This window comes from Pelobates fuscus, chromosome 5 (assembly GCF_036172605.1).
Source record: "Pelobates fuscus isolate aPelFus1 chromosome 5, aPelFus1.pri, whole genome shotgun sequence".
NCBI lineage: Eukaryota > Metazoa > Chordata > Amphibia > Anura > Pelobatidae > Pelobates > Pelobates fuscus.
This window is the reverse complement of record NC_086321.1, coordinates 12,849,848-13,138,205: the sequence shown is the minus strand read 5'-3', so window position 1 is coordinate 13,138,205 and position 288,358 is coordinate 12,849,848. Positions and strand designations below refer to the sequence as shown.

At 43.3% G+C, this 288,358-nt stretch overlaps 3 protein-coding genes across 4 annotated transcripts; 1 reads left to right on the top strand and 2 right to left on the bottom strand.

Annotated features, from left to right (window-relative positions):
* Nucleotides 1–48,923: 48,923 nt before the first annotated feature.
* On the bottom strand, nt 48,924–84,167 carry MTX3 (metaxin 3). 2 transcript variants are annotated; one of them, XM_063456709.1, is made up of 9 exons: nt 84,069–84,167; nt 72,687–72,756; nt 61,280–61,356; nt 57,903–57,995; nt 56,056–56,238; nt 54,219–54,295; nt 53,926–54,083; nt 52,630–52,718; nt 48,924–49,893 (listed from the first exon to the last, which is right to left on the bottom strand). In XM_063456709.1, exons 1-9 carry the CDS (start codon nt 84,135–84,137, stop codon nt 49,783–49,785), a joined length of 927 nt encoding a protein of 308 aa, XP_063312779.1. In that variant the 5' UTR covers nt 84,138–84,167; the 3' UTR covers nt 48,924–49,782. The 2 variants fall into 2 exon arrangements, with proteins under 2 accessions (XP_063312779.1, XP_063312781.1); XM_063456711.1 differs by lacking the exon at nt 52,630–52,718 and having other exon boundaries at nt 49,806–49,893.
* A 41,676-nt stretch (nt 84,168–125,843) lies between these two features.
* On the top strand, nt 125,844–189,924 carry THBS4 (thrombospondin 4). Its single transcript, XM_063453576.1, has 22 exons — nt 125,844–126,101; nt 138,331–138,534; nt 145,416–145,663; nt 145,901–146,003; nt 148,563–148,645; nt 152,064–152,115; nt 152,997–153,175; nt 156,830–156,955; nt 157,255–157,332; nt 159,042–159,194; nt 162,340–162,444; nt 164,130–164,237; nt 164,751–164,910; nt 167,292–167,410; nt 167,507–167,559; nt 171,977–172,170; nt 179,433–179,611; nt 183,232–183,280; nt 184,198–184,394; nt 187,568–187,740; nt 188,048–188,187; nt 189,704–189,924. The coding sequence occupies exons 1-22, from the start codon at nt 126,017–126,019 to the stop codon at nt 189,754–189,756; spliced, it is 2,841 nt and encodes a 946-aa protein (XP_063309646.1). The 5' UTR covers nt 125,844–126,016; the 3' UTR covers nt 189,757–189,924.
* A 3,143-nt stretch (nt 189,925–193,067) lies between these two features.
* Nucleotides 193,068–262,203, bottom strand: SERINC5 (serine incorporator 5). Its single transcript, XM_063453577.1, has 12 exons — nt 262,094–262,203; nt 233,021–233,188; nt 218,296–218,474; nt 217,822–217,904; nt 216,548–216,641; nt 214,012–214,223; nt 209,928–210,023; nt 208,601–208,727; nt 198,490–198,556; nt 196,336–196,375; nt 195,672–195,819; nt 193,068–193,992 (listed from the first exon to the last, which is right to left on the bottom strand). Exons 1-12 carry the CDS (start codon nt 262,118–262,120, stop codon nt 193,842–193,844), a joined length of 1,392 nt encoding a protein of 463 aa, XP_063309647.1. The 5' UTR covers nt 262,121–262,203; the 3' UTR covers nt 193,068–193,841.
* Between the last annotated feature and the right edge of the window lie 26,155 nt (nt 262,204–288,358).

Below are 288,358 nucleotides of genomic sequence, written 5' to 3'. Positions count from 1 at the left end.
TGTGTATGTGTGTGTCTGTGTCTGTCTGTATGTGTGTGTGTGTGTGTCTGTATGTGTGTATGTGTCTGTGAGTGTGTCTCTCTGTATTTGTGAATGTGTCTATGTGTGTCTGTCTGTCTGTATGTGTCTGTGTGTCTTTCTGTATATATGTGTCTGTGTGTCTGTCTGTGTGTATGTATGTGTCTCTGTATGTATATGTGTCTATGTGTATATGTCTGTGTGTGTGTGTCTGTCTGTATGTCTGCGTCTGTCTGTATGTATGTGTCTGTGTGTATGTATATGTCTCTGTGTGTATGCATGTGTGTCTGTATGTGTGTGTCTGTCGGGGTGGAGAGGGGCAGTGGCCCATGGATCAGTTTCGCACAGGGGCCCTATGGATTGTGTGTACACCACTGGTCTGAGACCTAGGATAGTATGAGATGGTAGATTTACGCAGGGTAATAACAAGTTTTGGCCTGATTTTGCTGACTCCAGATGCTATTGCTTTCGCTATATATACCACAAATAAAATATATATATTGCAATCACAGAAAGGCATTGCAACCAACAGAGTCCATACTTAACTCATTACAGAGCTTGATGGACACCTCAGCAGGTGACCCCCTCCTCAGGGTTCACACGGTCACTAATCCTGGTTTATCTCATTTCCAGATGGCTTTTGCTTTCCTTAAACCGGTTACAATGTTCCATCTGTACATTCTGCAGCCAAGCTATAAACCTGTTTATTTAGGATCGGATTCCTTTACCTATAAAACATGGACCAGCAGTGAGTCCAGTCACTGCCATAAACTGTGTATTAATTGTGTGATATGATAACTCCGCTATCATCCTGTACTATATCACATTTAGCCCAGTCCCACAGAGATAGGAGTTATCCCGGGTACCTGGTGATCATAGAGATCAAGGAGGACACTAACTGCGCATAGATATAAAAATACAATAAACTGTAATCATAGAATAATCTCTAATAAAACAATAATCAGTAACAATACAATAAACGGTAATGATATAATAAACTGTAACAATATAATAACGGATAATAATACAATAATCTCTGTATTGATATAATAAACTGTTATGATATAATAAACTGTAACGATGTAATAACTGATAAAAATACAGTAATCTCTGTATTGATACAATAAACGGTAATGATATAATAAACTGTAACGATATAATAACTGATACTGATACAATAATCTCTGTATTGATACAATAAACTGTAATGATATCATAGACTGTAACAATGTAATAACTGATAATAATACAGTAATTTCTGTAATGATATAATAAACTGTAACGATGTAATAACTGATAATAATACAATAATCTCTGTATTGATACAATAAACTGTAATGATATAATAAACTGTAACGATGTAATAACTGATAATAATACAATAATCTCTGTAATGATATAATAAACTGTAACGATGTAATAACTGATAATAATACAATAATCTCTGTATTGATACAATAAACTGTAATGATATAATAAACTGTAACGATGTAATAACTGATAATAATACAATAATCTCTGTAATGATATAATAAACTATAACGATGTAATAACTGATAATAATACAATAATCTCTGTAATGATATAATAAACTGTAACGATGTAATAACTGATAATAATACAATAATATCTGTATTGATATAATAAACTGTAATGATATAATAAACTGTAACGATGTAATAACTGATAATAATACAATAATCTCTGTATTGATACAATAAACTGTAATGATATAATAAACTGTAACGATGTAATAACTGATAATAATACAATAATCTCTGTAATGATATAATAAACTATAACGATGTAATAACTGATAATAATACAATAATCTCTGTATTGATACATTAAACTGTAACAATGTAATAACTGATAATAATACAATAAACTGTAATGATATAATAAACTGTAACGATGTAATAACTGATAATGATACAATAATCTCTGTATTGATACAATAAACTGTAATGATATAATAAACTGTAACGATGTAATAACTGATAATAATACAATAATCTCTGTAATGATATAATAAACTGTAACGATGTAATAACTGATAATAATACAATAATATCTGTATTGATATAATAAACTGTAATGATATAATAAACTGTAACGATGTAATAACTGATAATAATACAATAATATCTGTATTGATGTAATAAACTGTAATGATATAATAAACTGTAACGATGTAATAACGGATAATGATACAATAATCTCTGGATTGATACAATAAACTGTAATGATATAATAAACTGTAACGATGTAATAACTTATAATAATACAATAATCTCTGTATTGATACAATAAACTGTAATGATATAATAAACTGTAACAATGTAATAACTGATAATAATACAATAATCTCTGGATTGATATAATAAACTGTAATTGGATGCAATAACTGATAATAATACAATATGATGTAGAGATATTGGAGCGTGGCATGTACAGACAGAGTCTCACTGTTCGTGGCAGATGTTTTAGTAATTGTTTGTGTCAGTGTTACTTTAGATCTTGTTACTGTTAGCTGGGGCCCTGTGATCCCAGCCTTCCTCCTGCGTTACTTTAGGTTGTAATAGATCCTTTGTATCTCTTTGCTTTCAGTTCATAACCTCTCAGTATGTCAATAGTGCCTCTTCTTCAAAATACCCCATCTCTGAATTGTCCTGAATATATCCGGATAAAGCCAGATAACGTGAATTGTCCTGAATATATCTGGATAAAGCCAGATAATGTGAATTTTCCTGAATATACCGGATAAAGCCAGATAACGTGAATTATCCTGAATATATCTGGATAAAGCCAGATAATGTGAATTTTCCTGAATATATCCGGATAAAGCCAGATAATGTGATTTGTCCTGAATATACCAGATAAAGCCAGATAATGTAATTTATCCTGAATATATCCGGATAGAGCCAGATAACGTAAATTATCCTGAATAAATCCGGATAGAGCCAGATAACGTCAATTATCCTGAATATATCTGGATAAAGCCAGATAACGTAAATTATCCTGAATAAATCCGGATAGAGCCAGATAACGTCAATTATCCTGAATAAATCCGGATAGAGACAGATAATGTCAATTATCCTAAATATATCTGGATAAAGCCAGATAATGTCAATTATCCTGAATATATCCGGATAAACGCAGATAACGTGAATTGTCCTGAATATATCCGGATAAAGCCAGATAACGTCAATTATCCTGAATAAATCCGGATAGAGCCAGATAACGTCAATTATCCTGAATAAATCCGGATAGAGACAGATAATGTCAATTATCCTAAATATATCTGGATAAAGCCAGATAATGTGAATTTTCCTGAATATACCAGATAAAGCCAGATGATGTAATTTATCCTGAATATATCCGGATAAAGCCAGATAACGTAAATTATCCTGAATATATCCGGATAAGGCCAGATATCGTCAATTATCCTGAATAAATCCGGATAGAGCCAGATAATGTTAATTATCCTGAATATATCCGGATAAAGCCAGATAACGTCAATTATCCTGAATAAATCCGGATAAAGCCAGATAACGTCAATTATCCTGAATATATCCGGATAAAGCCAGATAATGTAATTTATCCTGAATATATCCGGATAAAGCCAGATAACGTAAATTATCCTGAATATATCCGGATAAAGCCAGATAACGTAAATTATCCTGAATATATCCGGATAAAGCCAGATAACGTCAATTATCCTGAATAAATCCGGATAGATCCAGATAATGTCAATTATCCTGAATATATCCAGATAAAGCCAGATAACGTGAATTATCCTAAATATATCTGGATAAAGCCAGATAATGTGAATTTTCCTGAATATATCCGGATAAACCCAGATAACGTGAATTATGCTAAATATATCCGGATAAAGCCAGATAATGTGAATTTTCCTGAATATACCGGATAAACCCAGATAACGTGAATTATCCTAAATATATCTGGATAAAGCCAGATAATGTGAATTTTCCTGAATATATCCGGATAAAGCCAGATAACGTGAATTGTCCTGAATATATCCGGATAAAGCCAGATAATGTGAATTGTCCTGAATATATCCAGATAAAGCCAGATAATGTGAATTTTCCTGAATATATCTGGAGGAAGCCAGATAATGAGAATTTTCCTGAATATATCCGGATACAGCCAGATAATGCGAATTATCCTGAACATAACCGGATAGCAGTTGTGAATCAATATCAGCTGACAGCTGCTGGAGGTCAATAGAATTAAGGTTCCTCCTGAGTTCCTCCAGAGGGGGGTTAGGCTGAGGTTGTTGGGTGTGGGGGTACTTGACAGGGCCGTCTATAATATGATTAGTACCCTGGGCAATGCATTTTCTTGGGCCCCCTGGGCCCTGCCCCTCCTATCCCTCCCCCCAATTACGCCCAATGCGCAATCACACTGACAGACGTACTGGCACATACAGACACAGACAGACATTAAAACATTCACAGATACACACTGACACACAAATATATACTGGCAGACATACTGACACACACAGACATACATACACACACAGACAGACACATACACTGGCAGACATACTGACAGATATACTGACACACACAGGCACATACACTGACAGACGTATTGACACACACACAGGCATACTGACATACACATAGACAGACGTACTGGCACATACACACAGACAGACATTAAAACATTCCAAGATACATACTGACACACACATACACTGACACACAAATATATACTGGCAGACATACTGACACACACACAGACATACATACATACACACAGGCACATACACTGACAGATATACTGACACACACAGACACATACACCAACAGACGTATTGACACACACACACAGACATACATACACACACAGACACATACACTGACAGATATACTGACACACAGACACATACACTGACAGAAGTATTGACACACACAGGTCTACTGACATACACATAGACAGACATACTGACACACACAGGCCTACTGACATACACACACACATACATACATACACAGACAGACATACTGACACACACAGGCCTACTGACATACACACACACATACATACATACACAGACAGACATACTGACACACAAGCATACATTTAGCCACCCTCCAGGTTCTTACCTTTTTCTGGAGGGTGGTTTCCCTGGGGTACAGTGGCAGGCTGAGGCAGATAGGAGTTCTCCTCTGGAACTCCCCTCCCTGCCATTCTCCTCCCGCGCGGCTGTGCTCTCCGTCGGGAGGAAGTGACGTCACTTCCTCCCAGCCGGTACAGGAAGGGGCCTGGTCGCGCTGTTTAAGCGTCACAGCGCCAGACCGGGCCCCTGCTCACACATGCTCCCCGGGTGGCCCTTAGTGCATGAGCCACCCGGGGAGCCTCCTCAGTGTGCGGGCCGGTGCGGCTCTGTGCAGCCGCACCGCCGGGTCCAAGGGGGGCTGCGCAAATCGCGGGGCCCACGGGGCAGCTGCTCTGGGCCCCCCAGGAGCAACTGGGCCCGGGGCAGCTGCCCCGTTTGCCCCGCGTTAAAGACGGCCCTGGTACTTGAGAGCAAACGATAAGAGGTGGTGATCAGAGAGAGGAAATGGAGTGTTGCGGATATTAGATACTGTACATGCATTAGAGAAAATTAGGTTGAGGGTATTGCCAGCTACATGAGTGGGAGAATTAGCCCACTGCAATAGCCCGAGGGAGGAAGTAATTGAAAGTAGTTTAGAGGCTGCAGAGGTCAAAGGTGGGTTAATGGGAATATTGAAGTCCCCGAGACTTAGGGATGGAATGTTGGAAGAGAGGAAGTAGGGTAGCCAGGCAGCAAAGTGGTAAAGGAAGAGGAGAGGGGAACCAGGGGGACGATAAATAACAGCAATGTTAGCAGAGAAGGGTTTCAAAAGGCGAATCAAATGAATTTTAAATGATGGGAAAGAGAGGGAATGGGGCGTGGGTAGAGGTTTGAAGGAGCAGTGAGGGGAGAGGTGAAACCCTACACCACCTTTACATTCAGAGTGTTTTGGGTTGTGGGTAAGTTGAAGACCACCAAAGGACAAAGATGCAGGGGTAGCAGTGTCAGAGGGGGAGAGCCATGTTTCCGTTAAGGTTAGTAAATCTACTGAACGAGAGATGAAGAGGTCGGGGGGTTCTGTAATATTGCAAACAGAGCATGCATTCCAGAGGGCAGTATTGAAGGAGGATTTAGAGGAAGAGTAACATGAGATGGGTATGAGATGGGTGTGGTTCCTTGAGTTAGTACGTGGTGGGTTTGCCGAGATGGGTCCGGGGTTTGGGGTTTAGGAGCAGAAGGATAGAAAGGTGGAAGTAGGATTTGAAAGTTTTGTAGTAGGGTATGTATATAGAGGGTTTGGGAGGAGTTGGAGGAGATAGGCCTTGGCCTTAACAATGGTATCTGACATTACACATTGTTGATCAGCGTTTTGTCTATACCTATTCCCCAATCCTTCTGCCAGGTTTGTATTCCTATTGCTTTAGTGTCCCGTTAAAGTGTTCTGGATTACAGTGACATATAAAATGTTATAATAAATTAATAAATCCCATTTGGTGTTACTTGCCGTGGCAGTCTATAAACTGGTTATTAATGGTGGGAGTTAGAGGCCGATCATTTTTTGAGAGTGCCATTTTGTGGCTTTTTGAGTACTTTCTCATCCTACGTTTTCTTTTATTAATTAAAGGTTGTTGTTTTTTATTCTGCACGTGACTTTGTTACCATGAAACAGTCTTGATAACCCATAGTAGCAGATCAAAGGGAAAAACCAAACATCAGATTACACGAGCCAAGCTAATTACACCAATTAAATATTGACATAGTTACATAGTAATATAGTGCAGAAGCCTTGATACAATATACACCTACCGCATCTACATGCCAATTAGCCACCCTCAATTGGTTCTTCCCTAACCCCCTAACCCGGCCGGCTAACAGTTGGCTCCACTAAAACAAGTACATAGTTTCCTGGCATGGGGTACATCCCTCTGTGACACCCTCACTACATCCACTGGCTCACTGGCTGTTTACCGCCTATATCTCACATAAAGTAACTAAGTTACAAAATTATGCCCAACTGTTCTATATGATATTGTACCGTCCCACGGGGACATACATACCATGTCATCATGCTGGATGTATTATGCCCAACTGTTCTATATGATATTGTACCGTCCCATGGGGACATACATACCATGTCATCATGCTGGATGTATTATGCCCAACTGTTCTATATGATATTGTACTGTCCCATGTGGACATACATACCATGTCATCATGCTGGATGTATTATGCCCAACTGTTCTATATGATATTGTACCGTCCCATGGGGACATACATACCATGTCATTATGCTGGATGTATTATGCCCAACTGTTCTATATGATATTGTACCGTCCCGTGGGGACATACATACCATGTCATCATGCTGGATGTATTATGCCCAACTGTTCTATATGATATTGTACCGTCCCATGGGGACATACATACCATGTCATCATGCTGGATGTATTATGCCCAACTGTTCTATATGATATTGTACCGTCCCATGGGGACATACATACCATGTCATTATGCTGGATGTATTATGCCCAACTGTTCTATATGATATTGTACCGTCCTGCGGGGACATACATACCATGTCATCATGCTGGATGTATTATGCCCAACTGTTCTATATGATATTGTACCGTCCCATGGGGACATACATACCATGTCATTATGCTGGATGTATTATGCCCAACTGTTCTATATGATATTGTACCGTCCCGCGGGGACATACATACCATGTCATCATGCTGGATGTATTATGCCCAACTGTTCTATATAATATTGTACTGTCCCGCGGGGACATACATACCATGTCATTATGCTGGATGTATTATGCCCAACTGTTCTATATGATATTGTACCGTCCCGCGGGGACATACATACCATGTCATCATGCTGGATGTATTATGCCCAACTGTTCTATATGATATTGTACTGTCCCGCGGGGACATACATATCATGTCATCATGCTGGATGTATTATGCCCAACTGTTCTATATGATATTGTACCGTCCCATGGGGACATACATACCATGTCATTATGCTGGATGTATTATGCCCAACTGTTCTATATGATATTGTACCGTCCCGCGGGGACATACATACCATGTCATCATGCTGGATGTATTATGCCCAACTGTTCTATATGATATTGTACCGTCCCATGGGGACATACATACCATGTCATTATGCTGGATGTATTATGCCCAACTGTTCTATATGATATTGTACCGTCCCGCGGGGACATACATACCATGTCATCATGCTGGATGTATTATGCCCAACTGTTCTATATAATATTGTACTGTCCCGCGGGGACATACATACCATGTCATTATGCTGGATGTATTATGCCCAACTGTTCTATATGATATTGTACCGTCCCGCGGGGACATACATACCATGTCATCATGCTGGATGTATTATGCCCAACTGTTCTATATGATATTGTACTGTCCCGCGGGGACATACATATCATGTCATCATGCTGGATGTATTATGCCCAACTGTTCTATATGATATTGTACCGTCCCATGGGGACATACATACCATGTCATTATGCTGGATGTATTATGCCCAACTGTTCTATATGATATTGTACCGTCCCATGGGGACATACATACCATGTCATCATGCTGGATGTATTATGCCCAACTGTTCTATATGATATTGTACCGTCCCGCGGGGACATACATACCATGTCATCATCCTGGATGTATTATGCCCAACTGTTCTATATGATATTGTACTGTCCCGCGGGGACATACATATCATGTCATCATGCTGGATGTATTATGCCCAACTGTTCTATATGATATTGTACCGTCCCGCGGGGACATACATACCATGTCATCATCCTGGATGTATTATGCCCAACTGTTCTATATGATATTGTACTGTCCCGCGGGGACATACATATCATGTCATTATGCTGGATGTATTATGCCCAACTGTTCTATATGATATTGTACCGTCCCATGGGGACATACATACCATGTCATCATGCTGGATGTATTATGCCCAACTGTTCTATATGATATTGTACCGTCCCGCGGGGACATACATATCATGTCATCATGCTGGATGTATTATGCCCAACTGTTCTATATGATATTGTACCGTCCCATGGGGACATACATACCATGTCATCATGCTGGATGTATTATGCCCAACTGTTCTATATGATATTGTACCGTCCCGCGGGGACATACATACCATGTCATCATCCTGGATGTATTATGCCCAACTGTTCTATATGATATTGTACCGTCCCGCGGGGACATACATACCATGTCATCATCCTGGATGTATTATGCCCAACTGTTCTATATGATATTGTACTGTCCCATGGGGACATACATACCATGTCATCATCCTGGATGTATTATGCCCAACTGTTCTATATGATATTGTACCGTCCCATGGGGACATACATACCATGTCATCATGCTGGATGTATTATGCCCAACTGTTCTATATGATATTGTACCGTCCCGCGGGGACATACATACCATGTCATCATCCTGGATGTATTATGCCCAACTGTTCTATATGATATTGTACCGTCCCGCGGGGACATACATACCATGTCATCATGCTGGATGTATTATGCCCAACTGTTCTATATGATATTGTACCGTCCCATGGGGACATACATACCATGTCATCATGCTGGATGTATTATGCCCAACTGTTCTATATGATATTGTACCGTCCCATGGGGACATACATACCATGTCATCATGCTGGATGTATTATGCCCAACTGTTCTATATGATATTGTACCGTCCCATGGGGACATACATACCATGTCATCATGCTGGATGTATTATGCCCAACTGTTCTATATGATATTGTACCGTCCCGCGGGGACATACATACCATGTCATCATCCTGGATGTATTATGCCCAACTGTTCTATATGATATTGTACCGTCCCATGGGGACATACATACCATGTCATCATGCTGGATGTATTATGCCCAACTGTTCTATATGATATTGTACCGTCCCGCGGGGACATACATACCATGTCATCATCCTGGATGTATTATGCCCAACTGTTCTATATGATATTGTACTGTCCCATGGGGACATACATACCATGTCATCATCCTGGATGTATTATGCCCAACTGTTCTATATGATATTGTACCGTCCCATGGGGACATACATACCATGTCATCATGCTGGATGTATTATGCCCAACTGTTCTATATGATATTGTACCGTCCCGCGGGGACATACATACCATGTCATCATGCTGGATGTATTATGCCCAACTGTTCCCACGGGGACATACCATTGTACCGTGTTTTTTTATGTCAACCTGTACTGAATATCACACATGCAGTGTGACAAAAATTAAAGAATTTCAAAATATACATTAAAAAATCTCCATTTATTTTGATAAAACCACCTCTTCAGGCTGATAACTCCACAGCTTTACTGTAAAGTACCCTTTTCTGGACAATCCTTGACAGCTTTACCAGAGAGTTAGCTGCCCCCATTTGGCGGTCTGTTACAGGAATGATATATTTAAATGCTCCCCCTTGTTCAGCATATCCGATTCCTCAGTCATTTTATCGTCATTTATCTGTATGGGCCCGTTCTCTGTGAGAATATTTCCATTTTTCTTTTAGTTTACTTTGCCAAGTGTTTTATGGGGCATCCCTGAGTGAGTTCAGACTCTCTCTCGGTAGCCCCAGCCAGTGCGAAGCCCCATTAAGGAACATTCGGTCATCGCAAATTTAGTCACATTTAGCACATTCAGTCTTTCTAGCGTCTCGATTGGTCATTTCTAAATTGCTCCTCCTTCCATCCTACCTCTGATCGACTGTTTAGTTCTCTCTTGTTCCACTACTTCATACCGCTTGGTTTTTAATGAATCTGCTGCAGGTACGTTTAATTCCTTGTTTTATTGCAGTTAGGGCCTTTTCTCTTATTTATATATGTACATTTTGTCACATTCATCTAGCCAATCATGGTAAACTTTTTTTTGCTGTATTTCTATTTTGGATGCTAACAGAGTGCTCTTACTGTATGTTGGTGACATTACGTTTAATGTCATTGTCCGTGGACAAGATCCCATGAGAAAGTTGGGAAAAAGAAACAAAAAACTAAAAATTGGGGCGCGGGGCCTGATCGCCGAGCAGCCTACTGTGTATAACCTCTTTTAATGTCAACTACACAGTTAATATTTCTTATATAACAAAAATGTGCCAGTCTCAATAATGCCACACATTGTAATGCAAATGTAAATGTTGAACACTAGACATATGGCTTGCTCTGTTACTATGTGATGCTTACTCCTCGGTTGTATCTGCCGATTGTTAGCTACCAAAAATTTAAAATGTGCCTGATTAATATAGTCGCAACATGTACTGCAAATTGTAATTTCTCATACCTTGACACCGCTGTTGTGGCGAACCAAGGCTGTTTGTTAATTCTTGTGCACAATAAAAATAAAGAATTAAAAAAATAAAAAATAATAATAATTGCTCAGCCTGTGATAATATGGCCCTAGAAGGCAAGAAGGTTCTCGCTTCGTGCCTCTCAGTAGCTGCTGGACTTTCCCATACCCCTCCTACAGACATCCTTAAAGGGACACTACAGTCACCCAGACCACCTCAGCTCAGCTCATTGAAGCGGTCTGGGTGCAGTGCCCCTGCCCTCCTTAGTCCTGCAATGTAAATCATTGCAGTTTTAGATAAACTACAGTAATTATATTGCAGGACTAAGACTGCCTCTAGTGGCTGTCGATACCAGAGGTGGAGCGCCGACGCAGCGCCGAGGGACATCCGAGCAGTAAAGTTTTTTTTTTTAACCCTTTACACGTCAGGGATGCAAGGAAGAGAGGGACCAAAGGGTAGTGTAGTGTCAGGAATTCGGATATGTATTCCTAACACTGTAGTATCCCTTTTATTATGTCAAGCAGTGGATCAAGGTATTAAAGGGACTCTGCAGGACTCTCAATATCGTTCAAACTTATTTAAAATTAAATGCATTTATTGCATATTTAGCGTATGGGCCCCAGCTGACTGATCGGATTATTTGTGCTAAGAACAATAATTATTTAAAGGAGAACATAGCAAAATGTATTGGGAGCAATGGCTGCAGATAGAGGTCCATCTCACAGTGCCAATAAAACCAATCTAAATTGTCATCAGAAACAGTGTATGTCCTTTATATAGCATGTTACAAACTGTTCATACCGGCCGTGAGCTGAGCTGACTGACAGCTCAGCTCGCGGTCTCTGCCTGCCCCCCTCCTCTGCTGACAGGCTGGAGAGAGAAGGCGCGCACACAGTGCTTTCTCTCTCCTGCAAACATCAGATGTATTTTAATACGTCTGACGTGTACAGGGCCTTTTTAGGGCCCTACATGATAGGAAGTCCCTCTGGTGGCCGTCTGAGTGACGGCCACTGGAGGTATTCCTATCAATCAATCTCTGAAAATACAGTGTTTACATTAGATTGCCTGCAGGGAGCTATAGATCTCACCTGAAAAAATACATTAAGCTGTAGTTGTTCAGGTGACTATAGTGTCCCTTTAATACAGTTTGCAAGAGACCTAGAGTATGAGGAACTTCAGATATTATGGATGAATCCTTATTGGACACATCTGACCAGGTCACAAGGTATGTGGTAAAAGGAATGTTTCTTTCTTCTGAAAAAGAACATGAACCCACTGGGAATAAAATGGACTACCAGATGGTAGAGAAATAATTAAAAGCAGTGAAACCCTACACCAGGATGACAAAAGTTCTGAAAAACAGAGTTCATCATATTCATTTATTTCTAGTGCTCAAAATAAATAAATAACCCTTTTCCTTAAAGAACAGCAGAGTGGAAAAAGGCAGAAAACATTCAAAGTGAGCTGCATAAGTGATCTCCCTGGGACAACCCACCTAAGGTGGATGCAGCTAAAGTGAGACTAGATAGGAAGTCCGCTCTTCCCCAAATGATGCCGGATCCATAGATAGATAGAGCAGTCACTTTTTACAGCAGCTACGAAGGCACTTATAGAGCGGGTTTGTCTCCTGGAGGAAGATATTGGCAGACGTGTACGTAGATCCTCCCATTTGGATGCCCCTACTGAGGTTAAGTGGGCTAGAACTTGTTTCTGGGGCTTCTTTGGACCTGGTAAGAATTTTGGCCAGGAACATGGCCCTTTCAGTAGCTACCCACACAGCCATTTGGCTTAAGGCCTGGGGAGCAGATTTATTCTCTACAAACAATTTTGTGGTTTGCCTTTTCAAGATGATCTTCTTTTTTGAAAAGGCTCTGGACAAAAGCCTTTCTTGCACAAGATAGAAGGGTACATAAAGGTTCTCAATCATAGAATGAACAACTTTCCTTTCGGGACAGAGGTTCTTTTCAGTATTCTAGAGCAGTGGTCCCCAACCCAGTCCTCATAGCCCACCAACAGTCCAGGATTTATGTATTCCCTTTTTATTCAAATGGAGATGCTGACAAATCCTGTACTGTCGGTGGTTCATGAGGACTGGGTTGGGGACCACTGTTCTAGAGGATATAGACCAGGAAGAAAATACAATAGGTCTAGCAATTGGAAGTGACCTTCAGGAGCCTTCGAGGTTTCAACTAATACATTCTGAAGGTTCCAAAACCCAGGACCTGAAAGTAGGTGGTCATCTCCATAACTTCTGGAGGACTTGGGCAAAGATCAAAACAAACGGCTGGGTTATTACCATTTTAAAGGAGGGATTTCTAAGTCTTCCAGGAGAAAGTCACTTTGTAAAACCAAGAGACATCAACAAGCTTCTTACAGCAGACGTCATCATGCGAGTACCTACTTATTAAAGATCTGAGGGGAGTTATTCCCCTTCTTTTGTGATTGTGTGTTTGATTTAGAATCCTTTATGATTGTGCATTTCATCTGGGATCCTTTATGATTGTGTGTTTGATCTAGGATCCTTTATGATTGTGTGTTTGATTTAGGATCCTTTATGATTGTGTGTTTGATTTAGGATCCTTTATGATTGTGTGTTCGATCTAGGATCCTTTATTATTGTGTGTTCGATTTAGGATCCTTTGTGATTGTGTGTTCGATTTAGGATCCTTTATGATTGTGTGTTCGATTTAGGATCCTTTATGATTGTGTGTTCAATTTAGGCTCCTTTAAGATTGTGTGTTCGATCTAGGATCCTTTATTATTGTGTGTTCGATTTAGGATCCTTTGTGATTGTGTGTTCGATTTAGGATCCTTTATGATTGTGTGTTCGATTTAGGATCCTTTATGATTGTGTGTTTGATTTAGGATCCTTTATGATTGTGTGTTTGATTTAGGATCCTTTGTGATTGTGTGTTTGATCTAGGATCCTTTATGATTGTGTGTTTGATTTAGGATCCTTTATGATTGTGTGTTCGATTTAGGATCTTTTATGATTGTGTGTTTGATTTAGGATCCTTTATGATGGTGTGTTTGATCTAGGATCCTTTATGATTGTGTGTTTGATTTAGGATCCTTAAAGATTGTGTGTTTGATTTAGGATCCTTTATGATTGTGTGTTCGATTTAGGATCCTTTAAGATTGTGTGTTCGATCTAGGATCCTTTATTATTGTGTGTTCGATTTAGGATCCTTTGTGATTGTGTGTTCGATTTAGGATCCTTTATGATTGTGTGTTCGATCTAGGATCCTTTATGATTGTGTGTTTGATTTAGGATCCTTTATGATTGTGTGTTTGATCTAGGATCCTTTATGGTTGAGTGTTTGATTTAGGATCCTTTATGATTGTGTGTTTGATTTAGGATCCTTTATGATTGCGTGTTTGATTTAGGATCCTTTATGATTGTGTGTTTGATTTAGGATCCTTTATGATTGTGTGTTTGATTTAGGATCCTTTGTGATTGTGTGTTTGATTTAGGATCCTTTATGATTGTGTGTTCGATCTAGGATCCTTTATGATTGTGTGTTTGATTTAGGATCCTTTATGATTGTGTGTTTGATTTAGGATCCTTTATGATTGTGTGTTTGATTTAGGATCCTTTGTGATTGTGTGTTTGATCTAGGATCCTTTATGATTGTGTGTTTGATTTAGGATCCTTTGTGATTGTGTGTTTGATCTAGGATCCTTTATGATTGTGTGTTTGATTTAGGATCCTTTGTGATTGTGTGTTTGATCTAGGATCCTTTATGATTGTGTGTTTGATTTAGGATCCTTTATGATTGTGTGTTTGATTTAGGATCCTTTGTGATTGTGTGTTTGATCTAGGATCCTTTATGATTGTGTGTTTGATTTAGGATCCTTTATGATTGTGTGTTTGATTTAGGATCCTTTATGATTGTGTGTTTTATCTAGGATCCTTTGTACCTCTGATCTGGGATCTGTAATTTTTGTAAACAACGTGTCTGTGTCTGCTAGGAGAGCGGTGATTATAATATCCAGATGAATATGCTGCCCAGATGTGAATCTTCTACATATTTCAATAAATGTAAATGCAAAACAGTAAGCACATGTCTAAGCATCCCCTCCATGAGGCAAAATACAATTATTCTATGGAAAACATTTGTTTTCTGTCTGCAAAAACTCTTTCAAAGAAAGGGGGTGGGGGGAGTGAATTTTGCCTCTTTAGAATTTAGTGAGGCATCATTAATATTTCGACCCATTTTATTTATTTATTTGAAAAATGAGGAAGTGGAACGTATGGGGATTTTCTATTGGACTCTTCTTGTCATCATTACCAGCTTGTTTTAATCCACACAGTGTTTCATGGCTGGGGTTGTGCTATGGTTGGCGTAGAGCATTCACAATGTATTGGACAGGAGGCTTTGATAGTTCATGCAGCGCATGTAAAAGCCAGCTGGAAACCCGGGTTCGTCTTTGAGGTGCTTGGATCCTATTCTAATTTTCTTTGGTGAATTATTAGGCAATAAAGCTAACTCAGTGAAGTCATATACTATGCCCCTGAATGTCTGGGTCGTGGACATGGCACTAATGGAAATGACCTACCATATAAGAATAGAAAGGTATTCCTTTATGTACATAGGAATCCAGATGACGTGACCAAGCTACTCATGAAAAATTATACACTTTTGATTCATAACCTAAATAAAGAACTGGGAAACTGAGTAGACAAACCGATCTGATGGATTGGTCTATTAAGATGAATTTCCTACCCAGGATCCTCTTTCTATTCTAATCCCTCAGTATTTAGCAATAGACAAATGTGTAGCAGCACAAACATTATACCGTCCAAAATTGGTACGAGGCCTTGGATTGCCTCACCTGCATATTCACGATTTAGTCCAGCTGGCTAGGGTAATCACTCAGGTGATTCCCTGATTGGAGAAGATGGAGATACACAGAATCTCTTTTTGTGAGAGATCCCTAAAGGTTCTTTTACGAACAGCCTGACCTGCGCTAAGCGTTGAGATGTTACTTATGTTCTCACTGACATCCACTCCTTCATCGATGACCCCTATCCTAAGAAACAGAGCCCTTTTACCTGGAATGAGAGCTACGTATTTTGGGGACTGAGTTGCAGTGATACCTGCATTTATATTAAAATATTGATCTGCTTTCTGGAACTTCCGCAGGTGACTTGTTTATCTCCTGGTAATTAGTTTACTACTTACAAATTAGGGACTTTGTATGGCAAAAATTAGTGATACGGACAGCCACTACCCCCCTTAGCTTTTTTAGAATCTCTGTTTAAAGGAAACCACACAGACATGATAACTATACCAACACCTGTGCTCCATCTTTCATGAATGGGGGAAACTGGGAGCAGAGAGGAAATCTGAGAGGCTTGCTCCAAGTCCTCCATTATTGTGACGCTCCAGGAGCAATTGTATAAAATATTGTTCCATTAATACACAACTACAGTCGAATTGTATAATATGGGTAGGTCCACCACAGATGTCTGTTGTTGGTTAACTAGAGAAAGAGGCACATGTGGTGGAGTTGCCCTAGAGTCGGTTTTGGAGTGAGAAACGCTCTCTGGGTGCCAACATCTTTAATAGGCTACTAAATCTGGACCCCTTGGTTTCTGCCTAGTCCCATGGAGAGAATTAACTCCCAAGAACCGAAGCTATTAAGCAAGATCACCCTATCGGCATTCTAAAGGGCACTTCTTGTTGACTTTTTCCTGAGAAACAGGGCTTTCTGTGAGGATGCATGGAGAGCCCTAGTCTAGTCCTGGCAACAATTATCCTTACATTTAAATGACAACTGTCACCTCAAAACTGTTTTAATAAAATACTCTTTTCATCAAGGTTTGAAAGGAAATAGATTTTTTTTTGAAATTCTTTATTTTTGTTGTGCGTGATATAACACTGGGCTTGGTCAGCCACAATAGCAATTCCAAGCAGTAATGTAATAAACAGTTATAACAGAACGTGGCATAGGAGTATACAGCACATTTTTCAGCTGGTGATCCAAGTGTGTCTCATGGGACAGTTTGTGAGTCGGGCCATATGTTCATTAGACCACCCAGTCCCAGGAACAACAACAAAAAAGGTATGTGGGGGGCCTTTAGTCCGCCTGTAGTGTCAGCGAGAGCCCGCCGATAGTGCCGACTGGTTGGCGTTTCTCGGCACAAATGTCTCGGAGGTGGCCGGGTTCCCCATACGGGTGCTGAGGTGCTTGCCAGGTTGCAGAATGGCGTCTTGAGGGCGGCCCCATGCCGCCAAGTGCTTTCTTGCCTCTGGGAGGTCGGATACTAGATAGGTGTCGGTCCCGTGGAGTACTTGGAGTTGACGGGGTGGGCGCCATTGGTATGTTGTGTGCGCGGAGTAGGGTGGTAAGTGGCCTAAGGGCTGCGCGCCATTGCATCATACCTCTAGAGAGATCTGTGTAGAATAGGAGGGACATGTCCTCAAAGACATATGGCGTATTTCCCTTGGTGGCTGCCATTACTGCAATTTTATCCTGGGGTTTATTGAATTTGACAATAATGTCCCTGGGTGCTGTCTGTGGGGCTGTCGTGGGTTTGGGTATGCGGAATGCGCCGTCAATGTTCATGCCCTTGGCCTGTCTGATGGGGAGAATCGTGCTTACCAGCCGTCAGATTAGATGCCTTCCATAGCCGCCATTTTGTGTTCTGCTTGGATGTGTTGCTGTTGTAGAGCGGCGACATCTCTCTGCAGAGCGGCAAGTTGCTGTGTATGGCTCGTTGTGGTGCGTTCAGCGACATCCACGCGGTCTGATAGGCCTTGGATGTCCCTCTTCATTTCCGCCATGTCGGCCTGGATGCCCCGGCGTAGCTCGGCCAGCAACTCCCTCATCTCCACCTTCGTAACCGGAGTTGCGTCCGTCTGTGCTTTGGGTGTTGTCGGCAGTTTCAAAGCGGGTAAGACAGTCTCTTCTTGGTCCGAGAATGGGTCGTCGGAGTTAGCAAAGTCGTCCACATAGCCTGTGTAGTCCGCCATGTTGGGCTCTAGGGCCCCTTGTGCTCTTCGCCACAGGTCCCCAATACTTGCTCCCGGGCGTGTTCCGTCCGATTTCAGTTTTTTGCATTTCTTTCCCATGCTACCTAGGTTGTAGTAGCTGTCAGCTTGGTCGTAAGATTTTGGGGGGATAATATTGTGTAGTTTGTGGTTAATAAGCTGGTATTATCACGGAGCTCGCTGGAGATGCGACCGCTCTGTTCGGCTGTTGGCTCCGCCCCCCGGAAATAGATTTTTTTTTAATGAAGCATATATATATAGATGTAGAAAACATATACAATTTGTATCTTGTAATACCTTTTTTGTGGGATTAACAGAATTTTTTAATGACAAGCTTTCGGGATATCCTCCCTTCCTCAAGTCTAAAGCATTTCTGAGCAAGACGACACATAGACTTCAAAGTTGAGTTGTGATACAGGGGTTAAAGCGACATGAGTGCAGATAAGACACAGGTTTGATAGAAAATAGACACCATTCTCACTGTGGGTCGTAAATATCTTGTGTGAAGATCACATAGTGAGGAGGGAGAGGGAGAAAAAAAAACAAGTAAACAGTGCAGAAGATTGTGCTAGAAGGGGAGAAATCTTCACATAAGATATTTACGACTCTGCAAAAATGGTGTCTATTTTCTATCAAACCTGTGTCTTATCTGCACTCATGTCGCTTTAACCCCTGTATCACAACTCAACTTTTAATTCTATGTCTTGTCTTCCTCAGAAATGCTTTAGACTTGAGAAAGGGAGGATCTCCCGAAAGCTTGCCATTAAAAAATTCTGTTAGTCCAATAAAAAAGGTATTACAAGATATGAATTGTATCTATTTTTTACATCGCTAGACTAATATGGCTACAATCTCTTCTTGAACACTATATATATTAGAGAACCGAAACGTTGATCTTCTGTGGCAGATGCCTGAATAAAAAGCTAAGTTTTTTCACAATATTTTCGAAGTCCTTGGAGTGCTATCATTACTTTATTTATATATATATTTTATATACCAACAGTATGGATGAAAACCCCTTCCACCTGAAGTAAGTGGATAGTCCTGAGCTGTGTTTCAAAGCTGTTGTATACAGCAAACACATACTACAAGGAATCCATGTATAAAGTGGAATGGAGGCAAAAATTTGGTTCTTTGTTGAGCTCATTTGCATACGCCTACCCAGAATCCCTTGCAGTAGTGAGAGCACAGTTAACGTGAGATTTCTGTGGGAAAAGCAAGTCTTATGTGTATTTGTGTTTAGGAATGTATTAACTATATATACTCCTTTAGTAAATGGCAGGATCCTTCAGCCACATACATACAGCTTTGGTCAGACAGTGTTTGAATTGAGATAGTTAGTCTCTATGGTCTTCCCTGAGTCACTTCCTGCACATAAGCAGAAAATACCATAGAGACTAACCGTTGACAGTGCAAGCATGAAACACGCTACTAACTTTCCAAAAGGTTTGGCTACCTTGAAGGTTTATCAGGCCCAACAGGGCCATTGGCTTTTGGAGGGATGTCCTTCACTGACCCCTTCCCTGCGGCAACTCTCTTTTTTTGTTTTCCTTATTTTCCTTTTCCTTTCTCTCATTGGTTCTATTCGCTCTCTTTATTGAAGGTTGTTTATCCTTCTTCTTTACATTAACAAAGCAGACTTGGAGTGCAATATACTGTGCCGTACTTTCTAACCATCTACAGTCAGGGCCGCCATCAGGGCATGACAACCATAACAGTTGTCATGGGCCCGGCGGTCCTGGGGGGCCCGAGCCCCACATACTGCTGCAGTAAGTAATGGCTGAGCTGGGGAGTTAAACAATCTCCCCAGCCAGCCTGCACTCAGCAAGGGGCCCGCACAGCCGTCCGCGGGCCCCTGCTGCTACTAATCATCTCGTCCGTGCAGGGCACACTGAGGGACAGCTATAGGGGCCTCCCAAAGACCCCACTAGGCTGCCCCTCAGTGTGCCTGTCTCCAAACACAGCCTCACTGAGCTGCCTGTAACTGCTCAGGGCAGCTCCCTGCGGCTGGTTCTGCAGGAAGTGACATCACCAGTCACAGTGCAGAGTGAGCTGTGCGGAGCTGCCCTGAGCAGACTTACAGGCAGCATGTCAGCATTGTGAGGTTCCTTCAGAAGAGGACCACCAGAGAGGTAAGGTTTGGGAGGGTTTTGGGAGCCCCTACCCCCCCCCTGCTCTCACTGCATCCCCTACCCCCCTGCTCTCAATGCATCCCCTACCCCCCCTGCTCCCACTGCATCCCCTACCCCCCTGCTCCCACTGCATCTCCTACCCCCCCTGCTCCCACTGCATCCCCTACCCCCATGCTCCCACTGCATCCCCTACCCCCATGCTCCCACTGCATCCCCTACCCCCATGATCCCACTGCATCCCCTACCCCCATGCTCCCACTGCATCCCCTACTCCCATGCTCCCACTGCATCCTCTTCCCCCTGCTCCCACTGCATCCCCTACCCCCTGCTCCCACTGCATCCCCTACCCCCTGCTCCCACTGCACCCCCTACCCCCTGCTCCCACTGCAGCTCCTGCCCCCTGCACTGTTCACTAACACACTCTGCACTACATTCACTAAACACACTCTGCACTACACATACACTACATTCACTAAACACACTCTGCACTCACTACAAACACTACATTTACTAAACACACTCTGCACTACACACACACACTACATTCACTAAACACACTTTGCGCTACAGACACACACTACATTCACTAAACACACTTTGCACTACAGACACACACTACATTCACTATACACATTTTGCACTACACACACACTACATTCACTGAACACACTCTGCACTACATTCACTATACACTCTCTGCACTCACTACAAACACTACATTCACTAAACACACTCTGCACTACACACGCACTACATTCACTAAACATACTTTGTACTACACACACACTACATTCACTAAACACACTTTGCACTACACACACACTACATTCACTATACACACGTTTCACTCACTACAAACACACTGCATTCACTACAAACACACTACATTCACTATACACACTACATCCACTACAAACACACTACATTCACTACAAACACACTACATTCACTACAAACACACTACATCCACTACAAAAACACACACTCTGCATTCACTATACACACACCTGCATTCACTACACACACACTCTGCATCTAATGCATGCATACAAACATTACATACATTACACAAAACTTACACACTGCATCCACTATACACACTGCATCAATGACACACATACTGCATCCACTATACACACTGCATCCATGACACACATACCGCATCCACTATACACACACACACTTGTGGGCGGACTCGGGGCTGGCCCCGGGGGCCCAGATCTTAAGCTGTGTCAGGGGCCCTAAAATTTCTGATGGCAGCCCTGTCTACAGTATTGATGTCTCTGATTAAATAAATAGTTTAAAATAAAAATTGGCAACAATGGGTTGTATTTATCAAGTTCTTCTGAAAGTGAGCTTATAGAAAACGGTACATGCAGTGATAACACCACAAATAAATCAGTAAATGAATAAAAAAGAAGAGTAGCAGCTACACACCCACTCTAGCGACTTGATGAGTTATATACTCAGAAATGGAAAATAGGGTGTGTGCGCTTAAGATTATAAAACTAGATAAATAGTATAAAAATTATCAAAAATAATTTATTAATTAAGTAAAAAATAAATCAGCAAAGGACTAATTCCGATCACCACTGTTATACCTTAACCGGACAATTAAATACAAAAATCTCATAAAACAGAATAACAAAAAAAAATAAATAAATAAATAAATAAATTAAATGACACCAAATGTATCCACAAACTAACTGCACTGAATGGCCAAAAAGATGGAATAACCTCAATATAAAGAATATATATATAGAGGTCCGATCACTAAGTGAAGGTAGGGTGGATACAAAAAAAAAAAAAAAAAAAAAAAAAAAAAAAAAAAAGCAAAAAAATTATATACCAATAAACACAATAGTAATAATAAATGGGAAAGTGAAAGTGAGGGCTAATTTTGTCATTAATTTTGCTCCCAGGCCCAGTAAGCAATATACATATTGAACAAGAGATTGAACAAGAGAGAGAGAAAAGTGGGCAGACTTCATTAAAGATAGCCCTGCTTCTTGGGAAAAATCCAACAAGAAGAGGACTTAGAATTGTCCCCAATCACCTCTCTCCATTCTAGGAGCAGAAGAGAATGCTCCGGGTCCCTGCTAGACATGTCCCACGTTTTACTTCCTCTGACCAGATTCAACGATTGGATTTTATTTCATACTCTTACTTCTTCAAGTTTACCTAGCTACAGTCTCTACAGGGTTTTTTTAATGTCTTTTTTTTTTTTTTTTTACAGAGTTGGCTTGACGTGTGAAACCCATATGGAAAACATTACGTTTAATGGAAGGATAACTTTTTAATGAGAACATTTGTATTCAAACACTTCTGCTCCTGGTTAAAACACAGTAGATCAGAGAAGGTTTGTTACAAAGTAATTTGTTCTGTTTGTGCGGCTGAATGAAGACGTAAGACTCATGGCAAGCTGTTCAGGCAGATAAGGCAGAAAAAATATAACGGAGAATCCAGTACTCGAAGGAAAAGTGATGTTTCTTGTGAAAGCTATGTGAGTACTCGTGGCTGTAACTATGGAGATTAGAGAGGATACTGGGTACCAAGCTCGACATTCTATGGAAGCTCGGAACATACTGCTACCCCATCTTTACTCAGTGATCTCACAAGGAGCTTAGTCTCTGGTGGTACAACAGAAGAGGGTGAAGATACTGGTCCATAATGTCAACTCCAATCATAAGGATCCATAAGTAGAGTGAGCAGGGACAGAGCTATTCTTTTCCACTGGATGGTATCTAATGATGGACCTAATACCATCCAACAATATTCTTGCTTAGGGCAATTTCCATCCTGTTAATCTAGAGGATTTTTAACTAAATTGTGAATTGTTCGCATGCGATTTCGCATTTTAAGACATAGTTTATTTAATAACTTTAACTGGTGTCTCCACCTTCCAGCAGGATGCCCCTCCGTTTGGTGAGAGAGTGTGCTTCTGACAATGCTGACAGAATGTCCTAACCCTTTAATTGTGTCTCAGGATTGACTTTGTCGTCATTATGCTCTTTCCTTCCTCTGTAGGCCCAAGCGCTGTACATTGAAATACACGCCAATACATCTCCACGCTCTGTGTATTTTTGTGACCCTGTTGAATGTGAGCAGATGTAAATTTGTTTTAGTGGCTGCATCTGATTGCTATTTCGTGTTTGTGAAAGCCTGCTTCTTTCCATATTGTACAAGGTTCTAGCCAAGCCCTGGTTCTCATTTCCTTTCAGCTTTGAAGGTCAGGATGTACACAATTACACTTTTCATTTCGGCAGATGAGATTGGAAAGAGTTTAGCAGAATGGTGTGTAGCCTAAATAATAATAATAACAAAGTATTTAACCAGGAAAGGTACATTCAGATTACTCTGGTTTCCAAGTACATCCTGGGGATGTTACCTTAGCCCAACAGCCAGGGGTTGCTACTATCACCCAATTTAATGGTACTCATTTTATCGACCTCGGAAGGATGAAGGGCTGAGTCAACCCTGCCAGGATTTGAACCTGCGACCCAAGGGTTAGGACAGATTGTGTTGATGTATTAGTCTATTGTTTGATTAACAGCCTGGGAGGTTAACATGAAATGTGCCGATGAATATCGATTTATATATAAAATTCGTCCGGATGTCACTTGGACTCATCCAAATGTAGTTTTGGGAGCCAAATCTGAAGAAAATGGCCAATCAGTGTGTTGCAAAATATATAGATAATATCATGTTATTTACATAATTTAAATCAAAATTTATAAGCTTCTCAAATGATCTGTGAATAAAATCATCATTTATTGCCCATCTCCTAGCTATCAATCATATTTTGTTCCCACAAATCAGCTCTGTTACATAAGATAATAGATAAGTTAGAGGGAAATATAATACATGTTGTTCTAAAGGAGGTATTTTTAAACAGTACATAAAATATAAGATAATAGTAGGGGAAGGTATAAAAGCACAGCTTGAAGTTTGGGTAAACGGGACATTACTCAAAAAAAGTACCGAGATCCAGACATGAAATGGACAATAAAGAGCATTATTATAGACTTTATTATGTGGTTACGGAACTTGTGTGATGAGGAAAGAATGTGATTTATGAAACGAGGTGTTCCTTTCTGGAGGGAAGAGTGTGTAGCAGGGCTGGCCATTGGCCATAGCTAAGCGTGACCGGAATAATTAGCAAGTTCTTGCATTTTTATGACAAATTATTTATATACGCTGAGGGCCATGAAGTGACTCAAAAGGAAGGTGAATGGTGTTTATAGACATTTTCTTGGTAAATTAGGCCAGCTGAACCTGATGAACGCAACTTGCAAAAAAAAAAGTCTGAGAACCATGGCTTATATGGACATTAAAATGTACATATAAATAGACAACGGCACCATTAACATTGCGTTCCTCCCTGTTTGAGGACGTTTCACAGGTGCCACCAGTCCAGTAAAAACAGCTGTATAATTCCTTTCAATGTTGAGCTGTGGTCTCAAAGTATGGGTGGACATTGCAAGTCTGAGGACTTCTCCATTGACTATGGTTTCAGGGCAGAATTTCAGAGGCACAGGGGTTTGCAGTATCAGAAGAGGCAGTGGAGTTACACCACACATTAGTTGAGTAAGTGCACTCTGCCTGGACTGAGGTAGATTATTCTGTGTTTTGGGACATTGTCCTCCTCCATGATGCGACAGTGACATCACGCCTGCCCCCTGTTATACGGTGTTTTTACTCACCTTATTTCCAGCACAATGCTGGTCTCGCCCTACTTTGCGTCCTTGCATAGAAACATAGAATGTGACGGCAGATAAAAAACATTCAGCCCATCTAGTCTTGCCTAATGGTTGTCCGGGTTTATTATTTCCAAAATCTGGTCACCCTGCCCGTAAGGCTTTCAAAGATTAGTGGGAGTTACAGTTCTACAGCTGGATTTCTGCCATAGTCCAAGGCTAGATGCAGGAAGTCTCTGACTGGGAGCCGCTGATAGGCCTATTAGTAGATCCCCATTCACAAAATGGCTTCACACCACAACAAGTTAATGACAAAAGTGTTAGTGTGCCCGGAGTGTCTCTTTAATTTCTGATTTTATTTTGAGACGGGAGAAGTCACTATAAGTTGCATTTTCAGTTGAATTTGGAGAAACCACTTGAAGCATTTGTTGTGTTAGGCTATTACAATCAAGGCCGGTACATTTTGCCGCCCCATTTGCTCCACCCACTCATGCAGACCGACATACACTGACCCAAGCAGACTGACACACACACATGCAGACTGACGCACACACACGTACTGACCCTCACACTAACACTGACCCCGGCAGACTGATGCACATGCACTGACCCGTGCAGACTGACCCTCACACACACTGACGAATGCAGACTGACGCACACTCACTGACCCAGGCAGACTGATGCACACTCACTGACCCATGCTAACACACACATACACACTGACTCATGCAGACACACACTAACACTCTGACCCATACAGACACACACATACAGACACACTCTGACCCATGCAGACACACAGATGCAGACACAGACATACAGACACACACTGGCCCATGAAGAAACACTGACCCATACAGACACACACTGACCCATGCAGACACACTCTGACCCATGCAGACACACACATACAGACACACATGGACCAATACAAACACACACACACACACACTAACCCATGCAGATGCACTGACCCATACAGACACACACTGACCCATGCAGACACACACATACAGACACACATGGACCAATACAGACACATACATAGATACACACTGACCCATGCAGACACACATACAGACACAAACACTGATCCAAGCAGACTGACATAGAAAAAATAAATTCTTTAAAACACACATTGTGATGTCCCATTGGCCCTCTTACCTTTATTGCATTTCATATTGTATGACTGCTTTTCATGTGTTCGCTGCGCCTGGCTGCCTTCACTCTGTCTCAGAAATTGACGCGGCCTTGCGCTGTTGCGGCAATGGGGGTCTTTGTAGGGGGCCTGGCTGAGCGGGCTGAGGTGGATGCCGCCGGACCGGTGTTATACCGGGCGCTAGTCAGCAGTCATGTAAGTGCTCCCTAGTGCCCAGTAACATAGCCGGCGGCATGGTTTGTATTATTTTTCCAACATAAAAAGGTGGCCAAACAAGCAGAGCAGTGAAGCCATTACCTCCCCTCCCCCTTAAGCAGCACCCTAGGCGATCACATAATTGGCCTATAGGAAGAGCCGGCCCTGATTTCAATTGCATTTGTATTGTTTTGTTCATTGCAAACAGCTGTAAATTCTGTAAAGTCTGTAAATTTTGCCAAGAAGCCTAATTTTTTTATGGGGGTTAAACATTAATTACTCTTTTACTAAAAGTAAGTATTAAAAACCACTAAGTACTTCGAAAATGAATTCTGTCGGTTCGTTCAGACATCCTTTTCATTTCCTGCTCTCTGTTATTTGATTGCTACAGCTAACTGAATCGGTCCCTTTCAAGACAGGACAGCAAATCCGAGACGTTAAATTTCAGTGATGTGCAAGTGTAGAGAAAGAATGTATTTTACAGCGAACATTCCGTCGAACGAAGGATCCCAGTGAAATGGCACTGATATATGTGCTTTCCATATGTTACCATTAAATAGTATACGGTAATTATGTAACAAGGTGCCTCTCCTAATGCTTCCCATCTGCTTCTCTCCATTTATTTACATCACTAGTTACACAGCGATGGGACGAGGCCCTTTCAGTAGAGTAGAGGTTAAGATATTAATATATTATGCTGCAGGGGACGTATTCTTTGTATCTGCTAAATATACACACACGAGCCGAGCACATGGGATAATAAACTGAATTTTTTTTTTTTTTTTTTTATAATTCTTTATTTTTGTAGTGCGTTGTTATTCGCTCTCATGTTAGCAAGAACATATCAATGTATAACATTATAACATCAAAAAGTGTAAGTAATCATTTCTTCAAACATGTCAGAAGTTCTGCACAATTTTTTAAAAAGTCAAGAGTGCGGGTTACTTATAAAACTGTCTAATGTATAACAAGGCATACGATGAAGCGTATATGGTAAAACAACGATTAAAGTCATTCCATGCTAGAGGACCATTTGTCCTAAGCTGAGGTGTGCTTGCTCTTATTTTACTTCCCAGTCTCCCTTCTCTTTAAGGCATACACGGTGTTTGCCCATGGTTAGGTGCTCGATTGATAACGTTATAGGCGTGCTGGGTGATGGAGATGAAAATTTGCCAGTTGTTGCCCTTGTGTTCGCTGCATGTTTAGAGTGTGCCTATATTAGTATTGTTGGGCATGTGTTGGGAAGCGCTTCGGTATGGCGATGTGGAGTCTCGTGTTGAGGCGTCTAGCTTATGGTTTCTTTTATGGAGGTCCTGTTACGTGTGCTGGTCCTGGGACCCGTGTCAGTCGAGGGGGTGTGCGTTTGGAGTGTGTACTCTGGCACGTTATATCGGATTAGCCTCCCTTGCAGCTATGTGTTGGTGTGAGGACTACTCTTCATAAATGGGTGTAACCAGTCCTCAATTTAATATTTCTTAAGTGATGGTTTTTATATTATTGGATAAACTTTTAAAATTATAGTTTTTTGAAAATATTAAAAAATGTATTAATAAAAAATTAAAATTCAGATAGATATTCAAATATTTGAAACCTTTAACCAAAAATATGAAATGAAGGCTGTAATTCTCAGTGTTCACATTGATAAAACGTATATACGAAAATCCTCTTTGTCACAGTTACTTCATTGTACATCGCTGGAGAACATGCTGGTGATTTATCAATAATTCTAATATAATGATAATGTCAGCAGTACTATACAAATAAACATAGTATTAACAACAAGAAAATGGAATTAAAAAAAAGTTTATCCTGTGTTTTGTAATGTGTCTGTCTATTCTTATCTCTTTTAATCTCTTTCCATCGTTATATATTTGTCAATCTATAGTTATCCAGATGTATCCACCTGATCTGTCTGTCTGTCCTCGGAGTGCAGTCCATGAATGATCCATAGGAGAGGTCCAACCAATGACAAACAAAAAAACAACACCCCAGAGACGTTCTCAAAATTAATTTTAATTTATTTTGCAATTTTAACTTCGATCAAAATATTTTACACTTTCATGACACCTAGACTAACAGAGTTATTCACTAAAAAGTGTGAACTGGAAATCTGATGTGAATTCAAAATGAATTTTAAAATTTAGGTCTAAATAGTGCATTAAATGGCCAGTGTTTACTATTAGAAAAGTTTATTATTGTTAAAAACAAAAGCTCCAACATATTCCATAGCGCTGTACACAGGGTAAATGGAACATACAGGTCAATTCCTAGACAAGGGTTAACATTTACTGGACACATTTTTTTTCTCATTATTTATTTGTTCAAGGTTTCCAGCCTCTTTCCCACAGAAATGGAAAAATCCACCTTGGATATTAAATTACCAACATTTCCTTAGATCATACCCCCTTACTGATACACAAAATGCATCTGTGTGTAAATAGGAAAATAATCCGTTCAGAAGCCGAGGAGGTTTGATGAGTTAACCAGACCAGGGATGGAGAAAGAGTTCAAGAGAAGTATTCATTTCCAAATAAAGACTCTTTGCGATGGCCCTTAATTCTTCTGTGGACTGGTTTACCCATTTGTGACAGTTTCACAGCTTGTTCTAAATCTCACGTTTACCCAGCCTTGTGATCGCTAGCAGAGAATGCAAAACACAAAGTAAATGCGGCCTGTGATTTAGAGGCTGGGCGTGAGTCTGGCTGCGGGAAGCCATGCCTTTTCCCCATCTGCAGTAGAAGGATTGGCATGCGGACCCCATCACAATGGTAAACCAATTAGCTGCGCTAAGATCTCCAGCAGACACGGAAAACGCGCGGCCCTGGCTCACAGCAGTGCGTTTGGAAGTCATGTGATTTGAAAGCTACACAGCAGATGTCGACAAGCAGCAGAGGACTTGCAGATATTATATATATATATTTAAAACAGATATACTTTTATTATTAGGTATTAATCCCTCAACAGACAATTATTTAAGTAAAAAGCGGGACCAAAAATGACCAACTTTAATATGAGTAACATTTGCTAATTACTTGCTGCTGAAATAGCTCTCAGTTTTGACAGAGTGTATGTAAAGTATTGAAATAGAGATGTTCGTATTGGTTAATTCAATAATCATCACATGTTCACAAAGTTACCAAACTTTACTTAGAATATAATCTAATTATTATTAAACTTTATTTATAAAGAACGAATATATCCTGTTGGAGTCTGTGTTGAGAAACCCTGTGCTGGACTGTCCATGAGCTCAAATAAAAAGACAAAGGTTCAATACATCTAATAGACAATGAAAAATGTGATAAACAAAAAGAGGAGGCATGGAGGGTCCTATTCCCATTTTACAATCTAGATAATGTAAAACCATGCTGTACATTGTAACTAAGCTCTATTGGCTGTGATCAATCAGACCGTCTGATCCCATGCAGCCAGCACACCTCGCTTTGAAAAAAAGGCTGTAATAAAACGTTAGTAGTACCTGAAATTATTACAGATACAAAAATCAAACAATGTTTTAATAAACCAGGAAAAGGAAAGAGGAAGTTTTTATCCTTGAAAAAAGAAAACAAAGACTCTTTTTCTTTACCTGATCTACCCGTTATTTAAAGGATCACTATAGTGTCAGGAAAACAAAGCGGTTTTCCTGACACTATAGTGCTCTGAGGGTGCCCCCACCCTCAGGGTCCCCCTCCCGTGGCTCTGAAGGGGTTAAAACCCCTTCAGTTACTTACTTTAATCCAGCGCCGGGCTCCCTCGGCGCTGGTGACCTCTCCTCCCCGTCCAACGTCAGCTCTCCCATCCGACATCACTGGAGCCAAATGCGCAGGCAGTGTCCCTTTAAAAGTCAGATCACGTTTTAATGTTTTTATAACACAGAAGGATTGTGACGCCACGCATTATTCCTTGTTATGTATGATATGATGGCTGCAGTGCAGGAGAAGGTAACGATTTACTAATAATCACTATTCAGTTTCCTTTGGAATAATTTTATCAGGAATTCATAATTCTTAATATACTTTATATTCCTTTGTTATATGGCTTCTCCCTCTGCCTCAAGATCTTTATCTAGAAGACATAGGTGAGCCTCATTATATTATATCCAGGGTGCAAAAGAGTGCAAACATGGGCACATAATATAATTATTATATTGGCCTTTTTTTTCAGCCCAAGTAAATCAAGAGAGGATTCTCCTGGAAAACATAAAGACAAGTCAAATCAATGGAACTGCAATCAAGTGGCACCTAATGGTAAAAATCTATGTAGAGTGCCTTACGGAAGCCGCAGAAGAATTGGGAAACAGACAATCACCTCAAGCAGATCTGAAAAAATGGATTACAGAAGCAATAGCAGAAGGGTTTAAATCCACAACAAATAAAATGATATCCAAACGCCCGAGAAGAGAAAATATACCTACAGATTTGAGTGAAAAATAAGATATAATGGAATAAATATCAGATGAGGAAGAGGAAGGAGTAAGTTATGCCTCAAGATCTCTGGATTCAAAGGCCGTGGATAAACTGATGAATCTCATAAAAGAAAAGTTGGATATGAAAGAATCAGACAGATATTTTGATGATCGGAAAGCTAACAGACCAACGTTTTCTGTTCACACTACCATCAAAGAAGTAATTGCTCAAGAATGGCTTAAACCTGAGAGAAAGGTTACTCTAAAGAATAAAGCGTTTCGAATATATCCATATGCTAAGTATGGTTGCAAATCATGGAACTCCGTCCCGAAATAGGTGCATGGCAAATGTTATTCACATGGCAAAAAAGACAACTCTACCCATAGACTCCATGGCCTACTTAATGGGAACCTATGGAAAAACACATTGCCAATCTGATCAAGTCATATCTGGCATTGGGATCAGTTTTACACCCAGCAGTAGCTCTAACTGCTCTACCTAGAGTGTGCAAAGTTTGGCTAGAAAATCTAGAGGAGGATGTAGCAAGAGAAGCCTGTAGAGAACATCTCCTAGAAGGTTTAAGAGATGTGAAGTTGGCAACAGAATTCTGTTCTGAAGCCTCATTGGATGTCACAAGAATGGTAGCAAAAAGTATAGCCCTGTCAGTTGCAGCTAGGAGAGCGCTTTGCTTACACTCTTGGGGGAGCAGATTATGCCTCTTAAGTCTCCCTGTGTGCTCTCCCGTTTCAAGGAGATTTTTTTTTTTTAATTTATATTTTATTGTTTTATAGAAAGAATTTCAGGGTACAAAAGAGAAGGGAGGTTAGGTTAGTTAGGGTACACATTTCATGGGTATATCAACAATAGCTAAGTTGCCACACTGCAGCGAGTAAATATAAATGTCTTCATTCACCTTGGTACAACAAGTTTCAGTATAGTCTTGACTTATTGTTTACATTCATCTCTGTTGTAGTACTTTTGTGGATATTGTAACAATGCCGGTGATAGGTTCAAGGAGATCTTTTATTTGGTAAAATCCTGGACTAAGCAATTCACAAGGCAGCTGATGGGAAAAAAGCTTTCCTTCCACAAGCAAGAAGAAAATTTGGGTCCTCCTCCTGGAAAGATAAAAGGTACAGGGACCGGTCCTTTTGAGAGAGCAGGACATACAAACCTGGAAGGGAATACTCTAGAGGCTCTAACTGGAGGAACCATCAGGCAACTTTTTCCAAAGTCACGAGATGAAGAGGATCAAGAAATCCAAGTAAGAATTTCTGAACGTTTGCTGGCCCAGCCAGGAGTAACAGGAGGAAGACTTTATCTCTTCTATCCTGTCTGGGTCAAAAGCGTTACAGATGCATGGGTTCTATCGATCTTACACGTATACACATGTTATGTTCAACAGTCTCAAAATAATTTTATTATATAAGGTGCACAGTTTTACGTGCCATTGATAATGCTGTACTGATTAACGTTTAGGCTGTTGTGGCGTCATTGATATGCCATGTAAACACCTGCACATGTAGGAGTCTGGTTACATGTGAACCGGTCCATATGTTAGTATCCCATTGCACCTCGTTCACTGCATACTCTGCGCTACCCTTAATAGGGCAGAAGCCCCACTTACTAATAGCTACAAGGATGACCGTAGCCTTAGGCACTATGTCTACAAAGTATTAAGATCTCAATGTCAAATACTACGAAAATGCCTAGAGCTCGAACATATGATGCTAGATACACCCGACCTAACCACTAGTAAACAGCTCAGTTCAATCCGTATACACGTTATGTTCAACAGTCTCAAAATCCTTTTACTATAAAAGGTGCACTGTTTTCCGTGCCATTGTTTATACTGTACTGATTACAGTTTACGCTGTTGTGGCGTCATTGATATTCCATGTAAACACCTGCACAATAAAAAAAAAAAAAAAAAGGGATACAGGATAGAATTCTAATCATTTCCAACAAAGGATTACTTTATTCGGTCTCGAGTAACAAAAGGAGAAAAAGAAAAGGCTATGAAGGAAAGCGTATCAAAATTAATGGAGACCCAAGTAATAGAAGAAGTCCCAAAAAGAGAACATTTCAAGGGACACTATTCTATGGTTTTTCTTGCACAAAAAACACAGAAAAATGCAGACTTATTTTGGATCTAAAAAAATCTGAACTCAAAAATAAAATCAAGATCCTTCAAGATGGAATCCGTTTCGACAATCGTGCCCAACATAAAAATTGGAGATTCAAAATTATTCTCCCTGTGGGATCTACTTGTGGTTCTAGATGTTCTGTCAGGCAACCCCTTTGGATGAGTTGGGTATTACTCTTCTGACAGATAAGACCTTGTTCTTAGTGGCTATCAGAATGTTGGAGATTTAGGCCTTTTCCAGTGATGATGATCATATTCAGATCTTTCATGATAGAATAATATTAAGACCTAGAAATGAATTCCTTCCTAAGGAAGTTTCACAGTTCCACGTACTACAAGAAGTGGTCATTTCTTCCTTTTATTCAAACCCTTTTTCTGCAGAAGAAGAAAAACGTCATCAGCTGGATTTGAAAAATGGTCTGATAAAATATCTGGAGGTCACGGAGCAATTTCGCAAGTCGCAACATTTATTTGTTCTTCTGGCTGGTTGCAAAAAAGGTGATACCGCTTCTACCGCTACTTTGAGACGTTGGATCTCTAACACTATAAAGAAGGCTTATTATTTGAAAGACCTTACTCCTCCAGAAAGGATAAAGACTCGTTCGACTAGGGCATTGGCTACCTCATGGGCTAATTGGGCAGAGGTTTCATCTGACAACATCTGTAGGGCAGCTACCTGGTCTACTCCGATGACTTTCATCAATCATGGATCTGGCTTCCTCATCTACGACCTTTGGGAGGAGTATTATCCTCAGTTAACTCCCACAAATAAAACAATTTTTCCAGCAAATTCAGTGTCTCTGTGTCTTTCTCTCCCACTAATATTAGCTTGGGTATTATTACCCATAAGTGATGCTGCCATAAATAGCCAGGAAAACAAAGTTTTTACCATACTTACCGTAATCTTCTTTTCCTGGCCTTTATTAATGGCAGCATCAGGAACCCTCCCTTGTTGTTCTGAGCCTTTAAAACTAGACTGTGGGGAAGAGGGAGGAGGGACCTTTTATTCCTATAGTCTGGTTCTAATTAATTAATTATTCCTGTTGGGGACGGAGTTAACCCATTAGTGATGCTGCCATGAACAAAAGCCAGGAAATGAAAATTACGGTAAGTTGGGTAAGAGTTTTCTGTTACAATGAACAAGAAAAAAAAACCCCAAACAAACAACAAGTCTCCATTCAATACTGGGCGGCAAATAGGGGAGATGAGATCAGGAGCTGCTGTCATTCATGGGACTTTCTAAGCACCAAAACCACTTCACCTCAATGCTGCTGCTCTTTTTGTACGTAAGATAAAAACAGACAAAGTGGCAAAACCACGCCGCCAGTGACTGTCAGACTGAGCCACTAGAGCAACTTCCTCCTAAACAGTTTCAGTTCCTCATCAGAACACAAAGTGCGAAGACGTAACACGTCCAGTGCTAGTCATTAGGAAGCAGAGAATTGGCGGAGAGCAGAGACTGCCACACATGTCCCTTGATATGCATCTTCTTAATGGAAATTAATGTATTTATTCACTTTATCTAATAAAAAAAAACAAAGAAAAATGTGTATCTGTATTGCGTTGTTAATGATAGCGAGTTCCTTTCCAGCTCTCATAGCATATTGTATCTTATTGCATCATTACAGCTTATTGCATCATTACAGCTCATATTCTAATTACAGCTTATTGCATCATTACAGCTCATATTCTAATTACAGCTTATTGCATCATTACAGCTCATATTCTAATTACAGCTTATTGTATTTTTACAGCTCATATTCTAATTACAGCTTATTGTATTTTTACAGCTCATATTCTAATTACAGCTTATTGTATCAGTGAATTTATTTTTACATAGAATTCTACAGCTCATTTTATCATTGCAGCTTATAGTAGTTGTGGTGCAACTTAACAGTCTTTGCGTACAATCCCATCCGCCACGCTTATTAAAAAAGGCTCCTGTGACAGGTAGAGCTAACCAGTCTGCTGCTGATAACAGGAGGAATTTCTCTTCCCAGGTACGGCCTACATTTGAGTGCTGGGGCAGCTTAGTTTAGCATTTTTAGTGACACACAATCTGAACCTTCAGCACCCATCATTGTCCCAGTACCTGGTGGTAATACTCTCTCTAAAATTCCGGGGCACCCTGAAACACCTTACATTTCATGTCAGTCTTAGTAGATGACACAATACTCAGTGTCAATAAATCGATGTCCTCCACAAGGCCCCGGTGACTGGGTTCTTATTAGATCCAGGAGAGGATTAGGAGTTGGCTGCTGTGTTAGGGAGTGCGTCCATGATGTGAGAATCTCAGAAAGAACCATAAAACATTTCTCTCCCACAACTGCAACGATATCCAGCTACTACATGCCGGTACAACCAGTAACAGTAACTGGGGTCTGTGTGCTGGTTTTTATATCATGTCTTTGGACACATTGTTACAGCCAGAACAGTATTAGCAACGTGTTAAAGAAAGGACTGCAGCCATGTTGGAATGTTCGAGATCTGTTTGTTCAACTGTGATTTATTTTTCATTTGGTGAATAAAGACAGGAAAACACAAAAACATTTTTGTTTTCAGTTTTGACACAACTAGTGCAGTTAGTTAAAAACCAAAATACCTCAAAACACAAATGTATTTTCCTGGACACTAGAGACCACATCAAATAATGTTTATTTTATAAAAAAAAACAAAAAACTACCACAACAAGTCTTAAATTAGAGGGGCAAAGGTTTAAAAATAATATCAGGAAGTATTACTTTACTGAGAGAGTAGTGGATGCATGGAATAGCCTTCCAGCTGAAGTGGTAGAGGTTAACACAGTAAAGGAGTTTAAGCATGCGTGGGATAGGCATAAGGCTATCCTAACTATAAGATAAGGCCAGAGACTAATGAAAGTATTTAGAAAATTGGGCAGACTAGATGGGCAGAATGATTCTTACCTGCCGTCACATTCTGGTCACATTTGTTAAGTTAAAGGATACAATTAGAACCATTTTAGTTAAAGTTTAAGATAGTACTTTGATAAGACCACTAATCTACATGGAACACAGGGAGGGACACATTTTCCAAAACCAGACAGCCGGGTATTTCCACTGGGCCAATAATTTGGACAACAAAAGTCGCAGGGTCAAAGTGGGCACTTCCATCCCAGTGATAACTCGATAGATTTTTAGCTTATGCTCACCAGGCCATTATTGTGTCTGCCCAGCCAGGGTTCATCCTCTAATCCCTGAAAGCCCAGCAAACAGCACATCTCTATGATTTGCCAGCCTGGGTACCTCTTTCATCGACCGGGGGTCTGACCAAAATCAGTGGTCCATTGGATACATGAGGCCCAGCCAGGGCTAGTATAATAGAAAAAGAGTAAGCGCTAATTAACAATTGGGCAGCAACCCTAAAAATGGAAATCCCTCGGAACCCTTTTAAAATGGAGAGAAAATGACAAAGAAAAATAAGGGCTGCGACAAATCCAATAACAAGAGATAAAACAGTATACAACAAAATTACAAATTAAGAAAGTCCAAACATACTGTAAATCACAGTACAAAAAGTCCAAATGGAAGGATCTCACTTAGATCCATTGATTGGTAAAGTGCTTTGTCGAGAGTAGTATCCTCAATGTCTTTATCCAGGTAAATCCACTTATATGAAAGACAGAAAAAGGAGGGAAAACAATAGTGCAATATGTACAATCCAATATATTTACTAACATGGGAAAGATGGGAAGAAACTCACATTTATGAGAGCAATAACTAGCTCTAGTGTGAAGGGCGTACAGCGGTATAATCCGTCAGGGGAATGTCCAACGCTCAGGAGAGGGGTAAAAAGACACAACTGATAGTGCTCACTGTATTAAAATATCAGTAGTAAATAAATAAAAATAGTACTCACAAGTATAGAGCAGGCAACGCTGATGTAAGCGTTGGTGGTATGATCCCCACCTATGATATCTTGGAGTGCAGAATAATAAAATGCCAGGTAAAAATAAAATAAATCAGAGTGTATTTAAAAAGATGACTGGCACAAACAAGTGACCAAAAAAAACCTATATTTAGCTTAAAATACACAATCTTTAAAATTTCTACAACGCGTTTTGCCTACAAGGCTTCTTCAAAATTGAATAAAAGAGGATACCTGGCAGTATGGTTTTAAATAGGAGTAAGAGTGATTAAAATTGGCGCCAAAATGGAGGACAGCCAATCACAATCAACATAATTATTAAATTCATAAAACAGATTAAAACCTATGTATATAGTAGATATTACAGTTACAGTGGTTCATTTTATAGTGTGGTGAAAAAAACGAGGCTTATGTATTAAGAAATAGATGTATAAGTGAAGTCAGGTGACTTGCGTGATTTCATGCGTCATTAGCGCTTGGCTGCATGGGTAAATTTTTTCGGTAACAATGTCGGTACGCATATAGCGTCGGCCGACGTTGTGATAGCCGGAACGGAGGTCTGGAGTAGTGACGTTGGTGCACCTATAAACAGCACTTCCATAAGGTGACTACCTGGATATGCGTCTTCTATGTATTCCACCATATCCGGGATGATGACGAATGGCATATAGGGTACAGATGGAAGCCTATAGTTTAAACAGTTTAAGCTGTCAGTTGTTCAAATCCCCATTTTGCCGCTGAAACACAGGTCTGCAGCTTTTCGGGTAAGTGCATTAATAATTTAGATTAATGACTAGTATAGGTACCTGGGTCTCTGTTCTTTCAGTCCCTCTCAGCTGCTTACGTTGGGCTTCCTTCACATTTAGGTTGATGGAGAACATTTAGGTAAGTGTAAACATGCAGTGATTCATTTTACAAAATAGTTTTTTTTAATAATAGAGTCTAATTCTTTACCAGACTCCGCCTATTCTTACAGACAGATATTATTTGTGTTACCTGTAACTAAAGGTAAGGAGCTCACAAGGCAAGATGAAGCAATGAGTATTCAGTCTTTAATAAATACACACATCTAGAGAACAATGGAACAAGCTTAGAACAAAAAAATATTTCTTAAAAATGGTAAGATTGTAAGCAAGGGGTTAATTTGTATTTAAAAGGAAATGTAACATTTTGTGGGTCATTTTTTTTTTTTTTTTTTTACAATTTACAGGTGATTTTCAACATTTCATTCAATTGTGTAATTTCCAGAGAAGTGACAGTTCCCCATTGTTTTCACTCAAGCATGGAAGGATTGAAAAGAGGGACAATTGCCCCTGATCCCCACTAGCATACAAGGGTTGAGGGCTGTACATTAGGTGCATTGAGATGTCTGTCTTTCTGTCTTTTTCCCCTAACAATATTTCCCACAACCTCACTCCCTTTACTGTTCTATGTTCATTTGCACCCGCAACAGCCAAAGAGGTCCTCCTACCCCATCACCTGCAACCTTGATTCTATTTACTCGCATTTCATCCGTAATCTGTCCTCTTCTCTTTCTCTTACTAAAATTTGCAATCTCTCCCTCTCCTCTGGCATATTTCCATTACCCTTCAAACATGCAACTGTAACCCCGATTCTAAAAAAAGCCCAACTTTGACCCTAGCGGCCCGTCCGCTCTCGCTACGGTCTTTTCCATCCAAGATCCTTGAAAGTTGTGTATGCGAGATTTACAGACTTCCTTGAGTCAAACTCTTTGCTCGACCCGCTTCAGTCTGGTTTCTGAGCCAAGCACTCTGTATAAACGGCTCTGACTAAAGTATTCAATGATTTAATCACTGCAAAGTCTCGTGGTCACTATTCTATCCCAATTCTCCTTGACCTTTCTGCTGCTTTTGACATGGTTGATCATCAACAGCTTCTTCTCATCCTCCGTAAACTCTGTCCACGAGATATTGCTCTCTAATGGTCCTCCTACCTCTTCCCCCACTTTTCTTTCTCTGGCTTTACCTCTTCTCCACAACCCCTCTCTGTTGGTGTCCCACAAGGTTCATTTCTTGGTCCCCTACTGTTCTCGATTTATACGGACTCCCTTGGTAAACTCATCAGCTTCTTTGGCTTTCAATATAATAATTTCTATGTAGATGACACGCATATCTGTCCTCTCTTGAGTTCTCCCCACCCCTCTTGACTAGTGTCTCTGACTGCCTTTCTGCTATTTCTAACTGGATGGCTGTCCACCCCCTTAAGCTCAACCTGTCCAAAACAGAACTTCTGGTCTTTCCCTCCGTCAAGTGTTGCTACTCCCATTTCTGTCTTCCTCCAAGTCAACGGTGCTACCTCACTGCCTAGGTGCTGTCTTTGACTCCGACCTCTCCTTCACCACTCATGTCCAGTGGATCGCCAAATCCTGCCGCTTTCATCTCAAAAACATTGTGCGCATCCAGATGTGGCTAAGGTGCTGGTCCATGCCACTGTCCTATCTTGCCTTGACTACTGCAATCCGCTTCTCAGTGATATTATGTGCTCCCAATTTGCTCCATTACAGTGTATAAGAAAATGCGGCGGCTCAACTTCCTGTCTGTCCGCAACTCCCACCCCTCTGTCAGTTCCTACATTGGCTTCCTGTAAGATATAGGGCTCGATTTAAAATCACTTGCCTAATACACAAGTCGTGTAGGCCCTTACGCTCTGCCGGGATGTGTAGGCCCATACGTTCTGCCGAAGACCTATGTCCTACCTCTGATGCTCGCCTTAAAGACTTCTCTAGGGCTGCACCATTCCTGTGACACTTTCTCCCCTTCTCCGTTAAGACTCCCTCTAGCATGTAAGCTCATTAAGCATGGCCCCCATCACCCTCTGTTCCTGTGCGTCCAACCAGTCTGCTTACAATGTGTTTGTTAGTCCACCCATTGTACAGCACTGCAGAATTTGTTGACGCTATAAAAATTAATAATAATAATGTTGCAGGTGTGAAGCAACAGGCAGAGTTTATGAAGAGCCTTTGTTAGCCGACACTTTGTGGCCTTGTGCATTGGCTGGTGTCTTGTGGCCTCAGTGACTGACTGCCTCTTTCTAGGTTTCCTGATGGAATGTAAAATCACCACATTTTATATAGACATGTGTCATACAAAACCCGGTACAGTTTATACAGTGTATTTTAAATATTTTATTCCATAACAAGTATAATTGAAATCTTACAATTCAGAGCATTATAGTAAATCATTCATTTTGACCTGGGTCATCAAAAATAAATCTTGGGAGGTTTCAAAATATTTATTTTCCACCTTCCCATCACTAAAAGGCATACGGATATAACCTTAAATCCTACGCATGAACATGCACAGTTTGTACTATATAAATCAGAATATTAGAATATAGTAGTTTCGTGTTGTGATTCATAAAATCCCATCATTAACACACTTTAGTGCAATCTCCCCAAGTAAAAACTGCCTGTATAACATCTAAATTCTATCTCTGTTAGTTCCCGTTTAAAATGATTGCTAGAAAAAAAAGAAAAAAAAAATCAAATATGAAATGATTTACTAAACAAAAACCAAACCAAACCAAAGCTTAACAGCTGCAAAGTGTAAATGGAGCAATCCCCCCCATTTGTCAATTACCTATCTGTATATTACTAGTTACCTGTAATATACTTTATGATAGTGATTGATATTATTCACAGAAGAGAAATGCATGGAATGCTTTGTTTTTTAAAGGGACACTATAGGCACCCAGCCCAAGCCATTTCATTAAAGTGAAGTGGGTGCATTGTCCCTATTGCACTTAGTGCTACAATGTAAAACATTGCCATTTCAGAGAAAGTACAATGTTTACATTGCAGTAGCAAGACTGCCTCTAGCGGCGCTTCCAAAGTCAGTTAAATCCCCAGTGATTCAATGCTTTCCTATAGAGGGGGCCTAAGGCGGTCGCCAGGCATGAGTGACCCCCCCCACTTCCCCATGACATCCGAGGGCCAAGAGACATCGGCCATGGAGTCATGTAAGTGTGGATTTCGTGCGGTTTATCAGGTTTTACATCTGTGATTTCTTGTCCACTTTGCCATTTTTTGTAACGTTCTTTACTTAGTAGCAGGAGAGGCTAATCATCACACCATGACCAAGTCTTCTGCAGTGAAATGTGGATTTGTAGCCTCATTCTGTGGCGGCTTTTGTTAGAAAAAGACTCTTTACCAATTGGGGTGTGAGTGCTGCCATTATGTGTAGTGAGTTTTGTAGTTTCACTTCCACATTAAAACGATATTCAAAGCACCCGAATTATTACACATTAATGCAGGCTTTCCCCAACTCCGGCCCTCCAGATGTTGCTGAACTACAACTCCCATGATTCTCAGTCTATCTTTTCATAGAGTCATGGGAGTTCTAGTTCAGCAACATCTGGATGGCCGGAGTTAGGGAAAGCCTGCCGTAATGAGTGATTTTATGGTATGGATTCTGCCCCGGTGGCCAAAGCCTGTTGTAGATTAAGTAACTAAATAGATTTGTCTCTGGTGTCAGTAGGCATAGTATGCGGAAAGCATATTGTTAGTGTGTCCATCGCTCCTCTTTGATAAGCACTGGATTGGCAGATGGGGACGATTTCCTCGCAATCCTCAATAGCTCTACAAAGCATCAAGTTGGGCTAAAGACACTACAATTGATGAACAAGGAGAGGGATATCTCTCTCTCTAAAATGAATAATTATTTTACAATCATAAATGGTTTTTTAAGCTTTATAGCATACATCCATGGTAAATAAATACATTAAATAGACAATTCAAACACATTGCTGAGGTTTCAGAAGTAAATAAAAAGGTGGAATATTCTTTGTAAAGAACACGGGTTCCATTTTATGGAAGTTTTACCACTATTAAGCCGCTGTATACAGTTTAAGCCTCTCATTGGCAAATTTTACAGAACAAACAAGTGATCAGAGATTAGGGAAGTCCATCTGCGTGTAATGACCAGTAAGTGACACAAGTTCTATTGGAATTGTCCTGAAGATCGTTTTATATATATATATGGAATAATAACCTGGCCAAGAGAAGTGATGCCAAGACCTGAAAACTACTCACAATGAATGGAGGATTCCACCCGAAATCCAGCACCCAAAGCACGTACACCTGCCGGATGAAACACAGAGCATCCACAAGTACATCACGAAGATGGTTCCAAAAGATGAACTGCTAAGGGAATGCCTGAGACTTCAACAGATAGAGGATGCAGAAAAAGAGGAGGTTCCTTGGCAAGACAAACCTCTCCATGGGGTGCACCGGCAGATAGTGGATGTGGCTCACATGACAAAATCCTACCAGTGGTTGGAAAAGGCAGGACTGAAAAACAGCACGGAGGCACTAATCCTAGCAGCACAGGAACAGGCACTCAGCACCAGATCAATAGAAGCTGGGGTCTACCACATCAGGCAAGGCCCAAGACACAGATTGTGCAAAAAGGCCTCTGAGACAGTCCAACACCTAGTAGCCGGATGTAAGATGTTAGCAGGAACAGCATACACAGAGAGACACAAGCAAGTTGCTGGGATTGTGTACCGAAACATCTGCACAGAATATGGATTGGACCTGCCTAAGTCAAGATGGGAGATACCACAAAGGGTAGTTTTGAATGATATGAGAAGGTGGAGAAATACCAAGGACTGAAAGAGGAGCTAGGAAGAATGTGGAAAGTAAAGGCAGTATTAGTCCCAGTTGTGATCGGAGCACTCGGGGCTGGCACTCCTAAGTTGCGGGAGTGAGCCAAGAATGAGGAATAAGCAAACCACCCAGGAGGGGTGAGAAAATCTATTTTAAACATTTTCATTTTGTTAAAGAAAGAGGATTCTTTGGTATTTCCGCAGCCAATACAAAATAGAAATCTATATCTGTCCTGGTCAGATAGGAAGGCATTAATCAGTACAATAAAACGGTCATTCTCAGGGTAGTGTTATTACTGGAGTTTACAGCATTGAATAATATAATGAAAATAAGTTATAATTAAAGTAAAACCCAGTAAGACTGTCTGTTAGATCAGCCAGAAATCGGATCTACAACATCACTGCTCAATTTAGGTAATGGATACAATATAACACGCGTCACGTCATAGAGATTAATAGCTGAGAACATGCAGATTGCATGACTTCCTGCTTTCTGGATACATTTATCCAGAATCTTCTTCTATACGCCATGTTTCTAAAATGTCAGAGTTAAACCTATGGGCTTAGTAAAGACTGGATGGGTTTAAAATAATAGGAACACGATGGTCACCGGTTATAGAAATTACATTCTATAAAGGAAGGTTTTGTTTTCTCTCGTATAGAGGTTATTTTACATTCAAGCAAATGCATAGGATTCAAAGAAAAGTGTCGGCTGGGTATAAACAATGTATCCTTTCACTTCACCATCAGATCCACAAGAACTTCGAGCACCAGATTTCCACACAGCAATTTCTATTTAAGCACTATATACCGTATGTACTAGAGTATAAGCCGACCCGAATATAAGCCGAGGCCCCTAATTTTACCCCAAAAAACTGGGAAAACTTATTGACTTGAGTATAAGACTAGGGTGGGAAATGCAGCAGCTACTGGTAAATTTCTAAATAAAATTAGATCCTAAAAAAATTATATTAATTGAATATTTATTTACAGTGTGTATATAATGAATGCAGTGTGTGTGTGTATGGGTGCAGTGTGTGTGTATGTATGAAGGAATGCAGTGTGAGTGTGTGTGATGCAGAGCCTTGGTGGGGGGTGGGCATTATTATTATTTATTTATAATAATAATAATAATAAAAAAAAATTAAATAATAATTAATTATTTTTTATTTTATAAATATTATTTAATTTTTTCTCCTCCCCCCTCCCTGCTTGATACATGACAGGGAGGGGGGCTCTCACTCCCTAGGGTCCAGTGGCATTGGCAGTTCAATGGAGGGGGGCTGGCAGAGAGCCCTTACCTCTCCTGCAGCTCCAGTCAGCTCCCTTCTCCTCCGCGCCGGTCCGGTCAGCTCCCTCTGCAAGTCCCAGTGTAAGTCTCGCGGCCGTGCTATGACCCCGCGGCTCTCGCGAGACTTACACTGGGAGCTGACAGGGGAGCTGACCGGACCGGCGCGGAGGAGGAGGGAGCTGAGAGTAGCTGCAGGAGAGGTAAGTAAATGCTCTCTGCCAGCCCCTGGTCTGTATTATGGCAATGTAAGTTGCCATAATACAGACATTGACTCGAGTATAAGTCGAGTTGGGGTTTTTCAGCACAAAAAACGTGCTGAAAAACTTATACTCAAGTATATACGGTACATGGTTTGCTTCGGGTGCTCTCACAAAAGACCGTTGTAGATAAAAAGAGAAACAATACATAAAATTAGACCCCTGAACACCAATAAATGTCCAACGTAGAGTGTTCAGAAAAGAACGTCAGCATTTATTTCCTTTCTTGGCCAAAAACCTTACCAAATGACTATTTATTGGATTGTTTATATTGGGAAAATTAAATTTTGCTTTATTACTTCAAAACTATACTCCGAAGAGATGTACAGGGTCACCACTTCAAAAATGGGCTAGCATTCTGAACGTAAAGCTGGCCAACAGGACAAAAATGGGCTAGCATTCTGAACGTAAAGCTGGCCAACAGGACATAAATGGCAGGATGAGAGGAAAAGGAACCTACAGATCATCAAAAAAAAAACCAAAAACATCATGTCAGGGAGTCAGAACTACAAAACAACAAGTGAGACTTCATCTGAGTTAACCTCATACACAACACCATAAGGAAACCTGGAGGCTTCTTAACCCCTTAAGGACACATGACATGTCATGATTCCCTTTTATTCCAGAAGTTTGGTCCTTAAGGGGTTAAAGTGTTCACACAAGCACCGCACTATAAGTATCCCCTATACAAAGTACCACAGAGACATGCACGGCAGCAATGGCCACTTGAGATAATGCAGATTATATTTACAAGGAGTAGAACTCGGCACAATATCCAGGCAGCCAGCAAGCCCGGGAAGCAGACAAGACCCGTTCCATTCTGCCATTTCCACACGTTAAGCTTATCTTGCTGAAATGTAGAAGAGGCAAACATGGGAAAACTTAATTGTATAATCAGTGGCTGACGCAATGGGAGGAACCAAAATAAGGTTATTACTATTATTTGTAGTGTGGTATACATCCATGCCATCGAAACACCCCACAACCCTGCCATCAGAATACCGCAATAACCCTGCCATCAGGATACCGCAATAACCCTGCCATCAGGATACCGCAATAACCCTGCCATCAGGATACCGCAATAACCCTGCCATCAGGATACCGCAATAACCCTGCCATCAGAATACCGCAATAACCCTGCCATCAGGATACCGCAATAACCCTGCCATCAGGATACCGCAATAACCCTGCCATCAGGATACCGCAATAACCCTGCCATCAGAATACTGCAATAACCCTGCCATCAGAATACCGCAATAACCCTGCCATCAGGATACCGCAATAACCCTGCCATCAGAATACCGCAATAACCCTGCCATCAGAATACCGCAATAACCCTGCCATCAGAATACCGCAATAACCCTGCCATCAGAATACCGCAATAACCCTGCCATCAGAATACCGCAATAACCCTGCCATCAGAATACCGCAATAACCCTGCCATCAGAATACCGCAATAACCCTGCCATCAGAATACCGCAATAACCCTGCCATCAGAATACCGCAATAACCCTGCCATCAGAATACCGCAATAACCCTGCCATCAGGATACCGCAATAACCCTGCCATCAGGATACCGCAATAACCCTGCCATCAGGATACCGCAATAACCCTGCCATCAGGATACCGCAATACCCCTGCCATCAGGATACCGCAATAACCCTGCCATCAGGATACCGCAATAACCCTGCCATCAGGATACCGCAATAACCCTGCCATCAGGATACCGCAATAACCCTGCCATCAGGATACTGCAATAACCCTGCCATCAGGATACTGCAATAACCCTGCCATCAGGATACTGCAATAACCCTGCCATCAGGATACTGCAATAACCCTGCCATCAGAATACTGCAATAACCCTGCCATCAGAATACTGCAATAACCCTGCCATCGACACACCCCACAAGCCTGCCATGTAAACAAGTACCCAAAACCCTGCCAACCAAATACCCCATAAACTGGCCATCCAAATAACCGAAAACTTTGCCAATGAAATACTCCACATCCCTGCCATCAAAATATCCTACAATCCTGCCAAGTACCAAAGAACTGTACGACTCAGCCATCTAAACGGGCCCCCCCCGACTCAGCCATCTAAACGGGCCCCCCCCGACTCAGCCATCTAAACGGGCCCCCCCCGACTCAGCCATCTAAACGGGCCCCCCCCGACTCAGCCATCTAAACGGGCCCCCCCCGACTCAGCCATCTAAACGGGCCCCCCCCGACTCAGCCATCTAAACGGGCCCCCCCCGACTCAGCCATCTAAACGGGCCCCCCCCGACTCAGCCATCTAAACGGGCCCCCCCCGACTCAGCCATCTAAACGGGCCCCCCCCGACTCAGCCATCTAAACGGGCCCCCCCCGACTCAGCCATCTAAACGGGCCCCCCCCGACTCAGCCATCTAAACGGGCCCCCCCCGACTCAGCCATCTAAACGGGCCCCCCCCGACTCAGCCATCTAAACGGGCCCCCCCCGACTCAGCCATCTAAACGGGCCCCCCCCGACTCAGCCATCTAAACGGGCCCCCCCCGACTCAGCCATCTAAACGGGCCCCCCCCGACTCAGCCATCTAAACGGGCCCCCCCGACTCAGCCATCTAAACGGGCCCCCCCGACTCAGCCATCTAAACGGGCCCCCCCGACTCAGCCATCTAAACGGGCCATAACATTGCCATCTAAACAAATCTCATATCTGCTCCCCATAGCCCTGTCAAGTACCATTTAACCCATAACCATAACATCTACACAAATACCACAAAACACTGCTATTTAAATACTCTACAAACCTGCCGTCAAACCAACCTTTACAGAAAGCACACATTGTCAAGTACCACCTATCTCGCAGCCAGGCACACTATAACTTGGAAAATGTCTTATCACATCCTGCCAGGATATCAAATTATGTCATAATTAGAATTAAATAATAAAATGGCGTGTATACATCTACTCTGTGTGATGGGCAGCAATCCTATCAGGATAGTAATAACTCGTCATGGCTGGATGGAGAGCTGCTGGTTCCAAATGTTCATTTAATACATTAGTAAGACCCAGGTCATTGGGTAAAACCCTCCCCGATACGCACAAAGTATTACCATCTGTAACTGAAGTAGGGAAACACACTGCTGATTACTGAGAACCAACAGGAGATTAAAAGAATCTTGTTAGACCTGAAAAGAACAGACGGGAACAAATAATTTAGAGCGTAATCATTATATTCAAGTGATTTTTCATCTTCTGATCAGATTTATCAACTAGATCTTTGGCTGGAACCAAATGTACTCATGCAAATACATAGTGCACAGAGCAAACCAGGAGCAACTGATCAATCTCATCAGCCCATTGTCAAATCGCACCTACTTTGTTATCCGACCCAACAGTGCTGCATTCATTGACCTCCAAAAAGTGGGACATAAAGTAGGAACTTATAAAATACTTCTGTAAGCAGGAAAGAGCGGTAGAAAAAGGGATTAGAGTAAGAACCGCCAATTAATAAGCCAAATGACAGCTTAAAAAATGAATTATTATTACAATAAAAGGTAATGGAAATAGTGCGGCCATAGCAAATAGGAAATGCTTCCAACCAAAGAGGGCTGAAGATGACCACCTCCATATAGCAAAGGTACGCGAGGACATGCCTTAAAAAGTGTAACATTGTATTACAATATAATATATATTACATGTAACCATTTCATTACTAATAATACACTGTGTTATGGTGCAGGAGCGGTTTCTGAAAACAAACCTTTTAACACCCTTACCATGTCTCCACTCTTCCTGTGAGAATGCATACCCTCCCCACTAAGCCGTTCAAGTAATCACTTGCAGGAGCTGAGAGAACATACACAGCACAGCTCAACGCACAGCACGGTTACATACATCCCCAATGAAAACTTGCATGCATTTAATTAATTATTTAATCATTTGGGGCGGGGGGGGATAAGATCTCTTAAAACAGCTTGCATAAACTACAGATCTCTTGCCTGCAGCCTTTGCAAGCCCTCCCCTTCTAACCCTGCCCAGACTTTCTGTGGCTGCCCAATCACAGACTTCCCAATGTGGCTCAACGGCCAGGAAATAACAGGACGGGTTGTCTGATTGGTTGATTGGTTTTGATTGGTTGAGCTGGAGAAGTGGGGGTTGGTGAATCAAGGTTTCTACGGAAATCTGCACTTTTTGTAAATGAAAAAAAAAAAAAAACAATGACATTCTAAAGTGCTTTAGTAGGGTCCCCCTTTAAGAATGCACACAAATTAAATGGTTGTTTTTTTTTTTTATGGACAGCTTTCTGGCACCATAACTACTACAACAAGCAGGAATGGTGAATGATAGGCTGTGCCGCATGGTTATCAGTGCCTTAAAGGACCACTCTAGGCACCCAGACCACTTCAGCTTAATGAAGTGGTCTGGGTGCCAGGTCCAGTTAGGGTTAACCCATTTTTTTTTTATAAACATAGCAGTTTCAGAGAAACTGCTATGTTTATAAATGGGTTAATCCAGCCCTCAAAGCCTCTAGTGGCTGTCTCATTGCCAGCAGCTAGAGGCGCTTGCGTGATTCTCACTGTGAAAATCACAGTGAGAGCACGCAAGCGTCCATAGGAAAGCATTGATAATGCTTTCCTATGAGACCGGCTGAATGCGCGCGCATGGGAGGAGAGGAGGAGGATCGGAGGAGGAGAGCTCCCCGTCCGGCGCTGGAGAAAGGTACGTTTTAACCCCTTTCCTCTCCCTAGAGCCCAGCGGGAGGGGGTCCCTGAGGGTGGGGGCACCCTCAGGGCACTATAGTGGTCCTTTAACCACATGGTTTAAATAAGGAACAGGCAGCTCAAGAAAGAAAATGCCACTAGTCTAATAAGAATCATGTCAACACAGTCACTAAAACCAAGTAAAAAAAGCAAAGATAATAAAATAGCGAAACCGGTCTATTTAGTAATGATAAAATAATGAATAACATTCAGTAGTGATTATTAAGCGAATGGTTTTGTGGTTTGCAGGTATAAACCAACAACTCTCCAAGCTCCGTAAAATAGCCCAGTCACCAATACCGAATGAAATATGGATTAAAATACTTATAGATATATAGATAGATTTTATACATCGTATATATGGATATTTAACTTTCCCATGATCACAAAAATAGTTCAAAGTACCCATGAAATTAGAATTTGGTATTGAAAAATAAATAGGATACAATATACATTATACAGATTATTTTCTCTCTATACAATTTTATATATTTCCAGCCCCACTCTTTCAGTGCAAGTATAGTAACGTCATGCCCGGCAGCAATCCTGGGCTCACTGCTCTAGAGCCGACCTGCACACACAGTACCGTCACAGCTTTGCATGTTGCATCAGGAAGCCACAGAACAAGGCTGAAAACAGACGGCACATCATTGCAACAACGTGAACAGGTTCTCCCATTACTATTCATTCAATGTGTCAAGATGCACCATTAGTTGCGAGTATGAAACATTAAGCAGCGGTAGCACGGAATGCCAGGTGTCACGGTGTTATAGCCTGCGCAGAGATCTTGTTATCGCAGTCCTTCGCTGGCTGTAATGGGGTCAGTTTCTGGGGTCGGTTTTGGGGGCTCTTGCGCAGGTTGCTATCCATCTGTGAACGACATCATAATTTCAGAGACACAAGTATAAAACAGCCATCACCGGGGCAAACCCAGCCCATTAAAAAAAATAAAAAAAAAATATATATACATACACACACACACACACACAATTGACATATTTTAATATTAACTTGCCAATATCATTGCATTATGCAGCAAAATTTTGAATTTCAGACCCAATTATACAGATGTTGTGCACCTTTAGGTACGTACCCAGCCAAAATTAGAGGATGATTCTCACTAAAAATAGAGTTTTGGTCCTTTTTTTTTTTTTTAAATAAAAAGAATCCCAGATTTTAAAAAGGACACGATAAGCACCACAACCACTACAGCTTTGGTTGCCATCCCCTTTTCACATCCAATGCCCAGTCCCTCACCCACCAAGGTGGTGACACAGAAGTCACATTTTGCAATGTCTATCCTTGCACTTCATGGGCAGGCTGTAATAACTGAGCTAACAGTCTCAGGAAAACCGTGTTTCCAAATAAATGTTAAATAATCAAATACACATGGACTTTAAAAATAGACCGATATGTGGCATGGTATGTGGCCCTTTAACATTTTAGATAACATAGTGCTGTAACACGGTCAGAATTAGCAACCTTGAGTCACCGCGGCATGCAGATGTCAAGGAGCTACATTTTCTTCCTCTGAAATCAGGATAATTGGGAAAATGAGAGTTTTGTTTTGCAACGTTGGAAAATATGACTTTGCTCAAATATCAACGACGTAATGTGCCAGCTCTGTACAAAGAGAGCTTTGTTCAAACACTGGGGATGAATAAATCAAATCACAAGAACATAGGCTATACAATATTTACTTTCCGAGACTCTCCTAAATGAGGAAATATTCCGGATAATAATGTGATCTTCCAGAGACAATAGACCTCGGTAAATGAGCTACGGTTATGTAAGTTCCAGGAATATGGACTTTTTTCCGATAAGTGCTTACAGGGAATTCGGCGTTATTTACAATGGCCTTAACAGATGTGGTACGTATTGTTCTCCACTTTATTTGATCTGGCTGCTGCATTAGGCTGGTATCTTGTTTTCATATATCAATCGCATATACCGGGATTTGCTCTGAATGAGATTTGGCATAAACAATGTCATAAAACAAAAGGTTTGTGAGAAGACAGACAATGGTTCTTTGAATTGTCACTGCCATACATTAAATCAAACATTTCTCCACACTCCAGATATGTTCGTATAACCAAACAGCTAACTAATTATTTGGCCATTTTCTTAAAATTCTTTATCCAGGGGCGGACTGAGCACTCGGGCAAATCGGTCATGGACTGAGGGCCTGAGGCTCTAGGGGGGCCTGCCTGCAGTATTGTAATTGCTCAGCTGGGCAGCCCAATAATCTCCTCAGCCAGCCAGCACGGCCTTCTGCGGGCCCCTGTTACTAAAGATGTCTTCCCTTTGGTCAGCTGTACTATAGTCAGAGGCAGCCTGTTTGTAGCACTCTTCCCAATGACCCACTAGGCTGCAATACAGATTTTGGCCGGAGAAGAAGTATGCAGGCTGTAAACCCCTGTTACTCCCTGAACCCACTACAACCCCTATTACCTCACCCCCTTGCAACCACTACAACCCTTATTATCCCTGCTCCCACCCTTGCACTCACTACATCCCCCAGCACCCAACAATATTACCCCTTCACCCACTACAGCCCCTATCCCTCCCCTGAACCCACTATAGCTTCTATTACCCCTGCGCCCACTATTACCCCCATTACCCCTTTCCAGCACCATAGCCTCTATTACCCCCACCCCACTACAGCCCCTATGTTCACACACACACTGACCTTCTAGACATGCATACCTGGGTTCACAAACACACAAACTACATGCAGCTATGGTCTTGTATTTACACACACAGACCCTCAATACACATGTCTCTGCATACACACACTGATGTCATGGACATACTAGAAAGCCCCAACATTTGGAGGCCTGCATACCTCATACAAGCACATTGCCGTGATTCACAAATACTCCATTATACATACACATAAATACTACCCTATTTAAAAAAAAAAAAAAAAAAAAAGTATTTAAATATACTCTGAATCTACACATTATGACACTATATATATATATATATATATATATATATATATATATATATATATATATATATATATATATATATTCATTTACACCAGGGCTCACATTGAATATACACACAGAAACATACATTCACTTTACATGCACATATAATCAAACACACGGTACATCTATCATCATATATACCTGCATATATATTGGTCTTTAAGGGAACCAGGTTCTAATTCTTCCCGGGGTCCCAGACCACTGTCAGTCCATCTCTGTCTTTATTAATTTATTTTGTTTTAATTAACAGGCTTTGCCGGGCAACATCAGGTAAAGCATTTAAAGGTGTTATTCTTCGCAGTGGCGTACGCACAGAAAATCTGCGCACACAGAACTGATGAAGAAAGCTCTAAGCGCACTGAATTTCTCCACTAAGGTTTCAAGTGTACATGAAGGTGTGCAAAGTATCACGGGACAGCGAAGTGGCTCGCCCAAAGCACATTAGTACAGCAGCGATACGTACGTTTTTAATCTTAACTCTGCTGCTTAAATCACCCTAGTAAACATTTAAACGCAGTTTTCCAGGGCGAGTGAACAAAGATTTTCCATCGCGTGCACACACCACATACTAAACAGGTTCACCAGCACAGAGAATGCAAGTCACAATAACCTTTTCTATCAGGGTAGACTCCTTATTTACAAGCTGGGTGAGTTTCTGCAGATTGGCATCGATGGCTTCCTCGCCAGCAGGAGACGTGCCTATACAGCCAAGAGAGACAGGTGAAAGGACAGAAAGAAGCAAGGCCAATATATGGTTAATTAGCACGGAGAAGAATATTAGTGCATCCCCACGGCTATCCGTACACACAAAATATTTATTTATGCCTGATTTCTTACACAGAGCCTTATCCAAACTAATCATAGCCACCAAGGAGTTAATTAATAATGAAATCAGAAAGTACATTAATCAGCAGAACATTACACAACAAATTACAGCAAATACACTGTATACAGAGACACTCACTACCAAGGGCGACGATCCTGGGGACTACACACCGGACAGGTCTTCGCCCATTTTGGGGTAGTTCATGACATGTGCATTAAAAGGTTACCCAGATGTAGATTCCTTACTAAGTGTGCCTATCGGGGTCCGATCAGTACATCTCTCTGAAAGCAGCGAGGTGAATGGTTCGTGTAGCACTCACCTGAGAGGTTTGCCTTGGCGTGGCAGGAGAGCTTACACTTTAATGGCTATTGGAATTATAATAAATACCTCCAGTTATTTAAATGTACAGAGAGATTGGGGATAGCGTACAAGTAACTGTCTGCTATCTTGTGCTAAACTAATTCACCCACAATCCGTCAGGCAAAAGAATCCCACAGAAGGCAGACATTATGGACAGAGGAGAACAAAATGGAGGCGCCCAGGTAATAAAATGCAGAACAAGAAAAAAAAATATACACACACACACACACACACTAAAGTTTTAAAAAAAAGCCTTTGGGAAGCAGGGGAGTAAAATCATTTAGATACAAAGGGCACAAGGAAAGGAAAACTAAAAGAAAGGACAGCATGCCAGAGCTTCATTAACTGTGACTGCAAATTAGAGAGGTTAACATTTTATTTTATCTACTTTTGTTAAGTATTTAAACTGTAATTATGAAACATGCGCAAGCACGCAGATATCCATGAGATAGCGGTGATCTCAGGTCCTTCCTTAGGGCGATAATGAGAATGTAAATAAAGCCGATTCATTATTAGAAGTCGCCCATTCTATCCGGAGAAGCCAACACTGTGTGATTCTGTTACACCATAAACCGGTCGTCTCACACAGAAACCGGTCTACTTTTTCATGTGTTCATTAAAACCAACATCTGCTGCTCTAAAAGTTTGCCAGACGTAATCAGCCAAACGGCACCCTGAGCCCTTCCAAACAGCTGCACCGCTGGTAATAAATATACACACCTGCAAGAGTCCGTGTGAAATAGCTGCCAAGAATGTGGTCACAGAATTGACACAAGTTGGTGAGCTGCTTCAAGTGTTGCTGCAAATGCACCTTGGGAAGCTGAGCTTTATAAAGAGGGGCAACGAATCCGAATACATAGGCATCCAAGGATGTAGGCCTAAAAATATACATATATAAAAGGCATTATACTCCACTTACACAGGAAAGAAACACACTACATCGCATTCAGTAATACGATTTGTTTTAAAGGGATTCTATTTCTGTTCCCTCTCGTACAGTTTAAAGTACTCACACGGTGCCAAAAAAGTACGGTGATGTTCCCAATCGATTGGACAGGAGATTCAGACATTCTTTGGCATCTTTATAGATCTATAAATCAAACAGAGAAAGTAATGTAGTCGTGGTCGGTATAGGTTTTAATCATACTTTAGAGGTGACAGAGCTAGTCACAGAGCGTGCCGCAATGTAATGTTTACAGAGGGAGCAATTTGTGCAATATGAGAGCATTCACCAATTCACTGCTTCACAAGCCAGAGATTCCTTTACATTCCCACAATTACCGGGAGATTGTGTACTCTGAGAAGGAGAATTGATTATTTACACATATTGATATAGTCAGCCAGTAAAAGGGAAAATGTGTTTTGCACCTTTTAACGTCTCATTATATAGATGCAATGCATTAATAAAAATAAAACGTAATACTCCATGATGCAATGTCTCTTACACCGTAAACATATGTGGATGACAATCCAAATACCTTCGAGGACCAAAGAGACTCCATTTTGTGTGGAATCAATAGCGCTTGCCCTAGATCGACACCTGCATGGATTCTATATAAACACACATTGAGTCAGCCAAGAGATGTCTTGTTAACTGCTCATGTGGCAACACTGTTGGAAAAAGTTTTGTTATTTAAAAGAATGCTACAGATCCCCCCTCCCCCCCCATATGTAAATGGTTGAAACACGTTGTGCTTTTTTTATACGCAATACATTTTTGTGAATATATCTTCAACTCCTGGCTGCTGACTCCAACTTTCCACTAGATGGTGACTGTTCTAATTGGATCCATTTGAAAGGAGGAAGAACTCTCTGTCCTTAAAAGTGGCATAAAGGCACTATAAGTTCTGAGCCAACTTCTAAACGGCTCAAAAAAAGCGAGTGATTCCAGCTCAAAAATCTCCATATTATTGTGAATGATATACAGATTACAATATGTTCTGTTGTATGTTTATATTTTCTGCATAGGTAAACTGTACCATGTGTTATTGAATATATCCTTCGTACAAAGGGAAGGAAAATTCTCCTATCAGTTACCAGTTATAATATCCAATTACAGGTAACTAACCTTTACCCTTTGGTGTGCGCTTTTGTCAATCTTTCTTCTTCTTTTTTTTTTATTGAGGCAAGCGTTAAAAGGGGTACAGAATACAGAAAAGGGGATGTACGGTATTCTTACAGGTTGGGAGCATGGTAACACTAAGTAGCATCTCCTAAGAGTAGCAGCCTCATTTATGTTAACTAAGCATGCCAACATATTGTCAACAAGTTTAGTATAGTGGTGTGCGCTTTTACCTTTTGAGTTTTTTTTTTTATTATCAACTCTCCAGGTCAGATCGATTTGGAATCAATTTGTTCCAGTGTTGATTGAGAGGAACTTCATTTAGAAAAATAGTTTTCAAACACATTTTTGCACATGTCTCGTGAACACTCCCAAATCCGCAGAATTTTACCCTTTCATCAATTAAGATTCACTAATTTGTAATAATCAAGCCTTCCTTAATGAAACTCCACAAAATGCCCATCGGTAGCTCATGGATTATTCTTAGAGTATATTTATCAAACACTCGGAAAACAGCTTCTAGTTAAATCAGAAATATATATTATAAACATGTCTCTGACAGGAAAGTAGAGCGGTTACCAAGGATATTAACAGAACATTCCTTTGGTTCTCACTGTATTTTATCATCATTTATACAATGTTCCCATATTTTCTGAAATCCTTAGCAATGCTTGTAGACCTCTACCCATTTGTGAAAGATTGGACCTTGGGTCACATGGTCTATATAATTGGCCAATTATAACGTTAGATACAAGAAGTCCACCTTGTAAGAGGAACATTTCCATTACCTGAGCTTCTATTTCATTGAGACTGTATAACGGAGGCTGGCCCTTGGTTAGCAGTATTCTGTTCAACGCGTCTCGAGACATTTTTCCAGGCAGGAAATAGCTCATTGGGAACGGCGTCCGTGAGGCATACCAAGGACGTGTGACACTGGCGTAGTTTTCTGGATCAACCCAAAAGGTGTGCAGCTGGATTGACAAAGCACATGTTCCATGTAAAGACAACACACATTAACCAGATATCCAGCTAAACACAACGCTATAATTAATACCTTTTGATGCAAGTCTTCACTCCATACAAAGACTTTCCCTTTTCAGTTTGCTCCATTCCACGTTCTGTGAAACCAGCCTTCAGTGTTCTATAAAATCCCCTCTTCTCCTTCCCCGTCACTTCCGGTGCAGCCGGGTCACCGGAAGGGAGGCAGCTTCAGATGTAGGTTGGCTTACTCTTGTGGGGTGCATGCATGTGACATCACTGATGCACATGCGCAGGACGTATGCGCAGTATAGGGTAGAGTATTCTGATGCTGCTACTGCAACCTACAGCTAATGCGGCCAGGGCCATATTAAGAGCCCATTTGGCCTGGTGCTGACAATTATGATGGGCCTAATTACTATTACTAATATTACAAAATACAGAAAACACTAAAACAGTCTTACCACCCAAGCGTCATGTATGGTGGAGATGGTGCTGGAGGGAAACTCACAGGATTAAGCCATCAGGAAACACATACTCTATGCTAATCTCTCAATTTCATCTTTCAAGTAAATCCATACCCCCTAACAGCAGTGTCCGTCAAAGCAGGAAGTCAATGGGCGGTGTAAAAGGGTGGGCCACTGACACAAATCATGTAACCAGAACCTCCCAAAGGTGCAATCATGCCCCAAAAAATGTGCCCGAGGAATTAGATGGTCAGCCTGGTGTGAATGCATACCAGGCTGCCTGCCAGTCAAGCAGGCTGCCCAACTAAGGGCATACTATTCAGACAGCTCCTTGAGCTTGGCATAAATGCATCTAATGATGCGCTCGTCCACACTTTCTAAGGACTGTCCCCCCTAGCACTCGCTGGTCCACTCCTCTCCTAACCTAAAAAACTAGCAGGCAGAAACTCCTGTTATACAATCTGGGACAGAGAAAATGTGGATGTAGGGAGTGTAGAAGAAATGGAATATCGACAGCGTTAGAGAGACTGAATCAGCAAGAGAAATCGCATAGAGTGCAAAGTCAGCTTTACCTTAACTAATTTCATGGTCAGCCAGTCCGCACAAGTTTTGTTTCCCTACATCTACATGTGAAGAGTAGTAGTGTAGAGTAGCAGATAGTAGTTTAGCAATGGACCTATTTCATGGGCATGGACCTGGAGCTGCAGCTCCATCAGCCCCTATATTAATCCAGTCCTAGATGCGGCCACATCACCAGAAGTGAGGGGGTAGGACATTTTTACGGTTAGGGAATTTTAATAGAACACCGGCATACAGCGGATTCTCCGCACTTGCAGTGCGGCCGCGTCACGGGGGTAAGGGATTTCGATAGAGGCTCTCTCTACCCACTTGCAGTTCTCACCATGGGTTAAAATGTGAGCCACAAGCTACCTAGCTTTTACTGTGTTTGGGGCAATTTGTCATACGCTTGTTTAAAAGATACAATGCAAGCATCTTTTAAACAATTGATCAGGTGTAAGTAAAGGATCACATGAAAATGAATGTGAAATGGATAGCCAATATAAGAAATAAATTAAATGCAGAATGATTAGAAAATCATTGAGTGATGTCAACCTGCGATGTGTTTATGTAGTGAATGAAATGCCAGTTAAAGATTACTGTAACTAAGATAAATATCACACAGTACGTACCATGGCAGGAAGGATATTCTCTTCAATCAGTGCAATGTATGCCAGGGTATCGGACCCCTCCTTGGCTGACAAGCCGTAATCTGAATTATATTGCTGTAAAAATCAAAAGTACCAAGTTACATACTGCGTCACACTGATAAATCCAGATTAGTTTTAGATCAGGAGACCGTAAAGGTTAAAGATCTAGTTATTTGTGGTAAAAAGTAATAGATATTGTACAGTACGAGTATGTTTTCCAAATCACACAGATTTATGAAACAGATCTACCTGGGGAAGCCGTATGGCACCACTTACTAGTGTTGGGCCAACAGAAACCAAGAAATTGTACTACACTGGGTCATTACATTTTTGCCATAAAAATGCCCATCAGGACACAAGAAAGTAGAAAATCATCTAGAAGTCACCAAAGCGATAAAATTCAGACAGCTTTTGCTGAACCCTCTCAACTACTATTAAACAGGAGCAGGGATTATGCTACGAAGAAAGAGCTATATTAATAAGGGAAGGAGTATTGTTGGCATTACCATAAAGCAGTCTAGACAGATGGGCACCGGGGTGAGAGAGCCGCATCATCGTTTTCATTGTTTGTAAAAGGGTCTGTATGTAGTTATGAACTTTTTTATTAGCGTGTGCAAGAGTGTCTCCGTGTGTTAATGCTTTTGTCTGTGTTTGTGTTTGTAAGAACATAAGCATATGTTTGTTATGGAGTGTAAGAGCGTGTGAGTGTGTTTGTATTTCTAAGTTTCTTTCCCTGAGTGTCTTGGTGTGACAATATGTGAGCATGTCTTTGTGAAGACATTTGCCTGCCCATAGTGATCTTTTAAAATTGAAAAGGAAATGCAATATATATATATATATTTTTTTTTTTATATATATATATTTTTTAATTTTTTAGCCAGAAAAGTCACTGTCAGTCACACTTACAATTAGTGTGTTTGTAAAGTGTGACTCCCTTCCATAAGCAGCATATAAAATAAAATGCTAATATTATAAAATTAAGTTTTCTTTTTGAAATAAAATGGTAACTTGTAATGATGGGCAGTGGGCCGACTCGGCTTCCTCATTATCGGACGCTCGGACTCAGAATGTGGCTGGGACAGAACATACCCCCCCGTCACACTCTGATGCATTATACCAAGACAGGGAGTGTACCTGACACCGCACAAACAGATTACGGACACCCTGTGAATAAGGCTTGAAAGGGGGATTTACCGGTAGGAAACAGGACCGCATCAAACGTAGGCAGGAGAATTTAAAAACATTAATATGGTGGTGGGGGGGAGGGAGGGGGCAGCGAGTAAATGTGGAGGGGTCACTGACTGCTTCTGTTAGCATTTGTATTCACTGCACATGTCCCAAGTTTATTTTAACTTTTTTAAATGATGGGGCTGCAAGGCTTTCTTCACCAAGGACATGAAAACTCTGCACCAGCCTTGATTTTACAGAAAATATTTAAATGAACATAAAAGGCGTACTCACTGATTAGGGAGCAAAACGGAAACTGCTGGGAAATGGCAACATGTTTTAGATTACAAAAACCATCAGCATAACTTGTCATTTTGTTAAATAATCAAGCATTAATGCTGATATTTACTAAGCTTAATGGAAAATATTCTATAACTCAGCTAAGTTTCCATGTCCGCTCTTTAATTTAAAATGTTCAATTCCCACAAACAATACATCAGCCCTAATCTCTCCCCTTTCTTTTCATCACTGGAATGGTTTCTATAGTTATTTCAAAGCTGAGCACATGTGGTTATAGTGCCAGCAGATCTTTAGGATTTGTACGCTTGACCTCATTAAATGACCCCAAAATATACTGTGTCGTTAAGTGTGTAAAACAGATGTGCACGTTTTCAAAATGTAACTGGGAATCTTCACGGGTTGATCTTAACGGCAGATTTAGCAAGTAAGAAGACATGATAATCAAACTTACTATATTCTATATTTATTTCCCACACCGTTTATTTTGCTGTATTGAGGTTAGTAGACTCTTACATTAGTCAATCGTGTCTAGAAACGGAAATGCGACCCTAAAAGTGGAACTCAGTGATCGTGAGCATCATATTAAAACTTAAAGGGACACAATAGTCACCAGAACCACTTCAGCCTAAAGGACCCCTATAGGCACCCAGACCACTTCAGTTCAATAAAGTGGTCTGGGTGCCAGGTCCCTCTAGTTTTAACCCTGCAGCTGAAAACATGTTTCAGAGAAACTGCTATGTTTACACTGAGGGCTAATCTAGCCTCTAGAGCAGGGGTTCTCAATCTTGTCCTCAAGGACCCCCTACCAGCCCAGGGTTTAGGGATTACCTGGGTGTTTAGAAAAAGAAAAAAAAAACACCTTAGAGTCGAAGGTGTTTTTTTACCCTTTTTCTAAACACCTTAGACACACCCAGTTAATCCCCAAATCCTGGACTGGTAGGGGGTCCTGAGGACTGGGTTGAGAACCCCTGCTCTAGAGGCTGTCGCCCTAACAGCCACTCGAGGTGCTTCCGCTATTTACATTGAGTAAATCGCACTTATTTGATGCTGGACGAATTTTGGAGACCGTTCCCTGGCGTCCCGCCTTTGGGGACAGGACCCTAAAATCATCAATGTCCAAAATCGGGATGGATGGGAGGCCGATACTATAATGCCAATTCCATCATATCAGTAAAGGTACATGGAGTGGTCACTTGAGTTTTCACTAGTCTCTAATACAAACACTGCATTTTCTCTGAAAAACAAAAAACGTGTTTACATGAAAATGCCTGCAGGGAATGATTATACTTACCAGAACAAATACAATAAGCTGTAGGTTTTCTGGTGACTATAGTGTTTCTTTTAAGATTAATCTGCTGTGACAGGTTCACTTTAAATACAGCACATGGAAATATAAACAGGCAAAAACATGAGAAACAAACCCACAAACAGTTAAATTATCAGTTATCACGTTAAAAGCAAAATCATAACAGATCCTCTTAAACCCCTTCAATTTGCCAAAAGTACTGACTGTATAGGTGTGACGTAAAAAGAGTATGTAGTAAGTACTACTTATAAAAGGCGCACCTCTATACTTGGACTTCCTTTCGTTGTTGTTTTTTAACTTTTCTATCAACATCATCAGGTCTTGTTGTGATTTTCCCCATACAGTATTGATATTATCTCGCTTTAGAATATATAATGTATTTTGTGCATCCTGGGCTGTTTTGTAGTTTCTGCTTGTTCCGAGGGTTTTTTGGAGGGAGTCCCCTACCTTTCAGGTGTGCTGTCTTTTTATATCCTTTTTGTGTAGTGGCTTAGTGCGGCTTCACCCTCTTTCATCTCTCGTGACTACAAAGTAGGTTATGAATCTTTTAATGATACCGTGTTGGGTATATTTAATGACGTCCTACCTGTTTCCTGAAGAAGTTGAGGATGTTGGCTGTCTGGGTGATTTCTTTGCCATCAGATAGCAATACTGGAAGAGAACCTGCAAGATATAACGAGACAAGGCTTACAGCTACAAACATCAAATCATAGGAACAGGTTAAATGAAATACATCCAATGAAGTATGAGGGGGAGAAATAAAACTAAATGCATGTCTTTAAACAATCCTTAATTATTCCAGGAATTGATGACATCTCAATGGCCACTATCGTTGCACAATTTACCAACATCTAAAAGGTCACTATTACTGTAAAACCTGCTGATATCTAAATGGTTCCTTTACAAATCCAGGATATGCGGATATTTTAAATGTCCCCATCATTTCAGAACTTCTGCAAAATAAGTTAAGCAATCGTTAAACTTCGGTTTGCTCCGGGGCATTAGCTCCTTTTTTCCCGATTCATCTGTTGAGCCATGCATTGCAGTTTAAATGAACACTCCAGACACCATAACCACTACAATGCACTGTAAGGAGTGCCCTGGCGATCTCCCATTGTACAGAATCAAACCTTTATCTGCTGGGAACCACTCCCCACCTCACCATCACCGACCCAGAGCTGGACGTTTCTAAGTACTGAACTGCTGCCAGCTCTCCTGAGATAAGCCATGCATTGCTGAGAGCTACAGTGGTTATGGTGCATGGAGTGTTCCTTTAAACAAGCATTTTTAGAGGGAAATGAGACAACAGTAAAACAAAGATCTGCTTAAACCAGAGAGCACAAGATAAGATGCTGAGAAGAGAATAAAGGTAGAGTGCAAGTTACAGTATCCTTCTCTTGCTTTGTGTTTCACTAAAATTCTCAATCTCTCCAACTCCTCTGGCATATTTCCATTACCCTTCAAACATGCAACTGTAACCCAGATTCTAAAAAAGCCCAACCACCGCCCTCTCTCGCTACTGCCTTTTGCATCCAAAATCCTTGAAAGACTTGGGTATGTGAGATTGACAGACTTCCTCAAGTCCATTTCTCTGCATTGATCCACTTCAGTCTGGTTTCCGCGCTAAGCACTCTGTGGAAACGGCTCTGACCAAAGTATCAAAAGATCTACTCGCTGCAAAATCTCATTGTCACTACTCCATCCTAATTCTCCTTTACCTTTACGCTGCTTTTGATACGGTTGATCATCAACAGCTTCTTCTCATCCTCTGTAATCTCGGTATAAGAGATATTGCTCTCTACTGGTGCTCCCCCTACCTCACCCAGCACTTTTTTAGGCTGGCTCTGCCTCTTCCTACCAACCTCTCTCTGTTGGTATCCCTCTAGGTTCAGTCCTTGGTCCCTTACTTGTCTCGATATATACTGCCTCCCTAGGTAAACTCATCATCTCCTTTGGCTTCCAATATCACTTCTATGCGGATGACACGCAAATCTGTCTTTCCTCCCATAATCTCTCCCTGCTCTTCTTGACTAGTGTCTCTGACTGCCTCTCTGCTAATTCCAACTGGATGGCTGCCCACTTCCTTAAGCTCAACTTGTCCAAAACAGAACTTCTCGTCTTTCCTCCCTCAAGTGTTGCTACTCCCATTTTGGTCTCCCTCCACGTTAATGGTGCTACCATCAGTTCCACCATGCAGACTCTCTGCCTTGGTGTTCTCTGACTCCAACCACTCCTTCACCCCTCATGTCCAGTCTCTCGCCAAATTCTGCCGCTACCTTCTCAAAAACATTGCGCGCATACGCCCCTACTTAATGCTAGATGCGGCTAAGGTTCTGGTCCATGCAACAATCCTCTCACTCTTTGAATACTGCAATCCACTTCTCAGTGGTCTTACATGCTCCCACCTCGCCCCATTGCAGTCGAGACCGAATGCAGCGGCGATGCTCATCTTCCTGTCTGCCAGCACTTCCCATGCCTCATGCCTCTGTCAGTCCTTGCATTGGCTTCCCGTAAGATATACGGCTCAATATAAAATTCTGGTTCTTGCTTTCAAATCTCTACATAATACTACTCCCACCTATACATGGTCCCTAATACACAAGTATGTCCCATCTAGGCCCTTACGCTCTGCCAAAGACCTACGTCTATCCTCTCTTTGTACTCCCACCTCTGATGCTCACCTTCAAGGCTTCTCTAGGGCTGCACCGTTCCTGTGGAACTCCCTTCCCTTCTCCGTTAGACGCTCACCCAGTCTCCACTCCTTCAAATAATCATTAAAAACTCACTTTTTCACAAAAGCATATCAATTAAACGATTAATGGATACAAAAGAAACCCTCACTAAGTCTTAATGGAATATTATTCTACCAATCTACTTCCCCGATACTTCCCTTACCTTTTGTGTCACTTTACCCCATTCCCTCTAGCATGTAAACTCACTGAGCAGGGCCTCAATCCCTCTGTTACTGTGTCACTATACCCCACTCCCTCTAGCATGTAAACTCACTGAGCAGGGCCCTCAATCCCTCTGTTACCGTGTCACTATACCCCACTCCCTCTAACATGTAAACTCACTGAGCAGGGCCCTCAATCCCTCTGTTACCGTGTCACTATACCCCACTCCCTCTAACATGTAACCTCACTGAGCAGGCCCTCAATCCCTCTGTTACTGTGTCACTATACCCGACTCCCTCTAGCATGTAAACTCACTGAGCAGGCCCTCAATCCCTCTGTTACTGTGTCACTATACCCCACTTCCTCTAACATGCAAACTCACTGAGCAGGCCCTCAATCCCTCTGTTACTGTGTCACTATAACCCACTCCCTCTAACATGTAACCTCACTGAGCAGGGCCCTCAATCCCTCTGTTACTGTGTCACTATACCCCACTCCCTCTAGCATGTAAACTCACTGAGCAGGGCCCTCAATCCCTCTGTTACGGTCACTATACCCCACTCCCTCTAGCATGTAAGCACATTGAGCAGGGCACTCAACTCCTCTGTTTCTGTGTGTCAAACTTGTCTAGTTGCAATTACATGTTTGTAAGTCCACCCATTGTAAAGCGCTACAAAATTTGTTGGCGCTATACAAGTAGAATATTAAATGGAAAAGCCAAATGACATTCAGAATGGAGTGTCAACAGTTTCCTACGTGCATGAAGAATCTTGCATCTCAGTGGGTTTTTAGAACCTCTCTCTTTCTCTCAGAGTTCCAGCCCACAAGTTTGCATGTTTAAAGATGTCGTGACATGCGTTCCGTTCACAATTGTATTTAGGTATTTATTTTTTTCACCCTCCCCTTTAGTTGATGCTCAGTGCAGAAACTTTTTTAGCTACAGTTCTTATCAATGCTGCTTATTATTGGGGGCACTCCTTGCTCGTAATATTGTAATATGGTAATAAATCTGCACTACGAGAATACTCTTGCTCCAGATATTTTTCCCAATTAAGTTCTTTTGAGTGCGGTACCGCTATTTTGTGAGAATTTTCAGATTTGGAGGAATATTGCTGCCAGCACCGAGAACTTAGAGTATATCTACTGCCATGGTGGCGTGGAGTGAGTAACTTGTTTCTTGCTGTTTTTGTGATGTATTGCATATTCATTTTTATTAGTTCTTATCAATAAATCTTCATTTCCCTTTTTTGGGGTAGCGGCACATGCTTTTGCGTGTCTAAAAGGATTTTTGACAATGCAAGAAGGACCACCAACCCGTGCCCCCATCCACTGCAAACAATGGGTAAGAAGAGAACCTGGAGGGTTTGGAAGGTTCTTGGTGCACATGAACTTGTAACCGGGAGTAGTTTACAAGATTAAAAAGAACCAGATAATAAATTGGAAGGAGCAGGACATGATTGCATTAACTGGAAATGTCAAAAAGATAAATGCAGAGTATCAAAATAATATCCAAAAAAACCAAGGAGAAAACAGTGACGTCAGACACATTTTAAGGTCAAATATAACAAGAATTAAAAAAGGACTTTTCCCGGCTGCATTTTAAAAACCATTAACGAAGCACATGTAAGGAAATCAGTGATTGGGACTGACATCATACGACTGCGCTAATTACCAAGGGCTTTACATAAATGTCTGTAGAACTTCAAACAGTAATAGAGAAAAGGATCTGTATAAAATCGAAATGTTTGTGAAATAACATCATGTACAATTTTACATTTAGCCTGTTTTCACCCATTACACAGTATCCTCGGTGCCTTAAAATGTTATTACGAGTCGCAACGCAAACTACGGGAAATATTGCTTTTAACAAACAAACAATGAAACCATATTTAAAGTGTTCCTCAGTTACAGCGCCACCATGAGGAAAGACTGGAATATAGTGAGCGAGTGACGAGATTAAACTACGATGGTGTCAGACAGGAAACGTGGGTTAAAAGCAAATAAGGAAACCGATAAGGAAACCGAGGACCGCCAGAATCCCTGTTTAGGTTAATTTAGTGCAAACTCAAGATAATAGACATGACAACTGTACATCGATAAAACCCAGATTCCAAAAGTCAACCTAGATGTTCTTTGTTTTAAAAATCAGACTTCTGGAAACGGTTACAAGAATTCCATCACGCCAGCGTTCTTTCAGAGCGAAGTAATGTCTCCGTGATTGTGTTTAGGATTACCGGCATTTTTCAAACTACACGCCGTCTATAACATTAAGCAGAACTTTGTCTTCTAAAAAAAAAAAATATCAAGAGAGTTTATTTAACTTCTTAAGACAAATAATTCACAAGGGCGCTTGGTAGAATACAATAAAAATATGTAAATAATGTTTTCATGCAGCACTCAGTATAAGTTCTTTAAAATCCAAATGGCAAACCGTAAAACACAGCAAAAATATGGTGTTCAAAGTGCAATATATAGATATATAATGTGTAGCAACACGTATAGTGATAAGACAATATTTCACTTTAAATTATTAGACGCCTATATACAGCATTATTCAAGATGAAATTCTCCATGTCTACAGTATACAGGTGATACTCGAAAAATTAGAATATCGTGCAAAAGTTCATTTATTTCAGTAATACAACGTAAAAGGGGAAACTAATATATGAGATAGACGCATTACATGCAAAGCAAGATGGTTCAAGCCGTGATTTGTCATAAGTGCGATGATTATGGCTTACAGCTCATGAAAACCCCAAATCCACAATCTCAGCAAATTAGAATATTGTGAAAAGGCTCACAGTGTCCCACTCTAATCAGCCAAGTAAGCCACAACACCTACAAAGGGTTTCTGAGCCTTTAAATGGCCTCTCAGTCTGGTTCAGTAGGAATCACAATCATGGGGAAGAACCATCACTGACACCCTCCATAAGGAGGGAAAGCCTCAAAAGGTAATTGCGAAGGAAGTTGGATGTTCCCAAAGTACATTTATAGAAAGAAAAAAAAAGTTATGTGGAAGGGAAAAGTGTGGAAGAAAAAGGTGCACAAGCAGCGGGGATGAGCGCAGCCTGGAAAGGATTGTCAGGAAAAGGAAATACTGAGTCCATATGCATGCTTATACCTTTCAGAGGTCCGATATTGTTCTAGGTACACTCCTTGTTTTATTGATTGCATGTAATATTCTAATTTACTGAGATTGTGGATTTGGGGTTTTCCTGAGCTGTAAGCCATAATCATCGCACTTATGACAAATCACAGCTTGAACTATCTTGCTTTGCATGTAATGCGTCTATCTCATATTAGTTTCCCCTTTTACGTTGCATTACTGAAATAAATTAACTTTTGCACGATATTCTAATTTTTAGAGTATCCCCTGTATTTATTGCATATTGTATTTTTAGAGTGTTTTACTGTATGGTACTTAATGCTGTTATCACAATCTGATTGTTAAAAACCCCATTCCAACATGGGATGCTCTGCTCACTCAGAGGAACCAGCACAACTGAGCCCTCCTAATGCTTAACATGTACGATATTCCATTACAGATTAACATTTGCCATTCAGGGGTTAATTTATATTAATATGTCTTTAACCCACAGATCTGCTGTGATTATTGTTACATTCATAGAATCCAAGATTAACTCTCTGCAATGACTTGGGTGTGTTTTCCTACAGAATTTAGAAAATAAACCTGTGATCTGATAGAATTAGATACACACAGTGGATACCAGGTTCTCCGTAACGGTCTGTTACAATACAGCACACCCTGTGTTCTAGGCTGCAATTACAGTAAATGTTTTCTTTCCACGACCATTTTAAAGAGAATTCCTCAAAACAATCTAAATAAAGCACGCAGTCTGCAGCACAGAACGTGTTCCAGAATGGGAATCCAGCCTCTCACATGTTTTCTTATAATATGATTATATTACTATGTAACGGCCAATTTAACTCACTGCAGAGCATGTAAAAGTCTCCCGGTAAACCAGCAGACCACACCTGATACAGGATACGTTAGGAATCACTTCCAAGCCTGCGGCTGACAGATTTATTGGGGAGAGATTATTATTTTTGGCATCTATATAGCGCCAACATATTCTGCAGCACTTTACAATAATATAAAAAGGGGAAATTTAACCCCTTAAGGACAGAGCTTCAGAAGCTTGACTTACGCTTAATGACACAAGCAATTTTTGCATTTTCTTGCTGTTTGCGTTCAACTGCAATTTGCATCTCTCTCATTTATTGCACCGACACATATTATATACTGTTTTTTAAAGGACAGAAAGGGCTTTAATTTGATATAACATATAAATATATAAATGCTTACTTATTATAAAAAAAATACAGAAAAATGCAAAAAAAATGAAAAATATTGTTTTTTTTTTACAGTTTTTGCAATCATAATGTGTGCATAATTAGTGCAGGTTAAGGAAAGTAATTAAAAATAAATTCATTTATTTGTTCTGATTTACAGAATATATAATGTGTCTGGGATTTTAAGTTTTTTTTGGTAGTTACAGGTCACAAAGCACAAGGAGTAAAATAAAATTTTAATATGGAGCGATTTTAGAATTTGGTATGTTTGTCTTGTAAGCCTAATAGCCATAAAATAAAACAAAATTGCCACACAAAAGTATATATTTATATAAAGTAGACATCACAGGCTATTTACCTAAGGTTGTTTTGACACTTTCTACGTAGCCATTTTACCGCCAACCTCTGCTAAATATTGGAGTAAAATTGTGTTTTTGGGGGGTTTTCGCACACAAACGTATAACAAAGAACTTCTCATGTGTATTTTGTAAAGTTGTTGTGTGCTATTCCTGTACAAAGTTTTATTATGTGTTCAGTTACTTCTGCTGAGTACAACGGTACCCCCATTGTATGTCTTTGGCACTATTTTGTGAAGCTACAGTGCCATATAGGAGACCTGTCCTTTTCAGTATTCACAGTAGAATTTTGAGAGACGGATATAATGAGCCTATGCTTCCATTTGGGGTATTATAACAGTTTGACTGTTCAAAAACCCCCACAAAGGCCTACCATTTGTAAAAGTAGACACTCCAGGGTATCTCATAAGGTGCATATTGTGCCTTAACATGCCCCCATTTTTTTACCATTACATGCCAAAGTATGTGGTAAAAAATAATTGTGTGCATTTTTTACATACGGATTGCATTTTTGCTGGGCATTTTGTATATTTCATATGTGCCACTAAGTTCAAACCCCCCAAATTATGCTCAGCTAAGTCTTCTGAGTAAAAGGACACCCCCATTGTATGTCTATGGCACTATTTCGTGAAGCTACAGTGCCATACAGGAGACCTGTCCTTTTCAGTATTCACAGTAGAATTTTGAGAGACGGATTTAATGAGCCTATGCTTCCATTTGGGGTATTATAACAGTTTGACTGTTCAAAAACCCCCACAAAGGCCTACCATTTGTAAAAGTAGACACTCCAGGGTATCTCATAAGGTGCATATTGTGCCTTAACATGCCCCCATTTTTTTACCATTACATGCCAAAGTATGTGGTAAAAAATAATTGTGTGCATTTTTTACATACGGATTGCATTTTTGCTGGGCATTTTGTATATTTCATATGTGCCACTAAGTTCAAACCCCCCAAATTATGCTCAGCTAAGTCTTCTGAGTAAAAGGACACCCCCATTGTATGTCTATGGCACTATTTCGTGAAGCTACAGTGCCATACAGGAGACCTGTCCTTTTCAGTATTCACAGTAGAATTTTGAGAGACGGATTTAATGAGCCTATGCTTCCATTTGGGGTATTATAACAGTTTGACTGTTCAAAAACCCCCACAAAGGCCTACCATTTGTAAAAGTAGACACTCCAGGGTATCTCATAAGGTGCATATTGTGCCTTAACATGCCCCCATTTTTTTACCATTACATGCCAAAGTATGTGGTAAAAAATAATTGTGTGCATTTTTTACATACGGATTGCATTTTTGCTGGGCATTTTGTATATTTCATATGTGCCACTAAGTTCAAACCCCCCAAATTATGCTCAGCTAAGTCTTCTGAGTAAAAGGACACCCCCATTGTATGTCTATGGCACTATTTCGTGAAGCTACAGTGCCATACAGGAGACCTGTCCTTTTCAGTATTCACAGTAGAATTTTGAGAGACGGATTTAATGAGCCTATGCTTCCATTTGGGGTATTATAACAGTTTGACTGTTCAAAAAAAAAAACACAAAGGCCTACCATTTGTAAAAGTAGACACTCCAGGGTATATCATAAGGTGCATATTGTGCCTTAGCATGCCCCCATTTATTCACCAATATATGCCAAAGTATGTGGTAAAAAATAATTGTGCATTTTTTGACATACGGATTGCATTTTTGCTGGGCATTTTGTATATTTCATATGTGCCACTAAGTTCAAAACCTTCAAATTATGCTCAGCTAAGTCTTCTGAGTAAAAAGACATCCCCAATGAATGTCTTTGGCACTATTTTGTGAAGCTACAGTGGCATATTGGAGACCAAGCCATATCAGTTTTTACAGAACTTTGAATTTTGACGCTGGACCTATGTGCAATTTCCAAGCATCTTCGTAAGTTTTAAATTCAAACTACCCCACAAAGGCCTACCATTTCTTAAAGTAGACACCCCAGGGTATTTCAAAAGGCATATTTTGAACCTGAGCGTGGGATAATTTTTCCGCTAGCTTGTACCAGGTGTAGTGGTAATAAGCGTTTTTTCTGCCTTTTTGACACACAAAGTGAGTTTGCACAGTATATTTTGCAAACCTTATGTGTACCACCTCTCTATAATACTTTATATGTTGCTCAGCTATGTCGGCTGAGTACAAAAATACCCCCGTATGTACCTTTGCCAGGTATATGTGGACATCGGAGGGGCACATTTGGGACACAGCCATTCCATTTTTTTTCAAACTTTACATTTTTACGCTGTGCCCATGTCCCATTTTAGAGTATTTTACCAGGCTATATAATCCAAATACTCCATAAAGCCATACCATTTCTTAAAGAAGACATCCCAGGGTATTTCAAAAGGCATATTTTGAAAATTAGTGTGGGATAATTTTTCCGCTAGCTTGTACCAGGTGTAGTGGTAATGAGCGTTATTAAATGTATTTTTTTACTTTTTAAAACTTTTTTTACTTTTTAAAACTATTTTTTAAACTTTTGTTTTGCTTATTCATTTTTTTAAAGTTTCCTAAACTTTCGTAAAACTTTTAACATTTTTCTAAGCTTTTTCTTTTACCGTTAACCCCTAACTAGCAGTAAGCAGCACTAACAGTAAATTCCCCATTTTCCCATAACTCCCACCCACCCCAGCTAGCAAAATATTTAATTATACAATATTTAAATTAGTTAATTAAATTAATTTAACCCCTGAGGGTTAAAAAATAAATAAGTTAATCGTCAGGGGTTAAAAAAAAATTAGATCACAGTATAATACTGTGATCTGTATTTTGATCACTGTAGGCAGTGATAGACTGGCAGGCAAGGGGTTAATTTTTATTTGGACTGGGTAAAGGGTTTATTTTTTTTATTTTTTACTTAAACGTTATTAAAACTTTTTTTTTACTTAATTTTTTAACTTTTTAAAGCTTATTTTAAAACTTTTTTTAACGTTAACCCCTAGTTAGCCTAACACTAAATCCCCCAATTCCCCACTAACTTCCACCCTCCCCAGCTAGCTAAATTTATAATTTTAAAATATTTAAATTAATTAATAAAATAAATTTAACCCCTGAGGGTTAAAAAAAAAAAGAATTAACCCTCAGGGGTTAAAAAAAAAATCAGATCATATTAAAATGTAATCCCTGCCAATTGATCACTGTAGTCAGTGATCAATTGGCAGGGAAGGGGTTAATTTTTTATTAATATGGGTAAAGGGGGGGTGGGATTTTAATTTAACTTTTTTTTTTAACACCAGGGGGCAGGATCACTGAAGATCCGTCTCCCTGCACTTCACACTGAACCCGGAAGTGCAGGGAGGCGGAGGTGAGTATAGAGAGCACATGTGCCCGCTCTGGCATGCTGTCAGAGCGGGCACATGTACTCTGACAGCCCGATCCGGTGCTCCCGGTCTGCCTCTAATGCAGAGGCAGACCGGAGCACCATTAACCCCACGATCGCCGCGATTGCGGCGATCTGGGGTTAATTTTACCGCGTGACGGACGAGGTCCGTCACCCGTCGTTAAGGGCATCCCCAGGATGACGGACCTCGTCCGTCACCCGTCGTGAAGGGGTTAACAATAAATGAGAATTGAGAATGAGAACATGATCAACAGTGTTAAAGGTATCAGAGAGGTCAAGAAGAACCAACATGGAGTAGTGGCCTTTGGATTTAGCTGCGATTAGGTCATTCATAACTTTAATAAGCGCAGTCTGAAGAAGAATGAAGGGGGCAGATGCCAGATTGAAGAGGGTCAATGAGAGAGTTGGAATTGAGGAAGAAAGTCTTCCTTCAGCGTTGAGGAAAAAGGGAGCAGGGATATGGGACGATAGTTACAAGGGGAGGACAGGTCAAGCGATAGCTGTGGCGAACAGAACCTCGCCACCGGTTCTTGGAGAGGCTTGCTCGCCAACCTCTTGCCCCAGGACTATGGCCCCTGCAATAGACCTGGCTAAAATACTTTAAACAGACTCTGTTCGTGCAATTGGGATTATATGGTCCGACTCAGAGACCACCCTGGAGCTTGTTAACACCTATTAACAACTTGGAACGTTTCTCACCGCAGTGTTCTTATTGTTTGTCTGTGTGGCCGCAAATCCTATGGACAACCAAAAGGTGGCGGCCATCTTGTTCGCATGAACACAGGCAGTGGTGTTTGAGCATGAATCTCCTGGAACTAAAATCGGCTACAGAAACTCCCAAACACCGCTGGACCTCCATCATCGCCTGCGTTCAGTTCAATCATTTGTCTGGATGAGGGGAACAAGGTCCAGGGATAGTGAGCTCTAGTGGTTTTAGTGCTATGAGGGATTCTTTAATGTAATGGGTTTGTGTTAAATATTAAAACTAGAAACAGCAATAACTGCCATTTGATCCTATAGAAGTATTGTACATGTGAAATTATTTGATAAAATGAGATATCAATACCTTTTGGGCTCATCCACGTATAGTCAACAGGATTCACTTTGAGTGGAGCACCAGCAAACTTCGCGTATGCCTAGAATTTAAACAGATACATAGCAGGAATTAGTTGCAGATCATGATTTGAGCAGTGTTTTGTGAATGTCCTGTTTGTACTGGAGGCCACTCATTCATGCAGAAAATACATCAATTAAACACCACAAAATCCTTTACACATGTTGGACTAGGGTCCTTCTAAAACCTTTGCTTTGTGCTCTTAAAAATCTAGGAGGAGCAATAAATGTCAAATTTAAAATAAAATAAATGATTTTAATTCTTTATTTTAAATTGCCGTCATACAGAGATCAAACACACGGTACAAAATATTGCTGAAATGGTCACAGCAGATGTCGTGTCACTACAGTGAACAAAGTACTCAAAGTACTCAATCCAGTGAAGCACCAGAAATTCAGAATGAACAGCTCATAAATCGGACGACATAAAAATAACTTAACAGTAGTAGGAAACAAATACCAATATATAGAGATAAACCGATCCGACAATACCCTCTGATTGACGGAGAGTGTGAATAGATGAAAAACATCTGCTTAATTATGGTCTTCTGTGCCTTGCCTTAGATAGCCATGGTTGGAATGACCAGTATTGGCCATAAAGATGAACAAAAAGAGAGTAGAACAGAGAGGTTAGAGAACACAGAGAAAGCAAGGCGAGTATGGATGGGGGTTGTAACGGTCTCGAAGTAACTGCGGTCAGTTCAGGGTCACTATTAGTGGGGCCTGGGATTACTAATCGCTGCGCATGGGTGCTCTCGTACTCTCGGAAATCAACTCACATAGGGTGGGGAAGGAGAGTAATTTTCAATGTGATTAGCACCAGTAAGAACAAGAGGGTTTTTCAGCTGGTCCGAGAAAATTAAAATAAAATAAAAAATAAAATATTTACGCATTCATAGAACCACCTCAAACTCCACTTAGCATAGAATATAAGCAGAATTCACCAAACAAGACAATATATGCTGAAATACAAATTTATTTACAAAGAAGGGAGGGAACCAATACTGCAGCTAATCCTACAGAAGAATTCAATTTATGGAGAGTAAAATTCGGTATTTCCATACAGATAGCGTCTGAAAGATGTTCCACAATATAATGGACGGTTGGGGGAAATCGCTACACCACATCCTGAAGAATGTGCCCAAATTAATCTTCGAGAGGCTGGCAGGTCTCATCCTTAGTGCCATTTGGAAGATGACTTTGCTGCCCAAAAAGTGGGTATTTATTGATCATGAAACTTAAGGGAAGGTGGTTTTCCTGTCATGGAATAAGCAAGAATGATCATTTTTCTAAACAATTTGGAGTGTTCCAGGTAAACATGGAGAGACATTCCATACCAGAAGATGGTAGGACATGGTAAATATCTGTTAAGATGAATCATAAGTCAACAACCTTGTACATCGTAAGGACATCACGTGACTTAGTTCTGCACACAACCCTATCTGAACACCGACTTTATTAGAAACCTTGTCTTTTACATGCCCCCTTAGATATGCTTAGGAACAATGAATTGCTACATGCCCAGATCATGCTCTCTTGCACAAGCCTTTGTATACTGTTAAAGGGACACTACAGTCACCTGAACAACTTCAGCTTAATGAAGCAGTTTTGGTGTACAGAACATGCCCCTGCAGCCTCACTTCTCAATCCTCTGCCATTTAGGAGTTAAATCCCTTTGTTTATGAACCCTAGTCACACCTCCCTGCATGTGACTTGCACAGCCTTCCATAAACACTTCCTGTAAAGAGAGCCCTATTTAGGCTTTCTTTATTGCAAGTTCTGTTTAATTAAGATTTTCTTATCCCCTGCTATGTTAATAGCTTGATAGATCCTGCAAGAGCCTCCTGTATGTGATTAAAGTTCGATTTAGAGATTGAGATACAATTATTTAAGGTAAATTACATCTGTTTGAAAGTGAAACCAGTTTTTTTCCATGCAGGCTCTGTCAATCATAGCCAGGGGAGGTGTGGCTAGGGCTGCATAAACAGAAACAAAGTGATTTAACTCCTAAATGACAGTGAATTGAGCAGTAAAATTGCAGGGGAATGATCTATACACTAAAACTGCTTTATTTAGCTAAAGTAATTTAGGTGACTATAGTGTTCCTTTAATAGTGGTCAATAATTGATTGGCAATTAAACTCCATTGTTCTCTTTAATAAAGATCAGACATTTTCTGAACAGTCTCTCTTTGAGCGTCTCCGAGATTTCGGGGCATGGTACGGTCTGGATAGAACTAGAAGCACTTCCAACATGGTATTTCTGCTAAAGAGGAATTGTTGTTGGATCCTTACAAAAGGTAGGAAAAGTAATCTCTTCATTTATAATGACTGAACTACAAACCTTAGGATGAAAATCAAGAAGGAGAACCACTTTGTCCAGATAAACATAAGAAGAATGTGCACCTAAGCTTGATGTTTGACACCAAGGGACTAAAGCGGGACAGCGGGGGAGGACCCTAAAAGTGGAAATGTTGGGAGGCTTGTGTAAGAGCAATAAAAAAAAATAAAAAAATAAAAAGTTTATTTTCAAAACAGAAGAAGATGAAAGGGAGGTTCTTTTAAAATGGATTAGACCAAGTTCAAATCCCAACATGGAACCATGGATCCTGGGTCACAGACATGAGACAGCTATGGCAAAGCTTATGACAAGAGGATTGGATCCAAAAATGTTGGTGAAGTCCAAGTTATTTTGCAAAAACGAATTTCAAGAATCTGAGAACCGGTACAGAAGTTGGAAGAGGATCTTTCCTGGAGGATCTCTACACCAATTAACAGATTTAAAACCTGAATGTTACATAAATAGTAAAAAAAAAAAATGAGAATTTCTAAACCAATTAAAGACCAAGAGGCATTTCTTCACCATATAAAACAATATAATATTTATTGGATATGCCATAACAGAGTAAAATGCAAGACAGCAAATTAGAGGAGAATAAAAAACACAAAAACAAACACCAAGTATGAGCACACAATGAATGCTTGCTAAATGAAACGTGTAGACTTTATCGCCGGTCCATTTTATTATGCTGTTATACATTTTAATAGAAATAGGGATAGATGTTAACGCTTTGATTGAAAGTTAGTTTTTTTTTTGGTAGATTACGCTGTAACCAGGAACAGAAGGCTCACATATCCAATTTAATGGCAGCTTCTAAAGGCCTCCTTGGAACAAAGATTAGACATGTTCTCTTGGTGCGGGTCCAGTAAGGCTGTATTACACAGAGTGCAGCATAAATGCTTGTTTTTTGGAATTGCGTTAACTTTCTCGGTTTTATTTGGGAATTGCAGATGGATTAGAGAACCTAGAGGTAAAGCTGAAATAATAAAACCAGCTAAAAGGACATAAAGGGAACATTTTTACAATTTATTTTTTTGTAAGAATACGACAGACAGGGCTGTTTTAAAAATGCCTCATGAAAACAAAGCCCTAATAATGGAGGGCTAAATGCCCCTGAGATAAGAGGGCAATATGAAGCAGGCCTAATGTCCCATGTAGTCCACATGCATAACGAAGACGGTAAAACAGAATGTTCACATACTATTGATAACTATGAGAAAGATCAAAACAAAGAATTGGTGACCGACCTTTGGAGGTACAAAGGAACACAGATAAGTAACCTTGAGTCAGATCACTTGAATTTAGAGTTTAGAAATTTACCGGACTTTTGGAAAAAAGTTAAAAAGGAAAAATAAAATACCTTGAAAGTTATAAAGCATATATAGAGCGACTCATTGTTTAAATCAACAAAAATTACAATTCCAGAAAACGCCGTTTGTATTTAGCAGTGAGCGTGCTGTGTATTCAGCAGTGTGCGTGCTGTGTATTCAGCAGTGTGCGCGTGTGTGTGTTGTGTATTCAGCAGTCCCCGTGTGTGCATTCAGCAGTGTGTGTGTTGTGTATTCAGCAGTCCCCGTGTGTGCATTCAGCAGTGTGTGTGTTGTGTATTCAGCAGTCCCCGTGTGTGCATTCAGCAGTGTGTGTGTTGTGTATTCAGCAGTCCCCGTGTGCGCGTATTCAGCAGTCCCCGTGTGCGCGTATTCAGCAGTCCCCGTGTGCGCGTATTCAGCAGTCCCCGTGTGCGCGTATTCAGCAGTCCCCGTGTGCGCGTATTCAGCAGTCCCCGTGTGTGTTGTGTATTCAGCAGTGTGTGTTGTGTATTCAGCAGTGTGTGTTGTGTATTCAGCAGTGTGTGTTGTGTATTCAGCAGTCCCCGTGTGTGCATTCAGCAGTGTGTGTTGTGTATTCAGCAGTCCCCGTGTGCGCATTCAGCAGTCCCCGTGTGCGCATTCAGCAGTCCCCGTGTGCGCATTCAGCAGTCTGCCTGTCTGCGTGTGATGCATTTCTTGGAGGTCCCAATAAATATAAGCTTTCCCTGGGGCCTATAATGCTGTTAAGGTGGTCCTGGTCTAGGGTATGTATGTGCTCTGATCATGCTCTTACAAAATGTAAATGAAAAGACGCTCATTTGAGCATCAGGAAGGGGGTGAGCTGTAACAGCGTAACAGCCACTTCTGGCCAGGAATTGGTTAAAGACTTCTAATGAGTATGTATTTCTCCGTTTTTTGTATTGATAATGGATGTCCCGTTTTTTATTTTCACAATCTGGTCACCCTGCTCTAAATAATCAATTGTACTTGTGCATTCTTAATTTTGTGTAGTTTTTGAAAATAAATATTTGGCAGCATTTGGTATCTTACCATTCTGTCATCTGCCAAATCTCCTCCATTCTAAGATATTTTACCATGTCTTGTGTGTCTGGTAGGAGTATCGAGAGCAAGAGAACCCTCCACCACCCCAAGGAGATTGTCTCGGTTGACAGCCTCCCTTCCTATCCAACGGGATTGGCGCAAGTGCGGAAACCAAATGCTTCTATCACTCAACTGCCTTCAGCTGGAAGGCTATTCCATGCATCCACTACCCTCTCAGTAAAGTAATACTTCCTGGTATTATTTTTAAACCTTTGTCCCTCTTATTTAAGACTCTCTAAGGTATCAATATCCTTCTGAAGATACGGTCTCCAGTACTGTGTACAGTGCTCCAAGTGAGATCTCACCAGTGTTCTGTACAATGGCATGAGCACTTCCCTCTTTCTACTGCTAATACCTCTCCCTATACAACCAAGCATTCTGCTAGCATTTCCTGCTGCTCTATTACATTGTCTGCCTACCTTTAAGTCCTCAGAACTAATCACCCCTAAATCCCTTTCCTCAGATGTTGAGGTTAGGACTATCAAATATTCTGTACTCTGCCCTTGGGTTTTTACGTCCAAGATGCATTATCTTGCACTTATCCACATTAAATGTCAGTTGCCACAACTCTGACCATTTTTCTAGTTGACCTAAATCATTTGCCATTTGGCTTATTACCTACTGGAATGTTAACCCTGATGCAAATCTTTGTATTGTGATATGACCGGATTCCTAGCGTTGTTTTCATGAAGAGGTTAGCGGTCTGAATTCTATTCCAAACATCACACCTAAAAAAAGTCTCCCCCCCACCCCCCAAAACAAAAACAAGAAAAAAGATTTCTGCTTAGCGCCTACCAAAAAATGTGCTGCTATGAGCAATCCGCAAGGAATTGGCACTTCCTGACGGTCTACTCTGCAATTCTGCTTTTTGTTATAACTGGCAGACAACACAATTTCTAAAGACGCTGGGCACAGCCGCTGCACATGTGTCAAGCCGTCCTACAAAGCAAGATTCTTCTGAATCACTGATGGACACCCGAGGGAGACGGGATCGGCAGCACAGATATTTAGTACAACATCGTCACTCACAATGTCACTCACTAAAGTGTGAATTATTGTGAATTCGAACATAATTTCAAAGTGAAGAACATTGACTATACCTAACCTGGAGAATTTCTCTAACTTGCTCTAAATGTTCCTCAAATAGCCCAGCTCATTCACTTAAACAGGAATTGTCAGGAATTCAAAGTGAATTTAAAGGGGAACGGTCACATCCTAGCATTTTTAATACTATGCTGATTTTTTTATATGTAACTGTGACGAAGTGCCCTTCAACACTTGGTCCTGGAGAGGCTTGCTTGACAGCCTCCTGCCCTGTGACTATGGCCCCTGGGAGATTTCGCCCTTTAAAACCAGCATTTGGGCTTATGGACTTTTATTGGACTGTGTATGGCCCTTTAAGAACTGTATTTGGTCTTATGAGACTTATTGGAACAATACCCCTTTAAGACGGTGTCCCCAGACCTTCAAAATAACTTGTACATGGCTTTTTCCCATATGGTTCGGTAATTGGGGTTTACCGAACCATTTATTACACAGGCAGACCACACAGAAATGGAAGCGTGCAGCTAATTCACCTCCCAGGCTGGGAGGCTGCTGTAGGTAAATTGCCGACCACTGTGTGGCCGCCGTTCGTACAAACGAACACATGGCGGCGGCCATCTTTATTCAGGCGAACGCGGTCAGCGGTGTGTGCAGCCAAGTCTATGGAACTGTTTTGGGACTTCCGACTAACTATCTACTGGAGGGATTTGTATGATTTTTGAGAGTGTTCGTTTTGAAGTATGCCGAGTAATAATATGTGATTTTTATGGAGATTGGATGTATAGTTTTAAAGTTACAGTACATGTGTAAAAAATATATTTTCTTGCCTGTGATAATTACATTAACCCATTGTGTTGAGTAATTATATCACAGGTAGAGGGGAGGATTTTGTGGGAATGAATGGGAGTGTTTTACTGTATATTACGTGGTTTATTGGTTGTTTCACAAAACCCTGTGGGCGGTACTGTATGTGTAAAACCTGCATAAAAGAATCTTCTTAACCCTCAACACGTAGTCTTGTCTCGTGATTGGAGGGGACAGCTATACTCACACTGGGGATTGCTATACTTGTATACTCCCTTGAGCTTTAATCACTTAGCTCTTTAAGAGCTTGTTCCTGATACGCTGTGGGGGGGGGGCGGTGAGAGCCGGTTCCCCCCGGTGTGTGTGTTTGGGGGGCGGGGAGAGCGGGTTCCCCCCGGTGTGTGTGTGGGCGGGGGGGCGGTGAGAGCCGGTTCCCCCCGGTGTGTGTGGGGGGCGGGGGGCGGTGAGACCCGGATCCCCCCCGGTGTGTGTGTGTGGGGGAGGGGGCGGTGAGAGCCGGTTCCCCCCGGTATGTGTGGGGGAAGGGGGGCGCGCAGTGAGAGCCAGTTCCCCCCGGTATGTGTGTGGGGGGGGGGCGGTGAGAGCCGGTTCCCCCCGGTGTGTGTGTGTGAGGGGGGAAGTGGGCGGTGAGAGCCGGTTCCCCCTGTGTGTGTGGGGGGGGTTGGTGAGAGCCAGTTCCCCCCGGTATGTGTGCGGGGGGGCAGTGAGAGCCGGATCCCCCCGGTGTGTGTGTGTGGGGGAGGGGGCGGTGAGAGCCGGTTCCCCCCGGTATGTGTGGGGGAAGGGGGGCGCGCAGTGAGAGCCAGTTCCCCCCGGTGTGTGTGGGGGAGGGGGCGGTGAGAGCCGGCTCCCCCCGGTGTGTGTGTGTGTGGGGGAGGGGGCGGTGAGAGCCGGTTCCCCCCGGTGTGTGTGTGTGGGGGAGGGGGCGGTGAGAGCTGGTTCCCCCCGGTGTGTGTGTGTGGGGGAGGGGGCGGTGAGAGCCGGTTCCCCCCGGTGTGTGTGTGTGGGGGAGGGGGCGGTGAGAGCCGGTTCCCCCCGGTGTGTGTGTGTGGGGGAGGGGGCGGTGAGAGCCGGTTCCCCCCGGTATGTGTGTGGGGGAGGGGGGGCGCGCAGTGAGAGCCAGTCCCCCCCGGTATGTGTGGGGGGGGGGGGGGTGAGAGCCGGTTCCCCCCGGTGTGTGTGTGTGAGGGGGGAGCGGGCGGTGATAGCCGGTTCCCCTTGTGTGTGTGTGTGTGGGGGTTGGTGAGAGCCGGTTCCCCCCGGTATGTGTGGGGGGGGGGCAGTGAGAGCCAGTTCCCCCGGTATGTGTGGGGGGGGGGGGCAGTGAGAGCCAGTTCCCCCGGTATGTTGTGGGGGGGCGGTGAGAGCAGGTTCCCCCCGGTGTGTGGGGGGGGCGGTGAGAGCCGGTTCCCCCCGGTGTGGGGGGGGGGGGTGAGAGCCGGTTCCCCCCGGTGTGTGTGTGTGTGTGGGGGGGCGGTGAGAGCGGGTTCCCCCCGGTGTGTGTGTGGGGGAGGGGGCGGTGAGAGCCGGTTCCCCCCGGTATGTGTGGGGGAGGGGGGGCGCGCAGTGAGAGCCAGTTCCCCCCGGTATGTGTGTGTGTGTGTGGGAGGGGCGGTGAGAGCCGGTTCCCCCCGGTGTGTGTGTGAGGGGGGGTGAGAGCCGGTTCCCCCCGGTGTGTGTGTGAGGGGGGAGCGGGCGGTGAGAGCCGGTTCCCCTTGTGTGTGTGTGGGGGGGGGGGGTTGGTGAGAGCCGGTTCCCCCCCGGTATGTGTGGGGGGGGGGGGGGGCAGTGAGAGCCAGTTCCCCCGGTATGTTGTGGGGGGGCGGTGAGAGCAGGTTCCCCCCCGGTGTGTGTGGGGGGGGGGGGGCGGGCGGTGAGAGCCAGTTCCCCCCGGTGTGTGTGGGGGGGGTGAGAGCCGGTTCCCCCCGGTGTGTGTGTGTGTGTGTGTGGGGGGGGGGTGAGAGCCGGTTCCCCCGGTGTGTGGGGGGGGGGGGTGAGAGCCGGTTCCCCCGGTGTGTGGGGGGGGGGGGTGAGAGCCGGTTCCCCCGGTGTGTGGGGGGGGGGGGGGGTGAGAGCCGGTTCCCCCGGTGTGTGGGGGGGGGGGGTGAGAGCCGGTTCCCCCCGGTGTGTGGGGGGGGGTGAGAGCCGGTTCCCCCCGGTGTGTGGGGGGGGGGTGAGAGCCGGTTCCCCCCGGTGTGTGGGGGGGGGGTGAGAGCCGGTTCCCCCCGGTGTGTGGGGGGGGGGGGTGAGAGCCGGTTCCCCCCGGTGTGGGGGGGGGGGGTGAGAGCCGGTTCCCCCCGGTGTGTGGGGGGGGGGGTGAGAGCCGGTTCCCCCCGGTGTGTGGGGGGGGGGTGAGAGCCGGTTCCCCCCGGTGTGTGGGGGGGGGGGGTGAGAGCCGGTTCCCCCGGTGTGTGGGGGGGGGGGGTGAGAGCCGGTTCCCCCCGGTGTGTGGGGGGGGGGGGTGAGAGCCGGTTCCCCCCGGTGTGTGGGGGGGGGGTGAGAGCCGGTTCCCCCCGGTGTGTGGGGGGGGGGTGAGAGCCGGTTCCCCCCGGTGTGTGGGGGGGGGGTGAGAGCCGGTTCCCCCCGGTGTGTGTGTGTGGGGGGTGGGGGTGAGAGCCAGTTCCCCCGGTGTGTGTGGGGAGCCGGTTCCCCCCTGTGTTTGTGTGTGTGGGGGGGGGGGGGGTGAGAGCCGGTTCCCCCCGGTGTGTGTGTGTGTGTGTGTGGGGGGGGGGGTGAGAGCCGGTTCCCCCCGGTGTGTGTGTGTGTGGGGGGGGGGGTGAGAGCCGGTTCCCCCCGGTGTGTGTGTGTGTGGGGGGGGGGGTGAGAGCCGGTTCCCCCCGGTGTGTGTGTGTGTGTGTGTGGGGGGTGAGAGCCGGTTTCCCCCGGTGTGTGTGTGTGTGTGTGTGTGTGTGGGGGGTGAGAGCCGGTTCCCCCGGTGTGTGTGTGTGTGGGGGGGGTGAGAGCCGGTTCCCCCGGTGTGTGTGTGTGTGGGGGGGGTGAGAGCCGGTTCCCCCGGGTGTGTGTGTGTGTGTGTGGGGGGGGGGTGAGAGCCGGTTCCCCCCGGTGTGTGTGTGTGTGTGTGGGGGGGGGTGAGAGCCGGTTCCCCCCGGTGTGTGTGTGTGTGTGTGTGGGGGGGGTGAGAGCCGGTTCCCCGGGGTGTGTGTGTGTGTGTGTGTGTGTGTGTGTGTGTGAGCCGGTTCCCCCCGGTGTGTGTGTGTGTGTGTGTGTGTGTGTGTGTGTGGGGTGGGGGGGGTGAGAGCCGGTTCCCCCCCGGTGTGTGTGGGTGTGTGGGGGGGGGGTGAGAGCCGGTTCCCCCCGGTGTGTGTGGGGGGGGGGTGAGAGCCGGTTCCCCCGGTGTGTGTGTGTGTGTGGGGGGGGTGAGAGCCGGTTCCCCCCGGTGTGTGTGTGTGTGGGGGGGGGGGGTGAGAGCCGGTTCCCCCCGGTGTGTGTGTGTGTGTGTGTGTGGGGGGGGGGGGGGGTGAGAGCCGGTTCCCCCCGGTGTGTGTGTGGGGAGGGGGCGGTGAGAGCCGGTTCCCCCCTGGTGGTGTGTGGGGAGGGGGCGGTGAGAGCCGGTTCCCCCCCGGTGTGTGTGGGGGAGGGGGCGGTGAGAAGCCTGGTTCCCCCCGGTATGTGTGTGTGGGGGGGGGGGTGAGAGCCGGTTCCCCCCGGTGTGTGTGTGTGTGTGGGGGGGGGTGAGAGCCCGGTTCCCCCCCGGTGTGTGTGTGTGTGTGTGGGGGGGGTGAGAGCCGGTTCCCCCAGTGTGTTGTGTGTGTGGGGGTGAGAGCCGGTTCCCCCCGGTGTGTGTGTGTGTGGGGGTGAGAGCCGGTTCCCCCGGTGTGTGGGGGGGGGTGAGAGCCGGTTCCCCCGGGTGTGTGTGTGTGTGTGTGTGGGGGTGAGAGCCGGTTCCCCCGGTGTGTGTGGTGTGTGTGGGGGTGAGAGCCGGTTCCCCCGGTGTGTGGGGGGGGGGTGAGAGCCCGGTTCCCCGGTGTGTGGGGGGGGGGGGTGAGAGCCCGGTTCCCCCCGGTGTGTGGGGGGGGTGAGAGCCGGTTCCCCCGGTGTGTGGGGGGGGGTGAGAGCCGGGTTCCCCCCGGTGTGTGGGGGGGGGGTGAGAGCCGGTTCCCCCCGGTGTGTGGGGGGGGGTGAGAGCCGGTTCCCCCCGGTGTGTGGGGGGGGGTGAGAGCCGGTTCCCCCCGGTGTGTGTGGGGGGGGTGAGAGCCGGTTTCCCCCCGGTGTGTGGGGGGGGGTGAGAGCCGGTTCCCCCGGGGTGTGGGGGGGGGGTGAGAGACCGGTTCCCCCGGGTGTGTGGGGGGGGGGGTGAGAGCCGGTTCCCCCGGTGTGTGGGGGGGTGAGAGCCGTTCCCCCGGTGTGTGGGGGGGGGTTGAGAGCCGGTTCCCCCGGTGTGTGGGGGGGGGTGAGAGCCGGTTCCCCCGGTGTGTGGGGGAGGGTGAGAGCCGGTTCCCCCGGTGTGTGGGGGGGGTGAGAGCCGGTTCCCCCGGTGTGTGGGGGGGGGGTGAGAGCCGGTTCCCCCGGTGTGTGGGGGGGGGGTGAGAGCCGGTTCCCCCGGTGTGTGGGGGGGGGTGAGAGCCGGTTCCCCCGGTGTGTGGGGGGGGGGTGAGAGCCGGTTCCCCCGGTGTGTGGGGGGGGGGGGTGAGAGCCGGTTCCCCCCGGTGTGTGTGGGGGGTTGTAGTCCCAGTCCCCCCCCCGGGTTCCCCTTACCAGCACGGCCAGGCTCTCGGGGTGGACGGACGGCAGCCCCCAGTCACGCCCCCAGCACCGCAGCTCCATCCCGGGATCTGTCCGGAGACCAAGGAACACCCGAAATTCCTGCCGAAACCCCGCCCCCGACAGCACACACTCCTATTTCTGAAAGCACAACCCCCGCCCCCTGCATTTCTAACCCCGCCCCCGGTATTCCTATCCTTAGCGCCACAGACAGCTTGTCCCCGCCTCTGACACCCGAACTCCGCCTAACAACATCCTGATCCCGCCCCCATATCCTAAATGAGTAGCTTGACCCGGCTCCTCCCACTGAGAGTAGTGCCCCGCCTAGTGACCGATACACCCCGCCCACAATACGTTCTACACCTCCGCTGGCATTTAGATCCCGCCCACAGACCACCTCCCCTACACTGCAGCCCCTCCCCCGACACCCTCATCAGCCAGGACTCAGTGAAACTCGGCCTGTCACTCACCGCATCAAAGCCACGCCCCCTGTATCACAAACCACGCCCATCTCATCCCCATATACCCCTCCCCATATTATATACCCCTCCTTTATTATATACCCCTCCCCCATATTATATACCCCTCCTTATATTATATACCCCTCCCCATATTATATACCCCTCCTTATATTATATACCCCTCCCCATATTATATACCCCTCCCCCATATTATATACCCCTCCCCCATATTATATACCCCTCCCCCATATTATATACCCCTCCCCCATATTATATACCCCTCCCCATATTATATACCCCTCCCCATATTATATACCCTCCCCATATTATATACCCCTCCTTATATTATATACCCCTCCCCATATTATATACCCTCCCCATATTATATACCCCTCCCCATATTATATACCCTCCCCATATTATATACCCCTCCTTATATTATATACCCTCCCCCATATTATATACCCCTCCCCCATATTATATACCCCTCCCCATATTATATACCCCTCCCCATATTATATACCCTCCCCATATTATATACCCCTCCTTATATTATATACCCCTCCCCATATTATATACCCTCCCCATATTATATACCCCTCCTTATATTATATACCCCTCCCCATATTATATACCCTCCCCATATTATATACCCCTCCTTATATTATATACCCCTCCCCATATTATATACCCCTCCCCATATTGTATACCCCTCCCCCATATTATATACCCCTCCTTATATTATATACCCCTCCCCATATTATATACCCTCCCCCATATTATATACCCTCCCCCATATTATATACCCCTCCTTATATTATATACCCCTCCCCATATTATATACCCCTCCATATATTATATACCCCTCCATATATTACCTCCTGCCCTCATATTATATACCCCTCACCATATTCCCGCCTGCCCTCATATTATATACCCCTCACCATATTACCTCCTGCCCCCATATTATATACTCCTCCCCATATTACCTCCTGCCCCTATATTATGTACCCCTCCCCATATTACCTCCTGTCCCCATATTATATACCTCTCCCCATGTTACCTCCTGCCCCCATATTATATACCCCTCCCCATATTACCTCTTGCCCCATATTATATACCCCTCACCATATTACCTCCTTCCCCCATATTATATACCCCTCACCATTTTACCTCCTGCCCCCATATTATATACCCCTCACCAAATTACCTCCTGCCCCCATATTATATACTCCTCACCATATTACCTCCTGCCCCCATATTATATACCCCTCCCCATATTACCTCCTGCCCCCATATCATATACCCCTCACCATATTACCTCCTGCCACCATATTATATACCCCTCCCCATATTACCTCCTGCCCCATATTATATACCCCTCCCCCATATTATATACCCTCCCTCATATTATATAGCCCTCCCCCATATTATATACCCTCCCCCATATTATATACCCCTCCCCATATTACCTCCTGTCCTCCATGTTATATAACCCTCTCCTATATTACCTCTTGTCCCCCATATTACCTCCTGCCCCCATTAAATACCCCCTCCTCCATATTACCTCCTACCCCATATTAAATGCTCCCTCCCCATATTATCTCCTGGCCCATTTTAAATAACCCCTCCCCCACATTACCTCCACCCACATTACCTCCACCCCCATATTAAATGGCCCTTTCCCATATTACCACCTACCCCTCATATTATCCCCTGCAGATTCACATGCTCAATTTTATCATACCCTAGGGTGGTTCTAGCTGCCATGTCTGTTGTGTTTCTGATGATGTTCTGACAATATTGACCTTGCGTATATTTTTTTCATGTTCCCATCTCCAGATTTCCGGCCTGGCTGGTTTTACGAATTTCCTTTTCTCGATTGTCCAGCAATCCTGGCTCTCAGTCTCCCTCCTCTCTGGTCCTGGTGCTCGGTCTCTCTCCTCTCCAGTCCTGGCTCTCGTTCTCTCTCCTCTCCGGTCCTGGCTCTCGGTCTGTGTGTGTGTGTGAGGGGGCTGTGTGTAGGTGCTGTGTGTGTGGGGGTGCTGTGTGTGTCAGGGTGCTTTGTTTGTGAGGGTGCTGTGTGTGTGTGTGTAAGGGTGCTGTGTGAGGGTGCTGTTAGTGTGTGTGTTTGTGAGGGTGGTGTGTGTGTAAGGGCGCTGTGTGTGAGGGTGCTGTGTTTGAGGGTGCTGTGTGTGTGTGTGAGAGGGTGCTGTTAGTGTGTGTGTACTGTGTGTGTAAGGGTTATGTGTGTGTAAAGGTACTGTTAGTGTGTGTGTGTGTGTGTGTGTGAGGGTGCTGTGTGTGTGAGGGTGCTGTGTGTGAGGGTGCTGTGTGTGAGGGTGCCACAATAGCAGGGGGTGCTGTGTATGTAAGGGTGATGTGTATGTAAGGGTGATGTGTCTGTAAGGGTGCTGTTTGTGTGTGTGTGTGTGTGTATGTGTAACGGTGCTGTGTGTGTAAGGGTGCTGTGTGGGGGTGGGGGGGTGGCGTTTAGTTAATATCCCCCCTCCCTTTTTACCTTTTGTAGGGAGGGGGGACCATGCTTCTGCCATCCAACTCTCCAACACTCCAACCTCACGAGAGGAACCCAGCGGAGCTGCTGGCAAGAGCTCCCCGGGTCCTCTCCTGCCTCCCTCCATGTCTGTGGGCCGGTGAGGGCCGGCCCACGGAGGGAGGCACATAGTGCGGGCCGTGGGGATTAGGGTGTGCCCAGGCACACCCGTGCGCACGCCTATGGTTTGGAGGCGCTGTTGATTGCGTGTACCTGCATTCTCAAAATACAGAGCACTGTCATGCTACTTTAACATGTATGAATAACTAACTTCTAATGGAGAGGCATGGGGGATTTTATTACGGTTTAACGGCATGTTAATCTTTGTAAAACTGGGACTATTTCTCAGCACATGGACAAAAGCAGATTTAGCTATTTTACTGTATTTGTCCAACTCTGAAAATCTTTTTTCTCCTGTAGTTCATTAGTAGTGATGTCGCGAACATAAAATTTTCGGTTCACAAACGGCGACCGCGAACTTCCGCAAATGTTCGCGAACCGGGCGAACCGCCATAGACTTCAATGGGCAGGCGAATTTTAAAACCCACAGGGACTCTTTCTGGCCACAATAGCAGGGGCGGGCTGGGCCGGGGGGCAGGGAGGCAATTGCCCCCCAGGCCGCCCAAAATTCTTTTAGGACCGGCCCGGCGGGCCGGCCCTTTAAATGCTGCAGCCGCCTGAGCGCTCTGTAAAGAGCGCTCAGACGGCTGCAGGAGCTTTTCCCTCCCTCCCCTCCCCTGTAGCGTGGCCGAGCTGGTCTCCGGTCCGCGGTGCCCGGCCGGAGTGATAGGAAGGTGCACACTGAGTGTGCATTTCCTGTCAATCCGGCCGGTTACAGGAAACAGAAACTCCTGTTCCGCGCGGAGTTTCTGTTTCCTGTAACCGGCCGGACTGACAGGAAGTGCACACTGAGCGTGCACCTTCCTATCACTCCGGCCGGGCACCGCGGATCGGAAAGCAGCTGGCCACGCTACAGGGGAGGGGGTAAGAAGAAGGGGGGGGAGGGGGGTGTAAGATGAAGGGAGGGCAGGGGGGGTAAGAAGAAAGTAGGGAGGGGTGGGTAAGAAGAAGGGGGGGGTGGGTAAGAAGAAGGGAGGGGGGTAAGAAGAAGGGAGGGGGGGTGGGTAAGAAGAATGGAGGGGGGGAGTAAGAAGAGGGGAGGGGGGTAAGAAGAAGGGAGGGAGGGTGGGTAAAAAGAAGGGAGGGGGGAGTAAGAAGAGGGGAGGGGGGGAATAAGAAGAGGGGATGGGGGAATAAGAAGAGGGGAGGGGGGAGTAAGAAGAGGGGAGGGGGGTAAGAAGAGGGGATGGGGGAGTAAGAAGAGGGGAGGGGGAGTAAGAAGAGGGGGGAGTAAGAAGAGGGGAGGGGGGAGTAAAAGGGGAGGAGGGGGAGTAAGAGGGGAGGTGGGGGAATAAGAAGAGGGGGGAATAAGAAGAGGGGGGAATAAGAAGAGGGGGGAGTAAGAAGAGGGGAGGGGGGAAAGTAAGAAGAGAGGGAGAGTAAGAAGAGGGGAAGAGTGAGGGGGGAGTAAGAGGGGAGGGGGAGTAAGAAGAGGGGAGGGAGGAGAGTAAGAAGAGGGGGAGAGGGAGGGGGGAGTAAGGAGAGGGGAGGGGGGAGTAAGAAGAGGGGAGGGGGGAGTAAGAAGAGGGGGTGGGGAGTAAGAAGAGGGGGTGGGGAGTAAGAAGAGGGGAGGGGGAGTTAGAGGGGAGAGGGAGGGGGGAGGGGGAGTAAGAGGGGAGGTGGGGGAGTAAGAAGAGGGGAGGGGGGAGAGTAAGAAGAGGGGAGGGGGGAGTAAGAAGAGGGGGGGGAGTAAGAAGAGGGAAGGGGGGAGTGTAACAGATCCGTACAAGTCCCTGGTGGCTGTGAAGCAAGCAAGGGAATTACAGTTTAATCCTCTATTCGTTTCATTTTCCTCTGTTCGCATGGTTTAAGTGAATCCACTGTGTAAAGTATAGGGGGATTCGGTAGTAAAACCGTTCGTATGATTCAGTACGAATTCCGTGTGTAAAATATAGGTGGCCTCCATTTCGGAACTTTACACGTGTTCGCGGCCATCTTGCGCACGAACAGCGGTGTTTGCCTGTAACCGCATGGAACTAAAATCGGATACGCAAACAGGCGAACACCGCTGAGACCTCCATGTACCCAGAACTTCGTGCGGAAACTACCGAACAACCGGCCGTTCGGTAGTTATACTTAACTTGGTATGGGGATTCTAGCGATCACGGAGATTCGAATGGATGGCAAGAATTTCGTATCTTTTGTTCGTACGAACGGAGACCGACCGCAAGGCCAAAACTTATGGAACTATTTTCGGCTAGTTGGTCTGTGCGGTCGGTCAAATCTTTGAAACTCTATATCTCCCGAACCATTCATCCGAATGAGCTGATTTTTGGACATGTTACCCTCCTGAATAAGAGCTATCCAGCGGTGCCAGATTTAAAGGTGTACCCCTTGGTTTTGGGGTACATCCAGAACTTGAGTAAAAATGTGGACATTATAATTATGTTATGTGTTTATCTGAGGGGATAAGACGTGGGGGTGTTACCATACGTATGATTGGTTATTTTCATCCTCCCCCTGGGAGTGTCCTGTGTGTACCTTATCCTAATAAAAAGCAGGCTGGGTGTTCCAGTCCTCAGTTCATCTTGACCCTTCAAAACGTAGCCTCGTCTCGTTCTTGGAAGGGGATTATTTGGGAATGTTATTCTGCTCCTGTTACAGCTGAACCTGACTCTCGCTCTGGATATCGTGGATGGGATTACACCAGCTTTACTTCTCCACAGCAGCTTGCTGGGAAAAGGACGTCTTCAACGGCAGATACCCTCTCTCTACCTGGGTAGCCGTTACATTGGTTGGCAGCGGTGGGATGGTCCTTTTATCCAAGGAGCAAGTGCTGAATGGAGGCACAGTATGCCAAGCTGAAAAGACCCACATTGAAAGATTTATTGGAGAGTCGTGGTAGGAGTGCAAGTAACAGACCACGGAGAGAGCTGATAGCGGACCTACTGGAGCTGGACGAGATGGATAGGTCCATGGAAGTCACTAAGCCCATGGCACCCGTCAGCGAGGACGATGAAATTCCTGCAATTGTACGGCGGAGATTATCTTTATACCCAGCCACGTCCGTGGAGCTAATAAACCAACTGATCCGGGAAACAAGGGAAGAGATACAAACCAAGAAGGAGCAAGAAACGGCACTGGTAAGGGCTAACCAGCCTATTACACATACAGTTCCTACCCCTCCACCCAATGCTGCGGTAAAGAAAATTCCATTTACTGCTTTTAAAACCTTTGTGGAAAGTGAAGAAGAAATCGATGGATATTTGGCAGACTTTGAAAGGCAGTGCTCCCTACACCAAGTACCGCCAGAGCAATGGGTCACTATTCTGGCTGGGAAGCTATCAGGAAAAGCAAATGAGGCTTTTCGAGCACTTACTACGGAAGAGATTGCGCAGTATCAAAAGGTAAAAGAGGCACTGCTCCACCGGTACGCTGTAACCCCAGAGACATATCGTCGCCGCTTCCGGGAGTCCAAAAAGAAAGCTGTGGACTCCCACATGGAATGGGCTAATAGGTTACAGCGAGTGGCATCACACTGGATGCAAGGATGCAACGCTAGCACGCAGGGCCGGACTGGGTATGAAAACCAGCCCTGGAAAAAATTACATACCAGCCCCATAGCATTGCGGAGTCATCAGAATTCAGCTTAACAGCCCATTAAAATGCGGACGGCATATAACGCCGTAACAGCTTTAAAGGGACACTATAGTCACCCAGACCAATGAAGTGGCCTGGGTGCAATGTCCCTCAGTTTTAACCCTTCACATGTAAACATAGCAGTTTCAGAGAAACTGCTATGTTTACATTTGCGGTTAATCCAGCCTCTAGTGGCTGTCTTCCGGACAGACACTAGAGGCGCATCTGCGACGTTGGAGGCACATTTCGCCTCCATCGCGCAGAGTGTCCATAGGAAAGCATTGAGAAATGCTTTCCTATGGACAGTTTGAATGCGCGCGCGGCCATGCGCATTCAGCTCCAGTGACGTCGGACGAGGGAGCTGACGTCAGACAGGGAGGAGAGGTCACCAGCGCCGAGGGAGCCTGGCGCTGGATTAAGGTAAGTAACTGAAGGGATTTTAACCCCTTCAGCGCCACGGGAGGGAGACCCTGAGGGTGTGAGCAAGCATTAGGCTGCTAGAGCAGGACCTGCCAAGAATGGGGTACTTTGATGCAGTTGGCAGGCTTATGCAATGTATGATCATATAATGTAACCAAACCTCCATTATTTTCTACCTAGGTGAGGTGTTTTTAAATAGTACTATTTAGGATTTGAAATCTCTGTTTAGTTAATAAGCGAGTGCACTGGTTTGTATATTTTTTTGTATTTTGGTCCCAGTAGCACCCTGTAATATATGCATGTTTAGGCGAGTGCAGCCCTCCTGACTTTGTGTGTGTATATATATATGTATGTATGTATATATATATATATATATATATATATATATATATATATATATATATATATATAAAATATTCATTGGGCCACAAATATAAATGTAAAAAAATATAATCATTGCCTCATCTCAAATTCCCAAGTCAGATCTTTCCCCCCCCCTATCTAATACACTGCTGACCCCCCTAATATACTGCTGTCACCCCCCTCCTCTAATATACTGCTGACCCCTCCCTCCCCTAATACATAGTTGACCCCCTCCCCAATACATTACTGCCCCCCTTTTTCCCCTCCCCAATACATTGCTGCCCCCCCGTCTTCCTCTCCCCAATACATTGCTGCCCCCCCTTCTTCCCCTCCCCAATACATTACTGCCCCCCTTTCTTCCCCTCCCCAATAGATTACTGCCCCCCTTCTTCCCCTCCCCAATAGATTACTGCCCCCCTTCTTCCCCTCCCCAATACATTACTGCCCCCTTCTTCCCTTCCCCAATACATTACTGCCCTCCCCTTCCCCAATATATTACTGCCCTCCCCTTCCCCAATACATTACTGCCCTCCCCTTCCCCAATACATTACTGCCCTCCCCTTCCCCAATACATTACTGCCCTCCCCTTCCCCATCCCCAATACATTACTGCCCTCCCCTTCCCCAATACATTACTGCCCTCCCCTTCCCCAATACATTACTGCCCTCCCCTTCCCCAACATATTACTGCCCTCCCCTTCCCCAATACATTACTGCCCCCCTCCCCAATACATTACTGCCCTCCCCTTCCCCAATACATTACTGCCCTCCCCTTCCCCAATACATTACTGCCCTCCCCTTCCCCAATACATTACTGCCCCCTCCCTCCCCAATACATTACTGCCCCCTCCCTCCCCAATACATTACTGCCCCCTCTTCCCCCCCAATACATTACTACCCCCCCTCCCCAATACATTACTACCCCCCTCCCCAATACATTACTTCCCTCCCTCCCCAATACATTACTTCCCTCCCTCCCCAATACATTACTTCCCTCCCTCCCCAATACATTACTTCCCTCCCTCCCCAATACATTACTTCCCTCCCTCCCCAATACATTACTTCCCTCCCTCCCCAATACATTACTTCCCTCCCTCCCCAATACTATACTCCCATCCCTCCCCAATACATTACTCCCCTCCCCAATACATTACTGACCCCCTCCCCAACACATTACTGAGAAGAGGGGAGGGGGAGTAAGAAGAGGGGAGGGGGAGTTAGAGGGGAGTAAGAAGAGGGGAGGGGGAGTAAGAAGAGGGGAGTAAGAAGAGGGGAGTAAGAAGAGGGGAGTAAGAAGAGGGGAGTAAGAAGAGGGGAGTAAGAAGAGGGGAGTAAGAAGAGGGGAGTAAGAAGAGGGGAGGGGGAGTAAGAGGAGGTGGGGAGTAAGAAGAGGGGAGGGGGAGTAAGAAGAGGGGAGGGGGAGTAAGAAGAGGGGATGGGGAGTAAGAAGAGGGGATGGGGAGTAAGAAGAGGGGATGGGGAGTAAGAAGAGGGGGGAGTAAGAAGAGGGGAGGGGGGAGTAAGAAGAGGGGAGGGGGAGTAAGAAGAGGGAGAGGGGGAATAAGAAGAGGGGGAGGGGTGAGTAAGAAGAGGGGCAGTAAGAAGGAGGGGAGATAAGAAAAAGGGGGGAAGAAGAGGGGGAGGTGGAGTAAGAAGAGGGAGAGGGGGAATAAGAAGAGGGGGAGTGGGGAGTAAGAAGGAGGGGAGATAAGAAAAAGAAGGGGGTGAGTAAGAAGAGGGGGGAGTAAGAAGGAGGGGAGATAAGAAGAAAAAGAGGGGGGTAAGAAGAAGAAAGGGAAGTAAGAAGAAGAGGGGGAGGGGGAAGGGGAGTAAGAAGAGGGGGGAGTAAGAAGGAGGGGAGATAAGAAAAAGAGGGGGGAAGGGGAGGGGGAGTAAGAAGAGGGAGAGGGGGAATAAGAAGGATGGGAGATAAGAAAAAGAAGGGGGGAGTAAGAAAAATAGGGGGGAGTAAGAAGAAGAAGGGGGGAGTAAGAAAGAGGGGAGATAAGAAAAAGAGGGGGGTAAGAAGAAGGGGGAGTAAGAAAAAGAGGGGGGTAAGAAGAAGGGGGAGTAAGAAAAAGAGGGGGGTAAGAAGAAGGGGGAGTAAGAAAAAGAGGGGGGTAAGAAGAAGGGGGAGTAAGAAAAAGAGGGGGGTAAGAAGAAGGGGGAGTAAGAAAAAGAGGGGGGTAAGAAGAAGGGGGAGTAAGAAGAAGTAGGAGGGTTAAGAAGCTCTATGGGACAGGGGGCAAGACAGGGAGCTCTTTCACACTATGCGCGCGCACACACACACACAATGCATCCCTATACATACACAGAAACACACAATGCATCCCTATACATACACAGAAACACAACCTGCTTCCCTTACACACAGAGAAACACACAAGGCATCCATTACACACACACAATGCAACCCTTACACACAAAGACAATGCATGCTTTGCACACATACACAGAAACAGACAATGCAAACACACACACACTGCTTTTCTTACATACACACAGAAACACAATGCATCTCTTACACTCAATGCACACACATACATACACACACCTTGCATCCCTTATGCATACAAACACAGATTCACACAATGCATCCCTTACACACAACCAGAAACACATAATACATCCCTTATACACAAATACACACTGCTTCCACTACACACAAACACACTGCATCACCTGCACAAACTGGTATCCCTATACACTACATACCATAAGTACACATATTAGATCCTCTACAATAACTCATAACACATCCCCCACACACTCCACTCCCTGTGAGCGAACACATGGGTGGGTGGAACATATAAGTGGACTTATGAGTGGGCCTTATGGGCATACCCACCGTCAGGCCCTGGGGCCCAGACCTTGAGCTGTGTAAGAGGCCCCCAAAAAATGGAGCTGTTTCTAATTCTCCCAGAACATTGAATTTTGTGACCACAGTTGCAAACAGCCTCCAGAGATCCTGTTCTACACCAGACCAGTGGAGCCAAACTGCAGCCCATCATCTAATTGTAAGTAGGCAATCTAGTATATTATTAGTGACACTAATCTACAATTTACCTCACATTAAAGGGACACTATAGCTTAATGAAGTGGTTGTGGTGTCTATAGCTGGTCCCTGCAGGCTTTTTAATGTAAACACACACGGTGTGCAGCACTGGCGTTAGTTCATATGACAGATCATATGGGTGGGGCATTGTGATGTCACATGGGGGGGCGGCAAATTTATATTTTGTCTAGGGCGGCAAAAATCCTTGCACCAGCTCTGATCCTGGGCAGGTGCACCAGTCTACTGGTGACCCACTGGAGGGGAGTTCACAGATTGCACTGCACTCTCCTCCTGCCCAGACCCGTCTTGACCGCAGTGCAAGTGCCCTCTGCCCTCTGCCCCTAATTTACAGTGGCTCACACTCACAACAAGCAGTGCCAGGAGCCCTTTGCAGAGACGCAAACAAAGAGGTTCTGCGGCAGCTGGCCGTCCTGCAAGCATTACATTAAACAGCTGATCCCCATGCAGCCACAGGTGGCGTTGTGCTGGGAGACTGTGATTACTTTTCACTTCCTCCCAGCCTACAGAGCAGCACATGGGGAAGAGAGAGGAGGAGGCATGATTTAATCTTACAATAAATCCTCTAAGCAAACCTTTATAAATTTGGGGGGATCACCTCTGTTTCCACAGTTTATTGGTGTTTACTCTCATCTCTGTATTAATATTGAGGGATGTCTAAGTAGTAACATCAGTGTGTGTCAGCAGGGCCAGCCGTTGAGGTGGGCAAGCTGTGCGGTCACGCAGGGTGCCATGACAACAGAGGCACCCGGCGGCCAACACAGCTCACAAGTTGGGTACACCAGCATATTTAATTTAAACGATTCGCTGGTGGTCCACTGGTGCGCACCAGCAGTAGGTGCAGTCAGATCATATCCTCTCCCTCGTGGTTCTGGCGCTCAGTTAGTGAGTCAGAGCACAGGCTCAGAGATTCTCAGTCTGTGCTCTGACAACATTGAAAGTCAGAGCCGTGAAGGAGCGGGTATGGCAAAGAGCTAGGGATTAGCATAACATCAATATCCGTTATAAAACCAGGAAAAGGTGGGCATGGATGGTGAACTGATTTGGTGGCGCAATGGGCCACTTGACTGGTTTTGCCCCCCAGGCCTAAGGCTGACAGCCCTCCCCTGCACAATAGTGATGGAAAAGTTGTTTCAAGGGGACTAACACCTGGACTGTGGCATGCCGGAGGGGGATCCATGGCAAAACTCCCATGGAAAATTACACAGTTGATGCAGAGTCTGGTTTTAATCCATAAAGGGCATAAATCACCTAACATTCCTAAATCACAATGGATATGGATTGACACCTGACATATGACATATTGACACAATGACATATGGATTGACACCTGTCCTCAGAGACCCTGATACACACTGACACAGAGCAGAATAGGGACTGTTCCCCCTACATAGGGTCACTTGGCAGATATGGATTGACACCTGTCCTCAGGGACCCTGATACACACTGACACAGAGCAGAAAGGGACTGTTCCCCCTACATAGGGTTGATACCGGAGAAACTGACGGAAGCCAAGCACAGAGAGATGGACACAGGTTTCTTCAGGAAGGAAGAGATTCTTTATTCTATTCACCGACCGGGGCTCAGAGGGACTTATGTCACCAAAATACAACAAGATCTGAGCCCAGAACTGACTGTGTAAATGCATGATATAGACATATAGCTCCTCCTATAGTTAACTCTACCCCCATATACTCTTTACACAATCAGCTGAACAAAGCCTAACTTCCCTTACTTATTAGACCACATGGCTCACCCAGAACAATGGAGGAGGGGGGAAGTGTTTTCAGTTTCTGCATTCCTGCATTTGCTCAATACGGTGTTGATTGTATCTTAGCTACGTGAAACTAACTAACTGATACACCATTTACACATATGCCACATGGCAATCTTGTCCTAGTAAATTTATTTTTACTGAGATTCCACCACATTCCCCCCTTTGATGCTTCTGATATTTCACAATTCCAGATGCATCACTTAACCATAGTTTGCTTACACCTCAGGTTGCCATGAATCAGAACAGACCTCGTAAGCATCTTAGCATCCTTACAAATTCCTTCAGCACTCCTCATTCTGAATATATTCTCTCTGGGCTAAGGGTTCATACTTGCAAACAGCCATTACATGCGCAGCTGGTTTCCTTTCTGTCGTGCTCTCTATGACACTCTGTATGGACCTAATTACCAATGGAACCAAACATGGTAGAAAGAGACACACTATAATCAACATGACTCCTCCTACCAATGTCTTGATCCCTCCAAGCTGCTCGTACCTACTTCCAAACCAACTACTAGAATTGTACCCGTTCCAGGCTTAAGTCGGTACATGCGTCAGTTTAGCCATGTGGCTTGTGAGATCAGCCACTGCCTGCCCTTCATCATCTATGTGCAGACAACAGTTGCTGAGATTGAACTTTCCACATACACCTCCTTCTATTTGCACTGGAAGTGAATGGAGGACTTTATCAACAGCCCAACTGGTTTACCTGGTAATAAGGCTATGTGCTTTACAGAGGAATCCATAATTGCCTAATGGTAGAATGAGGCTTGAATCCCTGTATTAGAATACAATAACACTTCATGGGCATACAGTTTGGCTGTTAACCAGTTCCCTCACATATTACATCCCTCCTATTGGCAATGAAGCGCGCTAAGGTAGCCAGTGCCACTCATTATCTTCCCAGCTACCTACATTCAAGGATGCTAGCTTCTTTTTATGATTCACATCATAAACTTTAACTCTCAAGGTCTCTGCTGTTTCAATTGGCAACAAGAAGAAGGATGGTTTGAGCATACCTAATACACATGCCCCTTCCCAGTCCTGTGGTAACTCCGAATATACTTTCTTACCACAGATCCAGTACAAATTTGCTGGGGCTCTCCAGGTAGATGTGATGGATAGGTCAAACCACACATCCTTTAAATTGGCGTATCTAGCAAACGGGTTAGATGGTTCTGAGACATTTGAAGCCGACCACCAAGTTGTATTCTTCGTATCATCATCATAAGCTTTTTGCCCTAGACAAGTTAATTCTCCTACAGAAGTATTATACATCATTCCTTTCCTCGCTATGCAAACATAACCTATGATGGAGGTCTTTAATCTCCACTCAGATTTACCTCTAACACTCATATGATAATCGGCTTGTGTAGATATTAATTGGTCAACTGCCTCAGAACCGGACATTACCTCCTTTGCTTCCCAAGGCCATTGGTCTCCCATGTTAGTACCTCCACACACATAGCAGTTGGTAACATTAAGACTACCGGCAATACTCTCGGCTAAATCTATGAACAGGTTTTTAGCATTATGGGGGATCTTATTATCTATACTCATCTCTTCATAAAAGGAATGGTATACTTGATGAGTTTGGGAGGTTACCGTATCGGTCTCTATCCCTATAAATAATATTGTCCCAGGATCTAAACCCGTCCCATATATTTGGAACCCAAATAAGTTACCGAACCTATCTATGAATCGTTCAGGATTATTTATGAGTATATGGACTGGGTTACATTCCCTAGACTTACAATATGGCTTTGTAGGCAACTTAGTAACAATCATATCCTTATCTACTGTCGGTCCCCAAGTTGCCCACCCCACACAAGACCAATATGGGCAAAAGTTATATTCCCTATCTGGGCATCTTGGATTTACATACTTGTTTTTACTACTGGGACAAATATATTTATCATTAGACCCATATGTTCTCTCCCATCTAAGATCCCCACATACATTCCACGGCTTTCTACCACTTGATATTGCTTTACATGCATCAAATAGCAGAACACCCGAAGAATGTACGGTTTCTAACTCAGTTTTATTTATTAGGGTCCCCTGAGGATCTCCATTCCCGAGGGTCAACCAAATTGTACGGGGTTGATACTCTGGACTGAAGCACTTAGGTTCTCCTACTCCTAAATGGCACACACTATATTCTATATTTAAGTATCTACATCTTGATACATCTCCGTTACATTCATATTGTGAATGCCAAATTAGGGTCTGGGAAATATGGTTACCTGTTCTTGTAGTCTTAATGCATACCTCACAGCTAGGAGTGTCGGTACCTCTACCTTCCTGAATATAAAAAGACACAAAAATACATATTATCAAAAACACTTCTTTCGACGTCTTCATCCTCAGTCTTCGTCCGTGCGATGGCACCTCAGCTTCCAGGATGTAAGGGCTGCAGGGAATGGAGTTCTGCTCGTCTTCACAGGGGTCCCTTCGAGACTTTCCTGGCTTTTAATAACACGTTGGTGAGCGGACAGGCATTATTATGGCCGTCAAAAACACTCACTTGTAGATCTTTGTTGATGTTCCCTTTTAACAATATTATCTTCGCAAAAAAAAACACTTTTAATCCAACTCGGTCACACGCTTCAACTGGATCTTGCAAGGATTCTCTGGATCTATGGTAGCTTGTCAGGAATCTGCCGCTGTTTTTTTTTTTTTTTACCCTAGAGTGATGAATCCATAGAGTCACTTCTACAACCTTTACAACTGTTGGGGTAGATAAAAGAACAACATAGGGACCTCTCCACTTGGAACCTAATGGAACAGTGTTCCATTTTTTTATCCACACTTGATCCCCTAGATGGCAAGAATGAACAGGTGGATAAATATTCACAGGTAATCTATCTTGTACCCATTTCTGTACCTCCTCCATAGTTTTACCCAACTCTACAACCTGCTGCCGGGTAATTCCTTCTCCCAACTGACTCAAATCCCCCGTTAAGTTACCAAGTATGGAAGGTGGATGCCCATACATAATTTTTCAGCAGTACCCCAGAAACAAAAGAAAGCATCTTTGAGGTCTAGGAAGGTATAGTAGGTTGCCCCACCTGGTATTAAAGCAAGCAGATTATAGGGGATGGGTACCACTGGGTGTATATTGACTACTGCATTATTAACTGCGTTTAGATCTTGTACAGGATGATACTCATCTGATCCCGGCTTCTGAACAGGTAATAATGGAGTGTTCCAAGGGGAGGTACAGAATTTTAGGATGTCATACTTTGCACACTTATCCACATAGGTTTGTATATTTTCCTTAGCCCTCTATAATATATGGTACTAACTAAGGCTAACAGGATACGCTCCAAGCTTTGATTCAATGTGTATTGGTGGAATATTGCGAGCAAGTCCTGGAGGATTATTCTCTGTCCATATTCTTGAAATGTCAAATAAGGATTCATCACTCTTAGGGTCTGTATTTGTTATTATAGAGTAGAAGTGCCATTCTTCTTCCTTTTGCACCGATACTGATATTATGCCTGGTGATCTATTAAACTTCAGAGACATTGATCCGTTGGGTTTAAAAGTTATCTGGGCTTGAAGCTTTAATAATAGATCTCGTCCTAGAAGCTGAACTGGACACTCCAGCATATATAGGAACTGGTGCTTAACCAAATGGCCTCCTAGAATACAAGTATGACTCCTGAGAATTGGTCTAGCAGCGCTTTTCCCAGTAGCTCCTATCATAATTATAGTCTTCCTGAAGGAGGAGCAACTAGGTTAGTTACCACAGAGTACTCAGCACCAGTGTCAATCATGAAAGAGCTCCTCTTTCCCTCTATTGATACATCGACCATAGGCTGCACTCGGCTAAAGGGGGATGGAGCCCAGTCGGTATCAATAGTCTTCCATGACAGTGTCAGCCAGACCGACAAAATCTCTATCTTCTCTATCCCTTAATCTCTGGGTAGGGGAATAGTATCTACTTCCCTGAACACCTCCTCTGTTACTACTGTCATTCCCTCCAAGACTTTCTCTATAGCCACCTCTGTAACCATCTCGTAACCTTCTCTCTTGTCTTATCTATAACTTGCTTTATATTCCCTCTGTGGGCAGTCACTTTTCCAATATCCTTCCTCTCTACAATACGCACAGTGATTCCTACTTCCTCCCTTACTCAGGCTATTCTCAACTCCTCTATTCACCTCCCTTCCCTGTCTCTCTACACTTATGATAGCTACAGCTAGCATATCTGCCTTCATCCTCATTTTACGTTCTTCCTCCTGCTTTGTTTCAATCTCCCTGTTCATATACACCTGAACTGTGATATGGACATTCCTACAAATCCCTTTAACTTTAGCAATTTTCTTTTGATATCACCTTGGGTCTGGCTGACAAATGCTGAGTTGTTCATTCGAGAGTTCTCAGGGGCCTCTGGATTAAAAGGAGTATATAATCTATATGACTCCAGCAATCTCTCATAGAAAGCATTAGGTTACTCGTCTGCTTTCGTAAAGGAATTATGGGTCTTCCAATTAAACAGACCAGTCATGGTGAACGGGACATAAACAAATACAGGGTCTGCCAACTGTAATTGACCATTAATATCAATGTGTGGTGGACCAGGGGTAAGCTGCAGTGGCATTTGTAAATGTCAAAGTTGGAGGGCACCGGTCATTTGTCAGGTTAGGGTGGGACTTAGATAGGGTTGTTTAGTCATAGGTTCCGGTCGGGGAGTGGTGAGGTAGGTGGAAATGGATAAATTAATTTTACTGGTCAGTAACTTGGTTAACAAAATGTTTCGGACAGGGCTAGGAGGAGCCTGACCAGTAACCAAAAATGGTAAAAGTGTATTCCAGCGTCCTATACCATTGACCATTTCATCCAGTTGTATTTCAAAACTAATTTACTGTTACTAAAGGCACACAAGGCTCAGTAATTATAGTGTTATGTCAGTGGTTATGGTGTTTTCAGTGATTATGGTATTATCAGTGGTTATGGTGTTTTCAGTGGTTATGGTATTATCAGTGGTTATGGTATTATCAGTGGTTATGGTGTTTTCAGTGGTTATGGTATTATCAGTGGTTATGGTGTTTTCAGTGGTTATGGTATTATCAGTGGTTATGGTATTATCAGTGGTTATGGTGTTTTCAGTGGTTATGGTATTATCTGTGGTTATGGTATTATCAGTGGTTATGGTGTTTTCAGTAGTTATGGTGTTTTCAGTGGTTATGGTATTATCAGTGGTTATGGTATTATCAGTGGTTATGGTATTATCAGTGGTTATGGTGTTTTCAGTGATTATGGTATTATCAGTGGTTATGGTATTATCAGTGGTTATGGTATTTTCAGTGGTTATGGTATTATCAGTGGTTATGGTGTTTTCAGTGATTATGGTATTATCAGTGGTTATGGTATTATCAGTGGTTATGGTATTTTCAGTGGTTATGGTATTTTCAGTGGTTATGGTGTTTTCAGTGTTTTCAGTGGATTCAGTTACTGTTATTAAGAATTCTCCTCACAATTTTGACTGCTAATAATAAAACTGAATACAAAGAACCAGTTGGGGGGGTAGGTAGGCACAGAAAAAGGAGGGGACAGGCATCTGAGAGCCAGAGACAATTAGAGCACAGGGGGACATACCAGCTGCACCAGTTTTTGCTAAAAAATTTAGTTGAGGGATGGTCAGATGGGTCAGATTCCATTGGGGATGGACAGACCAGTTTTGATAACCATCTAGTAACACAAACTGTGTTAACAGTCAAAAACTGGTCATTCTCTACTACATAAGGTAGTCCCCAAAATCACACACATTATATCCCTTTTTAAAGTTATTTAGCATACATTCTAAGGGATCAACAATCTTTAAATCGGCGCTGCCATACTTAGCAATGGAGCGTCTAATTCAAAGAAACACAACAAACACACCTACAACAGTCACATTTGTTTCCCTGGCAACAGCACCATGTGGCACAGTTACTAGGTCAAACTCATACAACAAAACATACAGGGAATTCCCGTACACACACAGCTGTTACACCAGTCACTAAGTAACTAATACTGTGCCCTTTGGCGAAACTATACAGTCACCCACGCTATAATTCTCTATATATGAATTACCTGTCTATAACACACCCCAGTAACATCGTCTTTTACAAATAGCGGTTACAGTACGGTTAGCATAAGTCAAAGCACAATTTAAGGTCACAATACAATTATTAGTGGTTATGGTGTGAAACATGCATTAGACGACAATGATTAGTACTTATATACAGTGTCAGTAAATATACAGGGTTATGGTACCGTGCACTATGATACAGCAACACACTATTAACACTCTCGCTAGACGGCTGAGCTCGCGCTATCTAACAAGATATACACTTTACTAAACAATCTTTAGCACATTTACAATCCCAACTAAACTATTGGCCAGTACCTTGAATGGACTACCTAAAACTATATACATCCGTTTTGGTTAGCCACACTGCCCAAGCACCACATATAGCGAGCTAGAGGACCGAATTTACACAGACGCCTCTTAGTCGATTACTATCAAAAATCTAGTGGGTTCCAAATTTACACGCCTTCCCACTTAGCCAAGATAGGTTGAGAGCTAGCGAACCGAATTTACACAGACGCCGCTTAGTCTCCCGGTCCCTCCGACCTAGCGAACGTAATATACACCCTAGAACGCTAGTCTAGACAAGACACCGGTGTCCGGCTAGGGCTATTTACACCAGAACCCCGCCTGACTAACCAAATCAAACAGTCTTACTAAAGAGCGTTCGATTGAGCGGTGCGCCTTCGCTCCTTCCCTCCGACAGAGGGGGCAGATTCCATACACAGATTTAAACCCCTTTTGGGCCTACCGCACAATCGGTATACCCCTAGTGGGTCTGCCGTCTAAAACAGCAGTTGTCTTACCTCCTCGTTCCTGAACCTGGGTTCACACTCATCGACGGGGACACCCCAGCACTTACTACGTAGAGGCCGATGATCTCCTGGACAAAAGACCAGTGGCGCCGAGACGAAGGGAGGTCCACGCAGAAGTTCAGGGGTGCAGCCGTAGAGAACGTGGGCAAAGATAGACCGTCTCACGCCTCTGCTTCTCAGCTACCGTTGAACGATGAGCTTCCCGGCCCAATGCACCAAATGATACCGGAGAAACTGACGGAAGCCAAGCACAGAGAGATGGACACAGGTTTCTTCAGGAAGGAAGAGATTCTTTATTCTATTCACCGACCAGGGCTCAGAGGGACTTATGTCACCAAAATACAACAAGATCTGAGCCCAGAACTGACTGTGTAAATGCATGATATAGACATATAGCTCCTCCTATAGTTAACTCTACCCCCATATACTCTTTACACAATCAGCTGAACAAAGCCTAACTTCCCTTACTTATTAGACCACATGGCTCACCCAGAACAATGGAGGAGGGGGGAAGTGTTTTCAGTTTCTGCATTCCTGCATTTGCTCAATACGGTGTTGATTGTATCTTAGCTACGTGAAACTAACTAACTGATACACCATTTACACATATGCCACATGGCAATCTTGTCCTAGTAAATTTATTTTTACTGAGATTCCACCACAGGGTCACTTGGCAGATATGGATTGACACCTGTCCTTAGGGACCCTGATACACAGTGACACAGAGCAGAAAGGGACTGTTCCCCCTACATATGGTCACTTGGCATATATGGATTGAAACCTGTCCTCAGGGACCCTGATACACACCCACAGAGCAGAATAGGGACTGTTCCTCCTACATAGGGTCACTTGGCAGATATGGATTGACACCTGTCCTCAGAGACCCTGATACACACTGACACAGAGCAGAATAGGGAATATTCACTAAATGCCAAACATTGTTATACAGGGGAATATTCAGTAAATAAGGATAAGGGGGGGGGACCTACTGTCCTCCCCCAGGCCCCCACCCCTGCACGGTGGGTGGGGGCCATGAATCACAATGGGGGGGACCTACTGTCCTCCCGCCCGCCGCCTCCCGTGAGCGATGGGTAGGGGCCATAAAAATAATGAGTGGGTGCCTACTGTATGATGTTTTATCGATCAGGTAGTGTAAGGGTTGCGCCCGCTTCACAGTGACAGACCAAACTCCCCGTTTAACGCACCGCAAACAACCGCAAACAGTCCATTTGCACAACCGCAAACTCCCCATTTGCACAAGGTTGGATACCAAGCTAGCCATGTCCCGTTCCTTGTCCTCACTGATGTCATTGAAGGTCTCTTCCTCCACCCAGCCATGTACAACACCAAGGGTCCCCGAAAGGTGACAACAAGCCCCCTGGGACGCCTGCTGTGTTTGGTCTTCCACCTCCTCAAAACCACCTTCCTCCTCTGACTCCTCTTCTTCAGACTCCTCTCTCTGCGTTATTATAAGGTGTGTTAAGTAGTACTATTCTTATCAGTTTAATCCCTGTTACGAGTAGAGGACTAGTTCCTTGTTTCGCCAAACCCCTTCAAAGATGGAAAAATCGGTATGAGTGGAAGAAACGAGGAAATGTGGTCAGGTGGTGGTGCCAGCCCCACCGAGGGCTTGTACCCAGGTATGCTAATAAACTGAAAAAAGAAAAAATCTCCCAAGAAGGAGATCTAAAACTGGCATAGGAAAAGGTTAGACTACTATAATAAAGTGATACCTACAAATACCAGTGAGCATAGGTGTATAATAGAGGGAGAAAGGGAAAGCAGAGTAATGCTTCCTAATACCGTGGTTAGTACCCTTTGCTAAAGTAAATTGAGTAATGGACAAAAGTCTTTATTGTATCATTTATAAATAACAAAGGGATACTATACTCATTCCCCTATAGTGGCTAATTGTGTAATAATTGTAATACTATTACCTATTATATAATATTGCCAGGGGCAAGGAAATTCCCTCTAAATAGATGGGTATAGGCAGAGAGTATGGAGACCGGAGTGATGCTGTCATAAAAAGTGTCAATAAGGGGGGCGTGGCCGACTACAGAGCTGAATGGCAGCACATTGAGTGAGCTCCGGAGCTGCACGGAAGAAATAACGCATTAATCGGAGGTAATATACCACTATGGGGAACCAAAAAAAATCCCACCCTGCCTCCCAACATGCAGGGAAGACCCCCTCAGGAAAAACGGGCACTGTTACCCGACTTTTCAAAGAAAATTTTCACGGTTCCAACATGGCGCCGGCGGCGGTTCACTCTGACTCAGACCCGCCGAGCCCCACGGCTTCGGAAGCCTCACACAACCCGATGGATGCAGATATTAAGGATTTACTATGAAACCTACCATCCAGAGCTGACCTGGCACAGATGCTGGGAAAATTGGAAAATACCTTTCAGCACAAAATGGAGGGCCTCAGCTCAGAATTAAAACAGGTAGGCCGCAGGGTTCAAAACCAAACCCTTATGCACTCCCTCTCAGCTAAAGTCCAAGCCCAAGAAAGGCACTTATCCATGATGCAGCGCTCCCTGGACGACATTGATAATAGGGGCAGGAGAAATAATCTACGTGTAAGGGGACTGCCCGAAACGGAAGGGGAAAACCTATACAACATATTGGCCACGTTATTTAACCTAATACTCAATCGCAAACCGGACTCTCCGGTGGTCCTGGATAGAGCATACCGCTCCCTACGACCCAAAACGGCAACTGGGGATACACCAAGAGATATCATCTGCCGGGTCCACTATTACGCTCTAAAAGAAGATATCCTGAAACACCTCAGGGAGACCTCCAGTCCCATGCTGTTTCAGGGACACAAAATACAGATATACCAAATGCAAGCGAGGAGAGCCCTGAGGCCGATAACAGACCAGCTCCGCATACGCAACCTGAGATACAGATGGGGCTTCCCCTTTGCCCTCATTGTCAATACACGCGGAACCACGTACACAATCTCCACGCACCAAGACATCGTACCTTTCACTAAAGCATTGAATCTAGCAGAAACTTCCATTATGGACTGGTATGCTCCGGATCCAGCATTAACCGCCCAACCATTACAGCAGAGACCACGATGGAGATCCCCGGCAAAGAGGCAACGGATGAACCAAACTGGACACACACCACAAGCAGAGGGAGGACAGAACAATGCCATAGAACACTAGGCGGTACCGACAAGTCTTCAGTTGTACCCCAACAATACCCTTCTCTGCAGGACTATCTCACTGTCTAGACATTGTCATTACTAACCGGATGGGACTTTCTACTTCAACTTGGGCGTATACCAACGCCTTGCCCCCAACTTGGACTCAACCCTAAAGCTTATGCGTATCGACAATCCAGTCAACTACAACCTCAGGTCGTATTACTACTTGTGCATATACCCTATTGTAAATGTGACAGTGATTTAATATGGTACTTCAAGGGGTGACTTACGACATTGACTTGACAGGACCGTAGGTAAATCCAATATGTCTCAGTCTAAGGGACAATGTACCGACTTACGTGAAGCTGGGAAGACAAGGGGTATTGACGGACCCAGGCCAAATTGATCCAAGAAAGTAGCTTCTCCCGAAGCAATTGAGAAACTACACTTCATAGCATTCAGAGAAGGGGATACTATAACACCACATGGGGGTGAGGGGTATCGAGAGGGAGAGATATTTAAAAAAAAAAAATACCTAAAATAAATACTCAAATTCAGAGATGAGAACACAACGATTGCTCACCTCTTCCCCACGTATGGGAATAGGCCAGACATCCCTCACCTCCATGTGGTATCACTCATTTCACCCCCACTGATTCTCTTAATTCACACCTCCACGAAGCAATAAAAAGCTCCTCTGCGGTTCTATTCCGTGTTGCCGAGAGTCCATTAGAGTGCAAGCCATTAAAACCAGTAAACGTCAATTACTCTCAAAATTTTTTAAAACAAACAAAAAAAAATTACATAAATAAATAAATAATAATAATTATAAAAAGGAAACATAAAAAAAAAAAAGGAAAACCCACACACTCCATATAGCGAGGTCATTTAAATCTCGCCCACTGTAGACTACGGGATTTCTCAGGGGCGGACCTCAGCTGTCTCCACAGTTGCCAAGGAGCAACGCCGGTTACAGCTCGACTTTACAACTTCTGGTGTTACTGACCGACACTTCTTATTGTATATAGTTTTGTTAAAGTTTGTATTGTATGCTGATACCGTTTGTAACAGTAGCAACCACCAGGCTACGATTCTAGCGCAACCCCTGTACTTTTATTGGGATCACTCTCACATATAGTGTACTTTGTATACAGTATTCACAGGTATAGGCAAAGATACTCCCATCGTACAACCCCTGCGACCCCCCACCACCCTCCTCCCTCCTAATCCCTCAACTATGGCAACAATTTCAGTACTCTCTCACAACGCCAGGGGATTAAATACCCCTGAAAAACGCCACATGGCCCTCACGTACTATCACAAAAGCAAAGCAGAAGTGGTATTCATACAAGAGACACATTTCCGTAAAGACTCCACGCTTTCCCTGAGATCTAGACACTTCACAAAGGGATAGTTTAGCAACTACACAGACTCAAAATCTAGGGGGGTAGCGATCCTCATTTCCCCACACCTACCATTCACATACAAAGAACATATGTCGGATGACAACGGGAGATATCTATTCGTGAAAGGCATACTGGGCACAACTCCAATTACATTGGCTAATGTATACCTCCCTAATAGAAAGCAATTTCAGGCCTTACGCACGATAATCAAGAAGTTAGTACAATTCACAGAGGGCATGCTGATCTTGGGAGGCGACCTCAACACCTCCCTGGACGGAGCACTAGACACCACTTCTCAGGCCCAGACATACCAGACCTCAACACGGGCACTTATTCAAAAACTTCTAGATTCACACCAGCTCTATGATTGTTGGTGTGTATTGCACCCAACTGAACGGGATTATTCCTACTACTCATGCTCGTCGCGATCATACTCAAGAATCGATATGTTTCTTTTGCCACATAGATTCCTAAACCTGGTTGTCTCATGCACATATGATTCAATCACATGGTCCGATCACGCACCGATCTCTCTCTCTCAATTATGATTCCCACCCTCCACCCCACTAGGGCACAATGGAAACTAAATGACACCTTACTTAACCACCCCGACATAGAATATCAAACAGAGGTTTCCATAGGACAATACTTCGAGCTCAACACACACCCGACCTCCAGCTACCCCATTATTTGGGAAGCACACAAGAGCACAATAAGGGGTACATTCATTCAAGTAGCCTCTAGACTCAAAAAGCAGAGGGAATCCCGCACACTCAGTCTAACCAGGGAGATCAGGAGCTTAGAGGAAGCACATAAAAATGACCTAAACCTAGCCACATACAAGAAACTAGTAGAGAAAAGGACCGAGCTAAACACGATTCTTGATGTCAAAACCAAACACACCTTAGCCACAACAAGAGGCATATACTACGCACAAGGGGGCAAATGTGGACGCCTCTTGGCTCACGCATTAAAAAAACAGAGGGAACACACATTCATAGCAGCCATTCGAAACAAACAGGGACAACTCTCACACTCAATGACCGACATCCTCACAGAATTTAAGGATTTTTACTCTTCACTATACAATTTGAGACAGATCACCCCGGAAGCGGCAGACATCCATAAACTCCTTTCCCGTAGGATACATAACACCCTGCCACATAATATCCGAGACTCTCTAGAAACCCCCATCTCAAGAGACGAATGCTTCCAAGCGATCAAACGTCTACCATTAGGGAAAAGTCCAGGCCCTGATGGGCTGACAGCCAAATACTATAAGACATACGCCTCCTTACTAGTACCCCACTTCCAAAACACGTTCAACTCTCTACTCAAAACAGACACCCTCCCTCCACAAGCTCTGAACGCGACAATCACGCTACTTCCCAAACCAGGTAAGGACCCTACTCAATGCGGCAGTTATAGGCCGATCTCCCTGCTAAATATAGACATAAAGCTATTCACAAATATTCTAGCCAACAGACTCAGACCACTGCTGCCAGGACTGATACACGCAGACCAATCAGGCTTCATCCCAAATAGGGAAGCCAAGCACAACACCACGAAATTACTGAACCTTATACACAAAGCCACGAGAGAGAGCTGCTCCAGTCTGCTCCTGTCCATTGATGCTGAGAAAGCGTTCGACAGGGTAGACTGGAAACTGCTGTCGCACACCCTACAATACATGGGGTTTGGCCCACACTGGCTCAAATGGTTTGACGCGATTTACTCGGAACCCACGGCAAATATCCGAGTCAACGGTCAACTTTCGGAGCCGGTGACAATAAAGAATGGTACTAGACAGGGGTGTCCCCTATCACCTATCTTGTTCATGCTGGTCCTAGAGCCCTTCCTTCAGGGGATCAGGGACAACACTCAAATTAGAGGCATCACAACAGGTACGGCGGAGCATAAGATAGCTGCGTTTGCGGACGACATGCTCTTCACAATCTCAGATCCCATAACATCGCTCCCTCCTCTAATGGCCGAGATGGACTCATACAGCGAGATTTCAAATTTCAAGGCCAATCTCAGTAAATGCGACATATTACCGCTAAACGTTCCCCCACATGACAGGGCCATCTTACAACAGACTCACCCATTTGTATGGGCACCTCGCACTATAAAATACTTAGGTATTTACATAACTAAAACGGCATCCCACCTATTCGAGAGTAATTTTCCAAGCCTGATGAAGGGTATAAATGCGGATCTCAGTACCTGGAACAAACCCCAGTTTGGTTGGTTCTGTAGGCTGAACATTCTAAAAATGAATGTCCTTCCGAGATTATTATATGCCCTTCAGGTACTACCAATTTTCTTACCAAAGTCATGGTTCACGACGATTCGGAAAACTTTTACAACATATATATGGGCACATAAAAGCCTACGACTCGCATTCTCACTAGACCGAAAGACGAAGGAGGCCTAGGCCTCCCGGACATAGAAAGATATCACCAAGCGGTCCATCTAACCAGACTGTATGACTGGACACACCCTCACCCCACCGCCCAATGGATACGTATAGAAGGGACGTCCTTCAGAGCTCCTATCTATACAATACAATGAAGGGGTTGATCGCTCCTCAGAGTGTCGATATCTGCAGTTAAGGCGAGGTAGTCTGCTACCTGTCGGTCGAGTCGTTCTCTGAGGGTGGATCCCGAAGGGCTGTGGCGATGCGTAGGACTTAAAAAGCTCTGCATGTCCTCCATCAACAACACGTCTGTAAAGCGTCCTGTCCTTGCCGGCGTGGTCGTGGGAGGATTACTTTCACCTCTTCCCCTGTTAGATTCCCGTTGTGCTGTGACATCACCCTTATACGCTGTGTAAAGCATACTTTTTAATTTATTTAGCAAATGCTGCATCGTTTCCGACTTGTTGTAATTTGGTAACATTTCAGCAACTTTCTGCTTATACCGGGGATCTAGTAGCGTGGACACCCAGTACAGGTCGTTCTCCTTCAGCCTTTTTATACAAGGGTCCCTCAACAGGCACGACAGCATGAAAGACCCCATTTGCACAAGGTTGGATGCCGAGCTACTCATTCCCCGTTCCTCCTCCTCAGTGATCTCAATGAAGGTATGTTCTTCCCCCCAGCCACGTACAACACCACGGGTACCAGATAGGTGACAACGAGCACCCTGGGATGCCTGTTGTGGTTTGTCTTCCTCCTACTCCTCAAAGCCACATTCCTCCTCTGACTCCTCTTCCTCACAATCCTCTTGCAGCGTTGCCGCAGGTCCAGCAAGCGATGCTGATAAGGCTGTTTCTGGTGGTGATGGTGACCACAACTCTTCCTCTTCACGCTCATCTATGGCCTGATCCAGCACTCTTCACAGGGCACGCTCCAGGAAGAAAACAAATGGTATGATGTCGCTGATGGTGCCTTCGGTGCGACTGACTAGGTTTGTCACCTCCTCAAAAGGACGCATGAGCCTAAAGGCATTGCGCATGAGCATCCAGTAACGTGGCAAAAAAAATCCCAGCTCCCCAGAGGCTGTCCTAGCACCCTGGTCATACAAATATTCATTAATGGCTTTTTCTTGTTGGAGCAGGCGGTCGAACATTAGGAGTGTTGAATTCCAACGTGTCAGGCTTTCGCAAATCAAGTGCCTCACTGGCATGTTGTTTCACCGCTGGATATCTGTAAAGTGCGCCATGGCCGTGTAGGAACACCTGAAATGGCCACACACCTTCCTGGCCTGCTTCAGGACATCCTGTAAGCCTGTGTACTTATGCACAAAGCGTTGTACGATCAGATTACACACATGTAACTTGCCCAACTTCAATGCCGCCAACAAATTTGTTCCGTTGTCACAAACCACTTTGCTGATCTCCAGTTGCTGCGGAGTCAGCCATTTTTCCACCTGTGCATTCAGGGCGGACAGGAGTGCTTTCAAGCAAGTCAAACCCAAGACGGCGTGACACTGCCGTATCCAGGATGTGGAATAGTACCTGGGGGGGTGCCGTTGATGTGGAGCAAGACGCAGCAGCAGAAGAGGACTCAGCCAAGGAGGTTATGGAAGAGGATGGAGTAGGAGGAGTAGAGGAGGTGGCAGCAGGCCTGCCTGCAAGTCGTGGCGGTGTCACCAACTCCTCTGCAGAGCCACGCATTCCATGCTTGGCAGCCGTCAGCCGGTTTCCCCAATGCGCAGTGTAGGTGATATACAGGTACAGGTTGGGGATTGCCTTTTGTGAAAAGAAATTTCGTCCGGGTACCTTCCACTGCGGTGTCCCAATAGCTAAAAAATTTTTGAACACCTCAGACTCCACCAGCTTGTATGGTAAAAGCTGGCGGGCTAATAGTTCAGACAAGCCAGCTGTCAGACGCCGGGCAAGGGGGTGACTTTCTGACATTGGCTTCTTACGCTCAAACATGTCCTTGACAGACACCTGACTGTGGGCAGATGAGCGGGAACTGCTCAAGGCGAGAGACGGAGTGGCGGATGGTTGAGAGGGGGCAAGGAGGACAGCAGTGGTTGATGTGGCTGAAGATGATGGACCAGGAAGAGGATGGCGGCTTTGAGTTTGTGTGCTGCTTGGGATAGTGCTTTGCTCTCTCCTCCAGCTCTGCTTCACTCCTACTTGATATTTCCTATCCTAATGTTTCTAATACCCCACCTCCTATAGACTGTAAGCTCATTTGAGCAGGGTCCTCTTCAACCTATTATTCCTGTAAGTTTTCTTGTAATTGTCTTATTTATTGTTACATCCCCCTCTCAAAATATTGTAAAGCGCTACGGAATCTGTTGGCGCTATATAAATGGCAATAATAATAATAATAATAATAATAATAATGTGTTGATCCCATAGGCGTTTGTGATGTGCGATCATGTGCCTACGCAACGCAGTTGTACCTAGGTGGGTGTTGGACTTCCCACGACTTAGTTTCTTTTGGCACAGGTTGCAAATGGCATTGCTGTTGTCAGAGGCAGACACACAAAAAAATTCCACACTGCTGAGCTCTGCAATGACGGCATTCTGGTGGTGGACAAAGCATGCGTTGATTGGAGTGCTGTCGGGTTGACCCCGCGTGCCGATGCATGCTGTCTGACTGTGCCACTAGCTCCTTGCAACGACCTGCCCCTGCTTCCAACTCGTCTCCTCCTCCTCTCTGTCTCCCCATCTGAACTTTTGCCCTGTTCTTCTTCTTGCCGAGCGGGCACCCACGTGACATCCATGGACGCATCGTCATCATCAACCGCTTCACTTGTATCTGACAACTCAGCAAAGGAAGCAGCAGCGGGTACAACATCATCATCATCACACCGTACGTCCATGTGTGTAACGCTGCCTGACTGAGACATATCCCTGTTATCTACATCCTCTGGCAATAATGGTTGCGCATCACTCATTTCTTCAAACGGATGTGTAAATAACTCCTCTGACAGATAAAGTGAAGCGGCTGTGGTGCTAGTGTTGGTGGTGGCGGTAGGCGGGTGAGTGGTATCTTGAGAGGTACCCGAAGCTAAGCTGGAGGAGGATGGTGCGTCAAGGTTCCGAGCGGAAGCTGTAGAAGATTGGGTGTCCTGTGTTAGCCAGTCAACTGTGTCCTCAGAACTTTTCAAGTTCAGGGTACGTGGCCTCTGAAAACTGGGCATTATTCTAGGGCAAAAGGGAATCACAGCACCACGACCACGACGGCCCCTGCGGGGTGGCCTGCCTCTGCCTGTCATTTTTGGGGGGATTAGTGGTACTATGCGTGCAAGCTACTGTGAGACCAGATATGAGTGGCACTGTGCAGTGGCAGAGGTTGGCAGAGTACACACTGTAGGCCTGACACACACTTATGAAGGACACTGACTGCTATTATATTACAGTCAAAAACCTTTTTTTTGTTTTTAAATGCAAGCTATTGTGACACCAGATATGAGTGGCACTGTGCAGTGGCAGAGGTTGGCAGAGTACACACTGTAGGCCTGACACACATTTATGAAGGACACTGACTGCTATTAGATTATAGTCAAAAACTTTTTTTTAAAATGCAAGCTATTGTGACACCAGATATGAGTGGCACTGTGCACTGGCAGAGGTTGGCAGAGTAGACGCTGTAGGCCTGACACACCCGCTTGAAGACAACTAACTGCTATTCAATCTATAACAGTGAAAACATTTTTTTTGTTTTTAAATGCACGCTATTGTGACACCAGATATGACTGGCACTGTGCGCTGGCAGAGGTTGGCAGAGTAGACGCTGTAGGCCTGACACACCCGCTTGAAGACAACTAACTGCTATTCAATCTATAACAGTGAAAACATTTTTTTTGTTTTTAAATGCACGCTATTGTGACACCAGATATGAGTGGAACTGTGCACTGGCAGAGGTTGGCAGAGTACACGCTGTAGGCCTGACACACAGACGCTTGCTGACAACTAACTGCTATTCAATCTTTTACAGTGAAAAAAATGTTTTTGTTTTTAAATGCAAGCTATTGTGACACCAGATATGAGTGGTGGCACTGGGCAAGTGGGCACAGTATCCACTGTGAGCCTGACACAGAAGCTGGCAGGCAGGCAACTGCAATTAGATTACACAGGAAAAAAAAGCAGACTTATGTTCTAGCCCTAAAAAGGGCTTTTTGGGGTGCTGTCTTTACAGCAGAGATCAGATGAGTCCTTCAGGACTGTAGTGGACACTGAATACACTAGCCTAGCTATCCATTTCCCTATCAAACAGCAGCAGCTACACTTTCCCTCCTCTCACTAAGAATGCAGCTTCAGGAGGTGTGAGGGTCTGGAAGGGAGGGTCTGCTGCTGATTGGCTGGAATGTGTCTGCTGACTGTGAGGCACAGGGTCAACGTTTAGTCAATGATGACGAATAGGGGGCAGATCGAACCGCGCATATGTTCGCCCGCCGTGGCGAACGCGGACACGCTATTTTCGCCAGGAACTATTCGCCAGCGAACCGTTCGGTACATCACTATTCATTAGCTAATAATATATATATTTTAAGAATAGCAAGTATGTTCACTCAAGAACCATTGGTAATTGAAAGGTAATTCAAAGTGAATTTCAAATTTGATACTAAAATAACCCAAATGGAAGTATATTAGGCTTAAAAAGATGATTCACGTCTGACAAGACGTGTCTCGCATGAGCTCCTGCTGTACAGACGATCTACCCGACGATTTCTCTGGCCAAAGTGCTGGCACACTCTCAATATTGAGCCATAAAGATTGGGAAAGCCTGCACGCACCGCTGGTTACCAGACCAGATGCTCAGAGACACCGGGAGCTGCAACAGCAGGTTGAGGCCTACTGGAGACCGTGGAGTGGAATGACGGGCGCTTTCCTCGCGCTGCACCACGCCTCACGCGAGCACAACTCACTTCCCTTACTCCGCAGTGGACCGGTGGGGGTTATCCTGGTCCGCGCCGAACCGAGCTGCCCCAGCCTCATACATCTATGAGGGTCCAGTAGCCCTCACAAGTCTCCAAGATGGCGGACGCATCAGACCCAGTTACACGAGGCACGCATCCTGCAGCATTTAATACAATTGCATATCGCCTCACATTAGCAGTACCCAGGGAGCACCGAATACTCCTATATATTGCCTCTCCACTAGAGGTCACTGCTCGCGTTATTAACTTGGATGTAATATGTGTACTCTGTTACTTTTTATCTAAAGAGTGAATTGATGGGAGTTCAAAGTGAATTTCTAATTTTTTTGCCAAAGTAGCTGAATGGAAAACATAGCCGATGTGAAGAATTTTTGCTATTGGGCCGTTTTGGCCGGTCTCACCCAATTCTACGTTTAATAAATAACCTACGCGTTTACAATGTTATTCCTAAGTGACCGGCTGTATTTTTAGTTCTTATTTTGTAACAATTATCTCGATCTACTTGGATTCCTAATTCGTGTTTGTTTGTTGGACTGTATTAGCTGAAATCTTTTGAAGCTAAACTCCATTTCCAAATGAAGTGTGACCGCAATCAGTCCGGCAAATCGTGCTTTATAACACGCTGCACCACTGACGTTCCATCCAACCATCAATTCAGCGCAATTACAGCCAATGTTTGGGTCTGTGCAATCACTCTTCACATAGTTTTCTTTCAACTGGTTTTCCCTAAAGCCTGTCAGTAATTTCAATATTGCCGTTTATTTCTATTTAATTCATACAGCTGGTCATAACATCCGCTCCAAGGGTTTCTGTAATTATGTGCTTTCATTAACCTGTGCAGTGCCAGAAGAGTTTGCAGTGCACTATGAAGGGTTAACACAGGGGAGATAACAGTATTAGGCTGTAATAAACTTCTTTTTAATACTGCCTATATGTTCCATTCTTTATTCTCTGTCACCATATGATATCCAATTACCTTTATGAAAAATTGTAAATTCAAACCTCCCAAGTGTCCCCGTTTAGGAGGAACAGTCCCTATTCTGTACCTCTTTTCTATCCTAATGTCTTTCTTTTCTAGGAGCTCTGTATTGTTGGTGTTTCTGAGTGTATAACAGAGCTCCACAGCAGTAATACTCCCAGTAATGTGTCTGAGTGTATAACAAAGCCCCACAGTAATAATACTCCCAGTAATGTGTCTGAGTGTATAACAGAGCCCCACAGCAATAATACTCCCAGTAATGTGTCTGAGTGTATAACAGAGCTCCACAGCAATAATACTCCCAGTAATGTGTCTGAGTGTAAAACAGAGCTCCACAGCAATTATACTTGCAGAGCGTGGCGAACAGGGCTGCCATCAGGGGGTGAAAACCATGACAGTTGTCACGGTCTCGGCAATCCTGGGGGACCCAGTCGCCCAGGCCCCATATTCACCTATTAATTTGGACTATCATTGAATTCGGCACAGCGAGGGAGCACAAGATCTCCCTGCCAGCTCTTAGAAATGGGCTCCCTGGTGGTCCAGTCTGCTGCTAGTGAAGCCGCACTCCCACGCAGTTCGGGGAAATTTGACAGAACACCGAGCACTGTGATTGCAGGAACTCAGACACTGGATTCCCACCTGAAGCTATTTTCTGTTGAATTCCCTATACGTTTAAAGCTCATTTTACAGTTTTGTTTTTTTTAGAGAGAGTAAAATGGCACGGGTAAAATAAGTACCTTAAAACAAACGGTTTAGATTAATCCTATCGATGTAGCCACCTAGCATTGTGTTTCAGTACTTGTCTCTCAGTGTGTATAGAATTTGCACTGACTCATGGGGACCATCGACCTACTGACCAGTGACCTCGATCTGAGAAGGACCTCAACCATTATTTGTCCGACTTTCTGTTTGTTGCCGGTCTGTCTCTATATAAATTGTAAATTAAGGACAATTTCAATAAAAGCCAGGTTTCGTGCATTATGAGAATGCTAATCGTAATACGATGTTAACCCCTTAAGGACACAGTTTCAGAAATAAAAGGGAATCATGACGGAATATTTCCATCATGTGTCCTTAAGGGGTTAAAGTCAGAATTACATGATAGCGTTTTATATTATATTTATATTAGTTATCGTGGGACAGTAAATAATGATAATTGATTTGGCAGCTGGTATATTTCAATCTAAGCCAGATTTCTTAATTTTCCCCAATGATCAGTGCCGGCAGTGTCCCCGTGCTTGGCAGCTCTGGTGCAGTAATCTATAGAATGACTGGGAAGTGGCAGTAATGTGTTCTGCAGAGACGCTAGGGTGGAAGTCCCCGTAGGCACATCTGTTAAAGCTTTCTTTCCTACCCAAATGTAAGATCAAAAGCCAGCATGACCATCTGCACAATATTACCGCAAGGCTCTGCCATACTCCCGCAGCCACATAGTGCCGGGATATCTGTGTCTATCTTCCAGCTCAGAGTGAAGCCATTGTCTAGATAGATAGACAGACAGACAGACAGACAGAGATGAATAGATAGACAGACAGACAGACATAGAGATAAATAGACAGACAGACAGACAGAGATAGATAGATAGATAAACAGACAGAGAGAGACAGACAGACAGAGATAAATAGATAGACAGACAGAGATGAATAGACAGACAGACAGAGATAAATTGATAGATAGATAAACAGACAGAGAGAGAGATAGAATTCTGGCAGTAGAACGTTGTGTTTTTGCCCTATGCACAGTCCTGTTGAAGTGAAATCCTGACACAAGTTGTGAATTGAAAGGTCAGTGCCACCTTATCGTGGGGCAGGATTGTTAGTAAAATAGCAGGACTGGTTTTCACTGGGTTTTACACTAAAGTATATTTGTTTAGGAATCTAAAGTGAATTTTAAATTACAGCCTAAAAGTAAAAATGTAGCTGATTTGCAGAATTCTTCCAACTGCGCTATTTAGCTTACAATGTTACATTCACATTGAGTTCCCTTCGATTCAAACTGTTTCGGATTACTGATTGTTACTAGCGCGGTCCTGGTACCCCCGTATCGTGCTGAGATGTAACAGGGGAAAGGCATATGGAGGTCTCTTTGTTAAACTGCAAAATTGGAAATCTAAAACGAAAACAGCTAAACTGTGAAAATAGGAGATTTGTGGTCTTTTTTTTTAAATGAAGTGATTTTGTCCTGACTCCTGAATTACGATTTCTTTGTCAGTTTTAGTGAATTAGTGAATAAACCCTAAACCTTGGGGGAGACCACAAGAAACCTTTGTAGATGCCTCTATTTATGCCATACCTCCTAACAGTCCCGGGGGGTGGTGGCACCGTCCTGTATTCTGGCTTCTGTTGTGCCATCCTTGGATTGCTTACTTGTGTCCCAAACCTGGGACCAGCAGAGAGCAATACGTACAGTGTGAGAATGTCATTAGATGTGGTCACACTATGCAAAGTGAATCCAGGTCATTCAGCCTACATGCTGAGCGCTTTAACAGCGCAGTCCTGAGTGGGGCCAGCCAGGGCGATTGGCAGTTAGCAGGGGCGAGTTTTAGGTTCTATGTATTCCGTTTTTGTCTCCAGTGGGTGGACAAGTTCAGTGTTGTCTCAATGTTCCTATATTTTGTGAACTATTATACCATTTGTCTGACGCCCCCTTTAGTTACTCTGGTGGGTAGGCCTTGTTTACCCACATCTCATAGTCCACTTGAATTCCACCGTGGCTGCTTGTACACAGCATGTAAACTGTCTACGTATTCATGTTACATGCAGTTAATGAAATGGATTTGGGTATCACAGCTCTTAGACTTTCCACACATGCTATAAGCAGAATAAGTTGCAAATTCTGATTGTGTATTCATTTCATACCATGCAGCTGGCACACGTACCCTGGCACACATAGTCTGGTGGTACACATACCCTGACACATATAGTCCGGTACACATACCCTGACACATATAGTCCGGCACACATACCCTGGCACACATACCCTGGCACACATACCCTGGCACACATAGTCTGGCACACATAGTCTGGCACACATAGTCTGGCACACATACCCTGGCACACATACCCTGACACACATAGTCTGGCACATATAGTCTGGTACATATACCCTGGCACACATAGTCTGGCACACATAGTCTGGTACACATACCCTGGCACACATAGTCTGGCACACATAGTCTGGCACGGTGGCACCCTGGTTATGTTCCTTGAATGCAGTAACCTTAGCAGACCAGAGCAAATACTTCCATATCAGCTGACTCATTAAAGGAAAAGGATCAATTTTACATACTCTGGGTGAGCTGTATGTATTTTTTAACTGCCAATGAAATATAAAAAAGGAAGCAGGAGGCAGTTCAAGATAACTCCCTGCATTCCCTTAACGTTAATGAGTTTCACAGCAGGAAGGCCGAACTCGCATATTAGCAGGAGAAGTCGGCACACAATGAATTGTAATATTCACCCAGTATTCTGGGAGATTGGTTAAGGCCACCGCAGGATGGAGGTCAGAGCCCAGGGCTAAATAGGATTTTATGAGATCCCCATCCAAACGCTTTTCCATCGGTTCTCTAAGGTAAGCCATGGAGTCAATGGGGAGCGTAGTTTTCTTAGCTATATGAATCATATGGATAAATCCTTGAAACCTTATTCTTTATGGTGAGTTTCCTTTCAGGTTTGTTCCATCTTAAAGGATTGTGTCCTTAATAGAAGAATGCACCGGAAATGTTGGTCTATTTGGATTCAGATCCTCAAAGAACCGGTCAGCCACTCTCAACTCTGACTTCTCTTCCGTAAGAATAAGAGTGTCCCTGATAAGGGAAATCAGCCTATCAATAGACTTAGAGTCTAAAGACCCGGAGATATATTCAACTTCCTCCTCACCATCTGAGACCTCCCGCATATCAGGGTCTTCTTCTGAGCATGAAGACTGAGGTTCTACTCTGCGTCTTTTATACGGACCACGTTTATCCGTGGTAGACTTAAAGCTTGGGAAATCCAGAGTTTAAGGTCGTGCTGTTGGGAACTTCTATTGGAATCATCCGCTATTTGCAATAAGCATTCTCTGCAGAGGTTCTTTCCCTGGGGTGCAGAAGACGAACAATTCACGCATCTATTGGTTTTATCCCTTGCTTTTCATGAAGGGGAATCCAATGTTTTGCTGGGGCTGAAATAAAAGCCAAATATGAACATTTATTACAGGCTTATTCTGGCACTCTGTTTAACACCCCCAATAAGAACAAGTAATTGGCTGACCTATGTTTTCTAGAGAGGGATCTTGCAGAGGCAGAGGGAGAATCCATACCATAATGTAAGATCAATAGAGTATGTAAAATACTAAAAAACAATCAAATACATAAGAAAACACTGAAAGCAGTGAAAGAACTGTCAGAATAATAACAGCATACCTTCAGGCAAGGAAAACAAATCCAAGCAGCCAGAAGAGCAGGAGATCACCAGCTTCAAATAAGCTGATTGAATGATTGAGGACACCATCAGATGCTCTAGCAGGCACACAGCGAACCCCAGTCCACACTGAATTTAAAAAGAGCCGGGGAAACGCCAGTTATGTGCTTCCGCTGACCGCTGGAACGCACGCCATGCATTCCAAGCCGTTCACGTCATACCTGCGCGACTCCCCGTGTCATTTCTGATCACGCAGGGATAGCCATAAACGTCACTTCTGCCCATTGCAAAGCATTCTACGTTGCAGCGCTCGAAATGAGGAACCTGTGGCTGAAAAGAACAAAAGACCCCAGTGGTCTAAACCTTAACCAACCCCCTCTCAGGGGAAGACAATGTAAAGCTACTGCTCAGGTAACCTAACAGAGGAAACAGAGTCCCCAGAGGGCTCCCTCCCAGGGAGAACCCCCTATTTAAGTATGGATCCCAAAGAGCTGCCTTTTAGCCCCAATTTATAGGGGTAATGCACAATGGGAATTTTTAAGGAGGTCCAACCCCACAATTTACCTTACAGACGTGTCTCCCTCAGAACACCATACATTTCCCACGTAGCAGTTCAGTACTTACACTGAACCTGACCCAGTTAGTCCTGCTCGTGCAGGCTGTTTACTGGGTTCATCAAATGAAGAGAGGCTGAACTTAATTTGGAAAGAATCCATGGCAAACGCAGGAAGGTGGGCAAAGAAAGAAAGTATTTTAAGGCCTGTAGAACTAGCTAAGGACAGGAAAAAAAGACTGTGGTGTAAAGGGAGGAGGGACTCTTTATACCTATCATTTTAATTAATTAATCTAATTAATTAATGTCCTGTGACTGCTAAGGGAGCAGCGACCCATAAGTAATGCTGCCATGATTCGCCAGAAAATAGGTTTACTAATACTCTAGTCGTTTATACTAATAAACTCAGCTATTTTTCCAGCTGGATTTTTTTGGCTTAGAACTAACATCCATGATGTAAATCGAGCTCTCACACAAACTGGGGTTTAGGTAAGGTGTTACCGAGCCATCGCTTGCAATTCTATAGCCATTCTCCCAGAGAACAATAAATAAATAGCCAGCCAGGGTCTGCTATCGGTATTCAGGGTTTGATTTAGGCTGATGGGTTCCCTCACCCTGTGGTTTTCATATTGCAAAGATTCCAGGCCCCATAACCAGCACTTTCTGCAATGTAGTGGTTATGGTGTCAGGCTGCAACCAGCATACGTCCTGCTTCTAGGTCAAAGTGTTTTCAAGCTCAGCTAAAGAATGGCTTTAAAATATTCTCAGACTTGCTATTGTTAGTGCATAGAGTAACTCCCACATTATTAAATCAGCATTTAGCTAGACTATTTCCTTATCTGTGACACATTCATTGGGAGTTACAGAGACTCCTGCTAACTACTCGTGGACACCTATCTAAGTCATCAGTATCCCACATATCAAACATAATCCCCATATTGTACTTAATCCCCATATCGTATTTAACCCCCCATTTTAAACTTTACCCACTCAAAGTTAACCCCCATATCATGCTTAACCTCCATATCAAAGTTAAAATGTATCCCCCCATATCATACTTAACACACCAACAATAGAGCTCCTAGGAAAGAGGGACATTAGGACAGAAAAGAGGGACAGAGCGATTTGGTCTCAAAATAGAGACTGTTCCTTCTAAATAGGGACACTTGGGAGGTATGGTCATAGACTGAGAGAAGAAAGGACAATGACAGCTACTGATTGTCATCTACCAGTTCCTGTAATACTTTCTCTGGACAGAGAGGTCATCTTTTCGTGTGCTAGTCCGGCATCCCTCGGGAGGGGTCTCCATGTATCCCACCTGTTCAGGATACATTTCGAGTCTGCCTTTACTAAGAATACACAGTCTGGAGAAGCCATTCACGCCAAGCACTCACCAATTTAGTAATCTGCAATAGCTATTATAACAGGGGTGGAATAATATCCAGTATCCCTACGGCCCTATCTCCATCACAAACAGTCACCGTGTAATGATGGAGCCTTGTATAATCTATCGTGTAACGGTCATTATAAAAGTATGCGTACAGTCTAAAATAACACTTTCTTTCCACATTGAACAATGTCTTCCATGACATAAGGCCTTGTGGTTAAATGCTATTTGTTTACAGTTCATGTTATTGCCGTTTTAGGTTTCCAATTTTATGGGATAATGAGAATCCTTAGAGGGTACAGAATTCAATGCCATGAGTGGGCGTGCAGAGCTTGGCAATCCTACTCCCATTTAGTACAATAGTAAAATAAAGAATAGGATCGCAGTCAGGGGGAGAGAAAGCACAACATCGACATATTTTGGTAAATTCACAACAAAACAAAATAGTTTTAATAATGGATTTTATAACAAAAAGAATCGTGTGGCCCAACAGTTATTCATATTGATTCAGGAAGACTGGACTCACTGGAGCATAATGTAAAATCATTTAATCTGATTATTATTTGAAAACATTAAAAGCGTAACTCACTGGTGGCTGTTTTGTCTTGTATTTGGGTGAAAGACATAAGACAATAAGAGAATGACCAAGAATATTGGAGAGGCAGCCAACATTCGGTGTTTTGTTTACATTATTGATTTTTTTTGCTGTCTAAAACGGCCTTTTCGGTTTTGAATGATCTTTCTTTGCATATTAATTGAGCTTGTTTGATTTTAATAGTAAAATATTTTTATTTGGTTCGACTGTGACACTAGAAAGATCCCTGGTTTACCCTGTGCCTTACTTCGAGTAATACGTCCCTGTCTGTCCATCTCTTTATCCGTCTGTCTCTATCCTGTAGCCGTCATCCAACACATTTGTTTTCTGTCTGACCGTTTATTTCACGTCGTTTGTCTTCAGATGATTTGCTATTTAATTTGTAATACATATATGTTTTTAGGATTAGCAGACATGACATAACCGACCAAATATTGTATGTATGGAAAACGGAGCAATCAGAGTGTCTGCTTTTATATACACCGTGCCCATCGAGCGGCCAAGTGTACTGAAACCTTTTAATAGTTTTACAGAAATGGAATTAAATTGCCCTTTATACATATACTTTATACATATACTATATACATTATACATATACTTTAATACGTATACTTTATACAAATACTTTATACAAATACTTTATACATATACTATATACTATACTTTATACGTATACTTTATTCAAATACCTTATACATATACTATACTTTATACATATACTTTAATACGTAAACTTTATACATATACTTTATACATATACTATATACTATACTTTAGACATATACTTTAATAATACGTATACTTTATACACATACTCCCAGCCCTGAGCCCATTCTGGGGATTAACCCATAAAATGCTACTGAGTTGGTACAATACCTCAATACAGACTGCAGTTAGTCAATAAATACATATCTTCAGAAATAGTGGCCAGGCCACAGTCTGGTGACATAGGACGCACCTGTGATTTATTTTTGGGGACGAATTGCTGATTCTGGATCTGGCCAGAGACACACTTACCCCAGTCTCCCCTTTCCATCCTTTAAGTGGCACCCTAAATCCCAATATACTATATTTCTCCTAAACTGTCACGTCCCCTTTACCTGGTTCGGTGTATGGGATCATGCCTTAGGAAACTTTCTAGGTATTTCCGGGTGTTTGTAGGATATCACGTCCCTCCGCCATGCTTTTCTCCCAAATAGAGTCTATTTTTATCCTTCTCCTAACCTGGATGGTTTCATATAATTTGTTTGTGATCTAAAGTTTGACTGATGTTTTTGGCAAGGGTAGTGAAAGATTAGCAAACTTCTTATTATATCTGTTTTATGTTTACTCAGCAGCTACGAAACGGTCGCACTTTGGGGCCGGGAGAGGCATTTATTGCCAAAATACTCCCAAATGACTGCACAGTAAACTGGGAAAATGGTACCCAATGCATCATTATAGCATCAAAACCACCAGAAATACCTGCAGTGGTTATGGTAATTTGAATATATATATATTTTTAAAGGGACACAATAAGAACCAGAAATCTCCACTTATTGCACTGGCACCATGCCATGTGCAAAACCTGTTAAACCTAAAGCTGGGCATTGGCTCTTCAGGATGGTAGACAGACATGGCAAAGGACAGGCAACATATTGTTGTAGTGAGTGTTGAGCAGTCAGTGGTGCTGGTGTTCCGTAACCATCATAGAAACCAGACCCTTTGTAGAAAAGTAAATATGACAAAGTATTTTTTTTTTTTTTCACAATTCAACAGCACACGTAACAGTCCTTCATTGGTTTCCATAGTGATAGTTTCACTTTTAGAGAATTGAACCATTTTTCTGTTAGTGACCCATTTATAACTCTCCCCCCCCCCCCCGATCCCTTTTATTAAAGCTGACGGCCCCAAAAATATATCAATATATCAATAAATAAAAAAAATCACAATTTTTCAAGATTTTTTTTTTTTATAATGTTATAAGCCTATCCAAAAACATTAAATCGAGGCTTTGATTCGCACATGATACTGAATGCTATGGCCACTTAGTGTCATGCCTTGGTGGCAGTGTACTTACCTGCTGGTATACATCGTCCAGCTGTATAATGGCCAGTTGGCATGAGGCTAACAGCAGATTTCGCTTATTTAAGTGGTTTGGCCAATGAATCCAACTCGCTGTCTCTGAGATGAAATGGGACTTTGTAACAGCTGCTGTGACACCATTGAAATGGTACGGGTAACCTAAATTGTATCGGAAAAGGAAAGTATTTGTGGGATTCCACTGTCAATTTTAGAAAACTGTCCTTCTAAACACTTCATTTAAAAAAATAAATAAAAATAGTTTAAGATTGTGGGCAAACTGTAACTTCACTGCCTCAGGACCAGGATTTTATTAAAATGTATTGGCAGTCTGAACAGGTCTTCAAAACAGTCATACAGTTTAGCAACATTAACTTCTAAATCTACAGAGATATTGCTTGCCAGTATAATGATGGGTTGAAATAGATTTTCTATGATTTGACTTTGGTTTACGTTTGATCCCATCCTTATGTCTCTGATGACCTCTGTCAGTAGAGAGGACATTCTGTCCATGTGCCAATTAGTTTAGAATTCCTTGCAAGAAGTAGGTAAACACTTCTATAGTAAAATAACAGATGGATTTGTCTCCAAGACCCTCCTCCTGTGTTAAGGGGGACTGACAGATAAACAGTGCAGAACCAGTGAACACATCATTAAACCAATGTGGAAACCTCCTGCTGGTCACTAGTCTGAGCTCCAAGCCTCACTAAGACTCCCTCACTCAGCAGACCTGCTGGAGAGCTGGGGACTAGCTATTAATGAGCTAAACTGGGAGAGACCATATTCAGAGAAACTCATCATTTAAGGCACAATGACTAAATGGAAAAACATGCTTCTTCTGCTACTGACATTAATAGGTCTACACTGGAGGTGTGATGCCCAGCCAAATTATCAAGGTAATGCAATAAACTCAACTTACCATCACAATGCAAAGCTATGGACAATGGGATACTGATGGTGAGATTGATAGAACTGAACTGATAATATAAATTGCTGATACATTGTAATAATGGGATAATACAGAACAGAGAGATTAGGGGAATAGGGGGTGCTCTATTGTAAGGGTAATTTTTACACATGTAAATATAAAATATAACATATAGCATGCTGTATGAATGACTCCAAGATAATATATCATTGTAATCTTTTTATTTTTCTGTTATGTAAAATATGTTAAAACATTTGGATTAATATATTCCAGCTATGTTCTAAATGGAATGTAGACACTGAGCTCAGTTTGCAGCAAATGTATCCACACCATTCAATAGCGAACTTATTACATGCATTGTGAATACTAATACTCCTCTTAATACTGATATATTATTTCTTGGTTTTAGCAGAAAAACAATCTGAAACATAAACGTTAGTTCTGCATAGTTTAGAGTTCCTCATATGAGAAATATATAAAGGAAATTCAAAGGGGGGTTAATACTTGGGTCATCATTTTAGCACTTTATGGAGAAAGAATTCTGGAGAGGGGGCTGATAAAAGGACAAGAACATCACTAGCTTTGGGCACTTCATTTTGGAATATCCTTTTCTTGCATTTCCACATACAAACAGAAGGAGCACCATAAATTGGATGCAGATGTGTCTTACAATGTTTCTGTCAATCATGCAAAAATGGAATTACTTTAAAAAAAAAATGATTAATGGCCAAGTGACCAAGAGAGGAGTTTTAATTAAAAAAAATCTGTATTTATATATTTGATGAATATATATTATATAAATATAGTTTTACCTCTATTGGTTGTGTTTTGTCTCTTGATCCGTGAACCAAATGGTGCGACAAAGCACCTATCGTGTACTGCAAAATATATCAATAATTCTATCCATTCCTCCCTGAAGATGACCTTGTTTTGGGAGGTCCATAGGTTTCTAACCTGGTTAGATCCTTTCTATGCTCCATCTAGAAAGCCCATTGAAGTAGGAGGTGAGTGGTCATGGCTGTGTTATAGGAATGACCGTATTCCTTAATGGAACATTGGCCTAATGTGCTTAGATAGATGAAAGGTATCATGTTTGAGCTATAAATCTGTCTATCTCTCAGGCTGGATATAGTCTGCTCAGTAAAGTAATTACCGTAATCTATTAGTCTTGCAAGACATACTAGCTGTTAATATGAGATATTGCTGGGTAATGTCCATCTTAACATAATGCTGACCGGTGCATTGAATTATTAACTGCGCTGCTACAACTGCTAAACTTTAAAGGGACACTCCAGGCACCCAGACCACTTCTGCCCATTGGAGTGGTCTGGGTGCCAACTCCCACCACTCTTAACCCTGCAAGTGTAATTATGGCAGTTTTTATAAACTGCAATAATTACCTTGCAGGGTTAAGTCCAGCTATCAGACAGCCACTAGAGGGACTTCTATGCATGAGGACCTCCAGCGTCGCCGAAATCCCCATAGGAAGCATTGCCGCACATGCGCATTAGGTCTCCTGGGAGGAGTGTGGGCGGAGCCTGACCCAGCGCTGAGGGACATCGGCGCTAGATTCAGGTAAGTCATTGAAGTGGTTTTAACCCCTTCTGAAACTTGGGATGGGGAATGGGAGGGAGAGGGGCACTGCAGGGTCCTGCAGTGCCAGGAAAACGGTATGTTTTCCTGGCACTGGAGAGTCCCTTTGAGTACACTTTATTGATGGTTAAAAGACTTTCCACTGCAAGACATGTATTTATTGTTTTATTGATTGCTAATATAAATAGTTTGCATGTCCTAATATATGGTATAACAAAATAGGGTTATTCACTAAAAGTGAGAATTCTATATAGTCAAACTGGTAAAAGTCTCTAAGGGAGCTTTGCTCTAACTCTGCCTACTTGGATGTAAAATGTGAAATTCACTTTCAATTCTCCCTTAGAGCTGCGTTGGGGTATAGTGTCAGTTAATCTGTTTTATTCTACAATTTGTAACTCCTGGTAAATTCCCAGCAGTTCCAGATTTATTAAATCGTTTTATTAGTCAGTGGCAGGCGTTTAACAAAGCGGTGATTTTCCACCAGATTGTTTCAAACCACCTGTAACAAAACTATTCACTAAAGATAGATTTCAAAGAGAATTTCAGATTTAAGGCCAGAGCAGCCAAGCTGAGAGCTCAGAGATTTTTTTTTTCAGTTTGGCTATTTTGGCCTTAAATTTGAAATTCACTTTGAATTCTCACTATAGTGAATAACCTCGTCACTGTGTTAGAAACATGCATGATAAACAGTTTATTATTTTATGAATTCCTACGCAAATTCTTCATTTTTTTTAATTTTTCTTTTTTATAATGACGGTTGTGATTTGCTTAGTGTGTTACAAAACATTATATGTTAGTGAGTTAAAGAGTGATAGTAGGTGTGCGTTGGCCAGTGGAGACTTGTCCATAGGGGTGGACCCACTAGTTTTTGTCTGACATATTGGCATTGTTAGGACCAATTATAAATGTGTGTTAAAAACCATGTGTCTGCCATGATTATATCTGCACTTTCAATTCTCCCCTTGATGCCAATATAATGATGACTGGAGATGCTGCTGGTTATGAACAGGACATGTGGTGTAATGTATGTGGGTAGCGCATCAGAAGTCAGGGGCAATAGCTCCCAGAGTGGCGGACTGAGGGTCAGAGGCTCTTGGGGGGCACGCCTGCCTGCAGTATTGTAATTGCTCAGCTGGTGAGCCCAACAATCTCCCCAGCCAGCCTGCACACAACAAGGGGCCCTGTTACTAAAGAGGTCTTCCCTTTGGTTGGCTGTGCTATAGTTAGAGGCAGCCTGTTTGTAGCACACTTCCCAATGACCCACTAGACTGCCTCTCTGTGTGCCTGTCTAGTGCAGCAATGCAGATTTTGGCCGGAGAAGAAGTATGCAGGCAGCCAGCCTGTAACACTGCTCAGGCAGCTCCGTGCGGCTCGTTTCCTCAGGAAGGGACATGTGTCAAAGTGCAGGGCGAGCCGTGCGGAGCTGCTCAGTGTTACAGGCCGCATGGCCCAGGAAGGAGATATTCGGCTGAGCATGCTGAGCAGGTTGAGCTGTCTGCAGCCATATACCTACTGGACCACCAAAGGCAAGGCTCAGGGAGGGAGGAATATATACTTTTTTTGCTTTTTTTAATTAAAGGACCACTATAGTGCCAGGAAAACAAACTTGTTTTTCTGGGACTATATAGTCCTTAGGTCCCCCCCCACCCTCAGGGCTGAGTGGAGCCGAATGTGCATTTAAACCGCCCATAGGAAAACATTACTCAATGCTTTCCTATGGACGTTCTGCACGCTGTTTGCGATTTTCGCATTGGGCGTCGCGGAAGCGCCTCTAGCGGCTGTCAGGAAGACAGCTGCTAGAGGCTGGATTAACCCCGCAGTGTAAACATAGCAGTTTCTCTGAAACAGCTATGTTTACAGCTGCAAGGTTAATACCTGGTGGACCTGGCACCCAGACCACTTCATTGAGCTGAAGTGGTCTGGGTGACTATAGGGGTCCTATACAATTTTCTTAAGTGTATAAGCTCCCCCACTACTGCCCCATCACAACACCTCCCTCACCAAAGCCCCTACATCCCCTATAATCCCCTGCACCCACCCCTACACCTACTACAACCCCTAGTGTCCCCTGCACTAACTACAACTCCTATTACCCCCACCCCCTACATATTACCCCCCAGCACTCACCCCCTAAACCCACTACAACCCCTATCATCTACTACAACCCCCTGCACCCACCCACTACAACACCTATTACCCCCTGCACCCACCTCTACACCCACTACAACCAATATTACCCCCTACACCTACTACAACCCCTAGTATCCCCTGCACTAACTACAACTCCTATAACTCCCACCCCTACATCACATATCACCCCCAGCACTCACCCTTAAACCCACTACAACCCCTATCACCTACTACAACCCCTATCACCACATGCACCCACTCACTACAGCACCTATCACCCCCTGCATCCATCCACTACAACTCCTATCACTCCCTGCACCCACCCATTACAACCCCTATCACCCCCTGCACCCACCCACTACAACCCCTACCATTCCCTGCACCCACCCTCTACACCCACCACAACTTCCCTGCACCCACCCCACTACAACCCCAATTGCCCCCTGCACCTACTACAACCCCAATTGCCCCCTCCAGCCCCTATTACCCACTGTACCCACTACAACCCACATAAACCCCTGTTACACCCTAAACCCACTACAACCCATATATTACCCTCTTCCCCCACCTCCTAAACCTACTACAGCCCTTATTACCCCCGCTCCCACCCTTGCACCCATTACAACCCCTATCACCCCCTGCACCAACCCACAACAACACCTATCACCCCCTGCACCCACCCACTACAACCCCTACCATTCCCTGCACCCACCCTCTACACCCACCACAACTTCCCTGCACCCACCCCTGAACCCACTACAACCCCAATTGCCCCTGCAGCCCCTATTACTCATTGTACCCACTACAACCCATATTAACCCCTGTTACACCCTAAACCCACTACAACCCCTATTACCCTCTTCCCCCACCTCCTAAACCTACTACAACCCTTATTACCCCTGCTCCCACCCTTGCACCCACTACATCCCCTTTACCCCCTGCACCCAACACAACCCATATTACCTCCTTCACCCACTTCAGCCCCTATCCCTCCCCTGAACCCACTATAGCTTCTATTACCCCTGCACCAACTATTACCCCCATTACCCCTTTCCAGCACCATAGCCTCAATTACCCCCACCCCACTACAGCCTCTATAACCACTACATGCCCCTGTGTTCACGCACACTGACCTTCTACACATGCATACCTGGGTTCACACACAAACTACATGCAGCTATGGTCGTGTATTTACACACACAGACCCTCAATACAAATGTCTCTGCATACACACACTGATGTCATGGACATACTAGAAAGCCCCAACATTTGGAGGCCTGCATACCTCATACAAGCACATTGCCGTGATTCACAAGTACTCCATTATACATACTGCCATGGTACACAAACCCTATTTAAACAAATAGATGTAGAGATGAGGGAATTAATGTGTGATGTGAAAAGAGACAGCCAAGATATGGTGAAAGACAGTTTTCAAGAAACCCTTCCATAATGTGAGGAGTGCCACCCGGTGGAAAGTGCACTTTGTTAACTTTGAGTAAACGTATTTCCTTCGTAGGATGAGATGATTTGGGGAAAGATTTGACGATATTTCAGAAAAGTGTTTTTCCGGCTGTTTGATGACTGGAGGGTAATGTTTGTACGGCTTTATGCTACTTTGTAGGGGTTTGTTTTCTTACTGCTTGTCATAGCCAGACTATCAAACCAAGCAGATGGTTCTGTAATACCTGGGGTAAAGCCCCAAGTCACCAGAATATGGGAAATGTAACACATGGATCAGCAAAACATGACTATTGTGTCTGGAAACGTTATAGGAGACCTTTCTGAAGACTGAAACTTTAGATGTGACCTCCCATAAATTGTCAATGTTATTCTATCAGTGAGACTCTAGAATGGTATATATATTTAAAAAATATATATATATAATTAGGTGATGGTGACCAGATTTAAAAAATATACCCTGAGGGTAGAACTGGCCAGTCAGTCTAGATTTGTTTCCTAAGACATTCCTTCATATTCATGGTTGGAACTGAAAATACACATACCAAAACACCAACCGCCCTTACAATAGCCTTATCTTTCCTCACTCACACTCCACGTCCAGCAGAATCTGGAGATGGTGTTAGCTGCTTTACGTTGTCGTTCTCGATACCTTTCGTCCTATGCACATCTCTACCTGCCCATTTCCCCTCCTCATAATTAACATCATTATATATTGCGCCCTGGAACTGTTTGCATGTATCTTTCATCACTTTGACAGCCTCCTATTGCCCAATTTCCCCTTAACGCTTCTCTGATATTCTTGGTGACTTTATCGTTAACCTTGATAATTCCTTCACAGCATTTTCCTTCTTTCTTCTTATTTCTTGGGGTAGGATGTTGGTCCAGAAGAAAAATGGGGGGAGGGTGGAGAAAGTAGGAAATGGATACGGTAAAGATTAAGCCCTTCTGTTACATTAAACTCACATTGGGAAACCCATGGGCTCCAGGACAAGTCCTGCTTATCTGTTCTATAAATCTGGGCCCCAGTGGAGTGCAACATCAACCCATCCTATCTCCCAAAGCCTAATGGGCCAGGTTTTTTTTTTTTAAAACCTCCACCCTAACAACTTGGCCCAATGCCTTCAGAATATGGTGGATGTCTTCCCACTCCACTGGGCACGTCCCACGAGCATCACATGATCTCAGAGGAAACAGCATGGGACCATCAGAAACCCAATAAAGGGAAGTTAGATCACTACACTCAGGAAAGAATGAAAGTCAATTCTGTTTAACTTGCAGCAATGTACAGGGATGCCAAACTACATCCACCATGTCCTATAACTCACTATGAGAGAACCATAGTTTGTCAGTATTGAAGTGGACCCCGTCCTACCTCCATGGCTTAGAATTTGCCACCTATTGATCACGAAGCTTTGCATACTATATCATATCTCCTCTTACACCCTACGCGTTTCAGAATGAACTTTAATAAGGTGGGAGAACTTTATAAGATTGTTTTATTGGCCTCTTTGAAGTGTGCTCCACTATAACCCTCACGATGACTGTAGCAGATTGTCTGGCAGACAGAGCCTCGGTACACTATAAAGATTCTTTATAAATGCCAGCTGAGCTTCTAATACTTTCCACTGCCCAATGAAGGGTTTAATATGCATTCCTCGCAGGTCACCACACAAGTTCTCAGTTAAGTGGAATCAGCATCGAGACTCGGAGATATAACGCCCCGGGGCTGAGCAGCATGCCCCATCAGTGATCCAATAATTTAACTCAATCACTTCGCAGCCCTATGTGTATCGAAAGGTATGAAATGACTGACCATGCCCTAATTAAACAAATAAATCACCTAACAGCCCTGTGCTAATTAAATAAATCTTGATATTCTGCCAAAGCCAGGAATGAACTCATCAGCTGCGGCAGCACTGTGACACATTCAATACTTTAGCAGTAAATGCTTTGGATGTGTCGTGGATTATTTATATTATTATATATAGTGATCGTGGATAAACTGCCCCCTTATAATGTATATTGGGTTCATTAGCGAACACTCCACTGGGTGTAATAAACACCTACCTTCTAATAAAAACTAAATGTGGATTCTCTCTAGATGTGAGTATACATCATGATTTTGGGGCGTTTATGGAAAATTATATGCTGTTACTAAAGGGGCGCTACAAACAATCATAAACATTAAAAGATACAACAGATGTTCACTTTAAATGTCCTTTCTTTTACTGCAATTCACAACTCCATGCATCATTAGCCTTGAGATTTTCCCATTAAAGGAAGAAAATGCCAGTAGCCAGGGAGCCAGGGGGGGTGAGGGGGTGGGGGGAGTGGGGCTGCTCAGAGCATGGTATTATGGGATTTGCAGTTCATGTTTCAGATTTCTACTTGTGAAAGGGGTTTGATGACTTCCAACTCCATGAATCCTTTGCAGTGTTTCCAAATTATGTGAAACCCGTCAACTTGTGTTAGCAGTGAAGCAGTACACCAGCAAGAACCATACCTCCCAGGTGTCCCTATTTAGGTGGGAAAGTCACTATTATGTGAATAAAGACCCTGTCCCTCTTTTCTGTCCTATGAAGGATGAAGTATTTTAGAATTAATTAAGGACATGGGACAGAGGACAAACATTTTAATATACAGAATGGTGCAAAACATATTGGGGCAAAAACTATACAAAATTATACATGTAAAAAAACAGCTAATTATTTGGGGCAAAAACAATGAAGTGCATGAAGTTGTGTTGGTGTCTGAAGTGTTTCTTTAAGGTTTAAATGCTGTGAGCTGTCTGTAGTTAGCAGGTAGAAACAGATAATTTGATGTTCAGTTTGTAGCTGTTCTCCCTAATTAATCCTTGTGAGATGTTCCTCAGTGGAGATATTTAGAAAGGAGGAGTAACATTGTATTCCTATATAACTATTGGAATTTCACAGACATTGTATATGTGTCACATGGGTGAGTGAGTGAGAACATTCACAGTCCCAGCTGGACGCCTTACAGATGTCATAGAACTGGAAGGAATGTCTCTTCGTCTCTCGGAATGGACATGAAGCCAATGTAACCAGCTTGTCATGCAAAACCCTTTTATTGCTGATTCTACTGAAGGCCCAGAGGACAAGGCCCCACATACGTCAGTGGGCACCACCTGCCTTTCTTAGTAGTTAAGGATCATAGAGCCTAAACATGATAGGGCCCCACAGGATGGCATTAGGAGTATTATTTTAGACATTTATTTTCTGTAGTTACATGGTTCATATGATTGCCATACATCCCAGAAAACTGGGAAAATCCTGGATTTTAGTGACTGGTCAAATGAGATGTTACATAAAAATCCTGTATTTTCTTAGTTACCGTTCAGACAGCTGTTTCTCTATCTAAACACAGACCCTGGGACCCATTGTCAAAAAAAACAAAAACCCAGCAACACCCGGCCAGGTACACGTTCACAATATGGAAACATCAAACTCTTTCGGAATTTATTTTCCATGTTTAATTTTTGCCAAATTATCCGGGATCCCCGGCCACCCACGCCACATCAGATATTCATGTAAGATGTCAGATTGTTCTGAGATGGTTTGACAAATTACACTGAGATGGTGTCAGAGCATTCCTAGCTCCATAAAGACTTCAGGAGATGATACAAGTTACAGTGCTGCTCCTGTAGAGATTTATAGAATGCACAGGAGGCCAAGCAAGGTATGGAGGTCTGGGGGAGGAACAAACATGGGGGGAGACACAACGGGTGAGATAAAAGGGAGAGACACATTGGAGGACTTGGATAAACAAGCCTCTGATTTGCCGATTAGCAACGCCCCTGGCTAAAGTTGAGGGTGTGACGGGTTCCTCTTTATTTATCTGAAGGTTAAAATGTTATCAAATATTTCTATCTTTTTAAAAGAAAGTTCTATTCCAAAGTTCATATGTCATCAGTTGTCTAGTGCCAGGTCACTGTCTGTCCACGATTAATGGCAGAACATATTCTGAGTGTTCATTTAGTCAGTTATCATGGTCATATTATAAAGTGGCAAAATAATGCGTGCGTAGCTCAAATTCCCATCTCCCGTTGCCCGCGCCAAACACACAGAGAAGTACAAAAGACACTTAATTGACAAATAGTTTCCCGTTCCGAGAAGGATCAGCTTGTAACAAAATAGAAAAAATGATGACATTTGCCAAATGTCTAAAATGTTACATCTGTTTCGGTTATTATGTGTGTGTTTTCTGGCCGGTTCAGAGGAAGTATACCTTTAACTCAGGGCTACAATGCAGCATGCTACGTGCGTTATTAAGTGCGGTTTGTAGGCCGAGGGTCACAGAAATTGCAAGAACTGGCACGAGGTAGCAGGACGCCCCAATGTGTCTGGTCATAATAAAGTGTCAGATGCCGTGGCGGCTGGTGAAAATTTAAGATGGCGGCAAGCCAGGCTTCACGTCTGCAGTTTGACTCTATCTCTCAAAACTTGTTTAAAAATACATAAAATATATAAAACAAGGTTAAATAGTAAACTGTGCATTGCTGGTGATTTACCAGGGCCTGCAAACTGTAAGGAAAAATAGCCAAGTCTTTCAAATGTGGCTATTAAGGACTATCATTTAGTGATCCCCTTGTAAATGGAATAACTTGATTTAATGAATAACTACAAGACTTTTGTGCTAGTATAAAATGGCGCCTTCCTTATTCAGTGTTAGTTACTTTATCAGATAGACTTCTGACTCTCAGACCCACTCACTCACACAGACCCAGAAGTACAGATACAAGATCAATCCCGTTAGTGACAGACAGCAATAAGACAATCATGTCGCTGCTGGACATCTAGTCACATATACCGGGGAGCAGCCATGCAGGGTCCAGTCCAGCAGCAGACTCCATATATAGCAGCAGCTAGACTTCAAGGTTCTCCCCTTTCTGTTCTCATCCTCACTCAAGCTATGGGTGTCTGAGAGTCTGGTATAGTTTTCTTCGCCATTCAAGATGGCTTCTTGTGTCTTTCTGCTGTGGGCACTGTAACCCCACCCCCAGGGTGCTGTGAGACAATGATGTCCTGTGAATAGATAGGCCAATAGCATATCTCGAATCATTGACAGCTGGCTTTGCTGCCCTAATACTAACTCAATGGGAGGTCGCTAAAATCGCATCTTAAAGAAGACTAGACATGTGCAATACCTGCTACAAACAGGACAAAAACAATATGTCCCATTTTGCTGATATGCCGAGTTGCTCTCAAGAAACCTTCTCCAACAATGAGGAAGAGGGGAACCTCTTAGTGTAGTCTACTACTGCCAATCATTTCCCTAACAAAAAAAAACAAACAGTTGGGCGCTGCCCAAAGCACCTTTATAGTTGCACCTCCACAGGTCAAGGGGTGAGCAGTGTGTTCTTTTGCGTGTCTTTCTTTACCTCTAGCAAATATAGGTTAAGGAAAAAAACACAACTTACTAATGAATAGTGAGAAGCAAGTGGGACAAACAATTCTTGCAAAAATTGGACTCAACCTAGGAAAACAAGGGCTATCTTAGGGCCTCTTTTACATAAGCAACTAAAACAGATACGTGAAAGATTGAACTAGTGTAGTGGGGCTCCCTGTACCCCGGCTGGGTACCTCGCCCAAGTACCACTTCCTAGCTGGAACAAGGGAACTGTTGCAGGGGGTCTGCATTGTATTCAACACAAGCCCCTCCCAGGAATAATTGCGTTAAAGACCGGTAAGCTAATTATCTCCCAGGAACAGAGAGTCAAACAGAAAAATATAAAACATAAAAATACCTCAAATCATCATAAAAATATACAATAACCCCCAAAATAATACATCCCCAAATAACCCCGATCTGAACACCTAAGTTTTCCGAATTGTGCTCAGATCCTTGCAGTATATGGGAAACGTCACCGTGTTAAAGTTCTGACCGGCCACACTCGTGGTCTTATTCCCAAAATAGTTCCAGGTCATTTGGTGCTGTTGCTGGTCAACTTTTGGGAGGACCTGCGGCCGCAATATGGGGTGCTCTGCCTGGCTCTCAGGGAGCGTTCCCCTTAGTCTCAGACACCTTCCCTCCAAAAAGCGCCCTCCTGACAGATTTCAAAATGGTTCAAAACAGCAAACCTAGTTGAGCGAACAAACCTCATGCCGAAAACAGTTCCATAAAATTCATGGCTAGGTCCTGCTGAGGTGACGGTAACCCACAAAGTCCTCATGCCGAAATTAGTTCCATAGCGGTCACGGCTAAGTACCGCTGGGACTCTTCGTGGGTTTGGTTAATGCGAACGGCCACCAGAGAGAAGCGTTTGGTTCTATTTGTATGAATGAAAAGTGCCAAACCAGGGGCACCCAGGAAAAGCTGTTGATGGCGGCTGGGCAGAGTAACTCCCAAACGGTGTCCCATGATATTTATAGAGAGCCGTCAAATTCCACAGCGCTTTACAATGGGTGGACGAACAGACATGTAGTCGTAACCAGAAAAGTTGGACACACAGGAACAGAGGGATTGAGGGCCCTGCTCAGTGAGTTTACATGCTAGAGGGAGTGGGGTATAGTGACACAGTAACAGAGGGATTGAGGGCCCTGCTCAATGAGCTAACATGCTAGAGGGAGTGGGGTATAGTGACACAAAAAGGTAAGGATAGTATTAGACTAGTGACAGTTGCAGAAGAGGAATCAGTTGGCAGCTATTAACAGTTTAATTGATACGCTTTTATGAAGAAGTGGGTTTTTAACGATTTTTTGAAGGGGTGGAGACTGGGTGAGCATCTAACGGAGGAGGGAAGTGAGTTCCACAGGAACGGTGCAGCCCTTGAGAAATCTGCAATGAAAATTTTGTATGAGTACGTTTTTGTGTTATGTGACTGCTTCTTTTTGTTTCAGGATCGCTGTTCTGTTTTACTGTTTGGAAAAAATTTATTATAATTTACACTCCAAAAAATTCAAATTGAACTGTTTTTTAGATACTTGGCATTGTCTTGTTTCTTCTTTCTTTGGGTGGGAACAGTGATCATTTTCATCCATAATGTCTTTCAGTCCTCGACCTCCTCTCCACCCAAGTCCAGAGGCAAATAACAAGTTTCCTTCAACAAGCTCTGAACAGTCCCTCCATGAATGAAGTGTATGTATTGTCTACCTTCAAACTGCAGCCTAAATCCACGGCCACACTCTTCGGCCTTTATTCTTCAAAGGACAACAGTAGATACTTTGAATTTACAGTAATGGGCCGTTTAAACAAAGGTAAGACACTCCATCGCACATCACTATATCTGGTAGACAGAGCTGTGTGTCCTGTGGGGTTTGAGACTGTGAGCAATCTTTCTGACCAGCTCAGGGGGCACCCATCAGAGCCTCCTGGTGAATGCTTAATGGAATTGTTAGCCAAAAACCCAGCACAACATCAGATATTGCAATGCCGTTTAGACATACGATCATAAACATGTATTATTCTAAGCTTGGAGGTTTCAATTAAAAAATACCTTTGGAGAGCCAAGACACTAAAATACATATATATCCATATTCGTGTTAATTTGTGTTTCTGAGTGTTTCATACCGAAGGTAATACAAGCATGACAAACTATCTTTCAGATATCATTTAAGATCAATATACAGTGAGTCACAGTGTCTGGGCTCATTATGTTTGATGATATTTACTGCTAACTGTCAGTTTCAATTCCCAGGCACAGTGTGTTTTTCCATGTAACAGCGGTTTCTATATAACCCTGACACAATACAGAAGTGCAAACCCTGGTGCCAAAAACCTGCTACTCATTAAACTGCAATTAGATATAAAAAAATAAATGGTGACTTTATCTGCCAAAAATAAGGCTTTACATATTTACTGTATTTTCTCACTTAAGACTTTTCAATGAATATAAAATCCAACCTTTAAATAACAGAAAGTAGGAATCGAAGAATTAGTCTTAGTAAGTCAGTGGATACAGTAGGTGATTCCTGAATTGTATAATTGCTGTTACTATAGATGGTAAAATCAATTCTTCACAAATGGAGTGAAAACAGAGATCAGAGACGTCTGTCTTTACAAATCAGTGTTAATTGATCAATAAACGAGCTATTAATGTAATGCAGAGACTGGCTAAAGTTGAAGGGAATTAAATTATCTGAAAAAATATTTGTCAGCAAATAATTGCAACTATTTAAATAATTATGTGCTACTGAGTATACCGGCAGTCAAGCTATAATGAGAATACGGCAATCTCACACTTAACTAGTGTATTGGAAGGTTCGACGTAGAACAAAGAGGTGCCCATTACATTACCTGTAACATAGTGTTATATCTGGTGGTTCATTTAAGTTGTTTATTTTAACTAATACAGCTTTGTTCTAGTAAGCATGATTTTTTTTTTTATATTTTCTTTTTTACTTACTTGTGGTTTTCACAATTCATAGACATCAGGGCCGGATTAACATAGGGGCTGATGGTACCGCAGCTCGAGGCCCATGTCCATGGAATAGGCCCATTGATTTATAAAAAAAACAAAAAACATTTTTTATTTTTTTACATTTTTTTTATACACTACTCTTAGGGTTGCCACCTGGCCGGTATTTCTCAGGTATCTGAGGCTGCCTAGCCGGTGCTGGTATTGCAGTAATACTGACAATGCAAATGTCAGTCTCAATATAAACAGAGATCATTATGCAATACCAGTGCCGACCAGTAGGGCTCGCTGTGTGTGGAGAGAGGCAGGGATAGGAAGTTACAGCATCTCCCTCCCTGCCTCTGGAAGACATGGGAACACTGAGACACTAAGGGACATTGGAAGACCTGGAAACACTGAGACACTAGGGGACACTGAGACACTAGGGGAAACTGGGAGACATGGGGACACAGACACTAAGGGACACTGGGAGACATAGAGACAACAGACTGTGTGCATCTGACTGTGTGTATCTGTCTGTGTGTGTATCTGACTGTGTGTGTGTGTGTGTGTATCTGACTGTGTGTATATCTGTGTGTGTGTGTATCTGACTGTATGTGTGTGTATCTGACTGTATGTGTGTGTATCTGACTGTGTGTGTGACTGTGTGTGTGTATCTGGCTGTGTGTGTATCTTACTGTGTGTATGTATCTGGCTGTTTTTGTGTCAGTGTGTGTATCTGGCTGTGTTTGTGTCAGTGTATGTGTACCTTTGTGTCAGTGTTTATGTGTATCTGTGTGTATGTATATCTGTGTCTGTGTACTTGTGTATCAGTTTGTATGTGTACCTGCGTGTCTGTGTTTGTGTACCTGTGTGTGTATATGAGTGTCAGTGTGTGTAAGTGTGTATGTATGTGTGTGGCAATGCATACATCCCATCATTCCAGTACCAACATTGCACACAAATACACTACTACATTCCAACACTGACACTGCACACAAATACACCCCTGCTTGTGTACCTGTGTGTCTGTGTGTATCTTGTGTGTGTGCATATCTGTGTCAGTGTGTATCTCTGTGTGTGGATGTGCCAGTGGTTTTATCTTTGTGTGTATGTATGTGTCTGTGTGTGTTTGTGTGTATACGCCAGTCTGTTTGTGTCGGTGTGTGCATGTTTCCAGATGTGTGCATGTATGTGTTAATGTGTTTGTATATCTGTGAATGTATGTCATACATCCCAGCAATCAAACACAACATGCAAACACACCCCTGCAAACATTATAAAAAACACACCCCTGAATTCAAACTCAAAAAGTATATAGAAACACAATCCTTCACTCTAATACCAATACTACACCCTACATGCACATACATACTCTATACAACATGCTCACATTCAAATGTACAAACACTGCTCTCAAATACAGCCCTGCAAGAATGACCAGCTGGCATAGCATCGTGGGAATTGGACAACAGTTGAGGGTCTATCTTTTCTCCATTCTTGTGCTAGAGGGGAGGCCCACAAACAGAGGCGGCTCTAGACTTTATGAGGCCTTAGGCGAAACGCAAACATGAGGCCCCACTAACAAAAAAGTGTCACATATACACATTGATGCACTGTCTACCTGTGTATGTGCCTGAGAGTGTGTCTGACAGAGAGTATCCTTGTGTGTGTGAATGTATGTCTCTGTGAGCATGTTTGCGTTTTTGTCTGAGACCCTGTGTATGGGGTAGCTGCTTGAAGTGTGTTCTGTGTATGGGGGGGGGGTGATGGTGAGAGGCGGGTGATGTGAGAGGCGGGTGATGGTGAAAGGGGGTTGATGGTGTGGGGGTGATGGTGAGAGGGAGCGGGGGTGATGGTGAGAGGGAGTGGGGGGTGATGGTGAGAGGGAGCGGGGGGTGATGGTGAGAGGGAGCGGGGGGTGATGGTGAGAGGGAGCGGGGGATGATGGTGAGAGGGAGCGGGGGGTGTGAAGGTGAGAGGGAGCGGGGGGTGTGATGGTGAGAGGGAGCGGGGGGTGTGATGGTGAGAGGGAGCGGGGGGTGTGATGGTGAGAGGGAGCGGGGGGTGATGGTAATGTGACAGGGAGCGGGGGGTGATGGTAATGTGACAGGGAGCGGGGGTGATGGTAATGTGACAGGGAGCGGGGGTGATGGTAATGTGAGAGTGAGGGGGGGTAATGTAAGAGTGAGGGGGTAATGTGAGAGTGAGGGGGGTAATGTGAGAGTGAGAGGGGGTAATGTGAGAGTGAGAGGGGGTAATGTGAGAGTGAGAGGGGGTAATGTGAGAGTGAGGGGGGGTAATGTGAGAGTGAGGGGGGGTAATGTGAGAGTGAGGGGGGGTAATGTGAGAGTGAGGGGGGGTAATGTGAGAGTGAGGGGGGTAATGTGAGAGTGGGGGGGTAATGTGAGAGTGGGGGGGTAATGTGAGAGTGGGGGGGTAATGTGAGAGTGGGGGGGTAATGTGAGAGTGGGGGGGTAATGTGAGAGTGGGGGGGTAATGTGAGAGTGGGGGGGTAATGTGAGAGTGGGGGGCTAATGTGAGAGTAGGGGGGCTAATGTGAGAGTAGGGGGGCTAATGTGAGAGTAGGGGGGCTAATGTGAGAGTAGGGGGGCTAATGTGAGAGTGAGGGGGGCTAATGTGAGAGTGAGGGGATAATGTGAGAGTGAGGGGGTAATGTGAGAGTGAGGGGGTAATGTGAGAGTGAGGGGGTAATGTGAGAGTGAGGGGGTAATGTGAGAGTGAGGGGGGGGTAATGTGAGAGTGAGGGGGGGTAATGTGAGAGTGAGGGGGGGTAATGTGAGAGTGAGGGGGGGGTGATGTGAGAAGGAGGGGGTGATGGTGAGTGGGGTGAGGCTGAGGGTGGTGACGGAGGGTTATGCTGAGGGTGGTGACGGAGGGTTATGCTGAGGGTGGTGACGGAGGGTTATGCTGAGGGTGGTGGGGGGTGAGGCTGAGGGTGGTGAGGGGGGTGATGCTGAGGGTGGTGAGGGGGTTGATGCTGAGGGTGGTGGGGGGAGTGATGCTGAGGGTGGTGGGGGGTGAGGCTGAGGGTGGTGGGGGTTGAAGCTGAGGGTGGTGGGGGTGAAGCTGAGGGTGGTGGGGGTGAGGCTGAGGGTGGTGGGGGTGAAGCTGAGGGTGGTGGGGGTGAAGCTGAGGGTGGTGGGGGTGATGGTGGTGGGGGGTGATGGTGGGGGTGGGGAGGGGTGATGGTGGTAGGGGGTGAGGCTGAGGGTGGTGGGGGGTGATGGTGGTGGGGGGTGAGGCTCAGGGGGGGTAATGTGAGAGTGAGGGGGGTAATGTGAGAGTGGGGGGCTAATGTGAGAGTAAGGTGGCAAATGTGAGAGTGAGGGGGTAATGTGAGAGTGAGAGGGGGTAATGTGAGAGTGAGAGGGGGTAATGTGAGAGTGAGAGGGGGTAATGTGAGAGTGAGAGGGGGTAATGTGAGAGTGAGAGGGGGGTGATGGTGAGTGGGGTGAGGCTGAGGGTGGTGACGGAGGGTTATGCTGAGGGTGGTGGGGGGTGAGGCTGAGGGTGGTGAGGGGGTGATGCTGAGGGTGGTGGGGGGAGTGATGCTGAGGGTGGTGGGGGGAGTGATGCTGAGGGTGGTGGGGGGTGGTGGTGATGATGAGGGTGGTGGGGGTGAAGCTGAGGGTGGTGGGGGTGAGGCTGAGGGTGGTGGGGGTGAAGCTGAGGGTGGTGGGGGTGAAGCTGAGGGTGGTGGGGGTGAAGCTGACGGTGGTGGGGGGTGAGGCTGAGAGTGGTGGGGGTGATGGTGAGGGTGGGGAGGGGTGATGGTGGTGGGGGGTGAGGCTGAGGGTGGTGGGGGGTGATGGTGAGAGTGGTGGGGGGGTGATGGTGAGGAGGGGTGATGGTGGGGGGGTGAGGCTGAGGGTGGTGGGCGGTGAGGCTGAGGGTGGTGGGGGGTGATGGTGGTGGGGGTGAGGCTGAGGGTGGTGGGGGTGATGGTGAGGGTGGGGAGGGGGAGGGGTGATGGTGGTGGAGGTGAGGCTGAGGGTGGTGGGGGGTGATGGTGAGTGTGGGGAGGGGTGATGGTGGTGGGGGGTGAGGCTGAGGGTGGTGGGGGGTGATGGTGAGGGTGGGGAGGGGTGATGGTGGGGGGGTGAGGCTGAGGGTGGTGGGGGTTATGGTGGTGGGGGTGAGGCTGAGGGTGGTGGGAGGTGAAGCTGAGGGTGGTGGGGGGTGAAGCTGAGGGTGGTGGGGGGTGATGGTGGTGGGGGGTGATGGTGGGGGTGGTGATGGTGAGGGTGGGGAGGGGTGATGGTGGTAGGGGGTGAGGCTGAGGGTGGTGGGGGGTTATGGTGGTGGGGGTGAGTCTGAGGGTGGTGGGAGGTGAAGCTGAGGGTGGTGGGAGGTGAAGCTGAGGGTGGTGGGAGGTGAAGCTGAGGGTGGTGGGGGGTGAAGCTGAGGGTGGTGGGGGGTGAAGCTGAGGGTGGTGGGGGGTGATGGTGAGGGTGGGGAGGGGTGATGGTGGTAGGGGGTGAGGCTGAGGGTGGTGGGGGGTGATGGTGGTGGGGGTGAGGCTGAGGGTCGTGGGGGTGATGGTGAGGGTGGGGAGGGGTGATGGTGATGGTGAGAGTGGTGGGGGGTGATGGTGAGGGTGGGGAGGGGTGATGGTGGGGGGGTGAGGCTGAGGGTGGTGGGGGGTGATGGTGGTGGGGGTGATGGTGAGGGTGGGGAGGGGTGATGGTGGTAGGGGGTGAGGCTGAGGGTGGTGGGGGGTGATGGTGGTGGGGGTGAGGCTGAGGGTCGTGGGGGTGAGGCTGAGGGTGGTGGGGGGTGATGGTGGTTGAGGCTGAGGGTGGTGGGGGTGAGGGTGGTGGGGGGTTATGGTGGTGGGGGGTGAGGCTGAGGGTGGTGATGGTGGTGGGGGGTGAGGGTGGTGGGGATGGGGAAGGGGAGGGAGAGCCTACCTTTCCCTGGTGGTCCAGTGGGTTCCCTGGTGGTCCGGTGGCCACTGCTTCCGGTCTGCAGCTCCGCATAGCTGCAGACCATGTAATCTCGCGAGATTTCAGAGCGTTGCCGTGGTAACCCGCGGCAACGCTCTGATTGGCCAAATCTCGCGAGTCACATGGTCTGCAGCTCTGCACACTGCGGAGCTGCAGACCAGTGTCTGCGATGGTGGCCGGGCAGCCAGGAGGGGCCTCGCACCCGGCGGCATACCGGGCAAGCCGCCGGGCCCCCTCCTGGTGTCAGGTCCTCGGTCAGTGACCGAGGACCTGACACACTCTGCCCACAGGCGGTTTAGGCGGCCGCGAGGCCCCAGCCAGCGCGAGGCCTTAGGCGGCCGCCTAAACCGCCTAATTAGAGAGCCGCCTCTGCCCACAAAATGCACCAGGGCACTCTCTACATTAGTTCTGCCACTGTGTTGGGGTGGAGGGCATGAAGGCATGCCAGGGGGTGGAAGTGTGTGGGGGGGAGGGCAGGATCCAGGGCGCCCAGGGTCCAATCAATGTTAATGAGAATGACAATAAAGATTACAGTGAGAAAAAGGTTTCAAACAAATTACAAAGCAGACACAAATGCAAGAAATAACGTTTTGTGTTTTGTATAAAGGAATGAAGGGGCTAGTCACTGGCAATGTCAGTCCCTGCAGTATAAAATGCTTTGCATTCTTTAGATTTTGTTTAGCTTAAGGTTATGTTCTCTTTATTATTACCATTTAGAGTGTTTTTCTTTCAAAAAATCAGTTTGAAATGCTACATTTGTTTCTTGTCTCAGCCTACCTTCGATACCTCAAAAGTGATGGGAAGTTAAACTCCGTCATATTTAACAATATTGAGTTTGCTGATGGGAAGCAGCACACCTTGCTCTTGCACCTTAGTGGCTTACACCGGGGGTCCAGCACTGCTGAGCTATACCTGGATTGTATCCAGGTGGACGCTGTCAAAGACCTACCACGACCTCTGTCTGGGATCAACATGGACACAGCATCTGTGCAGCTGAAAACCTTACAGAAACGGCCACAGGTACTGAGAGTGTAATCATTTGTCCCATAGCTTAGCACGCCAGCTTGCCCCTCCACAACCCTTACCCTTACCTTATTTGTATTTAACGTTTAAATAGCTTCGAGAAACCCCTTCACCCGCTTTTTTAACCCAAAATAATAGTTACCTGTTTCGACCCGTATTAATGTGACCCGTATCAAACTGCTTTATACTGTGATTGGCTGGGGAGATTAGACTTGTAACTGGTTCCTGTTGCAGGATTCTATGGATGAACTGAAGCTGGTCATTGGGGGTTCTCTATCACAAATAGCCTCCATACAGGAATGTTTCATGCAGCAGAGTGAGCCCGGACAATACGCAGGTGAGATATTTATTTGTATTTATGAGATGACAGTTAATGTCAGACAATAAACCACGTTCTCCAGCTCCTTAATTATCTCTTTGTTGTACTAAAAGCCTGTGCAAGAAAAGTCATTTCTTCTTATCCTATTGTACAGCGCTGTGGAATTTGTTGGTGCTTTATAAATAATAATAATAATAATCTGACAGCTTGTATAGGATCTGGGCATATCTGGCTCCCTCTGGGGCACAATATTGCATGCCTGTATATCTGATTCCTGCTAACCACATTGTCCGGCTATTTATACTGAGGTGTACATTGTCAGGTTTAGAATGTACACACAATCACAGAGAAATGGATCATATGGGCTTCAGTCGATTCCTGTCGGTTACAATGGAAAGATAATATTTCTCTAAATTTCCTGCAACGTGTGTTGATGAGAGGTTCTGATTGGTTATGTCCATTACACAAAAATCCCTGAAAAGCTATTGAGCAGTTTTGATTTTCTCCAAGAAACATGTTCTACTGGAGGTGAAGTGTTCCGTAGTCCTATTAACCCAGTTAATGAATCTATCCAGCAATAGTTACGCTGCCTGGTGGGCACTGAAAGACTTCCGTAAAGGTGGTGTCAGCAACGGTAGCTACAGAATGGCAGGATTTCATTAAACAGCCCCGAAACATGCTTCCAAGATCCTAGTAAATGGGAAAACCATCCACATTTATTCTGATTAATTATTCTTTCTCTCTCATTGAATAATATCCTGCCTGCCATCTGGAACAATATACGTTCTTCACAAGAATAAATAGAATTGTCTACAACCTTAAAATACATTTACGAACTTCCCTGGAACACATTACTTGTGCAAAATCTGGGTAAATTATTCCAATTAACATCCCTTTAGCCTTTAAAGGGACACACTAATTAAAATAACATATATATGATCACTATCCGCCAATGTGCTAAGCAATTTATCACATGGCTTAGCTCAGGAGGGTTAGTAGTGGAGGTAGTGAGGGGTGGCCAGTGAACTCCATGTAATAAGTCAAACTGATCAAAAATGGCTTCTTTGGGGGGATGGGGGCACCAGGGCACTCGTGGCACTAGAATCACTGCAGCGGGCTTGGAGTGTTCATTTAAATGAGTTACTAAAAAGATGTGTTATATGGCATATAAGTTACATTGTCTGTTATGTTATGTGTTTTTATTTTTTTGCATTCTTAGTTTGTGCAGTACAGAGATATAAATGTAGGTTGGTTGAGACACAATAGCATGAGCATGGTTGACAATAAAAAACAAGTATAATGTATGTCAGAAATACTCATTTCATTTTTTTCATGTAAAAAACAGTACATGTGAACATGTTAAACAATATGAGAAATGTAATGTTTGAGAGTAAAATAAAACAGTGACAAAGCATGCCATAGAGAGTAAAGACCCCCGTGCCCACATAAACACATAATCAGTCAGATGAGTAAAAGTAACCACTTTAATGACTGCACGTTAGCCCATGGAGAGACACCCCCAGACCCTGGGCAGAGTTAATCCAAACCCCACTACCAGCAGGACACAGTCCCAATATTCAGATGTAGGCCTGTTAGTAGACAACCAGTTAGCCACCAGGGCCATGCCAGCAAGCCACGATTTAGAACCTGGATTGTCACTTTTGTCACTTGATGCCATGGAGTAGCTTGTCGAGGATCAGCAATGCTATGGAAGCCCAGTCGAAATAGCCAGATGTGGTGAGTAGATAGGGATTGGAGGGTGATTCGGATGGTTCACCGTAAACAGAGATGTAGCTCAGCTTTGGGGGTCTTGTATGCTCTCCGTTCTTGGCCTTGGTGTTGATTAGTTAGTGCCTCATGAGCTGTGTACGACTTAAATAGTGTTGCCCAGATTGGCCTGCAGATGGCATGAAGGGAGACCACCTTCTCCATGGAGTGCTTGGTGTGCATAACAGGCTCAGCTGCAATCTAGAAGGGTAAGTGAGTCCTCCAACCAAAATGCGGAGTCCGAGGGTAGACTGAGATGACCCCACCGAACCACGCAGGAGGGAGGGGACTGGGCCAGAACCACGTAGAACGAAGAGTCTGGCACATTGCAGACAGGCAGGACAGAAGGATGACATGATTTTATTTGTCCCCTTGAAAAGCCAAAACATGATTTTCGAGCCATACTCCAGAACCAGCACCTCTTACATTTACTTCCGCTTCTCTGTGCTAGATGAGGAACCAAACCACGTTTGTGGATCAAAAGATTTGAAGAGTGTGGGAGCTGTTTTTCCACGCGATTAGTCAGCATGGCGGTCTGGCCCTGCCCCCCCTTATTTAAATTTTATAGAGTTTATATATTATATGGTTTATATATTATATTTGCTGTATGTTTGATATGTTACATGTGTTATATGGTTTACATATTATATAGTTTATAGATTATATTTGTTGTATGTTTGATATGTTACATGTGTTATATGTTTTACATGTTATATATTTTATATGCTATGTGAATTTTATATTATATTTGTTGTATGTTTGATATGTTACATGTGTTATATGGTTTACATGTTATATATTTTCTTCTAGGTGATGTCAGCAGACAACTAGTAGGTCAAATCACACAAATGAATCAAATGCTGGGCGAGCTTCGAGATGTTATGAGACAGCAGGTAATCCTCTTTACTGTGAGGATATTTATGGGGTGATAAATATTAAAAATAATATTGTTATAAAAATGAACAAAAATGAATTTAATAAATTTTATTATATCAAAAATTTATATATAGGCACGGTTCCCCTTGATTATTAATTTAAAGCTGAGAATTACCCACTATTTTTTTTTTTAAATCTTTATTTTTGCTGTGCAGATACATAGTACAGGCTGGCAAGAGGTGCCCCGAAAGCAGTCCTCGAGCTTTTCCCACGTGGAACATGTGGGGCACATAGATAACAAGCACAATTTTTTATGCATTTATCAGGCTTAAACAATCGTAGTTAACCAGAGATTGAAAGTTTTATGCAGTTATCAGGCTTAAACAATCGTAGGTAAACAGAGACTGAGAGTGTAATTAAGTTAGATCGTTGCAGTAATGTAGTTATAAGAAAGTAGGTTAGATTTAAATTTTATAGTATGTAGTAGGAACAGGCTGGGTCATATAATGTAGTATAACATCGGCTTGAGGTGTGTTATTAGGCTGCAAACAGACTAGCTCTATTAGGTAAGCTAATTAAGCAATACGTTGTAATACAAATAATAAAATTTCTATCATTCGCCTGTCACAGGGAGGTCAAGGCATGAAAAATTAAGAATAAAGATTTGGCGGGACATAGTCCTCAATGGCTGCGCAGATGTGGTAGCATGTCAGCGGTCCAGGCCGCCGTGCGGCAGCGCGAGTTAGTGGGCATCAGCCTACACCTGTGGTCGGCTCTGGCAGGGCACATACTGAAAAGTCCCATGGGGCCTTGGCGTCGCAGATCATGGTTGTCGCTCTCCGGTGAGCAGCTGTGCCGTGAAAGGGAAGATGTGCGCCCGGTTGGTCGCCGTCTCTTGGAGCTTGTATGCAGCTTGTGTGGGAGGCCGGCTCATCAGCCTCGTTCTCTCGGGTGCTGGGGTCTGGATGTTCGCCCATGCGGTATGGCGCCGCTTTGTAGGTTGCAGATGTCCCTGGGCGAGGAGCGGTTCTGGTATGAAGGGTGCTCCCCTTCTGGTGTACGCGGGAGCTGGCGCCCGGGAGATGCATTGAGTTTTCTTGCCGTTTGGGTGCCTGGCGTAGCCACCGACGGGTGGCCGCCCTGGGTGCCGCTCGCGGATGTCTGTTTAAGTGGAGGCGGATCGTAGGGCGTATCCACGCCGCTGCTAGTTTCATTACCATCTTGAAGGTCTGGCCTTTAGTGTGGAGTGCCGACCAGAGGCTCGCGCCAAGCCGGGCTCTCCCCTTCGCGGGCTGCGTCTGAGCCGCCATCTTGGGTGGGCCCATGCATTGCCGCCTGTCTGCTGAGTTTGTCGCTTGGTTGGGGGTGACCGTCCCCAGCGAGGACCGGGATAACCCCCGCCGGTCCATGGGGGGGGGGAGGTAGCAGGGCTGTGTTTGTGTCTCGTATGGGAGCGGGTCCCTTGCCAGGTGATCGGCCGCCTCCCCCATGCTGCAGGCTCCGCTCCATTGTAGGCCGCATGGCCGGTCCCGGCTTCACCAGGTTGGGTCGGTGCCGGACTGGTATCGCCTTGATCCCTGCGTGGTGCTGCATCTTGCTCCAAGCACCTTAAGTTGCTAGCCCCTGTGGTTTGGGCAGGATTAGTGGATTCGTTTCTGCTGGTGCTGGAGGATTCAGGATGCACGTCCGGCCATCTTGGCTGTCAGGCCCCGCCCCCATTACCCACTATTTTAATTCTTATAGAGCCTGGAGTACGTTTTATTAGAGGATTTGTATTTCACACATTAATCACAAACGAATTATACAAATATAATTTATTGTGATAATAATAATAATAATGATAATAATAATATCTAACATGCGTGATAATATTCAGTGAATATTTAGGTATAGCATAAGTATACAATATGGCAGTGATTTAACACAGATTACAGACAGCTAAATAGCAACCGTTATATCGACATGTATGTAGTTTTCAACAAGATTTGCAACAGGACACGTTACTTTGAAATCAGCTTGCCAAACATTCCTTAAAAGACCACTATAGGCACCCAGACCACTTCAGCTCAATGAAGTGGTCTGGGTGCCAGGTCCATCTAGGATTAACCCTGCCTGCTGTAAACATAGCAGTTTCAGAGAAACTGCTATGTTTATAATAGGGTTAATCCAGCCTCTAGTGGCTGTCTCATTGACAGCCGCTAGAGGCTCTTCCACGCTTCTCACTGTGATTTTCACAGTGAGAAGACGCCAGCGTCCATAGGAAAGCATTGAGAATGCTTTCCTATGGACTGACTGAATGCGCGCGCGGCTCTTGCCGCGCATGCGCATTCAGCCGAGGACGTCAGAAGGAGGAGGAGAGTCCCCAGCACCGAGGGAGCCCAGCACTGGGGAAAGGTGAGTGTTTAACCCCCTTCTGCCCTCTTCAGCCCGGCGGGAGTGGGACCCTGAGGGTGGGGGCACCCTCAAGGCATTATAATGCCAGGAAAACGAGTTTGTTTTCCTGCCACTGTAGTGGTCCTTTAACACAGAACACAGTATCTCACAGCAGCACAGCGTAAAGCAACAAAAACTTTGTCTGACAGTCAAATTACACTGAATTAACTCATTTACTGCTGGCTGCAATTCTCATAGTGAAGATATCCTTTTATATTGCAATTTTACAAATAAAATATTTCTCATACTAGATCAGTTGACCATTCCTATATTCATCCAATAAGAATAATTCTCACCAGAATTTTTACCCTATGCAGAAATTTAACTTCCCTAGTTAAAGATGACTATCCTTAATCCAGATAAGTCAATATATCTGGGTAAAGTTCAGTATTCTAAATTTTGGCAAATTACCAGTGAATATATTGTTTAATTATTCCACCTGCAGGAATGGAATTTTTGCTGTTGTTTAATGCCAAATTGAACCCTCATTGTCAGACAAGGCAGTTACCAAACCTTGCATTCTGACACCTAGTAAGTTTTTCAAGAGTCAAATACTATTAAATAAAAACTGAAAATCAGAGCACCGCGAGCCAAAAATACCCCCTATGGTCTCTGCCATTGCACAGTTCCAAAGTAAATCCAACAAATATCTACAGCAAGGCATTGTGGGACAACATAGTCTATGCCATGAGTACATATCTATAGGCACATACCCACTGCATCCACAATACAGTCTGTTATAATATGGAGCTATTATATGCGAGCATGGAGCTTTATCGTAAAATGTTAGAAAGATGTGCATTTACTTCCTAGCGGCCTTGCTGACACAGTGTGTAAATGATTAATACATTGTCTCCATTTATAGTGATTACACGGAATGGTAGGAAGTGTAGTTCGGTTGATGCCCGGCTGTTTTACAATGTTTCAAGCATGTTATGTAGGCAATCTGTGCAATGAAAACGTATTTAAACTTGTTAAATGAAGATTTTACCTTTCCTAAAGGTGAAGGAGACCATGCTGCTGAGAAACACCATCTCTGAATGCCAAGCCTGCGGTTAGTACATGAATCTTCTCTTCGTAGCTGATCTTTTAATGAGATAATGACATACGGCAGAGCAGAGCGCACACTGGAGGTTCCATTTTTTTTAACTCTAGTTTTGGTTACTTGCAGTAAACAGAAACCAAAAACCCCTGACATTGTTCCATTGGATCACTGGTCTCTGTTAATGTTCCCAGTGGATCTTAATAGAAACTGGAAATGTGAGATTAACCCAGTGAGAGCCAGAGTCATGTATGGTCACATCAAATACTGCAAACCCTTTCGATTTCCCAAGAGACAATCAAAGTGTGGAATGATGACATTTGTAACTAGGTAATAATAATGACAAAAATAAAAGTTACAACCTTGTAAGGAAAATGTTTAATTAAAAAGGCTAGTACAACAAGGATACTTGGACAAATAGAGGACATTCGTTGCTGTTAGAATAAATAATGCGAAGAACACCAGAAACCAGGAGGACAATAAGTTCCTGGGTTATTCACTAAGGTGAGAATTGCCAGGAATTAGGATAATCAGGAAAATAGTTGAATTAGAAAAATTCTCCAAGTTAATTCAGTTTTCAGTTCAGCTAGTTTTGCCTTAAATTAATATTTCTAATGCTCATATCAGCAGATATAGAGTGATAATAGGAAGATGAATCTCTGCCCAGTAAATACCAATTGCATGCATTCATTTTACAATGAATTGGTCATAACAAATGCTTTCCAGGCTTCTCATTACCCCAGGTGCTCATCATTCTGGTATTCAGTAACGGATGATATTAATGACCCCAATAACTACGCAGCCAATATACATGGGAATTAATGTCAGTTTCACAGTATCTGGCTCGTAACATATTATTATATTTTATTTATGTATCTTTTACCCCATGACAGGTTTTAACTCCAATGAGGACTACCCAACACCAGCTCCGGTCCGGCCTCAAAAGCCTAAATGTACGGCATCCTCTTGTTTCCAGGGAGTGCAATGTACAGAGACATCTACTGGGTATCAGTGTGGACCTTGCCCCAACGGGTATACGGGCAATGGCATTATCTGCACTGACATAGATGAGGTATTAAGTTTATTTATATAATGAGTTTATTAGCAGTGGTTGAACATTTTTGAAAACGGCACATTAAAGGGATTCAATAGTTACTCCACCACTTCATCTCAATCTCTCGGTACAGTGTCCTCTTCTTTTAACCCTGCAATGTAAAACATTGTGATTTTTTAGAAACTCCAAGGTTAGACCACGTCTAGTGGCTGTCATACTTTGCAAAACTCGATCATGTAACGCAGAAGTCCTATAGGATGGAATTGACTCAATGCCCCTTTATGTGGAACATTGAATTGGACCGTCGCAGAGGAGGCCACTTCTCCTCGTGATGTCGTGGGTGGGGGGGAGGGGGGGAGATAAACAGCGCTGAGGGAGCTTTGGCACTGGAACTTTATTTTTTTTTACTTTTTTTATGGCAAACGGAGGCCCAATTTCTGACTAGGACAGAGATACTATATTGTTAGGAATATGGATTTGTATTTCTAATGCTATATAGTTTCTTTAATCTCTGATTATTTGTGTCATTGATTTTTTTAAATCTCCATCTCTGTATTCCAAGACACGTTTCTCTGTATTTTACAGGTTACTCCATGCATCATAACCTCTGTAGCCCGCTGGTTATGATGAGTACCCTGGCCCTGTTTCCTGGTGATGGGGCAAACCGTTTCGCAACCGTGCCGACGGTCCCATGGGCGTCCGCAGGAATTTTTCCGGGGGGGGGGGGGGGGGCATAATTGTAATGACATCCATGCTTGGCTCCTTTTTGACAGTGTCATGAAAGGGAAGGAGCATAGTCATTTAAAGGAACATTCTGGTCACCATAACAACTAAATGAAAATGCTATGATGCAAGGAGGCCTCTGGGCGCTCTCTTTCCTTTAAGGGGTGAAACCACTCTCAAATGGTTTACCCCCAAAGGCTTGCTCCAGCTCCAGATCTCCAGGTCGCTCAATGGTATTCAGCTTCTTAAACGGAGTGTCAGGAAGTGCAGATTGACGTCAGGCATGGGTGCAGCTGATTGGCTAGAGTGGCCAGCTGACGCTCTAAGCCAATCGCTAGTTCCAGATTCATAAACATTTTTACGTTTTCATGAATGGGGAGCTACTGATTGGGTTAGAGTGCTAGCTGACCCTCTAGCCAATCAGCGGCACCCCTACCCAGCTGCCCTCTGTGTTTCCTGACACTCAGTAAATTAAAGTGAACACATTAACACGGATATTTTTTTTTTACCTGGGGAGATGAGAAGGTTCATAGTTTCCCTGTCAGGCCCAGGTACCAAAGCCTTATGATGTGGTGTCCAGAATGAAGTGCTCCAATCTCATTTTCTTCTCCTTCATTTGACACAGTCTTCTTTTTCTTCGGAGGCTCCTTCTGCAGAGGCGGCTCTAGACTTTATGAGGTCTTAGGCGAAACTCAAACATGAGGCCCCACAAAAAAAAGTGAAAAATACATGCAATACATGCACACTATCACATATACACATTGATGCACAGTTTACCTGTGTATGTGCCTGAGAGTGTGTCTGACAGAGAGTATCCTTGTGTGTGTGTGTATGTGTGTGTGTGTGTGTGTGTGTGTGAGAATGTATGTCTCTGTGAGCATGTTTGCGTTTTTGTCTGGTACCCTATGTGTATGGGGTAGCTGCTTGAAGTGTGTTGTGTGATGGTGAGAGGGAAGAGGGTGATGGGAGAGGGGAGTGATGGTGAGAGCGAGAGGGGGGGCGATGGTGAGAGGGAGAGGGGGCAATGGTAAGAGGAAGAGGGGGGTGATGTTGAGAGGGAGAGGGGGGTGATGGTGAGAGGGATGATGGTGAGAGGGAGAGGCGGGTGATGGTGAGAGGGAGAGACGGGTGATGGTGAAAGGGGGTGATGGTGGGGAGGTGATGCTGAGGGGGGGAGTGATGGTGAGGGGATGTAATGCTGAGGGAGGGGGTAATGCAGCTGAGGGAGGGGGTGATGGGGGTAATGCTGAGGGTGTGAGGGGGGTGATGCTGAGGGTGTGAGAGGGGGGCGATGCTGAGGGTGGTGAGGGGGTAATGCTGAGGGTGGTGAGGGGGGGTGATAGTGAAGGGGGGTGATGCTAAGGGTGGTGAGGGGGGTAATAGTGAGGGGGTGATGCTGAGGGTGGTGAGGGGGGTAATAGTGAGGGAGTGATGCTGAGGGTGGTGAGGGGGTAATAGTGAGGGGGTGATGCTGAGGGTGGTGGGGGGTGATAGTGAAGGGGGTGGTGGGGAGGGGGTGATAGTGAGGGGGTAATAGTGAGGTGGGGTGATGCTGAGGGTGGTGATGGGGGTAATAATGAGGGGGGGTGATGCTGAGGGTGGTGAGGGGGGTAATAGTGAGGGGGGTGATGCTGAGTGTGGTGAGGGGGGTAATAGTGAGGGGGTGATGTTGAGGGTGGTGAGGGGGGTAATAGTGAGGGGGGGTGATGCTGAGGGTGGTTAGGAGGGTGATAGTGAAGGGGTGGTGGTGAGGGTGGTGAGGAGGTAATAGTGAGGGGGGGTGATGCTGAGGGTGGTGTGATAGTGAGGGGGGGTGATGCTGAGGATGGTGAGGGGGTAATAGTGAGGGGGTGATGCTGAGGGTGGTAAGGGGGTAATAGTGAGGGGGTAATGCTGAGGGTGGTGATAGTGAAGGGGTGGTGGTGAGAAGGTAATAGTGAGGGGGGTGATGCTGAGGGTGGTGTGATAGTGAGGGGGGTGATGCTGAGGTTGGTGAGGGGGTAATAGTGAGGGGGGTGATGCTGAGGATGGTGATAGTGAGGGTGGGGTGATGCTAAGGGTGGTGAGGGGGGTGATAGTGAAGGGGGTGGTGGTGAGGGGGTGATAGTGAGGGGGTAATAGTGAAGGGGGTGGTGGTGAGGGGGGTGATAGTGAAGGGTGGTGGTGGTGAGGGGGCTGATAGTGAAGGGTGGTGGTGGTGAGGGGGGATTATAGTGAAGGGGGGTAATGCTGAGGGTAGTGAGGAGGGTGGTGAGGGGGGTGATAGTGAAGGGGGGGTAATGCTGAGGGTGGTGAGGGGGGTAATAGTGCCCCCCCATCACTCACTTACCTGATCTGTAGGCTGCCTCTGTGCTGCTCCCCTGCGGTTTCAGTCATGAGAGGTAGGCAGGGATAAGCTGTGGTTTCCTGCCTTTCAACGGTATTGCAGTGTATTCTCACACAAACCAAAAATAGCAGCACAAGCTGGAAAATCCGGGGGGGGGGGGGGGGGGGGGGCAAGTGCCACCTCTTGCCCCCCCTGCGGACGCCCATGGACGGTCCCCCTGTGTCCAGTGTTGATTTCTGCAGAGCTGCAGATTCTGGATCACAAAGTTGGCATAAATTGTCTCTCATATGGAGCCAGCTGAGCTGGACCTTCCTCTTCTAAACATTGTGTGACAGTTGGAGGAGCCCAGACCCACAGACACGGGCACGGGAGATCATGCAGTGAGTGTGGATACCTCTCTCTGTATCCGACCAGATGCACCATCCCCAGCAGGCAAACATCACTTTCTGTGAGAGCGGTGTGTCACATCCTTTTGTAATGTTGCCGAATTAAAGACCAAAAAGACACAAATATAGAACGATCAATCAGACACCAACTGTAACAAAACAGTGAGGAGTGAAAATTGAATGAGTCTGGTGACGTTTAAGATTGAAGTATTGTTTTCCTATTTTTACTTCTTTCAGTGTCGATCGAATCCTTGCTTACCTGGAGTTCGATGCATAAACACTACCCCTGGTTTCAAGTGTGAAGCTTGCCCCCCCGGGACTAAACTAACTATTGTTCAAGGCGTTGGCAAGCAGAACAAGCAGGTGAGCTCATATCGTCATCTACCAGATCTTCCATACGTGTAAACTGAAGCACAAACCAGATAATGATGCCTCGCTACTATTATATTATATAATGATAATATTTGACATCATATTATATGACACGCAGTTTGTTTTTGTAAAATTGATTTTCCGCTCATTGCTCTTATTATTCCGGATCACGGGGCTGGAGGAATGATCCAGATTTTGGTGTTTTCAGTTAAGCCACACATTGAATCCCCTGTATGTGGCTGGCAATACCGTGTATTAGTTGTGATTAGTTGTGATTTTTGCTTTGACAGGCCTGCGAGGATATCGATGAATGTCAAACGAGGAATAATGGTGGCTGCGTGGCTAACTCTATCTGCGTAAACACATTGGTAAGTATTTTAATTACCATATCGTTATATATATTAATATATAATAATTATATCTGGGATTTACATATTTAAACATTCAGTGTATAAAGGATGCTGATTTAGTACAACTCTAGTCTCATTAGTGTTTTCTTCTAAACCTCCGAAGGTCTAATAGCTTTCTGTGCTGTCATTGTAGCGTGCCCAGTGCGGAGCCTGTGCCATCAGTACCATCACTCAATCACACGCTTATATAACATTGCCAACTGTACGCAGCCCTGGGCAATCAGCCCTGGCCATTAACTGGTTAAAGAGGACCTATTCTGTATATTTATTTTAGCAGTACGTTTCTAAAGGAATATGAGTGAGGAGTCTGTGTGTCTCTTTCCCTCTGCTGCAGGGTATATGGAATAAATCAGAATGATGTTAAACACAGATGGACGTTCTGGATTTTCAGTTTCCATACCGTTATATTGACTCAGTGACAGCTGTTTTTATATAGTGCTTTACATAAGGATTTGCTGCCTCGTTCCACTTTAACTTAAACTCTCAGATCAGACAATCCTGTTACATAACGATAGCATAATTACACGGAAAAGCAATTACAGGGAGAAAAAAATACATGCAGACAGACAGCATCGTTTCCTTAGGATACAAACAAAATATTTCATGTTTATATTTTAATGGAAAAAGATTGACGTTCACACGTAAGGCAGTGATGGTGTTTACGGTGACGAGAGACAATCAGGGAAACTGTACTCAGAGGGTTAATACAAAGTCTGATTGTTTAATAGTAAAATGTCGACATTCACAGATCTGGGGGTTGGAAATGCTTATTCATTAACTGTGAATTATAGAGAACCGACATGCAGCTTGCAAACTGTACCCAAATCTGAAAATGTCTATGTCCAACCTATTCTATCTTTTTAAAGAACGTTTATTAACTAACATTATTGATAAAACATCTAGCTGACCCAGGCTGGAATCGAATGGATATTCTGGAGCCATAAAGTAATGTTTCATTTTCAGTTTTCAGAGCAGATTTGGAAATCACTTAAACTTGTGGGTTGTTTGTTTTTGACACAGTTTAGGAATACAAAGATGTACAGCTGTGACAGTAATAGCAGACATACAATGAGTAGACAAGCTTTATAGTGTGATTGATGAAGCTCTGATTACACAAGTCCAGGGCTATATCTGGCAACTCAGGATGGCATGTCATGTCACTCACAGACAGAGGCCTTGTTTTATATTGAAGAAGAAAAAAGAACAAAACTACCGTCAGGCTAGCCAGAGAACACCCAATAGTAGGTAGGTAAGGCATGATGTTCTAACTGACAATACAATGATAGAAGAGAACATGCTTGCTATCAAAATATACTGCAGGAGAGGGAACCACTGGGCCCAACACTCTGTTACATTACCGCAGCCAAACAGAAAGCAAGAGAAAATGACGTATCAAATAAATAGGCTTGAAAGAGAAAATCTGGCAACATAAAAAGAAATGTAAAAATTGAATTAAACCGCTTAACATTGCTCATAGCTTGTAGGCAAACTGAGGTCTACGGATACCAGTCGGGCATTTCATTTCCAGGTGAATAGTAACAGACTTAGGAGTTTTTATGACTCCTTGTGGATCATCAGTAGTGATAGGAACGTGTGAAAGGGTTAAATATTTTTGGAATCTATAATACATTGTTACACTGCTCGGTTTCCCTTTTGTATGACCGCAGGGCTCTTACGTCTGTGGGCCTTGTAAAGCCGGCTACGTTGGTGACCAGAAGAAAGGCTGCAAGCGGGAGAGCAGTTGCCGCAGTGAGGGATCGAACCCGTGCCATGCCAGCGCTCAGTGTATTGAGGAGAAAGGAGGTGTCGTTATCTGTGTCGTGAGTATCACCGATCATTTCAATCCATCCTTTTATTCCAGTAGGACAAGCGGGAGTCAGTCAGTGTGTGTTTCCGTCGTACTTGTTGACTCTCAGACAAATACTGGGAAGATGAATGTTACGTGGTCCGTATGAATATTGTGGTCAAACAATTTCACCATCTCTCCACGCTGAGAGCCAAACAAGGTTTCTTCCCATAAACAATACAATGAACATTGTGCCAAAAGGACCGTCACATCATGTAACCTTCTATGGCTTTAGTCAAACAAATTCTCTTGTCGGTGATGGGTTACAGGAGAATTGGGGGAATTAGGTTTAAACTCTGTTGCTGTCATGAAGCAGTGATGAGTAATAAACGCATTTTCATATTCAACAGTTGTGAAAACGTTACAGAAATGCTTATTAGTCGGCATATTGTATGACATTTTCCAGATATTTAAGATAAAACAATATCCGATGAAATAAAATATAATAATGATAAATTATTCAATAAAATGTTAAACATTAGAACTCTGAATGTTCTCTTTTACCAATTTGTGCTAAGTAGAAACGCCAAAGTGAGGTCCAATCCTTCAGTATAGAATGTTAGATGCGTTTGCGAGGGTTGGTTGGAACAAACCTGGTTCCGCTAGTTTGAGAGCTACGTTATATTGCCAGATTGCTAAATTGCTATGGGGGTTAGGCCCGCTCTGACTCTGGTTAAGTAACGATCCCTCAATTTAAAGGTGGATTTCATTTTGTCTGAGGACCTGTCTGTCTAGGGTATGGATACAGGGCTGGAGAATTGTGTTAAGTAATTAAATCTTGCTCTGGCCTTTACAAACATCAGATAATCTGGGATTTGCACACAGTTTGCAGTGTCTTACATGACCACCCCATGATTGTCACTTTAGAACAAGCATTTCTAGGTGTGTAGTGACTGTGTGACGGTAACGGACACAAAAGTGCAATCTCTGAATAATTTTTACACGGGAAATCCAGCAAAACTCTCACCTAAATATACTGCAAGTTCAGCTAACGAACACTCGGTGGTTCTCTAGGTATTCTACTGCCATCTAGTGAGAAATACTGGGTGCTGCATTAACCTAGACATTCTACTGCCATCTAGTGAGCAATACTGGAGAATCACCTTTTTACCGTGATGAATACTGGCTGTTACAACTATCTGAGCATTCTTCTGCCATCTAGTGACAAATGTTGAGCATATCACATCATGGTACTTCAATCACAACAGTTCATTTTTTCCCATTTACTTTACTAGTTAACACAGTGTGTCTATCAATTTCCCTGGACATATTTCAGGTCAGAACAGAAAACGTCTGTGAATACCCCAGTGGGTGATACTCTGTTTAACCCCTTAAGGACACATGACATGTCTGACATGTCATGATTCCCTTTTATTCCAGATGTTTGGTCCTTAAACATTTTAGTGTCATCTTATAAAAAGTGCTGGTTGGTGCATTTGAAAAACAAACAAAAAACATTCTACTGCCATCTAGTGAATAATACACGGTAATGCATTTGAAAAAAACAAACATTCCACTGCGGTACAGTGAGGAATACTGGTTGGTGCATTATAATAATAATAATAATAATAATCATTTGCGATTCTTATAGCGCTTTTCCCCCTGTAAGACTCTTTACAAATATACAAACATGAAGACATAAAAGTTAGGAGTTTCTGAAGGTCAGATAAGCGGACTGAATGCCTGATGGAAGAGGTGGGTCTTTAGCTTTTTAAAAAAAAAAAAGTCTGTAAGGACGGTGCTTCTCTGATTCCGCACGTAAAGAATTCCAGGAGGTCGGGGCAGCGTGGCTGAATGCCCTGGAACCTGAGTCTGTCTTTATTCTTGACACTGACAGGAGGGATTTGCTGGCTGACCGAAGAGAATGTAGGGTGTCAGGAGCTCTTTCAGGTACTGCGGGCCTTGATTGTTTAAGGCGTTGAAGGTCAGCAGGCCATATATGTTTGCCATTTAATTTGAAGCCAATGCAGGGAGTGGAGAACAGGTGTTATGTGGCAGGAGTGAGTTTGATTGGTCAGTAGTCTGGCTGCTGCATTTTGTTCAGTCTGAAGGCGATGGAGTTCTTTTTCTGGGAGGCCCAAGTAAAGTACATTGCAGTAATCTAGCTGAGAGAATAGCATGGATTAATGTTGGCATATCATCCGGTGACATTAAGTGTTGTATTCTGGTTATGTTTTTCAGATCAAAGTAGGCAGATTTTATTACAGAGGAGATTTGCTGTTTAAATGATAGTCCAGAGTCAATCAGCACTCCAAGGTTTCATACCTTTGATGAACTCATCAAAGTTCAGAGCCTCCAAGCTCCAGGCCAGTTGGGTGATCATGGGATATTTTTGTTGCCCGTGGTCCTCTCTCCAAGAGTAACTCTGTTTTGTCTGGGTTCACTTTAAGCCAACTAGCATTCATCCATTCCATGAGGTCTGCTAAGCAACTGTTGATGCGGTATGTTGGGTCGGTGGTATCTGGAGCAAAGGAGAAGTAGAGTTGTGTGTCATCAGCGTAACAATGATACCTTAAGCCATGTCGCCTAATGATGTCCCCCACTGGTAGCAAGCAAATTGCGAATAGCATTGGAGACAAGATGGATCCTTGTGGACCTCCGCAGGCCAGTTCTGTTGGTGCAGATGAGCTTGATCCTGATGTTACTCTCTGTGACAGTGTTTTGCTATTGCTATTGGGTTTCTGACTGTGGTTTCTGTTGTTTGGCACCTCCGGCATTGTGTGCTCTTCGCCATACTAGTGTTGGCCACCCACTCTGTCATATCTCCAGGTTAGCAGTCATCAAAGTGACTGGCTTATTAAGAGGTTATGTTAGACATTCACCTGGTCTCGACTCAATAAACTGTGAACAGCTTTCCCTCCCCGCACCCTGATTCCTCTCCTAAAACTGTCATCAAAACCAAACAATAAGCCCTCAGTGAACACTATCCTAGCAACCTGGCACTATATAAATAGTAATAATAATAATAATTATAACTTGGACAAATAATGTGCAAACTACCTGCACTTTATGAATGAATGATTCATCTTTTACTGCATTAGGATTCAGTGGACCCTCACACCCTACTCGTTCACACGCAGTATGTCTCATTTGATAACACATTATGTCTTTTATTCCAGTGTAACGTTGGATGGGCTGGCGATGGGTACATGTGTGGAAAAGATACTGACATTGACGGGTATCCCGATGAAGCTCTGCTGTGTAAAGAAAGCGTCTGTCGTAAGGTTGGTGGCCTTCGGTGCCTTTTACTTTTTAAGGAGGCAATTCTTAAATCCTCGTAATATCATGTTGGACAAATCTGCCTAAAACTGCTCTGTCGTTCCTAGCACATACCGTAACAGAACGAAATAATGTCAAACTCCCACATATAGGAGAAATCAATAAATATACCTGCTGTGCTACTTTCATTTATTAACAATGGGACCTTCCTCTCGAATGCTGCTTACCTTTATGTTATCTCATACCTCTGTACACAGACTGACTGTCGTACTGTAGAAAACAGCCCCCTTTTCTTCTCATACCTTACCGGAAACATTGTACTTTAACCTAGCTCAGCAAGTACACTGTCAGGTCTGCAGCCTATAATGCACTCCATATTACAGATGCTTGGTGCGACTGTACTTACTTTGTGCAGGCATTACCTTCTCATACAAACATTATTTTTTACTTTCTGACCGCAGATGCGAATCACGAAAATGCTATCAGATCCCCTTTAACTATGGTATTTGACCAGTGTTGTTTATCTAATTTTGTCACTTCTACTAAAATATCTGAAATATGATAAGATAATAATAAATAAGATACGTGACACCAAATAATGTCTACAACTGTTTGTGCCCTGAAATAATTTGGTGAAAAATGAACAAAACAAAACAAAAAATTTAAAAGTGTACACAAAAAAAAAAAATATAATTAAAAAGTGTATTTCGTAATGTGATTTCGTAATGTGATTCTTTTAGCTATTTGAACGGCAATACATAAAGTAAATGTGCTAACCAGTGTTTCAATTTAGCTGTAGTCATAGTCTTTTGATTAAAAAGCCATTTTAGTTTTAGTTGTATTTTAGTTGTCTGATTTGTTTTAGTTTTAGTCGACTAAAATCTGACTAAAATTGTTAGTCGACAAAATTAACAGAGGTGCTAACTAATGCTTCTTAGGTCTCAAATCATTTTCTGTAACAAAAATAAATGAGTTAGGGTTAATATATTATCATTTTAATTAGAAATTGAAAACTACTTAGCAATCCCTTTTGGTGCCTTATCACCTACAATCTCACTGTCCGTCTGTTCACTATGTCACTAGCAATATTCCCGAAGTGTATTCATAATTTCTGAGTTTCATTCAGAAAGATTTACTGCTGAACACTAATGTCATTTGAAAAAACAGCATCCGATTACTGTCAGAGTTATCAGCAGTTAAATGTATCCCATGCTTCAACATAATTCATTAACCAGGTGCCCATATTACATGTGCATTGTCAGGACCCCAATAGTCCTGATATTCTCTACAAAATTGTAACAGGACCGCCTGATTTCTCAATAATGTTTGTCTTATCTAATGGCTAGATATTATTTATTATCTACGGTTCTGAACACCAAACTAGTTATTTCCATTTTCCTAACCAATTGTGGGGATTGTTATCCTTTGACTATAAAAATATATATTTTTTTTTAAAACCCCAAATTCAATACCAGTGTCGTCCAAGGAGGCCCCATCTTCTAAAATATAACTAATCCACAATTCTGTATCTCCTCTAGGTATTTTAGGTTGCTTTACGAGCTGTAGTAGGTTTTTAATGGGCTGTGCTGGTCCTTGTGTTCACATTTTGCCAGTAATAGCACCTTCCTTTGATTTATGTAACAATGGGCAGTATTTATTCCATAATCACCTTCTCCTATCTCCTCCGCAGGACAACTGTCTCTACGTTCCCAACTCAGGTCAAGAGGACACAGATAGGGACGGCATTGGAGATGCTTGCGATGATGACGCAGATGGCGATGGAATTCTTAATGAACAGGTGACTCTTCCCATAATTCCATTAATCACGATAATGTGGAATTGAGTTACTTATTAACGTTGTGGTAAACTGACAGACAGAACGAGTTAAGCTGCTGAGAACCCTGTGCTTCTACATTAATAAAGGAATCTTATCGCATAGCTTTACATGTTAATGGAATCCAGAATGTTTTTACAAATAGATGAACAGAATTTAAAGCGAAATTAAAGCAAAAATGTGAAATTTCCAAGTTTTCTCGTACAACGAAATATATTTGTACCAATTTTCACATTTAGTTAATTTCATATCTTAGTAGAGTCTGACTTTAATAGTTATTATTGCTAATGTATAATTCTCCAGTAACGTAACCTGGATTTCCAGCTGTTGGGGAGTACAATCCCCATCATCTCTAGTTAGTAATTCCTATTATCCTCAGATAAACTATCATGCTATTAAAACACATGGCCACATGCCAGCTTCTCTGCAGGATTGTCTGCCTGAGACGGGTTCTGATACATCCATGTTTGTTCTTAGGATAATTGCATGCTGGCCATCAACATCGATCAGAAAAATAGTGATCAAGACATATTCGGAGATGCGTGTGATAATTGCCGTCTAACATTGAACAATGACCAAAGGGACACAGACAATGACGGGAAAGGAGATGCTTGTGATGATGATATGGATGGAGATGGTAACAATATGCCCTTACAGATATATAAATCCTCTATACAGCTACATACCCAACTATAAGCTAACATCTATACTCCCAACCTTAAGATCTATCCACCAAACCTTGAGATAATATCTATCCACTCAACCTTTAGATAAGATCGATATACCCATTCTTGAGATAAGATCTATCCACCCAAACTTTAGATAAGATCTATATTCCCACCCTTTAGATAAGATATATCCACAAACCTTTAGATAAGATCTATATACCCATCCTTGAGATAATATCTGTATACCCAAACTTGAGATGAGATCTATCCACCAAACCTTGAGATAAGATTTATCCACCAAACCTTGAGATAAGATCGATATACCCATCCTTGAGATAAGATGTATCCACCCAACCTTGAGATAATATCTGTATACCCAAACTTGAGATAAGATCTATTCACCCAATCTTTAGATGAGATCTATCCACCCAACCTTGAGTTAAGATCTATCCACCATACCTTGAGATAAGATTTATCTACCCAACCTTGAGATAAGATTTATTTACCCAAACTTGAGATAAGATATATATTCCCAGAGGCGTGCTAGAAACCAAAGGATTGGATTAGTGCAAAAATTGCCCTGGTGCCACCCCCCAATACATCTTCCACCATACCATACATCTCCTCCCCCAATACATTCTCCCCACACACATGCAGACAGATACACATGCAGACACACATAGACACAAACACACACATATACAGAGACACACACATACATACACACATACATACAGACACATACAGACAGACACATACATACAAACACACAGACATACATACAAACACACACACATACACATAGACACATACATACAGACACACAGGCAGACATACACACACACACACACATACAAACAGACACATATACAAACACACAAACATACATAGATACATACATACAGACACACATACATACATACAGACACACATACATACAAACAAACAAATACATACACATACAAAATGTTTTAGTCACCCTCCTATTTCCTACCTTTTAGATGCAGGAGGGTAACTTTCCCTGGGGTCCAGTGGTTCCCACTCTGACTCCCTCCTTATCCCGCGCGACTCCCTGTGTAAGCTGGGAGGAGTGACCGGGGCAGTCACTTCCTCCCAGCTCAGTCTGATCTCATCACAGGGGGCCTGGTCATGCTGTTAAAGCACCGCAGCGCTGACCGGGCCCCCTGGAATTACATTTATTACAATTACATCTATCTACCCAACCTTGAGATAAGATCTAACCCCCAAACCTTGAGATAAGACCTATCCACCACACCTTGTAATAAAATCTATCTACCCAACTTGAGATAAGATCTATCCCCCAAACCTTGAGATAAGACCTATCCACCATACCTTGTAATACAATCTATCTACCCAACCTTGAGATAAGATCTATCCCCCAAACCTTGAGATAAGACCTATCCACCATACCTTGTAATACAATCTATCTGCCCAACCTTGAGATGAGATCTATCCCCCAAACCTTGAGATAAGACCTATCCACCATACCTTGTAATACAATCTATCTACCCAACCTTGAGATAAGATCTATCCCCCAAACCTTGAGATAAGGCCTATCCACCACACCTTGTAATAAAATCTATCTACCCAACTTGAGATAAGATCTATCCCCCAAACCTTGAGATAAGACCTATCCACCATACCTTGTAATACAATCTATCTACCCAACCTTGAGATAAGATCTATCCCCCAAACCTTGAGATAAGACCTATCCACCATACCTTGTAATACAATCTATCTGCCCAACCTTGAGATGAGATCTATCCCCCAAACCTTGAGATAAGACCTATCCACCATACCTTGTAATACAATCTATCTACCCAACCTTGAGATAAGATCTATCCCCCAAACCTTGAGATAAGATCTATCCACCATACCTTGTAATACAATCTATCTACCCAACCTTGAGATAAGATCTATCCCCCACACCTTGAGATAAGACCTATCCACCATACCTTGTACTACAATCTATCTACCCAAACTTGAGATAAGATCTATCCCCCAAACCTTGAGATAAGACCTATCCACCATACCTTGTAATACAATCTATCTGCCCAACCTTGAGATAAGATCTATCCCCCAAACCTTGAGATAAGACCTATCCACCATACCTTGTAATACAATCTATCTACCCAACCTTGAGATAAGATCTATCCCCCAAACCTTGAGATAAGACCTATCCACCTATCCTTGTGATAAATTCTATCTACCCAACCTTGATATAATATCTATCCCCCATCCATCATTGGCCTTTGAACTCTGCCCAACCCATCACATCTAGATTGAAGTCCAGTATCCTTAGCTTAATCTGTGACCATATCTATTTTAGGTATCAAGAACTTCTTGGACAACTGCCAGCGTGTTCCTAATATAGACCAGAAGGACAGGGATGGAGATGGTGTGGGTGATGCCTGTGACAGCTGCCCTGACATCATCAACCCGAATCAGGTTAGTAAAGAAGAGGTGTAAGGACAAAGTGAGCAGCATTCCTGAACATTGTGATCTGACGTGAGACATCAATAATACTATTTCTTCTTCCCATAGTCAGACATTGATAACGACCTGGTGGGAGATTCCTGTGACACTAATCAAGACAGGTAAGAATTCACACGTATTCCAACTTACTAGTTAAATAACCTTCGTGCATTGTTCACGCACCTTCATGCAGTGTGACCTCAATTGATTACTTTGTGATCGCTATAATTATTGGAATAAAATGGCAACTGTATCTATTCCCATCACCACTGATTTTAGTTACAAAGTAACAGGTTAAACATTGGGACAGTTTGGGTGTCCTAAACGAAATCTGACGTGTACATTTGCGGTGGATTTGTAATTTTTAGGCAGACTAGATTCTCCTCGATGCTTGGATAAAGATTATTGAAGAGATTGATTCCCAGAGTAACCTCTACCTCACATACCTGTCTCCTGCTCTCCCCTAAAGGGCAGCACTTTACTCTCTCCTCTAGCTCTGCCTCACTCCCACCTTATTTGATAGCAAATTCCTGTCCTATTGTGTTTTACACCCCACCTCCCATAGACTGTAAGCTCGTTTGAGCAGGGTCCTCTTCAACCTATCGTTCCTGTAAGTGTTTTGTAATTGTCCTATTTATAGTTAAATCCCCCCCTCTCATAATATTGTAACACGCTACGGAATCTGTTGGCGCTATATAAATTGTCTATTCTATCTTCTATGAAGCAGTCTTTCATAACTAGTAGATGGCTACATATAATGAACAAAACAGTTACTATTTAAGGCATGTGTCTAAATCTGGGATCAGGTTTTACTTTGATATTATTATTATTATTATTATTATTATTTTTATTAATATTATTATTTATAAAGCGCCAGCAAATTCTGTAGCGCTGTACAATGGGTGACTAACAGACACGTATTTGTAACCAGAGAAGTTTGATGCACAGGAACAGAGGGGTTGAGGACCCTGCTTAATGAGCTTACATGTTAGAGGAAGTGGGGTATAGTGACACAGTAACAGAGGGATTGAGGCCCTGTTCAGTGAGTTTACATGCTAGAGGGAGTGGGGTATAGTGACACAGTAATAGAGGGATTGAGGGCCCAGCTCAGTGAACTTACGTGCTAGAGGGAGTGGGGTATAGTGACACAGTAACAGAGGGATTGAGGGCCCTGCTCAGTGAGTTTACATGTTAGAGGGAGTGGGGTATAGTGACACAGTAACAGAGGGATTGAGGGCCCTGCTCACTGAGTTTACATGCTAGAGGGAGTGGGGTATAGTGACACAGTAACAGAGGGATTGAGGGCCCTGCTCAGTGAGGTTACATGTTAGAGGGAGTGGGTTATAGTGACACAGTAACAGAGGGATTGAGGGCCTGCTCAGTGAGTTTGCATGTTAGAGGAAGTGGGGTATAGTGACACAGTAACAGAGGGATTGAGGGCCTGCTCAGTGAGTTTACATGCTAGAGGGAGTCGGGTATAGTGACACAGTAACAGAGGGATTGAGGGCCTGCTCAGTGAGCTTACATGTTAGAGGGAGTGGGGTATAGTGACACAGTAACAGAGGGATTGGGGGCCTGCTCAGTGAGCTTACATGTTAGAGGAAGTGGGGTATAGTGACACAGTAACAGAGGGATTGAGGCCCTGCTCAGTGAGTTTACATGCTAGAGGGAGTGGGGTATAGTGACACAGTAACAGAGGGATTGAGGGCCCAGCTCAGTGAGCTTACGTGCTAGAGGGAGTGGGGTATAGTGACACAGTAACAGAGGGATTGAGGGCCTGCTCAGTGAGTTTACATGCTAGAGGGAGTGGGGTATAGTGACACCGTAACAGAGGGATTGAGGGCCCTGCTCAGTGAGTTTACATGTTAGAGGGAGTGGGGTATAGTGACACAGTAACAGAGGGATTGAGGGCCCTGCTCACTGAGTTTACATGCTAGAGGGAGTGGGGTATAGTGACACAGTAACAGAGGGATTGAGGGCCCTGCTCAGTGAGGTTACATGTTAGAGGGAGTGGGGTATAGTGACACAGTAACAGAGGGATTGAGGGCCTGCTCAGTGAGTTTACATGCTAGAGGGAGTGGGGTATAGTGACACAGTAACAGAGGGATTGAGGGCCTGCTCAGTGAGCTTACATGTTAGAGGGAGTGGGGTATAGTGACACAGTAACAGAGGGATTGAGGGCCCTGCTCAGTGATTTTAAATGCTAGAGGGAGTTGGGTACAGTGACTCAGTAACAGAGGGATTGAGGGCCTGCTCAGTGAGCTTACATGTTAGAGGGAGTGGGGTATAGTGACACAGTAACAGAGGGATTGAGGGCCCTGCTCAGTGATTTTAAATGCTAGAGGGAGTTGGGTACAGTGACTCAGTAACAGAGGGATTGAGGGCCTGCTCAGTGAGCTTACATGTTAGAGGGAGTGGGGTATAGTGACACAGTAACAGAGGGATTGAGGGCCCTGCTCAGTGAGGTTACATGTTAGAGGGAGTGGGGTATATTGACACAGTAACAGAGGGATTGAGGGCCTGCTCAGTGAGTTTACATGTTAGAGGGAGTGGGGTATAGTGACACAGTAACAGAGGGATTGAGGGCCTGCTCAGTGAGTTTACATGCTAGAGGGAGTGGGGTATAGTGACACAGTAACAGTGGGATTGAGGGCCTGCTCAGTGAGCTTACATGTTAGAGGGAGTGGGGTATAGTGACACAGTAACAGAGGGATTGGGGGCCTGCTCAGTGAGCTTACATGTTAGAGGAAGTGGGGTATAGTGACACAGTAACAGAGGGATTGAGGCCCTGCTCAGTGAGTTTACATGCTAGAGGGAGTGGGGTATAGTGACACAGTAACAGAGGGATTGAGGGCCCAGCTCAGTGAGCTTACGTGCTAGAGGGAGTGGGGTATAGTGACACAGTAACAGAGGGATTGAGGGCCTGCTCAGTGAGTTTACATGCTAGAGGGAGTGGGGTATAGTGACACCGTAACAGAGGGATTGAGGGCCCTGCTCAGTGAGTTTACATGTTAGAGGGAGTGGGGTATAGTGACACAGTAACAGAGGGATTGAGGGCCCTGCTCACTGAGTTTACATGCTAGAGGGAGTGGGGTATAGTGACACAGTAACAGAGGGATTGAGGGCCCTGCTCAATGAGGTTACATGTTAGAGGGAGTGGGGTATAGTGACACAGTAACAGAGGGATTGAGGGCCTGCTCAGTGAGTTTACATGTTAGAGGGAGTGGGGTATAGTGACACAGTAACAGAGGGATTGAGGGCCTGCTCAGTGAGTTTACATGCTAGAGGGAGTGGGGTATAGTGACACAGTAACAGAGGGATTGAGGGCCTGCTCAGTGAGCTTACATGTTAGAGGGAGTGGGGTATAGTGACACAGTAACAGAGGGATTGGGGGCCTGCTCAGTGAGCTTACATGTTAGAGGGAGTGGGGTATAGTGACACAGTAACAGAGGGATTGGGGGCCCTGCTTAATGAGCTTACATGTTAGAGGGAGTGGGGTATAGTGACACAGTAACAGAGGGATTGAGGGCCCTGCTCAGTGAGTTTACATGCTAGAGGGAGTGGGGTACAGTGACTCAGTAACAGAGGGATTGAGGGCCTGCTCAGTGAGCTTACATGTTAGAGGGAATGGGGTATAGTGACACAGTAACAGAGGGATTGAGGGCCTGCTCAGTGAGCTTACATGTTAGAGGGAGTGGGGTATAGTGACACAGTAACAGAGGGATTGAGGGCCCTGCTCAGTGAGCTTACATGTTAGAGGGAGTGGGGTATAGTGACACAGTAACAGAGGGATTGAGGGCCCTGCTCAGTGAGTTTACATGTTAGAGGGAGTGGGTTATAGGGACACAGTAACAGAGGGATTGAGGGCCCTGCTCAGTGAGTTTACATGCTAGAGGGAGTGGGGTATAGTGACAGTAACAGAGGGATTGAGGGCCCTGCTCAGTGAGTTTACATGCTAGAGGGAGTGGGGTATAGTGACACAGTAACAGAGGGATTGAGGGCCCTGCTCAGTGAGTTTAAATGCTAGAGGAAGTGGGGTATATTGACACAGTAACAGAGGGATTGAGGCCCTGCTCAGTGAGCTTACATGCTAGAGGGAGTGGGGTATAGTGACACAGTAACAGAGGGATTGAGGACCCTGCTCAGTGAGCTTACATGCTAGAGGGAGTCGGTATAGTGACACAAAGGTAAGGGTAGGATAGAAAAGTAGGTTGCTAGAATTGCATTCACTGAGGGCTTAGTGATTTTTTTATTTTTATTTTTACGTCCTGTATTGCTTAGTAGCTTCCATAAAATGGTTGAACCTGATGAATCACCCTCCGTATGATAGCTATGTCCTGTCAAACCTGCTACTGGGAGAATTTTATTGGATTATGTAATTCTTTAGGTTCCAGTCCCAGCAACGTGATTCCATTATGTAGAGATTTTTTAAACCATATATCAGGTGAATAACTCAGAGGCCCTAACATCTGGAATGCTCAGACCTGGTCCTAAGACTTCTTGCATAGACAGTGATGTACTTTTCTTTGCTCCAAACAGTGATGGAGACGGACATCAAGACAGCACCGATAACTGCCCCACCGTGATTAACAGCTCCCAGCTGGACACTGACAAGGACGGGATGGGAGATGAATGTGACGATGATGATGACAATGATGGAATTCCTGACCTGATTTCTCCAGGGCCGGATAATTGCAGACTGGTTCCCAACCCGGGACAGGAGGACGACAATGGTAAATGTTACAACAGAAACACCATTACTACAACCTGCATCACTAATGGAGAGAGAGGACAAGACCATGACAGATCCAGCTAGTCCAGAAATGTCCAGAAATAGATCAGATTAAATTCTTCCACGTGTTTTAAGAGTGATTTGATATTATCTTATCCCAGGACAAGGTGTAAAAGCATGTATATAAAGTTATGGTAAATCATACTCCAAGACAATCTGAGATACACCCCTTTGTTATTAGCGCCCTTGGTAAATGTCAGTCTGTTAATTGTTATTTTTGTAATCTTTCCAGATTCTTTTTTTCTGATATTGTGCAAACATTGTCTCACAGCAGATTTAGGGCTCAGCTTTTACAAACTGCCGTAAAGTTACAATCGGAAATCCAGCCCAGTTTCAGGGTATTTAATAGACATGTGTATTCATATTCGGACGAATACGATTTTGTACAGAAATTCATTTTTTTTTTAAATACATATTAATTCCTATCCACCCCGCATTAAAACCTATGGGGGTCACTATGACCCCCATATTAATAATGTCCCCCCTGGTCCCCACCCATGAGCGGCGTGTATGGACCCTAATTAATTAAAGGGGGACCGTTAATTCAAAGTTCGACGGGTATTATGGATTTTTATTTGGCCTTTCTTGAAAAGAGAAGATTTTTAGAAAAAAGACAATTTTTAGAAAAAAGAAGACATCAAATGGTAAGTATAAAATGTAATTTTAGCAATAAACTAACCCTGTAAAATTACATTTTATACTTACCATTTGATGTCTTCTTTTTGCTAAAAATCTTTTTTTTTCAGCCCCAATAAAGGCCAAATAAAAATCCATAATACCCGAACTTTGAAAATAAAATAAAATGAAAAAAAAAAAGCCTTCCCACGCCCTGCAATTAGGCTGAGAGTGCTCTGATTGGTTGGTTGAAGCCAACCAATCAGAGTGCTCTGACAGGTAAATAAAGAGCCTGACATGTAAGTCTCTACATTAGATTAGTAAGTAGAAGTATAGATCAGGGTGTTGCAGTGGATGTGATCTATTTGGACTTTGCCAAGGCATTTGATACAGTTCCACACAGAAGATTAGTGTTCAAACTCAAGGAAATCGGTCTAGATGAAAATGCTTGTTCTTGGGTAGAACATTGGCTTAAAAACAGAGTACAAAGAGTTGTCGTTAATGGTAAATTTTCAAGCTGGACAGACGTGGCAAGTGGTGTCCCTCAGGGGTCTGTTCTGGGACCCCTTCCATTTAACATGTTTATAAATGATCTTGAAGACAGCATTGAAAGTCATGTTTCAGTGTTTGCAGATGACACAAAACTTTGTAAAATAATACAATGTGAGCAAGATATTACTTTGCTGCAGAGGGATTTAGATAGACTGGAGGACTGGGCACTCAAATGGAAGATGAAATTTAATGTTGAAAAATGCAAAGTTATGCACTTCAGCGTAAAGAATACACAAGCAACGTATACCCTTAATGGAAGCGAATTAGGGATAACAACACACGAAAAGGACTTGGGAATTGTTATAGACAACAAACTATGCAACAATGTGCAATGTCAATCAGCAGTGGCCAAGGCCAGTAGGGTATTGTCATGCATGAAAAAGGGCATTCATTCTCGGGACGAGAATATCATTTTGCCTCTTTATAAATCACTGGTAAGACCACACATTGAATATGCTGTGCAATTTTGGGCACCTGTTCTAAAGAAGGATATTATGGCACTAGAAAAAGTGCAGAGGCGGGCTACAAAATTAATAAAAGGAATGGAACATATCAGCTATGAAGAAAGGTTAACAAATTTAAACCTATTTAGTTTAGAAAAACGTTGCCTGAGAGGGGATATGATAACATTATACAAATATATTCGAGGCCAATACAAACCATTGTGTGGAAATCTATTCACAAACCGGACTTTACATAGGACACGAGGTCATGCGTTTAGACTAGAAGAAAGAAGATTTCGTCTAAGGCAAAGGAAAGGTTTTTTTACTGTAAGAACAATCAGGATGTGGAATTCTCTGCCTGAAGAAGTGGTTTTATCAGAGTCCATACAGATGTTCAAACAGCTACTAGATGCATACTTGCAAAAACAGAATATTCAAGGATATAATCTTTCAATGTAGGGTAATAACTGCTTGATCCAAGGATAAATCTGACTGCCATTCTGGGGTCAAGAAGGAATTTTTTTCCTAGCTTGTTGCAAACTTGGAAGTGCTTCAAACTGGGTTTTTTTTTTGTTTTGTTTTTTATGCCTTCTTTTGGATCAACAGCAAAAAACATATGTGAGGAAGGCTGAACTTGATGGACGCAAGTCTCTTTTCAGCTATGTAACTATGTAACTATGTAACTATGTAACATTTACCTGTCACAGCACTCTGAATGGTTGGCTTGGAATCCAACCAATCAGGGTGCTCTGAGTCATTTTACACAGCGTGGAAAAGTTCTTTGGAATTTTCCCATGCTGTGTAATTTGACTCATAACTCTTTGATTGGTTGCTTTCTTTATTATTCATTTATTTATATGATGCCCTCCATTATTTATTTAATTAGGGTCCCCCCTCCGTTAATGGGTGGGAACCTGGGGGGGACATTAGGTCCCCCCATTAATTATTTATTTAGGGTTCCCACCTGCCGCTCATGAGTGGGAACCAGGGTGGACATTAGTTCCCCCCTTTATTTTTTTTTTCAATACTTCTTTATTCAAAATGTTTTTTCATATTTTATATTACAGTACAATTCGAAAAATACATACATTACAAACATACATATTGCATATTACACCAAATGATATAAATAGTTCCTACTGTATAGAGAGAATACGTTAATTAAGGTGCAACAGGCCATCCCCCACGCAAACACAAAGAGAAAACATGCCAATAAGAAAAAAAAAAAAAAAAAAAAAAAAAAATTAACTGAGGAAGTCGTTATTATATTATATACGCAGAGTCTGTGGAAATATGATAGGGAGTATATCCCTAGAAGATAACCACAAACTAAGAAAGCTATTGTCCATAGAGGTATATCTACTGAGTGGTCAGACCCCCGTCCCCTCCCCCGTCACATGAAAAATTTATAAATTGCCATATAGTAGGGAACAGGTGTTTAACCAAAGTAAATACCAGTCTCTTTTTTTTGAGGCCAGTGACCAGGTATTAAGAATATCATTTTCCATTGTTAATTGAAGTTTAACTTGTTTAATTAGAGAGGCCTTCTGAAAAGGCTCGGAAGATTTCCATTGTCTTGCAATGGTAACTTTGGCTGCAGTAAAGCAGTGAGTAGCTAAACATCTATATTTACTTGATTTGAAAGGCCAATTCAGATGAAGGAGGGCCGAGGCTGGATTTTTGTTTGAATCATTAAACGAAGCCTCATTCATTGATATTTCCGAAAAGATATTGAAGGTCCAGGCCCATAATGGCTTAAGTGCTGGGCAATACCACCAAATATGAATGTATGTGCCTGAATAGGTGCCACATCTCCAGCAAGTTGAGTCTTGAGAAGTGTACATTTTAGCCAACCTTGTTGGAGTATAATACCACCTATATAAAAGCTTAAAGTGGCACTCAGTCAGGTTCAATCCATGAACAAATTTGTTTACCCAAATTAAGGAGGAAAACCAGTCGTTTGGGGAGATCACTAGATTAAGTTCCTTTTCCCATGTTTTAACCAGTCTATGCGGGAAGGGATCTAAGCCTTTAAGTAGCGAGTTGGCAACCGAGATAATCTTGGGTACAGTTTGAAAAGAGAATAGAGTTTGCAGCTCTTTAACGCATGGGAATGTAGATTGAACAACATGTTTCTGAATATAGTGTTTGATACGAAAGTAAGTAAATATTTCTTTAGATGGAATATGCAAATTATCTACTAACTGTTGAAAGGGTAAAATATTATCACCCTGCATAATATCCGCTATGGTTAAAGTGTCCTTATTAGGCCAGTGTCTCAATGATAAGTCTTCTACATTAGCTTCTAATATATTTAATTTGCAGGTTCTAAGGATTCGATTGGTTAAACCCAAGATTTTCTTAATTTCTGTCCATATTTCCAAAGTGTGGGCCAGCGATATTGGGGAGTACGGTAGCACTCTCGAAAGCTTACCAGTATCTGACCAGATATAGGAATAAAGGCTAGAAGCGTGTATAGCTTCGGATTCCATTTTATACCAGGGTTCAGTAAAAAATTGTGGTTCTTGTAAAATGTAAATATGTCGTATAATGTTCGCATGATAAAGATTTATGATATTTGGGAAGTTTAGCCCTCCCTGGGACAGTTTCCTTGAAATATTTTTTTGACTTATTCTAGGCTTTTTATTATTCCAAATGAATTAATTTCTGTGTCAGTCCAAATAAATTGGTATTTTTGGGATAGTCTTTCAACCTGTGTCGAAGATAAATTGATGGTTAAAGCTGTGGATTTAGATACATTTAACTTGAAATTAGAAATATTAGAAAATGTATCTATTTCTTTCATGAGTGCGGCTAATGATTCCTCCGGAGATATGAGAATAACCAAGGCATCGTCAGCGTATAGTGCAATCTTTATCTCCTGAGTTTTAGTGGGGACCCCCTTAATTAAATGGTTGTTTCTAATGTTAACCGCGAAAGGTTCGAGAGAAAGAATATATAAAATCGGTGACAGGGGACATCCCTGTCTTGTTCCATTTTTAAGATCGAACCAGGACGAAGTAATATTGGGACCTACAGTTCTGGCCGAGGGGGAAGAGTACAGTACCATAATTGCAGTATATATCCAACCTTTAAAGCCGTATGCCTTAAGGAGTTCTCTAAGGTAGTCCCACCCGACCCTGTCAAACGCTTTTTCTGCGTCCAGGGACAGGGCCAGGAGGGGCTCCTTATGGTCTTTTGCTGAACCGATAATATCTATAAGCTTTCGAGTATTATTTGATGCCCATCTTCCGGGGATGAACCCTATTTGATCTGGGTGGATCAGTTTTGTAATGACCGTTTTCAATCTCTCAGCAATAATGGCGGAATATATTTTCATATCTACATTAATTAATGCGATCGGTCTGTAGTTTCTTGGGTCCCTACTATCTTTTCCAGATTTTAAAATTGGGACGATATTGGATTGTAATAATTCCTTAGGTATGGCCTCATTTTCTGCGAGTTGATTAAACATTTCCATAAGAGGTTTTAAAAGATAGGATTTCATATATTTGTAATATAAGTTTGAAAAACCATCAGGACCAGGGGTTTTATTTGTAGCTAATCTCTCAATTTGAAATTGTACTTCTTCGGTTGAAATCTTTCTATTTAAATTGGTCAAATCCTGGGAAGAAATTCTCGGCAATTGGGAATTTAATAAATATTCCTTGATGTCTTTAGTTTCTGGGGATAGCCTTAGATTGTAAAGGTCTTGGTAAAACTGGTTAAACTTTTGTCCAATCTCAGATGGAGTGGAGTATACAATATGGTCAACCACCAGCTTTTCTACCCTGTTTTTTGCTTGTTGATTGCGTAATCTCCTAGTTAAGCCTTTACTCGCTCTATTGCCCGAGACATAATGATTTAATTTTAGTTTATATATATTTTGCTTAATTTTTTCCTCTTCTTTTAAGTTAATTTGAGTTTGTAAAACTTTTAATTGGGTTCTCAACTCCGGAGAAGATTTTAATTTATTCTTTTTAGAACATGAGTAGAATTCGATATATAAGTCAGGCAGTATTGTGCCGTTCTTTTTCTTAAGAAAGTGGTCTATTTTAATTAGATAGCCCCTCATTACCGATTTATGAGTGCACCAATTTATTAACGGAGAGGTATCTCCCGGGTCGTTTTCTGCCCAAAAATATTTCAATAATTTGGTAAGGTCCTCCCTATTACTAGGGTCTTTTAAAATGTTATCATTTAGTCTCCAAGTATTACGATGTAGAGGGGGAGAATCCCCAAGATCAAATAGGACGAAACTGTGATCTGACCAAGTGTTTTCCCTTAGATTAATATGGTTAAAGAGCGGAATGGTGTTGGCATTTGTTAAGCAAAAATCTATCCGGGAGTAAGTACCATACACCCCGGATAGATGGGAAAAATCTTTTTCAGAAGGGTGTAATAGTCTCCACATATCGTATAGATTATATTGTTTACAAATATTATTCAATTTTTTTGCTTGTTTGATAGCTCCTTTGTTGTTTGATAAGGGAGATAAAAAAGTTCTATCCATAGCTGGATCACTAACACAGTTAAAGTCCCCGGCAATGATCAAATGTCCCCTGCAGATTTTATCGACTTTATCCATTATCAGGGAAAATTTGGTCATTGGATCGACATTAGGTAAATAAACATTAACCAGAGTAAAAACTCTATCTTCAATCTTACATAATAGAATAATAAACCTCGCTTCTAAATCCAATTCAATATGGAGAATATCCAAGTTAATATCCCCCCTTTAATTTATTAGGGTCCACGCCCTAATGGGTGGGGACCAGGGGGGACATTAGGTCCCCCCCATTATTTATTTATTTATGGTCCCCAGCTACCCAGTCACTAGTAGTTTAAAATTTGTTTAGGCGACATGCCCTACTCGTTGCATGCCGCGGTAGGGTCATACGGGAGGATTTATCCTCCATTTTATTAATATGGGGGTCATAGTGACCCCCGTAAGTTTTAATGCAGGGGGTAGAATGGTTATTTATTACAAGGTGGGAGCTGATGGCGCTGCCAGCTCCCTCCTTGCTTTTTTTTTTTGCACATGCGCAGTGCTGTTTTCGTCCTAATGGACGAAACAAATTATTTTGTACCGAATTTAGTTGGAAAACGAATTTAGTACGAAATCATTCGTATGAAACTAAAATTTCACTGGTGCACATGTCTAGTATTTAATATCTGTGCTCTCATGATAACATCGCCAGACTAACACCAAACTGGGCAACGAGGATTAGAAAGTCGGTGTAAACCTTAATAAATCATGGAGTTCCATATTCGGGTTCTTACTTCTCTTCTCCTGTAAATGTAATGAAATAACTACTGATAGGCCCCTTATTAAACATGAGTTAAACAAGCAGCTTTCTTCTCTGTGACACACAGCTGCTTGTGATCCAATCCCCCCAAAACAATTCTGGTTCCCCGAGACCATGCAAGACCAAGTCCTCACTCTATACTACGCTATGAGCTAGCTCAGTCTCCCGGAGCTCTGGGTGAATATTGTGCTTAGAGGCCTTGCACGCCTTCGTGTAACCATATTATATAATTATGGTTTGGTTTAACGTTTAATGCATTTTTCTGATTTTTGTTATTATTTTAGATGATGGAGTCGGAGATATCTGTGAATCTGACTTTGATCAGGACAAGGTCATTGATCGCATTGATGTTTGCCCCGAAAATGCAGAGATCACTTTGACTGATTTTAGGGCTTATCAGACTGTAGTATTGGATCCAGAAGGCGACGCACAGATCGATCCTAACTGGATAGTTTTAAACCAGGTAATGCTATCTTTGTTTATTCCCCAATTAATATAATTTATTATCGTTAATATAATGCATTGCCTTTAATATATCATTTTATAACCAGAAACCTCTTTCTATGAGACTAAGAATTCTTCCCTCTAATTCTATAATTAAATCACCTCTGGTGTGCAGGAAATCCATTGCTGATAGCCAGAAAAGTATGTTACTCAAAGAACCGTTTATAAAATAGGTCTTGGAAAAGCTTAACTAATAACTTCATTAATAAACACAAATTATTCAGGATGTGTTTGTTTTAGTGAATTTGAACCTGTCATTTTTATAAGACAGATTGGATCTATGTTATACAGAGAAACAGTTAACTATTTACGGTTGATGCATTCCTTGCTTACGACCCCATGTCATACCTCCAACATTGGCGTCCTGTGAATCGGGAAGCTGGTGGGCAGGGTAACTTGACTTGACAACATCCTTTCACTCATCCAGGCCAGGCCGTCAACCAATCATCCAGGCCAGGCTGTGAATCAATCATCCAGGCCAGGCCGTCAACCAATCATTCAGGCCAGCCTGTCAATCAATCATCCAGGCTAGGCCGTCAATCATCCAGGCCAGGCTGTCAATCAATTATCCAGACCAGGCTGTCAATCAATCATCCAGGCCAGGCCGCCAATCAATCATCCAGGCCAGGCTGTTAATCAATCATCCAGACCAGGCCGTCTGTCAGTCAACCAGGCCAGGCCGTCTGTCAGTCAACCAGGCCAGGCCGTCAATCAATCATCCAGGCCAGGCCGTCAGTCATTAAGACCAGATCATGCTGTAAAATCCTTACAGATTAATATAAGGTAGTAGGGGGTTATTTACTAAAATGAGAATTCAAAGTGGATACAAAGTCCATTTCATAGCTAAGGCCAGAGTAGCTGAACCAACGTATTGCTGACTTGGAAAATATTTCTGGTTTGACTATTTTGGCCTTAGATTTGAAATTGACTTTGAATTCTCATTTTAGTGATGTTGAAAGTGCAACATTTAAAATTATATTTTGTTCCAGAGTCTTTTAATCCAAACGTTTCTGACAGGGACCCAATGCTAATGTCCGACTATGAATATAAAGTGTCTCACCGTGGGCTCCAATTAAAGGACAAACAGACCCAACTGATGGGTTCAGAACCCCTGCTCAGATGTAAACAGACCCAAACCGATGGGTTCAGAACCGCTGCTATAGATGTAAACAGACCCAAACCGATGGGTTCAGAACCCCTGCTATAGATGTAAACAGACCCAAACCGATGGGTTCAGAACCTCTGCTCTAGATGTAAACAGACCCAACCGATGGGTTCAGAACCCCTGCTATAGATGTAAACAGACCCAAACCGATGGGTTCAGAACCTCTGCTCTAGATGTAAACAGACCCAACCGATGGGTTCAGAACTCCTGCTATAGATGTAAACAGACCCAAACCGATGGGTTCAGAACCCCTGCTCTAGATGTAAACAGACCCAAACCGATGGGTTCAGAACCCCTACTCTAGATGTAAACAGACCCAAACAGATGGGTTCAGAACCCCTGCTCTAGATGTAAACAGACCCAAACCGATGGGTTCAGAACCCCTGCTATAGATGTAAACAGACCCAACTGATGGGTTCAGAACCTCTGCTCTAGATGTAAACAGACCCAACCGATGGGTTCAGAACCTCTGCTATAGATGTAAACAGACCCAGACAGATGGGTTCAGAACCCCTGCTATAGATGTTAACAGACCCAACCGATGGGTTCAGAACCTCTGCTATAGATGTAAACAGACCCAGACCGATGGGTTCAGAACCCCTGCTATAGATGTAAACAGACCCAGACCGATGGGTTCAGAACCCCTGCTATAGATGTAAACAGACCCAAACCGATGGGTTCAGAACCCCTGCTATAGATGTAAACAGACCCAAACCGATGGGTTCAGAACCCCTGCTATAGATGTAAACAGACCCAAACCGATGGGTTCAGAACCCCTGCTATAGATGTAAACAGACCCAAACTGAAGGGTTCAGAACCCCTGCTATAGATGTAAACAGACCCAGACCGATGGGTTCAGAACCCCTGCTATAGATGTAAACAGACCGAAACCGATGGGTTCAGAACCCCTGCTATAGATGTAAACAGACCCAAACCGATGGGTTCAGAACCCCTGCTATAGATGTAAACAGACCCAGACCAATGGGTTCAGAACCTCTGCTATAGATGTAAACAGACCCAAACCGATGAGTTCAGAACCCCTGCTCTAGATGTAAACAGACCCAGACCGATGGGTTCAGAACCGCTGCTATAGATGTAAACAGACCCAAACCGATGAGTTCAGAACCCTTGCTATAGATGTAAACAGACCCAAACCGATGGGTTCAGAACCCCTGCTATAGATGTAAACAGACCCAAACCGATGGGTTCAGAACCGCTGCTATAGATGTAAACAGACCCAAACCGATGATTTCAGAACCCCTGCTCTAGAGGTAAACAGACCCAAACCGATGGGTTCAGAACCCCTGCTATAGATGTAAACAGACCCAAACCGATGGGTTCAGAACCGCTGCTATAGATGTAAACAGACCCAAACCGATGGGTTCAGAACCTCTGCTCTAGATGTAAACAGACCCAACCGATGGGTTCAGAACCCCTGCTATAGATGTAAACAGACCCAGACCGATGGGTTCAGAACCCCTTCTATAGATGTAAACAGACCCAAACCGATGGGTTCAGAACCTCTGCTCTAGATGTAAACAGACCCAAACCGATGGGTTCAGAACCTCTGCTCTAGATGTAAACAGACCCAACCGATGGGTTCAGAACCCCTGCTATAGATGTAAACAGACCCAAACCGATGGGTTCAGAACCTCTGCTCTAGATGTAAACAGACCCAACCGATGGGTTCAGAACTCCTGCTATAGATGTAAACAGACCCAAACCGATGGGTTCAGAACCCCTGCTCTAGATGTAAACAGACCCAAACCGATGGGTTCAGAACCCCTGCTCTAGATGTAAACAGACCCAAACCGATGGGTTCAGAACCCCTGCTCTAGATGTAAACAGACCCAAACCGATGGGTTCAGAACCCCTGCTATAGATGTAAACAGACCCAACTGATGGGTTCAGAACCTCTGCTCTAGATGTAAACAGACCCAACCGATGGGTTCAGAACCTCTGCTATAGATGTAAACAGACCCAGACCGATGGGTTCAGAACCCCTGCTATAGATGTAAACAGACCCAACCGATGGGTTCAGAACCTCTGCTATAGATGTAAACAGACCCAGACCGATGGGTTCAGAACCCCTGCTATAGATGTAAACAGACCCAGACCGATGGGTTCAGAACCCCTGCTATAGATGTAAACAGACCCAAACCGATGGGTTCAGAACCCCTGCTATAGATGTAAACAGACCCAGACCGATGGGTTCAGAACCGCTGCTATAGATGTAAACAGACCCAAACCGATGAGTTCAGAACCTCTGTTATAGATGTACACAGACCCAGACCGATGGGTTCAGAACCCCTGCTCTAGATGTAAACAGACCCAGACCGGTGGGTCCAGAACCGCTGCTCTAGATGTATTTCTCATACAATGTGTCTGATGGGTTCCATTTCTTTATCCTGCAGGGAATGGAGATTGTGCAGACGATGAACAGCGACCCGGGTCTTGCTGTCGGTGTGTATTGTTTCACCCTGTCTGTCGATATAATGGGGGGTGCAATTACAGGATTGGAGAATTCCCTCTGCCAGCACACAACTGTGTTCTCTTAGCTATCTCTCACTGGAAATTCTGTCTCTATCTAAACAATCTAATTTCTTCTACTTCAGACATTAACTTTCCATAGACATCTTCCTTCGTGTTAGCGATACTATATTATTATTAGCATAGCGCCAACATATACCGCAGTGCTTTACAATAATAGTAGAAAAAAGATATGAAGAGGGCCCTGCTCAAACAAGCTTATAATCTATTACATCCGCCTTATGTGCTAGCAATTAATATCTCCAAACACGTGCGTGCAGGGCAGGGAGGGCCGACGGAAGGGGTGTCAGTTACACAATCTCTGACATGGGGGGCAGGGTCCATTCAAAGAGGTGTGTGTGCCTGGTGTGCTTTGATGGCCTGCCCGTCCCCACCCCCTATGATAGACAAAAATAGATAATAATTGAATTGTAATTCACAATGGTAGTCAGACGTCTGCACATAGGAGGGAGTAACTGAAAACAATCTCCAAAAAATAAGAAATACAATTTTACATTTTGTTGCAAAGTTTCAAATCAAACACAAAATGGTTGTGGAAAAACTAGTCGCCTAACGCGTTTCGAATCCCTACTGTACTTACTCATAGACTCGTGGTCTGCCCTGCCAGTTTTGTGTTTGTTTTGACATTTTGCAATAAACACTACTATTTTATGCCTTACATCTCTGAGATTTCCAAGTCTGACTACCATTGTGAATTGCATTTGGGAGACAGAGTATTTTTAGCTAATGATCTTGAAAACACTGCAGACAAGGCAGGATTAACTTCTGCTTTATATGTAAATAATTAACTTTTTCCAATTAAATTGTCTCTTCGGCTATCATTTCTTCAGGTTACACGGCTTTCAATGGAGTTGATTTTGAAGGCACCTTCCATGTGAATACCGTGACCGATGACGACTACGCTGGCTTTATATTTGGCTATCAGGACAGTTCAAGCTTCTATGTGGTCATGTGGAAACAGACGGAACAGACGTATTGGCAGGCCACCCCGTTCCGAGCTGTCGCAGAGCCTGGTATTCAGCTGAAGGTATTTATCTACAAGAGTCATCAGTCCAGACCAGTTATTGGGGAAGATATATATCTAGAATCACAAAGCAGCTATTTGTGTCAATCTTGCTATATTGAAAGCCCAAAACAAAGTGAAAATGCACCTAAAATCAGTAAATATTACCCTCCTAATTTATATGGATGTGTACATTTTCCTATAGATCGTCTTTAATATAAGACTGAAAAAAAAATTAATTAAAGAGAGAGCTTTTCATAGCTTAATATGTTATCACCCTATTGTGGGATTACGTCTAATGGCTGAACTCACTAAGAGCCAGCAATATTACTTCTATCTCATGGCGTTCATATAAATGTGCAGATTTCACAATCTGTATAATTCTGGTTCCCAAATACTCAGATGTAATCAATAAATTAAACATATATAGCAACAAATTTATAGTAGAATGTATCCATGGAAGTTTAAAATCAGCAACACAAGCACAACGTGTTTCGACCTCGGTCTTCTTCCACATTTAATAAAACACAAGACATTTCCCCTTTTTTATACCATTTTTTAAGAGTGTTTTGCATAATTAGTTCCTTGTGGTTTCCTCCAATAATCTGTGTCCGATGTTAGAAGCAATCCAAACCACTTAGTTTCTCCTCGGAGAGGCCTGTGTTAGCTCTCTCTGTGGGATGGAAGAGAGTGCGAGGAGCTCGTCATTCCTTCGACATTAAATGTGTTTGTAGCTAGAAAAAAATCACATATTTAAAGCGGCACTGTCATGCCGAACTTACCTTTCCTCAATCTCTTCCTCTTCTCACCCTCTCTCGGGATCTGTTATTCATTTCTTCCATTCTTCTTTAGTTTTCTTTAAAACCATAAGACAAAGTAGGGACTCTTTGTCTTATGGGATTCCTCCGCTTGACCAGCTCTGACCAGCGGAGGAGCAAAGTGTGCTTCATTTCCGCTGGTCAGAGCAATTTTCCCATGATCCCTAGCTTTCCTCCCTGTTCCCACAATGCTTCCTGTCAGTATTGCCGAAAGTCCTGTCACTTAGACAGAACGCCGGCAAAACTGCCGAATTGCATCCTAACAGAATGAGAAGAGTTTCTCCATTGGTGTTAGGAAGCAAATCGGTACTTTGTTCGGATCGGAATTTCATTCAAATGAATGAAACTCCGATCCTATTCATTGCTGTGGCTGCATCTTGCAGCCACTTAGTAGATAACTCCCTAATTCCCACGGTATCAGGGAGCTATCTACTAAAAGGCTGAAAGACCTAAATTGGTCTTTCAGCCAAATTTACTAACACTAAGTAAAAATGACTTGGTATTAGTAAATAATATGCCCCTACTCGCTATACCGCGAGTAGGGGCATGTCTAGTAAGCAGTGAGCAGCCTGTGGCTGCTCACTGTAGAAAAAAAAAAAAAAAATATTGCCCCCCACCCCTAAATGACGGGTGGGGGCCGTTAAGTAAAATAAGGGAGGGAGACCTATTGTCCCCCCCCCCCCCCCCCGGCCCCCACCCCTGAGCGGTGGGTGGGGGCCATAAAGATAATGAGGGGGGGGGACCTACTGTCCTCCCCCCCCGGCCCCCACCCCTGGGCGGCGGGTGGGGGCCATAATGTTAATAAAGGGGGGGGGGGACCTACTGTCCTCCCCCCCGGCCCCCACCCCGGGCCGGCGGGTGGGGGCCATAATGGTAATAAGAGGGGGGGGGGGACCTACTGTCCTCCCCCCCCGGCCCCCACCCCTGGGCGGCGGGTGGGGGCCATAATAGTAGTAGGGGGGGGACCTACTGTCCTCCCCCCCGGCCTCCACCCCTGGCCGGCGGGTGGGGGCCATAATAGTAGTAGGGGGGGGGACCTACTGTCCTCCCCCCCCAGGCCCCCACCCCTGGGCGGCGGGTGGGGGCCATAATAGTAGTAGGGGGGGGGGGACCTACTGTCCTCCCCCCCGGCCCCCACCCCTGGGCGGCGGGTGGGGGCCATAATAGTAATAAGGGGGGGGGGATCTACTGTCCTCCCCCCCCCCCGGCCCCCACCCCTGGGCGGCGGGTGGGGGCCATAACGAGTGGGGTCCCCCGTCCCCCCCTTATTACCCTTTTTTTTTTTTTTTTTTTTACAGTGAGCAGCCACAGGCTGCTCACTGTTTAGTGGACATGCCCCTACTCGCGATATAGCGAGTAGGGGCATTGGGGAGATTTGAATCTCCCTTGTGCTATTATGGGGGTCATATTGACCCCCATAGAGTGAGGGGAGGACCTGGGGGGCTAATGAAGTGGTGGGGAGCACAGCTCCCCACCGCTTCTGTCTTTACATATTACAAGGAGGGAGCTGCACGCCGGTAGCTCCCTCCTTGTAATAAACCGAACAAACAAACGAACACTGATACACAGTGTTAGTTTGTTCGTCTGATTTTTTTCTATTCATTCATTCGTCTGTCTGATGAATGAATGAATAGGTGAAATTCCCGTTCGCATGTCCAGATGTTTCACTGGGCATGTGCGGGAATCTCACAGTCTGTGTAGTGTGGGTAGATTACGTGTCCCACAGGGACTTCACCTACCCACACAAAGATGGCGGCGCCCTGAATAAAGATCGGGGCAGAAAATAAAGAATAAAAAATAGGTAATCTGGGGGGCTTAGGGGCATTTGGGGGTGACTAGGGGGTCGATTGGATGTAGTTGAGGCGGGAGGGGGGTTAAAAAAAAAACGGAATTCGGCATGACAGTGCCGCTTTAAAGTGTATCTTGGAGCAAAGTCAATGTGAATCAACGGTGGATCACCATTTCCGCCATGTCATTCTGGGCACGTATCACTTCTTCTCGATGGTGGTAGTGGAGAAGAAGTGATATTTTTCTTGGCAAATGTGGTGGATCTGGCCTCACTAACTGCACGACATGGGTCAAAGGACAATGAATTCAGAATATGTTAGAAATAAGCTGGATAATATGAAATGATGCAAAATGTTACTTGAGTAAATAATTTTAGATGACATGTTTTATTTAGTATTATTTACAATCTAATAAACCTTCTGTCACTCCTTTAATAAATGTAGTAGTTTCTGATGATAATTGTTGATCTTTATCAGATATCATTACACAAACACCCACAGCTCAGGTGATGGCTAACCTTTTATATCTATGTTAATGCTTTAACGTTTGGTATGGTCTGAACTCTCTCTGCAATTTGTCTTCCTTGTTCAGTCTGTGAAATCTAAGACAGGACCTGGGGAACACCTGAGGAACTCCTTGTGGCACACGGGAGACACCAATGATCAAGTGCGATTGCTCTGGAAAGACCCAAGAAATGTTGGCTGGAAAGATAAGGTTTCTTATCGTTGGTTCCTCCAGCACCGACCCCAGGTTGGGTACATCAGGTGTGTTCCTAATATCTTCCATTATCTTTACTGTGATAACACTAAATTGTGTCTACACTGTGATAACACTAACATTGTGTCTATACATTGATAATACTCACATTATGTACATACATTGATAATCACACAAACATTGTGTCTATATCCTGATAACACACACACATTGTGTCTACACTATAAGAACACTAACATTGTGTCTACACTGTGATAAAACACAGATTGTGTCTACATTGTGATAACACACAGATTCTCTATATCCTGATAACGACACACACATTGTTTACATTATGTCTATGACTATTTCCAGGACTAGATTTTATGAAGGAAGTGAACTAGTCGCTGACTCCGGAGTCACGGTCGACACCACCATGCGAGGAGGAAGACTTGGTGTATTCTGCTTCTCCCAGGAAAACATAATTTGGTCTAACCTGAAATATCGCTGTAACGGTAATTCTCCTACTAATAATTCTTCATTTTCTTTAATGTCAAACAGGAAATGGTGATAAACTCACCTGACGTTAATGGTCTGTGATTTCCACTGGTCAGTAACTCCCAAATCTCAGTCTAATAGGGACATCTAAGAGGAATGTCTGGGGTGTAGCTAAGGTAAAGATCATTACTTAGAACATTTAGGAGACACCATGAACTCTTAAAAGCGACGGAACTGGGAAAATCAATTCGAATGATAGACATGATTTATATATAAAACATTGCCCGCCGTTCACTCGCTGATTAATATTGGGGGTTACAGCTGAATATAAAGGGATTTTTCACTGAACTCGTAATTGTCAGGAATTCCATATCTGAATCCATAATTCTCTGACTCACCCATTTTTCCGGCTTGGCAATTTTTTAAACTCCTGGTTTAGTAATTAAGCCTTTAAGGGTGAGCAATAAATGTATTAAAGGGACAGTCGCCAGAATAACTACAGCTTATTTAATTTGTTCTGATGAGTAAAATCATTACCTTCAGGCTTTTTGCTGTAAACACTGTCTTTTCAGAGAAAATGCAGTGTTTACATTACAGCCTAGTGATACCTCCAGTGACCACTCCTCAGATGGCTGCTAGAGGTGCTTCCTGGGCCAGTGCTGCACAGTGTGACTGACATTCAGTTTCTCCATCCTCTGCATGCAGACACTGAACTTTCCTCATAGAGATACATTGATTCAATTCATCTCTATGAGGAGATGCTGATTGGCCAGGGCTGTGTTTGAATCATGCTGGCTCTGCCCCTGATCTGCCTCCTTGTCAGTCTCAGCCAATCCTATAGGGAAGCATTGTGATTGGATCAGGCTACCACTTCTGCTGAGTTCAGCAGGCAGGTCTAAAGGAAACAGGGACAATATGCAGCTGCAGACTTGAATACAAGTAAGTTTGACTATTTTTAGGGAGGCAGGGGGGCTAGATAGTGGTTTTAACCCTATAAGGTCAGGAATACATGTCTGTTTTCCTGACCCTATAGTGCTCCTTTAAATAAAAAGCAGGTGCAATGAATGAGAACCAGGTTTAATGATAACAAGTACAGCCATATATGAGACTGCAATAAACAGACACATTGTTACATAATACACAATGTGATCCCAAATCTCAGGACCTCACAGTGAATTTCAATGTTAGGCCTCAATAGTCGAAATATAGCGTCCACGGAGATTTGTTCCGATTCGATTACTGTGGCCTAAAAATTTAATTCCTGACAATTAATGAATAACCCTGTGTATTTTGCTGCTCATTTAGATAATATAGACAGAAATGATAAAGATTAGTGGCTAATCAGTCTATAGCAGGATTTATCTACTAAACACTAAATTGGGGTAAAAGGATTTCTGTCCTGGGTGTATCCTACCTTTCTGGTGACACATTGTGGCCAATTGGCAGACATTCTGCTGGTACTGCTAAGCATCATGGGAAATACAGTTCCATAGAACAACCGTGTAATTAACACGTCATGTTTACTTCTTTCAGATACAATCCCTGAGGATTTCCAGGCTTTTCAAACCCAGAACTTTGCTACTTAAAGGCCTAAAACAGCAAAAGACTTTTTTTTTTTTTAAATCTCGTTTTTTTTTGTTTATAAAAGTCACCTCTTCGCTCCTGATGTAACTATGATTATTTGGTTTTATACTTCCTGAACATGAATGTATGTGCATAAAAATGGATCCAATAAAATAACTGTTTGAACCCCAGGTGATTATTGTATTTATAAACGCATTGACGTCACACCTGGCTTTATAACAAAACAGAAAGAGGTCTAATCGCTAAACAGCGAACACCTGACAGACACGAAAAGATTGACATATTACCTTTTAACATTTGTGGTCTAATGGCAACTCACCTCAAATGTCAGTTAAGAGAAAAGACAATCCTCTGATTTAGAATTATTTAGGAAACACATTCTTAGCAATTGTAAAAATAAAGAAATGCCTTGTGTTTTCTGCAGACACAGAGGCACATTTTTTTTTTTTTTATAACTATAGTTGGTGAATTTCAGTAAATAAAGTACAAGCTCAATGAACACTCGTTACCTGCGCACAAATTCTCTAATTATTATGCTCCCACTTCTCATACTGGCCACGGATTGGTGATTTACTCATTTCCTGCTGTCTCACTCTCATCATACTCAGAACAAACGGTTTATGTATTAATGATTATAAAAATATCATTTAATTAGACGCTTTGTGTGTAATGAAGAAAGACAAGAATTTTAATTTCAAAACAAAAGTTTATTATACAGTGTTAAAAGGGTATCAAAATGACCATAAAAAATATTTGTGTTTTTTTTAACACAACACTTGATCATTCAAAGAGATAATTTAATCATAATTCAGATTTGATCACTCAAATAAGTTATTGACCATCATTATATCCAGTTCTAACATTTGTACGCCTGGAATAATAAAAGAAAGATATTGTATTCTGACTCTTTGTTCTTTAAGTATAAAACAAATGTCAGCCTGTGCATAGTCTATTTTGCATAGCAAAACAACGGAAACAATGATTTGCCGTACATAGCTACATAATCTGTAGAGTCTCTTTATTAGTTGATAAACTACAGTCCCCATGATCCTTTGCCTGTCAACATCTCATGAAAGAGATTGCGAGTCCATAGCTTTTCGGCTGTAGTCACTGAAATCTATAATATTCGTTCCCAAACAATGACCATTGTGGGAGGTATTTATCAGCGGTCACATAACTCTTACCCAATCTGTAAGTACGTCTAATCTACACTAAGCAACCAATATAGAAAAACAACCAGATATATGTAAATGCAAGGAGATAAAACCAGCAAAAACGACTAAACAGTTTAACATCGTGGGATCAAATATCGTTATTGTAGCATGTTTACATGAATGAGTTCCATTTTAACATTCTCTATTCTTTACTATAATAGCTCTGTCTGCCAGGACGGCCTACTAACAGCAACTGGGTTTTATCACAATCACAGCACAGGGAAGGGATAAACTAGGAAATATTTTGTTACCATACAAATAATATGATAAAGTCTTTCATTTTCTTAATAATACGCTTTTCTTCACATTCCCTAACTTTTTCTGTTCCTCCCACCCAACCTGCCGTTAATTTAATTTGCTGCGCATGGTGACTGCGGTAAAATGCTGGCAACTCAACTACAGCTCCCAGAATTCCTTGCAGTGCCCATAAAGGTATAAACTCAGCAGAGCTATACAAAAATTAACAGAGCGTCATGATTGGCTCATTGCAGAAACTGCACATTACGGAATTTTAATTGTGAACACATTTTTCATTTTTACTTATTGGTTTTACATGTAATTTGCTTAATGCAATAAAAGAAAATAACGGGTAGACTCCAGCCTACAGCCTACATGTTTGTAAATCTATAACGAGACTTCACAGAGGCTCATGTCTCTTTAAATATACCCACTACGAGGACAGAGCAGGATTATAGCACAGGAAGTAGGCAACCTATGTAAACCGAGACACAAAAATGAAACTGTGACATCATCCAGTGATGTCATCTCACAAAGACATATTCCAAAATGAGAGATATGGGACTAATTCTTGTGTCAGCGAATATAGACGCACACCTTCTCGTGGCCCCATAATTTGATAAACCATTATTTTGCCTAGCGTGTGGAATATGGCAGGCTCACATTAGGCTTGCATGCACAGTAGCGCAGGAGATCCATACCTTTACGATCTCGCCATTACAGCTAAGGATAGCCTTCTATGAGAGTGCCTGAACAGCAGCTGTGTTAATGTAAGACAGAGAGGAAAAATATTTGAAGAATTCGACTCAGCCAAAAGGTAAGAGAAGCTGGGCAGCAGTTGTTTTTAGCGGGTCGTTTAGTTTCAGCCATATTTATTCACGTGATTTTACAGATATCCATCTTAAAATGTAGCATAAAGAGGCAAAGGAAAATTATTTTTTTTATATATATCTGCATAGGTCAAAATTCACTATTTGAAAACATCATTTATCACGTAACGTTTTTTTCACGCGAACCATTAAACCGCTCTGCCTCATCAACATTGTTTTCTGCAGACATCTAAGGCTGGAGTAGCTTTGAATATAAGATAAAGAATCAGTCGACGATGAAGGACTATTTTCACGTTCAGATGTCAGATCCCAAATAAAGCACAATGTTAACAGATAAAACAAGACAAATAAAGCTCAGTGTTAACAGGCAAGGTTTCGCTCCGACACTGGTAATATGGATTAGTAACTTCACCCGATATCTTTCACAACATTCTGACAATCTTTAACATCTTCTACTTTTCTTATACCTTTTTAAAATAAACACTTAGTTTCATTTATATTACTGTACCATATATAAGCTTACAATAAATTCTGCTTTATCTGAATAAACTTATTACATCGTAAATCATATAACAGAAATATAATATAAAACGTACATACAGAAGGAGTTAAATATCTCTGCTATTGTTCCGCGGGGTACTGTGCCACAAACCTTTCTTTCCCGCAAGCAATCGCTTCGATTTTCAGCAGTAATAGATCTGTTTTGTTTTTTTTGCTAGATGTTTTTAGAACTCAAACCTCTGAGATGTGTCCACTGACAATTATTTATAAAAAGTTTTGAAATACATGAGCATCCTTAATATAAAACAAGCCTAAAAAAAAAAAAAAAAAATGTACATTAAACTTCCCTTTGAGTTTGTTTTTTGCCAGCCATCCATGTAACATATTTGGAATTTAGGTAACATGTTGCTCTGTGAATTGATCAGCCTGACTCACCAGAATCTCCTAGACTGGGGTACATGGTCAGCTCTTCTTTACACTGAGCTGTGTGTCCTATTTATGAGAATGAAAATACAAGTCAACCCGTATTACTTTAGTGCTAATGGCATAGCGTCACACCCACAACGCCCCAAGGAGAAGAGTCTTTGGCTTGTGTTTTTACCATCCCAAATAAAGTAGACCTGCACTAAATACATGGGTAATAGGTTCAGCATCAAGTTATAAATAGATTTTACCAAGTTACTTAGTTAATGTAGTGTGGATGGACCGCAATAACCGTCTGATCTAAACAGAGCACATTGTGATTGAGCAGTCACTTGTATTGCAACAATCGTGTATAGAAAGGCAGTTTGTGAAGGAAAAATGAATAGCGCATTATGTTTTGTGGGTTATATTATACCTGTACACAGTGTCAAAGCGAGAATTGCAACTTCAGCTCCCTTCTTGGGATTCCCACAATGCACTGCAGTAAGAGCCAAACTTTATATTATACAGCAGCCCTTGTATGAATCCAAAATGTAAAAAAAAAAAAATGAAGTTGGCTTTGTAGCACCAGAAAATCCAGGAATGGGTTGAAAGGGGTTCAACATTTCTCTAACATTCAAAGTAAAAATTTCTAAAAATAAAAAGCCTAGCATGGAGTTCAGACAGTAGGTTTATGTTGCCAATAGTATACATTTATGGTCTTAGAAGCACACCCCGATGATCTGACAGTAGTGTGCCCAGTGCAATATGGCTTCTTAAAAATGTCCCACAATCCCACTTCCAGCGCAAGAAACAAAAATGCTACCAAACCACATGATTACTGCGTACAGTCTGCCTAATTCACATGTAACAGATAATGAGACGGATTGTTCTGTGGAATGTCTACACCACGTATCCCTTGCGAGTGCCGCGGCACACGGGAAACAGCAGAGTCCAGAGATATACAAGGATGCACGCCCAGCAGGAAGCCATCTTAATCCAGAACGGACTCCAGCTGCCTATGAACAGCTTCTCAATTTCCGCATAGTTATAGCTGTGAGAAATGAAATGGAAATACATTCAGATCAACAAAAACAAAGAAAGACAAAGTGCAGACATTGAAACAGTAACCGTTAAACGCGCAATTTAACTTCCTTGATAAAAGCAACAATTGAAAATGAAAACACTTGAGTGGTGTTTTACGTTCACTGTCACCTCACCGACTCAGCATACGCTGGCAGTGGCCGACAAGGTGGCGGTCTGTCTGTCATGATTACGCCAGATTTCAAGTAAAACATTCCTGTGGATATATATAACCATGCCTCCCTCATTAGCAGTATTACTCCAGCCCGGCCTCTTCATTCAGCTAATGACCTTTACAGTTCTGTTCTTAGATTTTCGCTCGCAGTCCTTCTCCTGTATTATGGAATGTCCTCCTGTAGGATATCTGACTCTCTGAGTCTCTGCAGTCCTTCAAAAAAACCTTAAAAACAAACTTCTGCAGAGAATCTTATCAGCTCCTCCCCTAACAATCTTCCTCTGCTGTCTCCCACCTACTGAGCTCCCTTCTCCCTAACACCCATTTCAGGTATATGCAGATCTTATGATTCCCTAACTCCCCCCTCTATGCATTTGGAAATTATCCTTATTTTGGGGGGAGGGGATGGGAGGCCCGCTTCAACTGTTCCCGTATGTCAAACATGTTCTGTTGGAATAGTTTGTCTTGTTTTACCTATTGCAAAAGCACTGTGGAATATTTTTAAGCTATGATAGTAATTGTAATTGTCCTGCAATTCCTTGTGGGCCCACCAGGAGGTGCAATATATCGCTGCCATGCAGGAAAAGAAAAATAATTAGGAAAAACTTTTAGATTTATGCACTTGCTGACCAACTGGCTAACAGTCAAAATCTCATTTCACATAAAGGAATTCCAAAGCATGTTCAAATTTATGGAGACGGATCGCCTACATGGTGCTCCTTTTAACAGAGATTAATTGTACAACATTTATTTCATTAACAGAGGAAATGTAAAAAAAAAGGGAAAACAAATTAAAATGACATTTATTATTAGGGTATTTGCCACGTTAATCTTTCTATATGTGAAATGCAGATTAAGGAACAGCACACAAAGACATTTTATATCGGATAAGTCTGCTTAAAATTACCAATGTCAGCAAACAAATATGGGGATTCAGTTCCACCATGCGGCCATATCGTGTTAAGCCCACCACTATGTTACAGTACCCCAATATCCTACACTAATTTTAACATAGGACATTCCTCTGCTGGAGAAGGGAGAGCAAATGATTAATAAACAAACTCTTCATAAACCACATGAATTCTATGTAACATGGCAGCACCTTTCATGTGTGGCACACCACCATCGAGTAGAACTGCACAGAGTCCAGGGAAACATAACAGATCTACGCTACTCGTTAATACTCTGTGCGCACAATTTCTATAGTTTGACTGCTAGACTAAGGATAGGTCCTATGAAGATGCATTTCCTCACAATACAGGGGTCGGCAGAATCCTGCTGTGCATAGTGGGAGTTGCAGTTCACAATGCCTGGATGCACTGGGACAATCAGCTGTCCCAATTCAAAAGCCACGGAACAAGTCGGATGGCCGGCTGCTAGTACTCTGTTTAATGTCAAGGATAAAATGTGAGAACAGGATTGCCACAGACGTGAGGACCACGGTAAGTAATGAAAATGGATCAGAAAGTACTTACTGGAACCAGTTCGTGACTGTCATCATCATGTAGAAGGTTCCCAGGAAAAACACGAAGTGGAAGTACCAGTACCTGTACACAGTGGTGGTCTCTTCATCGTAGGCCACGTGCTGACCTCCCTTCTTCACTACGCGATCATCCACTCCGTCTGGGAGGAAAGGAAAAGGTTTCATTACAGAGCACCAACGCGTTCCGCAGCGCGCCATGTAAACACGATGTAAAAACAGAATACAAATTGTAAAAAACAACAGTGAAAAGAACAGACAGGAGCTGGTGATCTAACACGTGGACAGCACAGGGCGGGCAGCAGTGACCAAACATGACACTGTATAACTATCACCATTTATATAGCTCCAACAAATTCTGCAGCGCTGTACAGTTATACAGTGTAAATATAGAACAGGCAACCAACAGACACCTGAAACCTGGATCATCAATACATTTCTGTGCAACATTGACCAAGTAATCTGTGCATGTGGAAAGCAGATGGCTTCTCCTTGTTTTTACAAATTGAGGCCTGCAGGTATGGGATTGTTATACAGTGGATATGACTACGTACATACTGTTTATCCCATTACAACAGCTGGAAAACCAACGTTAGGGCGTCTGGCTTAAAGTCGAGAGACGTTAAATTGCAGAAAACAGACAGAATGAAACCCTTTACCTTCTTCGCTGGATGCGCAGCAGAAACAGCAGCGGGCTACCTGTCAGGGAACATCGGAATAATGGCAGCTTAATATCCGTGGAGAAATGCAACAAGAACAACGCACTTTATTTATCAGCACAGAAACACAATGTAAAATAGCGAGTGGTAAGAGTTATTTACTAAAAAGAGTATTGTCGGGAATTCAAATTTAAGGCCAGAGTTGCCAAACTGAAAGCACAACTCAATCTGAGATTTTATCCAGTTCGGCCAAGTTGAACTTAAATTGGAATTACTCTTTGAATTCCTGATAGTCCTCGATAGTCTGTGCTCTGTATTACACCACTTACACCTGGACACAAGGGTGAGAGGAGACACTCCTATAATGGGCAAACGTTATCGTAGGGAGACACTCCTATAATGGGCAAACGTTATCGTAGGGAGACACTCCTATAACGGGCAAACGTTATCGTAGGGAGACACTCCGATAATGGGCAAATGTTATCGTAGCGAGACACTCCTATAATGGGCAAACGTTATTGTAGGGAGACACTCCTATAACGGGCAAACGTTATCGTAGGGAGACACTCCTATAACGGGCAAACGTTATCGTAGGGAGACACTCCTATAATGGGCAAATGTTATCGTAGGGAGACACTCCTATAATGGGCAAATGTTATCGTAGGGAGACACTCCTATAATGGGCAAACGTTATCGTAGGGAGACACTCCTATAATGGGCAAACGTTATCGTAGGGAGACACTCCTATAATGGGCAAACGTTATCGTAGGGAGACACTCCTATAATGGGCAAACGTTATCGTAGGGAGACACTCCTATAACTGGCAAACGTTATAGAAGGGAGACACTCCTATAATGGGCAAACGTTATCGTAGGGAGACACTCCTATAACTGGCAAACGTTATCGAAGGGAGACACTCCTATAATGGGCAAACGTTATTGTAGGGAGACACTCCTATAATGGGCAAACGTTATCGTAGGTAGACACTCCTATAACTGGCAAACGTTATCGAAGGGAGACACTCCTATAATGGGCAAACGTTATCGTAGGGAGACACTCCTATAATGGGCAAACGTTATCGTAGGGAGACACTCCTATAATGGGCAAACGTTATCGTAGGTAGACACTCCTATAACTGGCAAACGTTATCGAAGGGAGACACTCCTATAATGGGCAAACGTTATCGTAGGTAGACACTCCTATAACTGGCAAACGTTATCGTAGGGAGACACTCCTATAACGGGCAAACGTTATTGTAGGGAGACACTCCTATAACTGGCAAACGTTATCGTAGGGAGACACTCCTATAACTGGCAAACGTTATCGTAGGGAGACACTCCTATAACTGGCAAACGTTATCGTAGGGAGACACTCCTATAATGGGCAAACGTTATCGTAGGGAGACACTCCTATAACTGGCAAACGTTATCGAAGGGAGACACTCCTATAATGGGCAAACGTTATCGTAGGGAGACACTCCTATAACTGGCAAATGTTATCGTAGGTAGACACTCCTATAATGGGCAAACGTTATCGTAGGGAGATATTCCTATAACGGGCAAACGTTATCGTAGGGAGACACTCCTATAATGGGCAAACGTTATCGTAGGGAGACACTCCTATAATGGGCAAATGTTATCGTAGGGAGACACTCCTATAATGGGCAAACGTTATTGTAGGGAGACACTCCTATAATGGGCAAAAGTTATCATAGGGAGACACTCCTATAACGGGCAAACGTTATCGTAGGGAGATACTCCTATAATGGGCAAACGTTATCGTAGGGAGACACTCCTATAATGGGCAAATGTTATCGTAGGGAGATACTCCTATAACGGGCAAACGTTATCATGGGGAGACACTCTTATAATGGGCAAAAGTTATCATAGGGAGACATTCCTATAACGGGCAAACGTTCATTGCACAATGTCCCATTTTACCGTTTGTACTATCCCTTTGTGTTCCCTTCACAATGTTCCAGCAGTTCTATCGTGAGACAATGATCTTTCAATGTTTGTATTGTCAATTGCTTTATCTTTAATATACCTTAAAAATAAAATAAAAAAATATATATCCAAAGAATTACGGGATGAATGTATGGAACACCTTCTATGTCATACCCAATAACTGGAAAAGGAGGGAGCGCCAACTTACTTCTGTTTCAGGCGGCGAATATCGCCCAATCAACGCATCAGAACTAGCACGTGTGGTCGAGGTAAGGCTGCAAATACAATACAAAGACAGACACAATGTTCAGATTAAAGGGACTCTATAGTCACCATATAAAAGCAAGAAAGACAGGTCCCCCAGCCTTCCTTCTTGCTTTTATATGAACTTTCATTAATTAAAAAAAAAAAATCGGTGTTTTTATATTAAAAACTTACCTCCGTTCCAGCGCCGAGCTCCCCGCTAGGCCGCGCCCCCTTTTTCGTCAAAATGACGAAATCGCGGGGCCCAATGGGACGGCTTCGCGCTGGACCAATCGCGTTCTTCATAGAGCGGCATTGAATGCCGCCCTATGAAGAACCTGAGCGCTTTACCGCGCATGTGCGCGGAATGCGCGTTCGCGAGCTGAGCTGTCTGACTGACAGCTCAGCTCGCTTTCTAAAATTATCAATAAGGGGGGGGACCTACTGTCCCCCCCCGGCCCCCACCCCTGAGCGGCGGGTGGGGGCCCTAAAATTATCAATAAGGGGGGGGACCTACTGTCCCCCCCCGGCCCCCACCCCTGAGCGGCGGGTGGGGGCCCTAAAATTATCAATAAGGGGGGGGACCTACTGTCCCCCCCCGGCCCCCACCCCTGAGCGGCGGGTGGGGGCCCTAAAATTATCAATGGGGGGGGGGACCTACTGTCCCCCCCCGGCCCCCACCCCTGAGCGGCGGGTGGGGGCCCTAAAATTATCAATAAGGGGGGGGACCTACTGTCCCCCCCCGGCCCCCACCCCTGAGCGGCGGGTGGGGGCCCTAAAATTATCAATAAGGGGGGGGACCTACTGTCCCCCCCCGGCCCCCACCCCTGAGCGGCGGGTGGGGGCCCTAAAATTATCAATGGGGGGGGGGACCTACTGTCCCCCCCCGGCCCCCACCCCTGAGCGGCGGGTGGGGGCCCTAAAATTATCAATGGGGGGGGGACCTACTGTCCCCCCCCGGCCCCCACCCCTGTGCGGCGGGTGGGGGCCCTAAAATGATCAATGAGGGGGGGGACCTACTGCCCCCCCCGGCCCCCACCCCTGAGCGGCGGGTGGGGGCCCTAAAATTATCAAAAAGGGGGGGGACCTACTGTCCCCCCCCGGCCCCCACCCCTGTGCGGCGGGTGGGGGCCCTAAAATTATCAATGAGGGGGGGGACCTACTGTCCCCCCCCCGGCCCCCACCCCTGAGCGGCGGGTGGGGGCCCTACAATTATCAATAAGGGGGGGACGTACTGTCCCCCCCCGGCCCCCACCCCTGTGCGGCGGGTGGGGGCCCTAAAATTATCAATAAGGGGGGGACCTATTGTCCCCCCCCGGCCCCCACCCCTGAGCGGTGGGTGGGGGCCCTAAAATGATCAATAAGGGGGGGACCTACTGTCCCCCCCGGCCCCCACCCCTGAGCGGTGGGTGGGGGCCCTAAATACAAAGGGGGGGGGGGACCCTAGTTAACCCTCCCCCCCCCCCCCAAAAAAAAATATCTCCCTACCTACCCCCCTCACCCTAAAAATAATGAGGGGGGACCATTAACTAAAAACCTGTAAAAAAGAAAAAATGAGATAAAATCAACTTACCATTCGATGTTTTCTTTCTTCTAAAATCTTCTTTCTTCAGCCCCAAAAAAGGCCAAATAAAAATCCATAATAACCGACGCAATTAAAAAAAAAAAAAAAAAACCGAGCGCAAAAAAAAATAATCCATCTTCACCCATGGAGGGCTCCGCGCAGACTGAGCTCCGCAGGGTGGGGAAGGCTTATAAAGCCTTGCCCCGCCCTGCAATTAGGCTAAGAACACTCTGATTGGTGGGTTTGAGCCAATCAGAGTGCTCTTTGTCATTTTACAAGCGTGGGAAAGTTTTTTGGAATTTTCCCACGCTTGTAAAATGACACAGAGCACTGTGATTGGATGGATTTCAAGCCATCCAATCACAGTGCTCTGTGTCATTTTACAAGCGTGGGAAAGTTCTTTGGAATTTTCCCACGCTTGTAAAATGACACAGAGCACTGTGATTGGATGGATTTCAAGCCATCCAATCACAGTGCTCTTTGTCATTTTACAAGCGTGGGAAAGTTCTTTGGAATTTCCCCACGCTTGTAAAATGACACAGAGCACTGTGATTGGATGGGTTTCAAGCCATCCAATCACAGTGCTCTGTGTCATTTTACAAGCGTGGGAAAATTCCAAAGAACTTTCCCACGCTTGTAAAATGACACAGAGCACTGTGATTGGATGGCTTGAAATCCATCCAATCACAGTGCTCTGTGTCATTTTACAAGCGTGGGAAAATTCCAAAGAACTTTCCCACGCTTGTAAAATGACAAAGAGCACTCTGATTGGTTTAAACCCACCAATCAGAGTGTTCTTAGCCTAATTGCAGGGCGGGGCAAGGCTTTATAAGCCTTGCCCACCCTGCGGAGCTCAGTCTGCGCGGAGCCCTCCATGGGTGAAGATGGATTATTTTTTTTGCGCTCGGTTTTTTTTTTTTTTTTTTTTTAATTGCGTCGGTTATTATGGATTTTTATTTGGCCTTTTTTGGGCTGAAGAAAGAAGATTTTAGAAGAAAGAAAACATCGAATGGTAAGTTTTTTTTATCTCTTTTTATTTTTTTACAGGTTTTTAGTTAATGTTCCCCCCCTCATTATTTTTAGGGTGAGGGGGGTAGGTAGGGAGATAATTTTTTTTTGGGGGGGGGGGGGGAGGGTTAACTAGGGTCCCCCCCCCCTTTGTATTTAGGGCCCCCACCCACCGCTCAGGGGTGGGGGCCGGGGGGGACAGTAGGTCCCCCCCTTATTGATAATTTTAGGGCCCCCACCCGCCGCACAGGGGTGGGGGCCGGGGGGGGACAGTAGGTCCCCCCCTTATTGATAATTTTAGGGCCCCCACCCGCCGCACAGGGGTGGGGGCCGGGGGGGGACAGTAGGTCCCCCCCTTATTGATAATTTTAGGGCCCCCACCCGCCGCACAGGGGTGGGGGCCGGGGGGGACAGTAGGCCCCCCCCCTTATCGATAATTTTAGGGCCCCCACCCACCGCTCAGGGGTGGGGGCCGGGGGGGGACAATAGGTCCCCCCCTTATTGATAATTTTAATTTTAGGGCCCCCACCCGCCGCACAGGGGTGGGGGCCGGGGGGGGGGGGGGGGACAGTAGGTCCCCCTTATTGATAATTTTAGGGCCCCCACCCGCCGCACAGGGGTGGGGGCCGGGGGGGGACAGTAGGTCCCCCCCTTATTGGACCTACTGTCCGGGGGGGGACAGTAGGTCCCCCCCTTATTGATAATTTTAGGGCCCCCACCCGCCGCACAGGGGTGGGGGCCGGGGGGGGGACAGTAGGTCCCCCCCTTATTGATAATTTTAGGGCCCCCACCCGCCGCACAGCGGTGGGGGCCGGGGGGGGGGGGGAAGGAGAGTAGGTCTCCCCCCCCCCCCCCTTCAACCACTATTGTGGACAGTCAGCTCCCTGTGGGTTCGGGCTTCAGCTGTCAGCTGAAGCTGAAGCTGTCAGCTGAAGCCACGCCCGCAGCAGTGCTGACAGGCTATCAGCACACAAAGCGCGTTCACAGTGCTTTGTGTGCTGATAGCCCGTCTGATGCATTCACCCAGAATGCATCGGACGAGAGGCCTTTTTAGGGCCTCTGAACTCGGAAGTCCCTCTGGTGGCCGTCTGATTGACTGCAACAAGAGGTGTTCCAAGCTTCCAATGTAAACACTGCATTTTCTCAGAAAATACAGTGCTTACAAGAAAAAGGCTCCGGGTAGCTGTAGCACTCACCTGAACAACCTCATTAAGCTGAAGTTGTTCAGGTGACTATAGTGTCCCTTTAAATCCTGTCTGTGGGTTTTAGTCTGAATAGTTGGGGATTTTGACACAAGTATAGTGACATTTAGATTTTAAGCCAAAATAGTTACAATGTCAAATCCAAGTGATCTTCACGTTTAATTTGACTATTTTGGCTGGAAATATGAAATTCACTTTGAATTTCCACCAATTCCCCCTTTTTTGAAGAACAATGTGTATATGAATATACTATTAATTAAAAAACCTCACTATGCAGGGAACCGGTTTGTGATGTCGAGTTATAGGCTATTTTGGGTAAAGTTCAGTAAAATTGATGGAAGAGCTATCTTTTATCAGGAGATGCTGATCAACACAGATAAACAAAGGTTCTAGAATTTGCAACAGAAACAAAAATTCACAAACTGAATATAATGCTGACTGGAGGTTTAGATGTAGGCACCAAAGCATCCAGTGGTATGAAACAATGTAACCACAGGGAGAGCACTAAATATCTAAAATAACAAAGTATCAACACAGAAATAAACTAACTCCAAATAATAATAAATACCGAACAAGCCTTATAAGGCTACTCCCATGCCTAAGTAAGTGAGGAGATGAAGTGCTAAACACCCAAGTCTGTAATATACATATAGGCTTCAGTGAAATGGTTGTTCCACTAGAGATGGAAAAGTTGGACATCCATTCCACCAGAAGATATCTCTAAAGTATTAGAATAATTATAAGGTATAACCTTTATTAAGCCGCTTACGGACAAAACAAAACAAAGTGTAATAACAGTGAAACACTCGTGAAAATACAAGTGGATTAAAAACTATGGCTATGTGGCTATGTCAGTGTCCACCCATCAATATTATTAATTGGCTCAGGGATTTGAGTGACTAGTGGGGCACCCTCCCATCATGGGATGTCGTCTTTACTCGATGGGAGGGGGAATCTGGCGACTAGCCATTTTGGGTAGTTAGTGATGTCAGACTCGTGATCAGGTGCAAGGTTCTTTTATGAATAGAACATTTCATTAGTACAGTGTTCTCATGGCCTTCAGATTATACTATGTTGCAAATTACAGGAGATTCAGCAATTCCGGGGTTAGTCATGTCTTTGTAGAAAATACAGTCTCTGTTCATTGTACTGAATGTTGCTGGGAAATTCTGTCATATAATGTAGTTTAAAATGGAGGATCTGTCAGGTAATGTGGACAAAATGGAGGGTCTGTCATAGTGTGGGATTAAAATGGAGTTAGTACAATAATTCAATACAGGCTCAATAAAGATTTTTAATAATTCTACATCAGTTGCAATATGGATATCCTCCACAGGTAATGGGAGTGACAAAGGTATCCGAAATGAAGTTTAAAGTGAAAAGTACAATATGTAGTACAGTATATACTAAATCGGATATCGCACAAACCCCATTCCTCAGGACAAAGGTTCCCACAGTCTGCAGGACTTTATACATATCCCGGCTTTAGAAGTGAGTCCACAACTATTCCCATAGACTCTGATGGATTTCAGTAAGGTATACCAATTAGAATAAATACATAATATCCATGTGCAGTGAGTCTGTCATGCAGTATTTATCTAAATTGTTGCAAGTAAAGAGGAGTCTAGAGTGAACTGAAGGAGGATGTATATCTATTATGCCACCCTGTGCTTAGATAGAGTGGTAATACATAGGAAGCGGTTTAGTCCGTGAAAAACATAATAACAGCACCTATGTATATATATATATACACAATATTAGCTAGTAAATAATATTCATTTCTGATATCCAAATGTCTCCTTATAGGGTTATAGTATCTTGGAGATAAACTTGATAACAGACATAAATAGTTATTCACTTGGTGGAGACAACAGTGGAGAAAATGTCTCAATATATCAGTTAGAGCGCAAATTCATAGGTGTAGCTGAAACAATAGTTTAGCAGAATGCACCTGAGGGTCAGTTTGTAGGTGTCCCAAGGTGAATGGGTTAGGATACAGACCCCATACATAAGAAGGCACCCGCCAACAAAACAAATTCCTCCTAGGGACAGAGACCGCTTAGATAAATATACATCAAATAAAAATTTATATATTGGCATTCACCAAGTCTAACTCTTATATATATTACACACTGCTGCTTCAAGGCAGCCTAGCACTATATGTAACAGACAAACTGTCTAGCTGACTGAAAAGAATAGCTGCTTCAAGGCAGCCTAACACTATATGTAACAGACAAACTGTCTAGCTGACTGAAAGGAATAGCTAAATCTATCTTCTAGTATTGCCAAAAGCTGCTGCTGCTGCTGCTAGAGAGACAGTCTGATATTACAATGTCTGAGCAAAAAGTTCAGTAGACTCCTTAGGTGCTAAATTCCCCAGTATTAAATAGCCGTCTGCATCCCCCAGTAGTAAAACAAAAAAACGGCAAACGCTCGACGCGCGTTTCGGCGCGGTCACACGCCTTTATCAAGAGCTCCTGGCAAAGCTGAGGGGAGGTAAGTATTTACCGGGGAAGGTCCCGCCCATACATCCATGCGCTCCAATCAGCTTAGCTGAGGATTGGCTGGGGGTGGGGCTACACCCCGATCGAGTCCACCTCATTCAAAGGGCTTGTTTATCAGGGTGTCATGTGTCTCGTGTGTATGGGCTGCGTTAGCTATCACCATGGTGACGTGACCAGCCATATTATGTGCGCATGCCATATTATGTGCGCACGCCACTTTCATTGGCTACATTTATAATAGCCATAAATAAGCCATGTATCGGAAATGGGTCAGGGTAGTCAATAATTCTCCAATGGAGAGGATCCACCTTATTTAAAGGGGCATCTAAACTGTAAAAAGAAAATACACATAACACAATCTATAGAAAGTTAGATCACTGTACTGAATCCTCTCTCATTTAAAAATGTATATACATATATATTTACAAGGTCAATATGGTCGCTGTATATTGACCTTGTAAATATATATGTATATACATTTTAAAAAAATCCTTTTTGATGACCTGCACATATTGTCCGTTCACAATTATAATTTTTTGATTATTATTTATAATAATTTTGTGGTATTTACACCTTAACCTGGCACTGGTCTAGTCCATTGAGACTATGACCATAGAACACTTAGATAAATATATCTTTGTTCATTTATGGGTAAACTATATAATCTGTCACTAGTCTGCCGTTTTGGGTAATATATCTAATGAATACATCCGGTGGATTCTTAACTAATTGGGTCTCAAGCTTAATTAATTCATATGGCGTACTACTAATGTCGTGCGTGACCTAGGGATACCCTTAGCCATATCTAAATTTAACAGCATGACATAATAGTGACTATTTGTCTGAATAGTGATTAATGGATCTCAATGAGAGAGGATTCAGTACAGTGATCTAACTTTCTATAGATTGTGTTATGTGTATTTTCTTTTTACAGTTTAGATGCCCCTTTAAATAAGGTGGATCCTCTCCATTGGAGAATTATTGACTACCCTGACCCATTTCCGATACATGGCTTATTTATGGCTATTATAAATGTAGCCAATGAAAGTGATGGACCTCTAAATCAAGGTCTCTGTGCAGACGGACAACCTGCACTGCGTGAGCACATAATATGGCTGGTCGCGTCACCATGGTGATAGCTAACGCAGCCCATACACACGAGACACGTGACACCCTGATAAACAAGCCCTTTGAATGAGGTGGACTCGATGGGGGTGTAGCCCCACCCCCAGCCAATCCTCAGCTAAGCTGATTGGAGCGCATGGATGTATGGGCGGGACCTTCCCCGGTATATACTTACCTCCCCTCAGCTGTGCCAGGAGCTCTTGATAAAGGCGTGTGACCGCGCCGAAACGCGCGTTTTTTGTTTTACTACTGGGGGATGCCGACGGCTATTTAATACTGGGGAATTTAGCACCTAAGGAGTCTACTGAACTTTTTGCTCAGACATTGTAATATCAGACTGTCTCTCTAGCAGCAGCAGCAGCAGCAGCTTTTGGCAATACTAGAAGATAGATTTAGCTATTCCTTTCAGTCAGCTAGACAGTTTGTTTGTTACATATAGTGCTAGGCTGCCTTGAAGCAGCAGTGTGTAATATAAATAAGAGTTAGACTTGGTGAATGCCAATATATAAATTTTTATTTGATGTATATTTATCTAAGCGGTCTCTGTCCCTAGGAGGAATTTGTTTTGTTGGCGGGTGCCTTCTTATGTATGGGGTCTGTATCCTAACCCATTCACCTTGGGACACCTACAAACTAACCCTCAGGTGCATTCTGCTAAACTATTGTTTCAGCTACACCTATGAATTTGCGCTCTAACTGATATATTGAGACATTTTCTCCACTGTTGTCTCCACCAAGTGAATAACTATTTATGTCTGTTATCAAGTTTATCTCCAAGATACTATAACCCTATAAGGAGACATTTGGATATCAGAAATGAATATTATTTACTAGCTAATATTGTGTGTATATATATATACATAGGTGCTGTTATTATGTTTTTCACTGACTAAACAGCTTCCTATGTATTACCACTCTATCTAAGCACAGGGTGGCATAATAGATATACATCCTCCTTCAGTTCACTCTAGACTCCTCTTTACTTGCAACAATTTAGATAAATACTGCATGACAGACTCACTGCACATGGATATTATGTATTTATTCTAATTGGTATACCTTACTGAAATCCATCAGAGTCTATGGGAATAGTTGTGGACTCACTTCTATAGCCGGGATATCTATAAAGTCCTGCAGACTGTGGGAACCTTTGTCCTGAGGAATGGGGTTTGTGCGATATCCGATTTAGTATATACTGTACTACATATTGTACTTTTAACTTTAAACTTCATTTCGGATACCTTTGTCACTCCCATTACCTGTGGAGGATATCCATATTGCATCTACCCAGTTTTTAATCCACTTGTATTTTCACGAGTGTTTCACTGTTATTACACTTTGTTTTGTTTTGTCCGTAAGCGGCTTAATAAAGGTTATACCTTATAATTATTCTAATACTTTAGAGATATCTTCTGGTGGAATGGATGTCCAACTTTTCCATCTCTAGTGGAACAACCATTTCACTGTAGTCTTTTCCTTTTGCTTTAACTATTTTATGGGGTTCATGCCCTCTGATATCTCTGTAACCCTTTAGGAATTCTGATGTGGGCTCTGTCCACTTCTAATATTTCCTTTCTTGTCTCTTTATATATAGGCTTTATTAGTCCTGGCCCTTTAATGCATAGAGTGTTAGTAGATCTCCCCTTAATTCCTGAGCACCAGTAATAATGCTAAAGGGAGAAAGGTTACTGTCTAGAGGACCAGCAGCGCTAATAATCAAACGTAGACAGACGGATAAAGTAATGTAAAGCAGAGAAAGCCGCTCTCCCTGTTAAACTTACTAAATAGGCATAGAAGGAAAAAACTGAAAGGAAAAACTTAAATCATAACAAAAACATGTATCACACAGTGCAGTGAAGTGCCCATGTGTGTGCAAGTTAAAATTGACCCATAGGAAAGAACCTGACGTGCGCTTCGGTGCAGTATATATGCACCTTCGCCACCGAAACGCGCGTCAGGTTCTTTCCTATGGGTCAGTTTTAACTTGCGCACACATGGGCACCTCACTGCACTGTGTGATACACGGTTTTGTTAAGATTTACGTTTTTCCTTTCAGTTTTTTCTTCTATGCCTATCTAGTAAGTCTCACAAAGAGAGAGGCTTTCCTTACTTTACTTTATCTGTCTGTCTACGTTTGATTATTAGCGCTGCTGATCCTCTAGACAGTGACCTCTCTCCAGTTAGCACTTTTTTTTGGTACTTAGGTACTAAGGGGTATTTACTAACACCCTATGCATTAAAGGCTTGGGTGTTTAGTAACTTACTCAGGCATGGGAGTAACCTTATAAGGCTAGTTCAGTATTTATTATTATTTGGAGTCACAGTTTATTTCTGTGTTGATACTTTCTGTTACTTCAGATATTTAGTGCTCTCCCTCTGGTTACATTGTTCCATACCACTGGGTGCTTTGGTGCCTACGTCTTTATCTCCAGTAAGCATTATATTCAGTTTGGGATTTTTGCTTCTTTGTTTCTGTTGCTAGTATCTAGGGTTAAGCCCTTGGGCATTGCTGGAGTGCCCTCCTGGTGCATGGGATCAGTGTGGAGGTGGTGTTTATTTCCTTTTACACCCATTTTCACACGGATCCCCATGGGTTCTAGAATTTGCCCCGTGTCCACTAAGCTATGTTCAATGAGAAGGAACTTGTTAGAATATAATCTCATTTGTCCTTACCAAGAATACAAAATGCAAGCAAATAAAATGATAGCCCCAATTATGGAGACCAGTCTGCCATCTTGGTTAAGGTCTTTACTGAAGCTGGGCACACAGATGGTGACATTCCTTCCCATGTCATCAATCACTAGAAAAAAAGCAGACAGAAAGGGCCGCTTATAGGGATACATATTATACACAAACAAAACCATCAATGAAAGAACACAGAATACTGCAGGTAGTGAGAGGAGCAGAGCATTCATCCCAATGTATTGGTCAGTTCCATTGTCAGATGGTGACATGGGGAGGGGTTTCCTAAATTGAGAAGCAGCATTCTGCTGCGTTACATGCAAGGCAATATCTGATGTCGATGTCCTCTATACAGTGACCATTAAGGAGAGGTAGGGTGAGCAGATGTGCCAGACTGAGTGGGCAGCTGCAAAGGTGGGATGACTGGGACAATGACAAAATGGCAGATTAATAAATAGCAGCATTGCAGGACATATGTTGGACTTCATAAGCAGCAACTACGTAGAAAACATGTATAATACACACAAATATATCCACATGCAGACCGACATTGCACTGTACAAACACACATAAATATATCCACATATAGATAGACATTGCACTGTACAAACACACATAAATATATCCACATACAGACAGACATTGCACTGTACAAACAAATAAATATATCCACATATAGATAGACATTGCACTGTACAAACACACATAAATATCCACATACAGACAGACATTGCACTGTACAAACACACACACATATATCCACATATAGATAGACATTGCACTGTACAAACACACATAAATATATCCACATACAGACCAACATTGCACTGTACAAACACAAATATATCCACATACAGATAGACATTTCACTGTACAAACACAAATATATCCACATATAGATAGACATTGCACTGTACAAACACAAATATATCCACATACAGACAGACATTGCACTGTACAAACACATAAATATATCCACATACAGACATTGCACTGTACAAACACACAAATATATCCACATACAGACCAACATTGCACTGTACAAACAAATAAATATATCCACATATAGAGAGACATTGCACTGTACAAACACAAATATATCCACATACAGACAGACATTGCACTGTACAAACACACATAAATATATCCACATACAGATAGACATTGCACTGTACAAACACACACATATATCCACAGACAGACAGACATTGCACTGTACAAACACACATACATATATCCACAGACAGACAGACATTGCACTGTACAAACACACATGTATACATTAGATAATTCTCCACTCTCATAAAGAATGACCTACTAGTCTCCGGTGGCTTGCTAGAAAGGGACGAGAAGGTCAGGTACATCACATAGCAGCTGATAATTCCAGATTGGAGCACACCAGAGTACGGCTTGTCTAAAAAAAAATAAAAAAAAATTAGGAAACTTTACAAAAATGGCAGGTTAATGAATTAACTGAAAATGTAATCTGCGTGTGATGGTCAGTCTGTTATATGATCAACGTGACAGTTTGTGATGTCTGGGGGGGAGGGGGAGGGGGGGATACAGATGCTCCAGGACGTGGTACGGACCAGAACTTTCATACCTGTGAATGTTACCTGTTGGCTGGTAAGAGTTGGGTACATGGAGGTTACAGTGCTCTCTGCATATTTTTTACCAGGAGCCAAGTACTCTATGACCAGGTATGTTATAACGTTGTAGAACACACGCACAGGGTTATTTGTCAGTATGTTTATAACACTTTGCTGCTGTCCCAATGACCTGAACACAGACCAGAGAGCAAATATACTCAAAACCCCCATAGACTAGACAGACAGTGATTCACTAGGAGGCCACTTTATTTCCATCACCAAGGGATGTTCTAGAGCACAGCTATCCTGGGGATTACGTTTCCAATGATGATACTTCTTCCTCCTAGCTATTATGGGAAACCTAGACCAAAATCACTGGAGTGCTTCAAGATACCCATCAATGTTCTAATCCAGAGTCTAACATTATCTCCATGTTCACAGACAGTCCGAGTTGGACCAGAGGGATCTATATGTTAGGAATTCAGATTTGTAACACTACAGAATCCCTTTAATATTGTTGGACAAGTTTTTCAAATTATTTCTTTAACGTATTAAAATATCAAAAACTATATAATCTAACAAATATATCAATATATAAAGTATATTAAAGTATTAAAAATGCAAATATTTGTCATAGTGATGTGGGATTATTAAAAATCCTTATTGTACTTGTATTGAATTATTGCACTAACTCCATTTTAACTGCATACTGTGAATCCTCCATTTTGTCCTCCTAACCTGACTTCTTCAATCCTCCATTTTGTCCTCATAACCTAACTTGTTCATTTTAAAACTACCTTACATGACAGAATTTCCCAGCACATCTAATACAATAGACAAAGACTGTATTTTCTATAAAGACATGATTAACACAGGAATTGCTGACTTTTCCTTAAACTTGCAACATAGTATAATTTGAAGGCCATGAGAACACAGTAGTAATGAAATGTTCTATTCATAAGAGACCTTGCACCTGGCCACGAGGCCTGAGATCACCGACCGTGTAAAATGACGCTCAAGACCCCCTTGTCCCCACCCGTGTCCAGAACAATCCCACCTCTTGGTGGGTGGGCACGGGACTAACCACTTAGTTTTTGAGCCAATTAATAATATTGATAGGTGGACATTAATCCCGACACTTAACAATTAATCCAATTAATGATGTTTATTTGCTGATATTCTAATAATCAATGATGACGTAAAATGTCTCTTAAAAGGGCCTGCGCGCCCGCTTTTTAATCACTTGCCAATAAATTTTCTCGAAGTTATTTTAACCTGAACTTTGTGTGTCAGACTTAATTACTTCAGCGTATATACGCAATTTATTTTATTGATTTGGACAGGAACAGATAGACATTTAAACATTTTGGTTTACTGCTAAAAAGTACCATAACAATAGTATGAAACCATTTTAAAAGTTTATCCCAAAATATGAAATCATTTGAAAACCGTGTCCAGTGATATTAAATCAAGGCCCCTGTTGGTGCTTTGGTAGTTTCAGTTTTGTATCCAGGAGTCAAGTCCTTGGGCCCGCAGGCTGTGATGGACTGCCACTCCCAGCATGCTCAGCCAGCACCTCACTCTGCGATTCAGTCCTACAGGGCAGTCCCGGTGTGAGAGCTCAGCTTTTACCATCATATCTATATTATTATCTCAGTGTGAATCCCATTTATATAGAGAGCTGCATGGTATTACAGTGGATATAGTATGGTTTATAAGCTTTATTAGTGCAATGTTTCCAATTACCCCACAACTTCTACACTACCATAACAACCACACTATACTAACACTACTCAACTCCCTACAATACTCGAACACCTCCCACACTATTCTAACCCCCTACACTACCCCAATACTAACCTTTAACCTCCCACACTAAAACTACTCAACTTCCTACACTCAAAGGGCAGGTCCTGCAGGCCTACGAACGGTAACGGCATTCCTTCTGTGGATAAAGTGCAGGAACGTTGTTCCCATGTGTTCCTACAGGACTCGAGCCCTTTTTGTATCCTATATATATATATATATGCATGTTGAGTCTGGGTCCGCCACACCTTAGAGTCTGAATCTTGCATGTCGATTCTCTCCTGCTGATCACAGGCATTCCTATTAATTAACAAACTCTCTAAGAGCTCGGTTTGGTGTGGTCTGACCTAACAGGCAGGCCGACAATCACTAACAGAGTCTTCTTGGTTGATAATTAGTTTCACGTTTTGTAATGAATTCTATCAGCAAAATGTCAAGTCCTGCTCTACTAGTGAGGCTTAAAACGTACTTGCCACTACAGGCCTAGAGAGTACTCTCACCAAGGACTCATTTCTACTCTCTGAGGCTGAGCTTTCATTTGCCACTGGCTAGCGGACAATATGACATTTTGAGCCCTGCTAGGATATGTGATAATATAGAGTTTTTGTAAACTTGGTGTGTTTGGACTTCAGAATCTGAGACATATCCCATCCTCCACATCCAGTGTGAATTATTCAGCGTGAGGACTGCCATTCTCATTATCCATGCCTGTCAGGATAAAGGTGAATTACTCTAAATATGGTATTCTTTTGTCTTTAGTTGGTTTTGAGTTCTTAGAATAAAGGAATCAATCTAACTCAGGCTGTCTCTATGTGCAGGTAATGTCAGTTTATCCGATACTAGACTCTAGATTAGAACGTCGATGGATAATTTGAAGCACTCCATAATAGCCAGGAAGAATAAACCTCATCATGGGAAATGTAGTCCCCGGCTTTCTTTATTATAACTAGATACATGTCTGACAAAACTTTAACACGAGTTCATCAACACAAAATCTTTCTGGGCGTTTGGCCAAGAGAGGATGCGAGGGGCCTCTAACCTATCGCATACAAGGACACGACATTTGTTACAGAAGAGGAAAAAAAATAAAAATCTAAAGTCAGTGAAAAATCCCAAGGAGACTTAAAGAAACAGACACCTTCGATCCAAATACAGAACAGTATAGAGCAATGTCTCCAATTAACCATTCCTCAAAGCACAGCTCATACTTTACAGACAACACAAACAATAATCTACATAGAACGTGTTTAAAATGATCTACAAACCCAGAAAAATAAACCCAGAACAGTAGGCAGCAATTTCAAGAAGCATTTTTGGTTTGGGTGTGCAACCTCTCTAACTACAAAACACAAAGCCAGCCAGTGATCAGACTCCTATTTTACTCCAGACCAACAATAACATTGATAATGAATTTATGCCAACGGCCACCAGAGAGATACAGGAGGTTCTCATCTACAAGCGAGATCGCAGCCAATTACTCAGCGATTAGTAATGGACTATACACTGTACCATTAATTCAAAGGGGCTTATTCTCTAAACCCCAAATTGCAGTGAACGCCAATCTACATTATTCAGGCTGATTTAGCCAAGCTATGACTATTGTGGAGTTGGAGAATTTTTCTAAATCATTTTTTTTTTTTGCATTAGAATGTTCAGTTTCGTTTTCAATTTGCTGCAATTTGGTGTTTAAAGAACAGACCCCTTGACTAGTCACATACATGATGTCTGAAAAACAAATACTTTGTAATAATCCAGAGGGAGATTAAAAGCGACCACGGAGGAGTACCCCTACTCTATGTGAAGATTCATGTTTAACTTTGCAGGAACCGTCTAACTTCCTGACCCAACGTCTTCTGTCTCAGTGGAGTTTGGGAACCAGAATGCATTTCCTACATGTCAGTTACACACAAAATAAATTACTACCTGTCCCAGGAGAAAAAACTATGTATTTTACCCTGTAAAAATATAGGTCAGAAAAAGGATGTGGACAATCTAAATGGTACTTACATTTTTGTACACAGGGGGAAAATGCCACCAGCGTTACTAGCAAGCACAGACCACCATTGACACCGAGGAAGATTTTGTTGAGCAAGCATCCTTCCGGGTGCGTGTAGAAGTAAGCCAACAATGCCAGCGCCCCAACAGCCACCGAATAGAGGATGAGGGTGACAAACGCCAGCGCCGCACTCCAAAAGGTCTTATGGACTTGAGCAGACGTCCTGCAAGTCAGACAAATAACAGAAAAATCTTACATTTCTCTCAATATTGTGCAAACTTATTTAAAATTAAATGTATTTATTGCATATTTAGCGTATGGGCCCCAGCTGATTGAGCGGATTATTAATTCTAACAACAATAATTATTTAAAGGAGAACATAGCAAAACGTATTGGGAGCAATGGCTGCAGATACAGGTCCATGTCACAGTGCCAATAAAACCAATTTAAATTGTCATCAGAAACAGTGTATGTCCTTTATACAGCATTTTACAAACTGTTCATACCAAGCATCTCAAACATTAACCCCCCTCACAATGTTGCCTCCATGATTCCTGAAATCACAGGTGTATACAGTGAGTTGAATATTTTAACATCTTTATATACAGGTGATACTCGAAAAATTAGAATGTCGTACAAAAGTTTGTTTATTTCAGTAATGCAATGTAAAAGGGGAAACTAATATAGGAGATAGACGCATTACATGCAAAGCAAGATCGTTCAAGCTGTGATTTGTCATAAGTGCAATGATTATGGCTTAAAGCTCATAAAAACCTCAAATCCACAATCTCAGTAAATTAGAATATTACATGCAATCAATAAAAGAAGGAGTGTACATAGAACAATATCGGACCTCTGAAAAGTATAAGCATGCATATGGACTCAGTACTTGGTTTGGGCCCCTTTTGCAGCAATTACTGCCTCAATACGGCGTGGCATGGAAGCTATCAGCCTGTGGCACTGCTGAGGTGTTATGGAAGACCAGGATGCTTCAATAGCAGCCATCAGCTCTTCTGCATTGTTCAGTCTCATGTCTCTCATCTTTATCTTAGCAATGCCCCATAGATTCTCTATGGGGTTCAGGTCAGGCGAGTTTGCTGGCCAATCAAGCACAGTAATCCCACTGTCATTGAAACAGGCTTTGGTGCTTTTGGCAGTGTGGGCATGTGCCAAGTCCTGCTGGAAAATGAAGTCAGCATCCCCATAAAGCTCGTCTGCGGAAGGAAGCATGAAGTGCTTCAAAATCTCCTGGTAGACGGCTGCATTGACCCTGGACTTAATGAAGCACAGTGGACCAACACCAGCAGATGACATGGCTCCCCAAATCAACACAGACTGTGGAAACTTCACACTGGACATCAAGCATCTTGCAGTGTGTCTCTCAATTCTTCCTCCAGACTCTGGGTCCTTGGTTTCCAAATGAGATGCAAAAGTGGCTCTCATCAGAAAAGAGGACTTTGACCACTGAGCAATAGACCAGGTCTGTTTTTCTTTAGCCCAGGTAAGACGCTTCTGACGTTGTCTGTTGTTCAGGAGCGGCTTGACAAGAGGAATACGACATCTGAAGTCCATGTCCAGGATCCGTCTGTGTGTGGTGGCTCTTGATGCACTGACTCCAGCCTCACTCCACTCCTTGTGAAAATCCCCAACACTTTTGAATGGCTTTTTCCTGAGAATCCTCTCCAGGCTGTGGTCATCCCTGCTGCTTGAGCACCTTTTTCTTCCACACTTTTCCCTTTCACATAATTTTCTATTAATGTGCTTTGATACAGCACTTTAGGAACATCCAACTTCCTAGCAATTACCTTTTGAGGCTTTCCCTCCTTATGGAGGGTGTCAATGATGGTTTTCTGCACAACTGTCAGGTCAGCAGTCTTCCCCATGATTATGATTCCTACTGAACCAGACTGAGAGACCATTTAAAGGCTCAGAAACCCTTTGCAGGTGTTATGGCATACTTAGCTGATTAGAATGGGACACTGTAAGCCTAGAATATTGCACCTTTTCACAATATTCTAATTTACTGAGATTGTGGATTTGGGGTTTTCATGAGCTGTAAGCCATAATCATCGCACTTATGACAAATCACGGCTTAAACTATCTTGCTTTGCATGTAATGCGTCTATCTCATATATTAGTTTCCCCTTTTACGTTGCATTACTGAAATAAATGAACTTTTGCACGATATTCTAATTTTTCGAGTATCACCTGTATATAAATGATTTCCAGCTACTTCCTTGGGCACTGTGTAACAGATTGTTTGGAAATGATGATGTAACGCCAAGATGGCCGCCTCCATGATTACGTCTGCAGTTTGTCCTTTTGTGCTATTGATGTTACTGATGGATTGTGGGTAAATGTAATTGGCAACTCAAACCTCAAGCTCCGCCCACTGTAAAGTTTTGGCAACTTGTCTGCTTTGCATATGGAAAAGTAGCCCCTACCTTTCTCAAACATTTTAGGAGCTTGAGTGCTCAGGAAAATAAGGGAGCTATATAGAAGATTAGGGGAGGTTTATGTCGGAGTTATACACGTTCGAAAACATACCAATTTTTGTTCCATTTGTGAGCAAACTGAACCAAAAGTCTAAGCTGTATCAGCAGGAAAATGAAACCAAAGAAAGCGCCCACGTATCTCCACACTAAAACAAAACAGAAAAATGGGGTGTAAACAAAAAGAGACAAACAGTGCATTACCCACCCCACAACCAGACCGAAAATAAAATGTAACTTTACAATTCTATCCACAAAGCCTTAGCAAGAACATCGACTAGAGGACTAAAGGATTGCAAGATCTACCATTCTATATTAAAGGAACACAACCATGTATTGCTGACCCTATAGTGCTAAACACACCATTTAGGTGACTCCCCTCCCCCCCTTAGCCCCCTGTAAAAATGAATAAAACTCACCTTATTTCCAGCGCTGCTCCCCTTTTGACATCATCAGAATTGCCGATATTTAGCCAATCCAATGCTTTCCCATGGGGAAAGCATTGGATTGGCTAAAATTGGCAAGAGGGCGGGGCCAAATACAGTTTTGGCCAATCAGCACCTTTGATGAAAATTCAGCGTTCCCATGCAGAGCAGCACTGAGCCAGGATGCCCCTCCAGTGGCCATCTGAGGAGTGGCCACTTTGAGGTGTCCCTAGGGGCAATGTAAACACTGCCTTTTCTCTGAAAAGGCAGCGTTTGCATGAAAATGCCTGAAGGCAATGATTATACTCACCAGAACAACTACATCAAGCTGTTGTTGTTCTGGTGACTATAGTGTCCCTTTAAGGCTGATCATGGTGTGCACGTTCAGAAGTGTTGGACCATTAGATCTTGCTTGCAAATTTAAAGTATATAATGCCACAATCTGCTGCATACATGCTTTTATTAGATATGATGAGAACCTCCTTTAGGCATCAGCCGGATACAATGTCTAGCAAAAAATGTCAGAGATAGCTTTCCCGAAGTCCATCACATGATCTTCTGAGAGATCTCATGTAACAAAACTACTATGCAGCCGGAAGGGAAATAATGTTACATGAGATCTCTGAGAGGTTCGCAGGATAATATCTGATTTGCTGCATTCCACTACTGTCTGCCCCTTCCAGCATGTCGATTAATTAAACATCTTGAATTCCCAGAAAAAAATGACACCAATAACAATACGTTAGTGTCTGTGATATCCTTCCTATAGTTTCCAGTACATTTCTGTCCAATTTATTTACTGAACTGTGTCTAATGTGCTATGATTAATCCACAGCAGAGAATACGGACAGTCACTCTTTGTAAATGTGACAAAATAGAACCATAAAAGACAGACAGACGTTACCATTAGAGAAGGTTTCTTGGTCTGGAATGAAGAATGCTCCCGAACACATCGCTATTAGGATCAAGAATTTGAAGAACCAAAATCTAAAAAAAAAACAAATGAAAAAATAATTTGTAATAACCAGTATATATCCTATACAAAAATATAATCGTTTTCACTAAGTATTTATTCAGTCCCATCTAAAGCCTCTACAAATTTAAACTGAGCCTAAACGGATTTTCGGCTTATATATACACAGAGTACACGACCATACAGAGATCAGGTAAGCAGTGTCTAAATAAAGACACTCACTGTTTAAGCGGGTGTGTTTCTGTTAAATCATGAACTCCAATTTACATTGCTGTATACTTGACTTTTACCTTGTCAGGGGTTTATCTGCTATGATAGATTTCTCTTTTAAAAAGGTGAGAAAACTGAGCTTAAATGGCACAACGATCACAATTACCACAATGATCACTATTATGGCCCTCTTACCCATTGTGGATGTAGGCTCTGCAGCCACGGCTGTTTTTAATGTTAATAGTGAGAAGCATAAGAATGAAGAAGAAACCAGCCATCCCGAAGCAGACCTTGTAGACCGCAGAGTACCCCACCAGCTTCTCACACGCACTCCCAGCCTGGATGTGGTCACAGATATCTTTATAATACGGAATCTGAGGAAAAACAGAGGCAGATGTCAGTGGACGGCCACGGCCACGCTGGGATACATTGGCAAGGGTTGCTTGCTTCTTCCAGACAATTTAGATTCAGCAATGAGAGTACCACCACCTGCTAGAACAGCAGCAACAGATATGGCTCCCACGCTTAGTAAATACAACTTTAATGGACATATCAGATTTGGGAACACTGCAAATTTGACCTGGGGATTGGTGTTAAGGCAGCTTTTTACCAACTCTCCAAACAGTGGAGGTAAAGAAGAAACATCATTTTGCTCCTCCCTTTACCGACCTAGATTTTGACCAAAAAATGTAACATTGGGCAGAACCACCCGTTTCTTGTCACTACATCCTGCCAGCTGACTCTTTCATTCAATGTGTACTGCCCAGGTTGTTATGTACTGGTATGCTAAAGCAGATATATCTATATTTATAGTACAACTTTAACCTAGACCGTCCGAACACAGCTTGAACGCTTACCCAGGGATTACACCAGGGGATTCTTGGCACCTTCATCACACAGTTCTCTGTAGTGTCTTTTTAAAGTTATTTGAGAAACAGGCATTTCAATATTTGTAATCTCACTTTTTAAATGAGAGCCGTGGCTCAGAGGAACGTTTTCTTGGAAGACATGCTGGAAAATTACAAACCCCCCAGCAAACAAGATCCTGGGTGTAATGAGAACCAGCAGCGTGTTGTCCTAATCCCCAACGTCCTCTCGTTAATTCTGTTAATCAAAGACTTCCCAACTACATACATAGCTACAGGAATAAAATCACCAGACTGCTGGCATCAATATGAACATTTGTGTATTGATTTCATTATTTTACAGAGGCTTGTTAGGATATGTTTTCATATTGCAACTGTGGTACACTGTCCAATTTACTTTATTTAAATTTAAGAAGAATGCATAAAATTTAAGGCAAATAAACAAATAGAAGCGTTTAGCTATTCCCCCAAGCCAAATTTCTACTATAATAAATAAAGTCACATATGTCTGCAAAGATAGCTGTAGATAGCTGCACTACATCATTTTCTGGCACATGTAGCATGCTGGGGGTGAGAGGTATGATGTCAGATATTCCTGCAGGTGAGAGGTATGATGTCAGATATTCCTGCAGGTGAGAGGTATGATGTCAGATATTCCTGCAGGTGAGAGGTATGATGTCAGATATCCCTGCAGGTGAGAGGTATGATGTCAGATATCCCTGCAGGTGAGAGGTATGATGTCAGATATTCCTGCAGGTGAGAGGTATGATGTCAGATATTCCTGCAGGTGAGAGGTATGATTTCAGATATTCCTGCAGGTGAGAGGTATGATTTCAGATATTCCTGCAGGTGAGAGGTATGATGTCAGATATTCCTGCAGGTGAGAGGTATGATGTCAGATATTCCTGCAGGTGAGAGGTATGATGTCAGATATTCCTGCAGGTGAGAGGTATGATGTCAGATATTCCTGCAGGTGAGAGGTATGATGTCAGATATTCCTGCAGGTGAGAGGTATGATGTCAGATATTCCTGCAGGTGAGAGGTATGATGTCAGATATTCCTGCAGGTGAGAGGTATGATGTCAGATATCCCTGCAGGTGAGAGGTATGATGTCAGATATTCCTGCAGGTGAGAGGTATGATGTCAGATATTCCTGCAGGTGAGAGGTATGATGTCAGATATTCCTGCAGGTGAGAGGTATGATTTCAGATATTCCTGCAGGTGAGAGGTATGATGTCAGATATCCCTGCAGGTGAGAGGTATGATGTCAGATATTCCTGCAGGTGAGAGGTATGATGTCAGATATTCCTGCAGGTGAGAGGTATGATGTCAGATATTCCTGCAGGTGAGAGGTATGATGTCAGATATTCCCGGAGATGAAATGAACAACAGGGTTAGTAGGCGCTTACTATAGCTTAATAAGTGTATGTGTGTGGGCTGCAGTACACAGTGCAAGGATTCTCAAACCTTTGTGAATTAACAAATTGAAAAATAAATGACGTATACCGCGTCCAGAGTTAAATGTACCAGAAATATACATACATAAGTATTCATATGGTGTAATACTGTAGACCTCAGAATGACAAAAAAATAATACAGTAATAGTGCAATACAGTATAGTAAATAAAAAATTGTACTATATGAGATCCACTCACATTTAATTGAGCTTAGAGCTCTGCTGTGCTGCGCATGGACAGTATTATCCCCATCTAAGGATTTGTGGTGATGTTGGCAAAACAGGTGCTCCAAATGCAATGCAACGTGTGTGGTATATATGGAGACAAATATAGGAAGGAAAAAACTCCAATGGTGAAGTAAGTACTTCTAAGTAAAAAGGAAATAAGGTAATACACTTACATTTACCAGAGCAGGACTTGCTCTAGTTTAAACAGCATGGGTGGGGGACCAGAGAGCTGGCCGACTGGCCACCCAGGGCTCCCCAAGGCTGGCATCTCCTGATGATGTGGGCGGGAAGGGAGCACTCTCCCCTGAGCTCTTCCTGCTCAGCTCCCTTGCGCAACCCGCAGTGATACCGGAGCCGGAATATGACATCACTCCGGCTCCAGCATCACTGAGAGGCACGCGAGGGAGCTGAGCATGAGGATCAGAGCTCCTTCGCCACCCGCCTATACTGTGCGCCTGTCTCCCCGACCGCCCGCCAGCCCAGCCAGCAGCAGCCCCACTTGACCACAGGGAAAAATCCACCAAAATGTAAGTTAGTGTGTGTTTGTTAGTGAGTGTGTTAGTGTGTCTATTAGTGAGAGAGTGTGTCTATTAGTGAGTGTTAGTGTGTCAGTGTCCGTTTGTGAGCATTTGTGTGTCTGTTAGTGAGTGTTAGTGTGTTACTGAGAGTGTATATGTCAGTGTGTGTATGTGTGTCTCAGTGTGTGTATCCATGTCTGTCACTGAGAGTGTGTCGGTCAGTGAATGTGTGTGTCTGACACTGAGTGTACATATGTCTGTCAGTGAGTATGTGTGTCCCAGTGTGTGTGCGCGCATCTGTCAGTGAGTATGTATGTGTGTCTTGTCAGTGAGTGTGTGTCTGTCAGTTAGTGTATATGTGTGTCTGTCATTGAATGTGAGTGTGTGTGTATGTCTGTGAATGTGTACGTTTCAGTGAAAGTGTGTGTTGGTTAAACAGTGTGTGTGTGACAATGACTGTATCTGTAAATAAGTGTATGTCAGTGTATGCATCAGTGAGGGCGTGTGTCTGTCAGGAGGATAAATTTGAAAGAGGGGAGGGGGGATATATGCCTGAGATTTGCCTAGGGCAGCACAAAACCAGAATACACCACTTAGTATAATCTGCTAGCACAGCCTGGAGTGTCTCTTCAAAAGAAATACTCCGGGCTGCGATTGATTCAGTCGCCTCCCACAACCACCACACTCTGCAAGGAGTCTCTGCAGAATGAGGGTCATTCAGAGTCTGAAAGACCTGGTGCTCCCACTGCATGCATCCCACGAATCCTTGATGTTTATTAACTGGCGCAACAACAATCATGGCTTGTCAGCTAGTGAAACGCTGACCGAAACTGCTGAAAAACGATAATATGATTCCTCCTTCCATTCCTGTGATCTATTACATTCGTCCTTAATTAAAACCTACTTCATAATCGTATCTGGACAATACAAGATCAGAAGAATTATTCCAGAATCTGGAAGAAGATCTAAAAGAATTAAATTATCCTCTAAAATTACATCTGAACAATTTGCCACATGAAAGGATGGCACTAAAAGGACAAATTACTAACACAGACAGTTAGACCAGGCTAGAACTTCATTAACCCCTTAAGGACACATGACATGTGTGACATGTCATGATTTTATTCCAGAAGTTTGGTCCTTAAGGGGTTAAAGGATACCCTAAGCAGTCCAGCCATAGTCTCATCGCCACCCAGGACTCAATGGATAATGTGAAACACTATAGGACTCTTTAAACCATAACAGGAGAGAATACAAACTAGAGAAACATCGAGACATGCACAGATGGTACGAACAATGTCAAGTTGGGTTAATTAACTCTATGGGCCACACAGGGTGAACCATCTCTCCTGTATATCTTGCCAGAGTTTTAAATGTGTGTTTCAGTATCCTGCTAATAAGCACAGATTCATTGTGGAATAATACAGATATAAACAACATAGTGGCAGCAGTAATGGCTCATTAGAGACCCATAAGGAAAACAGAATGAACGATGAGAGGGGGATCGCAAGCAGAGAATGAACTGAGGTGACTGAGCACCATTTGTTCAATAAATAATATGAGTTCTACAAGTAACAGATACATTATATAGTATGATATAGCGCTTCGTGTAAGAGTACGCAGCAAACAAATCACAAATAAAGTCCCTTATAACTGACTCACACAGACCCAAAGTCCCAAATACCAAATGTTGATATGTTGCACCTGAAAGTTATATGTCCAATTCATGTCTAATTTAGAAGGTAAGCAGTTTGTATTCATGGTTTTCCACATAAGGGGTTAACTGCGCCAAAAGGCTTTTTCAAAGTGTCATTAATACAAACGACTGCCAGCATAGTCTGGAGGAGACCGTAAAATCACATTACATATATAATATGTTTTGTATTAACAACACTTTGAAAAAGCCTTTTGGCGAAACGCGTCAGTGTTTTTGGTGGTGTGTTTAAGCATTGAATAATAAATAAAAATAAATTGTATTTCTATTTCCTGGATTTAGATTGTTCCTTTTCCTGTGGAGAAGATATATAACCTTCTGTATTTAGATCCGTTTGCACAATAATTTGTGAGTAAATACTATTTTTAATATATACTGTTTAAGTCATGGAGGTATTATACTATTGGGTGCCTTTTTAACCCTTTCTTCCTGAGTGTGTGGTAACCCAGCAGACATTGCACAGCACAACTCCAGGGAAATATTTTTTAGCATTTTTAAGATTGCTACATCGTATCATTTGTATCTAACTTTATGGCTGTGCCTGCTGGACGGACTATCCACTACATAGTACAGAACGTATCAAAATGGGTTAATTTGGAATAATCGGTTTAACTGCAATAAACACCAACTTCAGTCTAACAGTCAATTTCCAGTGATTTCCTGCACGTGCGTCCACACTCACAGACAATGAGCAGAATCAGGAAACTTTTTACCTTTGCACTCAGGGCTGGGTAGTTGCCACCTCATTCTACATTTGATCTAGAATAATGAAAATCAAAGCAAAGAAACTTGGCAATGTACTTTTATTGAGCTAACAGCACGCCCACCTGCAGAGACAATTCTATTTAAACCTTGAAAACGGTTTGGTTGGTCTGAGGAATGCCAATAATTTTTTAGTGAAAATTACTGCATGGGGTACATAGGCAGAGGGCGTTATTAATTAAATATTGAACTGCAGTTAATAACGTCATTGAAAGATTTAGGCTAAAATAAACAGGCCGTGACTAATAGACCTGTCGAACTTCCAATCCCACGATTCACTGGCTATCTATACCATTTAAAGAATTCTGGGAGCTGAATGACCTTTAACCCTTTAAGTACCGAGGACGTACTAGGTACTTCCGACAAAAAACGGTCCTTAACAACCGCAGACCCGATCGCTGCCTCTCCCACGTCTGCGATCGGTGTTCCTTTCCGGTCTGGGGGGACTGTCTGACAGCCCAGGCAGCCCCCCCCCCCCATGGCAAATTAGTCCCCCGCAGGCCATTTGATCGCTCTGAAAGAGCAGTCACATGGCCGCAATAGGCGTCCATAGTGCTGCCTGCAGGGGGTCTTCCTGCAGCTGTAATATATATATATATTTTTTTTAAGTAGAATATATAATATGTCATACTAAGTTTATATCTATATTGATGTATACATATATTAATATAAAAATACACTTAGAATTAAATAACACACATATATATAAAACTATATATGTTGGAAGGCCATTTGGCCTGAATTTGTGGGAGGCGTTATGACCCTTTATAAACCCTACCCCCCTACTTACCTTTGCTGTTCAAGCTGTTTTGACTGTCACCATAGTTACCTGCATTTCCGGTCAGCTGTTCCCGCCAAGTCCTGCATCGAGCAATCAGTCTCCCTCCAGCAGCACCTACCGCAGACTTCCGGGCTCATCCACCGGCTGCCCCGCGGTATTCCCTACTCGTTGCCCGGCTGTCGAGCTTCCGGTCACGAGACCGGCACGCAAACGTAAGCATCAACGTGGGAAATTGCATTCGGCTATTTCCCATGTTCGGGCCTAAAAACGCAGGGATAGGCTCCAAGATATATTACTTACCCGTTCGTGTAATCCGCCGTTCGTGTACTTCTGCGTTCGGGCGTTTTTTAGCCGACCGTAGAGTACACACGCTTTTCGTTATTTATTTCGTTAATACAATTTTACTAAACGCTTATACTCACCTTACGTTCGCCTGTTTCTCACTTTCGTTAGACGAAACACATACGAACGGCTGTGTCACTAGCATTTCTTTTCATTAAATCTAACACACGCGGTCCTATTATATTTCTCTTGCACGTTCGGTAGCCGAACGCATGAGGTTCTATGCATTTTAAATTTCATATTTAAGTATGTTCCTCTATGTATTATTTTAGATCATATATTCACGTTTCTACCTACGTTTTCCCTTACTCTAAAGGGCATTATTTCATCACTCATTGTCACATATAATTATGTATATATTCCCAGGGGTATTCTCTTAAAGTAACAGTTATCCACTTTACGGTTTGTTTTTTTCCTCTCTCAAAGGGCTGAGCCCCATCAAACCTCTTAAAGTTATCAAGCTCCACGCTCACTTTTTCAGTACCCCTTTTTCCAAATCTCTGTTTATATTGTAATACTATACTCAGGTTCCTTATTTTTACTTAATGAAAATGTTTTAGGTTGTACTACTCTTTCTTCAAGAAGACTCCAGGAGGTGGTTCCAGTATCCCATGTCACGGTATCAGGTAAATAAGGTTAAAACATTTTACGTTTCTCCTGAGGCCTCATTTCAGCCTCCGCGGCCTTTTTTTACAATACCCTCCCACCTCTCAAAGTGGGCTCAAAACTTTAAACACACCAGGTTAAAAGACGCCTCACTCTCCAGGTTACTATTATATTAAATGTTAATTCTGTTTTAATTTCTACATATTATTACTTAGACCTGCACCATTGCGCAGATTCACTACGCCTTCAACGACCATCAGGCTACCTGGTTCCCGACGTTTCAGTAGCAGGTATCTCTAAATCTTATCTCTAAACGTTGGTCCAAATTTTTGAGACAAGCCCCTGGGATCCCACAACTGAGCAGTATTTTTTTTTCCCATCGGCCCAAATCATAGGTAGAGCCTCTCGCCGCCGCTTGGCAATATAATTCTTCACTTCGGCATTAGCTAGCAGGCCAGTTCTCCGGAGGTCTCATCCCACCTCCACTATACCCTACTTATCCATATCATTATTCCTTTCAGGATGTCTCAAGAACCAATCATCGATCCCCCATCAGACGATATACCCAGCACGCCAGCCAGGCCTGGGTCTCCGGTGGAATCCCTCACTCCTTCTACTCCCAGATCCCTAAGATATTGGACCATTCCAAAAATATCGGCTGAGCTCAGGCGAATCCCCTTTCCAGCCACCGCCAGAAAAGCAGAACTTTATAAACTGCTGACGACTCAGGCCAACGACCCAAGGCCCGGCACGAGTTCACAAGGGCCTCCAGTTGGCTACTCTGATTCAACCCAGGAAACTCTGGCGGCTATACTGGCCAATCTGCAATCCATTAACAACAGGTTGCTGAAGGTGGAATCAGCCATAGCCACTCCAGGTGACTTAACAGCCCCAGCAGTCCCTACACCGGTAACCTCGACCGCACTGACTGCCATACGCCTCATCTCCCCTCCCCCACCAGCCACTGCCACTCCCACTGCCCACGCCTCACCAGCCCACTCTGTCCCGGCTTCCATCAAGAAAGATATTCTTGATGGAAAAGACGTCAATTTAATGTCCCTCCTCATAGCCTCCCGAGACGTCCTAGAAAATAGAGCATATAACTAAGGGGACATTTTGGTTGTCTTAAGAGCTAGAGACCCACGTTTGAATAAAAAAAACCTCACCATCCCACAGTTTGTTATCGCGTTTGGCACTTATCGCGACGTTATCTGCACGGTGTACCCACATAGGCGAGAAGAGCTTGATTTATACATGCACAAGGTGGTTGATTTGGGCATCAAGAATGGAGGGTCCTCATTTTACGATTACCACAAATCAGTTTCGGCCAAGGCAGCTACTCATCTAACACAATTCAATATTAGAATCGATTGGTGTCAGATACTGTGTTATTTTGCCGTCACTTTGCTGGTTTGAGGCCCCCATATTGTGCCTCTTGTGGTTCCACTTCACACTCCACTGATCTATGCCCTGGGGACGCAGACCCTTCCACTTCCACTTTATCACCCCACCACCCCCTCACCCCACTCCCTAGACAGGAAGGTGCCCAGAGAGACAAGCTGGGCAGACCCATCACATTCTTGGGCAAGGCGCAGGTGTGCAATAACTCTAACACAGTCATATGCAGCTACAGCGCATGCAGGTTGTTGCAATCTGCTCCATATGCTTCAGAGCCCACACCAAGTCTATGTGCCCGACCCGTCTGACACCTAACAAATAAGCTGGTTCAGCAAAAATTATACGACGACACCATGTCCAGACAATGGCCCATTCCTTTCGCAACCTAACCCATCTCGGGGGCTGCTTACTTGCACTCCAAGTAATAAAGTGTTATTTGACATTTTGTATCCTTTTCCTTTCCCTCCAGATCCTGGAGTAGTTTCTGTCATACCAATGTATAATTTTGTTGTAATTTGCCTACATTCTACTATTCCAGCATGTAGGGATACATGCTTAAGCAAGATAGATATATCTTACACCTCATTCACTGCACCTCCTCTAACACTCTTTTATGCTCTTAAATTGCAGGTCTCCGGCCGGGCTCCCCCTCCGGCACACCTCCAATCAGCCGGGACACTATCGTTCCTACAGCTACCCCTGGTTTAAATGAACTATTACTCCACGCACAAACACTCACGCACCACGCACTGTCTCCCAACACCACTATCTCTTACGCTAGGGCACTGTCTATCTTTAACAAATTCACAGACGAGTTTTGCTTACAAGGTGACCTTTCCATCAAAACCATGGTGGCTTTTGCCTCCTTTTGCCATTTACACCTAAAACTTTCACATAATACTATCAAACTCTACCTCACCGGAGTACAACACCACATCCTCACTAACTTCCCTAACCACGCTCCTTTTCTGTTTTCCTACCCCATTAAGAAAATCCTCAAATGTATTTTCAAGGTCTCAGTCTCTCCTAGCACGACTAGGCTACCAATAGATGGTCCAATAATCCGGCTCCTTAGCGACTTATTGGACAAATCCCTGTTTGACCATAATACTAATTTAGTCATGAATTCTGCCATTTTTTTTGTCTTTCTACGGTTTCCTCAGACCTAGAGAGTTCACTGTGATACGTCAAGGAGACACAGTACGATGCCTCAAACTTTCTCACTTAAAGAAAGTAGATGACCATTTTGTACTCTCTTGCCTTCTACCAAGACTAATCACTCTGCCTATCCCACTATCATTCCCCTCTTTCCTACTGAGAATTTGTGGTGCCCTGTACATATTCTGGATATGCTCCTGGTTTCTCACCTCACGCACTCACCAGATACTCCACTATTTCTACTCCAAGGACACCCACTCACCAAAGCTAAATTTATGTCACACATCAGAATTCTATTGTCAAGGTTAGGCTACAACCCAGCTTCCTTCTCTGGTCACTCATTTCGCATCGGCGCAGCATCATCAGCTTCAAGCACTAACACCCCGGTACACATCATTAACCCCTTAAGGACACATGACATGTATGACATGTCATGATTCCCTTTTATTCCAGAAGTTTGGTCCTTAAGGGGTTAAGAGGCTGGGACGCTGTAAATCCTCAATATACAACTCCTACATCCCTCGACCAGGAAGGGAGCTAAGGCAGGCTTTCAGAAATCTCGCAGTTTAAACTTGCAATAACAAAAAGAGAAATCCTGCGCTCACTCCCATCACTACTGGGCCGGCAGCAATGACTACAGTACACATCAGCCACAATATATAGTAAAAACAAAAGAAAAGAAAAAGTTACCTGCGCTCTCCCCTGCATCCCTATGTATATTTAGACAAATGGAGGTCATTTAGTTGCTCCAATTGCCATCGGAGAGAATGCCTGTCTGCCAACGTCAATGCAGACCCCCCTAAGCGGGTCCTAACACTGACCCTTCAGCCTGCTTCCTTGAGCTTCTGGCAAAGATATCTCTAATGAGACAGAAAGGGGTATTTTTTATATACACCCCTTTACTTATTAACCCTTAATAGGGAACACATGGGATGGGCGGCAGCATTGTAACCAGGCTGTGTGATACAAAGTATATAAAAAATATACATAGGGATTAAGGAGAGAGCGCAGGTAACTTTTTCTTTTCTTTGGTTTAAACTTGCAATAAAGTGTGTTTACTTCTAATTCCTTTTTGCCCTCTTTTTTACAGGCCTACTCGTACGTTGGTTTCTGCATACCTCAACCAACTTTGCTTCTCCTCTACATTCCATTAACATAATAGAGATTCCGAGCACAAGTTGGAAGGCCATTTGGCCTGAATTTGTGGGAGGAGTTATGATGCTTATAAACCCTACCCCCCTACTTACCTTTGCCGTTCAAGCTGTTTTGACCCCACCGACCTACACCCTCCTTTACACATTTCTTTTTGTGGGCCCTCTTTTTTACAGACCTACTCGTACGTTGGTTCCGGCACACCTCAACCAACTATGCTTCCCCTCTACATTCCATTAACATAATAGAGATTCCGAGCACAAATATATATATATTTTTAAGTTGCCTTTGAGAGCGTATGGTAGCCCAGAAATGAGAATTACCTCCATGATGGCATACCATTTGGAAAAGACGACAACCCAAGGTATTGCAAATGGGGTTCAGTTTTTTTTTTTAGTAGCCACTTAGTCACAAACACGGGCCAAAGTTAACTTTCATAATAGTTTTTTTGCATTTTTAATACACAAACAAATATAAATGCTAACTTTGGCCTGTGTTTGTTACTAAGTGGCTACTAAAAAAAGACTAGACATACCCCATATTAAATACCCTAAATTGTTTTAAAAAAATATGTACATGTGAGGTGTGATTCAGAGATTTATGACAGATAACAGCGTTACAATGTCACTATTGATACATTTTAAAAATATATATTTTGAAACAGCAATGTCCTACTTGTACTTATAACCCTATAACTTGCAAACAAAAGCTAAGAACATGTTAACATTGGGTGTTTTTAGCGGTAATAGATGTGTAACAGATTTTGGGGTTCAAAGTTAGAAGAAGTGTGTTTTAAAAAAATAAAATCAGCATATTTTATTATTATTTTTATAGTAAATTATATGATATGATGAAAATAATGATATCGTTAGAAAGACCATGTCATGGCGAGAAAAACGGTATATAATATGTGTGGGTACAGTAAATGAGTAAGAGGTAAATTACAGCTAAACACAAACACCGCAGAAATGTAAAAACAGCTCTGGTCCTTAACGGTGAGAACATTTAAAAACGGTCTGGTCACTAAGGGGTTAACCTGTGTGCAGGGGGGGTGCTATAAAGAGAGGTGGAGAATTGACCAAAGTCAGCTAACCTGTCAAACTACCTCAAGCAGTAAAAGGACCAGAAAAGGAACTAAAGGAGGGGAAGGAATTTCTCATTTCTATGTTTATATTTAAAGAAACGAAACACGCTGGCTTGACAAGAATGTATGTAAAAACTGCAAACATGACAAATTCTAAATCACGGACAGGACAGTGATTGGAGAGGACACGTGAAGAAACAAAGAGCCAAATGGAAAACTATTGGTACTGGGATAAAAACATTTTTTTTTGCTCTGGTGATTGAGAATAGATTTCAGTTTAATTGATTGCTGTAACAGTAACACACTGCGCTCGGAGAGAACTCGAAGACATGGCAGCTGTTTCTGTTTGGGGTTATTTCAGGACAAACCGCTTTATTCCAGGACTGCTTCATTTCAGTGCGTCCGCGTGACTCTTTCTATCTTCCAGTGATGGAGCGGCACTTGGAGCTGCGCCTGAGTAATGTGCTTTTCATCACTCCACCATAAGGCACAACAATGGACTAAAAGACGTTTTCTTGAGGGACTGCAGTGCTAAACCAGACACGCAGTCAGATTTTATAGAAAAAGGGAGACGGCCTTAAAACAAGCTCTATACACTTAAAATGGCATTAAGCACAAATAATACAAAAACAAATATAAAAATGCAGCTCATTGAAGTGGTTATGGTGCAAATAGTCTGTGAGTGCAATTCCCCTAGTTTGTGTCTAATCCAGTACTGAAATATCCCCATCTATTGAAATGACTTCACCTATTTGGGAAATAGTCACAGAAATCTCTGAAGAATTATTATGAAGTGAAGAAGACTCTAGATTTAGCAATGACAAAAGAAGAGGATTGGTGAAAAAAGCATCTAGGCCAGGGATAGGCAACCTTGGGCACTCCAGACTACATCCCCCATAATGCTCTTACACCCATAATGCTGGCAAAGCATCATGGGAGGTGTAGTCCAAAACATCTGGAGTGCCATTCCGCACTCTCCCCCTGCTCAGACCACCCCGCACTCTCCCCGTACTCTGACCACCCCGCACTCTCCCCGTACTCTGACCATCCAGCACTCTCCCCGTACTCGGACCATCCCGCACTCTCCCCGTACTCGGACCATCCCGCACTCTCCCCGTACTCGGACCATCCCGCACTCTCCCCGTACTCGGACCATCCCACACTCCCACTGTGCTCTGCTACTGTTTGATGACTGTCTAATAAATATATTAATACAAGCACTGGGGAACCTCTATTCATAGCTACACGATCGTATCACGAATAATCTCCTCCAACCTCCAATACCCCCTGTTTTACCAGATTGTTTGAGACAAACAAACAAAAAAACTATCTGCTATTTAAAATGACAATATTTAACCCCTTTACTACATTAGGACATTCCATGCTGTTCTCTCAAGTGTGGGCTTTAACACGGTTAGGATGGCACTGATACCAGAAAATCTTCCCTTCCCTTACAGAAGCCAACAGAAGTCTCTGGCAGATTCTCTCCCATGGAAGAGATTCCGCAAATCAGGATCTGTCGAGTCTGATCTTACTCAACACAGCTCTATCCACCAGGGGTTTATGGGAGACGTAGTTTTCTCCTTATAAGTAGTTTCATTCAACACGTAGAATGCGCCAAACTGCTCGATGAGCTAACACCATGCCGCTATCAGTTCATAACTAAACACGACGTGTGCAGCTGTGAGTTCGATCTCTCTCTGGGGATTAAACAGAGATCATTTTGTAAATTGTGTCTAAAAAAACCCGGAACTGAGAATACAGCAGCTTTTCTGCAACTTCACAAATCACTGCAATTATAAATCAGTCGGAGAACGGAAATATGGTGCAGGGCCGTCTTATGCACCATCAACCTGGAATTACTGCAAAGTTGTTATGGTGCTTAGAGTGAATCTCTAAACATTTGAAAAATGCAGACAGAGTTTGATTGCATTCATGCCATAACCTGGACAATCTCAGCAAAGGAACAGGTTCGAATAACTCTTCATCGAACCTACCACTTATTCCTAAAAACACAGACCCCATGGCAGGAATCTTCTGTTATCTGATGGCGCTAATTTGTCTTCTTCTATTTTAATTTTATAGATTAAGGTAGCAGTTGTCTTTTAATATCATTCTCAAACTTTTTAAATTGCCTTCTTGCATTCAGACACATCTTCCCTGTCGGCGTATATCTGCACTGTATGACACACTGTATCGCATTTTAAACTTATAATTAGAATTTTCATAAAACATTTAAAAAGTCTAAATGCAATGGATATGAGCATTAAAAATGTAGCTATTATAGGTTTCCTGTGAGATACTACAACAGGAAATATGTGGCTGGCTCCACTGCGGAAAATGATTTTACATTAGTTTCTGTTCGACGTCTTTAATGATGTATTTAAAGGGACACTCCAGAACCCTAAGGCACTTTAGCTTGCTGAAATGCTTTATATGTGATGAGTGTGCCCTAATTTTTTTATTTTATAAGAAGTGCAGATTTTAATAGAAATTGGCACTATTATAAATTAATCTGGTTACACCCCTCTGAGTGTCAGACAACCGATCCATTTATCTCCTGGTTTGTTTAGCTCAGTGAAGCTAAACTCAAGAGGCAGCAATTGTTCAGAGCACCTGCCTTGCAAAGACTTCTCATCAAGCTGCATTGGGCCGTCTGTGATTGGACAGCCACAGAAAGTCTGGGCGGGGTTAGAAGGGGAGGGCTTGCAAAGGCTTCAGACAATAGATTTTTTTTGCAGTCTGGTTTTAAATATACCGTAACCAAATGCATAATAAATTGTGTGCACGTTTTCTTTGTAGGTATATGTACTAAAATACATTTTACTGCAAACTTGAGGATTTTTGAAACTTACATTGTCCTTCATTAGTTCAGCGACAGTTGGAGACATCATAGTTCCACAGACGATGGTCACCAGAATGAAGAATAAGGCATACATGATGCGGGTACTGGTAGACTGCTTGATACGCGGACAGCAGGCACAGCACAGTGCACATCCAGCTGCTCCACAGCAACAGGCCACCTACAAGACAATAAAAGATGGATGGTTAAATTATCTCTGCTATGAGACCTCAAATACATTGCAGAACAAGTTCGGCTTACTTTAGACGTCCACATGCAAGTCTATATAAGGAGAGGTATGTAGCAATATTAAAACACACAAGAATAATAAAACTGCATGTTTGCAGCGTCAAGGTGGGTTTTCCTAGCACACAATGTCTATAGGGAGCGGCCTACTGGCTTCCGGGCCGTTTAAATGGTTTTCATGTGATGTAAAATTTACATTTATAATAGTAACATAGAATGTGACGGCAAATAAGAACCATTTGGCCCATCTAGTCTTCCCAATTTTCTAAATACTTTCATTAGTCCCATGCCTTATAATTAATGCATTAATCTAGCAAGTCTCATATCTTGGAGGCAAGTGACTGTGAACACCCTAAAAAAAAAAAAAAATATCCCCATATATATATGTGGCGAAAGTAACCTCGCCACTGGTTTTTGGAGGGGCCTGTTAGCCAGTCTCCTACCCTGTGACTATGGCCCCCTGCAAAAGACCTGGCTAAAATACTTTAACCCCTTAAGGACACATGACATGTGTGACATGTCATGATTCCCTTTTATTCCAGAAGTTTGGTCCTTAAGGGGTTAAACAGGCTCTGTTTTGTACTCCATACAGAGAGACCGACCTTTAGCCCTGATTCTCTGAAACTGTTTTAGGCATAGGATCATGTGCACAGTCGGTCAAAGAAAGAAGACTTCTAGGAAATTCCTGAACCCCTTAACTGATCTGGGTGATTTTTGGATATGTTGGTCACCCAGATCAGGGCTATCAGGGGATGTAAAATTAGTATGGTACTTTTGGGGTGTTAAAAAAAAAGTATATTTTTTCCTGTGCTTGGAGATAATTGGATTATAATTAGTACAGTTACTGACTCAACTATCTTACAGGCAGAAGGGAGGGATTGTATGTTTGTTATGGGTGTGTCGTACATTTAATTACTGTTATGAGTGGTTTGTAAGCTTTGTGTCCCTGTCCCCAACAAGGTCCATGTAGGCGTATCGCTTGCTTGGGGACCTGCATAAAAGACCAAGCGTGGCACCATTAAAATTGAGTTTCTGCTTACCCTGATTTCATGGGTGGGGGAAACGGCTGTATCTACCCTGGGGATTGCTATATCACTATACTCCCCTCGGATTATAATCACTAGCTGTTCCTGCTACGCTCTCTGGACTAGGAGAGGTTCACCCACTGGAAGCTGGATCCTGGTCTTGGGTCCAGGGTGGGTGGAGGATGGCGAGTTCCCAACCAAGCTTTACGCTGGATGTGGGGACTACAGTGCTTATGGTGTCTGGTGGAGTGCTTGGAGTCCTCGGTGAGCACTAGGGACATCGACTGGCAGAGGCACCCGGTCGGGGTGCCAGGCGGTCCGTCACACAAATTTTATTCTAGCCCCACACGGCTTTTATGCACAGATCCCTACATGGGGTCTTCTATACAAAAATACAGGGCTTTTCCTCCCAGAATCCTCTGTGCATGAGAGATAATTGCGGCAGAAAAAAATATAACTCAATTATCTCTCACTTACAGAAAAATCTACAACACATTTTAAAACACCCCAAAAATGCATTTTAATAATTCAGAACCCCACGAAAGTCACATCACCGAATAGCTTGGATCTGAGTGCACACTCAGATCCCTTCAGGGTTCAGGAACGCCATTCGAATGAAGTTTTGACCGGTCGGCCATGAGGTGATGCCAAAAACAGTTCCAAAGAAAACAAGGCAACGACCAGCCATCTTTCAGGGATTCTTCCACGAACACAGACAAATGCTCCCCCTGGCTGTTAGTGTACGAATGTTCTCCCTGTTCGGTAGTTTCTGCCTCCCACACGTCATTCTCATAACTGTTTGGAAAGTTGGATGGGCAGCGGTACCAGTTCACCGGGTGTTTGCGGGGTCGTGTAGCCGCAAATAATTCCCCGCCGTTGGCGACCATGTACCGCTGCCCGCGTTCGGGAGACAAAAAGGCTGCCATTTGTTTGCACACATGCCTTCGGTTATACGAAAGGCGGCCACACAGGGAAAGCATGCAAATACTTAATTGAGGCAGGGGTGGTCCGTGTTCCAATTCAATAACAGGGGGTGGGACCACACATGCTCTGTTCCATTCCCGAACAGGAGGATACATGTTTGTTTGTACAAACTCAAAATGGGTTCGTGCAACCCCAGGGACTGATGCCGGGTCCACCATACTAATTAGGAGTATCAGATTTACACGTGTTTACATTTTGTGTTTTCTATGTGAAATGCCAAACACATGTATTGTTATTCTGAGGTTTGTGAGGGTTTGTCAATCACAAAGTAAAATAAAAGTAAATAAAATATGCCCTTAATAGTCATTCTAAGAGAGGTGCTACGCTATCCGGGGTTTGGAAAATCCATTATGCAGATCCATTAGTCTGTCCCAAAGGATACATTCCATAACCATTACAGTTCTCATAAATGCCCGCGTGCTCCGGTAAATACCAATAATGAAACTTCTCTGTTACTTCACCAAAATGAAAAGCTGTCATCAAAATTCATTTGTGAAAATAAAAAAATAAAAAACCTATTGATGGTGGACTATATTCCCAGAAAACTTTGTTAGCTTTCATAGAAGACATGGTCTGTAACAGCCAGCCCTCACTGGCCTAGCTGCAAACCTGCTAGCCAAGTGAGGCCAATTACTTTGCAAGTTATTAAGGGGTTACTCCATGCACCATGATCACTTCAGTGATTTAAACTGGTTACGGTGCCTGGAGTCTGTGTGTGTCGAGTCTCAAACTCTACGTTTACCGAGTTTAACCCCTTGGATGCAGCACCATTGGAGTGTCACCAGACAGCCTGAAGCTCTGGGCTGACTAATCTCAATTCCATGCACAGTGTGCCATACACTGGCTGACCGCAGTTAGCGGACGCTCTATTGCAATGAACGGCGACCTCTTTATCTTCAGGTCTACCCCAGAATTATTCTCCCAATCACCAAACACACCTGCAGAGGTCTGGTAAAATGGTGGTATTTGCTAGTTTGTGACAATTTGGAGGTTAAGAGGATAAGGCTGGATTAGATTTGGAGGTTAAGAGGATAAGGCTGGATTAGATTTGGAGGTTAAGAGGATACGGCTGGGGAAGATTTGGAGGTTAAGAGGATAAGGCTGGGGAAGATTTGGAGGTTAATAGGATAAGGCTGGGGTAGATTTGGAGGTTAAGAGGATAAGGCCGGGGTAGATTTGGAGGTTAAAAGGATAAGGCTGGGGTAGATTTGGAGGTTAAGAGACACTTTTACACCCCAAGCCATCACCACGCTGAAATCAGAGCACCACAAAAAAACAACAACAAAAAACACAAACATATGAGGAAAGGCTTACGTTTAGCAAGCCTTGAACAAGACAGAACATTCGGCAATATGAATGCCATCTAAATGGCTTTATATTTAATATACATTTAACCTAATGGTAAGAGGGCAAATTCCTCTTCCAATGTCTTTCCCATACACAGAGGGAGATCGGACATAAAACGCATTGTTTGAGAAATAGTTAATTCTACTGAAGCCATTTGTAAAACACATCACAGACAATATATACAAAGGCTCCAATATTAAAACCTCGGCTCTTTAACCCTTCAAATAACGAATACAACGTAAAGGGTTAATCTCTCCCACATGGTGAAGAATGCAGGCATGTACAATGTGACTGTGTCCACAAACACAGGATCATATTCAGTACACGCACTAACCATGTACATCAGGGGTCCAGTACTACAAACACAATTAAAATAAAATGTTCCATCTGGTAATATGTGTATGGAGTATTATCAATGTGAATTTAAAGTAGGAATGAAAGATACCATGTTTAAACCAAACACACTAATAATGCCATAGACTATACGGCAAAAAATATTCATGGCGAATTGTTTTTTAACTTATTGTGCCAGAGCTATTACAAATCTCATTGTGGAGGTAATTATTTTACAAACGTGTGAAGACATAGCTTATGTAGAACATTTTAGTTTTGCCATTTTTGTTGCTGTACCATTTCTATCAACTCTGCTTCACTCTCCTGGCTAAACTAACCCAAACTGAATGTTTTAGTAAAATAAAAATCGTGAAAAGGGATGGTACATATTAGCCAATAAGAGCCCAACTGGAAAAAGTGGGAGGTTTTTTTTCCAGATGTAGCTAATGTTACTCAGATTAACTCACTTGTCATCTCTCCAAAATTCGTAGTTTAGTGACCCACAAGCCTTGTTTATTAAACATATTTCCCTTTATAAAAGCAAACAGGTTAGTTCAAACAAAGCAGATTCATTGGAAAAAATATCACTAAATTTAATGTATTTTTTCTAAAAGTAAATAAAATTCAAGCTGTCCTGCATATTATCTATTTCAATCATAGATTGTTAAGCTTTAAAATATCTACTTAATGATTACAATTGGACACAAGTGGCGATCGATCCATTTGTAATATGCAGCATTGCCCCCCCCCCACTCTGCTGGAACCCACCCACACAACTCTTATGTTCAAGACTTGGAGAGCTGCACACTTTTCACCGATTGGGTAATCATATGCCAACTGTGTATGTTTACAATGCTCCATTTATTTACACATGGGAGGTGATGGACCAATAGATAAAAGACTAGAGATTGCTCTGTGTGACACTGCAGTGTCCAATTGTCCATTATATATGGAGTCAGTTTTATACAAGTATACATTGTGTCTCCAGCAATGGGTGGCTGTGATAGGTTGAAAGCAGTCAGCTGACACTCTCAGCCAATCACAGCCACTCATTGCTGCTGGACACTCTCATTTAGCATTAACATATTACAACGATTGAATGCTGAAAGTAAGGACTGTGCCAGGGGACTCCAGACACTATAACCACTTCAATACACACGCCTACAGTGTCCCTTTAAAAATGTCAAGTCAGCTAAACACGGTCTTCAACACGTTGTCAAAGTCAGAAGGTTTTAGTTCTCATTTGTTTATTCATCGATTGTTCCATGCTGCGCATGTTGGGAGGAATATAAAGAAATATCTGTGCCATTGTTTTATTTTGTATTTTATACACATTCCTCCCATTGCAGATGTGTCCTCTGCTCACAACACATGCTAAAACTTAAATTAAAATAGAAATCCAAAAACCAGATGTCTCATGATGGAAAAATATTGCATCGTAAAGCAGTGTGACAAACGTAAAAAAAGCGAATTCATAAACAAAGTACTTTTAAAGGTTACAATACATTCTTTTATATCCATTGTAGCAAATAAACAATTATTGATAGAACAATGGGACGGAGCTTGTAAGACAATGCAGGCCGTGTATTTCCATGCAGAATTACCCCTTTTACAACTCGAAGAACGGAGCGAAGCTCTCTGTTTATGCAAAAATAGTGGTTGGAACGTTTGCGTTGCAGTTTCAGGAAATTAACTTCTAGACATCGGTTGAGGTGACAACGCTTTGGTTTCACAAGGCGCTGTTAAATGAGGCATTTATTAGGTTACATGTTACTAACCACAGACTGACTGAACAACTGCCATTCTATTTTCATTTTATTTACATCAATTCTCGGCCGCTCTGCAGTTCTGGCAATAGGCTCTGTGTGCACAGCAAGCAGGGTTACGTGTGGTGTAACCAGTATTATAGATTTGTTATAAAAGTGTATCGATTATTGCACAACTTATAAAAAGTGTGTATCCATTAATATAACAAGCCCGTAAACATTAAAGTGTATCCATTATTATAAAAGTTATAAAAAAAAAGAATGGCCATTAAAATAACGAGTCAGTTACTATAAAATGGATTCCAGTGTAAAAGTGTATCCATTATTATAAAATTGACCCAGATCTCCCAAATCCTTTTTTTTTTCTTTGCCAATATCATCTCCGGAGTCAGAAAACGTTATTGTCTTAAAAAGAAGACTATACCGAGACATCTTTGTTAATGTTGTTAAGATCTAACAGCTGATATCACAAGGTAGTTTTTTGGCTACAGCTAAGGTTGATGGTCCCTAAAAATCAAAACATTATGGATGCAATACGTTTTGTGATTCCAAACTCCAAGCCACAATGTGAGACAATGATGAGAAATATAGACCTAACTAGTCACTATAATATAGAAAAATAGGGATAAATGTCTCTGAATATAGAAATTAATTAGATTTAAAAATATAAAAGAAAAATCTAAGAAAGCCATTGGCTTCTGGTCTCCATCCCATCACTACAGCCTTGCGTGGATATATAAATATAGAAGCCTTGCTACTGTTTCTACATAATATCCTGTAAATGTGTGAATACAGAACCGTTTAGCGTTACAATAAATAAAAGCAAATCCATTAAATGGCCTTGTGGGAGGTAACATTAGCACTTCAGAGTTTTAACAGCTGAGCATGGCTGTAAAGATCGACAACGAGAAAAACATCTGGGTAACAGCTGCCGGAACTGTGTGCGAACAATGGCGGTGCGTGTGCGTCTGGCAATAAACTAAATCAGCAGTGTGTTACTCTAGTCTAAAATAGAACCGAGAGAGAGATGAATGTAAAAATACATCACTAGCACACGATCGTAGCGCACACTTACATTAATATTAAAATAATTATAAGATTCTTGATAATAACTGGTTTTGAAACCAGTATTTTGACCCATAATTTTAAATTCACTTTGAATTCCAAAAAGTTACCAATTGAATGAATAACTCTGTACTGTATAGAAATCCCAAACAAGGCAAAATCCCTTTAAATATAGCCAACAAGTAAAACAGTAATAATGATTTCTCTACTTAATGACAGATAACATCTCAGGTTTGAATGACAAATGATAACTATATATTGCTTGATTTAAGGACAAAGACACTCAAAACATTGGGATTCCTCAGAGCACAGCAAGAATAACTAAAGGGTGAGATTTCTGCAAAGCGACTCCTGAATCGACGTCACAAAGTAATGAACTGAAGATGTTATTTTATAATTGGTTCTTATGGAAATGCTTAGAGTCATTGCTAAGATATAGTTTTACAACATGCTGTAAAGAAATTGTAAAAAAAAATCTGTAACGAGAGTGAAATATGTGAATTCCCAGCTTTGCAAAACAGTATCCTTGGCGTTAAACCTCATACAAGAGTCTCAGAGTCAAGAAACTATTTAAATAAAGTCGTGTTTGCCAATAAGGGTTACCTAAGTATTTGTACGAATTGCAATTTGCCATCAGCATTCATTATTCTGCTGAGAAAACCCAGCAAGTGCCGGACAAGCAAGCAATACATATATATATCTGCTTTCAGCTACGAAATTCCAGGGGCTTTGTCTAGCAACCCTTTCCCGATGTTAGGGCGTGCTATGCCGTCCTACAAAAGGATATTAATTAATATCAAAATACACTTAGAATAAATATCATTTCATTCGATTTGTATGTTTATGGACTATTTTGAAACCATTATGTGATTTTATGACAACCCAGGCAGAAAGTCCAGAGATTCTATTTTGCAAGCCTTGTATTTGATGTTGTAACGTTCCAAAACATCATAAAACCTGTACTGTTGGAATCATGAAACATCAGTAAACACAACTATGAGTGTTTTAGAGCAGTAAAATGTATGACGATGATATCATCAGTGAAAGGGCAGTTTTTGTGTGAACAATGGGAAAAAAAAAAAATATGAACACTAATGTTGGCCACGGTATTTCGACTAAGTGGCGACTAAAAAAGACTGGACATACCCCATTTTGAATACCCTGGGATGTCTCCTTTTGAAAATGGTATGTCATGATGGGGTTAATTTCCATTCCTTGGACCATATGGTTTCAAAGACAACATACCCAATCTGTCAAATTGCATCATGTAAAAACTGAAATGGGCAAGCCCTATATTTGACCCTGTAACTTTCCAAAACACCATAAAACCTGGACATGGGGGTACTGTTGTACTCACAAGACACAGCTGAACACTAATATGAGTTTTTAACGCCAACAGTATTATGACATTTACAGTTAAAATGCCATGCAGAACTTGGAAAATAACATTTCTTTATTTCTGAAACTTTTTTAGATTTCATTCATATTAAAGGATCACTATAGTGTCAGGAAAACAACGTGGTTTTCCTGACACTATAGTGCCCTGAGGGTGCCCCCACCCTCAGGGTCCCCCTCCCTTGGCGCTGAAGGGGTTAAAACCCCATCAGCAGCATACCTTATTCCAGCGCCGAGCTCCCTCGGCGCTGGTGACCTCTCCTCCCTCGCCGACGTCAGCTCCCGAGTGGAGCGGAATGCGCATGCTCGGCATGCCTTCCTATTGACAGCATTCAAGCTGTAAATAGGAAGGCATTTCTCAGTGCTTTCCTATGGACGCTCTGCGCGATGGATGCAAAATTTGAATCCAGCGTCGCAGATGCGCCTCTAGTGGCTGTCAGGAAGACAGCCACTAGAGATTGTCCTAACCCCTAATGTAAACATAGCAGTTTCTCTGAAACTGCTATGTTTACATGTGAAGGGTTAAAACTTGGGGGACCTGGTTATTTCCCTTGAACAAAATGATTTCTAATAACTGTAGGTACACCTCATATGAAAGACACATAGTCGAATTCCAGGTTTTGTTTTGGTCAGAACCTATACAATTGCCTCCATCCCTAGAGTGTTAAACAGTGAACTGAAATCAAAATTGTGATTAACCAAGTCGGACAAACCGTTAGAAATCAGCAATTTAAGCATAAAACATATAATACGTTTGAAATTCACGGAGAAAGAATTTTCATTTAATAAGTGACTTGTCACGGAGCAATTTATCAATGGAATTGTAGATCTACCACTGTAACCCCAACCAGCGGCTGCAGCGGTTAATTATCCTGTTTGCAGCATGTGCACCGGTATCTGTGAGGTATTGGTGTTAATCAACAAGTCATTTAGTGATAACAACTTGTTATGAAAACTAGACAGAGGCTGACCACACTAACCCATGACAAAGCCCGCCAGCGCCTCGTAACAACAAGTACAAACACCACCACAGCTGTTTGTGGTTAGTGAAGGTTTTCACAGCTAGGTAACTATGTAGTGCAAAAAGGGACTTAGAGTAAGGAGTCTACAGACAAGTCCCCCCAGTTTAGAAAATTAAGTTACACTCACAGCAACCACAGAACTGAAGATTCCCACTAAGGCTTAGAGTACAGACTGGGAACTAACAACCCTCTGTTCCTGTGTGTCCAACTTGCCTTGTTCCAATTACATGTCTGTTAGTTCCCCGTTTGTACAGCGCTGCGGAAATGGTTGTCGCTTTATAATAATAATGTACAGCGTTTCAGTTCCCCTCATATTAACTTGTACATCAATTATAATTCACAAAAGGAAATAGATTTTCCATTCCCTTTAAGATATTGTTGGTGCGTGTACATACACGTTTATAATTTATACATATAAAAAGTTACCCATGGAAAGTCTAACTTTACTTTCAGATCAATATATAATTAGCGTGCAAGCCAGATATGCAATGAGGAGAAATTGTGGTTGAATATGGACATGTTAAAAAAGGCAAAATAAAAAACTGCCTGCTTTGATGCTGAGGGCGTTAATACGGTTTAACTGTCTGTTACATGATAGAAGGGTAAGGTTTACAAACATCTGGTGGATGGACTGCCATAAGCCGTTTATCAGCTGGTTTGCTTTATTTTTTAATTAATGTTGGAAAATCTGACTAACCTCAAAATTACAGTAAAACAGTGTGTTTTTTCTTTCTTCCATGATAAAAACACAGTGCAGCCTTGCTGCTGTATAATGCGGGTGTATATACACAGATACATCCTGCTTTACGCCCATAAGGCTGAGGATTCGCGCAGTCTGCGTGATCCTCTTAGCCAATCAGCTGTGAGCAGGTAGATCAGCATGGAATGGATAGAGAGGATTATACAATATTTCCCAGGTCTCACGCACTGCCATGGACTGGTCACCAAATGTCTGCTTTCCGTCTTATCCTTCTCAGATCGGGGAAAAGGCCCGTTAGAAATAACACACACAGGACATGCAATTTGTTTTCACACAAGACTTTCATTTTCTCCTTCACAGCACAGTAGATATATAGATTTTTTTAGTCTAGGGTGGTACACTTTATTCAGCCAATCGCAGCTTGGCACAGTATTCTTTGCAAACAATTCTGTATGTTACGAATAGATAAGCAAGCTTCCTCCGCATAACTCGGGGTGGTGGGATACTTGTTTTTTCAAGCAGAGGAGAAGCCACTAAGCATTTTAAAACATTTCACTGATACAATTAAAAACTCTCTAATCATTATATGTAATTTGATACATGAAGCCAGAGCAATAAAATTGACCCTAACAATGACCAATTACATAAACACAGTGCAGCCACAGCCAGCGCCTACGGAGGGAATACAATGCCAATGAAATAGTGATAGCAAATGCCCGATGATAAAGTTCTGTGGACGACGTTTCACCGAGGACAATTCAGCCTCTCTCACAAACACACACCACAGCTTAAAGAGCAAACTCTAGCAAGAAATAAAACGGAAATCATTACTAAAGAAAGAACGAAGCAGCATTCAAGCTGGGTGGAGGGGAGAAAACAATTACAAATAAATAACAGTCATGCTGGCAATGTAAATTGTAACAGGAAGAAACAATGAAGGTTCGTTCACACTTGTTTAGCTGGTGAGATGTTCGAATGCCCTCCTGGACACCTCTGGTGACAAACGACTTAGGAAAGATGGACGACATTTCGTGTTTACACATATTGGGGGTGAGGGATGGGCTCTCTGTATAATCCATATTTAAAACGTTACCCTTTAACTGGTCCATATACAGAACCCCCCAGTGATATAGAATGCGGACCTGCCCTTCACAAGGTTTTTGGTTTTGTATTTTTGTTACAGAATTCTTTTTTTTTTTTTACTTAAAACTGCGCACATAAACATCTCTAACCTATTTACTGCAAACCTATTTATTTATAAGAATAATCTCTCCAATCCAAGCCGATATTTTAACACTGACACGGTTATTTTAAATCGAGAACTCAAAGTGAATTTCAAATTAAAGGTCAAAAGAGTCCGAAAAACTCTCTAAATCAGCTATGCTTCCAATTCAGATACGTTGGCCTTGAATTTTAAATTCATGTTGAATTCTTTCTTTAGTGACTAACACACTGTACAGCACTACGGAATCTGATGGCGCTATATAAATAATAAAATAATAATAACAACCCTGTAAGTTAATCCTTTGTGGATCCCCAGTGACGTCTGTCGAATTGACACTGTAACTCCACCCGCAGACTAAGAAAATCAGAAGGAGAAAATATACGGAGACAAAGGGGTCTCTACTTTGTCTCTGTATATCTGTTGACTGTGTTGGAATTTCAATTCCAACAGAGTCCAAATGAAGGGGGGCAGTGCTGCTTAATTATAGTTGTTTTGGTGATCATAGTATCCCTTAACACACAGGTAAGTACACACACGATCTCTCGCATCATTCCTGGAGTGACCCTTTAAGACAAACATGTCTGCCTACTAGCCCCTGCGTTTTACATCGGCCATCAATCATTGTAAGCCACGAGTCACGGGCAGCTGAGTTGGCAGACTAGTTTAATATAATACGATCTATCCTGATTATAACCTGTGAAATCTCAACATATTCTTCCTGTAACAAGCCGTGCTAATCAGGTTAGGTGGCAAATTAGTATTTTTATTATTTAACAGCCACATTTTATTGCAGCACATTGTAGTTGGATTGAAATATTGGCGATAAGATATAATCTCCATTTAGTTATGGAACATTAAAATGCAAGCCAGTATAATTCATCGGGTACATTGGATACGTTTGCTGTCGGGTAATAGAAGGGTTAATAGGCATGCTCGGCCGTAGCATCGCTCGGCAGCAGCATCGCTCGGCAGCAGCATCGCTCGGCAGCAGCATCGCTCAGCAGTATAGTTATTTTGTAACAAAACTTTCACTGTTTGTCACCAAGGCCAGCAGGTCTGTGAGGAGTTACCCGCCTCCCAATTAGGAGGAGATTAGACAAAGCACAGTGTATGCACGCCTGCCAACATACAATTCCTTTGTTTTCTTAATTCTCTTTCACTGATATCATTTATATATTCAAGATCTGAATGTGAATGCTGTCAGAGCCAGTTATGATTGCTTTCCTCTATTGCAATAAGGACATCATCCAATCCATTATTCCGGCCTCTGACTGGTTCATTGGAAAAGTATTTAGAGTGTATTGACTGTTCGCGAACACAATACACACAGGAGATTTCACAGTAATAAAAAAAATAATAAGCATAGGTTAGTTTTGTACTAAATGCAATGGATTAGAGATTGAAATGAACGTCGTTCTATATTCCCTTTATGGTTTTTGAATAGTAATAAGGCACATGGCGGGCTAATTACTACATTATGGCACAGAATCTATACCACAGCAATCACTGGTGTCGTACAGAAAGCATTTATAATGCACAGATAGAATTCTATCATCATGGTCGATACATGTCATTAAAGGGACACCAAGCACCATGCATATTACCACCCCAATATGAAGAATAAATGGGGGAACAGCTCATTCTAAACAGTGGAGACATGACTAGGGCCCTGCGTGACCTTAATCGTTCTGTGATCCCTGGCATCTCTGCAGCCACAATGATTTCTAAATTCATTTATTGAACTGGGAGTTTATAGCTGTCAATCTCTGCTTTACAGCTCATTCTAAACAGTGACAATTAGATATAGAAGGATATAGAATGAGAAAACAAAGTATCTATCAGCCACAATGATTTATTTATAGAATTACAAAAGTAAAACATCCAAAGATTTATTTCACGTTTTTACAATATTTCAGTCTCATAGCATCAGCTTTTAAAGATGTAAGACTTCCTTGAAGCTGGGATTTTTAACGCCTCAATCTTTCACAATTATTTTTCAAAGAACTTAGGGAAAGACTTTCACTAATCCGCACTTCAATTTCCCGTAGACCTACTCTATTCTCTACTGATGTATTGACGAATAGATATCTACATTTATACTGTTTCACAAAAGTTGCATTATTAAAGGGACACTCCAGCACTTTGGAGTGGTCTGGGTGCCTTGCCCCTCTCCCCTTAGCCCTGTTAGTCAAAACACTGCGGTTTTGGAGGGCTAATCCCACCTCCAGCTGCTGTCTCTCAGACAGCCGCTAGCTGGTGCTTCCGGATTCTTGGAACAATGCTTTCCTAAGGGGAGGTCTAATGCGCGCGCAGGGCCGCTTGAGTGCGCATTAGACCCTGCTCGTCGTGGGACAGAGGAGGGGGCGCAGCTTTGACTCAGCGTCAAGGGACATCGGCGATGGGATCAGGCAAGTAAATAAAGGGTTTTTAACCCTTTATTTACCTGGGAGGGGGGGAGGCGTGAGGGAGGGGGAAGGCAGAGGGATCGGTAGTGCCAGGAATACAGCTTTGTACTGTATCCCTTTAAACTTTTATTTCACACACACTGCCATCGGTTTATTAATGTGTCACATTCAAATGGACAGCACCCATTTGTAGCCCCAGTCCATGGCCCCCATTTCCAGGTGCCAAACTTTCCACATAATGACAAGCCCCCCATTTCAGGCTAAATGAATACTGCAAGCACCATAAGCACTACAGCTGTCTATCTTCAGATTAATATGTCTCAAACAAAGTGAGCCCTGTGTCTAACTATTCACATTAATATAGGCTATGAACACAAGAAGCCCTGCTTCTTACCATGTGTAGATTGATATAGCATAGAAACACAGCGTGTCCTGCCTCTATCTATCTATCTATGGATTTATATAGTGTATAAACAGAGCGAGCCCTGCTTCTATCTATCTATGGATTTATATAGTGTATAAACAGAGCGAGCCCTGCTTCTATCTATCTATGGATTTATATAGTGTATAAACAGAGCGAGTCCTGCTTCTATCCATCTATGGATTTATATAGTGTATAAACAGAGCGAGCCCTGCTTCTATCTATGGATTTATATAGTGTATAAACAGAGCGAGCTCAGCTTCTATCTATCTATGGATTTATATAGTGTATAAACAGAGCGAGTCCTGCTTCTATCTATGGATTTATATAGTGTATACACAGAGCGAGCCCTGCTATCTGCCTATGGATTTATATAGTGTATAAACAGAGCGAGCCCTGCTTCTATCTATGGATTTATATAGTGTATAAACAGAGCGAGCCCTGCTTCTATCTATCTATGGATTTATATAGTGTATAAACAGAGCGAGCCCTGCTTCTATCTATCTATGGATTTATATAGTGTATAAACAGAGCGAGCCCTGCTTCTATCTATCTATGGATTTATATAGTGTATAAACAGAGTGAGCCCTGCTTCTATCTATGGATTTATATAGTGTATAAACAGAGCGAGCCCTGCTTCTATCTATCTATGGATTTATATAGTGTATAAACAGAGCGAGCCCTGCTTCTATCTATCTATGGATTTATATAGTGTATAAACAGAGCGAGCCCTGCTTCTATCTATCTATGGATTTATATAGTGTATAAACAGAGCGAGCCTTGCTTCTATCCATCTATGGATTTATATAGTGTATAAACAGAGCGAGCCCTGCTTCTATCTATGGATTTATATAGTGTATAAACAGAGCGAGCCCTGCTTCTATCTATCTATGGATTTATATAGTGTATAAACAGAGCGAGCCCTGCTTCTATCTATCTATGGATTTATATAGTGTATAAACAGAGTGAGCCCTGCTTCTATCTATGGATTTATATAGTGTATAAACAGAGCGAGCCCTGCTTCTATCTATGGATTTATATAGTGTATAAACAGAGCGAGCCCTGCTTCTATCTATCTATGGATTTATATAGTGTATAAACAGAGCGAGCCCTGCTTCTATCTATCTATGGATTTATATAGTGTATAAACAGAGCGAGCCCTGCTTCTATCTATCTATCTATGGATTTATATAGTGTATAAACAGAGCGAGCCCTGCTTCTATCTATCTATCTATGGATTTATATAGTGTATAAACAGAGCGAGCCCTGCTTCTATCTATCTATCTATGGATTTATATAGTGTATAAACAGAGCGAGCCCTGCTTCTATCTATCTATCTATGGATTTATATAGTGTATAAACAGAGCGAGCCCTGCTTCTATCTATCCATCTATGGATTTATATAGTGTATAAACAGAGCGAGCCCTGCTATCTATCTATGGATTTATATAGTGTTTAAACAGAGTGAGCCCTGCTTCTATCTATCTATCTATCTATGGATTTATATAGTGTATAAACAGAGCGAGCCCTGCTTCTATCTATCTATCTATGGATTTATATAGTGTATAAACAGAGCGAGCCCTGCTTCTATCTATGGATTTATATAGTGTATAAACAGAGCGAGCCCTGCTATCTATCTATGGATTTATATAGTGTATAAACAGAGCGAGCCCTGCTTCTATCTATGGATTTATATAGTGTATAAACAGAGCGAGCCCTGCTTCTATCTATGGATTTATATAGTGTATAAACAGAGCGAGCCCTGCTTCTATCTATGGATTTATATAGTGTATAAACAGAGCGAGCCCTGCTATCTGCCTATGGATTTATATAGTGTATAAACAGAGCGAGCCCTGCTTCTATCTATCTATGGATTTATATAGTGTATACACAGAGCGAGCCCTGCTTCTATCTATCTATGGATTTATATAGTGTATAAACAGAGCGAGCCCTGCTTCTATCTATCTATGGATTTATATAGTGTATACACAGAGCGAGCCCTGCTTCTATCCATCTATGGATTTATATAGTGTATAAACAGAGCGAGCCCTGCTTCTATCTATCTATGGATTTATATAGTGTATAAACAGAGCGAGCCCTGCTTCTATCTATCTATGGATTTATATAGTGTATACACAGAGCGAGCCCTGCTTCTATCCATCTATGGATTTATATAGTGTATAAACAGAGCGAGCCTTGCTTCTATCTATGGATTTATATAGTGTATAAACAGAGCGAGCCCTGCTATCTATCTATGGATTTATATAGTGTATAAACAGAGCGAGCCCTGCTTCTATCTATGGATTTATATAGTGTATAAACAGAGCGAGCCCTGCTTCTATCTATCTATGGATTTATATAGTGTATAAACAGAGCGAGCCCTGCTATCTATCTATGGATTTATATAGTGTATAAACAGAGCGAGCCCTGCTTCTATCTATGGATTTATATAGTGTATAAACAGAGCGAGCCCTGCTTCTATCTATCTATGGATTTATATAGTGTATAAACAGAGCGAGCCCTGCTTCTATCTATAGATTTATATAGTGTATAAACAGAGCGAGCCCTGCTATCTATCTATGGATTTATATAGTGTATAAACAGAGTGAGCCCTGCTATCTGCCTATGGATTTATATAGTGTATAAACAGAGCGAGCCCTGCTTCTATCTATGGATTTATATAGTGTATAAACAGAGCGAGCCCTGCTTCTATCTATGGATTTATATAGTGTATAAACAGAGCGAGCCCTGCTATCTATCTATGGATTTGTATAGTGTATAAACAGAGCGAGTCCTGCTTCTATCTATCTATGGATTTATATAGTGTATAAACAGAGCGAGCCCTGCTATCTATCTATGGATTTATATAGTGTATAAACAGAGCGAGCCCTGCTTCTATCTATGGATTTATATAGTGTATAAACAGAGTGAGCCCTGCTTCTATCTATGGATTTATATAGTGTATAAACAGAGTGAGCCCTGCTATCTATCTATGGATTTATATAGTGTATAAACAGAGCGAGTCCTGCTTCTATCTATTTATGGATTTATATAGTGTATAAACAGAGCGAGCCCTGCTTCTATCTATCTATGGATTTATATAGTGTATAAACAGAGCGAGCCCTGCTTCTATCTATCCATCTATGGATTTATATAGTGTATAAACAGAGCGAGCCCTGCTTCTATCTATCCATCTATGGATTTATATAGTGTATAAACAGAGCGAGCCCTGCTTCTATCTATCTATGGATTTATATAGTGTATAAACAGAGTGAGCCCTGCTTCTATCTATCTATCTATGGATTTATATAGTGTATAAACAGAGCGAGCCCTGCTTCTATCTATGGATTTATATAGTGTATAAACAGAGCGAGCCCTGCTATCTATCTATGGATTTATATAGTGTATAAACAGAGTGAGCCCTGCTATCTGCCTATGGATTTATATAGTGTATACATTGAGCGAGTCCTGCTTCTATCTATCTATGGATTTATATAGTGTATAAACAGAGTGAGCCCTGCTTCTATCTATGGATTTATATAGTGTATAAACAGAGCGAGCCCTGCTATCTATCTATGGATTTATATAGTGTATAAACAGAGCGAGCCCTGCTTCTATCTATCTATGGATTTATATAGTGTATAAACAGAGCGAGCCCTGCTTCTATCTATGGATTTATATAGTGTATAAACAGAGCGAGCCCTGCTATCTATCTATGGATTTATATAGTGTATAAACAGAGCGAGCCCTGCTTCTATCTATCTATGGATTTATATAGTGTATAAACAGAGCGAGCCCTGCTTCTATCTATCTATGGATTTATATAGTGTATAAACAGAGCGAGCCCTGCTTCTATCTATGGATTTATATAGTGTATAAACAGAGCGAGCCCTGCTTCTATCTATCTATGGATTTATATAGTGTATAAACAGAGCGAGCCCTGCTTCTATCTATCTATGGATTTATATAGTGTATAAACAGAGCGAGTCCTGCTTCTATCTATCTATGGATTTATATAGTGTATAAACAGAGCGAGCCCTGCTTCTATCTATCTATGGATTTATATAGTGTATAAACAGAGCGAGCCCTGCTTCTATCTATCTATGGATTTATATAGTGTATAAACAGAGCGAGCCCTGCTTCTATCTATCTATTGATTTATATAGTGTATAAACAGAGCGAGCCCTGCTTCTATCTATGGATTTATATAGTGTATAAACAGAGTGAGCCCTGCTATCTGCCTATGGATTTATATAGTGTATAAACAGAGCGAGCCCTGCTTCTATCTATGGATTTATATAGTGTATAAACAGAGCGAGCCCTGCTTCTATCTATGGATTTATATAGTGTATAAACAGAGCGAGCCCTGCTTCTATCTATCTATGGATTTATATAGTGTATAAACAGAGTGAGCCCTGCTATCTGCCTATGGATTTATATAGTGTATACATTGAGCGAGTCCTGCTTCTATATAATAATATGGAATTAGAAAGTTCAATCACAGAGTAAGCCTTGCTTTTATGTGCTAATAAAAACAGAAACGGTTTGCAAAACAAAACCTTTGAACACACCCAAATAAATGAAAGGTTCACCTGTATCTTATGGCACCAAACATAATATTTCCATCTTTGGCACGCACCATTTATACCAGGAGGTACAAACATATTCACACGAAAATACTTTATAATTTATTTTCTTTCCGTTTTCTCTTTAGTGAAAGCAGGCTGCCGAAACAGCCCACCAAGAGCATACCTGTCCCTCTATACATTTCACAAACAATACTGCTTAGAAAAATATATACATTGAAACATGTAAGAGCACACACAGATCGTGTCAGAAGATTGCACGCAAATCTGCGGACTGTGAAAAAGAAGGGGATTAATATAATTAATGCAGCCTGCAATGCTATTTACTAAACATAGAACTGTTGGGAACAGAACATGTCATGTCCAAATAGCAGATAATGTTTCCCGCTTGGATACACTGGTCTTAAAGGGACACTATAGACGCCCAGACCACTTCCTCTCAATTAAATGGTCTAGGTGCCATGACCCCTTCGTTTTAGCCCTGCAAGTGGCAGCCGTTCTGCAGGGTTTAAAATGCCTGATGAAACTGGCAAGTAAAATTCAGCTATTTCAATCAAATGGACTCACAGAGACTGTCTGATTTGCGGAACGCTGCGTTTTGATATGCATGCGCACTGGCCTCTCAGTACTTTTCTAAGGGAAAGATTGGAGATCAGCCAAGGACTCAGGACCAGCCCCAGAGTGAGCAGCGCGGCAGGGTGGAAAAGAGGAGTATACTTTTTTTTTTACTCCTTATGGAACACAAATGCGATACTGTTCCTTTAAATTGGGTGTTCCCTATTGAACCCCCAACAATTTGCTGCTTAGAGAATAATCTTAATTTTCAGAATTTCTCACAAACTACAGAAACTGGTCAGAAATGCCCTTTTCTCTTACTGTGTCCAGAACACTCAGGCCCTTACACGATATAAATCAGTTATATTGCCGTGGGATATGTAGGTGATGCACAACTGTAAATGTCAGAATTTGCATTTTGGAGTGGTTTATATTCTCGAAATTGTTTAATATCACTTTTTAATCTCCGCGTTCTGGGAGAATTGTGAAAACATGGTGTTTCAGGAAAACCTTTGTATAAAGTATATAATCTTAGTAAATATGGTGTTAGATATTACTCAGTGTGTACATAACAGTAAACATCACAGAACAAGTCTCACTTGTCCTATACTTTTTTTTAGAAACACTGACCCATCATACATGTTAATGATCGCATCCAAACATAGACGACGTGAACCACAATATGGGAGGTTACACAGAATTAATTTACAGTATTAATATATCTCACAGTTCACCCGTTCATAGACTGAGGTTTAATCATACACTGAATATGTTCTGGACAAGCAAGCAACCCACATTAAATTATAGTGTGACTGTAACCACATTAAATGGAAGGGTGGCTAAAAATATTCAAACACAGTACTTGTTTAAAAGGCCAGTCTAAGCACCATAATCACTACAGCGTGATTTGAAAGCAATTAGAGATGGTAACTATCCAATGTAAGTAACTTCTTTACTTAACTCATGGTGCTTGAACATTCTGCTCGGCCTCAAATCTGCAAGATGACCATGCTTAAAGGAACACTATAGTCACCTAAATTACTTTAGCTAAATAAAGCAGTTTTAGTGTATAGATCATTCCCCTGCAATTTCACTGCTCAATTCACTGTCATTTAGGAGTTAAATCACTTTGTTTCTGTTTATGCAGCCCTAGCCACACCTCCCCCTGGCTATGATTGACAGAGCCTGCATGAAAAAAAAACTGGTTTCACTTTTAAACAGATGTAATTTACCTTAAATAATTGTATCTCAATCTCTAAATTGAACTTTAATCACATACAGGAGGCTCTTGCAGGGTCTAGCAAGCTATTAACATAGCAGGGGATAAGAAAATCTTAATTCAACAGAACTTGCAATAAAGAAAGCCTAAATAGGGCTCTCTTTACAGGAAGTGTTTATGGAAGGCTGTGCAAGTCACATGCAGGGAGGTGTGACTAAGGTTCATAAACAAAGGGATTTAACTCCTAAATGGCAGAGGATTGAGCAGTGAGGCTGCAGGGGCATGTTCTATACACCAAAACTGCTTCATTAAGCTAAAGATGTTCAGGTGACTATAGTGTCCCTTTAAAAGGGACACTACAGACACACAGACCACTTCAGCTTAATGAAGTGGTCTGGGTGCCAGATCCATCTAGGATTAACCCTGCCTGCTGTAAACATAGCAGTTTCCGAGAAACTGCTATGTTTACATATGGGTTAATCCAGCCTTTAGTGGCTGTCTCATTGACAGCCGCGAGAGGTGCTTCCGCACTTCTCACTGTGATTTTCACAGTGAGAAGACGCCAGCTTCCATAGGAAAGCATTCAGAATGCTTTCCTATGGACTGGCTGAATGCGCGCGCGGCTCTTGACGCGCATGCACATTCAGTCGATGACGACTGAAGGAGGAGAGTCCCCAGCGCTGGAGAAAGGTGAGTGTTTAACCCCCTTCAGCCAGGCGGGAGTGGGACCCTGAGGGTGCCCCACTATAGTGCCAGGAAAATGAGTTTGTTTTCCTGGCACTATAGTGGTCCTTTAATGAGGCATCGATGGGATGATTTTGGGACAGCCAGCTCAGGTTACATAGGGACCCACAAGACAGGCTCTGCCAAAAGAAGGAGGAAGGCCGAAGAAGGAGGACAGTGGGACTTCATCCAAGTTATTGAAAGACAGTGTTACGTCGATAGGTTGGTCTCGATACGTTATTTTTTTCCTGTTCTTTTTGTCATTGTGTTTACAAATGTGATGCTTCCACTGTCTAAAAACATGAGCAAACTGGTGTCTTAATTTCTGTTTATTCATTTTTTGACAGGTAACTACAAAGCTGTAACGGGTGGAGTAGAGTTTTATACATAAGAGATCATGTGCAAAAATTTGTAAGTATAGATGAAAGCCAATATAATGTATTAAGCAAGTCTGTAGCTTTTAACCCCTTAAGGACCAAACTTCTGGAATAAAAGGGAATCATGACATGTCACACATGGCATGTGTCCTTAAGGGGTTAAAGGTACAAATAAACATCTCAGTAATAGCAAGCAATGCTGTAACAAAGATTGGGTTGAGGACATCTAGTTCTGGAATGCTGACAGATAAGATTCTCCCAGGAAAAGCAGCTTAAACAAGAATTCTGATATAGGAAAGACAAATGGTAATGAGGGACTGACTAATTACAGGGAAACGGCACCATTGGATAAACCTTTGTTAATCTTCTTTTAAATGTTTATTAAAGATTTAGTAATTGTTTCTCCTCCTCTACATACTGTGTTCAACAGAGAAAGGGGAGACGTTTAGTACAATGGCCCAGCATGAGCCAAGGAGGGGGCGCGCAGTTTCAGAGCTAAATGCAGGAGGTGATTAGGATACAGAGGGGGTAAACAATCAATATTAACCCCTTAACGGCCACATGGCAGTCTATGCCGTCATACAGTGCGGGGATTTAACGTCCCTTAATGGCATAGACCACCATGCATTAAAAGTACCAGTATGTTTAAATTCCTGTTGGTACGAGGGAGCCCAGGTATCGTTGGATACCTGAGGGTCCCCTCTGTCAGCTCTAAGTAAGCACTGCACAAACCCATTGAAATCCTTTTATCGCTGAGTGATCTCACTCTGCAGCAGTAATTCTGAGTTTGTCTGGAGTACCACTTATCTTTTAATACATGAAGCTCCCCTCTCTCAGCTGGGGTCATTAATAATGGCCCCATACTGACAGATGAGTCATGACTTTGTGCACATGTCCCTTTAAATCACTGCGGCTGAGTGATCATACTCGGCCGCAGTGATTCCAAGTCGGTCCCTAGTCTGAAGGAGACCCTCAGGATCTTTAAAGTCCCTGGTGAGGCCTCACTAAATGCCCCTCTGCCCAGTGATGTACTTGCCAGATGCCCAGCACCGATCTCAATTTCAGGAGTTTCCTCTTCTACTGCCATCACACAGTACAGAGTGTTTTCACAGAGGGAATCACTCAGAGATGGAATTAGGAGTATGATTATTAGTAGCAGGCTTCAAACTTTATACTCGCTACTAGTTATTAGAAATTAGAACTAGCGAGTAGAAATCCACCCCTGGAGGGGAAAGCCAATAATTAGCCGAACGGCTGCGGGCAGTTTACAAAGCAATTCTATTCATCCCGTGCGATCAACTGTCTGTTTTTGGGGGATACACTACGGTAAGAATGTCTTCTTTTTGTGGACTAGGTCAAACTGTCGTCACTGATACCAAACAGTGAAAAACAAAGAAAAGAGTATTGTATGTATTGGGGCTGACGTGTACTATGGTCATTGCTGCCGCCCAGGACTTATATTTGTGCATTCATACTAAAGCGTGCACAGAGGGACGCTATGCATCATTTTTATTTCGACTTAAAGCAAATCTGTCACTTTTTGGGTTCTTTGCATATTATTTATTTATAAAATATTTTACCAGGAAAGATACATTGAGATTTCTCTTGTTTTCAAGTATGTCCTGGGTCCACAATCATTGCATTGATACATTATGGTACAATAAAATACAAAAACAATATTAATACACAATATATACAAAATTTAACCTAGAACAGGTAGGCATATTAAAACTATACTGCTGCTGTGTCTCATGGGATCGCTGAAATTCCAATGCAGCCAGGATCACTATATTATATAAAAATAAACACTGAAACGTTACAGAGTCACCTTAACATTTATTTCCCAATATTTAGATTTTATTGAAGATTGTTTACAGAGCAAGAAAAGGTAAACATTATCCACATAATAAATGTCAGATAAGGTGCAAAGCACAAACACATACCATCGTACAGAAGGGATAGAGGGCTGCCACTTTAACATTTTTACGCACTGCATTTAAAAAAATAACTAAATAAGGGGTGATTTTTACCCCATTGTTTGCCTTTAATTAGTTACCTCTGTCGTGTAATGTTACTGATAGCTCATGTCAGTCACATTACACATATAAACATGATAGAAACAGGCAGAGGACATAAACATTGCAATTCAGTATTCTAAACAGAACTTTTAGTTACTCAACACTAACGTTAAAGCACAATAAACATGGTAAAGACATAGGGGAGGTGTATGAACAAATACTAAACTGTTACAATTATTTATATAGCACCAACATGGTCCGCAGCGCTGTACAATATGTAAACAAAACAAACACCAAATTCGAACAAAACATGATCGACAAACAGGAACAACAGATAAAGAAGGCCCTGCCCAAGCGAGATTACAATCTAAAAACATATTTACAATCTATAAACGTGTGGCAATCAAATATGGAAACCCATGGAAACTACACGCACATTCCGTGGGTGAATCCTCCATTTTTACTACACGTATTCGTACAGAACACTTTGATGACCCCCCCCGCCCCCACTACCATAGAGACAGAACTAGAAGATTGTTGTGAAGCAAAAACAAAACATCACAGGTCTGCTTTAACCCCTCAAGGACACATGACGTGTGTGACATGTCATGATTCCCTTTTATTCCAGAAGTTTGGTCCTTAAGGGGTTAAAGGGGGGATTACATCTACAAAGTGACAGATTTACACTACTTTGTCCCAATAAACCCTGTTTAAACATGTATTGGCTGAATAGTGCAGTGACGTACAAGATGCAGGACTACGGTATTAACTTAATTTGCATGGGACGCTCCGGTCAAAGGATAACAATGTGGAACCAGCTTCCAATTTCAACCAACACAGATCCACAGTCCCAGCTACAAATCACAGAACGTCCCTTTCAACAAAATAAAAGAAAGTGTTCTCATGCTTCCTATTGTCTTCAGTCACCCTGAAGGAAATGCTGATGTCAAACAACGAGAATTCTGGGGAAAAGTGATCTAATTGTATCAACGAAAATAATAAAAGACTAGCAGCTGTGACTAATCAGTTACATGTATTCATTGCGCTCATGGCAAATGGCGCATCTTTCTCAAAAGTAAACCGATCCAACAGAAATCCTGGGGGGGGGGAAATAAAAAATAAATCATATGACTCTTTGTCTGAGAAACGGATTCAGTAAATGCCAGTAAGAATTAAAGGGACACTGTAGGCACTTTCACAATGTCATCATATTGATGTTGTTATGGTGACTGCAGTCCTGCCCCCCAAAACCCTTTAGTACCCTAACTAGTAGGCTTGGAAGGCCCTCTGGGTATGAGAATCGTGAATCTTACTCCCTGGCTCTCATACCATGACATGGCATGCGCATGCCATAAAGAATCATTGACTACAATGATTCTCTATAAAGGAATTGTAGGTGGATCAGGGGGAGCACCGCGCATGCACCTATGTTAACAAATATTCCTCTATGAAAAGCATTAGATTTACCCGTCATCTTGGAGGCACACCCCATGATAATGCAACCAAAGGGGAGGGTTGCGGCAGCAGCGAGGAAGATTGAGTTATGGAGAAAAGTTGAATATTTCATTTATTTCGTTTTAATTAAATTTACCGGGGGAGAGGACCTTAACTGATAAGGGGCGTCAGGGCTGTATAGTTAGGACAACAGATATGTATTCCTACCGCTAGTGTGTTCATTCAATGCTACATGCAGGCAGGATTTCTCATGTCAGATCTAAACACATGTAGTGATAGGAACACAGGACACTGTGAATCTGGCAAACGCAATGACAGTGTATGTAAATACCAGGCTTGAGCACTCGCTTTCTGTTAATACCTGACAATACCCGAGCGCTAAATGGCCATGCGTCGGCCAAATTATGCCCAAATAGGATCGGTTGTTGCTATAGAATTAGGTGTTCTGCCCACGGCACAAAAAAAAAAAAGAGCCGATTAATGGGAAAAAATATGTTTTATCGCTAGGGGACAGACAGCCACTAAATCTTGATTTTATTCAACATTCTGTGAGAAGAGACCAATGAAGGGGGAAAAAAGGAGGAGCAGTAAAACAAATCTGAATTCGAACGAAAAAAAATAAATATTTACCGAAACATCACAACTAACTAGGTGGAATATATAATAGCGCATGAAGGTGGAGTTTTATATTCTGCTTCACACAAGTGTAAGGTATGTGTTCAGCCCTGCAGGGAAGGACAGAAATAGCCAACGTGTATTCAGATTAAATAAACTGCCCTATTATTACACTGGATTTTGCGTCACAGATTCCCAGTGTCCTCCTCACTGACACATTAATACAATACTGATAATTTATTCCCCTCGGCAGGAGGCTGATCAGAGACTCTGCTGAAATCTTTAATAATAATAATAAAATTTGATATTAATTTCCCTGGAGGGAAGCAGGACTTATTTTAAAGGGAAGGAGCACAAAACTATTTATTGTGTTAATTCATGAAATGAGCCATGAAGGTCGGGCAGGGGACCCAGTACATTATACTCAGAGTTTACACAAAACAGAAAATATATCACTAAATGGAAAGTTTCTAGTGATCGTTTACACACTTTATAAACTCAGTGGGACTTTCAGAGCGGATTTGCCCTCTCTCTTTTTAAAGGGACACTATAGGCATCTCATTGAAGTGTGCCTGTCATTTTATCCCTACAGCTGCAAACATAGCAGTTTCAGAGAGGAATGGGGGAAGCCGAGGGACACTGCAGTTTTGTATTTCTAACACTATAGTGTTCCTTTAAAGGGACACTCCAGGCACCAACACCACTTAATCTAAATTAAGTTGTTATGGTGCCAGGAGGCCCTCTTACCTCAAGGGGTTAAACCATTCTCATTTGATTTAACCCCAAAGTTACCTCATGCGCGATGTCCACTCACCCTCAGACGGCATCCAGTGTCTAAATTTTTAGATTCAGGAAGCACTGAGTGCCACTGGTTGGTTGAGAGTGGTCCGTTGACTAGCCAGTCACAAAACTGGCTTGCAATAGGTATGTTTCTTTCCAAGCCGGTTTTGTGAATGGTGAGTCAGTGTGTTAAAGCATTACTGATACAGAAATAATATCATTGTAACTAGGGCTACTGATACATAATCTGCTCTACCAGACTGTCTGAAAGGGCACATTCTGGGCTAATCTGCAAATAAACATCTTCATTGGTTTTAATAACTAGAAAAAAAGAGGAATTGGGGGCACACCCAGAACATGCATTTCTCCGAAGCGGTGCAGTCGTAAAGACCAACATTTATACAAAATACAGATAAAGGAGCAGTGTACACAAACAACTACAGATTGCCATTTTACACAGCTACTTAAAAATGCCTCTCTCAGCAAATAAATATAGGGATTGAATGCCACCATATGGAACTATTGTGTTAAACCCACTGCTACGACACAGTACCCCAATATCGGTGGGTCCCACACTAATTCCAACGTGGGAGATTAACATGCTAACTGCACAAACATCCCCCAAAGATTCTCCTCAATCAATGCTTTCATGTGGTCACCTCTGAAGGGGCACCTATAGTGCCTGGGTGGGGTGCTCAGCCCAATAGGAATCTAGTCTGGATCCCAAATATTAATAAATAATTCATATCAGCAATATCAGGTCAGATTGCGATATGTTCCTGAATTTTACCAATTAGATGTACAGCACAGGCTTAGTAAATACATATAATCAGGTGTCTTCATAATGTCTGATATAATGACTGGAATTCCCATCACTCTCTGAAGGATAGAAGGTGGGGATCAAAGGCCATTCCTGGCCCTGACACTATGGGAGCAGTCCCTGTTATATATGGTAAATCTGATTTAAATGGGAGCAGGATGCTGTGATTATGGGATGTTTGGAGGAGCCAGCACGGTTTACATTCTGTGATAGGCTATATCTGTAGAATATCTGTGTTTAATATTTATTATCTCAGACAAAACCACAAAATAAAGTCCACAGCTGCTGAAGAACTACAACCACAGGAAGCTTGGCCAGCCAGAAGGGAAATCCTCAGCTGTTAAATGAAGTTCTATTGTATCTGAGGAGATCCCCCAGCCAAGACCAAAACCGCTCATGGATACTCCCCTCAATATAACTCACACTCAGGGGAGGAGGAGTACGGGAGTAGCCGCACACACTCAATATAACTCACACTCAGGGGAGGCGGAGTAGGGGAGTAGCAGCACGCACTCAATATAACCCACCCTCACACTCAGGGGAGGAGGAATACGGGAGTAGCAGCACACACTCAATATAACTCACACTCAGGGGAGGAGGAGTACGGGAGTAGCAGCACACACTCAATATAACCCACCCTCACACTCAGGGGAGGAGGAGTATGGGAGTAGCAGCACACACTCACACTCAGGGGAGCAGGGTATCAGCTCACACTCAGGGGAGCAGGGTATCAGCTCACACTCAGGGGAGCAGGGTATCAGCTCACACTCAGGGGAGCAGGGTATCAGCTCACACTCAGGGGAGCAGGGTATCAGCTCACACTCAGGGGAGCAGGGTATCAGCTCACACTCAGGGGAGCAGGGTATCAGCTCACACTCAGGGGAGCAGGGTTTCAGGACACACTCAGGGGAGCAGGGTATCAGGACACACTCAGGGGAGCAGGGTATCAGGACACACTCAGGGGAGCAGGGTATCAGGACACACTCAGGGGAGCAGGGTATCAGGACACACTCAGGGGAGCAGGGTATCAGGACACACTCAGGGGAGCAGGGTATCAGGACACACTCAGGGGAGCAGGGTATCAGGACACACTCAGGGGAGCAGGGTATCAGGACACACTCAGGGGAGCAGGGTATCAGCTCACACTCAGGGGAGCAGGGTATCAGGACACACTCAGGGGAGCAGCGTATCAGGACACACTCAGGGGAGCAGCGTATCAGGACACACTCAGGGGAGCAGCGTATCAGGACACACTCAGGGGAGCAGGGTATCAGGACACACTCAGGGGAGCAGGGTATCAGGACACACTCAGGGGAGCAGGGTATCAGGACACACTCAGGGGAGCAGGGTATCAGGACACACTCAGGGGAGCAGGGTATCAGGACACACTCAGGGGAGCAGGGTATCAGGACACACTCAGGGGAGCAGGGTATCAGGACACACTCAGGGGAGCAGGGTATCAGCTCACACTCAGGGGAGCAGGGTATCAGCTCACACTCAGGGGAGCAGGGTATCAGCTCACACTCAGGGGAGCAGGGTATCAGCTCACACTCAGGGGAGCAGGGTATCAGGACACACTCAGGGGAGCAGGGTATCAGGACACACTCAGGGGAGCAGGGTATCAGGACACACTCAGGGGAGCAGGGTATCAGCTCACACTCAGGGGAGCAGGGTATCAGCTCACACTCAGGGGAGCAGGGTATCAGGACACACTCAGGGGAGCAGGGTATCAGCTCACACTCAGGGGAGCAGGGTATCAGCTCACACTCAGGGGAGCAGGGTATCAGGACACACTCAGGGGAGCAGGGTATCAGGACACACTCAGGGGAGCAGGGTATCAGCTCACACTCAGGGGAGCAGGGTATCAGCTCACACTCAGGGGAGCAGGGTATCAGCTCACACTCAGGGGAGCAGGGTATCAGCTCACACTCAGGGGAGCAGGGTATCAGGACACACTCAGGGGAGCAGGACACACTCAGGGGAGCAGGGCTGGAGTTGACCTACCTGCCTGCAGCAGCACCCGGCAGACATGTCCGGACAGGCTGTCTCTCTCCCGGTATAACGCGCTGTGTCTCCCCCCCGGTATAGCGCTCTCAGCCTGGCTCCGGTCTGTACTGAGAGCGGCTTCCGTTGACGTCATCACAGCAGGAGGATCCACAGTCAGAGTGGGAATCACCATCCTGGCTGGCCAATACTGATACTGGCTGAGAGTGCTGGGAATCACCATCCTGGCTGGCCAATACTGATACTGGCTGAGAGTGCTGAGAATCACCATCCCGGCTGGCCAATACTGATACTGGCTGAGAGTGCTGGGAATCACCATCCAGGCTGGCCAATACTGATACTGGCTGAGAGTGCTGGGAATCACCATCCAGGCTGGCCAATACTGATACTGGCTGAGAGTGCTGGGAATCACCATCCAGGCTGGCCAATACTGATACTGGCTGAGAGTGCTGGGAATCACCATCCTGGCTGGCCAATACTGATACTGGCTGAGAGTGCTGAGAATCACCATCCCGGCTGGCCAATACTGATACTGGCTGAGAGTGCTGGGAATCACCATCCAGGCTGGCCAATACTGATACTGGCTGAGAGTGCTGGGAATCACCATCCTGGCTGGCCAATACTGATACTGGCTGAGAGTGCTGGGAATCACCATCCTGGCTGGCCAATACGGATACTGGCTGAGAGTGCTGGGAATCACCATCCTGGCTGGCCAATACTGATACTGGCTGAGAGTGCTGGGAATCACCATCCTGGCTGGCCAATACTGATACTGGCTGAGAGTGCTGAGAATCACCATCCAGGCTGGCCAAAATTGATACTGGCTGAGAGTGCTGGGAATCACCATCCTGGCTGGACAATACGAATACTGGCTGAGAGTGCTGAGAATCACCATCCTGGCTGGCCAAAATTGATACTGGCTGAGAGTGCTGGGAATCACCATCCAGGCTGGCCAATACGGATACTGGCTGGGAGTGCTGGGAATCACCACCCTGGCTGGCCAATATGGATACTGGCTGGGAGTGCTGGGAATCACCATCCTGGCTGGCTAATACTGATACTGGCTGGAAGTGCTGGGAATCACCATCCTGGCTGGCCAATACAGATACTGGCTGGGAATAACCATCCAGGCTGGCCAATACAGATACTGTCCCCATACGGCTTCCCAGTGCCATCTTTGTCCCCATACAGCTTCCCAGTGCTATCTGTGTCTCAAAATATCTAACAAGTGCCACCTTGAGGTCCAAATAGTTTATCAATGTCAGGGGCAGTTCCAGAACTTAATCTCAGGAGGTGCACTGTTAGTGGGCTGTCGTGGGGTAGTAGGGTCTTAATTAAGATGTTAGGGGCTATGGTGGGGTGGGGGGGTGGGGAGGAGGTAAGGACTGTAGCGGGGGGATTAGGTACTGTGGTGGAGGTGTGGGCTGTAATTGGGGAGTTAGGTAATGTAGTGGGGAGGATAGGGGCTGTAATGGAGGATTGCTTACATTTGGGAAAGGGACTGTAGAGTGGAGGATATGGTCTGCAGTTGGGGTTTAGGACTGTAGTAGGGGCATTGGGTGTAAAAGAGGGGTTAGGTGATGTGTGGGGAGATTGGGGCTGAAGTGGGGAGACTGGGGCTGCATTTGGGGGTAGGGATTGTAGTTTGGGATAGGTGCTAGAGTGCACCTGCAGTGGGGATAAGGGACTGTAGTGGGTAGTAAGGGGCCACAGTATGGGATTATGGACGGTAGTAGGTAGTAAGAGGCTTTAGTAGGGGGTTATGGACTGTAGTAGGTAGTAAGAGGCTGCAGTATGGCCTTATGGGTGGTAGTAGGGAAAAAGGGGCTGTAGTAGGGGGTTATGGACTGTGGTAGGTAGTAAGAGGCTGCTGTATGGGATTATGGATGGTAGTAGGGAAAAAGATGCTGTAGTAGGGGGTTATGGACTGTAGTAGGTAGTAAGAGGCTGCAGTATGGGATTATGGACGGGAGTGGGGAATAAGAGGCTGTAGTAGGTAGTAAGGGGCCACAGTATGGGATTATGGACGGTAGAAGGGAATAAGAGGCTGTAGTAGGGGGTTATGGACTGTAGTAGGTAGTAAGAGGCTGCAGTATGGGATTATGGACGGGAGTGGGGAATAAGAGACTTTAGTAGGTAGTAAGGGGCCACAGTATGGGATTATGGACGGTTGAAGTGAATAAGAGGCTGTAGTAGGGGGTTATGGACTGTAGTAGGTAGTAAGAGGCTGCAGTATGGGATTATGGATGGGAGTGGGGAATAAGAGGCTGTAGTAGGTAGTAAGGGGCCACAGTATGGGATTATAGACGGTAGAAGGGAATAAGAGGCTGTAGTAGGGGGTTATGGACTGTAGTAGGTAGTAAGAGGCCACAGTATGGGATTATGGACTGTAGTATGGAATAAGAGGCTTTAGTAGGGGGTTATGGACTGTAGTAGGGAATAAGAGGCTGCAGTATGGGATTATGGACAGTAGTAGGGAATAAGAGGCTTTAGTAGGGGGTTATGGACTGTAGTAGGTAGTAAGAGGCTGCAGTATGGGATTATGGACGGTAGTAGGGAATAAGAGGCTTTAGTAGGGGGTTATGGACTGTAGTAGGTAGTAAGAGGCTGCAGTATGGTATTATGGACAGTAGTAGGGAATAAGAGGCTTTAGTAGGTGGTTATGGACTGTAGTAGGTAGTAAGAGACTGCAGTATGGCCTTATGGACGGTAGTAGGGAATAAAAGGGCTGTAGTAGGGGGTTATGGACTGTAGTAGGTAGGAGGAGGCTGAAGTATGGCCTTATGGACGGTAGTAGGGAATAAGAGGCTGTAGTAGGGGGTTATGGACTGCAGTAGGTAGTAAGAAGCTGCAGTATGGGATTATGGACGGTAGTAGGGAATAAGAGGCTGTAGCGGGGGTTATGGACTGTAGTAGGTAGTAAGAGGCTGCAGTATGGGATTATGGACGGTAGTAGGGAATAAGAGGCTGTAGCGGGGGTTATGGACTGTAGTAGGTAGTAAGAGGCTGCAGTATGGGATTATGGATGGGAGTAGGGAATAAGAGGCTTTAGTAGGGGGTTATGGACTGTAGTAGGTAGTAAGGGGCCACAGTATGGGATTATGGACGGTAGAAGTGAGTAAGAGGCTGTAGTAGGGGGTTATGGACTGTAGAAGGTAGTAAGAGGCTGCAGTATGGCCTTATGGACGGTAGTAGGGAATAAGAGGCTGTAGTAGGGGGGTTATGGACTGTAGTACGTAGTAAGAGGCTGCAGTATGGGATTATGGATGGGAGTAGGGAATAAGAGGCTTTAGTTGGGGGTTATGGACTGCAGTAGGTAGTAAGAAGCTGCAGTATGGGATTATGGACGGTAGTAGGGAATAAGAGGCTGTAGCGGGGGTTATGGACTGTAGTAGGTAGTAAGAGGCTGCAGTATGGGATTATGGATGGGAGTAGGGAATAAGAGGCTTTAGTAGGGGGTTATGGACTGTAGTAGGTAGTAAGGGGCCACAGTATGGGATTATGGACGGTAGAAGTGAATAAGAGGCTGTAGTAGGGGGTTATGGACTGTAGAAGGTAGTAAGAGGCTGCAGTATGGCCTTATGGACGGTAGTAGGGAATAAGAGGCTGTAGTAGGGGGTTATGGACTGTAGTAGGTAGTAAGAGGCTGCAGTATGGGATTATGGACGGGAGTGGGGAATAAGAGGCTTTAGTAGGTAGTAAGGGGCCACAATATGGGATTATGGACGGTAGAAGGGAATAAGAGGCTGTAGTAGGGGGTTATGGACTGTAGTAGGTAGAAAGAGGCTGCAGTATGGGATTATGGATGGGAGTAGGGGATAAGAGGCTTTAGTATGGGGTTATGGACTGTAGTAGGTAGTAAGGGGCCACAGTATGGGATTATGGATGGTAGTAGGGAATAAGAGGCTGTAGTAGGGGGTTATGGACTGCAGTAGGTAGTAAGAGGCTGCAGTATGGGATTATGGACGGTAGTAGGGAATAAGAGGCTTTAGTTGGGGGTTATGGACTGCAGTAGGTAGTAAGAGGCTGCAGTATGGGATTATGGACGGTAGTAGGGAATAAGAGGCTGTAGCGGGGGTTATGGACTGTAGTAGGTAGTAAGAAGCTGCAGTATGGGATTATGGATGGGAGTAGGGAATAAGAGGCTTTAGTAGGGGGTTATGGACTGTAGTAGGTAGTAAGGGGCCACAGTATGGGATTATGGATGGTAGAAGTGAATAAGAGGCTGTAGTAGGGGGTTATGGACTGTAGAAGATAGTAAGAGGCTGCAGTATGGCCTTATGGACGGTAGTAGGGAATAAGAGGCTGTAGTAGGGGGTTATGGACTGTAGTAGGTAGTAAGAGGCTGCAGTATGGGATTATGGACGGGAGTGGGGAATAAGAGGCTTTAGTAGGTAGTAAGGGGCCACAGTATGGGATTATGGACGGTAGAAGGGAATAAGAGGCTGTAGTAGGGGGTTATGGACTGTAGTAGGTAGAAAGAGGCTGCAGTATGGGATTATGGATGGGAGTAGGGGATAAGAGGCTTTAGTTGGGGGTTATGGACTGCAGTAGGTAGTAAGAGGCTGCAGTATGGGATTATGGACGGTAGTAGGGAATAAGAGGCTGTAGCGGGGGTTATGGACTGTAGTAGGTAGTAAGAAGCTGCAGTATGGGATTATGGATGGGAGTAGGGAATAAGAGGCTTTAGTAGGGGGTTATGGACTGTAGTAGGTAGTAAGGGGCCACAGTATGGGATTATGGACGGTAGAAGTGAATAAGAGGCTGTAGTAGGGGGTTATGGACTGTAGAAGGTAGTAAGAGGCTGCAGTATGGCCTTATGGACGGTAGTAGGGAATAAGAGGCTGTAGTAGGGGGTTATGGACTGTAGTAGGTAGTAAGAGGCTGCAGTATGGGATTATGGACGGGAGTGGGGAATAAGAGGCTTTAGTAGGTAGTAAGGGGCCACAGTATGGGATTATGGACGGTAGAAGGGAATAAGAGGCTGTAGTAGGGGGTTATGGACTGTAGTAGGTAGTAAGGGGCCACAGTATGGGATTATGGACGGTAGAAGGGAATAAGAGGCTGTAGTAGGGGGTTATGGACTGTAGTAGGTAGAAAGAGGCCACAGTATGGGATTATGGACTGTAGTATGGAATAAGAGGCTTGAGTAGGGGGTCATGGACTGTAGTAGGTAGTAAGGGGCCACAGTATGGGATTATGGACGGTAGTAGGGAATAAGAGGCTTTAGTAGGGGTTATGGACTGTAGTAGGTAGTAAGGGGCCACAGTATGGGATTATGGACGGTAGTAGGGAATAAGAGGCTTTAGTAGGAGGTTATGGACTGTAGTAGGTAGTAAGAGGCTGCGGTATGGTATTATGGACAGTAGTAGGGGATAAGAGGCTGTAGTAGGGGGTTATGGACTGTAGTAGGTAGTAAGAGGCTGCAGTATGGCCTTATGGATGGGAGTAGGGAATAAGAGGCTTTAGTAGGTGGTTATAGACTGTAGTAGGTAGTAAGGGGCCACTGTATGGGATTATGGACGGGAGTAGGGAATATGAGGCTTTAGTAGAAGGTTATGGACTGTAGTAGGTAGTAAGAGGCTGCAGTATGGGATTATGGACGGTAGTAGGGATTAAGAGGCTTTAGTAGGTGGTTATGGACTGTAGTAGGTAGTAAGAGGCTGCAGTATGGCCTTATGGACGGTAGTAGGGAATAAAAGGGCTGTAGTAGGGGGTTATGGACTGTAGTAGGTAGTAAGAGGCTGCAGTATGGCCTTATGGACGGTAGTAGGGAATAAGAGGCTTTAGTAGGGGGTTATGGACTGTAGTAGGTAGTAAGGGGCCACAGTATGGGATTATGGACGGTAGTAGGGAATAAGAGGCTGTAGTAGGGGGTTATGGACTGCAGTAGGTAGTAAGAGGCTGCAGTAAGGGATTATGGACGGTAGTAGGGAATAAGAGGCTGTAGTTGGGGGTTATGGACTGTAGTAGGTAGTAAGGGGCTGCAGTATGGGATTATGGACGGTAGTAGGGAATAAGAGGCTGTAGTTGGGGGTTATGGACTGTAGTAGGTAGTAAGAGGCTGCAGTATGGGATTATGGACGGTAGTAGGGATTAAGAGGCTTTAGTAGGTGGTTATGGACTGTAGTAGGTAGTAAGAGGCTGCAGTATGGCCTTATGGACGGTAGTAGGGAATAAAAGGGCTGTAGTAGGGGGTTATGGACTGTAGTAGGTAGTAAGAGGCTGCAGTATGGGATTATGGACGGTAGTAGGGAATAAGAGGCTGTAGTTGGGGGTTATGGACTGTAGTAGGTAGTAAGGGGCCACAGTATGGGATTATGGACGGTAGTAGGGAATAAGAGGCTGTAGTAGGGGGTTATGGACTGCAGTAGGTAGTAAGAGGCTGCAGTATGGGATTATGGACGGTAGTAGGGAATAAGAGGCTGTAGTTGGGGGTTATGGACTGCAGTAGGTAGTAAGAGGCTGCAGTATGGGATTATGGACGGTAGTAGGGAATAAGAGGCTGTAGTAGGGGGTTATGGACTGCAGTAGGTAGTAAGAGGCTGCAGTATGGGATTATGGATGGGAGTAGGGAATAAGAGGCTTTAGTAGGGGGTTATGGACTGTAGTAGGTAGTAAGGGGCCACAGTATGGGATTATGGACAGTAGAAGGGAATAAGAGGCTGTAGCAGGGGGTTATTGACTGTAGTAGGTAGTAAGAGGCTGCAGTATGGGATTATGGACGGTAGTAGGGAATAAGAGGCTAAAGTAGGGGGTAGTAGGGGGTTATGGACTGCAGTAGGTAGTAAGCGGCTGCAGTATGGGATTAGGGAATAAGAGGCTTTAGTAGGGGTTATTGACTGTAGTAGGTAGTAAGAGGCTGCAGTATGGGATTATGGATGGTAGTAGGGAATACGAGGCTGTAGTAGGGGGTAGTATGGGGTTATGGACTGCAGTAGGTAGTAAGAGGCTGCAGTATGGGATTAGGGAATAAGAGGCTTTAGTAGGGGTTATGGACTGTAGTAGGTAGTAAGAGGCTGCAGTATGGGATTATGGATGTGAGTAGGGAATAAGAGGCTTTAGTAGGGGGTTATGGACTGTAGTAGGTAGTAAGAGGCTGCAGTATGGCCTTATGGACGGTAGTAGGGAATAAGAGTCTTGAGTAGGGGGTTATGGCACCCCGGTTGTCCAGTGGGAAATGAATTTGTGGTGAACATCAATTCCTACTTCTATAAACCCAATACTTAAAACCAGATTGTCATCGAGGAGGAATGTGAACAGGGAAACCCTTGGAAATAAAATTGTCACATTTTAATGGATAGTCCATCGCAGCATCACAAACAGGTAGCTCCTCTTCTCTCGGCTAACAGGACAGGAAGTACAAATTAAGAAAAGTAATCTCCTCTCACTTAAAGCTCCGTAAGTAACACATTCTCATTGTAGGAAATGGGCAAACTGATGATGTCATGGATCTATCCAGTGAAAGAAAATTATGGTAACTCAATATTTTCTTATTTCTGGACAATCCATGGCAGCATCACTAATGGGTAATACCCAAGCTAAATTAGATTATATGGGTGGGAAGTCAAGAAAAAAATATCAGAAAAAATCAAATGGAATTACATAGTTACATAGCTGAAAAGAGACTTGCGTCCATCAAGTTCAGCCTTCCTCACATATGTTTTTGCTGTTGATCTAAAAGAAGGCAAAAAACCCAGTCTGAAGCACTTCCAATTTTGCAACAAATTAGGAAAAAAAATCCTTCTTGACCCCAAAATAGCAGTCAGATGTCTCCTTGGATCAAGCAGCTATTACCCCACTAATTAGAAATTACATCCCTGTATGTTATGTTTTTGCAAGTATTTAACCAACTGCAGTTTAAGCATCTGTATGGACTCTGATAAAACCACCTCTTCAGGCAGAGAATTCCATATCCTTATTGCTCTTACTGTAAAAAAACCTTTTCTTTGCCTTAGATGAAATCTCCTTTCTTCCAGCCTAAATGTGTGACCTCGTGTCCTATGTATAGCCCTGTTTCTGAATAGATTTCCAGATAATGGTTTGTACTGGCCCCGAATATATTTGTATAATATTATCATATTCCCTCTGAGGCGCCGTTTTTCTAAACTAAAGAGATTAAAATTTTTTAACCTTTCTTCGTAACTAAAATACTCCATTCCATTTATCAATTTTGTAGCTCGTCTCTGCACTTTTTCTAGTGCCATGATATCTTTCTTTAGAACAGGTGCCCAAAATTGCACAGCATATTTAAGGTGTGGTCTTACCAGCGATTTATAAGGAGGCAAAATTATATTTTCATCTCGAGAATTTATGCCCCTATTTATACATGACAAAACCTTACTGGCCTTAGCAACGGCAGATTGACATTGCATATTGCTACCTAATTTGTTGTCTATAACAATTCCCAAATCCTTCTCGTGTGTGGTTATCCCTAGTTCACTACTATTTAGGGTGTCAATTTCTTGTGCATTCTTAACCCCGAAGTGCATAACTTTGCATTTCTCTATGTTAAATTTCATCTGCCATTTTAGTGCCCAGTCCCCCAATCTATCCAAATCCCTCTGCAGCAAGGCAATATCCTGCTCACATTTCATTACTTTACAATGCAAAAACTTTAATTCTAAGAACTCATTTTAAGGACCTCTGGGTCACATTGAGAATCCTTAGCTGATCTGAGATCTAGACTGTAATGTCTCATGACAGTATTTAAGGATGGCCAAGTAATGGTCTTCAAATGCTCTCTGATGGCATTTCTGCTACAAATGCCAATGAGAACGAGAGAGCTCTAGTCGAGTGGGCTTTTAGCCAATCCTGAACTTGGACTTTCTGAGCTACATGTTTTAGTTATTGCTGCCACTATCCTCAGCTCAATGTGGGCTTGGACGTCATCTGTCCCTTTTGTACTCCACAAGGAATCACAAACAGACTGGCTGATTTTCTCCTGTCTTTAGGACGTTCCAAGTTAATGGAGAGACACTTTACTGCGCCAAATTGTGCCACTGACCTTTCTCTTCAGATTGTGGGTTCGTATAAGAGGTAGGTAGAATTATTTCTTGGTTCAAATGGTAATCAGAGACATTGGGCCTAAATTCAGGTGAAGAAGGGTTGATCACTTTATCATGATGAAAGATCATGTATTGGCTTAGACTCCGAACATACCCTTTTGGCTGAGGTCAAAGCCAATACTATCTTCAATTTGAGAAATTAATCAGAAATGTCTTGAAGAGGTTCAAAAGGAGATAAAGACATAGCTTTGAGAGTTAATGGAAGGTCCCAAGGAGCTGACCATGTTATCAATGAAGGCCTTACCTTAATGACTGTCATCATAAAATGTGCTACTACCAGGTCCAAGGCCTAACGACCACCCGTAAAAGCAGACAAGGCTGAGATTTTGAGACAAAGCGTAAGAAGACTCAATCCCTTATCCAGACCTTTCTGGAGAAACTCTAAAACTTCAGAACGAGATGCCAACAAGACATAACAATTTCTGGATTTGGCCCAATCTGCAAAAACTGTCCAATTCTATGATAAGTGGTAGCTGTTGACTTCTTTCATGCTTGAAGAAGTTGCTACTACTTTCCGAGAGCCCTAAAAAATTTTAAGATTGCTGCTCAACTCCCAAGCCATTAAATGCAGCCTACATGGGAAATGATGTTAAACTGGATACTGTGACTTAAGAAATTTGCTAATGGGAATTTTCCATGGAGGTTATTTTGTCATTTAGAGAAGCAAAGGAAACCATGGCCTCTTTGGCCAGTAGGGGATTATCGCAATTGGCTTCACCCATTCCTTTCTGATTTTCTTGAGGACATGCCAAATCAAAGCAATAGTGGGACACATGGATCCCAATCAAAATGTCCACTTCATGGTCAGGGTATCCGTACCCTTTGCCAGTGGGTGGCATCTTCTGGACATAAAATCTGGAATTTGACAATCCGTCACTGTGGCCATTAGATCTATCGAATCAAGACTCCATTTGTGGATATTCTTGGATTCAGACTCCACTCTGTAATGTCCACCTCTACTCTGCTCAGGAAATCATCTTGCTTGCTCTCTTTCCCTGGGAGATACATTGCACATATACCTAGGACAAATGTCTGTACCAAGGCCAAGATGGTGGAGAATTAGCTCAATAGGACATTACTGTTGGTGCCTCCCTGCTTGTTTATATAAGAAGAGGATTCTGCAGAGGATGTTGAAAGTGCAGGAGATCCTGATATACAGCTTTTTTTCTAGGATACTTGAAGAGATGTTGCTGCATCCTTGAAGCCAGTGTGCATTTTCTAGGTGCGCACCCCAACCTAGACCACTTGCATCCATAGTGAGTGTTACCCAGTGCACATCCTCCAATGGAAAACCAATGTCTAGGTTTCCTTGTGACGTTCAGCAGTTCCAATCTCATTTCAGGAACTCTGGAAGAACTATTTCCTGATTCCTGATGCCTGGCTAAATTTCTCCAGAAACACTGCATGAGTTTAGCGAAGATGTCACTCTGCCCGCTTTTACAATCCCGATGGTGGAGGCAAATGTCCCTATCAAACTCGTTATGTGTTTTGTAGAAACAAAACGTTTTTGGTTTTTGTTGTGTGACATTAACAATCATTTTTGCTTTTCTGTCTTCTGTTAGAGAGACTGAATTTTTCATCATGTATGAGGGGGCATCTAGAAAATGTATTTGACAGTTTCAAGGGATCTGGCTGTTGAAAAAGTTGAGGATAGAAACATATAATGTGACGGCAGATAAGAAGCATTCGACCCATTGTCACGTTTACATAGAGTTTGAAGGAGCTCAACTGCAGATTTCTGATTAATTAGATGTGAATGTGAGGAGTTGAGAGAATAAAGAGATGACAGTTCACCAGGGAGTTAACTGATACTGTGTCTTTAATAATCTTGATTGAATAAACACAGGTACTGTATCTTTAAATGGTTCAAGTTGTTGAGTGGATTCTTAGATTAATTTATACAATTGAATTGAAGCAATAATATGAAGGAAGCAATGTAGCTTTAACTTGCAGAGATTCGTTTTAGCTTAATTGATAGAAAACAACTCATATGGAGGTAGAAAGGTAAATAATTAGGAATTACTCCTATAACGATAGGAGGATGTGTGAGCAGGCTGAGCTTGAGCTCAGTAGTCAGGGAAAGTTCGTATAATACAGCGAGGTAACTTAGCTTCCAGAGGAGTTGTAGTTGGTTCCAGAGTGCCTTCCGGAGAGGTTCCGTGGAGAGAGGTCGAGAGGAGTCAAGTGCTAGCCGTGGTCGAGGAAGGAGAAGGAGGTTAGTCGTTTACGAGTCCGGTTCGGTACACAGGTAAGGTTGAAGAGAAAAGTTGCAGCCGGTATGATTCCGCGGTACGCTGTTCATTAATCCAGCGTCTGTTGCCTGGCGCGGTCGCATTATGTAGCGCAATGAGACCGCGTCAGAGGGGGGTGTGGCTACAGTCCGTCAACCCGGAAAAGACAGGCAGTGCAAGTAACGGCCATGACACCCATCTAGCCTGCCCAATTTTCTAAATACTTTCATTAGTCTCTGGCCTTATCTTATAGTTAGGATAGCCTTATGCCTATCCCACGCATGCTTAAACTCCTTTACTGTGTTAACCTCTACCACTTCAGCTGGAAGGCTATTCCATGCATCCACTACCCTCTCAGTAAAGTAATACTTGCTGATATTATTTTGAAACCTTTGCCCATCTAATTTAAGACCTCACCCGCAGCTTAATGAGACCACGGCTGGAATAGTCATATGAGCTGCGCGCGAGGTCGGGAGAGCAGAGCCAGAAGAGCCAGCTCTCCCTGCGGCCGCCCTCAGAGTTCACCCTGCAGCCGCCAGAAGAAGAGCTCACCCGGCCGCCAGCCCAGACAGCTGTCTGCACACAGGTAGCAATTATGTGTGTCTGTCTGTGTCACGGTGTGTGTCTGTCTGTCTGTCTGTCATGGTGTGTGTGTGTGTCATTGTGTGTATCTGTGTTATGGTGTGTGTGTGTGTGTGTCTGTCTGTCATGGTGTGTGTTTGTCTGTCTGTCATGGTGTGTGTGTGTCTGTCTCATGGTGTGTCTGTGTCATGGTGTGTGTCTGTCATGGTATGTGTCTGTCTATGTCATGGTGTGTGTCTGTCATGGTATGTGTGTATTTTTTTTTCCAGGGCTGCTTTGTATCCCCAGTCCAGCCCTGGGCTTATCCCTCCTGGAACATCAACCCTGTTACATATCTTAGTATCATCCGCAAAAAGACACACCTTACCATCAAGACATTCTGCAATATCACTAATAAAAACATTAAAGAAAATGGGTCCAAGTACAGATCCCTGAGGTACCCCACTGGTGACAAGCCCATGCATCGAATATACTCCATTGACTACAACCCTCTGTTGCCTGTAACTCAGCCACTGCTTTACCCATTCAACAATATTGGAATCCAAACTTAAAGATTATTTATTATCTATGTGCAACAGTGTCAAAAGCCTTGCTGAAATCTAGGTAAGCAAAGTTTCACCCCAAATTCTTGATAATTTGAAGAATTCTTTCAGTCTGGTACATCAAGTCTTCTTGTCCTGCTGCTGCTATGATGACATTGACCAGACAGTAAATATACAAGCGCCCAATGTCCTTATGTAGGACATTAGAGATGGAAGGACATTGGAGAATGTCCGCGGAGTCGTACTTAGGCCAAAATGAAGACAGCAGAATTTAAAAAAAATACTTTTTCAGGAAGGTGAATTTTAAAAACATTTCGTGCCTCTCCACAACGAGAATGTTGAAATAGGGTAGATGTCTATCGAGCCCTGCCAGACACCTTGATGAATTCAATGTGCGACAGAGAGATTCCATTCTGAACTTTCTCACATTTAATATATTAATTATATTGACATCCAAAATTGGTTTCCATTCGTCTGAAGCTTTTTGTGCACGGAACAGTAGTGAATAAATTCCCATAAATGTTTTTCTTATGGGAACCTGTCTTATGGCTTTAGATCTTATATCCGTGTCCTTCAGTCTGATGGTGTGTGTGACAAGGTAAATTTGCTGAATCCTGGAAGCTGACAAATCTCTAGTCGGTATCCTGTGTTTAAAATCGATTGGATCCATCTGTCTGGCTTGATTTGTTTATTTTTTTTCCATGTCTCCTGAAAATGATGACCTCCAACTTGCAAGCCTTGGAGAGGGTAAGCTTCAGAAGTTTCTATTTGCTCTTCGAAACGAACCACTCTTACCTCCGTAACTTCTAGCTTGTCAAGTTTTTAAATTCTGAGACCAATTGTGTTAAAGGCTAGACCGATATTATCGATTATCCAGTGCCACAGTTGAATATATTTTTATTTGATTGTGTATTTTTATTGATTTTGTGGAATAAACTGTGACTATTATATTGTACCTTTTCTTTTTTCATTTTTTTTGTCTTTGATATTTGTTTTAACTGCTTCAAGATTGGTAATGTTCTTATGCCGGGTTCCTTGCGCCCTCTAGTGTATTTTTAAGATATACATGGGAAACTGTTTATACATGTGACATTGTTTATTCAATTCCTCTGCTAAAAAAAAACCTTAAATTCTACATGGACTGGAAAAGAGGGCTTTTTCTTTTTACAAATTGGGAACTTCTGGCTTATCGGAGGCAGGTGTGTCTTGTGAATTAAGAGTAAATCTCACAGTCTTTATTAATTTCTCAGTCAAATGTTTACGATTAACAAATCTCATCGTGGTCTTCCTCTGATAGAATTACACCCTTTTCTTCCTCAAAGAATCTTCATCAGAAACCCTCTCAACGTTATTCCTCTATGGATTCTCTGGGAGAAGATGTCCTCTCTTCCAAGCTAACTTCTACCGCGTGACGATTCCAAGCCATCATCGCTGCAAGGCATTACTGATACAATTTTCTGCCTATTAAGGCTTGGGTATCACATTCTAAACAATAGTTTGTCTTATGTTTCCTCTTACTCATTGGTTTATCCGTTTTATGATGAGCAGGGTACTAGCATAACTGACATGATATACGTTTGCACATTCTTCCCAGATTATAGTCTAATTAAAACGTAGTAATCTAAAAAATGTATATATAGATATTTATTTTTACCTGAGATGTTTAGAAGAAGAGTGCGAATTTTCCATAATTTGATGTAGCTACAATAGGATATTTTATAATAATTACTACCCTATAAATATACACCCTGTTCCAAATTATTATGCAAATTCTATTTAATTGTCCACCATTTAAGCACCATTTTCATGCAATATGGGGAAGAAAAAGGATCTCTCTGCTGCCAAAAAGAGTGAAATAGTTCAATGCCTTGGACGAAGTATGAAAACATGAGATATTTCACGAAAACTCAAGCGTGATCATCGCACTATTAAAAGATTTGTGGCTGATTCAGAACACAGACGGGTTCGGCTGCGTCGTCAGCAAGGTGGTGGTGGAGTCATGTTTTGGTCTGGAATCATGGGAAGAGAGCTGGTCGGCCCCTTTAGGGTCCCCGAAGATGTAAAGATGACCTCTGCAAAGTATGTGGAGTTTCTGACTGACCACTTTCTTCCCTGGTACAGAAGGAAGAACTATGTAATAAGTATAACTATCCGTAATAAAATCATCTTCATGCATGACAATGCACCATCTCATGCTGCAAAGAATACCTCTGCATCAATGGCTGCTATGGGGATAAAAGGAGAGAAAGTCATGGTGTGGCCTCCATCCTCCCCTGACCTCAATCCTATTGAGAACCTTTGGAGCATCCTCAAGCAAAAGATCTATGCGGGTGGGAGGCAGTTTACATCCAAACAGCTCTGGGAGGCTATTCTGACATCTTACAAACAAATTCAAGCAGAAACTGTCCAAAAACTCACAAGTTCAATGGATGCAAGACTTGTGAAGCTGCTATCAAATAAGGGGCCCTATGTTAAAATGTAACGTGACCTGTTAAAATGTTTAACAAGTTAAAATGTTGTTATAAGTTTGATTGAAATAGCTTTTGATTTCAGTAAAAATGCTGCAAACACAACAAATGACAATTTTCAGTTCTTTACAATCTATAAAGGGTTTTGAAACTTACTGTGTGTAATAATTTGGAACAGTGCATTGTAAGTTTATGTTTAAAAACAATACTGTTATCATTAGGAGGTTTGTTCAATAAAATTTGAATTGTACTCTTAATAGTTGATAACATGAGAATTATGCCGACTGTTATTTACATCAATTATTTAGGTAAATGAAAAAAATATATAATTTGCATAATAATTTGGAACAGAGTGCATGTATATTACATAGAGATAGACTTTTGATGTATTATGTGTATATTATATATATTGTGACAGAGAGCAGGTCATTGTTATTGATGGTGTCTATATTTCTATAAAAGTCACATACCTTGAGAGGTATGTATTTGTATAGTGATATCATATCCACCATGTTTTCCAGGATACATTTCATTTATACATCTTGACGGGCAACATACTGAAAGTTCTGTCAGGTGATCCTACAGAATATATATATTATCCATCATACAGGGCAGCATTTCCATGGACAGCCAATCAACTTGATGTAATTATGTGTGTTCAGGAAAATATGGTGAATATACAATTGCAATCAGTGGCGGACACACAATCCATGAGGCCCCGGTGCGAAACTGATCCGTGGGCGCCCCCCTCCCCTGATCCATGCACCCCCCTATCCCTCCTGACACATACACACAGACACACACAAAATACACACAGACAGACACACACACACATACATACACCCCTCGACAGACACATATATGCAGACAGACACACACATATATACACACAGACAGACACACATACACACACAGACACACATAGAGACACAGACACATACAGAGAGACACACATACATAGACACAGACACATACATAGACACACACATACATAGACACACACATATACATACAGGGCCCCATGGATTGTGTGTACGCCACTGCATACATAGACACACACACATGCAGAGACACACGTACATACAGAGACACACACACACAAACATACAGAGACACACACAAATACATACAGAGAGACACAGACACACACACACACACACACACACACACACACATACATACGGGGCCCCATGGATTGTGTGTACGCCACTGCATACATAGACACACACATACAGAGACACGCACAAATACATACAGAGAGACCCACAAATACATACAGACACACATACAGAGAGACACACATACAGAGACACACACACATACAAAGAGACACAGACACACACATACAGAGAGACATAAACACACATACAGAGACACACACACACACATACAGAGAGACACACACACACATAGAGACACAGACACACACACAGACACACACACAAATACACATACAGTGACACACACACATACAGAGACACACACACATATAGAAACACAGACACACACACACAAATACACATACAGTGACACACACACATACAGAGACACACACACATATAGAAACACAGACACACACACATATAGAAAATGTTTCCTACCTTGTGACTTTCCCTGGGGGCTCAGCCTGATGGGAGTCAGAGTTCCCACTCTGACTCCCTCCTCCTTCCTCCCGCGCGCGCTCTCTGTATGCTGGGAGGAGTGACCGGGGAGTCACTTCCTCCCAGAGATGATGTAATCACAGGGGGCCCGGTTGCGCTGTTAAAGTGCCCAGCACAGACCGGGCCCCCTCACAATCCATATCCATCGGGTGGCCCTGACAGCATGGGCCACCCGATGGACCCCTCCATATGCGGCCCCGGCGGTTTGCCGTGCGGGCTGGGGCCGCAAAACGTGGCAACTGGTACCCGGTTGCAGGGGTCCGCAGCTGCGACCCCTGCGACCGCGGTATGTACGCCACTGATTGTAATCAGAATTCTAGAACTCCCATTAAAAAACAAGTTTATTGTCAACATTTACATCTTCAGGCAAAACAATCTCTAATGAGACAGAGGGGTGTTTTTCTAAACCCCTACATGCTTACTAACCCTTAATGTTGCCGCCCACCCCATGTGTTCCGTGTTAAGAGTTAAAAAGTATGTATCGGTTTCGAAAAATACCCCTCTATCTCATTAGATTTTTTTTCGCCTGAAGCTGAGGGAAGCAAAGTTCTTTGGAATTTTCCCACGCTATGTAATTTGACTCATAACTCTCTGATTGGTTACTTAATCCACCAATCAGAGTGTTATGAGTCAAATTACACAGCGTGGGGAAATTCAAAAATAACTTTCCCACGCTGTGTAAAATGACACAGAGCACTCTGATTGGTGGATTTCAAGCCAACCAATCAGAGTGCTGTGACAGGTAAATGTAGAGACTTACTGTCAGTCTCTTCATTTACCTGTCAGAGCACTCTGATTGTATGGCTTAAACCCACCAATCAGAGTGCTCGGAGCCTAATTGCAGGGCGAGGCAAGGCTTTATAAGCCTTCCCCCGCCCTGCAGAGCTCAGTCTGCGCTGAGCCCTCCATGGGTGAAGATGGATTATTATTTTTTTGCGCTTTTTTTTTTTTTTTTGCGTCGGGTATTATGGCATTTTATTTGGCCTTTTTTGGGGCTGAAAAAAGAAGATTTTAGAAGAAAGAAAACATCAAATGGTATGTTTTTTTTTTGTTTTTTTTACAGGTACTTAGTTAAATGGTTCCCCCCTCATTATTTTTAGGGTGAGGGGGTAGGTAGGGGTTACATTTTTTGGGCGAGGAGGGGTGACTAGGAGTTTGGGGACCCCTAGTATCTGGGAGAGGGGGTTAATTTTTTTTATTTAGGGCCCCCACCCGCCGCTCAGGGGTGGGGGCCAGGGGGGAGGACATTAGGTTCCCCCCTACTTAGTATTTAGGGCCCCCACCAACCGCTCAGGGGTGGGGGCCAGTGGGGAGGACATTAGGTTCCCCCATTCTAATTTAGGGCCCCCACCCACCGCTCAGGGGTGGGGGCCAGGGGAGAGGACATTAGGTTCCCCCCTACTTAGTATTTAGGGCCCCCACCAACCGTTCAGGGGTGGGGGCCAGGGGGGGAGGACATTAGGTCCCCTCCCCCTAATTAGCATTTAGGGCCCCCACCCACCGCTCAGGGGTGTGGGCCAGTGGGGAGGACATTAGGTCCCCCCATTCTAATTTAGGGCCCCCACCCACCATTCAGGGGTGGGGGCCAGGGGGGAGGACATTAGGTCCCCTCCCCCTAATTAGTATTTAGGGCCCCCACCCACCGCTCAGGGGTGGGGGCCAGGGGGGAGGACATTAGGTCCCCCCCATTCTAATTTAGGGCCCCCACCCACCGCTCAAGGGTGGGGGCCAGGGGAGAGGACATTAGGACCCACCCCTAATTAGTATTTAGGGCCCACACCCACCGCTCAGGGGTGGGGGCCTGGGGGGAGGACAATAGGTCCCCCCCCCCATTATTTTACTTTAGGACCCCCACCCTTTTTTTTTTAACAGTGAGCAGCCACAGGCTGCTCACTGTTTACTAGACATGCCCCTACTCGCGGTATAACGAGTAGGGGCATAATTTACTAATACTAAGTTATCTTTAGTTAGTATTAGTAAATTTGTCTGAAAGACCAATTTAGGTCTTTTAGCCTTTTGGTAGATAACTCCCTAATACCGTGGGAATTAGGGAGTTATCTACCAAGCGGCTACAAGAGAAGTTCCGAAGTGCCGAAGTTGCCGAAGTTCCGAAGTGTCAAAGTGCCGAAGTTCCGAAGTGTCGAAGTACCGAAGTTACCGAAGTTACTGAAGTTACTGAAGTGGCGAAGTGCCAAAGTTACCGAAGTTCCGAAGTGTCAAAGTGCCGAAGTTCCGAAGTGCCGAAGTTACCAAAGTGGCGAAGTGCCAAAGTTGCCGAAGTGTCGAATTGCCAAAGTCCCGAATTTCGGAATGCCAAACCGAACCGAAAATTTTTCCCATGCACATGCCTGGTGTTACATAACTGGTGTTACAGATGGAATTATAGTTGCATGGTTTTGAATTTTCAAATGATCCAGACAGTCTCTATTCGAAGAGTTATCTACAACTGTAGAAGGGATGTTGAGTTCAGGCATGGCCTGAAAAAAACTGTCCCAGCCCTGAGGTCTCTTGCATACTGTAACACTATGACTTTGCGTAACACTCCAAACCAGATCTAGTATATTAGAACCAGGTAGAACGGTATTTTTATAAACCAACTCCCTTATCTTTCCAATTTGCAATGTGTTTTGCATGCATCATTCTAGTAAGCAACAGTTCAGAGTTCTTTTTATAGCTGTCATGAACATTATGGAGTACATCACTAATTACATTATCTGAAACATAGTTACATAGCTGAAAAGAGACTTGCATCCATCAAGTTCAGCCTTCCTCACATACGTTTTTGCTGTTGATCCAAAAGAAGGCAAAAAAACCTAGTCTGAAGCGCTTCCAATTTTAACAAACAAACTAGGAAAAAATTCCTTCTTGACCCCAAAATAGCAGTCAGATGTCTCCTTGGATCAAGCAGCTATTACCCCACTAATTAGAAATTATATCCCTGAATGTTATGTTTTTGCAAGTATTTATCCAATTGCAGTTTAAACATCTGTATGGACTCTGATAAAACCACCTCTTCAGGCAATGAATTCCATATCCTTATTGCTCTTACTGTAAAAAAACCTTTTCTTTGCCTTAGATGAAATCTCCTTTCTTCCAGCCTAAATGCGTGACCTTGTGTCCTATGTATAGCCCTGTTTATGAATAGATTTCCAGATAATGGTTTGTACTGGCCCCGAATATATTTGTATAATGTTATCATATACCATCTCAGGTGCTGTTTTTCCAAACTAAAGAGATTTCAATTTTTTTAACCTTTCTTCGTAACTAAAATGCTCCATTCCTTTTATCAATTTTGTAGCTCGTCTCTGCACTTTTTCTAGTGCCATGATATCTTTCTTTAGAACAGGCACCCAAAATTGCACAGCATATTCAAGGTGTGGTCGTACCAGCGATTTATAAAGAGGCAAAATTATATTTTCATCCCGAGAATTTATGCCCCAATTTATACATGACAACACCTTACTGGCCTTAGCAACGGCAGATTGACATTGCATATTTCTGCCTAATTTGTGGTCTATGACAATTCCCAAATCCTTCCCGTGTGTGCTTATCCCTCATTCACTACCATTTAGGGTGTAAATTGCTTGTGCATTCCTGACCCAGAAGTGCATAACTTTACATTTCTCTACGTTAAATTGTATCTGCCATTTTAGTGTCCAGTCCCCCAATCTATCCAAATCCCTCTGCAGCAAAGCAATATCCTGCTCACATTTTATTACTTTACAAAGTTTTGTGTCATCTGCAAACACTGATACATGGCTTTCAATGCCTATTTCAAGATCATTTATAAATATGTTAAATAGAAGTGGTCTCAAAACAGAACCCATGAGAGGGTTCAGTTATTGGTGTCCATAGGTGTGGAATCTCCCGGTGGTAATAAAAGTGTCAAGTTCAGCTTTTACCTGTCCCTGCTTTGCGTGTAATAAATATTTTTGCAGTATTGTGGTGTACCTTGATATCTTCTCAGCTGTTGGCTGTCTTTGTGTTACAGACTCATGAGCTCAGATTGCTGAGTGTTCTTTTGTATTAGATCCAACTCTTTTTTCGGAACCAAATCCATTTTTTCAGCATATTCCATTATCGGTTAGAGAGAAAACCGGTAAGAAGCGGCATAGCAAAACCCAGCAGAGAACCAAAACATCCACCAGACTGTTTAACCATCTGTTTCTTCTTAACAATCGAAATTTTTCTTCACACAGTGATTTTATATTTTTTCTCCACTTTATCCGTTTTTCAATTTGAGGTGACATTCTTCCTTTGAGGGTATTGAGCGCGATTTCACATATGGCCATGACTAAGTCACGGGACGCTGAGCATAAAATGGCTTTTCTCTGCGCTGGAGATGCTTTGATTAAAGTTTTTAATACGTTTCAGTATCTCTTTGTTCTCTGAGACATGTTTACATGACATGCGCACAGTCGTTATTCGGCTTGTGGCATTTTCTTCCCCATAACCCACCAATAAACACAGACACCAATTTCTGTTGGAAAATAAAAGTCCACAGCTTTATTTACATTTTTCAATAAACAAGATAACAAATTGGGGTCATTGCCAAATAAAATTAATTTACCCCCACCCCCATCCGTACAGCATTAACCCAGACAATGACCCCATACCATAAACAATATATAACAATATAAATAACACATAAATATAACACACGGCCTACCAAAGAGGCCCCATAATTATAACTTTATTAACTGTAGGGGTGTACCGAGACACCCCTACACCACCAGGTTCGGAGCCACCGATGAGCTCGAACCAACAGACCACTTCCAACTCTGGCCTAATTCAACCTAAGCTTAGCCTAGCCACTTGCTAATCCACTTCCATCCCAATTACCCTAGCCCTATCCGGCCACAGCCCGAGACTTGATCCCTTAATGTCTCGAGCGCCCCCCACCACACAGAAATAGGGGCCGGGATATCCCCTCCTGAAAACCGAGGTTAAGCAAGTCACAACCAACCTCCGAAAGGTGGACCCCATCCTTACGATAATACCCAGGTAACATACCCTCTAGCTCCCAATGCCTGACCGGGACCCCACCTGACCTCCTAACGAAAACAGACATGGCCTTGTTAACTTTCCCCCGACATCTCGCCACCGCAGCTGTGTCCCTGGCGTGTCTCCAATTAAATCTAGGAACCATCTCAGACCATACTATAACCACTCCCGGCACCCGCTCCCGAAGGCGATCCAAATCCCGCTTCATTCTCCGAATTAGCTCCCTCTGAGGGATAAGCCCCAAATCGTTACCCCCACCATGTATCAGTATTACGTCCGGGGGATTTCCTTCCAACAATTTTCCAAAAATCACTCCACTAATGCTCTGCCAGCTGAAACCACGAAAACCAAACCATTGTAACTGCACAGTGTCCTGAAGAAAGCCCAGTTGTGCTCCATTCCTCCGAACTGCGGCCCTCTTCTGCGCCCAATAAACGTAGGAGTGACCCACCAACCATACAACCCGACCTAGAAAGAAACACAAGTTATTAACTAGCAGAGCATCGACACCACACACTCAACCCAACCAGACCCCCCCTTCAAACCAACTTATCTGTTCGTACATAAGTCCTAAAACGCGCGGACTCCCACCGACCTATCTGTTTAATCCGATCATCCCCGAGTCCGAGCCGCGCTGCTTCCGTTGCAGCCCCTATGCGAAATGAATGAGTCCCAAATTGCATGGGATGCAAACCCAACTGCCGCAGCCCCATGCGAAAGACCCTGACAAATTGGAAGCGCGACAGCGCAAGACCATCCTCGTGAACGAGGAAGCACCCCAAGCCTTGAGGGCGAACGCCTAAGTATTTGTGCCCACATGCTACTGGGCAGACTGCCGACCCTGGCAACGCAAACAAAATTATTGTCTTACCTCTCCCAAAGACATCCGTCTTGGAGCACCTCAGGCGTATCTCGACTTTGTCCTGCCCCAGCACCACATCCTCGAACCGGATCCCGTTCGCCCCGAACTTATTAGAGCTGACCAGTTCGCCGATGCGGAACGCCCCAAAAAACGCCCAAACAAAAGCTACGGTAAACAAGAGCACTTCAAACGTAGATGTACAAACGTCATGCAGCCTTTCTGTCAAGCCATGTAGAATGTTAAACGACACAGGCCGTCTCGAGTCTACCGTCCTACGTCCTTTACGAAAGCCTCGCAACGCCTGCTTCACCAAAAAAGTTTTAGTAATATCCTCTTTACCGGTGAATTTAAATCAAAATGCTAATGCTGACATGTAACGGTCCACCTTCGCGGGAGAAGCCCCTCCTGCGAATAACCGACACAGCAACCATAATAGCGTGTCCAACCTACCTGCCGGCGAATTCGCCCCTCCAGACTGCCCCATCATCTCCCCCCATTCATACCATACCTTGGTGTACGCTGTCCACGTTCCGGCCGCCAGGGAACTTCTTATAAAGCCCCCAAGCAAGACGTCCCGAGCCGCCACATCTCCGCCGGGCATGCCTGACCCGTCTCCTGAGCTCCCGGCGCCGCTGCCCGAAAACGCTCCCACTGTGAACGAGATAAGGCGTCAGCGATAACATTCAACAATCCCGGGACATGTTTCGCCCTAAACACAATATTCCAAGACATGCACAGCAGCACCAAGCGCCTCAACAACCGTACCACAGGCAGAGAAGAGGCCGAGATATTATTAACTGCCTGCACCACCACCATGTTATCGGAGTGAAAGATCACCTTCCTGTTCGCGAGCTCTTCGCCCCATAAAGATACCGCCACTACCACAGGAAAGAGCTCTAGAAAGGCCAGGTTCCTGATCAAGGCGCTTTCCTTCCACGCCTCCGGCCACTCTTCCGCGCACCACCTCCCTGCCAGGTAAGCACCGAAACCTACGCTCCCGGAAGCGTCCGTAAATAAGCCGATTGCTTCTGATGATGTTGCCTCATCCCTAAAATACACCCGACCATTGAACTCCTGCAGGAAACACAACCAAACATCCAGATCCGCCTTCATCGCAGCGGAGACTCTGATATAATGACCTGGCAATCGCGCACCGCAGGTTGCTCGAGCCAACTGCCTGCAAAAAACCCTCCCCATAGGGATCACTTTACAAGCAAAGTTCAAGCTCCCCAGCAGGGACTGTAACTGCCTCAAAGTCACCTTCTTCGAACCCCTGACTACCCCCACCCGCTGGCGGAGCGCTGTCAGTTTATCCGCTGGTAACCTACATTCACCATTCACCGAATCTATTTCCAGCCCTAGGAAGCTCAAGCATACCGTCGGGCCCACCGTCTTCTCAGCCGCCAACGGGATCCCAAAGACCTGTGCCACCCATTGCAACACCCCCAGTACTTGCCCACAACGATCGGACCCTGCCGGTCCTACGCACAAAAAGTCGTCCAGATAGTGCACTACTGCACCCCCAGCCGACTCTTGACGCACCACCCATTCAAAGAAAGAGCTGAACTTTTCAAAGTATGAGCAAGAAATAGAGCAGCCCATGGGCAAACACAAATCCACGAAAAAACCTTCATCAAAGAAACATCCCAATAAGTGGTGACATGTCGGGTGAATAGAAAGCAACCTGAAAGCTGCCTCCACGTCCACCTTCGCCATCAACGCTCCCGGCCCCGCTCTCCGTACCAACTCGACCGCTTGATCGAATGATGCGTATGACACGGAGCTGAGGGCCGCGTCAATGTCGTCGTTAACAGAAGCCCCTTTTGGGTAAGACAAATGGTGTATCAACCGAAATTTGCCTGGTTCCTTCTTGGGGACTACCCCCAACGGAGACACCCTCAAGTTCGGCAAAGGTGGGACCGCATAGGGTCCCGCCATCCTGCCAAGCCGTACCTCCGACATCAATTTTTCCCGCACCACCCCTGGGTGATCCCGAACGGATCGTAAATTCAAACATAAAGTCCCTGGCCCCTTCCCTTTGAACGGTATCATAAACCCCTCTGTGAATCCTTTCCTTAAAAATTCCGCGTCAGCCCGGTTAGCGTAGCGCTTTAGCCACGGCAGCATCTCGCCTACCTTCACCGGAGTTGCCCCCAGTGGCAGCGGCAGGAGCCGTGGTGCCACTGGGACCTCCCCCGCTAGTCGGTTTGCCTCTCTTGAAGCACCTATTGACTCCATGCGCACCGCCGCAACCAGAACACTCGTGTTTGAATCTGCACGACGAGCCCCATTTACATTGGCCCTCGTTGAAAAGCCAGCAGAAACCCTTCTTTTGTCCGGCCGGCGCCGCTCCTCCAGGTGCTGCACCGGCTGCCCCGTGAAAGGGCGCAGCCTTCTGCGCCATCATGAGCCGCATCCACAGGGGCAGATCCATCTGATCCCATCTCATGCTCGGGTTCGCTGCCAAACGTTGGCGGAATTGCTCATCGTATTTCCACCAAGCAATCCCACCGTACGTCCGGTAAGCGTCCCCTATCCCGTCCAAGTAGCAAAAAAGCTGCGAACAGCGATCGGGAAACTTTTCCCCGATGACGCTGGCCAGTATGCAAAAAGCCCGCAACCAGTTCGCAAACGTCTTGGGTATCTTCCGATACCTACGCTTCTTCTCTTCTTCCTCCTTCTTCGCATCCTTTTTATCCTCATCCTTTAGATCGAGGAACTCCTCCAGAGGAAGGAGAGAAAAAACCTCTACAAACTCACCTTTCCAAATCCTGTCCTTTACCTCAGACTTCAGGTGACATCCCAAGGGGCCCGCGAAAGAGACATGTACATTCTGCCGCGCCGCGTCGGAAACCTCCCCTCCTCCGACCGAACCTAAGCCTGTCCTCTCACCTGTTTCGGGCGTACTCCGTCCGGAGACACCACTCACCGCCCCCTTAGCCTGACCCGTTGTCCCGGAACCCGCTTCCGGAACCCATACCCTCGAAAATTGCGGTGAAGCCCCCTCCCCACCGACCCATGAATCTAACCACGATTTTAGGCAAGTTAACATGGAATCAGAATGTGATGTAACAGGCAACTCACCGCCAGAGCCTCCGGCCGCGGAAGGCCGCGGGGTCGTTTTCCTTCCCTCCGCCGCGTGCGGCTCCGGGGTGTCCAGTTGACGCCGACTCCCTTCCGCCGGATCCCGCCGTGGGACCGTAGGTGTACCGCTCCGCGACCTGTAAGGAGAAGAACACCTGGGTAGTCTGTTCGAGTGCCCATCTACCCGCCCTTCCTCCTTACGCTCCCTGTCGTCAACCCTGCGCCTCTCCCGCCTAGTAGCCAGGCCCTCTGGGCCGTAAGAACTATCCGGCCTTGGGTGCTCCCGTTGGAGGACCCAGACTCGCTGCGCCGTTCCCTTCTCCTCCCGGCCCTGCAGACTGATCCCCGCCTACTGTACCCGTCAGTAGACGGGCTCCTCTCCCTGACACACCCTGCCCGGTTTTGCCTGGCGCCTGCCCCGCGCCGCCTCTTGTAATCCGCAGGCCTAGGGTTGTCTCTGTAGTCATGCCGTCCCCGGGAGCAACATTTTTGGCCCTCCCGTACACTCCTAACCCCACTGTCAGAATGTGTGTCATACCCCTGGGACAGTCCCTCACTGTCCGCTCCTCTGTCCACTGGGGAAGAGCTGCGCTGGCCCTGACAAACGGAAGCCCCTTCCGTTGTCGCCCTGACTTGGTCCTGCTGCCCTAGCTGGGTGACCTGTCCTGCCGTCCCCCCGCTGCCTTGCCTGGGCCTCGTCTCGCCCGTATAATCAAGTCCCCCTCCACTGGAGTCCCTTGCTGCCCTCTGAGGTGGTGTCAGC

What these genes read in the sequence shown, in the direction of transcription:
- SERINC5 (XM_063453577.1), bottom strand. Translation starts at nt 262,120, where the DNA reads ATGTCTGCCGGGTGCTGCTGCAGGCAG. An exon ending in CCGGGTGCTGCTGCAGGCAG is followed by an intron (nt 233,189 to 262,093) that starts GTAGGTCAACTC and finishes ATTGTCTTGTAG; the next exon opens with GTGGCCTGTTGCTGTGGAGC. An exon ending in GCTTGCATTTTGTATTCTTG is followed by an intron (nt 198,557 to 208,600) that starts GTAAGGACAAAT and finishes TTGTATTTGCAG; the next exon opens with CCTTACCTCGACCACACGTG.
- MTX3 (XM_063456709.1), bottom strand. Translation starts at nt 84,137, where the DNA reads ATGGAGCTGCGGTGCTGGGGGCGTGACTGGGGGCTGCCGTCCGTCCAC. An exon ending in TCAACTTCTTCAGGAAACAG is followed by an intron (nt 57,996 to 61,279) that starts GTAGGACGTCAT and finishes TGATTTTTACAG; the next exon opens with CAATATAATTCAGATTACGG. An exon ending in TTTCACACGGACTCTTGCAG is followed by an intron (nt 52,719 to 53,925) that starts GTGTGTATATTT and finishes TTGGCTGTATAG; the next exon opens with GCACGTCTCCTGCTGGCGAG.
- THBS4 (XM_063453576.1), top strand. Translation starts at nt 126,017, where the DNA reads ATGACTAAATGGAAAAACATGCTTCTTCTGCTACTGACATTAATAGGT. An exon ending in CCTTACAGAAACGGCCACAG is followed by an intron (nt 145,664 to 145,900) that starts GTACTGAGAGTG and finishes TTCCTGTTGCAG; the next exon opens with GATTCTATGGATGAACTGAA. An exon ending in TCTGCACTGACATAGATGAG is followed by an intron (nt 153,176 to 156,829) that starts GTATTAAGTTTA and finishes TACTTCTTTCAG; the next exon opens with TGTCGATCGAATCCTTGCTT.